Source organism: Pseudorca crassidens, chromosome 5 (genome assembly GCF_039906515.1).
Source record: "Pseudorca crassidens isolate mPseCra1 chromosome 5, mPseCra1.hap1, whole genome shotgun sequence".
Taxonomy (NCBI): Eukaryota; Metazoa; Chordata; class Mammalia; order Artiodactyla; family Delphinidae; genus Pseudorca; species Pseudorca crassidens.
The window spans coordinates 36374921-36622207 of NC_090300.1; the positions used below are offsets into that span (position 1 = coordinate 36374921).

Consider the following 247287-nt stretch of genomic DNA (forward strand, 5'->3'; position numbering starts at 1 on the left):
CATATTGTGAGTTGTAAAAATTCACTTCCTTGTTAGTGTCTTTGACAAGACATTTTTGGTTTTGAGGAAGTCCATTTTATCTATTTTTTTGCTTTGATTGCTCATGTTTTTGGTGTCATATCTAAGAAACTCAACCCAAAGTTATAAAGATTTATACCTATGTTTTCTTCTAAGAGTTTAATAGTTTTAGCTCTTACATTTAGGCCTATGATACATCTTAATGTAATTTTCATTTATGGTGTGAGACAGGTATCCAACTTCATTCTTTTGCATGTAGACATCCACTTGTCCCGGCACCATTTGTTGAAGACTATTCTTTCCCCATTAAATTGTCTTGACAACCATGTCAAAAATCAATTGTCATAGATGTATGGATTTTTTTCTGAACTCTCAATGATGGAATTAGTGCACCCCTTTTTTACCCAGCATGGGTTTTGTGGTCCTTGAAAATGGAACGCCATTTTCAAAATCTATTTAAAGGCTCCACTCTACACATTTGTTTAAATATTACTCAACTTGACAAGCTGTCTGTTACTGGAGGTTCCCAAGGGAGACCTTGAGCCAGCCCAGGTCATAATGTTTACTGTGCATGATGCTCCCCATCTACATCCACACACAGCCTCCCTCAGTTCACAGCATTCCATTTCTTAGATGAGGAAACTGGCTCAAAGAGATGGGGGCAACCCCACCACTTGTGACATCCCACAAATCATGTTCAAACCCTTTTATCTGATATATAGGGCATTGCTGAAGCCCCCAACACCCCTCATGCAAGAAGCATTGGCTCACTGTACGCACAGACAGCTGTACAGCCTCTGTTTAAACGCTTCCACAAATGCAGGACTCCTGGTTTTCCTTTTCCTTTCACATCTATTATTTTCATTATGAAATATTTCAAGCACACAGAAAAGCACTGTTGACACCCATAACATAACAAATACCCACGTGTCCACAACTGGGAGTGAATAAAGGCTAACATTTTTCTATGTTTGCTTCAGATCTTTTTTTAATGAAAGTCAACTATTACAGATGTATTGATGATCTATATGAATCCCTCCCCAATTCTCTCTCTCCACAATGGAATCACTATCCACAAGTAACAGTTCTGTTACTCATTCGTTAAACCTTTTCCACACATGTATACATGTGTGGACAATACATATTGTTTTGGATGCTTTAAAACTACATCTAAGTGATATCACGCTGTAATATTCCAACCCTAGTTCATTCACCCAGTTTTTTGTTGCAGATGTTTACCCATACAGTTCCATGGAGATCTAGTTCATCCATGGTAACATCCATATAGACTTTCAATGTGAGAGGACATCATGATTTGTACAACCCTCCTGACCATGGACACTTCCCAGCTTGTAAGTTTTACAAACGCTACTATAATAAACAACCTCTAATGATATGAGCTGGGTCATGAGGCATGTATATTTCAACTTTATTAGATGTCGCCAAATTGCTCTCTAAAAGTATTGTAACAGTTTATATTCCCCCCCAGTCTGCTATGAGCAGTCCATCTACCCAGAGCAAACCATGGTGTTGCCAACCACGCTATCCTCTAACATGAAAGAGGGAATTCACTGCTGTTATCAGCAGCATCGTTTTCTTTCCATGCTGACTCTTGAAGGAACTACCTTACAGTGATGGATGCACTTTCCCCGTTGGTAAGCTCAGACTGTGGCCATCTAAGATCCTCCAGAGCATTTCCCCAAGTGCTCCTATCAAATCAGATACCCCTTAGTTAGAATTGATTTTTCACCCAAATTTAAATTTTAGAGGGGCTGTGTGTGGATTTGGGAGGAGTTCACATTGGAGGGCAACAACTTGCAAAACTGTCCTCTAACATAGCTCAGAGAGCCTCAAAAATCATATTTGATTTAGGTTATCTAGTTGGTAATGGTTGAAAACATTTGCTTGTGCTCAGAAATAATTTGCCAGCCCCCCAAATTCCATCTTTTAACATGCGCTAGCTCTATTATTACCTAAGATTCTTTGATCCAGTTACCCAGGCATTTTAGTCCCCCCCAAACTACAGAACAAGACTAAAGAGCTTTATCATGACTGAAATCACCATCAGCCTCATCAATAAGTAACATGAACTGAGTCACAGTAAGCCTGGACAGCACTGGTGTTGTGCAAAATACTTAATGATCTGTACCACACAGAGGCTGATCAATCCATCAGATAGCACCTGTCAATAGCCTGGTGCAGACAGACCATGAAAACCAGGTAAAGAGCAAGCAAAGCCAGAGAGCTCCTGTCATTACAGCACTGCCAGACTCTTGCATTATGTGGGCCACAAGCCTCAGGGCTGGAGGAGTGAGTAGAAGGGGAAGCCAGGATATGACACCAACACAGTTTCTAACCAGAACCCCAAGAACAGGTTCACAAAGAGGAGGGAAAGGGCTGCTGCTCTGCATCCATGGTGTGTGCACCTCTGATGGAAGTCTGCCCCACTTCCATCAGCGGCTAATTTGAAGATTGAGGGTCTCTGAGGAGTAGGACAAACTCTTTTGGGCATGAGAGTGAGAGTGAAGGCTGTGGAGGTGGTGGAGATACTGGTGGGGGGGGTGGTAGAGGTGGAGATGACGATGGTGGTGGAGGTGGAGGTGACAGTGGAGGTGGAGGTGGAGATGACGATGGTGGTGGAGATGGAGATGACGATGGTGGTGGAGGTGGAGATGACGATGGTGGTGGAGGTGGAGATGACGATGGTGGTGGAGGTGGAGATGACGATGGAGATGGAGATGACAATGGTGGTAGGGGAGTGGTAGAGGTGGAGATGACGAGGGCGGTGAAGGTGGAGGTGAAAATGGTGGTGGAGGTGGAGGTGGAGATAATGATGGTGGTGGAGGTGGAGTTGGTGACCTCTTGATAGAAATGTGGCAATAAGTTGTGCCTTATTAAGAAGGGACCAGTCCAAGGGAAAAGTAGAGAGTGCATCCACCTGTGTGGAAATGTACATGATGTGAGCGGCCACCTACCTGAAGAGCTATTGAGTTCAGTTAAAAGAAGAAACAGAAATTATTTTCTCATGAGCATTAACTGGACACCACTCAGATCAGACAGAAAGCCATTCAGAAGATGTGGAAAGCCCTCTTCGCTATTAGCAGCAGCTCCAGGACTTGTTCTTGACTTGTCTTGAAGGTCAAGGAGGTGGCGACCTCATAATGCCACCTCTTATTTCTGCTCCTGGCTTTGGGCAGGCCCAGCTCCTGGGAGCCAAGGGCTGGCAGCTCCCCTCCTGGCTGGCTCACACCTGGACAGCATTTCTCAGTCCTCAACTTCCTCCTCACACCAAGGTGGATGGCTGGGCAGACAGGAAGGCCATGGTCGTGGGCTTCATGGTTTCCTTGCCCCCATGACCTGGTCAGGGGCACATGAGAAACAGCGGGTCAGAGCACCCCAAGAGTTCACAAAGTGCAGACTTGGATGTACACATTTTCACGGGTCTCACACCCCTCCTTGCCGAGCAACCTTACGGTGCAGCCCCAGCCCACACTTCTGGTCCCTGGCCCTTCCATCAGATGGGTCCAGGCAGAGGTTGTGGTCTGGCAGGGGGGCAGCCCCCTGAAAGCCCTTCCCCAGTGGCTGGAGCATGAAGTTTGCTGGCCACTACAATTGAGCCAGGGAGTCCCCTTCCAGGAAGTGTCACGAGGCAGATGTGTCAGTAAAGAAGACGCGTCTGTAAAGCAGACGCATGTGTGTTTCACTGGGTTTTTCATATGGTCAAGTTGTGAAATAATAAATATAAAATATATATTACTCTCTGCCCCAGTGATTGGTTCCCAACACAGACTCTTCAAACCCTTGTGACGTACTGAGTAGTAGGAGGATAGGTGCGCCAGTGAGGTGAGTCTGTGTGGGCTCCTGGATGGGGCTGGTCACCAGAAAGACTAAGCCATGATTAGAAGCTTGGAACTTTCAGGCCCACCCTCCATCCTACAGAGAGGGGAGAAGGGCTGGAAAATGAGTTAATAATCGATCATGGCTATGTGATGAAGCCTCCATAAACATCCCCAAAGCGTGGGGTTTGGAGAGCTTCCAGATTGGTGCTAGGAGGGTGATGCACCCCAACTCCATGGGGATAGAAGCTCCTGGGCTTGGGCCCCTTCCAGACCTCGCCCTGTGTTTCTCTTCATCTGACTGTTCATCTGTACACATTATCCTTTGTGATAAATTTTCAATAGTTGGTAACCCGTTTTCCTGGGTTCTGTGAGCCCCTCCAGCAAATTATTAAACCTGTGGAGGGGTGCCGGGAATCTCCAATTTGCAGTCAAGTCAGATAGAAGTGGATAACCTGGGAACCTACGACTTCTAATTGGTGTCTGGAGTGGGGTCAGTCTTGTGGGACTGAGCTCCTAACCTACGGGGTCTACGCTAGCCCCAGGCTGTTCGCGTCAGAATTGCTGGGGTGGAAAAGCCACACATCTGGCGCTGGTTTGAGTGCTGTAAGTGTGGTGTAGTGTGAAAGGAAGAAAACACAGCGAGCCACTTCCAGACACGAGTGCACCTGTTTCTAAATACAACGTGAACTTAACCGTACTGGTATATGTTTTGTTGTCTAATTTACTCCACATCTGCTCAGAGGAGAGCCCAGCTCCTGGTGCCTTCACACCATCTCCTAACACTGCTGCCTTCCCGGGGGTGAGGGCCGGCCGGGGCACAGCCTGTCACACCCTCCACTGTGGGGCGTGCAACAGTTCCAGCGCCAAGTCAGGGCGTCCCACGGCTGCCCAGGAGGAGCCAGGTAACAGCCTGGAAGTACAGGGAAGTTAATTACTGCCTTTCGAGGTGAGAAAGGAGTAAAAGACGAGAAGGAGAAGAGAGAGGAATCCCTGGCCCTTTCAACCACAGACACATAGTGTTTCAAGGGAAGGCGTTGTTCTCTGGAAACAGCCCATGTGCCTGAGGAAAGGAGCTCTGCTTCTTGAGACTGCGGTCAGCTCGGTACACGCCCTCCTGACTGTCCTCTCCCCCTTCTCACTGCCTCCCAGCAATCCCCCCTCACCCTTGCTGCCCTGGGGTTGCGTCCCACCCACCATCCTCCTCTCAGAAAGTGTCAGTGGAGGAATTTGCTTCCGGCTCTGTTTTCTAGGGTACCTGGAAAGACAGCTGCCTAAAATCATCTCTCTCCCTTCCAGTGGTACAGGTAACAAGTTTAGGGGGAAAATTGGATTGTAAGATTACTGTCCAGATAGATACGCAAGAGATATGAAGGCTGAATTTGGGAAGAGACATTACAGTGGGAGAAGATGGTGATGATGAGAGGACTATTGTGGGATGGCATCGGCAGGCCTTGCACCCCAAACAGATGGGAACAGGTGGAAGGAACCAAGGTAAGCTGAGTTTGGGAGCTCAACCTGAGAGGCAAAAGAGCCATTAGCGGAAATAATGGAGAGGTTGGGAGTGCGCATGGATTTGCTCTGCCATTTGCTAACTCTGTGACCTTGGGCATGTTACTTGTCACCTCTGGGCCTCATTTCTTCACCTCTAAGGTGGAGTGAGTGATGACCCCTACCCTATTCAAGAGGATGAAATGAAATAGTATTGAGCACACAGCCTGGGCAGGGGCTGATAATTAACATTTCATGTTATCTCCATTGCCTTGGTCCAGCCATGGAGCTTCCTCAACTGCACAGGGTGGCCAGGGCTGAATCATGAGCTCTAAGGTGCCTCCCAGACTGCCCGTCCAGGGCTAGGCAGGCCCCCAACCCTTCTTGGGATCACTGGTGATGAAACAAGAGGTAGGAAGCCCCGAGTTCTGTGGAGACGGTTCCCTCAGAGCCCTCCCAGCCCTGGCCCTGCCCCCCTAGGGCCCCCCTGCAGTGTGGGGAGGGAGAGGGAGGGAGAGGGAGGGAGAGGGAGGAGGACCCACCCCTCGGCCCCTCTAGTGCAGCATCCTGACTGTGATTGGTGCTACCCCACTATAGACTCTCCTGGGGAGCCTGCTGGAGATGCAGATTCCAGGCCTCCCCTTGACCAGTGGATTAGACTGGGGATGGAGCCGGCACCTGAACTCGAATGTGCTGAGAACCACTGTTAGGACCCTGGACCCAGGACCCCCAGCCAAGTGTGACTTCTTGCTTCTGAAGAAGCTCCTTCCACCAGGAGCCTGACCAGAAGCATCTGCCCGTCTCCCCGACTCCAGCTCCAGCTGCCCCAGCACGCACCCTCTCTGTACCCGTCTCCAGGCATTTCTTTGCCTCTCTGTCTCTCTCCATGTCTGTCTTCCCCTGTCTCTCTGATTCCCTGTGTCTCTCTAGTTCCTCCTTGTCTCTGTCTCTATCCCCTGCCCCCTTCTCCGCCCCACCACCCTCCCCCCAAGTCCCTCCATCACTCTCTTGGTTCCTCTGTTCCTATTGTTCTCTTTCTGTGTCTCTTTGTCTCTCTCTCTGTCCTATTTCTCTTCCCTAGTCTCTGTATCTGTCCTCCGTTTCTCTCGTTCTCTGTCTGTCTCTTTCTCTCAGTGTCTCTCTGCCTTTCTGTGGCTCCTTCCTCTCTCTGTCCCTTTGCCTCTGAGTGTCTCTTTGTCTCTCTTTGTTTCTGTGTCTCTCAGTGTTTCTCTCTGTCTCTGTCCCTCTGTCTCTGTCTCTTTGTCTCTCTGTGTCTGGTCTCTGTCCCTCTCTGTCCTCTGCTTCTCCCTCTGTTTCTTCCCCTGCCCCATCACTCCCCAGAGGCCTGCAGGCTGGTGGTGGAGCAGATGGCTGTCAGGCTTGGCCCGAGGCCGTCTCATCACACAGGCTCCTCCCTCCTTGGTGGCTTTTCAGCAACCACCTGGGGAGTGCAAACTGTCCTGCCACAGACAGGTCACTGTCACCACCGAGATCCAGGGCCTGGCGCAGCCCAGGGCCCAGCCTGCCTCGGGTAACCCTGTGCAAGGCCAAGCTCCCAGCTCTGCTTGCGCAACAGCTGCTCTAGAGCCAGAGGCCCGGCCTCGAGGAGAGGGCGGGGGGGGGGGGGGGGGGGCGGGGGCGGGGACTTGAACCCAGGAGAACCCAGCTCTTCCCCAGAGCATCACGCGAAGTTCGCGGTCCTCCATGGAAACTGGCCAGCCCCATCTCTCACTGAGAGGCAAGGTCAAGGCCTCCACTCTGGCCCCCTCCCTTAGCAGGAGACAGGGAGAAGCCAGGCTGGGTGGCATGCCCTAAAGTCCCCTGCCCAATATCTCCCAGACCTGCGGGGGGGGGGGGTCCAGAAGTGGCCTTGTGCTGCTGCCCCGAGGCCAGTGCTGCCCCACCTCTGTCTGCAGAGAGCGTCAGTGTCTGGTGAAAAGCCAGGGCCCCCCACACCCCTGTTGCCCATGCAGTGTCCCCCCCAGTCCCTCTTTCTTTCCTGGAGCAGACGCTAAGGCAGCTGAGAAAACCTCTGCACTGGATGGGGGGGTCACTGTGCCACGCAGGGGACCCGCTGCAGAATCCAGAACAGCTGCGTCAGGCAGGAATCAGCACACCCATTGTCCAGATGAGGAAAGCAAGGCCCAGAGAAGGGACATGACTGCTCCAAGGTCCCACAGCACTAGTGGGGGACCCAAACGGCCTCGTTACACACATGCATACACACTCAGAACTGCCTGAAAGGAGCACCGGTCATGTGCAGGAAGCAGCTGCTCTAGGAAAACACAAACAAAAGACAGCCCCGGCAGCAGAGCACCCAACGAATGCAGTACTTGCACCCCACCCTGCTGTCCCTGGGGTCCCATGGAGAGGTGTTCCTCCTGTGCAATGTACAGAGACGCCCCTGACAATGAGGGAAGCAGCCATGTCCCGGTTCAGGGGCAGCCTGCACGGCTTGTGCACAAGCACCACCCCGCGCCAGCGTGTGCTGGGCCACAGCCTGCACTACGTCACTTTGTCTTCCAGCCGGGGCGGCAGGCATGATGGCTGCTGGCTTACAGATGGGGAGACTGAGGCTCTGACTTGCTTGTCCACGCCAGGACTTTGAGCTCCCTAGGTCCCAAGTGGTTTTTTTAAGATGGAAATAAAAGCACCCAGCAGGGCTCCCCACCCCAGACCCAGGGAAGAAGCGAAGGGGAGGGGAGGCTGGCCTGAACGGGCCCAGCAGGTGTCCAAGTGCCAGAAACCAGAGCAGGCCCTGCGCATGCGCGGGCTCCAGAGGGAAGGCCTGGTTTCCTGGGGTTTGTGCATCCAGGAGGCCCCCGCTGCTGCAGCAGCCGTCCCGTCCCTCCTGGCTAGAAGGAGGACAGGATGGCAGGATGCAGTGGGAGAAGGCCCGGCTCATGTTCCCCCTCTTCCTGGCAGGGATTCCGTGGTGCACAAGGACAGCTGAGCTGGCAGGTGGCCATGCCGTGCGGAGGGGAGAGCTGGGGGGGAAGGGCGGCCAAGGGAACTGGACCCAGAGCAGCCACTCTCCCCACCCATGCCCCTTCCCAGTCCTGGGTGCTGGGGCCGAGCCACTGGGCCCTGGACTGATACCTGGGCACCTGCATTCCCTTTACCCAAACCTGCTCTCCAGGGCAGGCAGGCAAAGGCCCAGCGAGAACTTTCTCAACAGACAGACGGACTGACACCAGGGAGAAGACCCACTAGTTTGTAGGAAGCAGCAGGCCGCAGCTGAATGAGACCTCTGTAATACTAGAATCTCTGATTCACACTGCCATCCCCACCCAGCCTCCGTGCTGTTCCCTAACCCCACAGCTCTGCACCTGTTGGAAGGCATCCGTCTGGGAAACCACAGGGTCCCTTCGCCTTGAGCTGTCACCAGAGTCCTCGGTTGCTTGGACCACCTACCTAACTATTTGGGGACACTCCAGCCTGGGGACATATATTGACAATCAGTGGTCCTTAGAGATTCATCACAAAAGTCAGGGAACTATTTGGTGACATCAAACAATGAGGACTGTATGTGGATCCAGAAAGTGCCAGGAATGATGTGTCAGCAGCAGAAAACTACATCCTGGGTGTCAGAGGCGCCTGCGGATGGGGCTCATGGAACCCTGGCTGAAGGCCTAACAGGTGGGAAGTAAAGGTGAACTCTCCTCTCTGGGGCTCTATTGGGTCCTCACAAGACCCTACCCCCAGGGGGAGGACTTGAACCAGAAAAGCAAAGCAAAGCTGGACGCTGAACTGGCTGAAGTTCAGTAGGTCTAGCCTGAGCCTACATCTTTGCAGAGAGGGTCCAGGGCCAGGAATCTTCCAGGAGGACCCTGAATCTGGAGCAGTCACCAAGGGAGGCTCCAATTCCATGTCAAACAGATACGACCTGGCATCCAGCTCCAGCAGGTGTGCGTGCCCCCGTGACCTCCTTCTGAGCACCACAGGAGCCGATCAATTTCGTGGTTCCTGTCCACAGGCACAACTTCAGGCACCACAGTCCCGAAGTGAACTGTCAGATAGCACGCTCTTCAATTGTCCTAGACCGATTCGCTTCAAGCTCTCGCTCTGATGTTTTGTGATAGCAAGCATACTCAACCCAGCCCTGCTCTTCAGGTTTTATTCATGTTAAACAGATGCCCTATCTGAGACCCTGTCCCTCATCTCCAAACTGCATGTTGTTGAGACAATTAAGACGAATGAAAGCACTTAGCACAGGGTCTCGCATGCAGTGGATATTCAACGCATATTTCCTTCCTCCCTCCCTCCCTACCCCCTCCCTCCCTCCCTCTTCCTTCCTTCCTTCCTTCCTTCTTTTCTCCCTCCGTCCCTCCGTCTCCCTCCCTCCCTCCCTCCCTCCCTCTTTCTTTCTTTCTTTCTTTCATCTTCCCCCCAAAGCAGAAGCTAGTGACCTTAATTGATCTCCTTCAGCCCCCTCTCTTCTGTTTGTCCTGCAGCAATATTCTTTCTGTCGCTCCTCTCAGGATCCTCTTAAATTCCACTGTTTCCTTCATACGTGGATCTGCACACTGTTTTCTAGGTCCACTACAAGAGAGAGACTCATTCATCTCTGTGTGCCCACCACACCAGACTCAAGGCCTGGAACGCAGTGTCTGGTTCTAGATGGAATGAAGGAATTGGTAATGGGATGGGGATGGAGGAGTGGGTGAATGAGGGGGATGGGTCTATGTTACCCTCAACAAGACCAGAGCTCTTGAGAGCAACAGCTGTATCCTTGTCACTGATCACTGCCTCATTCCAATGATAGAGTTCCTGACAAAGAGTTGGCATAGAAAAAAAAAAGTTTTATGGTTTATAAAACAGATAATGAGTCTTACACACGACTGACTATCATTTGGGGAAAAGTGGAATGTATTGGTAAACAACAGTAAACCTTGATCTAGGACACTGAGTTTCAATCCCAGCTCTACCACTTCCCAGCTGTGTGGCCTTATCCAAGTGCCTGCATGTCTCTGAACCTCCATTTCCAAATCCTGTGAAATCAGGATAATAGTTGATACCACTCAACTATCCCCCGAGGCTGCGAGGATCCTATTGGGCATGGGTTCTAATCTGGTCCTTTTGAAGACCCTGCCACCACGAGAGCCTTGATAGCCAAGCCCCAAAGCTGAACATCCATCCCACCTGCTCACCAGAGGGTAGAGTGGGTCCGTGGGGCGGGGACCAGCAGGCTGCAGGATGTGAGCCTGCTCCACTTTCAGGCTTCTGTAACCAGGGATATGCATGATCACCCTGACCTCAATCTTTCTCTGTGAATTATGGAGAGTTCTCTGAAAATGAGGCATGTGCAAAAAAGTTCCACCGGGCTCCCCACCCTCCCCTCATTTCATCCTTCCCAACTTAATAAGGACCATGGTTTATTAGCTGTTCCCTTCCAGCTCGCCTTGTCCTATGCCTGCACACGTGAGACTAAAAATACCCATGTCTCCTATTGGAGGCTCTGCCCAGGAACAGGAAGGGCTGGAGCCCGCACTGACACTGAAAACCGGCTCCCTTGTGCCCCCTGGGATCTAGGCCACTGGGCCTGTCCCGCTTGGGGCAGATGGGCACCAGCTTCCTCCCGACAGTCCCCAGGGATCCCCAGTAATGATCAAAAGGCTGTTCTGACTTCATATGTGTGTGTGTGTGTGTGTGTGTGTGTGTGTGTGTGTGTGTGTTTTAAAACTTATTTATTATTTATTTTTGGCTGTGTTGGGTCTTCATTTCTGTGTGAGGGCTTTCTCTAGTTGTGGCAAGCGGGGGCCGCTCTTTATCGCGGTGCGCGGGCCCCTCACTATCGCGGCCTCTCTTGTTGCAGAGCACAGGCTCCAGATGCGCAGGCTCTGTAGTTGTGGCTCATGGGCCCAGTTGCTCCGTGGCATGTGGGATCTTCCCAGACCAGGGCTCGAACCCGTGTCCCCTGCATTGGCAGGCAGACTCTCAACCACTGCGCCACCAGGGAAACCCTTCATGTGTGTTTTTGTTCAGATACTCCAAAGCCATTTTCTGGGAGTCTCCTCACCACCCCGTCAGACAGCTTCCCACCATGAGGCACGAGGGCTCTTCCCCAGGGGACACGCGTGACCAGGAGCACAGCTCTGGGCCCCACAAGTGGCCCACCCAAGTCTTAGCCTGCTCCCAGAAAAGACATCTGTGCCCTTTCTATTAAAACACGCAGGACGGCAAGTGTGTGAGCACTGGGCCCATCTAGAAGCCAGAGTTGGTACACTGGTGAAACCGTGTGAACAGATTTCTTGCTCCTTGTTTCTCTGCCAATAAAACAGACAAAAGGCGTCAACCCAGCCTTGGGTTAGAGCGAGGACGACATGAGTTCACGGAAGTAAAAATGCAGAATTCTGCACAGAAGTAGGTGACGGCAGGTGGACGAACTTTGAAGCAGGAAGTAGGTGTGAGGACGCCTTGCTTCCATCAGAGAGAGAAGCAGATCGAGGAACATGTAAGGGACATTTCAATAGCTCGGCAATAAACACTTGGTGAAGCTGAAGGGGTAATCTCTCCATGGGCTTTCATGTGCCACTGGATACCTCTCTTGGCATGGCCTGAGATATTTTGGAAGTGATGATGAAAGACAAATTGATTTTCATCATATCCATCCACGGGAAAAGGCCAAGAACGCCAGCGAGTATAAAGACTCCAAAATTTAAACTACCTGGAACTTGGATGTGGTTCTTCCCACAGGTGCACCTCATTATATGCAAGAAAGGGGGTCAGAATGAGCCATGGACAGAAAAATAGGGACTGGTGATGAGGGTGTCATGGACAGAAATACTGACAGGGAACGGCTGACGGGCCATCGGGGAGGGACATACCAGAAAGGTTGAGAACGGAAACCGTGTTTAACAGAAATGTCACAGCTCTGGCTCCCGGCTGCGGTGAGGTAGGGCGGCTGCGTGGGACTGAACAACACTGTCAGAACCAAACTCTCCCCAGATCCGTGCTCCAGATGGTTCTGCCAGGAGCGGGGGAGGCACTTTTAGAGCTGCTTGTCCTCATTTCACCTTCTCCTCCATCCCCTGAAGGTCCGAGGGAGACACAGAAGAGCAAGTGCTACCAGTCTCTGGATGGCTGGTACCTCTCTCAGCTAAAGGGAGAGGTCTTGCTGGCTGGGAACACTCATTCCACCCCATTTGATTCAAACATTTATCGAGCGCCTCTTGTGTGCGAGACACATAGGAGGCACAGGAAGGGGGACTCAGGAATGAGGAAGACCATGAGTTGGTCCTCAAAGACCTTAACGTGATCCCAGCGTGGCCATGACCTCACCATAGACTTTGCTATGAAATAGGAAAGCTCTAGGTAGTTTGGAAGAGTATTCATTTTTCAAACTGATATTTAAATGTTTGTGCCATTCCAGTAAGAAAAAGGAACCAGGGATTCAAACTATTTGAAGTTTAATGATTTAACACACACACACACACACACACGTAAATTTATGTAAAAAATATTGTTCAATCTCAGTGGTAAGTTTAAAATGAAAATTAGAAAGAGTTACCATGTATCAATTATACTATGACAAAGGTTCACACAATGACAGTATTCACTACTTGTGACGGTCTACAGGGAGTTGGACGTACACAGCTAGTGAGATTGTAAACAGGCATGATTTCTCTGGAAAGTGATTGGACATTATATCTATCTCAAGCCTTAAAACAGTCATAACCTTTGACTCAAGTAATTCCACTACCTGGAATCTACTTCTAAAGAAATAATCAGAAATGTGGTCAAAGGTATAAGCACACAGATATTTATCAACATATTATTTATAAAAGTGGAAAATGCAAAACAAACTAAAAGTTCAACAACAAGAAAATAGAAAAATGGATTGTGGTACATCGGTATAGTGGGTGATGAAGCAGCTTTTAAATTAGGTTTTGAATACCTTTTAGTAAACTATTCACTACTGTGTTGAGACTAAAAAGATCACGAGACCAAACTCTATATGATGTGATCCCAGTTTTATTTTTTAAATAAGTATATACACATATATATGTGTGTATATATGTATATACGCACACACATTTATTATATATGTTGTAATAATTATATGTTGTAGTTGAAGGAAATGCTAAACAACAAAATGTTTAACAGTGATTATCCCTGGGTGATGAGATTGGGTGATTTTATTTTCTTCCCTATATAACGCTTGCATTCCAATAATGAGCATGAGTTTGGCAGGATGGCTTGTTTCACAGACCCCTCTAGGGAGCCCTGCTGGGGGTGGTCCCACCCTCACCCTGAACGGTCACCTGTGTCTGAGGGTTGAGCTGGGTCTGCCCTCCAGCTGGAGTGGAGGCCCCTCGTGTCACCTGCCTGCTCCACCAGCGCCTGGCGCCTGCCTGTGCTCCTGCCTGCTCTGAGCCCAGCTCCCTACCTCACCTGGGCAGTTCGCACCACACTCCCAGACGCCCCTTCATCACACAGCCCAAGTGTGGTGTCTGACGATCTTTTCACACCAGCATCCCCTTACCCAGCAGCCTCTCCAGAAGCCCAGCCCACAGTATGTACCCTCAGGCCTCGCCCTCGTGAACACTCCCTGCTCTCCCTTCCCTGCTGACAACATCCATCACGGCTCAGGGTGGCAACAGGAGCCCCACTCACTGCAGGCCTCCCCTCATGCTGACCCTCTGCTGCTCTTGGGCTCCCCTCTGAGCCCTCCTCCCTGTACTGCGGCATCAACCAGACCACCCTGCTTTCACTTCCTGAAACGTGTCATCTTCTCTCTCACCTCCAGCACTCTCCCTGCCCCCACCCTCTCCCCCACAGGCTGTTCCTCAGCCTGGAAAGTCCTCGCCCTTCTGGGGCTCTTCCGACTCATTCACCACCAAGGACACTGTCTGGATGTCAGCCCCACCTCATAGCCTTCCTGGACCCTCCTCTTTAGGAGGACAGGTACCGCCTCCCTGAGCGCTTACTGTGTCATTTCATCATGATGGCACTGCCCACAGTAGGGTCTCAAGAACAAGCTGCAGCCAGTGCCAGGAAGCATCCTCAAGACAAACCCAGCAGAAATAGCAAGGCTTCTTTATAGATTAACCATCCTCTCTGCAGCACACCTCCTAATGATTCTGCAAATGGCAGAACTCTGCCTCCCTCTCCATCCCTCACAGCTCCTAAAGGCTGCTGAATGTTACCGACCACCAATATTCGTCTATTGCCACTGCCACCAGTTCTCACCCACTGAGATGACACAGAGCCTAAGAAATCTGTCCCCAAAGGCCCAACTCAGGGCTTGAGCTCAGAGAATTTTCCCAGGAACCTTAACAGGTGTCTTGGGCTCCTGGCTCAAGGTGTGTTCCTTATGACCATTGAAAGCATCTCCCCTGCAGGCTGACGGCTGTTCTTCCCCTCGGCTGGGACGCTAGGCATCTCAGAAGCATGTGATGGTCTCAGGGGCGGGGGGTGGTTCAGCACATGAGCTTCGGGGTCATACAGGGTATGGTGTCTAGGGTTAGGGCATCAGTGCTATGTATGAGACACTGTGGGACCTTGTATAGGTCTCCTTAGGTCCCTGAGTCTCAGTTTTCTCATCCATAAAATGGAGATAATACAGAGGCACATCCCATCGGATGCACACCGTGTTCACAGAGCATAGGTGGGGGGGGATGGGGGGAGGGAAGAAGAGCTGTGCTGAGCCACACTCCGCTGCACAGATCTGAAGTCAGCTGTGCAAGAAGTGGATTCTGTGGCTCACTGAGTTTCTCTGCAATGGCAGAACAGCGACAGAGGACAGTGACACAGGAGGGAAGGCAACTTCCTGCTCCAGGAGGGGTTCAAGGATGCCTCCAGTTTCTTCTGTCCACCCTCCCCAACTGTGGAACCACATCCATGAGAACCTCCTCAGACCAGGACACACAGGGGTCTGACCAGAATACAGGAAACCACTATAGCTTTAACTAAGCTATCGCTAAGCACTTTATCTCAACTCCCTCACCCATTTGACAGATGAGGAAAACTGAAGCTCAGAGAGGTTAAGCACATTGCCCAAGGTCACCCCGCTAGGAGGGAATCTGGAAGCATACATCTTCCTGGCATAACTGCTTCAGTGGGAATTGACAGGTTTTGTAAATTTGATGAGTGTGGGACCAGAGTTGGGATAATCTTCCACGCCCTGTTAACTATCGGGATGGATCCAAAGAGAGGCACCACAGAGAGCTGGCATTCTCTAGGACTTGCAGGAACTAGGGTGCCCAGGAAGGCTTCAGGGTGGAGGTGAGGTCTCATGTCAGGCCTTGAAGGATGGCTAGACCGTGCTTGCCAGGGACGTCTAAAAAGTCTTCCAGGAAGAAGTGAAAGCAATAACAAAGACTCAGAAGTAGAAGCCAGCCAAGCCAGGCTGGTCATGACTCCAGGAGAAGCCCACAACAGCTGTGAAAAAGGTTTCTGGGAAAGATGTCGGGTCCCCCGTGTAACTGTTTGCCCCTCTCAGGGGAAGCGAGAGTGTTAAGGGGCGGGGGCCCGGTATGCTGCCCTTCCCCGAGTCGGCCCCTCTCCGTGCACCCCTTCCCCGCTGCACCAATGGAGAAAAGCACGTTGTGTCTACAGATTGCTGGCTAAGAGCCTTCCGTCGGTTGGCTTGCCTATTAGGTCTCTATAGAAAAGGGGAGAACTTGCCTCTTGGAATCTCTAGAGAAGTAAGAGTTAGGACTTGTGGTCCCTGAGGAACTACTATTTCTGAGGAAAAACAATAATGTGAGTCAGAACACAACCCCTTCTGGCAAGGGCGAGCCTCCTCCCATCAACCACCCCCCACCGCCAAAATAGCAAAGTGGGCTCGGGGCTCAGAACCACTCAATTGACAAATCCCCCCTTCAAGCAAAGGGGTGAAAGCAATGTGGGTGACAGCTGGATGTGTCTGGGTATTAGATGTGACAGAGGATAAAGGAGACAATACAGCCATATGACTGCTCTTTGTCTCTCGGTGTCCTGAAATTTCCAAGTCATTGTGATTAAAATAATTAAAGTTCTGCCCTAAAATGGAGATATCCCCCGGCTTGTCAGATCCTCAGACGAGGGTGTAGATTAATTAGCTGGGTCAGAATACTGAGGTCCTTGAATCCCGTGTTGTTCAGGATGGTGGCAGGATAGGGGGGTTATTAGGGGGTGCAGAGCAAAGCCTGGCAGCAGAAAGGCCAGATGTGCTCGGGGAGCAGTGGGCATGGCTGTGGCTGCAGCGTGTGTGAGTTGGCAGCGAAAGAGGAAGACATGGGTCTGTAGAAGGAGGCTGGACTAGGGTGTGAATCATAGGCTGTCTGTTCTCTGTCCCGCTGGTTGTAGGAACAACTGGAGAGGGATTTTAAGCAGAGGGATAGATCCTCTGACGGGTACCTCGTAGCCTCAGTCTTCAGTCCTGCTCCCCCTTCCCTTTCCTGATACACCCAAATGCCCTCGCCCACATCACCTTCCCCGTGGTGTCTCCCTCTCAGCCCGGAACCGATGAGGCTCTAGATGAGGGTATGGGTCACCTGAGGCCGGGGATGGGGGAGGGTGGGGGTGAGGAAAGCATCTCTTCTTTCTGCTCATGCTTCTGGCAGGCCCAAAGACTGAGGGCTGTGGGTGGGAGCCTCTCCAGAGTGGGTCCAGGTTCTGGGCAGCATCAGGATCCAGGAGCGGCAGCATCTCCCAAAGCAGTCAAGGCAACGTGGCCCCTATATTTACGGGTTTTTTCCAAAGCAGTGTTCTGACTGCATTTTTGCCCCCCAAGAAACATACGTCAACAACTGGAGTTGTTCTGGGTTGTCACAACTGGGAAGTGGGTGCTCCTGGCACCTAGTTAGGTAGAAGCCAGGGGTGCTGCTAAATATCCCACAGTGCACAGGACGTCCCCCTACAGCAAAGAGCTCTCTGGCCTCAAATGTCCATAGTGCCGTGGGGGAGAAGCCCTGCCCCAAAGATCTGTTTTCAAGTACTCTGGAAAGGCAGGGGGTCCCAGACCATCTTCCTGGAGCTCAGGCTAGCACCACCACCTCCCCCCTGCCCCAGGTCATCATCCCCTCCTCCAAAGGCAGCTATGGAAGGTACGCCATGGTGAGCGAGTTCCTAAAATGACACTCCCAGCAGGGGAGTAAGCATGGGGGATGGAACGCAAATGTCTGCTGAGGGGGCTTCAGCTCCCTGCCCTCCCCACGCAGCCCCATTCAGGTGCTGCACAGGAGCTTCTGTTGGGATCCGCACCCTCAAAGGACTTAGCCCCAGTGGTGAGGTGATGCTAGGAACAGAGAGCTGCCTGGACAATCTCCAAGACCCCAGCAGCTTCAGATATTGAATAATCCATAGTTCTTACTTCCCTAGTCATCTAGAGAGCAAGGCTTAGCCAGCCTCCCAGCCCTGCGTGTGTGTGTGTGTGTGTGTGCGTGTGTGTGTGTACATGCCCACATGCAGACAGGACAGGGAAGGACAGGGCTTGCTGCATGAAGAAACTGACTTGCAAGTCATCATCTTTACTGGTCCTGCACTCAGCTCTCTCAGGACTCCAGTCAACACTGCCGGAAGCCAGTGACCGCTCCTTTCATCGGATGCCCGGTGGGCAATGGGGCGGCGGTGATACAATGGGGTGGCGGTCTTTACATGAGACTAAACTGTGAGCCACATTCAGCGAGGAAAGATCTTCAGAGTCTGAGAGTTCAGCTTTGTGACCCCCAGCGCCATCACTGACTTGTCACTTCACCTGTCCCTTTCCTCGTCCTTAGAATCAGGTAAGAATGACAGGTACCACTTGAAGACCACTTACAATGCACCAGGCACCTCACATGCATGTCACTGTTACAGCAGGACCTGCATTATGCCCATGATACGAGTGACAAAATGAGGGGAAGTGGCTTGTCCAAGGTCACAGGGGTAGCAAGTGTGGAACCCAGGCCTGTGCCATACAGTCTGCCTCCAAGAGGTAGCGGGAGGTCTCAGCGGCCACGCTGCAAGGTAGGGTCACCTAACTCCACAGCAAGGAGGGTCCCAGAGCAAAAGGTCTCCACACCCACGGTATTTCTTAACAGTGGAAACTCAAGTTAAGGGACTGACCCCAGCCCGGTAGGCCCGCGGTGCCGAGGGCTGCCAAGCAGATGCGCTGTAAACACTCCTGAGTCCCAGAGCCAAAGGCTCTGCTGCCGCTGGCTGGGCAGGCCAGGCCTCACTAAAAATAGACGGGCCCTCAGGTCCAGCTCCCTGGCTGCCAACCGAGGCAGGCCGCTCCCTACACCCAGCCTCCTCCCCTCCCTCTCCCCCTTCCCCAGCGGGCTAGGGCCAGGCTTCTAGAAGGTACAGAGATGTTAAGACTTTCACTTCAGACCAGGCAGGGCTGTTTGGCTGACTCCCGGTGGGCAAGTTCCAAGTTCTGATGGGGCCATAATGGGGGAGGGGTGTCCTGACCCCAACGCCCCACACACCGCCCTCTGAGGAAGGGAGCTGTCAACCTCCAAGTCCACCCGGGGAGGCAGTGGAGCCCAGGCCAAAACTTGGCCAATTTCTCCACATTTTGGAATTGAATCTGGGGCCCCCTTGCCGTTTCTCTTTCCCTGCACTGATTCTCCCTGTTGACAGCACTGTACAATTTCTGTATTTGCCGCGGCTTTCGGAGATCTGCTGCTGGCCATCTCAGGAAGGCCCGGGGGAGCGCGGGATGGGGCAGCGCCCGGCCGGCAGGGGCGGGAGACAGGGGGCGCGGGGAGGGAGGCTCCGGAGAGCGGCCGGACGGGAATTTCCTTTCAAAGGTGACTTAGAACCTCTTCATTAGGGTAGCGCCCTCCCGGGCGGGCCCTAATGGCGAGTTTGGCAGAGTCAGCGAAACGCGGCGCGGCTGCCGGGCGGCGAGGAGCGCCCTCTCCCGCACCCTCGCCGTCTCCCGCGCCGGGCAGCGGCGCGTACGAGCCATTTGCAGCTCAGGCAGCCTCGCGAGCGGCCGCCGCGCACGGGCCGGAGCTGGCTGCACCATGGAGCTGAAGAAGGACAGCAACGCCGTATCCATCGACATGCTGCTGATCGTGCACTCGGAGAAGCGGCACGCCGCACAGGGCGCGCACTCGGACCGCCAGGCGGACCCGGGCGCGCCTCCGCAGCGCAGAGGAGGTAATGCGCCCCCAGGCAGGGCCCCGGCCTCCAGCCCCTGGACCTCCTCACCCCAGGGCCCGCCTGTTGGGGGGGCGCACCCCCAAAGGGGTCCCCGAGGCCGACCCGCTCCCCAAGGCTGGCTGCGCCTCCGCGCTGCGCCTCTGGCATCCCGTGGCAACGCGCAGCTCCGCGATTGCCCCAGTTGACACCCCGTGCAGGCCTGCCATGCTTCCATCACCCCCGGGAGCAGGTTTCCTCCTGGTCACTCTTTGAAGGGTGCAGATCAGGTTGGAAGATGCCCTGGAGGAAAGGGACCTCGGGCCTGACTCCTGCGTGCCCGAGGCCGCATTGCAGGGCACAGGGGACCCAGGGGGATTCGTGTGCTGAGTCAACTTTGAGGTGGGACCCTCCCTTAGTGTCCTTGCACAGTTCATGGCCTCACTGTCCCCTTTCTTGAGCCCTCTCCCAGCCTCCTACAGCAGAAGGCATGCCAGGTGTAGAAGGCACACAAGCTTGGGTAGGCTTAGACTTGAAATCTGCTCTCCCCACTTAGGCTTCTCTGTTGATTCTACTTGTCCTACAGACTTTCTGGGGAAGAGTAGACTGGTAAAATAAAGCGACTTTTCATAGATTGTGGAAAGCAGGGCTCTGGCCTCTGTACTCTCCAGAGAACAGGACACAACGTGAAGAGAGTAGAGATGGAGAACAATGGCGGTTAAATCAGCCCCTCATACATCTGGGAACCCCCTGGTCCCGAGTCCCTGAGGAAGCCCTCAGGAGCCCTTGAGGAGGCTGGTGTGAGGGCGCACTAGACACACTGTGTCCTGGTTTTTTGGGAGCAAAGCTTCACAGCCCTCAAGGTAAAATGACCTGCCTCCTGTCTCCCTTCCAGCTCCAGAGCTCCTTGAAGGTGGTCCCCAGTTCTTCTGTCCCTGCAGCCCCTATGCACATTGAACGTGCACCTTCCACCTACCCTGCTGAGCAACGGTGCCGTGGGTGGCTTTGCCCCCCACCAGCCCCACAAGCTGCAGCTGCCCCATAGCTCCTGGTGACCTCCTGGGGAGGCAGACAGGGGAAAGAATAGAGATTCTGGAGAGCTGAGAATGTTGGCAGGTGCCCCAGTCTCCCGAGGGATTTGGGGCCCAGGAGTTATTTGGGTTAGATGGTTCTTTAGTTCTCAGAGCTGCCCCTGGGAGTAGGGGAGATGGCCCGCGCAGGGGTATTTGTAATGAGGAAATTGGCAGAGGCCGTTGGCCTTCCTTGATAGAAATGTGGCTGCCCCTACTGCACGGACTGCGGTCCGGAAGGCCAGAGGCCCCCCACGAGGCGAGCTCCAGGTTAGCGCATGAGTCCCCTCCTCCCTCGCTCCTTCTGATCACATCTCTCCGAAAGGCTCTGACACTAGAAAGAGAGGGCAGAGAACACAGAGAAGGCCCAGAGATGCCAGAGATCGGGGCTGCTCAGAGAAGTGTCCAGCACCCGGCATAAAGCCTACATGAGGCCAGACCAATGCACTTCACACTCATGATCGTGACTCAGGGAAAGAAGACCGTTGTTTGCTGAGCCCTCTCTGCTGAAATTTTTCTCCAAATATTTTCCTGACAGACATTTCTCCCAGGCGCTATGGCAGCAGAGAGACCCGTGTCACTTATTGATGATCAGACAGCTCTGCACCAGAGCAGGGAAGAGGGAGCATGCATGACCTCCAAGGCCCACTGGGCAGCAGTAATGTCCAAGAGACCGCTGGCTAAGCCAGCCTGCGGGCCCACTCCTTGGGACAAGCTAAGGAGGGGAAATGCTGGACAAGAACAGCTTGTTCCAAGGCCTCCTGTTAGTGCACAGAGATCCAAAACCCACCCCTCTCCCACTTCCAGGCGTCTCCTCCAGTCTCCTCCCAGCTCCAGGCCCCCGGCTGGACAGGGAATCTTCCCCGGCTCTGCAAAGGAGGGCCTGAGCTCTGCTTTGAGAAAAGAGCAAAGCTTGGTTACTCTCACATGCAGAGGACTGAGTAAGGGTGTGACCAGGTGGCTTTCTGTTGTGTCCCTGTGGCAGAAAAGAGTCAGAGGGACAAGGAGGCAGGGAGCGTGTGCACTGGGAATTTGGGCTGCAAGTCAACAGATACTCCCTCCCCTTTCTTGCAGGGCCCTAGTATTTCCCCAGCAGTTTCCTTAGAGCCGCACTTCTCCAAAACATGCCTAGAAGCCCTCAACTCCTATTGTATATTCCCCTGGCCATGGAGGAGGTAGCCTAAAGCTGCCACACCAGGTCTGAATAAGCTTCAACGTCTTAGGTTTTATCCCCAAAGTGGATGGGATGTGTGCATTCCACTCCCCAAGTGTCAGTGAAGGTTCTGAGTGGTAAGGCCCAGACACTGACTATGGAGGGCTCTGAGGAAAAGAAGGGTGTCAAGAAAGGCCTGGGGGCGCTCAGAGTTGTGCAAAGGGTTGGAGACCCAGACTGGAGGCTGAGCTTCCAGGAACGTGACCATAAGCTGTGCGGAATGGCTTGTTTGGTGAGGAAGCCTCCGCTGCCACCAAGGAGCCCTAGACGCTCCTTCTGCGCCAGGAACTTGAAATTATTGCAGCAGCTTGCGCTGCCAGAACGTTTGCCAGTTCTGTGCCAGGAACTCGACCTTGCAGCCATCACTTCCAGCCACCACCAGAGAGAGAGAGAGAGAGAGAGAGAGAGAGGTTCCATTCGCTTCCCTGTTGCCTCACTAGGTCCCAAGACAGAATGGGACACAGGTTCATATCAGTGGATGCCTCGGCCACACAGGTCCATGCTCTAGCTGCAAGGGAGGCTGGGAGAGCAGGCAACCATCACGTTCAGTTCCCATAAGGATCCATCAGTTTCCATCTTTGCCCACCCGCCACCCACATCAAGACCCTAAAAGTGGGAGATTCACCACATACAGAAGTAGGCAGGAAAAATGAATGGCAAATGTCTTCACAATAATGCTTCCATATTTATGCAGTGGAAATGTGGGAGTGACAAAGGGGCACCTCTATTGTGAAAATTCTCCCTGAATGATCCTGATAACCAACCCGCCACTCTTGGAAACTACCGTGGTAATATTTTTTTAATGTTTTGAACGTGGAGGTTTGCATTCATTCCTTCAAGTGCACTTCATTCGTGGGCAGCCTCCCTCGGATCCCGGGAGAGCCAAGCTCCACCAGCCCCGCTTTAGCCCAGATCAGTTTGCAACCGGTGCATCACACACTTGACCTGAGTCTCCCCACCGCAGAGAGCCTCACGCCAGTCCTTGTTACTTCACAGGGCTTCAAGGTGTTGGAAACGGAATCCGGAGATGGCAGAAATTAGAAAGAAATGACCTACATGGTAAATTCTCTCATTTTCATTTTGTTTTCTTTTCTATCTCTGGAATTCAACACACTGAAAAATGCCTGGAAGCATTGGGTTTCACTTGCTTGAGGACTAGTCTAGACATCTAACCACTCAGACAGTGGCTGCTTGTGATGCAGCCAGGCCTCTGGGGGCACTGTGACCCTGGAAAATTTTCCTTGGCAACAGGTCCACCAATTTCCTGGAGGGTGTGCGGGGAGGCAGGCGGAGCGATGCTATAACCCTGAGCACCCACTTGTTCGCTGACTGAGCTATAAAGAACTTGACATCATATGGGATGGTGGGTTTGGGTGTGTTCCCATGGGAGGTGGGGCTTCCCAGGTCATGCATCCCATGCATCTTGGGGCACCCATCTTTTGAAAATATTTCTGAACAGAGAAGAGAGCAGCCTGCCTTGGGCGGTGTTACTCAAGGCCTCGGGAGATGCCACTCAAGGGTTCTGTGGCTCCTGGCCTGGGATCCAGAATACAATAAGATCTGAAGAAATCAGCTTCCAAAGCCTCTTTATGGTGCCAGGTGTCTTTCCCTCGCAGGCCCAGAATTTCTCTGACCAGGCCATGCATGAACCGTTATACTGGGCCTTATTCTGTGCCCTTATTGTGAGATTTGTAAGCCCGGCCTCCAAGAACAAACACTGTGGAACTGCACTGTGGGCATGTGAGAATTCCAGTAAGAATCAGACCTCCATTCCCTGAGCCCCAGTAGGGGATTCAGTCAGATTCCAACTGTGTGAGCCCCAGGATCGGATGACTGACTCATCAAATGCCAGTAGGAAGGGATCCACGCCCCCATGACCCTCCACAAATGCGGAAACAGGCAGGACCCCAATTGAACAAAACAGAGCACCTATGCTCTGCCATCCTTCTGACAGTAACAAAAGGGGAGGATGAAATTCTAAAAGTAAGTTCATGCATTCATTCCCTCAGTAAAGGTCGACAGGGATTACTTTGTGCCGGGAAGGGTTCTAATTATTGGAGATGGAACAATGAATGGGACAGTCGGGAGTGCCTGCCCTCCTGGGGCCATGTTAGAATGATTGCATCATAATGCCATTCACCACAGCTGAGTCTCAGCACCCTGGAGGTGAAGAGCTTGCCTGTGTCCTCTGCACTGTGCATGGAGATAACTTATCCTCAAGACACCCCCCCCACCAGGGACCACCCTCTGAGTCCTGGCTGGTGGGCATGCATGGGTGGGACGGCTTCCTAAACCTTGATACGGGGCCATCAGATGGTAGACGCACCAGTTCCAGCTCTACCTAAGCAGACGCCAAGGTTAGCGAAACTGTGCTGTGGGCTCTTGAGAATTACAGTAAGAATCAGACCTCCAGACACCTGACAGCCACAGAAGCACATAGCAGCCCGTGCAGGGAGGCGTGCTCGGCCAGTGTGCGGGTGGGTGGAGGGCAGGTGGGCCACGTGGGAGGAAAGAGACACTGCGTCTGTGCTTGTTGCAGCTCTTACTTTGCCTGAGTTGTTGGAAATTCATCTTATGGCTCCTCGGGCATGTTATTAATGTTATCAGTCCTCAGGAGAGGATTGAAATATACTGAATTCATCCTCTTTTTACCGTCTTCGGGGTTCCTGGTTTGGGGGAAGTTTAGTGGAAAAATATAACAAAACACAAAGAGACGTGATAACTTTTACAAGACTCTTCCTTAAGACATGAAGTGGGTCTTAGTACAATGTACCAGCCGACAAAGAGAATGATTATAGTTCTTGCAATACCACCCAAGAACTGAGGGTTTCAGGTAAATGCAGGGCTGGAGAGAGGCCGCACAGAGGCCTTGAGCCTGGGAAAGATGATAGTTCCACCACTCCACCAACATAACGCAATTTAAAATTTACTAAGTCAAATTTTATTTATTTTTTTGAGTGGCATGCTTGCATCCATGCAGAGGTTAAAATTCCAGCTTCTTTCTGTGTTTTCTGATGGTGAGGTCCTGGGTACATGCTTGCCTTGCTGGTGCCCAAGGCACCCAGCCCTGGTAACTGGATGGCTTTCATCTGAGAAGGAAGCAGCTGATGGCTTGTGCTTGGTGGAGTGTGCACAAATGTGGCTGAACGTGGGGTTGGTCCAAAGGGCACATGTCCCCCCTCTTTCTGCACTGTGCACTCCTTGGGCTGGGGCGTTGGCAGGGTGGGGGGAGCCCGAGTACTTCAAACTTTTCCAAGCAGCAGGTGTTTGGGCTGAGCCACCAGCTTGCCCGGCAACGGGCTTCCCCTGCTGTGATTGGCTGCTTTCCTTGGTCCTGGCCGAAGTCTGCCTAGCAGCACAGGGACTAACGCCCCACAGCTACAGGGAAACCAACTGTGCAACCCTGACTATAAATAGCCCACAGCAGCTATGCCAGCCAATCATCCTCCTTGAGGATTCCCTTCCCAGATCCTATTTCTTCCATCAGCCAGCAGAGCAGGGATGCGGCCAGCTGTGCCCGCAGGAGGCAGCTGCCCTGTCCTCGCCTGGGTCTGGCCTGGAGCTCCAGCCCAGCATACTGCATCACCCTGGGTTGGCACACACAGCGGTCCTGGCCCTTGGCCAACCAACCGACCTCAGCCCGGTGGGGGCTAAGGGTCCTGGCTGGGCCTGCTTATAGAGAAGGCTGGAGAGGATGTGCTTCCCAGCCAGGAGGATCGCACGTCCAGCCCAGCTCAGTGACCCACCCACCCATCCACCCTGACTGGCTTCTGCCTGAGCCCAGGCATGGGAAACGCTGAGTGACAGATCTGGTTGGGTACACAAGGGATGTCGTATGAATGGAACCCGGTCAGGCCAGTGCCCCTGAGTGCTTGCACCAGGTCCAGGCACAGGTGCCAGTGGTCACTTCCAGTGACAGGCCCAACAGCCTTTCTGCAGCCCAGTGAGAGACCAGGGGAGAAGATGGCAGGCCAGGGTGGTAGTGGCCCTTCCCCCACCCCTCTGAAGCAGAGGTTCAAGGGCAAGACCAGGCCACCACAGCAGCTGTAACGGGAAAGATGGAGAGAAGGCGATGCTTCCTGTAGGAGGGGCAGATAAGCCTGTGGGTTCCCCCTCCATGGCCTGTGGCAGCAGCTGAGCATCTCTCCACAGCAGCCTGGCTCCACTAGGCTCTGAGGACAGCTCTGTGTCCCGGGACATGAATATCGCCAGTGCATGGAGAGCATTCACCCTGCAGAACAGGTGCCCTGCAAATGTCTGTGAAACTGAACCAAACTGCAAGCACCCCAGCTCCTAGGCTACAGTAGGCGGCAGGGTACCCACACCCCCCCATTCCTCTCAGAGAGAGGCAGGAGGCTGGAGACTTGGGTTCAAGTCCCGGGTCTCACCTGGCTGTGGGGTCTTTGGCAAAGTTAACCAGTCGAAGCTTCAGGCCCGTAATCAGGATAGGAGCCTCCCTGGCTGTTCCAAAGAAAGGTGTGGAGATCAGCGGGGCAACCCTCTGCACTTTGGGAACTGGGCCCGGCTGCAGCAAAGTCAGGAGCTGTGGTCACTTAGCCCATGGGAGGCGTCCCCAGCTTCTCTAGAAAAACCCAGCCTCTGCCGGCACCTGCCGAGAGCGTGAGGCTGTGCGTACACGGGCTCCCGGTCACTTGCCTGTGTTCAGGTGTGTGACTCTGCTGATTCACACGTGTTTAGACCAAGCCTGGCAGCTCTCTCCTCTGCCTGGGGAAAAATCCACCCCACCGTGGGCCCAGTGGTCACTGCAGTTCCCTCTGTCTTCCTTAAATAGGAAACCTGGTGGAGAAGCAGCACTCCCAGCAGACCCAGGTCATCACCTCCTACGACAACCAAGGTAAGGTTCCGCCACTGCCTGTGACCTCCCCCCCCCCCCGGCTCCTGTGTGCCCGGATCCACTGTTCTGGCCAGAGACAGCAGGTGCAGAGCCCAGACCGTGGGGAGCAGGGGCCTCTCTGTCCTGGGGATGCTGGAGCACCCTTCTCCTCTCCCACATGCCATGGAAAACAGTGAGAGGCTGCATGTGTCGTGGAACAGAGAAGTAAAGTCCTCGGGCTCCAGCATGCACTGCTGTCATCATCATCCCCCTGGTTGTCATCACGATACCTAACATTTGTTGGGTGCCAGCTTCATGGCAGGCACCCGGCCAGACCACGTACATGGTCATTCTCATGCGGGTTATGCCTCACGACAGTCGTATTTGATCAGTGCCCTTACTATCTTCATCTCGCAGATGAGTGAGCTGAGGCTTAGAAAGGTTTTCTTTCGTCCAAGATCACATGGCCAGCAAGAGTCAGAGCGGGAGCCGCCTGACCCCCTCCCTGCCCCCCGGCCCCACCCACCCCCCAACCACCACCAGGGCCTCAGCTGTTACACTTCTCACAGCTCTGCTTCTCGTAGAAACTGGCCTCCCCCTACTGGCTCGCCGTGTGCAAGCCTTCCCTCCCACTGAGGCACAGCGGTTCCCTGGCCTCTCCTCCTGAGGCTGAGCCTTCCAGGCCCTTCCACCCAGGGACAAGTTTAACTCAGCAATGGGGAGTGAGAGAGCCCTTCCTCAAGAATCCTCACTTTGCCAGGACGGGTCCTGGGGGCTCAGGGAGGGCAGGCAAGGGCAGCCCCGTGCGGACTCTGCAGGTGACTGGATCTGAGAGCACGGCGGGGTAGAGACGGGATGGCTCCACAGCTACAGCTGGAGGAGAGGCCAGGTTAGAGACCTCCACTCCCCCCACCTCACTAACCTCCCCTCCTGCTACCCCGGTTTTTCTGCTCAGGGCCTGGTGCCTGAGAGCTCTCGTAGACTCAGCCCCAAGATGTCACCACTGGTGCTCTCAGCACTGATGACCTAATCTATAAGGGTTACGTCCAGGGTGCAGTGTGGAAGGAGGATGCCCTGGAGGATTCGGAGGTCCTCGGGGAATCGCTGTCTGAGACACCGGCTAACCCACCATCCCCAGGGAAAGGCACTGGCAGGTAGTGAGGAAGGGCCTGTCAGCTCAAGTTCCCAGCAGGAGGTGGCCAGCTGTCCTTGCAATCTAGGTCAGTATCCATTTAGGGCAGAATTCCTGGGACTATGGCTGCAGGACAAACCCAGGCCCCCTGCTTCTCTGAAATGGACCTAGCAGCACAGCTCACCCCAAATAAGAGTAAGTGATACCTCACTAGAGTGAGAGTGGATTAGCAACCACTTCTCTCGCTTAGTTCTGGCCACATCCCTGATGGGGTCATGGTGTTATTCCTGTTTACAGAGGAGGAGTCTGAGACTGGGGATGCTGCAGTCCCCCAGCGGGGTGCTCCTGTCAGACCTGTGGGGTGGGACTAGTGGAATGGGGCCTGCCACTCTCCAGAGCCTCACCTGGCACACCATGCCCTGGCTCTCATGGGCCATTCACGTGCCACCTCCCAGTATCTGAGGCTTCCAGAGGGCAGGAAGGAGGGTCGCCTTGGCATCCAACAAACAGGAGAGGGTCCATTGTAGGTTGGGATAGGATGGGCCGCCCCAGGTCTTAAGGGAGCCTGGACCACGGCGAGGGAGAGGCTGCCCTGCTCTGGGGCTGAGCCAGAGTCCACACTGACGCTGATCCGTCCATTCCACAAAAAGCAGCTCTGGGTGCCGGCACTGGGGATCCATCAGAGAACACAACAGACAAGGCTCCTGTCCCCGCAGAGCTGACACCTAGCGAGGGAGACAGATGACCCTAACAAGAAAAATGCAAGGTGTCAGATAAGGCTGGGGGAGAAAATAAAGCAGGAAGGGGGATGGGGGGTGCACATGGGTGTGTATTAGTTTCCTACGGCTGCTGTAACACATTGTCACAAACTTGGTAGCTTAACACGATGTATTCTCTTTAACAGTTCTGAGACTACAAGTCCCAAGTCAGCCTCACTGGGCTAATCAGTCTCTCGGTTGGCAGGCAGGTTCCTCTCCTTTTGGAGGCTCTGGGTAAGAACCTTTTCCTTGACTCTGCCGGCTTCTAGAGGCTGCTGGCACTCGCCAACTTGTAGCTGCGTCACTCCAATCTCCACTTCCACTATCACGTTGCCTTCTCTCCATAAAGTAGATACATTCCCCTCTGTTTTATAAGAATCCTGGTGATGACATTGGGCCCACCCGGAAAATCCAGGATTGCCTTCCTATCCCGAGATCCTTAAGCGAATCGCATCTGCAGAGTCCCCTTTGCCATATAAGGTAACTTTCACAGGTTCCAGAATTAGGACATGGATAGCTTTAAGGGCCATCATGCAGCTACTACAGGGAATGATTTAAAATAGAGTGATTGAGAAAGGCCTCCCTGGGAAGGTGACATCTGAGTAAGGGAGGCGGTGGAGCAGCGGGTCATGCGGCCTCCGGGTAAGAGCTCCCAGCAGAGGGACACCGGGTGTGGTAACTTCATGCGACAGGTGACGGAAAGATCACTGGAATCTTGGATCTTCGTGCGGAAGAGGGCTTCGGAGGATTCATCTGCAATGGGTGTGTGCGTTGAATGAGAGGGGAACGATCACAGGAGCCCCAGTGACCTCAGGCCCCGAAAGTTATTCGTGACGAATCAGATTTGGGTTGAGGCCTCATCCTTCCAGGTCACCCACCCTCATCCCCACGCAGACACTCTGTGCCTTCTTGGATCACGCATGCACTAGGCTCCAACTGCCGTGCCTCCAGACTTGTGACATCCCTGTCGAGCTCCATTCTGCAGAAAGAATCATGAATGGCCCTGGGTTTTCAAGAGCCCAGTGGAAGCCAGGGTCAGTCAGGGCTGCAGGAGATGCCCTTCATCACCCCCTGACGGGTGCCCCTGAGGTCTTGGCCCTGAGCTCTGCACACTCTCTGTCATCCCACGACTACAGCCACTGCAGTACCCGGTGCGGGATCTACAGAGATGCACCGTCCCGGGTCATCATTCAGCTCACTGTTCCTGGGATGTCAGAGCTTACGCTTCCGGCACTAAAGCTGACTGCCATACTCTGGGTAGAAACCTCTGTTGAACACCCAGCCAGGGGCTGTTTAAGGGTCATTTTTTTAATAATTACAAATGCTTTAGCTGAGGGTTTCTGACTCTCAGCTACTGCAGGAAAAAATTCCAAGGCAGAGGATCCAGGTTGTAAAGGCGGCAGGCAGCCAGTTACGGGGAGCATTAAGGACCACCTTAAGTCAATGATGGCAAACATCTGATGTGAATCCTGCAGCCTCCACACACTGATATACACCCACGTGTGTGTGTGTGCACTCACACACACACATTCACATACACACGCACATACCTGACAATCTTTGCTAATTGATAAGCGCTCCAGGCAGCTACTTCCAATCAGTCAGAGTTAATGAACAACACGAAATCTGTTTGCCATCTCTGCATTAGGAATTCTGAGCAAATTAGGCCTTTAGACAAAGCCTGATTCAAAGCCGCAGAGACCTGGAGATAAGCTCTCGCGTGGGAGGACTCTCCTGACAGGGTAGAAGGCAGGCCCAGGGCAGCAGGCCAGTGGACGGGCTTGGGCTTGCCTGCTGCATCTCCACGTCTGCGAGGGTGGGGAGACGGAAGCAGAGCCCGTAGCATCTGGGAAAATGGCCTGGGAACCACTTCTCAGATGTAGCAGAAAATAATCGCTAATACACTTTTACTAAGACAGCCAAAGTTTCAGCTTCTGAAAATGCTGTTTGGGTGACAACTGGTAGAAGTGGGGAGGGGTGCCATGAGAGAGCCAGCCAGGTGGCCCGAAATCCCAGGAAGGGGCTGCTTTGGGTTTAGATGTGACTAAGATTAGTGTCATGGTATCTGACTGCACTTAGGGTTTAGATCTCACTTTAAATGGTGCTCCAATAATGCTCCACTCTTTATCATTGGCCAAATTATTTTTTTTCCATAAATTAAGAGTCTTATTTGACACAGGAATGTTGTAGTCAGCAAACTCTTAGCACTTCACACCTTTAGGAAGCACGGGTACTGTGACCCTGCTCACCCGGGGACAGCATGCCCAGACCCAGGCCTGTGTAGAGCAGAGAAGCCTCCCAGAAGGGCTCTTACACAGCTGTGAATGAGAGCAGGAATCACACTCCCACACCCATCAGGGAGGCGGGGAGGGGAGCGATAATCAGCAGCGCCACTTTGGGACAGAGCCAGGAGTGGACCTCAGGAGGATGCTGGGCGTCAGAGGGGAGAGAGAAGAGGCAGTGCAGGAAGCAGGAAGGGATGAGAAACAGTGATGGGTGGAGCTTCCGGCCAGGGCGAGTTCCCCGCGTGAGACCACCTCAGAAGGGCTTAAAGAGTATTTTGTTTTTCGGCTTGCTCATTCTCTGACAGAGTGACGTGGCTGGATTGGAGTGGTTGGAAGTACCCAGACGTTAGGAGAAGTTTGGGGAAGAGGTTTGTTGTTGAGCCCTAAACCAACAGGTGGGTCAGTTTTGCAGCTTCCCTCCACTTCTGGAGATCGTTGCAGCTCAGCATTTCCCAGATTTTGTTTGATAAAATAGTACTGGGTCCAGTAGACTTCTGCAGGACTTCTCAGAGCATTGTGTGTTGCAAACTACAAAAGGGGAGAAAGTGGGCATTTTTCTCACAAGGAATCTGGCAGCCAAGTACAGCTTGGCACCCACTTTGAAAACTGACTCCAAGTGTCTCTGAGGGAGAAAGTGCAAAGGCAGAGGTGAGCAGGCTGTGCCTCGTGCCTCGTGGGAAGACACACAGGCAGAGTTGGCTGCCCATGGCGATGGTACCCGATCCTGTGACCAGACCTGAATGATGCTTTGAACTCTGAAATGCTTAACGTCTTGTCAAATCGCAGGCTGATTTTCTTTGACAGTGAATGTGCTAGAAACTACACTCAAAATGAATATTAACCCCTTTAAAGTAATCCCTCGGGAGGCCACATTGTATCTTTTAAAATTGTTTGAGAATTACCCTCTTTGGCAGGCAGAGCAAGTTCATGAGCTACACAGGAAAGTCAGTATTGTTATTCTGTGAAAACACATTTAACAGGCAAAGGGTTAGTAAAAAGAGCTCTTACAAAATCAACAGGGAAAAAATAACGCATCAATAGGCAAATGGGTGATTCATTAAATAAGATTTAAAATGGCAAATAAGTATGAAAAATACTACACTGAAAATTAAAGAAATACACAAAAACAATGAGATGTCATTGTCCATTGATAAAAATGTAAAGGATTAATAACAATCAAATGTCAGTGAGTGTATTGGTACTCTATTTTTACATTACAAACCACCCCAAGACTCAGTGGCTTAAAACAATGACCAGCTTACAAGTGTACAGGCTGGCTGGATATTCTCGTCTGAGCCACACCTGGCTGATCGCAGGTCCTGGCTGGGCTCGTTCATGCATGTGGTCAGTTGGAGGGTTGGCTGGAGAGCAGCTGGTCTAGGGTGGCCTCACCTGAGATGGCTCTGCTCTGCTCCACGTGGTCTGTCATCCTCCAGGAGGCTAGCCTGGGTGCAGTCACCTGGCAGTTGTGGCTGGAATCCCAAGAATGGAAGTGGCAGCGGCAAAGGCTCTAGGCCTAGGCTCGGAGCTTGCACAGCATCACTTCTACCACCTGCTAACTGGCCAGATCACATCATTAGGCTGGGCCAAATGTGATGGAAGGAATAAAAGCCCTCTTCTTAGGAAGAAGTACAAAGTATTGTGGCCAATTTCGCCATCAAACACAGCAAGGATGAGCAAAATAGGCATTCTCTTGCACTGTTGAGAGGATCGTAAACTTAAAATCATTCATGTGAAAAGTTTGCCAGTATCTAACAAAAGCCTTAAAAATCTCCATACCTTTTGATCCATGTTTAAGAATGTATTTGAAGGAATTGATGTGAAGAGTGTGTAAAGCAGTGTGTATCAGAACGTTCATCACATCACTGTTTAAATAGCAAAACATACGGGAAATGTTAACTATCCAACGAAAAGGGATTGCTTATAATGATTATAAGCCATTTGTAGAACAGAGTATTATGCAGCCATTTAAAATGATGACTTGTGAAGATGACTTTATATTCACTGACATGTAAAGACTTAAGTGAGGAAAGCAGGATGCAAAAAGCATGTTTATTATAATCCTGCTTTTCAGGGTCACCTTCTATTTTTACATCTTTCTGTATCATACAAGTTTTTGTTTTGTTTTCATTCTGCTTTGACTTTGGGGTTTGGTTGGTATTTTAAAATTTTTATCTTCAGTTAAATTAGCATACAGTAAAATTGGATTTTCTGGTGTGGAGTTCTATGAGTTTTAACACATGCACAGATTCACGTCACCACCACCACAATCAGAATACAGGGAAGTTCTGTCACCCCAAAAAGTCTCTTGTGCAGACTCTTTGTAGTCACATCCTCCCATCATTCATTCCTAAGAGAATTGTTGAGAAGTACAGCTTGATATAGATGTACCACAAAGTGTTTATCCATTCACCCATCGAAGGACATTTAGGTTGTTTCCAGTTTGGGGTGATTATGAATAGAACTTCTATAAACATTTGTGTATATGTCTTTGTGTGAACATGAGTTTTCATTTCTCTGGGATAAAAGCCCAAAAGTGTAATTGTTGAGTCATATGTTAAGTACATGTTTTGTTTTATAAGGAACTGCCAAACTGCAGTATCATTTTACAATCCCACCTGCATATACTTGTCAGCATATAGTATTGCCACTATTTTTTTTAGTATTGGTCTTCTAATAGGCGTGATATCTCATTCTGCTTTCAATTTGCATTTTCCTAATGGCTAATCATGTTGAACAACAACAAGATGTTGAACATCTTATTTGGTGATATATCTATTCTTTTACCCATTTTCTAATCGGATTGTCCTTGCACTTTTGTAAAAAATCAATTTGCCATATTTGCGTGGGTCTATTTCTTAACGCTGTTATGTTCCATTGAGCTATATATCTATCCCTTTGCCAATATCACACTGTTGTGATTACTCTAGCTTTTTTTTTTTTTTTTTTTTTTTTTTTGCGGTACGCGGGCCTCTCACTGTTGTGGTCTCTCCCATTGCGGAGCACAGGCTCCGGACGTGCAGGCTCAGCGACCATGGCTCACGGGCCCAGCCGCTCCGCGGCATGTGGGATCTTCCCAGACCAGGGCACAAACCCGTGTCCCCTGCATGAGCAGGCGGACTCTCAACCACTGCGCCACCAGGGAAGCCCTACTCTAGCTTTATAGTACATCTTTTATTCTTTTTAAGTGATTTTAATTAATTTATTTATTTTTGGCTGCATTGGGTCTTCATTGCTGCGCACCGGCTTTCGCTAGTTGCGGCGAGCAGGGGCTACTCTTCGTTGTGGCGCGCAGGCTTCTCATTGCAGTGGCTTCTCTTGTTGCAGAGCACGGGCTCTAGGTGCGCGGGCTTCAGTAGTTGTGGCACATGGGCTCAGTAGTTGTGGCTCGCAGGCTCCAGAGAACAGGCTCAGCAGTTGTGGCGCACGGGCTTAGTTGCTCCATGGCGTGTGGGATCTTCCCAGACCACGGATCAAACGCATGTCCCCTGCATCGGCAGGCGGATTCTCATCCACTTTGCCACCAGAGGAGTCCTATAGTACATTTTAAAATCAGCTGGAGTCCTGTTAATTGTTTTTCAAAATTAGTTTGGTTATTCTAGTTGCTGTACCTTTCCATCTAAATTTTAGAATCATCTTGCCTATATGTACCATCTATAAAATTCCTGCAAGGAGTTTGATTGAAATTGCATTAGCTCTATAGATAAATTTAGGGAGAATTGCCAACTTGACAATATTGAGACTTCCAGTTCAGAACATGATATGTTTCCCCACTTATTTAAGTCTTCTTTAATTTGTGTGATCATATTCTTTAGCTTTCAGCCTAGAGTTCCTGCACTTTTTTTAGATTTATACTTAAGTATTTCATTTTTAGAGATATGAGAAATAGTAATTTTAAATTCAATTTCTAATCACTTATTGCCAATACAAATATAATTGATTTTGGGGTGCTGACCTTGTATCCTGTGACCATGCTAAACTTACTTTTTAGTTCTAGAAAATTCTTTTGTAGATTATTTGGGATTTTTCTTTGTAGACAGACATGTCATCTGTGAATAGAAGACTTTTATTTCTTCCTTTCTGATCTATATGACTTTTATTTCTTTCTCTTGTCCTATTTCACTGAGTAGGACTTTCAGTACAATGTTTATTAGGAACAGTAAGAGTGACCATCCATGCCTTATTCCCAAACCTAGGGGGAGAGCATTCCAGTTTTCACTACTAAATATGCTCTTAGCTCTGAGTTTTTGGTAGATGCCCTTTTTTCAGATTAAGAAGTTCCCTTCTATTCCTAGCTTCTTGGGAGGTTTTGTTGAATGGATGTTAAATTTTGTCAAATGCTTTTTCTGCATCAGTTTGTATGATCATGTGGGTTTTCTTCTTTAGCCTGCTAATATGGTGAATTACATTCATTGATTTTCAAATATTGAATTAGCCTTGCATTCCCAAAGTAAACCACACTTGGTTGTGGTATGTTATTCTTTTACTATGTTGCTGGATTTTATTTTTCTAATATTTTGTTGAGGATTTTTATGTTTATGTCCATAAGGGATATTGGTCTGTAATATTCTTTTCTTATACTGTCTTTGTCTGGTTTTGGTATCATAAAAGGATATAAATTATTCGATACTCTTCTGTTTTCTGAAGGATCTTGTGAAAAATTGTCATTGGTGTTATTTCTTTTTAAATTTTGTTAGAACTTGCCAGTGAAACCATCTGGGTCTGGTTTTTGTTTGTTTGTTTTTGGAAAATTTTGAACTACAAATTTAGTTTTAAAAATACATATAGGAAAATTCAGGTTATCTACTCATTGGGTGAGTTTTGGTAGTTTGTAACTTTCAAGGAATTGGTTCACTTCATTTTAGTTGCAGAATTTCTCTTCATAGAGTTATGTGTACTATTGCCTTATTATTATTTTAATATATACGGGGTCTGTAGTGATATCACTCATTTCATTTCTGATATTGGTGTCTTGATTCCTGATTTGTGTCTTACCACTTTTTTATTTGGTCACTCTGGTTAGAGTTTTATCTATTTTGTTGATTATTCTATAATTATTTCTTCAAATATTTTTTTTTTCTGCACCACACTATTTCTCCTCTCTTTCTGGGATCTCAGTGACATGAACATTAGATCTTCAGGCATTGTCACACAAGTTCATGAGGCTCTGTTCACTGTTTCTCTCTGTTTTTCCTTAATAATTCCTATTGATCTATGTTCAAGTTCACTGACTCTTTCCTTTGTCATCTCTATTTTGCTATTGAGCATAACCAGATAATTTTTTAAACAACTATAGTTTTCAGTTCTAAAATTTTTATTTCTTTCTTCTTTATGTCTTCTACATTTTTCTGATACTTTGTATCTTTCCATTTATTTTAAACTATTTGCCCTCACTTTTCAGAGCATGGTTATCATGGCTCTTTCAAAGTCTTTGTCTGATAATTCCAAAATCTGTATCATCATGGGGTTAGCATCTGTTGATTTTCTTTTCCTTTTTAAGTTGATATTTTCTAGGGTTTCTCTATACTGAGTAATTTGGGATTGTAGCCTTTGCAATGCTATACAGATCTGCCCTGCACATGCACCACCCAGCAGCCAGTCTGGGCATTGGTCTACCCCCTAGTTTAGTTCTCAAAGACTGTGATATGATGCTTAGGATGAGATCAAAGCATGCACAACATGAATGAGGTCCATCCATGAAGAGGTGACCACAGGAGTTCATCCATAACTTTATGGAATTGCTTTCTTGAGCTCCCTCCTCTTTATGACCCACTTCCCAGTCCTCTGGCCCCAAAACTGGGGTTTTAGTTTCTCCACTCTTCTGGGTAGTTCTCACAATTCTGCCTGCATCTGGAACCAATCAGCAGAGAACAAAGAGAGGAAAAAAAAATCAATGAGTATTTTCTCCCACACTCTTGGGACTCATAGCTTCACTGGTACCTCCCCTCAAAGTCTTAGGTGCCTGCCGGGCCACCAAACACACTGCTGCACTGATACCAGCAGAACTTCCCTGGAGGCTGAGTCAGGAGATAATGGAAAAAAGGGGTAAAAAAACAACAGGGGATTTCCCACACTCTGGCTCTTAGAGTTTCCCTTTCTCACTCCACAGGCCAAAAGAAAGGGCTTCTCTTAGAGCACTTTTTCTCTGCATCTATTGTGCACTGCTGGGTTTGGGGCTGCCTTTGAGTCCAGTCTAGGTAATACAGTTGGGGTTGGGGAATGGTCAACTCTGCCAATCTGATGATGCTTTAAATTCTAATCTTCTTTCCCAATTTGCCTATCATTTACTTTGCGGAGTCCTCAAAGAGTTAGCCCATGCATTCTTTCCAATGTCTACAGTTGCATTCGGTGGGAGAGACAAGGTAGAATTTGTTTACTCCATCTTGCCCAGATCTGGAAACTGTCTGCTTATTTCGTGTTTTTTGGTTATGCAAAAATTATTTGCATATTCAAAAGAAAGCTCTAAAACCAATTGTGTTTTATTGATCAAACATCTGTCATGAGACATTGCACCCTTTCCTGGCAGCGTCTGGCTGAGAATATCACCCCCTATTCCTCTGCAGGGACACAGCTGACTGTGGAGGTCCACCCTCAGGATGCCATGCCCCAGCTGCTCAAGAAGTTCTCCTTGGCTAAATGTACGTACGTACAGGGCTACTCATGTGTGAAGGGCTGGCAGGGAGGATTGAGGGTAGCTGGAAGGGCCAGAGCCCAGCCTGGACACCTTCTTGGGGAAGGAGAGGAGTGACCTGGGCCTACACACTGGGAAGAGGCAGAGACACGACAGCTTCATCCTGAGCACTCTCTTCTCCACACTCAACAACCCCTGTTCTTAAGTCTCTGCCATTAGGTGTGGGTAACACAAGGCATTTAGCTAAAGATGAATTTCATCACACGAGTGCTATTGTTTTTAGACACCATTTATTGACTGCCTAAAAAGTGGCATGCGCAGAGCTAAGCACTGTACACTCAATGAGTTTTTAACTCTTTGATATGCACCAGTATTATCCCCACCTTGTAGATCAGCAAAGGCACAGAGAGGTGAAATAGCTGCCAGTCACCCAGTTAGGAAGCGGATCAGAACCCAGGTCCTAATGAAGCCTGTACCCTTCACCACCGCACCCGGCTGCCTTCTGTGCTGTGCGCACAGGCCCAGACCCACGCCCACGATGTCTCCTCTGCTCCCTTCTTGGTCCTCTCCCTGCATCTGTCCATCCTGTGGGTAAACAGGGGCCTGGGGAAATGCCGGCCAAGGAACGGAGGTTGCAGGACAGCCAAGGCTGAGGTTCATGAAGTGAACCTTCATGTCTGCTCGTGGCGGGGGCCGAGGCAGCTCCTCTAAGGCTGCCTGGTCCTGCAGCCCTCAGCAGCCAGGGCCTCGGGAGGGCAGGCAGGTGTAGAGAGGTCAGGCCCTGGGAGTTGACTGGCTGGGTTCAGATCCCAGCTGTGTGACCTCAGGCAAGTGGCTCAACCTCTCTTTTGGACTCAATTTCCTCATGTATAAAAGGAGGAAAATAATTCAACATCCCTCATAGGATTGTCATGAGCTAAAATGAGATCGTCAATAATGCACAAGCCAGGTGTAGTAAGTACACAAAAAATCTGGCTACTCTTTTGAACCCCCATCACTCTACCAAAGAATGTAGGTGGAAACAAAATGTGGCCGTAAGAAAGACAGGGTCCACTGTTTCTCAGAGTGGCCTATGTACATTTGCAACCTTCTGTACATTTGAAGGCCTACAGTGGCCTTCAAGGGCAGAGAAAAACTTGCCTTGGCTTCCCCACCTCTGGCTCCTTCTGGTTCCAACAGGGACCCACATCTTCCTGACCTGGCTTCAGATCAGCAGGAAATTCTCTCCTGTTGCCTGTGGAGTCTAATAACAATTGCTGACCATTCTGCCTTAACAGTCCTGGATTTATAGGATTTGGTTGTCCTTGAACCTTCCCGAGGAATAATTCCCCTCTCCCCCCTTTCATGAGCTGCCCATGGTCAGTTCTTGTCCTGGGGTCATCTGGTAGTGAATTCACTGGTGCTCTCAGGATCCCCATCTGTGGTCCGAGATGGCAGGAGCGTCCAGAGGAGGGAGGAACACGGAGCTCCAGGCAGGCCCACTGAATAATCGCAAGGCTTGATGCCCAAGCAAATTCTCCCTCTGCTCACAGACTGCACTTCTCTTTCTTGTCATCCCGTCCCTGGCTGTCAGTCCTCCCTACTCCTCAGCAGGAAGCCCGGGGCAATCCCAGCAGCAATTCCATGGTGGGTGGGGATGGGACCAAGAAGGCTGTGAGCGGGAGAGTGAAGAGGAGACATCAGAAACAAGGACACCCACACAGAGAATCGTCTGTGCTTGCATTTCTATTTCTTCTGAAATGTCTCTACTTCTGACCTTTGGGATATTGTAGGTTTACAAGGCGATAAAAATGGAAACACAAGAGCCCGGCAGCCTGGAGGGAAAGACGCCCACGGTAAGTTGTGGTACCTTCTTTGGAGCCATTCTCTGAGACGGTAAGTTGGTTTAGCCTCATGAGCCAATCTGTGCTCAATTGGAAATGGCTCCCTGGAGCACTGTGCTGGGAGTCTGGGGCCACCTCTGGGCTCAGGGGACAGGAGTATCATGCTTGATTGGCAGCGTCTGCCATGGACACAGGTAGAGAAGTAAAAAGCTCACACACTAGATGTGATCCCAGAGTTAAAGCATAAACCCCACCAATAACAAGGCAGCCCATTATGGGAAACATTAAAAACAGAATTCAGAATTGTATTAACTTTAAATGGAATGCCAAGCATCCGTAAGGAGGGAGGCAGGAGAATAAGCAGAGTGGGGCAGAGGAAGAAATCCCGAATGGGTAATAGACGGCCTGGGTTCAAATCCTGCTTTTGGCGCTCACTCACCTTCCCTGGGCCTCAGTTTCCCCCTCGGCTCAGACCAGATGGCATCTAAGGTTTAGTACAGTTTGGTACTTCTTCCCATTGTTTTGCTTTAAAATTAGAATAACTTAGTTAATGCCACTGGTGTTTAAAATGTATTTATGCAAAATCATATTCAAATATTATATAATCTGCTCAGAAAGTAAATTTAATGAGGCATAAATCATTGTGGATATTCTTAATGTTCAGATATTGTAGAATGGAACCAAGAAAGGGTAAAACTTTCTTAATAATAGGGTTTTTCAGTCCCATTTTAGAAACAGCATCCTTCTTTGAAATGGGGGTGGGGAGACCTCATTTGCAGAGCTGACGCTTGTTAAATGTGTAAGTCCACTTCATATCCACTTAGGTCACTGTGACGGCCCTTGTCAGGGGATGGCAGGAACCAGAGTCCGTGGGGGGAAGAGGGCACCAAGAAGGGGGGAAGCTTGGCAGGGCCTCCTGCTGTGTCCCCCCTCCCTTCTGAGGGTCTGGCTGGACAAGGGCCGCATGGTAGACCACCCAAGATAGGCCCTGAAGTGATCTGAGTGATGGGAGGCGAGAAATCCCAGCTCTGGCACCAGACAGTCACTGAGCCGCTATGGCGCTGGGCTTCTAGGGAGCTCCAGGGTAAGACTGTACAGGACAGAAGGCTGGGGGCAGGGGACGTCCAGGGAGTCTTGGTGCTTATTAGAGGAGCAGAAAATGAAGAAAGAAAATGCTAGGTTGCTGGGCGAGGCCACAGCCTCACCATAGAGTTTGCACAGCCTGCCTGCCCACCACGCACCCTGTCCCCTCTTAGGAGAGGAACAGCCTCGGATCCTGGATGTGTCAGAGGTCACAGGGACCAGCACCTCTCCCTGCCCCACACCCTCCTCCCCCCCCGCACCCCCCCCCCACGAGGACTCCTGCAGGGCGTCAGCAGGGACTGAGGGAGCAGGGAGAGGGGGCCAAATCCAGTCTGAGGCTGAGAAGGACGAAGGCCTGGGTCCTAACAGGAAGGGACCCACAGCAGTGCAGAAGTGCAGAAGGACCCATGTGGCCTGCTCCTGACGGCTGAACTTGACTGGAGGCTGGGAGCTCCTCTGTGGCCAGACGTTGACCAGCTCCCTGACCAGCTGGCACTGCCTGACATGCAATGCTGGCCCAGGGAGGGTCGTGGAGCAGCTCCAGCCAGCGCTGGTGGCGTCCCCACCCTCTCACCACACCTCTCAAGTCTATAGCACCAAGGAAACCACTGTACGCATCTCGGTGGGAATGGCGACACTCTCCAACATCCTGTCCCCCGCAGTTCCACAGTCTGACTTACAGCCCTGGTTCTGGCTATGCAGCCTCTACACTTGCTGCTCTGGTCTTCCTGTAGCTCACGCAGTTACTTGAAGACATTTAATAAATTACTTTTCTTTTTAAACTGAAAAAAAAAAGGACTCTCACAGTCCACGAGGGTTGTGTGGGTACATGCAGGCGCAGCCCCGCACCGGGCACAGCGGCTTCGCACCCCTGCTCTGCGCTTGCCTGCAGAGGACCCTCACCCTGCACCCTCCCAGGGAGAAGAGTGCTGCTGACCTTACCACGTGATCCACCGTCTCTTTCACTCTCCCAGGTGCCCCATAGATTGCGCCGGAGGCTGGGCTGCTGGCTTTAGCACTGCCCAGTGAGGGGGAGGTCACCGGGCTAGATCCCAGGCCTTGTGCAGCCCCACCAGGCACTTTCCCATGTTACTCTGCTCTTCCCAGGCTTGCTGGCATGTCCTGGGGTCCCACCAGCACCCCTGACTCACCCAGCACCCAGAGGTTCCTGACATAGCAGGCTGAGAGTTGATTCACTGGAGTCAGGGGATCAGTGCCCCTTTGGCCCCATCCGCCTCTCACCCCCGCCCTGTCCTCCTATCCAGCTTGCCTGATTTTGGTCAGCCTGGCTCAGAGGGCCTTGAATAAGAAAGACCCAGCCAGAGCCCAGGCTCTTCTCTGGGCTGGGACAGGGGTTTGCTGCCCATCCATCCATGGATTGGTCTGACCACTGGTCAGTCAACCCTGCAGCAGCTGCCTGGGGCTGTCCTGTGTCCTGGCTTCCTCTGAGAAAGGCTGTGCGTAGAAGAGTGATTCTGAGGCCCAGCTTCCCTCAGGGCCCCCCCACACTGTACTTTGGGCACCTGTTGCCAGAACTCTTAACTTTCTTGGGGTGCAAGCGGTCAGTCTCCAGATGACCATGGGCAAGGGAAGAAGCCTGTCTGGGTGCCAAACGCACCTCACCCTACAGAGATCCAGGTGGCCCAGGACCATCTTGCCCTCTCCCACACCCGGGTGCCCTTCAGACCACCCTGGGCACCGTGGCCAGGACATCAGTGGCAAGCAGCGCTGCCTGGGTGCTTCCCACGGAGCATTCATTCCTGGCAAAGCTAGCAGGGAATCTGCAGGAAACTGTGGGGTGGGGAGGAGGGATTCTGTCATCAGTCCGTCTGGGGCTGCTGAATTCACTGAGGTGCAATCCATCACTTCTTTCACTGCTGGCTTCTGGGGTCTGCTTACTATCCCTGTGGGTCTCCCAGAGGACTAGAGGAGTTGCCATGGTTCCCAAACCAGTTGGACCGAGGAGCCCTTCTAAGAGATCTAGCTCTTGAGAGCAGTGTTTCAGTCCGGGAATCATGTTGAAGGTCAGGCCGTCACAGCTCCTCAAAAAGACAGGGAGCCCTGGGCCAGGCAGTCCCGTTGGCCGGTCTCAGACCCTGACCAACCTCCTTGTGTTTCCAGCCTACCCCTGGGATCGCTCCAGCCTGAAATCCATGCCCCTGGACCTGCGGCAGTTTGAGAAACTGGACACCTATGCCTCACAGGTAGGAGAGCTGGGCCCTCTGCCTGCGATGGTCACCCCCACAAGGCGGCTTGGAGTTTCCCAAACCAGAGCGGCAAAGGCTCTCCCCAGACCCCTCCTGAGTGTATCCTGAGTCCCTTGGGTGGATAGTACGGAGCGCCTTTCCACAGTATGTGGGAGGGGGACAGAAGGGCCCCGGACAGAGGCCATTTCACCCTCCCACCCCACCCACGGTCCTGATGCTTTCACCCCAGGCTACACACCCCGCGCCGCCCTGTTGGCAGGCGCCTCCGGCCAGCCCTGTCCTGTCCTCCCCTGCCCACTGGGGCACTGCTGCTGCTGAGCCCTGCCAGCCCCAGCCCATGAAGGAAGGGACGTGAGGATGGGGGGAGGACCACAGATGCAGATGGCCAGCACCCACATGACCACGGCAGTCCTCACCCCTGAACACGTGGGCGGCTGAGCTCTCACACCTCTGGGCCTGGGCACATCTGGGGCAGGTGTGGGGAGGGGCAGCTACAAGAGCTGATGCCCGAGGGACCCACTGGGGTCCTGGGAGCCAGGCAGGAGCCATACCACAGAGAGTCTGATTGGAGCAGCTAAGGAGCTGGACCCGTCGCTAAGGTCAGGGTGAGCAATCCTAGGCCGATAAGCCGGGAGATCGTCTACAGTCCTAGAAAAAACACCCTGGGGTTGGCACATAGTGGATACTCAGGAAGCTTGTTTGCTGAACTGATGAGTGACGATAGGAGCTCGGATCAGAGAGTCTGATTCAAGGCAGGGGCATCAGTAGGGGGTGTCCAGCTGTCCTGGCAGGAGGAGGCATCCCTGGATGAAGCAGGGACACTGAGAACGGAGAGGAGCTGGAAGCAGAGGGGAAGGACCCCTCCCCAGTGTGTGTGCAGTGAGGTAAAGGTGGGGCAGGGCTTGCCCAGTCACCGCGCTGAGCGGTGGAGGGCAGGCAGGGTAGCTTCTCGGCGCGCGGAGTGAGGGAGCTGGAGCACGTGTCGGGGGTGATGGTTTGTGTGGGGTGCAGTGGGCTCTAGCGTCTGTGGAGGTGACCCCTGGGCAGCTGGATAGCCGAGCCCGGAGCTGTATCTAGCCTGGAGAGGTCTGGCTGGAAACCCTGCTTTGGGAGCCGTCAGATTCAGCTAAGAGCTAAAGCCATAGGGAGGGTGCCATCTTGGGGAAGGCAGGGCCAGGAGCCACCTGAGGCCGGGCGAGACCAGGAAGGGTCAGTGTTCTAGAAGGTGCGGTCATGGTTCACTCTGGCCAGGCGAGGCTAGACAGGCTCCCTTCCACTGCTCAGCACTGAGGCCCTTCGTACTTCCAGGGGGGCAGCTCAGAGGAGGTTGAAGGCCTCGGCCAGGCTCCGGCAGGCTGAAGGGCAAATGGGGGTTGAAGGGGGAGGGAGTGGAGGGAAGACCCCACAGGAGCCTGGCAAGGAAGGGAGACTAGATGTGGGCAGTCCTGAGAGGGAGACTGGGGGGCGTTTTGAAGAGACACGGCAGACAGGAGAGGCTGGGGCCGCCAGGCCCGGGAGGAGGAGGTGAGGATGCAGCGGAGCGAGGGCAGCGCCTGAGGAAGGAAGGGCAGCTTTGCCAAGGCAGGCGGCTTGGCCCCGAGGCCAGCAGAGAGCCCAGCGGAGGAGGAGGGCTCGTTGGTAAGGAAGTCTTGCCTGGGCCTTGTTGAGTCTGAGGCCTGGTCATCTGCGAGAGTGAGGGAAGGGAAGGGGGGCGTCCAGAGTCTGTGCAAGGTGGGATATGTTGTCATGGCTGCCAAAAGGGATGGACAGGCTGCTGGACAGCCTCAGAGAGCAGTGAGTGGGGACCAAAGGGCCAGAAACCATAGAACCGAAGCTGGGGATTAAGTCAGGAGTCAGCCGGGCTGTAATGCAGGCCTGCGACGTGTGCTTCTAGGCCCTGGGAGAGGGACAAAGACAGGACTGTGGTGTTGGAGCAGCTGGGCAAGGGGACACGCAGAGGGGCCTGGCGGTCTTCCTGTGCTCAGAGGGTGGGTTCTGGAGCTCCCGTGTGAGCGGCGGAACCTCCTAGGTCAGGAGGACCTAGGGTGGGAGCTGACGGAGGCGCGGGCAACCATTGCAGAGGTAAGCGCACAGGTGCCCCTACTTCTCTAGAAAGAGTGAGCATGGCCAGGGCTGCCTTTCCAGCAACCCCAGCCCTGTTTTCTCCTGAGGATCCATGCAGAAAACCTAACTTGCTCTTTTTTTATATATTATGGTAAAACATATGCCATATAATTTGCCATTGGAATCGTTTTTAAGTGTACAATTCAGTGACATCAATTACATTCCCAGTGTTGTACAACCGTCACCACTGTCTACTTCCAAAATCACCCCAAGCAGAAACTTTGTACCCGTTAAGCAATAACTCCCCATTCTCCCTCCTCCCAGCCCCTGGTAACCTCTAATTTATTTACTGTCTCTATGAATTTGTCTAGTCTAGGTATTTCATATAAGTAAGAATCATACACTGTGTCTTTTGTGTCTGACTTGTTTCACTTAGCACTGTGTTTTCAAGGTTCATCCATGTTGTAACATGTCTGAGAACTTCATTACTTTTAATGGATGAGTAATATTTCATTGCATGGATATACCACATTTTGTTTATCCATTCATCTGTGATGGGCACTTGCATTGTTTCTACCTTTTGGCTATTGTGAATATTGCCCCATGAACATAGGTGAACAGGTATCTGAGTATCTGTCTGCAATTCTTTTTGTATATATACCTAGGAGTGGAATTGCTGGGTCATATGGTAATTCCATGTTGAAATTTTTGAGGAACTGACAAATTGTTTCCCACAGCAGCTGCACCGTTTTACATTCCCACCAGCAATGTACAAGGGTTCTAATTTCTTCAAATTTTTGCCAATTTTTTTATGATTGCCTTTTTTTTTTACTATAGTCATCCTAGTGGGTATGGAGTAGTATTTCATTGTGGTTTTGATTTGCATTTCCCTAGTGACTAATGACATTGAGCATCTTTTCATGTGTCTATTGGCCATTTATATATTTTTGGAGAAATGTATATTCAAGCCCATTTTAAAATTAGGTTCTCATTTTGTTGTTGAATTATACGGGTTCTTTATATATTCTGGATATTAAACCCTTATCAGGTATATGATTTGCAAATATTTTCTTCCATTCTATAAATTATCTTTTCACTTTCTTAATATTGTCCTTTGATGCACAGAAGATTTTTATTGTTATGAAGCCAAATTAATCTATTTTTTCTTTTATATCCTGAGCTTTTGGTATCATATCAAAGAATCCATTGCCAAATCCAAGGTCACCGCGATTTACCCCTGTGTTTTCTTCTAAGAGTTTTACGGTTTCAGTTCTTATATTTAGGTCATTGATTATTTTTTAGTTAATTTTTATATATGGTATGATGTAGGGGTCCAACTTCCTTCTTTTGCATATGGATATCCAGTTGTCAGGTACCATCTATTAAAGAGACTATTCTTTCCCCATTGAATGGACCTGGCACCCTGGTCAAAAGTCAATTAGCCATAGACGTATGAGTTTATTTCTAGACTCAGTTCTGTTTCATTAGTCTATATAACCCTTATGTCGATATCACACTGTTGTGATTACTGTAACTTTAAGTAAGTTTGAAATCCAGAAATCTGTGTCCTCCAACTTTGTTCATCTTTTTTCAAAATGGTTTTGGCTATTCCAGGCCCCTTAGAATTCCATATGAATTTGAGGACTGGTTTTTTCGTTTTTGCAAAAAAGGCTGTTGGACTTTTATAGGGATTGTGCTAAATCTGTCGATTGCTTTGGGTAGTGTTGACCATGACTAGGGGCTGCTACAGCGCCCGGATGGCCACTTAACTGGCCCCAGGAGCTGCTGCAGAGAGATGTGATGGCTCTAGAGCCAGTGGTTCAGCTGGTCAGCACTTCCCACTGCGTCCAGACCGCATCAAGGTTGCCCTAAGCCCAGCCTTTGAGCCTCTGGGCCTCTCCTCCTTCTCTGCCCAGAGGAAGGGCAGTGCTGGCTGCAGGTGGCAAGGCACCGGGCTCCTCACAGCCCTTGTCTGGGCCCTGACGTAGCACACTCCTTCCACTTCCCAGGTGACAGTCAAGAGCGGCCTGGACGCGCTGGTGAGCGACCTGATCCAGGAGGCCCACAGTGACCTGGAGAGGGTCCGCGCCATCTGGATCTGGATCTGCCACCACATAGGTAGGCCTGCCGGTAGGGCCACTGGCTCTGGGACCCTGTTCCCAGAGGAACATCTCTGGGCTTGACTCCATCACCCATGTGTGTGGAGGAAGAGGGAAGGTGGAGGAGAGGGGCTCTCAGATGGCTGGGTTCAATAACCAAGGTTAACTCACTGTGTGCTAGCAGTCTCCATGAAGGGTGCATGGGCAAGGATCCCACGTGGCCCTCTGCCCATAGCCAGAGCTGAGGCCCCTCACCCAGCGGCAGCCTTCCCTCAGTCCTGCCTTCCTGGGTGACCTGCTCCACAGAGATGAGAACCCAGGGCAGAAGGTCATCTCCAAGAAGGAAGAGGCTGGGGATGAGCCATAGCTATTTGAAAAGTTGCTGTAACACCAGAGGTTTCTCAAAACACCCGGGAGTGGTGGGTGAGTGGGCACCCCTCTCCCGGCTGCCTGCTCCCACAGTGGGGGCCTCAGCTTCTGCTCTCAGCCCAGCCTCCAGGTTCTCAGAGCCACCCCAGGGGACCTGGGCCTGCGCAGCTGCCCACAGCTCTGCATGGGACACCCTTGAGAGTCTGACCAGCTCAAGCCAATCCCACAGGCGGTTGCTAAGGGGAAGCTGGATGCTGCACCCTGCAGTCCATGGAGGAGCTGGCTGGTGGGATGGACTTCTAGTGACTTCCCTGTGACATAGAGACCAGCAGGGCTTCCCTGACCTGCTGCCACTGGGCTTTCTCTTTGTCCTCCCAGAGCAGCAGTTAGGGATGCAGCTTAGAGGATGAACTCACCTGACACAGGTAGGGCATCTGCCATAGGACCTGAGGAGCCACTCCTCCAACTCCAGCCCTGGCACTCAGCCTGGGCTTTAAGGGGGCAGGATGGGAAACAGGACATCCGTCAGGACTTTGCTGCACCGCCCACACACACCCACACCCACACACACACATGCACACACACACACACATCCACACACACGCACACACACAAACCCCACACATGCACATCCCAAACACACGCACACACACGCACACCCACACACACGCACACCCACGCGCACACACCACACACACAAAACACCCCACCCCACATGCACACATGCACGCACACACACACACATACATCCCCCCACACACCCCACCCCCACACACATGCACGCACACAAACCCCACACATGCATACTCCAAACACGCGTGCACACACACACCACACACACCCCTGCACACCCACACATGCACACACACAGACAAACCACCCCACCCCACACACACACATGCACACGCACACACACCCACACACACATACAACCCCACACACACCACACACACACATCCCCACACACACCACACACAAACACACACCACACACATGCACCACACACACCACACACACTCACACACAGCCCACCCCACCCCCAACATGCACGCACACAAACACACACACACACACACCCAAAACACCCACACCACCCCACAACCACACACACACACGTGCACACATACACCCCACACACATGCACACACACACAAACACACACAAACCACCCCACCCCACACGCACACATGCACGCACACACACACACACCCCACACACACAGCCCACCCCACTCCACAGATGCACACGCACAACACACACACACCAAAAACACACACACACCCACAACTACACACACACCCCACACACACACAAACCACCCCACCCCACATGCACACATGCACGCACACACACACACACCCCACACACACACAGCCCACCTCACCCCACAGATGCACACGCACAAACACACACACACCAAAAACACACACAACCACACACACACAAGCATACACACACAAACCACCCCACCCCACACGCACACACACACACCAAAAGCATGCACACCCACCCACAACCACACACACACACACACCACACACATATGCACACACACAAACCACCCCACCCCACACGCACACACCCAAAACACGCACACCCACCCACAACACCCCCACACACACCCCACACACACAAGCACACACCCCCCACCCCACCCCCTACACACACACACACACACACCCTACGCACACATGCAAACCCACACACAGCCCACCCCACCCCACAGATGCACACACACACACCAAAAACATGCACACCCACCCACAACCACCCCACACACACACACACCCCACATGCACACACCAAATACACGCATCCACACACATACACACACGCACACACCCCACCCCACCCCACACACACCCACACACAGCCCACCCCACCCCACAGACGCACGTGTACAAACACACACACACACCAAAAACACGCACATCCACCCACAAACACCAAACACACACGCGCACACACACACACAAACCACCCCACTCCACACGCACACACCAAAAACACGCACACCCACCCACAACCCCCCCACACACACACACACCCCACCCCACCCCGCACACACATGCACACACACACACCACACATGCACTCGCACAAACACACACACATCAAAAACACGCACACCCACACACACACATACACAGACCCACACACACACACACACACACACACACACATCCCCACACACACCACACACACAACCCAACCCACCCCCACACACGCGCACACACACACACCGCAATCACACACACACACACACAGGCATACACACACCCCACACATGCACACACGGACACACACCCGCACACACCCCACCCACGCCACACACACATGTGCACACACACGCACACACATGTACACACACGTGCACACACACGCACAACCCACCCCAGCACACACACACACGCACAACCCACCCCAGCACACACACACACGCACACACACACCACACACACACGCGCACACACAGCCCACACACACACCACACCACCAGCCCCACACACACATGCACACAGACACGTGCGCATGCACACACACACGCACACACATACACATACCACCACCACACACACACACACCACCCCCCAGCCCCCCCCAACACACACACACCTCCTTTGTGCCCTCAAAGGCCACAGGCTCAGGTCCTCCCCCATGCCTTAAGCTCTACTGTTACTGAAGTGACAGTCTGTCTTCTCTGTTTGGGACAAGTTTTAATAGTAGCTCAGTTCGCCCCCTGCAGGTCAGTGTGAGGCTTTGGCCTTGGGGGCTGCCGCAGGGATGGGTGAGCTGCCTCACTGGCCCCGCCTGCAGAGCTATGTTGTGGTGGGGACACGCAGGCAAACCCCAGCCCAGTGCTGTCTTTGTCCCTCCCCTCCCAGCCACTCCTACGAGGCCTAAGGAGCCAGTGGCCCCTCAGCCAATGCCTTGCTCTTCCTGCCCTCACCCACACAGAGGGGACATTTGCCAGATAGCACCTGGACTGGGGCCCTGTTCCCTTCAGTCCATAGCGGTTTCTCCCCGGCCTGAGGGAGGCCAGCCCAAGTGATGCTGGAAGTACAGTGGAGGGCAGGGGCAGCGCCACAGATTGTGGACCCCTCTCTCCTCTGCACCAGCCGGGTCGTCTCCAGGGACCTGGTTCCTCACGGCCTCCTCCTCTGCCCTCCAGAGTATGATATCGAGGCCGCCCAGGAGAAGGACCGCCAGGCCTTCAAACCCACCACCATCCTGCAGACCCAGAAGACCAACTGTGATGGCTACGCTGGGCTCTTTGAGAGAATGTGCAGGTACAGAGGTATCCCGGGCTGACCACCCTGACCCACCCCCTGCCAAGTGCCCTGCGCCTTCACCCACGTGCCAGGCCTGAAACCCGAGTTTGCAAACTCTGCTCTGAATCCAAGTGAGTCCTGAAAAGGTCAATTTCTCCCTTTTTAACACCAGCGTAATTGACTTTGTACCATCTGTCGGGCTTCGGGATACATTAACATAATGGCAGATGAATGCACAGAGATAATTTGGTTATAAAAGGCCCTTTTTCCACCTTCTCCCATCTCTGTGCAGCTGAAGGTTAGAAGAATGGCAGATCTGGGAACGCAAGGACAGTGACTGCGGGCGCCAAGAGGACTGTGAAAGGCTGTCCTCAGGGCTGGCACAGGGGCCCTCTTGGGGCAAACAAAAGCTCCACCCTCGAAAAGATTTGTCAGTTGGAAAAGCTGAATAACTAGGAAGCAGCTTGTCTCTTGGAGCCTTTGGGCTCCGTTTCCATTGCTCCGGGAGCGAGCACCTGGCCAGGTTGCCCAGGTGGGTGAGAGCAGGCGAGTGGCTGCTCTCATTTGTGTTTGGAGACCTCACTGCGGGTTCTAGGTGACCTGGAGACAGACTCAAGGCTGGGGGAGCCCCGCCGACCTGCACAGCTTCCTGTGCCTGCTCTCTGAGGTCTGCCGTGTTCCCTGGGAAGCAGTCAGCCAGCCCTGGGGACCACTGAAAAGCCCATCCCCAGGGGTGTAGACAGACTGTGCCCACTGCCCCTGCAGCCCTCTGGGAGCCGGGGTTCTCAGGCACCCAGACATCAGCCAGCCAGGACTGCAGGGGGCAATTCATCAAACCAAGAGTAGCAACAGACACTTAAGAGTCCACGGGCGGGCGGGCATGGTGTGTAGGTGCTGTACAGCGGCCACAGGATGTCCTGCTCCTGGGGGACACGCATCCCAGTCCCTGCCTGACCCCCAGTGGTCCAGCCTCCCGCACCCAGCAAGCGCAGACATGCTTCTCCACCCCTCCTGCTCACCGTTTGCTCTTAGAGGGGCCCACGGTGGGTCAGGGTGCAGAGGTGCAACCCATCTCCCAACCCCCACATTCCCACCCCACCCTAGACCCAGGCACCCCACATGCCTTTGGGCCTCTCCAGAAACCGGGGTCCTCACCGGCCCCCTGCCCAGGCTCCGAGGCCCTGGGTTCCTGAACCAGACTAAAGGCTTACGCTGCCCCATGATGTCCTCCCAACTGCAGCCTCATCTCCCTCCTGGCCTTGCCGCCTCCGCCGCTCCCCCCACTTCCAGCTCCTCAGGCCCTTTCTGCTCTCCTCTCCCTAATGCTCTTTGGGCCCCGCTGCAGGATGGCCCCCCTCCCCCTCCCGGGGTGCCGTCAGCACACCTGTACACCAGCTCAGGTCTTGCTTAGGCTTTTCTTTAACTCACTTCTGTAAATTAAAATAAAACTTAACTATAGATTTATAAAGTGCATAGAAGCAAAAAGAAGAAAATTAAGTTACCCGAATCCTACCACTTAGAGATGACACTTGACATTTTGTCATATTCCTTTCTGGACTTTGTTCTATCATGTAGGCTTTGCCTGTGCTCATTTCTTCTTATAGGTCTTATAGGTCTTCTGTGTCTTCATATGTCTCCCCGGACCCTTTCTGCTTTCCCTGTGAATATACATCTCAGAATCCTACACATAGTAGGTCCTCAATGACAGGAAATGACAGGATATTCCTAGCAGACTTGTATGAAATGGACCTTCTTCTCTTTTTAAATAATGGAATAGCCCTCCCTCTGTGTTCAGCTCTATTTGTGCCTAGCACCTTTCAGCATTTTCATCTCAATTTGCAAATTTGAAAACACTCAGGGTTTTAAGTCATAGAACATATCCTTCTTTATCCAGTAGAAGCCTTCTTAGCATGGTATGGAAGGAGTATCAGATTTATAGCAGAAAGACTTCCAGGCCTCAGTTAGTTTACCAGTCCTTGATTTCCAGTCCTTAATGTACCACTTATTAGTTTTGTTCCTTTTGGAAGGCACTAAGCCTCTGGGAGCCTCAGTTTTCTTATCTGTACACTGCGGACTTTATTGCCTACTGGCAGGACTGCAGGACTAAATGAGAACATGCAGTTTGCAGTTTGCTAACCTGACTTGGGGCTTGTTGTTTTTTTTAATCCTCCCTGTCTTCCCACAGTACTGGAGTATCTTTGCTCTGTAGAACTTTCCTACAGACCCACATAGACTCACATAGGCTCAGAAAATTGACATTGGCCTTGAGTGGAACTGTCAGCTCTTTTGGCCTGGTCCAGATGCTTAACAACGTCTGTATTCTGGCCTGAAGCTGATCATTAAAACACATCCCAACGTTTTGCATCATTTAAAGCTAGGTTCCAACCTGGCAGTTACCATGTGAAATACTCTCTGCATTGCCTGGGACATTTAACAATAGCTCACAGTTCGCTGAATTCCTTTAACTTTGGCTTTAAAGTTCGGTAACCTTGTCCATGCATCCTTCCTAAGTCCCCTTACCTTTAAAATAACTGCTGAAGGTTTGGTAAATTCATTACCGGACTCCTTAATAACTGAAGACGTGTAATCCACACTTGCTGGTTTACCCCTGCTTAGTTGTCAAGGTGGCCTCTTAGCAAGAGTTGTATCCACACGGCTGTCATTACTTCTGCCAGTCCATTTCACCTCCCTGCAGTGGCCTCATTAAAGACTGATATAATAAAGTAATTTGGTGGGGAATTCAGATATTTTTGCAATGTCATTCATTTCTTCATCGTCTTTCCCAAGTAACCAATATACCTTTTTTGTTAGCACTGTTGCTTGTAACTGCTGGACCAGTTTCTTTCTGACCTTCTCTCGTCCAGCATTGATGTCTCTCCTTTTGCCTCAGTTCCCCGACAGCCTTCGTGAATTTTGCTTCATTTCCTTGCAAGGGTCAAGCTTAATTCCCCAGAATTCTGCCGCTAAGTCAGCCTCCAGTGCAATGTCTCCCCATTATCACCGCGCTGGCACCACCAGCTAGCAGATTTTCCGGGGACTTCTGATAAGGCCGGGAGCTTATTGCCAGTTTGAGACTTTGGTGGTGAGGAGGCTCGTTGTCACCAATCAGATGTCAGTGCGTTTTCCATGCATCCTTCAGCTGTCACAGTGGCGTGCTGCTGCGTGCCCCAGACCATCCCAGAACATCACATGGTTCCAAAGGCCCAGAAGCCTGGATACATTAAATAATCTTAAATGATCCTCACCATATACGGCCTCTGAAAGGGGCATCTAAACTCTCCCATCCTTATAGACACACCAAAGGAGAGTGCTCACGAAGATGAAGTACATCACTATAGCAAACCAGCCTTTAATTTCACTCTGTATACCACCCAGAAGTTTATAGATTAAAACAAATCTCGGTGTACAAAAAGGCTGGTGCAATTACAGAGCCTACTGAACTGTGCATCAGGAAAAACGAGTCCTGGCGCTGCTTTGGCCCCTGGACTACTGAGTGTCCCCAGGCAAGTCAGCCTCCCTGTCTGAACTGCCAACTCCTCACTTGTCAGAGAGGAGCCACTGAAGTCAACCTCAAAAGGCTCTAAACAGGGCTTTGGAGTGAAAATTATTACCATGATTACAGTTACTGACCTTGCTGTAAGGGTGGTGGTATAAGAAAAGGGTAAGGGGACCGACCATATAGCAGAAATATGAAGACACTGTCAAATTTACAAGAAATCAACTACATAAATTGTGAAACATAAATCATGGTTATTCATGTGTATAGAAATCACAATTTTTTTGCCAGTTTAGAATTTACCTTTTTTTGGATTTATATAATATACCTTTTTTAGTTTTTATTGAAAAACATTGATTTGAAATGTTGGGTTAGTTTCAGGTGTACAGCAAAGTGATTCAGTTATACATACATATATATATCCTTTTACATTCTCTTCCATTATTGGTTATTTCAAGATATTGAGTATAGTTCCCTGTGCTATACAGTAGGACCTTGTTGGTTATCTGTTTTATATATAGTAGAGTGTATATTTGAATCCCAAACTCCCAATTTATCCCTCCCCCACCTTCCCTTTGGTAACCATAAATTTGTTTTCTACGACCTTCTTGAGGACCATTTCAGAAACAGCAAGGCCCTAAAAATTCTAATTCACACATTTGCCCAGTTAAACTGGCCCTTGGGCTTAACATTAACGAAACCATGTTTCCTAATTTTACTATTAGAAATCACAATGTTTTCATCAAGATGGGAAAAAAGAGCATGGCTCACTGCCTCTCCTATAGCCTTCCCACCCTCCCTGTTTTTTTCTGTGTGGCTCAGACATCCTGGGAGAAGTGGTCCGAGGTGAGGAGGCCCACTATGGTCAGGGGCTGATATGTGCAGGGTACACCGCCCACCCCAGGCCGCTTAGCCACCCTGCTGCCGAGGCCCGGATCGTCTCTGTTTAAAATGAGTCACAGTCTGGATCCATCGCCTCCTCAGTAAAACCACTGGTGTTGGGATTTTCAAAACTGTCAAAAGTAAAAACCAAGATTCTGCACCCCGAGGTTATTAGATACGTCTCCCTGGCTGATATCTGGGGCTCTAGGATGGCTGGTTGGGGTTCTTTGAGAGGCGGAAACGTTTCTCGTCCTCCGCTTATTCAGTGCTCTCCCCGAGCTTTCCAGCACATTCCTGCTCCTTTGGGTTCCCTGAAAGGGCCGTGCTTATCACTAGCATTTTCGTGACGGTTCACATATCTGCCCCCTTCCGACTATGAGCACATCTAGGGTGGCCAGTGACCTTTATGTTTAGAATATTACAACTTATTATGTTATGCTATTTATTACATTTTGAAATGATATATGTGATATTATCCCCTGGTGCCTGCGCCTGGTACAGTGCTTTGCAGTGTATACCGTTGGTGATCTTTTGATGACCTGAGATGGTGGTGGGTCATCTGTCTAGCAACCAGCAGCTAGAATTACTAGGTCCACACCCTCGCATGAGAGTTATGGATTATTAACAATAATGCTTTACATTATGACTTCTTTGTCCAATTCATCTAGCACATGGCTGCCAGGTAATAAAACGTCCTCATGTCATAGTCAAGCATGGCAGAAGCTTACAGCTGAGGGGGTTTTTTCATCTTTACTCTGCCCTAGGCATTCCCCACGGCCCTCCCAGCTTCTCCTCAGCCTGTCAGAAGAGAATCAACCCCTAGAGATCATTTAATGCCAACCTTCTGTGTTGCCCACAGTGAGCCTGGCAAAGTCACACTGGGGTGAGCCCCGCCCTCCCGGCTCAGCCAAGTCACCGCCGCCTCCAGCCCGCCCCCGCCCCCAGCCCTCTGGGAGGACAGCTGGCCACTCGCTTCTCCCCCCTCAGGCCCTTTCCAGGCTTGGGGCGGGGTGTTCACTCTTATTCCCCTAGTTGGTGCTCAACTCTGACCTCCACTTCACACCCGTGGTGGGAGGATACCTCTGCCCGGGGACACGGCTTCTCCCAGGAGGACACTCCGGCAGAGCTCGAGTCAGCCATCTGCCCACATCAGCCCCAGCCCCATCTTTCTCACAGCATCTGGAGGCCGCAAGGGCGCTCAGCACCTCTCCTTCCCCCCTTGACTTCGCTCAGAGCTGAGCAGCCACCCTCCCAAGGCCCGCAGCTCCCCTCCCTTCCTGCAAAGCAGCCCCTTGTGTAAACACTGGTGTCCCAGTACTCCACACTCCTCCACGTCATCCTAGAAATTCATATGCACCGACGTTCTGGGCAAGAAAGGAAAATAACTCACTAAAAGTGTCGTTTTCAAGTAGTATTTATGGATTCTTTTCCAATTCGAAAAGTAACGCATAATCGTTATTGAAAATTTTAAAATTAAAGAGAAGCTTAAAGAAGAAAATTAAAATCACCCATAATCCCATCACTAAGAGACCAGATGACTTTTGGACTGTCTCTCTCACTCTGCCCTCCCCCATCTCTTGTTTTCCATGCGTGCGCGCACGCACGCGTGCACACACACACACACACACCCCTTGTGCTGATGGCAGGGGTTTATAGGCTCTTGTCAGTTAACAGCGTGTCAGGAACATCTCCTACCTCGTTAAATGTTTTTCACAACATTCCTTCTCCTTATCCACTCTCTGAGTATAGGGAGCCCTACCTCCTATGGAAGGCGCCCCCATGCCTCCCACGTACCTCAGTCCCAGCCCTCTGGCCTGGCATGGCACCCTTGCCTCTCCCCTCTGCTGGCTGTTTCTTCTAAGACTATAAACTCACTCAGATCACACAGGCTGAGAACCCCCTGGGCCTCATCCCATTGCAGCTAAGTGAGGAGGGGGCTCTCCAGGCATGCTGCTGCACTTCCCTCCCCTGGGGTCCTGGGCCCACCCCTCCCAGGCCTCGAGCCTCTGGGCGGCCCTTCTGCTCCAGGGAGTCCATGTTGGCTTTTACCAGCAGAATCCTGACATCCACGGGAATCTGGTTTCTCTCGTTCTCTGCTCCCGCCCCCCAAGGGGTCCCGAAATCCTCCCCACGGGCCCGGCTGGTCTGTTCCCATGGGATTTCTTAGGCAGCCTGGGAGGCCTGGACGTCCTTTTGGCAGGCAGAAGAGTGGGGGGCTGCAAAACTTCCCAGCCCATAAGGAGCCTCAGCAGAGCAGGCTTGCCCCCCGGCAGGAGAGGGGAGCTCAGGCCGCGTGGGCACGTGAGCGGCCCCCATGGCAAGGTGGAATGTGGTAATTTGCAGGCTCCATATTTTGCCTCACTAGGTCTTTCAACAAATGATATGTAAATAGAGATAAGTCGTATTTAATCCAATATTCTACTAATTGTTAATTAAATGGTCGTTTTTATACGGAAAATTTCCCCATTCCTATCCTGTGTGCATGGCCATTTCACCCCATTAGCCTGAGGCTCCATGGCCTCTTGTTCAGAGCAACTGAGACTGCAGACCTGCTCCCGGAGGGACCCCAGCTGCCCGAGGCCGCTTCCCTGATTCAGGCCAGGCCTACACCCGGAGCACAGCCCCGGTTCGTGCAAGGGGAGGGCAGAGTCAGCGGGCAGCTCGTGCTGAGCCCCATCCGATGGGCCATCACGAACATCCTGGATATCACGGGTTTGGGCGTTGATTACACCAACCTTCCACAGTGAAAGGAAAGTGTCCTGAAGAAGGAACACCTTGTTCTAGCTCACACAGAGGCCCCAGAAGGGCTGGCACTAGGGGTCCCCTGCACCAGAAGAGCTGCCATGTGGGGGCAGGGCTGCTGAAGGAGAGGACCAGCTGGCCATGGCAAGACTCTCGGGGTGCTTGCCGTGGCCGTGCGGTGCTGCCCACAGCCCAGGTCTGGGCCTCAGTGTTCCAGCTGCAAGTGCCCAGATTAGAGCTTGCCATTTGGTCCCCAGAGGTGACCAGCGCCCATCGCCCCACCGTCCAGGCCAGCTTGGTTGTGAGCAGTGAGGGAACACACTGTCAAGGGGGTCTTGATAAAAGCTCGAGCTGACCGCTCAGCATTTCCACTCCCGAAGTAACAGCTACAGGGGACTCTGAAACCGTGGCCAGGGCGATCAGTCGGCAAATGGCCTTAATGCACCGTGGTGGCCCTGGCAGTGGGCCAGTCCTCCCCAGGTCAAGATGGGGACCCCAGCTGGCCTGCCCCAGGGGTCCCCGCACAGGTGTCCGCGGGCAGGACGTGGCGGTGGAGGTGAGCTCAGCTTTCTCCCTAACCCTCGCGTGCAGCACCCTGCCTGACGCCCCACCCGTGACACCTCAACCCAACTCCCCAGCCACGTGAATAGAGTCGAGAGCATTGGCATGCCCCTGGTTTCCGTGTCCGCCAGGCGCCCCTCACCATTGCACCACTGTCCTCCTGCGGCTGCCGGCGGAGCCCTCAGGCAGGCTCTGGGGAGAGACATTCCCAAGTGCTCTGTAGAGGCTGGAGGGGGAGCAGACAGCGGGGACCGCAGCCAGGCTGTGCCAGAGGGACCAGCCAGCCCTGTGTCCCCCTGTCCTCCGGCTCTGCAGACAAAACTCTGTGTGTGTGTGACTGGGCGAGAGTCAGGGAAGAGGAGAGGCCCGGAGGGACTTCCGGACAGCAAATGCACCTAAGGCTTGGGGCCACAGACAGACAGACTTGTGCTGGACGCAGCCCCAGCAGGAGCCGCCTCTCAGAGCCCTGTCCCGCCCCAGGATCGCTGGCGTGCAGTGCATGACGGTGCCTGGCTACTCCAAGGGCTTTGGCTACCAGCCGGGGCAGAGCTTCTCCGGGGAGTTTGACCACGCCTGGAACGCCGTGTTCCTGGAGGGGAGATGGCACCTGGTGGACAGCACCTGGGGCAGCGGCCTGGTGGATTCCACCACCTCCAAATTCACCTTCCTGTAAGTACCTCGGTTCTGCGGGGTGCCTGGTGGGTGGAGATGGAGGAGGCAGCAGGTGGAGAAGGCTGGATGGAAGGGGAAGGAGGGCTGGGGGGCCTCCTCCGTGTGCTGCTGGCCGCTCCCACCCTTCCTCTGGTGGAGGGAGTGAGCTAGCTCCAGGCCAAGATAAGGGCCCAGGCCTTCCTGTCACCTCACTCTCCACTGTCTAAATCCCCCCTCTGTCTCCCCAGCGCTCCCTCCACCCAAGTACCAAAAGCACAGTGTTTGCCCACAGGCCAAGTGCAAGGCAAGGCCGGGCTGAGAAGCTTCTCTAAGTGTCTGTAGGTTCCCCTCAGGCCTTTGGCCACTGACCGTGTTACAGTTGCCAGAGTTGTCTCCTACTGCTTCTCGCAGACACCGGGCTTCCTCCTCCTGCTCTCTGGGCTGAATGCAGCTGAATCCCACCTCTGAGAAGGGGGGTCTGGTGTGCGGGACGGGGTGCTGGGGTGTGCAGGTTCCCGGTGGCCACAGCGGGGGCTGGAGCGCACCTGTCTGCTGAGGCTCCAGCCTTAAGCTAAGGCCCTGACATTCGTGCTGGATCTTGATGGCCGTCAGCAGCTCAGATGCCTTTTCATCCAGAGAAATGAGAGCACGGCCCCATTTGTGCAGCTAAAATCCTGGTGGTCCTGCACGCGGGGCCGCTACAAGTGCGTGCACGGAGCCCGTACATGCAGGACGTGTTCACTCACACCCCTGCTTTGCTGCCTCAGCTCTGGGCGCTGCTCACTGAAGGCTCACCCATGTCGGATGAGTCCCCCGTTCTTCTCCTGATCTGCATCACTGACCAGAGAGCCGTGTCTAGGCAGCCCCAGGGACCATATCAGGGCCTCCCACCTGCACAGCTACTCCCATCAGGTCACCATGTGGACGGAGCCGGTGCACCAGGCTTTCCCTCCCTGCCCTCCCTCCACTCCACTGGCACCTGGTCTGCGGGTCACGGCTTTGCTCCCTTCAAATCTCTTTGGCTTTGAGAGCAGGGGCAGCCCATTCCCCGCCTGGTCACAGCCCCTCCTGGGTGGTGGCCTTCTCTTAAAAGGGGCCTCAGATCCTGTCTCACCTCCTATTCATGGAAGCGGCCACTGAGGGGGCATCTGCAGCGCCCACGTTAGGGTCGGAAATGGTGCCTCTTCCCACTGGGTAGTGGCTTGGACCCCCCCCTAGGATACGTTAGCCCAAAGAAGGCCCCAAAGTCCCCCTGTGGGCCCCCCTGTGCCTCTGCACAGCCGGGGCCTGCTCCCCCCACATGACTACTGACCTGCTTTCCTCCTCCAGCTACAATGAATTCTACTTCCTCACCCACCCTGCACTGTTCATCGAGGACCATTTCCCGGACAACAAGAACTGGCAGCTGCTCAAGCCTCCTCAATCTCTGAGGCAGTTTGAGAATAACATGTATCACAAGAGTGAGTTCTACAACAAGGGGATGCTGAGCGCCCACCCGCAGACCTCCGTCATCAAAACAGGTAACCCGGGCCCGTGGGGCTGCCCTGCCAGGGCCCAGCTCACTGGACGCTGTATATGGGGGCTGTGCAGGGGAGACAGAGGCAGCCCGGGCCGTCAGGCCATCAGGGCATGACGCAGCCTCAGGTCACATTTGCGGGGACAGAAGCCCCTCCCACCAGCATAAACCAAGACAGGGATGCGTAGGGGGTCCGAGGTTTCCCTGGCCTGAGGGCCGCGTTCTCAGCCCGGGGTCGGGGCACCAGGGCTGGTGGGCCCGAGCTGGGGGAGTCTCTCTCAGCTCACACAGCAGGGAAAGGACTGCCTCAGACCTGGCTACACCTGCCTCCCAGCTCAGGTGCCCGACAGATGCTCCTAAACTCCTGGCAGAGAACGTGTGTTGACCCGGCTGAGCCAGGGTCTGTGTGTCAGTGGCTTAAGCAGCTAGTGGGCGAGCGGCGGGCGTGTCCCAGGACAGAGCGCTGGGGGCTGTAGTAGGGAGGTAGCCACCGAGCTGGGTGCTGGGAGCTGGAGGAGAGCAAGCATCACGGGACATGGAAGGACGTGCTCCAGGAAGGACACAGCAAGGCCTCCAAGGTCTGAGCTCAAGCACCCCAGACGACGGCCGGGCTCCAGGGGAGCTGCCTGGCCTCTCAGAGGTCCCCTCGCCGCCTGGATGCCGGCCGGCTCTGCCCGCTGCCCTGTTTCCTTCCCTCCTAAAGGCAGGACCAGCCTCTTCAGCCGACTTCCCCAGGGCTGGGCGTGCAGGACCCCCGGCCGAGCTGTCCCCAAGGCTGGCCTGGAGTGACCTTTGTTCCCCACCTCCCCCCAGGGGCCACGGGCAGCCAGCTGTGTGTGTTTGGGAACTACAAGGCCTATGGGGCGGCTGGGCCAGGGGTGCCCGAGCCACAGTCAGGGCTCAGCCCAGCAGGATCAGTGCACCCCCACACTTCCTCCAAGGACTGCCTACGGGCCCCATCTCTGCCCCCAGGGCCCTGTGTGCTCCCAGGAGAGAAGGCCTGAGCTCACCTGGTATGAGCACAGCGGGCTCTGTGGGAGGGTCTTCGGGGGACCCCCACCCCACACTCAGGAATATAGGGGCACCCACATGAGTCCCAGCTGACTTGTCCCTTCTACCTCACAACAGTCTCCTTAACTAGGCTGCTGAGCTTGGGAATACTTTTTCTAACACTACAAATACCTGGCAGCTCCCGCTGCTAAGACAACGTCGTGAAGCTGCCGTCTCAGGAGTGCGGCTCCTACACGTATGTCAGATGGGGCCCTGCTCCAGCTGTCATGGGCCACGGGGCCACAGGGAGGAATGGGCCAGGTCACACCAGCGTCAAAACAGTGCCCCCAAGGGCTTTGCCTTTTCAAGAGACAGAGAAATGTAAACACTGGGTTTCTTAATATATAGTAAACCTAAAATGTGATTGCATATTCATGAAGCATATTTATAGAACATTTCTTTGCTGGAGCTAGTTTTCTTAAGATTGGGGATGGGAAGAAAGCCGAGAGGAAAACTGAGGTGGGCAAAAGGCAGGGAGGAGAGAGTGAGAGGAGGCAAAGGAGGGGTGAGAGGAAGAGGTGGTCACAGGCTCCAGCTTGGTCCCCAGGTGTCTCCAATCCTTGATTTCAAGTCTTCCCAGCCAGTCAACTTACCTTTGCCAAGAACGCCCTGGGCCAGGCGCCCCGGCCAGGCCTGGGACATGGCAGGAAAGGAGGCAGGTGGACCCTTCCCTGTGGCACCCTCAGGGAGGACAGACGGACGTTACCCATAACCAATTCATTAGTACAGTGCTAAGTTCCCTGGAGGAGATGCAGAGCCAGGAGAGAGGCTTCCAGGCAGCTCAGCCTCACCCCAGGACATCAGGAAAGCTTTCTTTGCAGTCAGAACGTTACACTGAGGTCTTATCCAGGTTTGGGGGACAACGGTATGGGGAAGAGCATGTGTGAGGGCCCTGGGACGTGAAGGGGTGTCCCCCGGGAGGATGTGAGGGAATACCGTGCGGGCCCGAAGACGGTCCTGACTCAGGCAAGGCAGGAGGGGACAGGCCTCTGGTTTGATGGTGAAGTGAGCCCCAGAGTGACCGGGTGGATATTTTCAGGAGCCCTCGGGCTGCCATGTGGAGATGCTGGGAGTACTCCATGCATCAAAGGTGAATTGCACGGGGACCACACAACCAACTGTGGTGCAGGATGGAGCAGGACAGGGTCCATGAGCAGCTGAGGGCTGAGACAGCTTCTCCCCTCTGAGCTGGCTTTAGATTAGGAAGTGAGGGGAGAGAAGGGATTCAACCGAGAGAGGTTGATAACAAGTTTGCTGTTCTTGGTCACTTTCCTTTGGAGGTCACCAGGTCCCATGGTGGCTGGTGGCAGTGGAGAAAGAGTGTAGACAAAGAAAATAGCACATAAGCACAAAGAATGCCACAATTAGTGTGTGGGAAAGGGAAGGGATCAGGTGGTGGTCAGAGGGTGGAGAGAGGGCCAGGCTGGAGAAGGTGGTGGATGCAAGGCGAGGAGAGGACTTCCAGGAGGGCATGGCCAGTGGCGCAGCTCATCCAAGAACACTTGAACACTTGGAGAATGGGAACGGAGGCCAGACTTCAGAGAGCTGACTGGGTGGAGGGGGACTGCCGTGGGCAGGTGTTTGGGAGAGTAAGGTAGGTGAGGAGTTGGCAGTACCTGGGAAGGCAGGGCAAGTCTTCCAGATGGAGGAGGTAGCACTGAATGCAGTCGCTGAGCACCCTGGAGTCGGGGACCTTGTGGCTGATTAGACAGGAAGTCTCAGGGACACTTGTCCTAGAGCCTGGGCATGGCTTTCTGCCTACCCAGCAAGAGCACTGGACCCCTGATTGGGGAAAGGCTACTAGGGAGCATGGATCAGACGCTAGTCTGTCTCCTTCCTTTGTGCTCATCCACGCACGGGACCGGGGAGGTAGCTGGGAGGAGCAGGAGATCAGCTTCTGAGAGGAAGGCAAGGCTCTCAGAGAAGCCCTCCCCCTCCCTGTGGCCCTGCGAAGCAGGGAGGGCCAGGTAGGGGTGTGCTGGTGGGCTGCAATAACCGGAGAACTCGGCCCCTCTCCCCGACAGCAATGACCAGGACAGAGGAAGACAGCACTGGAGGGCAAGGGGAGAGGCAAGGAGCGGGGAAGGTGGGTGCAGAAGACCCTCCCTTGCACTCACTGACCCCATTAGAGACATGTGGCCTGGGGTGGCAGGGGGGGCTCAGGGAGAGTGGGGGACATGCAAGGAAGTAGCCCTGCCCCTTGAGCACAGCCTCCAGGAGGGAAGCCATTCCAACCCGTTTTTAAGGTGATGTGTTGACATGACAGCTGTGATAAGGTAACGCCCAGATGCTGGAGGGAGCAGTGTGAAAGCAAGACTTGAGAGTTGGAGGCTCTCCAACCAGGGTCTTGGGCCCTCCTTGTCCCTCGGCCCTCTCCCCTGCCCTAGAATCAGGTTAAGGCTCTGTGTAACACTCATCTGATACGAATCAAATGGGCAGGGCGAGCACATACAGCTGGGGGCAGATTTTTTTCTTGAGACACCCTCCCACCCAGCTTGCAGCTCTCAAAGAGAGCCACCTAGAGGGGGTAGGGGAGCCCTTCCAGAGGTGTGCTGCTTCTGGCTTATATCATGTTCAGTGAGATCACACTGGTGACTTAAAACTATCGTGGTTGGGCTTCCCTGGTGGCGCAGTGGTTGAGAGTCCGCCTGCCGTTGCAGGGGACATGGGTTCCTGCCCCGGTCTGGGAAGATCCCACATGCCGCGGAGCGACTGGGCCCGTGAGCCATGGCCGCTGAGCCTGGGCGTCCGGAGCCTGTGCTCTGCAACGGGAGAGGCCACAACAGTGAGAGGCCCGCGTACTGCAAAAAAAAAAAAAAAACACTATCGTGGTGAAGGTATTTACACCATGGAAATGGGCAGACGCTATATGTCAGCGCTTTCCCCCCAGAGATCCCGTTGTTAAACATTTACCAGCACATCTGCACAGGCCAGACCCCTCTCACCTGACCCCGGCTCTCTCCCCACAGTGAACGGGAAGGTCACAGTCACCATCGAGAGCTGCGCCCCGACGCTGTTCATGTTCATGCTCAATGGCAAGCAGGAGCATGGACTGCTGAGCCTCAGGAAGAACGGGATGAAGCTGGACGTGTACCCTCCGACCGTGGGCACCCACAAGCTGCAGATCTTCGCCAAGGGCAACTCGGAGATCTACAGCTCGGTGCTGGAGTACACACTCAAGTGCCACTACGCAGACATCGACGTCCGGCTGCCCGCGGAGCTGCACCAGCCCGTGGGGCCCAGCTGGTTCTCGGAGCAGATGGGCATCACGAAGCCGTCCCACCCCGAGCCCGTCATCTACACCAGCGACGGGCGCTGCTCCGTCAGCTTCGGCGTGGAGGAGGGCATCAGCGTCCTGGCATCACTGCACGGGGACGATGGCCCCGTCACCGAGGAGACACAGCGGCGCTACATCTTCCAGCTGCAGCGGGAGAAGCGGACAGAGCTGAAAGTCCAGTTGCCCCACGCCGGCAAGTTCGCGCTCAAGATCTTCGTCAAGAAGAGGCAGGAACCGGGCAACTATGTCTTCGTCTTCAATTACCTCCTGTGCTGCACCAACAGCAAGGTGAAGTGGCCCGTGTTCCCCGAGAGCTTCGGCAACTGGGGGCAGGACAATGAGCTACTGGAGCCCCTGTCGGGCGTGCTGCCCGCCAACCACAACGTCCCGTTCAAACTGAAGCTGCACGGTGTCGCCAAAGCCCTGGTGAAGGGGCAGGACACGTGGCCCCTGACCCTGAACCGCGAGGGCTACTGGGAGGGCAGCTGCAACACAGCCGGCTGCCAGGAGGTCTACGTCATGGTGCTGGAGAATGCCAACCACAACTTCTACTCCTACATCCTGAAATACAAGGTGAACGCCCAGTGAGGGCTGGGGCCCCGCCACCCCTGCTCTGGGCAGTGCAGAGAGCCCCAGACACCCCTGAGTCTGCATGGAATCCCTTCTAGGCCTCTGCCTCAGTCTCGCTGCTCTGCCGCGGGAGCTGTGACGTTTGTGTTCTGGTGGCCGAGGGGACAGAGGCAAAGGCCCTTTAGAAGACAAAGGTGCTATGTAAATCTAAAGTATTGTAAACTGTACACCACTGCCCAGACGCCCCCTTCTCGTGCTGATGCTGTCGTTGTTATCTGGCTGGTGTGGGAAAGCAGGGATGCTGCCCGGGCCGAAAGCTTTTCCCATGATGGGGAGAGAGAAGAGGGCGTACTCTACGAGGCTGAGTCATCCTGAATCCTAGAGCCCCTTTCAAGGAGCATCACAGTGTTTCTCACCAACTCCTGGACCCCAGGGGAGGCTGGACTGTCATCTTTTTCCCAGACCTGACCACCTTCCGCATTCCCGATGCCACTTGTTGTTCCAGGGTCCGAGAAGGAAGGTGTGGAGAGGAAACTAACTGCCCCCCAGCTGACTAGGGGCTGAGGGCCTCCACAATCCCTGTGTGTGCTGGGAATGTGGCAACAGAAAAGTTATGGGAGACTCCAAGGCCAAGAGCAGCCGGTGCCCGCTCTTGGTGTCCTGGGTAGGGGCCAGGAGGTGCAGGGATACATGGCAGCCCCGCCACCTGAGTCTAAGGATGTAAGACCTCCGACTCTGCTCTCAGAGGGAGTAATTCAGTCCACTCTGTCTAAGAGCAATTCACTCGGCCCCTCCAGGCCCTCTCAGGCCCCCCCACCACACCCTTCACAGGAGGCCCCAGGAGGCTGCTGGGCCCTTGGGGAGCCCTGGAGATAACCCTAAATAAAGACTTTGGGTGAAGTAGTGAGATTGCCGCAGTGCCAAGGGGCCCCCACGATAACAGGGCCCTGCCAGCCCCAAGATCCCTACCACCAAAGCCACACCTGGGGGGACCTCGACCTGTCTTGGGAGCAGTTTCTGTGCTGAACGCTATCCTATGCTCCCTCCTCCCTTTCTCAGACAAGAGAGACCCCCCAGGGCCCGCCTTCCGTAGGGACAGTCCAGAGCCCCTTACTTGCTCAGGCCTGAGAAACATCGCTGCCCAGCCCGCCCTTAGCAACACCTCGGGCCAACGTTGCCATGGCAACAGCAGAAAGGCTGGCTCCAGCAAGGGCAGCAGGAAGGGAAGGATGGAGAGGCCCCAAGAGGCCCTGTGTGGCCACTGCAGCACCATCCCAGCACATGGAGACACTGGAGGTGGTTCCGCCTGCCCTCCTGGCTTCTCCAGCTCTGCAGCCCCTGCCTATCAGTGCCTCAGCCCCTGAGAGCCAGCACTGCCCAGCACTCTCCTCCGCACACTGTCGCTCCACATGCCCGGACTCAGCTACAGCCAGGGTCCCCAGGGATCCTCACAGCCTCCTGAGCCTTCATCCTCACGTTTGTATATTCAACAAATGTTCGTGGAGCACTTAATAAGCACCAGGTACGGCGTCGGTTGACCTTTCATGCTGGGGTTACAGAGGAAACCAAGGGGCCCTGCCCTTGCCATCCCAGAGCTCAGGGTGGGTGGCAGCAGCCTCTCTTGCCCAGGCCTGTTTCAAGTTCCAGACTCCTAACACTTCAGTCCATCATCCCCCTAGGATCTCTGCCCCGAAAACCCCCACTGTCACCCAGTATGGGCCCGGTCCAGAGACGTGTCACTACGGGGTGCCCATCCTCCACCAGGCGGGGGGCCCTGGAACTCAAGGGCAGTACACCATGGAGGGCCAAGCTGCCCTGGCCTGTGTCCAGCCGTCCTCTGATAGGCTCTGTCACCCAGGCATTCAGCACCGTGTCACTCATGTCTGGAAAATGCACAAAGGCCGCAGACGCAGAACCGTTGTGCACCACAACAGGGAAACAAGGGGAGTTCCTACACCCTGAAAACAGCCTTTTCTCACCCCTTTGATTTTATGGGCTGAAAGAAATGTGCTGTGTTTCATCAAAATAATAAGTGCCTTCTATGACTCATGTCACTCCCTGGACCCAGAGCTGGCTGCTAGTCCTGCCGGGAACAGCATGCATCCTTTACAAAACAATACAATTAATCTATACATTCTAGAGCACACAAAGGATGCCACCCAGAAAAATAAGAACTGTCCCTAGACGGCGACGGAGGCCCAGCCTCTCAAAGCGCTGGGGAGCATCAGCGGCCCTCCCTGCTCATTTCAACAGGCGCCCCCGCCCCTTGTAAAGACAGCTGTAGGCACAGTCAGACGACACGTGCATTTCTTCCCACTAAAGTAAAAATACATGAAATGAAATCCAATCTTCATGAATTTTTACACGCACGCTGCTCAGGGTAGAATTCGGGGTTGCATTTCGAAGTCTTTTATTCAAATCCCTATCTTTGTTTCCCGGTCGAGGCGTTCCAGCGGCCAGCGGAATGGCACGGGCTCCCCCTGGTGCCCGATGTGCGGAGCTGCGGGCGCTGCAAATCCCCTTGAGGCTGAATCTATCACCGGGGTTTTTACACAGAATTTGAAAAATGCAGCTGAGATGTTTATGTTAAATTCACTGAGTGCTTTCTAGTGGCTTCTCAGCGCTTCCTCGTGTATACATGGAGCACGTCGTTGCCACGCACAAGTTGTGAGGCGAGACTGGGGCCCTTCCTGGCATGGTGAGACGACGTGAATGTAATAGGATTGGGGAGTATTTTGCCCGGAAATCCCTTCCCGTAGGAGTGGATGGAACAGTTTGACCACACTCATTCCTGCGCCAGTGAAGGATTGGAACTGATCGAACTCAGAGAGCTTTTGCTGCAAGTCCCCAGAAGGGCATGGAGGATCGTGGAGGGTGGGGGGAGTAGGATGGGGCAAATGGGCTACAAAGACAACCGCAATTAACTTCTTTTCAGCTTGTTTCGGAAGCGCCACCAGCACAGCTGGACTCCGTTTTCAATCTGATTGTGATCATTGTGTGTTCCCCATATGTTACATTGTCCCACCAGGGCGAACCCCTCACAGCCTGCTGAGATTAAAAGGAAATAAATAGATTAACTGAAGCATGAAAGATTTAGGCTAGACATAAAGTATTTCCTGTTGTTAAGCAGGAGGGACAAGTTGCCAAGAAAGTTTGTGAAATCCTCTTCTTAAAGGACGGGAAAAATAGAAAAGTTTTCCCAGTGGTCTGGGGTCTTTGATGCCACACTAACCGGAAGGACTAGGTTCTTTCCAAACCAGTTTAATTCTTGAAATACGCTCGATCACCCACAGCAAACAGGGGACCAGAATGGTATGGTCGCATCCTTTGCTGTCGGCTAAGCATTCAGAGGTTGTCGGCATCTGTGTCCCCCGTCAGTTTATCTGAGGTCGATCATTTCTTTTCATTTGGATGAGCAGTTGGAGCTCTGAAGAGGTGATTAGTTTTCATAACGTGTGCATTGAGTTGTGTGGGCCACTGGCTGTTGAGTATGCTTTCCCCCACATTGTTGCTCGTGTTGTTTTTCAATAAAATTTATATTCATTTTTATCCAACAATGTAATTATCGATCCATGCTTATCACTGTTCTCACAAGGGGGTAAAGAACAGGAAAAAACACTTTGATGTTCAAAGGGAACGCTAGGAAAAAAAAAATCAATGTCCCAGATATTTGAATGTGATGGTGAGATGCAAATAGAATGTCAGGCAAATAGCTATTTCACATTAAAGCAAACATAATTAGGTTAGCTCCAGCCCCTCTCCGGCACACGTGCCTTTGAAGAACATAAAGGCAGTGTTCGTTTCATTGAATCTTGTTTAACTTGAAATTTTTTAATTCGATCCTAATTTCTGTTTTTAGTGGGAGAAAAAAAAATGTTCCAAAAATGCCTATCAGCCTACTTTTTGTTGTCGTTGTGAATATATATAAATATATATTCCTTGATATACGTATACTTGCAGAAACTTTCCAGCAGGTTATCGAAACAGATTATTCATAAATTAGACATTTAGGGAAATATAGAAAATGAAAATCTAGACACCTCTAAGAAGCTGCCGTAACCATGGAGACCATTCTCATAGCTGTCCTGTGAAGGACAAAAAGAATTCGTGTTCCCAAATCTGGCCTTGTCACGCCCCTCACTGCTAGACCCACAAACACAAGCCCCAGCACGCTTCTCCTTACGAAGGAGGCCCACGGGTGATCTTTAACAGCATGATAAGGGAAAGTCAGAAGACACACTTTCCGCATAATAGTCGGGGGGACTCTCAAATTCTTAGACCAGTTTGAAAATGTCAGCCCCGAGGCTGCAGTGGATGACCTCTAAAATCCCTTCCAGTCCAGAGAGTTTGTGATGCTGTGTCTCCGTGAACAGATGCTGGCAGGCGGTAGGCCTGGGATTGTCAGTGACGGAACATCTGAAGGGCCCTGCTGGGTTAAGAGCCTGCCCTGCGGCCCCCAGCAGACTGCGCTGCTGGCTCCTCTCTTGCCTGAGGGACCAAAGGGGAAGCAACAGCCCCTGACAGGATCTCTGATTTAGTGAGCAGAACTAAAGAAAACTAAAAGTCAGGCGGCAACTGGGATGCCGTCTCTTGGAATATCCCACCCGCATCCCTGAGTCAAAAGATACTGAACCAAAGTCACTTCTCTCCCCTAGATTACCTCCACCTCCTCCTGGGCCCCCAACAAATGCATCCCCATCCCCTAAGTCAAACTCATGGTGGCCACTAGTAACCCCAGCATCCCCTTCAGTGAGGAAATCTGGTCCATTCTGCCGTGTTCCCTATTGGGAACCGTCCAACGCCGTGAGCGTTCCTTTGAGCAGCCTTTGCCGTAATTCAGGCCCTCCTCGTCTCCCGGTGACACTGTGTGCTGCTTCCTCTGACGACATGAACCTCCACCTGCCCTGTGACTCTCCATGCTTCCTCTTACTTGAGTACCAGGACTAGTGTGTTGGTTAAGACAAGGTGTCCATGAAAAGCTTCCAGAAGTTCGCCACCTCTGGAGAAGGCATAATTTGGTCAGGTGTTGGTGGAAAATGTAGGTCTTCAAACAAAACCTGGTTTTAATAGGGAGGCAGGTAAAATCCCAGAGTCTCCTCCTTTTCCTGGACTCTGAAGAGGCAAGGTGCTGAGGACGTCTCTAGGAGACAGTGTGGAGGATAGCTCTTAGCACCACAGCCAGGGGAGACCTCGGACAGGTGCAGCAGTGCTGGCTGCAGGTGGTCACCCTGCTGGTAAGGGTGATGGCAGAGGGTGGTCAGGGACCCTCTGGCCATGAATAGTCTTATGGAGTTGCCTTCCGTTCATCTAACGATGTTTCCTGCCCCAGCTTCTCCCCCAGGGCCCAGTCTGAAGGAGGCTCTATAACCTACGCTTGGTGCTTCCGTTCAGGAACACAAATACCGTTGAAGGCACCTGCCGGTCCCACCCAAACAAGCCCAGCGAATAAACCTTCCTACAGGAAAGCTTCTAAGACCCCAGGAAAACCCGTTACCTTAGGAAAGAGCTGCAAAAATGGCACATCTTTTGTTATTTAAGACCAAAAAGCATAAACAATTTTACTGACAAAGTCTGAGTATTTTCAGGCCTATCTTCAGGAGGGAAGGTTGATGTCTCAGAAAACAATGGTCCAGTGAACACTCAGAGCTCCTGGTTCTTTGAGCATTACTGTCCCCAAGACCGATCCTCTAAAGAGAAGCGCCTACAGGATGAGACATAAAAGAGACAAAATGCCTCAAGATCCTTGTGTATCCAGTGGCAAAGCTGAGTCACAAGGGTTTGAGAATGAGAAGGAAACCTGGACTTAAACCGGCTCTCCACATGTTTGGCCATTGCTGCCTGGAGCATTGGGTTAAGAAGGATTCTGAGGTCACATCGGGCTCAGTAGGAAAGAGTATTGTGATTAGCTAGTGATCCATAGACACTGGACTGAAGGGTGAGGTACACCACGCATTTGCCAATTCTGACCGAAAGGCAGCCAAACTCAAGCCAAGACCAAATGATACAGGAGATTATTCAGACCAGTGGGTGAGCGCTGGCTTCCCAGCAACTTTGCCCACAGACGGACAATCAGTCACCTCCCACCATAGACCCGAGGTTGTTGCTCTGGAGGCGTCCTGACCACCTCTGGGCTCCAGGAGGTCACCACCCAACCCACCCGCGTGGAGCACACACACGCACACAGACATGATGCCCCAGGAAGGAGGAAGCACCCCGAACTTGTGTGTTATTTCATCTCATGAAGAAACAGTACCTCGCATTTAGAATAAGCAATCAGTACGTGTTTGAAGTGAACATCAATTTGTCCTTTCAAAAACGAAATTATAAATCACTGGATTTATTTACATGGCTGTTGACCCAAAAGACTGTTGAGTCATCTTCTTTTTCCCAACTAACTGAAAGCTATATGCTGGGCGACGAGCTCCTTTGCCCCTGTGGGAAATGTGGATTTAAGGGACACAAAGGTTGCCACCTGGCTGGGCGTACTCCTGGTGTTCACCTCCAAAAAGCAACTGGGGCAACCGGTTGATTGGAGGAGTGCCCTTCTTCCCGGGTGAACTGCCGCCCTAGGCTTGTGCTGACATTGCTCTGTTTCCACTGGGGGGACGGCTGAATGCCTCCGTGACACGAGGAATCAGACATAATTCCACCCCAGCTGTGTGGGGACCGGGCGAGGACGCCCCCTCTAGAGTGGCAGGGAGGACGGTGGGGAGGATCGTGCCATGAGGGCAGAGGGGCAGCCACACCGAGAATGGCCAGGAGGAATTGGGCCACACGATTAATGGAGAACAGATGTTAGGAGTGAGGGGCCCCTGGCAGCTCCCATATGGACAAGGAGTGGTGATGAGGGAGGACGGGGAACGTTTATGTAAAAGAAATGACTGTGGGATGACAAATTGTCTGGTGAGCGCTCTGCCGGTCTGCATATGTATTAGTGTGTATGTGAACACCAAGGGGATCTGAAAGTTAACATTGGTCATTTCATTATACGACAAAAAATTAAATGTAGCCAAGACACCGTAGGCATCTGGAGGCTGTTCCCCACCTTGCCCTCAGGACTGGATGATGAGCGTGGGCACTGTGAACCCTCTCGTGTCTGTTTCATCAGCCTCAGATCCCCTTCCCCACCTCCCAGGAGAAATGCAGTGGAGAGAACCTGATCTTGGGAGGAAATCGACTTTGTCTGTGAAAGCTTTACTTGACATTTTTAAAGCTCAACAAGAGTGTTCAAAGGAAAGATGGCCTCTTAGCCGCTGGTCACTGTTTGAGCAAAAGTTGCCTTGTGCAGTCAGGAGCCATTAATGCACGACTGAAACCTCAGTTTCGCTCTGTAAACATTGGCTTGACTCAGGGTAGAGGGGGGCGGGGCCTGAGGATCCCCAGGGACCCCTCCTCGCAGAGCTCCTGAGGCCGGATCCGTGGATGACACGAGGATGGTACCAACCGTGCAGTCAGCCACCCGGATTCCAGCCCAGCGCGGCCACCTGCCACTGCTGTTGGCAAGTTACCAAGCCTCCTGTCTCAGTTTTGTCATCACTAAAATGGGGATAATCATAGCACCCACCATGTAAGCTTCTTATAGGGTTTGAATGAGTGAAAAAGAACACAGTGAACAAAGCCCCTGGCACATAGGAAGGGCTCAGTGAGACTCAGCTGTCATTATCACCACGCCACAGTTGTCACCAGCATCACGAGGATGATACTGATGTGTTGTGTGTTGTTCCCTGAAGAATCCGAAGGTCGCAGGCCCCTCATAAAATCATGCCAGTCACTGATTCCAGCCTAATAAGAAGAAATCCTGTCTCCAACACTTGCCCACCCTTCCTGTCCTAGAATTTTCCAGAGACAAGGAGCTCTGCACTCCACAAGGCAGCTATTACATTACTGGGCACTTCTGCTGAAAGGGGCATTAAGTGAGAGCAGTTGACCAATCCACCCACTGGCTGGTGGATATATCTGTTATATTCCAGGACCACGATGTGGCAGGAGCCCTGAGCCACCAGTACAAGACCCATCTGATGCATCCCAACCCCACTCTCCCTTCACCGTCTCCCTCTTCAGAGGATGAGGGTGGAAATTCTTGCTTTATCTCAGTAATGTTTAGTAAACTTTTTTAGAGCCTTGCATATCTTTTATTAGATATATTTCTAAGTAAGCACAGATGTATTTTTCATGATGCAGTAAATGGTATCAATTTTTTTTAATGGTATCAATTTTTAAGTTCATTTTCTACTTGTTTTTTTCTAGTGTACAGAAATAACAATTATAGTACCTGAAATCATGCAGTGTGTTCTTTGTGGATGTGTACAAATATAAAAATATGGTTGTGAAATGTTAACACTATCACCAGGATAGCACTTGCTTCTGGGGATAGAAGAAAGGGCAAGAAATTAGAAAGGATCACAGAAAAGTTTTCGGTAATCTTTGATGCTAGGTAAGTTTTGAAGCATATATGATGAAATGCTGGCATTTGTTAAATCCAGGGGAAAACAAATCACCCAATGCCACCATCTAAGAAAAAGAATCTTTGCCTAACCCAGGATCACGAAGATCTTCTCCTGTTTTCTTCTAGAGGTTTTATAGTTTTAGCTCTAAATGGAAGTCACTCTCTTCTATGAGCTCCGTTCTCCCTGGAGGATGGAAGGAGCACGTGGCAGACAGCCAGCTGCTGTGGCCTCAGTGTCCCTCGGAGCTCTGCAGACAAGGGAAGGTGGCCTGTCCTCCTGCGGCCCTCCCCAACCCCTGTCCTAGAGGCCTTGGCTGTGGTGATGCAGCCTGGCCCCAGGTCATCCTTATCACCTCCACACTGGTGTGGGTAGAGGTTACAAACCTTACTGTTCAGACTGCACAGTGTTAACCGCAGCCACCATTTAAAAATCAGGAAAATCACATTAAAATCTGACTGGCAACTTTTCCCAAGAAGCCTGTGAACAGCTCCACAGGGAACAGAGTTGCAGTGCTCGCTTTGGACGGGCTGGCTGCCCAGGTCCTCCTACCCCTCTCCCTCTGACCATCTCCCAGACCCTGAAGCCAGGGTCAGCTACCCGCCCCTGAGTGGATGCTTTCCTACAGCTGCCCCCTTCAGTGACGGATATTACCTGTGAGGCCCCATCAACAGCTTTTTGATTCTCTTCCCTATTCAGCATCTCACCTGGCCTCAGGACAACCTCACTGAGCGAGTATCAGAGTCCACATTCTGCATATGAAGAAACTGCCCAAGGGCGTACAGCTGGTAAGTGGAGACCCAGCTTTGAGGTTTCCCTCTCTGCTCTCAGACTCATTTCACTCGGCCCATCCCGCTGGGCACTAGGGTCTTCTTTAAGCATTGGTGATGCAAATTGCTAAGGGCGCAGGTGTGTTACTAGACCCGTCACGCACACTTGTCAGAGGTTCTGGGAGCTGGGGTCTGTGTCGCCGGCATCTTCAGGGAATCACAGGAGCTCAGGCTTCTAAGATGAGGAGTTTGCTTGGTTAAATATTTGATGAATGAATTAATAAATGGATGAACTGTCATCTGAGTAGCCCACATAGGTTTAACTATTAATCACAACACATTTTAACTGCAGAAATATTTTAGCTCAGGCATAAAAGAAGAGGAAGAAGAGTAGCCTACAATGCACCCATGCCAAACCCTCCCTCGCCACCGAGGCCCCCTTCTCATTTAAGGGAAGACTTCCCATGAAAAGCATAGACAATAATATTTGCACAACCCTCTGGGGTAAACTGGAGAGGATTTAAGGGTGTCTATATGAGACAAAATTCATTACATTTTCTCTGCAATATGTAATTTTGATGATAAAAATAAAATGCAAGTATTAGGAAAGACATTGAATTTATATAAAACTTCCAATATGATCTTTTCAAAATTTTTAATGAAAACCCTGAGCTTTCTTTCATGACCTTAACTTTTTTTATTGCAATATAGTTGATTCACGATATTGTGTTAGTTTCAGGTGTACAGCAAAGTGATTCAGTTACATATTTTTTTTCAGGTTTTTTTCATTATAGGTTAATACAAAATAGTGAATATTGTTCCCTGTGTTACACAATAAATTCTTGTTTCTTATCTATTTTATATGTAGTAGTTTGTTTCTGTTAATCCCATACTCCTAATTTATCCCTCCCCCCTCCCCTTTCCCTTTTGGTAACCATAAGTTTGTTTTATATCTGTGAGTCTGTTTCTGTTGTGTAAATAAATTCATTTGTATTATTTTTTAGATTTCACATATAAGTGATATCATATGATATTTGTCTTTCTCTGTCTGACTTAGTAGGATAATCTCTAGGTCCATCCATGTTACTGCAAATGGCATTATTTCATTCTTTTTTATGGCTGAGTAGTATTCCATTGTATACATGTACCACATCTTCTTTATCCATTCCCCTATTGATGGGCACTTAGGTTGCTTCCATGTCTTGGCTATTGTAGATAGTGCTGGCAATGAACATTGAGGTTCATGTATCTTTTGAAATTAGAGTTTTTGTCTTTTCCAGGTATATGCCCAGGGGTAGGATTGCTAGATTATATGGTAGCTCTATTTTTAGTTTTTAAAGAAACCTCCATACTGTTCTCCACAGTGGATGCACCAACTTACATTCCCAACAAGAGTGTATGAGGAATCCCTTTTCTGCACACCCTCTCCAGCATTTATTTGTATTCTTTTTGATGATGGCCATTCTGACCAATGTGAGGTGATACCTCATTGTGGTTTTGATTTGCATTTCTCTAATAATTAGCAATGTTGAGTATCTTTTCATGTGCCTGTTGGCCATCTGTATGTCTTTGGAGAAATGTCTGTTTAGGTCTTCTGCCCATTTTTTGACTGGGTTGTTTGTTTTTTTTGATATTGAGTTGTATGAGCTATTTGTATATTTTGGAAGTTAACCCCTTGTTGGTGATATCATTTGCAAGTATTTTCTCCCTTTCTGTAGGTTGTCTATTCATTTATTTGGTTGATGGTTTCCTTTGCTGTGCAAAAGCTTTTAAGTATGATTAATGACCTTAACTTTTTATATCAGAATTTATACTGGAAATTGTTACAAACAATTCTTAATTAAGATATTTTTAGCTAACAGTGTCTTTAAATTCCTTCTAGTCCACCTTGATGAGAAACTTTACAAAGTAGTGATAATTTTCTTTACAACATTAATTTGAAAACTACCGCACTACAAAATGTATTTAAAGACTCATTGCAATTCCTCTTCTTTAACTGACAAATTTATTGTTGAAGTTTCTAGTAATTTATGGAGAGATTTTGAATCCAATGAAGCATTTTTAAGTCAACTGTTAAGTTATGAGAAACACTAGTTTAGGGAACTTCTGTTTCTCATTGGAGTAGAGTCATCTTGTAGCTGGCTCGGGGTGAGAGGCGAGGGTACACAGCAGAGAGGTATGATTATCTGATCATTGCTGGATAAAACATTTGCTTTGTTTGTAGGATTTAATTTTAGGCCAAGGGTCCAAAATGCATGTCCTGAGATTCAGAGACTACTGGATTGTTTTGTGAAGACAGAGATTCAGGACTGCCATCTAGAGTTGTACCTACAGGAACTCCGACTGGCCTCCCTGTGTTACCAACCAGGGTTCCTGGCCTCCTTAATCAATAGAAATTGATCAGAGGCCAGACAAGAAATTCAGGCAAGGCTTTACTGGGGCCCCTGCTGCAGCAGGAGGGAGCGAGAACAAACAACAGGTTCCCTTCCTCGATCCCCAAGGGGCAGGGGTTCGGTTAGCTGGTTAATTATATGGGGTGAGCGTAGGGTTTGGTCCAAGGGTTGGGCCGGAGGGGTGGCTTAGGTAGTCTGCCCATTCCCTTGGGGGTGCTGTGTGGGTTTTTGGTGTTTTTGTGTTTTGTTGTTCATAATTTGCCCCGACTGCACATGCATGCAGTTATTTTTAGTCCCTTATCGTTCTTTGTATTCTGTTGCTCGAGGATAGGCGTGTCCAGGTGCAAGCACTGCAGCAAAGGCTCCCAGGTCCCAGCCTGTCTCACCTGCACCAGCTACCCTCCTCCGGTCCCTTGCCCCACAGTCCCCGGGTGGCCGCCCTTGGGCTACAGAATTCTGCTTGGGTGCACAGAGCCCCAGCTACCCCCATGTTTCATAGCTCCTTGTCCACAGTGGACGGTGGCACCATCTGCAGCTCTGTTGGAGGAGACGTCCGAGCGGTCCAGCTTCTCCCTGATCACATGCAGCAAGCCCAAGATGCCACTTGTCACCCACTGGGTTTGTCACCTACAGGGACTGTGGGATGCTTGGCCAAACCTAGCTTTCCTCTGAGGAGCCCTAGGCCAGGAGCTCTGACCATCCCAGGCTTGACCGGGTTGCCCTAAATGCTGAGAACATCCACAGCCCAGGGTCCCCTGTAACTCAGGGGAATGCTCTGAGCTGTCAAGTGCGTAACACTAGTTCTCCAAGATGCCCAAAGTCACTCCACGAATAATAAAAAATAAGGTTCCTCTTGCATAAATTGGTTTGTGATCTCATCCGTTTAAAGACTGAGTTCTTAGAATCACAGGTGACACTAAGCACAATTACTGCCCCCACTACACAAGTGAATGTTCACAGAGAACCAGACTGACCAGGGACAAGGTAAAGCATAAATAAGCTCTAAGCCTCTAAATTCTTAACCTGGAGTCCATGGACCCCCTACCAAGGGGTCCAAGGAGAGAATTTAAGCCTCTATGAACTTGAGTGGGAAAACTCAACATCCTTATTCTCAATAAGCTCTAACTGAAATTTAGTTTCCATTCTATTAGGAATATTGGCTATAAACTACAGCAACACTAGCAGTACCTGGGGCTTTATTCCAAGAGAAATCACAGGTATTTTCACCTCTCACTACAGTTGTTGCAGACACCTCAAAATAGTATCTTCATGCATCATTGCTTCAAAACATAGTGGGCAATAGACCTGTCACTGGGTCTCATTATTTAATGAATTAATAAAGAGGTGCATGTCATACTTTAATCACAAATTTGTTTTTTCTTAGGTTTTGATAACTGAATGTCAATGTAATTGGTTTTCTTTTTAACATTATATATTTCATTTTGTGGACTTAGTCAGTATTCTGAGGGGTTCATAGGCTTCATCCCTCTGCCAAAGAAGTCCCTGGCACACAAAATGTTAAGAATGTCTAAGTGCCTAAGGCCCCCAGCTCCCAGTGATTTGGAAAGCACAGGGTAGACTATCAGGGAGAGGGATGCAGGGGTCGTGGCCAGTGGGAGGAAGAGAGGCAGCTCTCCCAATTCCATCCCCGCTCTGGGGGGATGACATGCAGCCTTTCCCATTCTGCTTTGGTACATTTCAAAGGAGCTCTTATTAAAATTTTGAAAAATTTCAGGTGTCTGGAACACAGTTTGAGAAATGTGGATTTAAGGAATGACTTAACCTGGGGATATATTGGAATTGAGTGGTGTTGCTAAACCATGTGTTAGTGTTAAAACTTTTGAAGCAAATTAAAGAGATCAGGGGATGCCTTCATAGTCCACAAGCGGCAGCTCATGCAGGAGGTAGCAGGTTGGACACATCACCCGTCTAGAACCTTCCCCATCCTTTGCTCACGGTCCAACTCTTATTAATAAGAACAGGCTGCTGCCAGCGTTCCACGCTGGGCTGAGGCACCTGTCAGCCCAGAGGAGAATCACTAGGGAAGCCACAGGGCTCCTGCCTCAGCCACCACTCTGTCGGGTTACACGGGGACCTGCACATTGTAGCACATGCTCCTGCTGGGAGCAAGGGCTGTGCTCAGCCATGGCTGAAGGGACTAACTGGTAGAAAACACTTGTTGCCTTGTTTGTGACATTTAATTTTAGGCTGAGGATCTGAAATGCATGTCCTAGGTTGCAGAAAGATTCAGACTGGTGAGTTGTTTTAGTCCATATTACACATTAGGGGCAAGACACATCCAAGAGATGGCCCAGCGAGAGGCCCATGCCGCTTCCCCAAGCCAGTGCTTCGGGCCTCAGGACAGCTGCCAGAGCTAGCAGCCAGCTTATCCACACCGGATGCCTCCCAGAGCGTGGCGGGTCCATAACAGCACCGGGCAAAGGGGTGTTGACCAGTGTCCTAGTTGATCTTCTATCCCCTAGCTGAAGAAATGAGCGGGTGTATGGCGTGTACCTGGCTTTTCTTCCTCTGTTTTGCTGTCACGCTTGTAAAGACACTGGGGACTGGCCAAGCAGTCTTAGGGCACAGTCTCGTATTCCCACACTCCCCAGCAGTGGTCTGGAACTCCATCTAAAATGTTCTGTAAACAGCCCTCCTGTAACCACTGAGAGAGCGCCGAGCATTCCCGTAGCCCCTCCAGACAATATACTTGGCCAAGAAGATCTGCCTGGTTGGTGACCACGGACGTTGCTGCCAGGGCCCTCAGTCATCCTGGAAGCTGCCCCACTAGCGGCAGCAGAAGCCTGCGCTCCACTGCGGGGAGAGCAGGAGATCTCGGTGACCCGGATCCCGGCAAAGCCCTTACCCACGGTGTCTCAGTGTGTAATCTTGTCCCCACACAAGCAGTTATTCAGACAGAGCTTGATCACCACCCTCTAAAGAGGGGTGCCACTGTTACTCCCAAGTGTGAAAGTGGAAAATATGAAATTTTAGAATAGCATGTGCTGTATGTGCTGTAATGTTTTCTGAATATAAACTTGACTTTTTTTAGGTGTTGCTGTGCATCAGAGGCTTTTTTCGGAAAGAGCTTCATTAAAATATAATTCACATGCCATATAAGTCATCCATTTAAAGTGTACAGTTCGATGGTTTTCAGTTGTGCTATATTCAGAGTTGTGCAACCATCACCACAATCAAATTTTTGAACCTTTTCATAAGCCCCAAAGTGACCCTTACCCTTTAGTCTTCACTCCCAATCCTGCCGTATCCCCCAGCCCAAGGCAATCAGCAACTACTTCCTGTCTCTACAGATCTGCACATCATGGACTTTTCAAAAAAATGGAATCAGACATATGTGTTCTTTTGTGACTGGCTTCTTTCACTTAGCTTAATGCTTTCAGGTTTCATCCATATTGTAGCATCAGTACTTCATTCCTTTTTATTCCCAAACAATATTCCATTGTATAGATATACCATGTTTTGTTTATCCATTCACCAGTTGGTGGACATTTATGTTTTCTCCATTTGGGGGCTATTATGAATAATGTCGCTATGAGCATTTGTGTGCAACCCTTTGGACATATGTTTTCACTGATCTTGGGTATATACCTAGGCTCGGTATTGCTGGGTAATATGGTAAATCTAAATCTAACTTTTTGAGGAACTGCCAAATTGTTTTCCAAAGTAACAACCATTTTATATTCTCATCGGCAATGTATGAGTATTCCAATTTCTCCACATCCTTGTCAACATTTGTTATTTTCCATCTTTTTTTATTACACGTGGGTGTGAAGGGTTTTGAGTTGCATTTCCCTGAGAGCATCTTTTCATGTGCTTATTAGCCATTTGTATAACTTCTTTAGAGAAATGTTCATTCAGATCTTTTCCCCTCTTTTAAATTGGGTTGTCTTTTTATTATTGAAAAGCTTGATTTTTCATGACTATTCAACTGCAATTTAAAACTCAGCCCCCATAGGAATTCGTTGGGCTCCTCCAATTTTGTATCTCTCCCCAGGAAATGGAACACCATTCTGGGAGAATTCCAGCCCCTAAAGTTGTGGTTCTTAATCCATTTTTGTCTCACAGATATCTTTGAGCGTCTGGTGGGAACTATGGATCTTCTCCCTGCATTTAGTATCAGGGAATTCCTGGACTTTCCACCATTCAAGCTTTGCCTTGACTAGGTTCCTCCTTTTCATAAGAGGAGTATAAACCTACTTCTGATTGGATTGTCAAATCATTTGAATGTGGCCTTAATGGGCAACATAAGTTTCCCAAATTCTAAGCTCCCACAGAGAGAAAGAGTGAACCGTGTTGTTACTAAAATCGCACTGTGGAGAAATAACTTTTGTAGAAGATTGCCGTCCATCATTCCTCTAAATGTTCCCCTTTGATCAAGCCAGGCCATGAGAGCTTCACACTGTCATGCTGGGGACTTCTGAGAACCGGTTCTTCTGAACTGCACTTCAGCCTTACGCCAGCAGTCCACACTGAAGCCCCCGGTAAGGAAGCTGTACCGATCCTCTTATTAGTTACAAAAATGCTATGTCCCGCTCCGATGGCTCATACACTGAGAAAGAGAGTGCTTCCCTTGAACCCATGGTGTTTTGATTTTGTAATAATTAGTTAATAAACAATAATTTAATTATGTACTTAAGTAAGTAATAATGTTTTCTTCTCTACTCTGGCCCTTAAGAAGCTCAGAGCAGCATTGCTGCCTGCCTCTGGCAACTGGACTGGACTAGCTGTTTGTTTGGGACCAGCGTTTATAGCCCTCACCTGTCCTTTGGCCCAACCCCACTGTTAGTTCCTTTTTAAAGCATTTTTGTATACTATTTCAAGCTGTTTCTAGACCAAGTCAACACATTTCTTTTTCTAGCCTTGCCATTCTGCACCTCATGTTGTGCACTTCATGAAACGCCATGCATGACAGCTGTTTGCTTAATGTACGTTCTCAATGACAGGTAGAGCTTCTCTTGTAGTTATTTTTCTCACATGTAACGTTTAGGTTCTGGACTCAAGGATATTTTGCAAACAGACAACCATCACCTATAGTTTACCAGGTGTTACATGTCTGTGTATGAAAAGGAAGGTAGAAATTTTTGCAGCTAAGCAGACATAATAGAAACACATAGCATTGTATTGTTTCTATTCAACAAGATACTTCCATGTTTACTAGGCCAGGCACTGTTCTAAGTGCTTTACAAATACTTATCTTCACAAATCCTATGAGGTAAGTACAATTTTTATTTCCCCCACATTACAGATGAGAAAATGAAGTCATGGAGACGTTAATTATTTTGGTCAAGGTCACAGGGCTAATAAGTGGCAGAGCTAGAATTAGGAACAGGGTTGTGTGCCTGCAGAGTCCACACTCTCTATCCTCAGGCGCTGCTAGAAAGAGCTGGGGCTTTGGGACCCTGGGCAAGCCACTTAAATCCTCCCTGTCACATGGGACAATGACACTCACTGCCTCCTAGACTTGTTGAAATCAAATGAGGCTCCATGGGAAGCTCATGTCCATCCCATAGTGGGAACTCATTTGTAACTTCTTCGGCTAAAATCTGTGTAGAAATCCAAACACAACTTCACTAGAACCCAGGCCAAGGAAAATAACTCACCCAACAAAACATCATCCGAAAACCCAAAAGTAGACAACAGCACCCTTATCTTTTCAGCTAATTTGGGCACCCTGATCACCCGAGAGGTTTTGTAAAATGTATTGTATATGAAGAAACTAACTCAAATTGAATTTTGACACATTTTAATATTTGGCATATCTTTTTTTTTTTTTTTTTTTTTGCGGTATGCCGGCCTCCCACTGCTGCGGCCTCTCCCGTTGCGGAGCACAGGCTCCGGACGCGCAGGCTCAGCGGCCATGGCTCACAGGCCCAGCCACTCCGCGGCATGTGGGATCTTCCCGGACCGGGACACGAACCCGCGTCCCCTGCATCGGCAGGCGGATTCTCAACCACTGCGCCACCAGGGAAGCCCCTGGCATATCTTTTTGAAGAATGAAGTTGAGAGATGAAATTACAATCAAATGTTCTGACAAATTCAGACAATCATTAACTACTTCAACTTTAAACAACACAGTATAAATTTAAGGAAATACATAGCACCTCATGATTCCTTAAGTGCTTCCAGTGACTACAGAGTCTGCCATTGTTCCTCCTAGTCAACAAGTACTATGAGCATTCCAGAAGCAGGGGTTGCACCCTATATATTCTAAGTGGAAGCTTGGGACAGTCTTAAACTCAGAATCTCCTCACACCAGTCCACACTGGTACAGTATTTTCAGAGTCTGCAAAGCCCTCCCAGAAATACCTTTTCAGTAAATCCTCTCAACCCCATGAAGTATTATCCCCGTTTTAGAGGTCAGTACAATGAAAGCTAGAATGGTGGTGATTTTCATCCACCTCGTGTTTGCTTAGTATCTATTATGTGTTAGGCAGCCTGCTGACTGAGGATGGCCCCTGCTTTTGAGGAGTTTTCCGTTCAGCGGGAGAGACAGAAATTGTAAGAGGAAGCACAGGGTGCTCAGCGCTTTGAGAGACGCACACACAGGGCGCTGTGAGAAACAAGGAACTCCTCCTGGGATGTACGAAATTCTTGCCAGTTGAGGTACTAAGGGCATGGGGGGTGTGGGGGTGGAAGCGTGTGGGAAGAGGGGCTGGCTGAAGGGACGGCACGCACAAAGACTCACAGGGAAAATGTGTTGCCTCTGAGGAAGGACATTTATTCACTGCTCTTTGAACTGAGCACCTCCAAGTGCTGGGCTTGTGTGGAGAGATGAGGGCCCCACCAGACTGCCAAGTCCTTCCCCTCAAGGAGCTTAATTCTAAAGGCAGAATAGACAATAAAAACGTAAATCAAGTAACAAAATGACTGCAGAGTGGCGAGTGCTATGAAGGAAATAACCCAGGGCAGGGAGCGAGAGGAGCTGGGAGAAGCGGGTTTTGGAGACAGCAGTCAGGGAGGCTTTGGAGAAAGCGCCTATGGCAGGCACGGTGAGAGAAAGGGACACCAGGTAAACGGCAAGTGCAGCAACCCTCACAGGTTACAGCTGGCAGCACTCGAGAGGCAGAAAGGAGGCCAGCGCGGCTGGAGCACGAGGGAAGGACGATGATGCCGCGGGTGATGGAGGCGGGCACCGGGTACTGAGGGCCTTGTAGGCGACGACAAGCAATTCAGATTTAAACTGAGAGCAGTAAGGAGCCTTTGAGGGCTTGACGGTGTTTAACTTACATTTCTAAAGGGTATCTCCGGAGGCGCTGTGGAGAATGAATTAGTGGGGTCAAGAGTAGGAGTCGTCGTACCAATTAGGAGGCTACTGCCAGAACCTAGGTGAGTGACTGGTCGGCAGCCGTGAGAAGGAGAGAAATGGTTGGACCTGAGATAGGCGGCAGCATGGAGAGGACCTCCCGATGGCTTGGATACAGACGTGTGGGTAGGAAGGAATTAAGTATAACTCCTAGCAATCGGCACACATGACGCTGTCCTGACACGGAACCTAAGCAAGAGGGAGAATCGAGAGTTCTCTCTTGGAAACGTTCAACCTGAGATGCTTATCAGACATTCACGTGAAGCTATTCCATAAGCAGTTCAATATGTAAGGCAGCAGCTCTGGGGAGAGGTCAAGATCAGTTCTGAATGCAGGGGTCACTGGTCTACAGATGGTACTAAAAGCTTGAAGTTGAATGGAACAGTCTAGGGAAGAGCATGTTGAGTGAGAAAACCCACATGGAAGTCCTGGGGGGGGGGGGGGGGGGCTTTAGAAGAGGAAAAGCCACAAGAGTAGAATGAGATGGAGTGGCCAGTGGGCAGGAGTGTCAGGTCAAAGAAGCCAGGAGTGGAAGAGGGAGGGGCCAAGTGTGTGAAATGATGCTCAGGACTAAGGAGGTCACTGGCAACCTCAAGAGCAGGAGAGCAGTTTCAGGGAGGGAAGTGGGGATGGAGAAGGTTAGGAAGATGATGGGAACAGTCACTGCAGACAATTCTCACCAGAGGTGTCTGCGTGAAGGGGAGCAAATGTATGCAGCAGTAGATAGGGAGGATATGGAACCAAGGTTTTGTTTTGCTTTAAAGAAAGAATAACAGGATGTTTCCATGCTGACGGGAAAGATCCACCAAGAGGGTCAGATCACAGAAGCCCCATCCCTGGGGGCAAGAGCCCTACACCTCACCTTCTGGTCTCTAGTCGCACATTCCAGCTCCTCTGCTGGGTCTAATCGCATGATGCTCTTGTGCCGGTGTCCTTCAGGGCGGCCAAGTTCTAAGCTCTGCTCTTCTCTCTCCTTGCCCTCCTCCTCCTCAGCTCTCCGTGGCTTCAAATGCCCCTGCACCTTGAGAGCTCCGTCTCCCCTTTAAACCTCTCCTCAGAAATGCAGATACCAAGATTTCCACCGTGTGTCCCCAGGCACCCACACTAACCCAGCCCCAGGCTCCACCCCCACCTCTCTCCTCCCCCTGTGTTTTGAGCAAGAGAAGGCTTCCTGTCAAAGTCCTTCAGCCCCTTTACACACTTCGGCCCAACCTCACACATTACCAGCCCAGCTGGCTAATGAGAAGCAAAACCAGTACACCAACCTGGATCACTCTGAGTCCGAGATCCATGCTTCCACTACATACAATGCTATTGCTCTCAGAGGAATTTCCTATAGTTACTTTATTTTCAACACGAATCATTAAATCTTTAGTTAGTCTACAGCTATTCACATTTAAGTCAGCATGAGAAAGTATCACTTTACGATAATAAATATTAACATGAGAAAAAGTCTAGCAAAGTGGTTTATTTACAAGTTATTGCTGGAAAAAGTCCTTCGAACAAACCAGTGCAGTGAAAACACCTTAGAGCTAATATCAGTTTCTCAGACTCCTCATGGCAGCTTTATTAGTACATCTCATCTTTATGGTGTCTGTATGTTCGGCCTTTCAAAGAGCCGCTACTTCACGATGACAGTAACTCTTCGGTGTTTATTTTTATTTCCAAGTTTGTGATTTTTTAAGAGGCTACTTTAGGGCTGTGAATTGTTTCACTGTCTTTTCACTCTCTCTTTTTAGTTCTTCAATATGCGCATCCAGGCGCTCTAGAATGTGATGAGACCTCAGTTCCTCCTCTTCCAAAAATCTTGTGGCTATTGAACCAAGAGGAGACAGAGGCAAGGGACGCTAGAAGAGAAACACATTTTGACACACATAAGTTGAATAGTATATTTCTAAGACACATTATTCATGATATTTTCTAACTAGCAATATTAAAAGGTGATGTTTTAAAAAATGCTTTCCTCTGAAAGCATTTGTATATCCTTCTATACCCCAGAAGAGAAATACTTAATGCCTATTACTTCAAACACACTTTTAAAATCTGAATGTTACTTTTGTTTTAAAGCATAGAAAAGCTACCTATAATAAATTAGATATCAGTTAAAATCAATACTTTCCTTCTTCCAAATTTTGAGTCCACAGTGCCTTATCTGAAACCACTGGTTTCAGAATTTAGATTTTAGAAAGGTCACATGTACCAAGTTCAGTCAATCCTCATTTGCAGTAGTTATTTTCTATGAAAGTCATCTCAAACACTGAATTAGTGAATATTGAAACACTGTTCTTATGGGAAACACACACACACACACTTCACATAGACTATAATCCTAACTCCTAAAAACAACTCATCCAGTAGATTCTATTTTCTTTATTTTACAAAAGAGAAAACATGGTTGAGAGTGTTTAGTGACCTGCCCGAGGCCACCCCACTAAAGGGTGCCAGAGTTGGGGTTCAAACCCTGTTCAATGCCAGCATCTGAGCTTCTTGCACTGCACTGTGCTGTCCCCCAGGGGCTCCATCCTCTGGGTATCTCAACTCAGCACAAGAGCTGAAACAAGAGGGCAAAGTGCCACCTTGACTGACCTCAGCTGGAAACATGCAAGTCCAGTGACTCAAATTTTGTGCACCTCTGCACACGTTCACGAATGACTGTGGAAGTGCTCATGAGTACTGCTCAGGGGTTACAGTTTAGTGAGTAGACGAATTCGCAAATACAGACTCATGAGGGGTCAGAGGTAACTCCCATAATCAAACACATTGATATTTCTGAAGTAAAATGCTAAATGGGATCAATAAAGTCTATACATACTATCACATCAGCTCAGTTCAGGCCAGGTGAGGTTTCAGCGCCAAATAAGTTTTGCTGACAAACTTAGGAAGAAAGTTAGTTGTCAGGACTTTTTTGGATTTCAGAAATACATATATTACATATATTTTGACAACTAAAAGAAAACCTTCCCACGGACTTGTTGGCACATTAAAAAGTCAAAAATACTGAACTTTCTCAGGTATACGACCACGGGAGGTTGATGGGAATGAATGGCCAGAGGCGAGTGCTTCAGCACAGAAGGTAAAGAAAAGATGGTGGAGTGGAGTCCTCACAGCAGCTGTGAGAACAAGGGGCCAGTCCACATGGAAAGGCAGCCTCTGACACCAGGGCCACCACTGTGTGGCACCCAGTCCATGTTCTAGACACGTCAGATGCAACTCCTTCCCCCGCCTCTACCCACCTCTTTCCCTTTCCAACCGTTCCTTTTCTCCTTCCCCACTGTCTATGCCCCAGGACTATCTTGGCAGGCAGAGATATTCCTTGAACCAATCATCCCAACACAAAATTGACCCTCTCTGAAAAAGGCAGCAATGGAATTTCCCATTCAGGCTAAAAAGAAATGAATACCTATAACTTATATTTCTTAAGATGCATTTTGAAAAGTAGTCGTGGACAACAGTGTCTTCACAAGCAAAACCTTAAGACAGAAATAATTGAGGATAACAAAGGCTGCTTAAGAGAGAGAACCAGTAAGGGGGGTGGGAGGGGGAATACTGCTCCACCTTAAAATAAAAAATAAAATCAAACTAAATAAACTTAATACACTAGTAAGCTCAGCAACTCTCCATACCGAATATATAAAGTCTTCTTGGTCATTTATACTTTCAGAAACAGTGTCAGAAAAATTGGTTTCATTTGTATCTAGCACTGAAGGCAAAGAGTGAGTTTTGCACAGAAAGTTAGAAGGCAGAGAGATGGTGGAGCAGCAAGGGCTGATCTGATGACTCGGCGGGGTGAGGCCCCAGGACACAGCCTCTACGCTATCCAACGCTTGTCCTTGCGTAGAATGAAGACCTGCTTTGTAGTGCTCAGCCTCCATCCCATCATGCTTGCGCTGGCCACTGGCTGGCCTGGATAGCAGATGAGAAAATCAAACAGATAAACATTGTAGCAACTTTCCTCTTTTAAAACATACTTGTTGTTGAAGTTCACTTAAACTCACAGGACCAGGCTAAGAAGGCTGTAATTTACCAAATGAGCAGCTGGCTCCGACCAGATGGTCCTTCCTTCACTCCGGCCCCAATCCCCGATCCCCACCGCCAGGCCCCCGCCCCCCACACACTTACAATACAGCAAGGAAGATAAGCAAGCTGCCAGGGTGACCCCGTGTGGTTGGTGCTTAGGATAGAGGGAAGCACTGTGCAGAGAGAAGGCCCTTACCTTCATCTGGGGAAGAGGTGGGAGTGGGGGTGAGGGTGTCAGCAAAGGCTCCCGGTAGGAAAACGTGTAAACCGTACCGTAGGAGCTGAAGCCAGGTGGTTTTCCACTGAATTCTGACTTCTTAGGTAACAGTCTATCATTAGTTGACCAAAAATACAAAAGAAGCTTTTTACAAAAAGCCAACTTCTACTTCTTATGGGGCAAGTGGGGCTGGAGAGGTAGGAGGCGGCATGAGGAGGCTCAGTGGAATAGGCTGCCATTTACACCTACATCCAGAAGCCTCGATGAAAGTGCTTAGAACCCCTGCACCTCTTAACCTAACAGCTTTACTTGTGCACGGTGTACTTCAGGATTAAACAGAGTCCTTTGACGAAGGTTTAATTTCTGTAAATTGGAAATTATTCTCAAAGAAATGAGAATTATATTATAAAGATATATATTTTAAATAAACTATGAAGAAATTTTACTTGAACTCCATGTTCTTGAACTCAGGTACTCTGCTGTGTGTTGGTTTAAAGATCCTGTCCTGGTTTTTTTTGCAAATCTGAGTAGAAATCTCCAGCTGAGCTCTGGTATCCATCAAATCTTTCTGTAGTTGTTGATTTTCAGACACTAATTTATTTAATGCCTCAGTATAATTCTCCTGGAGGTCTGCTAGTGAAACCTCTTTTGCCTAATAAAAAAGAATACTAGAGTCACTTACTTTATACAAGAATAACTTGTAATCTGTGATACTGCTGTTGGAAAATTACTTTCAGCTATGACTGGTTAATCTATGGCTTTACTCAGGAAAAAGTGAAGATTTGGTTTTGGTCCCCTAAAAGAGAAACAACGTTCTGTTTCTTACAGTGGATAGGGGCAGAAAACGAGGAGCACAATGGGCTTCCCTGATGTGCCAAGGAATATCCAAGGAACTGGAGGAAAGCTGGAACTAGGATGGAAGAAAGCTACGGATGAGAATCAAAAACAGGGAAAAAGAAAGAAAATAGCAGCCATGGATTCTTCCTCAAGAAAGAGAACGTTGAGCTCAGTGAAATAAGTCAGAAAGAGAAATCCAGATACTGTATGTTATCACTTAGATGTGGAATCTAAAAAATAAAACCAACAAATGAATATTACAAAACAGAAACAGAACTAGTGGTTTACCAATGGGGAGAGGGGAGGGGGGGGACCAGATAGGGGTAGGGGTTTAAGAGGTACAAATGCATGTATATGTATAAATAAATAAGCCACAAGGATATATTGTACAGCACAGGGAATAAAGCCATTATTTTACAATAACTCTAAACGGGCTATAATCTATAAAAATACTGAATCATGTTGTACACTTTAATATAATATTGTAACTATACTATACAATTATAGAACTACGCTTTAACTTAAAAACAAAGCTACTGATTAAAAAAAAAAAAAAGGAAAGAGAAGGTGGAATAGCCCCAGAACACCTGTGGAAGAAAATCAAAAGACCTATTTCAAAGAAAGAAATTTGGACATAAGGCTCTGAAAAGGAATTCTGGCTGGCAGGGACAACTTTTAAATAAACAACTCTCTGGTCTTAAAGAGTTTTACGTAATGTTGGCACCTATTCTGGTATGTGAAATAAATTTGGACATGATAAGGCAGTATTCAAGGATAAGGTAGGTATGACTACTCTGATCTGGTCTGAATTCTGTGATTATTTATTGTTCTTCAATTCTAGGTGTTTCCTGGTAATACAGTACCTAAAAAGACAGAGGTCTGGACCATTTTCTTCTAATGACAAAATATTTTCATTAGCATTCTGAAAAATTATGGTTATGTTCTTTGGAATTTAATTCGATGTTTAGCTTGGTCTTTTCTATAAAGAACTTTCCGAAAATAAGCTGGTAAACAGTGGTTTGACAAACAGAATGCACCTAGCAAAAAAATAAATCTTAAAATAAAACCATTTAACTATCTGTTCTAGCAGTGACAGTAAGTTACAAAATGCTAAAATCTCAAAAAAAAATTTGCAGGACATAGGAGTTAAACTATAAACTACTGTCAATTTTTATTTTTACTGTGGTAAATACTTTATCAGAGCTATTGCTTTTACTATTAAGATATTAGATACTTTTATTAAAACAGTTATTTAGCTAAAATATTCATTTGTAAAAGTAATATCACCTTCCTCCAAGGTAAAATGCAAAACGGCACTTTCTAATAATTGTTCTTAATACGTACACCATGTTTACACTGTGTGTAACTTCAAAACCAGAGGAAGTATAAACTGCTAACAGGATTCTCCCCCGCCAGAGTCTGATTTCTGATGTCATTTAAATATACTTTTTAAAAGAAGATAATGTTTGCTTTTGCCAGGCAGGCATCTTTTAATTTTTTCTCAAATTTATTATTTTACTATCAACAATTACAGATAAATGAATGTGGAAGGTAATATAAAAAGTGCATAGCAAGCACACACCTTGCTGTGTAAAGAAAGGACATTATCACCACTGTTAGATAGAGGTTTCAGGAGAAATTAAGCTGAACAGATTCTCTGGTCATAGTCTGGCTTACGCACCCCTGAGAGTTCCCAACTATTAAATATGAATAGGTAATCACTGCATAAGATAAGATTCTGTCAATCAGCTATTGCCAAATCCTGAGCCTTCTGAAGATTCTGTGGTGCAAATCAGATTGGTTCTAGGTTTTCTCCACCACTAGCTTAGTACTGGGTTAAATCAGGGCATATAAAGTCATTTTCCTCCCTCCTTCTCTTCTTCCCTTCTTCCCTCCCTCCCTCCCTTCCTTCCTTCCTTCCTTCCATCTTCCCCCTTACAAAATGTTTAGCTGTTGTCTCCTCTCCCACTTTTTCCATCCTTGTAGGTTTGTGCTTTAAAAAAAAAAAAAAAAATCCTTTCATTATAGTTTTAGAGGGATTTGGGGAGGGAGCAAGATTAGATGTGCACATTCATCTGCCACCTTAAATGATGGCATAATATTTCCTAGTATAGAAAGTCATGATTAACCATCCCTCTATAGATTAACATTTAGTTTTTTTCAAAATTTTGGATATTGCAAACAACACTGAAATGACCATTTTTATGCCTTTGCTCCTACAGGATGGGTTCTTTGGGAATGCAAACTGATACGACCTTTCTGGAAAACAATGATGATCAAAATCAGAAAAGCACATGACTCAGGACTTTATAGGCTACATGTATTTACATACAGTTTAATGGATATTGCTAAATGGCCCTCTAGAATAGCTATGTCAATTCACTTTCTCATTAACAGAGCACTGAAGAGCCTGTTCCTCTATATTCCTGCCAACACTGGCTATACTGGATTTAAAAAATCACTGTCAAGCCAATAAACAAAAGAATATTTATTTCTTTTGTTTTGATTATTAGAGGGGTGTAACTGCTTTTCTTCATTACTGGATTTTTGCATTACTTCTATGAATTATCTATTTATGTCCTTTACCCATTTTTCTACTGGATTCCAATCTTTTTATTATCTTTACAGGAAATCCTTATATATTAATATTTTATATTAACCTTTTATCTGTTAATAGATTGTTTTCCTCTAGTCTATTAGTCTTTTTTAATGGGGTCTTTTGTCATCCAGAAATTTTATATTTTTATGTTGTAAAATTCCTTATGTTGTAAAATTCTTTATGGTTTTGTGACGCTAAGAGAGTCTCACCCTCTCAAAATATTATAAAAATGGTCCCCCGTATTTTCTTTTAGCTGAAATAAAGTATTCATGTAGTTTTTTGCATGTTCTGCCACCACAGCCTCCATAATCCATGAGTGTGGAACTAAAACTACTTAGGAGCAAACAGGGGCATTGTGTCACCATGAATCTTTGGAGGCACACACTCTCTGGAAATACAGAAAAAAATAATTTCTACAATCTCTGGGCATTTGACCTACATCAAGAAAAGATGGGTCAGATCAGATGGGTCATTTTGAAAATTACATAGATTTTATAACAAAATAGTTCAAGGAGCATCCACACAGTTTATAACTCACTGTAGCTGATCATGTTCTCTGGTTTCACAGCAGTTTGTTTACATTTCTTATCCTCCCTACTAGATTACCCTCAACCTTGTAAAGGCAAGAATCTTACCTTAATTCATCTTTGTGTCCATTACATTGTCTAGTAAAATACTCTGAACATAAAAGATTCTAGACTATTTGATGAAATGAACTATATCTTGTAGAAATATAACTAAAACCAAACTATTTAAAAGATCATATACTTTATAATGAAAAGATATTGTGAACACAATAATTTCAGTAATAATAATAACAGCATCAAACATTTATTGTATATTTACTAAATGCCAGACATTATGCTAAGCCCTTTACATACATTCTCCCTATTAAGAACACATTATGTATTTTATCACATACATAATATTTTTTTAAATCTTCCAATTGCTGGAGTGGAGAGTCATATTTTGCTCACTCCCATCACTGTCTTGACTTCTTTTCATTTGAGAAAGTTTTTGCAGAAGGATTGTTTCATAGTTTGATCTTAACTTTCTCTTTACAATATCAGTATTTACAAAGTGATTTCTTTAAAGGCTTGGATAGTAGAAAAACTTAAGTTTCTATTTATGTACCTCATGTAAACCCAATTCCAATTTCATCACCATTTCAGAAAGACGATGATTTTCTAACTTGAGTGACTCCAACTGAGCCAAAATCTCCTGAGAAGGGAAAAGCAAAAAACAAATAAATGTAACAAATAAATCAAGCGCATCTTATAAAATTTTTCCACATGTAATTTTCATTAGGCGAGGTCACATTCTTCATTCATATATACAAATACTTTCTGAAAGGTTGTTGAAAAGGTGTTTCAACATGAATTCATATGCATGCAATTAGAATACTATTCTAAGAAGATGAGTCAGGCACTGGTAACCCCCAGCACTCCTCTTACTGGCCTCCACCTCCAGCATCATGTGGACTGCACTCCTTTCACAAGGCAGTAAAACTTATTTTCAGTCCTCATTCTCCTTAGCTTTTCTGCTTAGCCATTCCTACTTGAAAAGATTCCTTCCTTCCCTGCCTTCCTACTTCCTTTGTGAAAACTACCTGATTTCCTTCCTTATTGCTACTTTTCTTTTTAGCTCCATTCCAACACCTTTTTACCTAAATGAGTAGATTCCTAAGTTTGGTGCAAGTCTCTCCTCTTCATACTCTATGCCTTCTCGCTATAATATCAAAGTCTCTCAGGGTTTCAAATGCCAACTTCATGCAAAGATTTCCACAACTAAATGTCTTACCTTGATTTTAATCTTGAACTCCAGGCCTTCTGTGGAACTGACTACTAGATATTTCCATATGGAAGTCCAGCCTTTATCTCAAACCAGTGTCCCAGCTTGCCCATTTTATGTACCCTTTATACAAACTCATTATCCTCCTCAAACCTGCTCCTTATCTTTTCTGTATTTCACTAAAGAGCATCACTTCCTATTCAGTTGCCCAAGCCAGAATCCTGAGTGACATCTTCTCCTAACTCTGTCTAACTCATTCTCCTGGTCGAATCAAATACAAAGCCCAGTCGATTTTCTCCAGAATGCATCCATTTCCCTCTGCCTCCCTGGCACAGTGCTCGGGCCACAGTCTCACTGCTGTGACAGCATCCGAGTCTCTTTGCCTCCTCACTTATTCTCCACACGACAACCACAGAGACCTTTTACTCCTGCACAGGGTGGGCAGGCCCTTCAGGAGCAGGTCACTGCTTTCCAGTCTCATCCCTGACCACTCGCCCTGTCTGAACTCTGGTCTGTCACAGCGAACGTGGCACAGCCTTAATACACACCCTACACGCCACAGAGAGGGTCTCTTCACTTGTCTCATCTACTCTCACCTCCCACCAATCTCCACTAGACTGCTTGTTAACCAGCCTACCCTTAGCCTGAAGAAGAGGGCTAATAAAAATTTACTAAATTAACTACTATGGAATATACCTTTAATAAATTGAATCTTCAAAAACAAACTTCAGGGGCTTCCCTGGTGGCACAGTTGTTGGGAATCCACCTGCCAATGCAGGGGACATGGGTTCGAGCCCTGGTCCGGGAAGATCTAACATGCCGCAGAGCAACTAAGCCCATGCGTCACAACTACTCAGCCTGAGCTCTAGAGCCCGCAAGCCACAACTACTGAGCCCGCGTGCCACAACTACTGAAGCCCACATGCCTAGAGCCTGTGCTCTGCAACAAGAGAAGCCACTGCAATGAGAAGCCCGCGCACTGCAATGAAGAGTAGCCCCCGCTCACCACAACTAGAGAAAGCCTGCACACAGCAACAAAGACACAATGCAGCCAAAAATAAATAAATTTAAAAAACAAACTTCAAATAAAGAGAATTTTTGTTCTAGTTTCACCTTGTGCTCTACTGCTTTTTCTTCTGCCTTTTGCATCTCTGCTTTGAGTTGCTTCTCCATGTCAGAGGAAGAACTTTTGGTGGAAGCAATAGTGATATCTCGCTGATGTAACTCTCGAGTTAGCTGGGAGATCTCCATCTTCATTCCCTCTAGTACAGAACTGTAACTCTGTTCAGCCTGCAAAATTTGTTCTTTCAACTACAAAGAAATAGAAGGCATTAAAAATTAAAAGAAGACATGTTAGATAGAAAAGTATAATAATAAAGTAATTTTTACCTTACCTCAAGACATGAATTTTTCCCTGATTAAATCTGCAGAAAATTAGCAATTTACCAAGCTGCATATCTGTACTGAAGGTCAGGTGGTTATACCCACAATTACCTATTAGATTTCAAAACAGGGAGAGATGCCTTACTCAAATGCTGAGAACCAGTATCAAAGTCGAAGCCACATTGTTTAGAGGACAGCCCCTGTCACCTTCATTCTTTTTCTAGTTGCAAATCTAAAAATTTTGCTTATATAGTTTCCTGGTCCACAGAAGACAACAGAAAGGCAAGAGGAAGAAAGGGGCTAGAAGTAATCTCAAAGAAGTAATAAAAAATATGAGTCAACAAACAGGACAGCCAGGGCCCACTAACATAGAGACAAACTCTGCACACTTCAAATGCCAATGAGGATATAACTACCCACAGCACAGAAGAGAATACACATCCATCACCACCTTTGGTCAGTAAGAAAATATTAAATGCCAGCTCATATAATATGTTCATGTGCTTGTGCAAGCAAGAAGGTGCGTAGCTTCTAGAAAACTTTTCATCAAGGCACATTTAAAATAACGTTGTAGAGTTCAAAGGGGCAGGCTTCAACTCTCTTGAAAATACTTACACGGCATCCCTGGGGATGACACAGAAAGACACTCTCCTAAGCACCTTCCAGGTACTCTCTACTCGTGAGCATCAAATGGCCTCTGGGTTACATTTTTCTCTCATTAAAAATAATTCCTGTAACCTCTCAACCCACAGCTCAGTCCATAAACACAAAGGGCTTTGCGATCCCAGGCATGCGGACCTTTACCTTCTTAATCTCTGCCCTGTACTCATTGTTATGCACTTCCATCTTCTTTAGTTCTTCATATTTTTCCATTAGCTCTTGGCTCAGCTGTTTACATGTCGTACTCACAGATTCCAAGCTGTATGACAAAATTAAGGTCACATATTTAAAATAAAACAAAACCCTGAAACCCACAAATTGAGTTATCTAACCTTACCTTCTTGATGTCCAAGAAATACCCTTAAACATCACCTCCCACCCCAAAATAAAACTCATTTCTGATTTCCTTATCACTGGAGGCAGCTAAATCCAATTCACACTTCTGGAGATACTTTTGAGTTCTGTGTTTACCTATATTCTTTCTCTCTGCTTAGAATATTACTGGTTACAAAATTCTCAAGATTATAGCAACTTAGGTAGTTTTTTTCTCTCTAGTTGTACAGGAGCTGCATCATAATCTCAGTCTTCACCAACTTAATTACAATCCCATCCTACACACAGCTGCCAAAAGAATCTTCTTCAAAGAGTTTCCAACTTGTCACCCTTACTTAAGAATCAATCACTCATCAGATACAAGAACCTCAGGGGCACCATACCTCTCTTATCTCACAGCTCATATCTACTAATAAAGTCTTTTTGCCGCTAAATTGCTAGGCTTTACTGTCTGCCATGTGCCATTTGCTAAGCCTGACTTCTTGTCTCTTCACACACCATCCCCTTGACCACACAGCACCTTCCCCTCCTACCAGGCAATGGATAGTCAACACCCTTTCAAGAGTCAGATCAACATTTACCTGGATAGAGCCACACTGACCCTCATTCCTTAATTACCTTAAAAACAGTCTATTTTCAATTGTTAGAGCTTGAATGTAGACATTTTCTAGAATTTTCACTTTAAATTGCTCTTAGGTCCTTTAATGTGCATATTATGTTTCTCGAACCACAAATTCTATGATTAAAATAATGTCTTTTACTTCTTACCTCCCTCTAACCTTGCCCACCATACCCTTATGCCCTGCATCATTTGGTTCCAGACTGTTCAATACAGGCTTAATAACTATCTAGATTGTTTCACCCACACAGCCAACTTACCAGATAAGCTATCGTTCAAAAATACCATCTCTACAATACAACAACACAGAAACAATCACTTAAATTCCTACAGTTCCTGTTTCAGGGAATATTCTGTTCAAACTGAACAACACAAATAAGCTGTCTAAAAGGGTTCATTTTTCTACTTGCCTTTTGATACAGAAAAATAATTTTGAAAGTCTTTGTTTTACTACTGAACACTGGTATTTGTATCCATTTATTCCAACTTTACCTATTTCTAAAAATCCTAGAATGCTTATTTATTTGGTACTTAGAATGTGACTACAGTGTGTCAAACATTGAGGTAGAGCGAGAAGAAAATCAGATAATCTTGTCCTATCTACAGATGGGAAAATCGAGGCCTAAAGAGACTAAAGTGTACCAGGTCACAATGCAAGAGGCAGTGTGTCAGAAACAAGAGGCAAGCCTTCAGGGCCTGCTGAGAGCACAGCAAAACATGTAAAAGATCACTAAAAAGTCTATCAATGGAAAATCAGGATAAAAAATGTAAATATTAGTTCTAATGTCAATAAGAATACTAAGCTTTTACTTTATTCAATCTAAAGTATGCAAATATACCTCAGTAATGACAACTAAGAATATCTTAAGTATTCCAAGGTGAGAAAGAAATAAAGCAAAAACTCTGTGTGTGTATGCATGTATATTTAATATGTAAAGAAAATATTTAGTGGTTTGCAAAAACAGAAATAAAAGATATATTACTTAAAGATAGGACAAAAAACTTATTACTGTACTTAAAAGGGTAAAACAGCAATTTTTTGGTTATCTGTTTGCCTAAAGGCTAACAGTTTATTTATTTTATTTTTATCTTCTACACAGCAGAAAATACTACTTTACAAATGACCATGATTTACGTTTAAACAAAATATCAAACTCTTCCCAATCAGCAAGTTCAGCGGGATGATAAAAAAATTCACAGTATGGTGATACAAGTGAGCTGGGCATGGTATAGCATAAGTCAGGATTCAATCAACACACTAGGAAATATCAACAGCATTTCAGCACAGAAGGAAGGAGCACCATGTGTCCAGGGAGATCTTCCCAAGAGCAGCTCCAGTCATGTGGCTGGTAGAGGGGAAAGGCTGCCTAACTGAAGGCCTTCTGCACAGGAGAAATGTGAAGATGTACAGTCAGTCAATAGAGACACCTCTTTTGAAGAATTTGGTTTTAAAGGACAGCAGACAAATACAGAAAGAACTTGACAGGGGTATAGAATTAAAGGAGGATTTTCATTTTTTTCCCAAGATGAGGAATATTAAAACATATTTTATACTAGTGGAAATGATTTAGCAGAGATTAAAAACTTGATGATGTAAAAGAGAAAAGGAGAAGCTGTAGAATCAGTATGTAAGTGGAGTCTTAGGAGCACAGACATCATCCACTGATTCATTCACTCTAACAGATTAAGGACACAGACAGATTGCAGGCTGACTGGTAGGTTTGGTGGTAAGAATATTAGGAAGTTCTCCTTTAACTGAGATTTACAGTTCTCCTTTAATCTCAATGAAATAAGAAGTTAGGCCATTTGTGAATGATAGAGAGGAAAAAATTTTTTCACTTGTTATATTAGCTTACTTTATCAATATGATGATTGAAAATAGTTTCTAACAATTTGAGTGTTTCTGAAATGTATGTAATTACGTACCTGACTTCCAGACGAGTCACTTCTGCCTGCAGAAGTTCTTCACTAGTGTGGGTAAAATCCAGTCGGGAGAGCACATTCTCTAAGTCTCCCTGCCCTTGAGAGGCATACCTCCTTTCTGCCTGAGACTCCTCCAGTGACCTATGGGAAGACACAGAAGGACTGTTAAATGCCTTGTATCTTTGCAAACAAAAGCAACACACAGCCAGTTCATATTTCCCAACTCTTTTTGGTAATGAAACTCTTCAGAACTCTTCAGTTTGTTTCCTGATTTACGAAAAAACAAAACAAAACAAAAAACTGGGCGAGTAAAGAGGCAGAGATGATGCTTCTAAAAAAGTCAGCAACAGTCTACTCCTTTCTCAACTGGGATTTGGCCTGTTTTTCAAGGGAAAAAGACAAAATGGCAAAATTCACCTTGTTGACACTTGATACCTTGAGTCAAAGAAACTGAAAAGTTATAGACAAAAACAGAAATGTGCACCAGACTTAAATTATAAACTTCAGAGCAACAATTCATACATAGAAGCAAAATTAACTTTAGGAATTTTTTAAAGGGCTATCTCAATAGCTGGCTTATTGATGATAAGCAGCTACTAAACATGACCTGTTCTACCAAGGAAGGGAGGCCTCCCAGGAGACGTAGACTATAATTCCTTTCACGTTTGCAGTTTTGGCAAGGGTATGGATTGACAAAAGGGTTCCTCACTTTCTAAACATCAGAGTCTCTTGGTTAGGGGACTCAAACTGTAGGCAGAAAAAACTAATCATACAATACTTTCTAAAGATATAAAAATTTAACTCAGAAATTAACACTGAATAAGAAAACCCATAATATGATCAAACACAAAATTATGACTATGCAATATTAAAAATGGTGCTTAATGCTAAACCACCCCGTGGCTAAGATTAATAATATTTAAGATTAAATATACCTTATGGTCTCTACTGTGTGTTGAGTGTCAGTTGCCTTTAATTTTGCTTGTAGCTTCTCCTTTTGTATTCTTGTCTCACACATGAAATTTTCTTGAGTCTGAAGAGCTGCCTTCAATTCTCTCTTTTCTTCTTGCAGAACCTGCAAAAATACTCAGAAAAAAAGTCAGATGTTATTAAATTTTTCTATTTCATGAGAAAACGTAGCCAGGGAATCAAACTGTAAGTTATCTAACAGGCACCATATTAATAAGGCCTGTTATTAATATCTGATCCTGTTATTAAATCAATATATATTGGCTACAGAGTAGGGAAGAAACCATAGATTTTGGAACCTAGTTCCAGGTTCATTAGTCTCTCTTAAAACACACATTTCCTCAGTTACAGTATATTACAACTTAAAAACATACCTCTAACAGTTTTTCAGATTCCCTCAATTTTTCTTCTTTTTGCTGCTGGTCTTGCATAACAGTCATATTGGTTCCAACCAAGTCATTGACCCTCATGGTGAGGCGCTCTATTTCCAACTCATTGGCACAGATGGTGTCATTGGCCCGCTCCAGCTTACTGCTCAGGTGCTGAATTTCCGATTGGCTGGACAGCTCCACAGACTCTAATTTTTGTTTCCGATTGGCAAGCTGAGCCTAGAAACACACAAATTAACAACTGGTAAAAGTGAAAAGGTAAAAGAATAATCAATGAATAAGGAAAACTAAAATGAAACTGAGTTTTACTTCCATAAATACATATAGCATTAGCTCATTAAAAATATATAATCCATTCATGATAAAAAAAATTTCCATGATAAAAACTAGGAATAGAGGGGAACTTTCTCAATTTGGTAAAGACGATCTACAGAAACCTTACAGCTAACATTATACTTAAAGGGGGGAAACTTGATACTTTCCCACTAAGATCAGGTACAAGGCAAGGATGTCTCCTCACACCACTCCTTTTCAGTGTCACACTGGATATCCTTGTCAATACAATAAGGCAAGAAAAGGAAATAAAAGGTATACAGATCAGAAAAGAAGTCATAAAACTGTCTTTGTCCACAGATAACATGATCATCTATGTAGAAAATCTGAAAGAATCAACCAAAAAAAAAAAATCTCCTGGAGTTAGTAAGCAATTATAGCAAGGTTGCAGGATATAAGGTTAATATATAAAAGTCAATCACTTTCCTATATGTCAACAATAAACATGTGGAATTTAAATTAAAAACACAATACTATGGGCTTCCCTGGTGGCGCAGTGGTTGAGAGTCCACCTGCCGATGCAGGGGACGCGGGTTCGTGCCCCAGTCTGGGAAGATCCCGCATGCCGCAGAGCGGCTGGGCCCATGAGCCATGGCCACTGAGCCTGCGCGTCCAGAGCCTGTGCTCCGCAACGGAGAGGTCACAACAGTGATAGGCCCGCATACTGCCAAAAAAAAAAAAAAAAAAAACCCCACAATACTATTTATAGTAACACCTAAATAAATCACTTAAGTATAAATCTAACAAAATATGTACAAGATCTATATGAGCAAAACTACAAAACTCTGATGAATGAAATTTAAAAAACTAAATAAATGAGACATTCCATGTTCATGGAAAGAATCAATCCTGTCAAGATGTCAGTTCTTCCCAATATTATCTATGAATTCAACACAATCCCAATCAAAACATCAAGTTATTTTATGGATATCAACAAACTACAGTTTACATGCAGAGGCAAAGACTAAGAATAGCCAATACAATATCAAAAGAGAAGAACAAAGTTGGATGACTGATGTTACCTAACTTCAAGATTTACTATAAAGCTACAGTAATCAAGACAGTGTAGTACTGGCAAAAGAACAGACAAATAGATTACTGTAACAGAATACAGAGCCCAGAAATAGACCTTTATAAATATAGTCAACTGATCTTTGATAAAAGAGCAAAGGTGATACAATGGAGCAAAGATAGTCTCTTCAACAAATGGTGCTGGAATAACTGGACATCCACATGCAAAAAAATGAATCCAGACAAAGGCCTTACACTCTCCACAAAAATTAACTAAAATGGATCATAGACATAAATGTAAAATGAAAACTATAAAACTCTTAGAAGACAGCATAGGAGACAACATAGATGACTTTGGGGACAGTAGGAGATAGAGGACCTACTGAGGTAGGAGATAGATGGACCCCTGGGCTGGACAGCTGGTGTCTGCAAGTAAAGTAAAATTGAAGCTTTGTTCTCACCCAGCCACTCCAAGGACAAAGCTAGTGGCAAAAGCTGAGCTCTGCTGAAGTAAAAAGATGACCAGTCCTGAGGTCAAGGAAAACTTCCCTGTCTGCATATGTGCAGGAAGGCTCCTTGGGGGTCCAAAAGAGAGGGGGCACCACCCCATAATAAGTGTGGACATATCCCCACAGGCCTCTGCAGTGGGATCCATCTTTGCAAAAAGTTGCGCACGCATCTTGGGGAGGGTCCTAGGACCAGTCAGGTGTGAAAAAAGAAACAAGATAACTGGCCAAAGGTAAACAAAGACCTGGAAGAACTGTCCTACATAAAGGATTTAAATCAACTCTTTACTGCACTCCTCCTCATTAGACAGGACGCACATACTCTTTCTCTCTGGGTGTGTATTTATGCCTAACTTCTGACTTACTGCACTCCTCATTCAGGATGACCGCACTCCTCTCCTGGTGTGTATTTCTGCCTTGCTTCTGTCTTAAATAAACTGCTTCTCTGTGTGCTCTCCCACATGATATGCTGTTTCTCTAATAATAAACTTTGTACCTGTTTTTACAGTTTTTGCCTCCTTGAAACATTCTTGCCTTCAATGGGGGTTACAGCCAGGGCACAATGCTTCTAGCCTCTAGTCCCTGGTGGTCTAGCAGCTAGGATTCCTGGTTTTCATCCAGACTACCTAGGTTCAATTCCTGGCCAGGAAACTAAGATCTCTCTTCAGGACCGCTCACCGCTATCTCTCCGAGATCAATATCTTTGTAGACACAACACCAAAGACACAATCCCTGAAAGAAATAACTGATAAGCTGAAATTCATTAAAATTGAAAACTTTTACTCTGTGAAAGACAATGTCAAGAGATTGAGAAGAAAAGCCAGGTCTGGGAGAAAATATCTGCAAAAGACACACCTGATAAAAGGACTGCTATATAACATATAAAAAGAACTCTTAAAATTCAACAAGAAAACAAACAACTCCATTAAAAAATAGGCCAAAGACTTGAATACAGATGGCAAACAAATATTATATATGAAAAGATGATCTATATCATATGTCACCAAGGAAACGCAAATTAAAACAACAATTACATATCTATTAGAATGGCCAAAATCTGGAACACTGATAATAGTAAATTCTGGCGAGGATAAGGAACAACAGGAACTCTCATTCATTGCTGGTGAGAATGCAAAATGTTACAGCCATTTTGGAAGACGGTCTGATGTTTTCTTACAAAACATATTCTTACCATATAATCCAGCAATTGTGTTTCTTCGCATTTACCCAAAGAAGTTTGAAAATGTATGTCCACACAAAAACCTGAATATGGATGTTTAAAGCAGTTTTATTCATAATTGCCAAAACTTGGAAGCAACCAAGTACGTGTGGGGATAAGTAAACTATGCTATAACCAGACAATGGAATATTATTCAATGCTAAAAAGAAATAAGCTATCAAGCCATGAAAACACATGAAGGAGTCTTAAACTCATATTACTAAGTGAAAGAAACCAGTCTGAAACGGCTACATACTGTATGATTCCAACTATACAACATTCTGGAAAAGGGAAAACAATAGAGAAAATAAAAAGATCAGTGATTATGGGGAGGGTAGGCAGGGGAGTGATGAATAGGCAGAGCACGGAGGAAATTTATGGCAGTGAAAATAATCTGTATGATATTATAATGATGGATATGTTTATGGATGGATGGAGAAGAGACGCTGCCTACCTACTGAAAAGACAGCTGCATTATTCTACCTACTTGTACAGAAGTTTAACTATATCCATGACTCATCATATAGGAAAACTGGATTTATCTCTTATTTAAAACATAGGAAAAAGGAACTATAGTGCCTTATTTTATTTCTTACAGAAGTGCAGAAATTAAAATTTTTTAAAAGTCACTAAATCACTTAAATTTCCAGGTCAAATTTTCCTCTCTCCCCACCGCCAAACATGTTTCATGTAGTTAATTATTGTGTTTTAACATTCTTTTCATGAAAATCACACACATTCCAATGATTCAAATTGACCACAAAAATGTTTACCTGTGTGAGGAAAGGAGTGGGGAGAAGAGAATTGTAGAATTTTGTTCCTTCAGGAAAAAGGTGTGTGGAGGGGAGGAAGGATTTGTTCTGTCATCAACTTTTGGACACTCCCTGAGCTAAAAGACTCAACTAAATATAGTGAATCTCAAAGTTTCCTTCTATGCTTTATCTACTGAGTTACATACCAATAAGACCATTTTAGCAACTATCTCATGGACCTGCAGTACATAGCTCCTAGAACTTGGATGATTTTTTAGGCTATGTATCCCAGCTATACTGTTTTTTAGCTCCCAACTTTCTAGTTTTCAGAAATTTTAATCCAGCATCCTGAAAAGTACTTCATCTTCACACTGAAGATAGGCATAAATCATTTGTGTAAGTAAAACTTCCCTTATTCTAAATATTTTTAAAAGGTAAAGCACGGCTCCCCTGGTGGCGCACTGGTTGAGAGTCCGCCTGCCGATGCAGGGGACACGGGTTCGTGCCCCGGTCCGGGAGGATCCCACATGCCGCGGAGCGGCTGGGCCCGTGAGCCATGGCCGCTGAACCTGCGCGTCCGGAGCCTGTGCTCCGCAACGGGAGAGGCCACAACAGTGAGAGGCCCGCGTACCGCAAAAAAAAAGGTAAAGCACACAATTTTATTTTTAGAAATTTAAGTGGAAATGTCTCTGGGAAATCTATCTGCTGTGGATTTAAGGATTTTATTGTGAATAGTACAGGGCCAAAATCCTATATTGTGGGCGCATAAAGTAGACGCTCAACAATGCCCATAAGCCAGAAAAAGGGTGGGAGGAGAAAGGCAAAGAGGCAGATAAATAGCGTTTATATAAATTACAGATCCAAGATTCCAGCACAAAGATTCAAAAAAATTTTATCAGATTCCTGCAACAGTGTGAAAAAAGAACATCAAATAGGTTTAAATGCACAAGAATAACTGCCAGGATGCAACTGTCTCCAAACTTTTAAAATACAATATAAACTACCCACCCCCAACAAGGGGAAATCTTACATAGAATTCTGTACAGAATATATAACTGAAGACATTGGATGAGGATGATAAGAAAGAGCCCAACATGCTGAACCTCCCCAACCCTACTTTAAACTGCACAGCAGCCCTGGGGCTTGACAGAACATAGCTAGAAAACCACTGTTCAACTGGACGCTCCGGATGAAAAACAATACATAACTGCAAAACACTAGCATTGTCTTTTTAACACTGTTAACAGCTATTTAACATTATTCAGTTCAGATCTGTGACCTTAAAGTAAACTGGTATTGACGTTATAGTTTAAGCTATAGTTTAACCAGCTGGCCAAGATTTGATACTTAAAAACTAAACAACTAGTTTTGCAGCATCAAGAACATAGCTTTCTTTTTTTTTTTTAACATCTTTATTGGAGTATAATTGCTTTACAACGGTGTATTAGTTTCTGCTGTATAATAAAGTGAATCTGCTATATCCACATATACCCTCCCTCTTGCATCTCCTTCCCAACCTCCCTATCCCACCCTCTAAGTGGTCTCAAAGCACCTAGCTGATTTCCCTGTGCTATGCGGCTGCTTCCCATTAGCTATCTATTTTACATTTGGTAGTGTATAGATGTCAATGCCACTCTCTCACTGCGTCACAGCTTACCATTCCCCCTCCCCGTGTCAAGTCCATTCTCTATGTCTGTGTCTTTAATTCTGATCTGCCCCTATGTTCTTCAGAACCTTTTTTTTTTTTTTTAGATTCCATATATATGTGTTAGCATTTCTCTTTCTGACTTACTTCAGTCTGTGTGACAGATTCTAGGTCCAACCACCTCACTACAAATAACTCAATTTTGTTTCTTTTTATGGCTGAGTAATATTGCATTGTGTATATGTGCCACATCTTCTTTATCCATTCATCTGTCGATGGACACTGGGGATGCTTCCATGTCCTGGCTACTGTAAATAGTGCTGCAATGAACATTGTGGTACATGACTCTTTTTGAATTATGGTTTTTTCAGGGTATATGCCCAGTAGTGGGATTGCTGGGTCATACAGTAGTTCTATTTTTAGTTTTTTAAGGAACCTCCATACTATTCTCCATAGTGGCTGTATCAATTTACATTCCCACCAACAGTGCAAGAGGGTTCCCTTTTCTCCACACCCTCTCCAGCATTTATTGTTTGTAGACTTTTTGATGATGGCCATTCTGACCGGTGTGACATGATACCTCGTGGTTTGGATTTGCACTTCTCTAATGATTAGTGATGTTGAGCATCCTTTCATGTGTTTGTGGGCAATCTGTATATCTTCTTTGGAGAAATGTCTATTTAGGTCTTCTGCCCATTTTTGGATTGGGTTGTTTGTTTTTTTGTTATTGAGCTGCATGAGCTGCTTGTATATTTTGGAGATTAATCCTTTGTCAGTTGCTTCGTTTGCAAATATTTTCTCCCATTCTGAGGGTAGCCTTTTCGTCTTGTTTATGGTTTCCTTTGCTGTGCAAAAGCTTTTAAGTTTCATTTGGTCCCATTTGTTTATTTTTGGTTTTATTTCCCTTTCTCTAGGAGGTGGGTCAAAAAGGATCTTGCTGTGATTTATGTCACAGAGTGTTCTGCCTATGTTTTCCTCTAAGAGTTTTATAGTGTCTGGCCTTACATTTAGGTCTCTAATCCATTTTGAGTTTATTTTTGTGTATGGTGTTAGGGAATGTTCTAATTTCATTCTTTTACATGTAGCTGTCCAGTTTTCCCAGCACCACTTATTGAAGAGGCTGTCTTTTCTCCATTGTATATTCTTGCTTCCTTTATCAAAGATAAGGTGACCACACGTGAGTGGGTTTATCTCTGGGCTTTCTATCCTGTTCCATTGATCTATATTTCTGTTTTTGTGCCAGTACCATACTGTCTTGATTACTGTAGCTTTGTAGTATAGTCTGAAGTCCGGGAGCCTGTTTCCTCCAGCTATGTTTTTCTTTCTCAAGATTGCTTTGGCTATTCGGGGTCTTTAGTGTTTCCATGCAAATTGTGAAATTTTTTGTTCTAGAAGAACATAACATAGATTTATTTTTTTCTTTATGTTTTTAAACTGAAGTATAGTTGACATACAATATTATGTTAGTTTCAGGCTTACAACATAGTGATTCTACACATATACATTACATATTGATCTCCATGATAAGCCTAGTAGCCATATATCACTATACAAGGTTATTACAATATTATAGACTATATTCCCTATGCTGCACATTTCATCCCCATGACTTAATTATTTTATAACTGGAAGTCTGTACCTCTTAATTCCCTTAGCCTATTTTGCCCAACTCCCCAACCCCAAACCCATGGCAACTACAGTTGTTCTCTGTATCTATGAGTCTGTCTCTGTTTTCTTGTTTGTTTCGTCTTTTAGATTCCACATGTAAGTGAGGTCATATGGAATTTGTCTTTGTCTTATTTCACTTAGAGTAGTACTCTCTAGGTTCATCCATGTTGTTGCAAATGGTAAAAATTTCATTCTTTTTCATGACTAATATTCCACTGTATACATACACCACATCTTGTTTATCCATTCATCTATCACTGGGCACTTAAGTTGCTTCTATATCTTGGCTACTGTGAATAATGCTGCAATGAATAGAGGGGTGCATATATCTTTTTGATTTTTTGGGGGGGGGAATGCCCAGAAGTGTAATTGCTAGGTCATATGGTAGTTCTATTTTTAATTTTTGAGCAATCTCCATGCTGCTCTCCGTAGTGGCTGCACCAATTTACATTCCCACCAACAGTGCTTGAGGGTTCCCTTTTCTCCACATCCTCACCAACACTTGTTATTTGTTACCTTTTTGATAATAGCCAGTCTGACAGGTGTGAGGTGGTATCTCAGTGTGGTTTTAATTTGCATTTCCTTGATGATTAGTGATGCTGAGCATCTTTTCTCATGTCTGTTGGCCATCTGTATGTCTTCTCTGGAAAAATGTCTATTCAGGTCCTCTGCCAATTTTTTACTCAAGTTGTTTTTTGATGTTGAGCTGTTTAAGTTCTTTGTATATTTTGGATATTAACTTCTTATCAAATAAATCATTTGCAAATATGTTCTCCCATTCAGTAGTCTACCTTTTCATTTTGTTGATCGTTTCCTTTGCTCTTCAAAGACATTTTAGTTTGATATAGTCCCACTTGTTTATCTTTGCTGTTGTTTTCCTTGCCTGAGGACACAGATCCAAAAGACTACTGCTAAGAACGATGTCAAAGAACATATTGCCTATGTTTTCTTCTAGGAGTTTTATGCTTTCAGGTCTCACATTTAAGTCTTTAATCCATTTTGAGTTTATTTTTGTACAGGGTATAAGAAAGTGATCCAGTTTCGTTCTTTTGCCTATAGATGTATAGTTTTCCCAACACCATTTACTGAAGAGACTGTCTTTTCCCCATTGTATATTCTTGGCTCCCTTGTCATAAATTAATTGACCATATAAGCGTGGGTTTATTTCTGGACTCTCTATTCTGGTGCATTGATCTATGTGTCTGTTTTTGTGCCAGTACCATATAGTTTTTGTTTTTGTTTTTGTTTTTTGCGGTACACGGGCCTCTCACTATTGTAGCCTCTCCCGTTGCGGAGCACAGTCTCCGGACACGCAGGCTCAGTGGCCATGGCTCACGGGCCCAGCTGCTCCACGGCATGTGGGATCCTCCCAGACCGGGGCACGAACCCGTGTCCCCTGCATCGGCAGGCGGACTATCAACCACTGCACCACCAGGGAAGCCCCACATAGTTTTGATTACTATAGACTTATAGTATAGTTTGAAATCAGGGAATATGACACCTCCAGCTTTACTCTTCTTTCTTAAGATTGCTTTAACTATTTGGGGTTTGGTTTTGTGTGTGTGTGGTTCTATACAAACTTTAGATTTATCTGTTCCAGTTCTGTGAAAAATGTCATTGGAATTTTGATAGGGACTGCACTGAATGTGTAGATTGCTTTAGGTAGTATGGCCATTCTAACAATATTTATTCTTCTAATCCATGAGTATTGTACATCTTTCCATTTATTTGTGTCATCTTCATCTTCAATTTCTTTCATAAACATCTTAATAGTTTTCAAAGTATATGTGTTTCACCTTTTTGGTTAAACTTACTCCTAGGTATTTTATACTTTTTGATGCACTTGTAAATGGGACTGAAGTCTTAATTTATCTTTCTGATAGTTCATCATTAGTATATAAAAAAGCAACAGATTTCTGTATATTGATTTTGTAGCCTCCAACTTTACTGAATTAATTAGTTTTTTTGTTTTTTTTTTTTTGCGGTACGTGGGCCTCTCACTGTTGTGGCCTCTCCCGTTGCGGAGCACAGGCTCCAAACGTGCAGGCTCAGCGGCCATGGCTCACGGGCCCAGCCACTCCGCGGCATGTGGGATCTTTCCGGACCGGGGCACAAACCCATGTCTCCTGCATCAGCAGGTGGACTCTCAACCACTACGCCACCAGGGAAGCCCTGAATTAATTAGCTTTAATAGTGTTTTTTGGTGGAGGCTTTAGTTTTCTATATATAATAACATACCATCTGCAAATAGTGACAGTTACTTCTTCCTTTCCAATTTGGATGCCTTTCATCTCTTTTCCTTGTCTGACTGCAATGCCTAGGACTTCTAGTATCATGCTGAATAAAAGTAGTGAGAATGGGCATCCTTGTCTTGTTCCTGATCTTAGAAGAAAAGCTTTCAGCTTTTCACAGTTGAGTATTACACTAGCTGTGGGTTTGTCAAATATGGCCTTTATTATATTGAGGTATGTTCCCTCTACACCGGCTTTCTTGAGAGTTCTTATCATAAATGAATGTTGAATGTTGTCAAATGATTTTCCTTCATCTATTGAGATGAACATATGATCTTTTATCATTTTTAAATGTGGTGTATAATACTAATTGATTTGCAGAAATTGACCCATCCTTTTATCCCTGGAATAAGTTCCACTTAATCATAGTATATGATCCTTTTATTGTATTATTGAATTCGGATTAATAATATTTTGTTGAGGACCTTTACATGTATGTTTATCACAGATATTGGCCTGTAATTTTCTGTTTGTTGCATCTCCATCTGGTTTTGTATCAGTGTAATGCTGGCCTTGCAGAATGAGTTTGGAAGTGTAGGAAGACTTTCTCTTCAATTTTTTGGGAACAGTTTGAGAAGAACAGGTATTAACTCTTCTTTAAATGTTTGGTAGAATTCACTTGTGAAGCTGTGGTCCTGGACTTTTTTTTTTTTTTTGAAGTTTTTTGATTACTGATTCAGTTTCATTACTAGTGATTAGTCTGTTCAGAATTCCTATTTCTTCCTGATTCACCCTTAGAAAATTGAAATCTTCTAGGAATGTATCCATTTCTCCTAGGTTTTCCAAACTGTTGGCATAAAGTTGTTCATAGCAGTCTCTTATGATCCTTTGTATTTCTGTGGTGTCTGTTGTAACCTCTTTTGTTTCTCATTTTATTTATTTGGGCCCTTTCTTCTTTTCTTGATAAATCTGGCTAAAGGTTTATCAAATTGGTTATCTTCTCACAGAACCTTCTCTTAGTATCATTAATCTTTTCTATTGTCCTTTTAGTCTCTATTTCATTTATTTCTGCTCTGATCTTTATCATTACCTCCTTTCTACTAATTTTGGGCTATATTTGTTCTTCTTTTTCTAGTACTATAGGTGCAAGGTTACACTGTTTATTTGAGATTTTCCTTGTCTCATGAGGTAGGCCTGTATCACGATGAATTTTCCTTTTAGAACTGCTTTTCCTGTGTCCCACAGATTTTGGAATGTTGTGTTTACATTTTCATTTCTCTCAAAGTATTTTTTAAATTTCCTCTTTCATTTCTTCATTGATCTACTGGTTGTCAAATAGCATGTTCTTTAGCCACCACGTTTGTGGTTTTTTCCACTTTTCTTCTTGTGCTTGATTTCTAGTTTCATACCATTGTGGTATTAAAATGATGCTTGATACAACTTCAAATTTCTTAAAGTTATTGAGACTTGTTTTGTGACCTAACATGTGATCTACTCTGGAGAATGTTCCATATGGACTTAAAAAGAATCTGCATTCTGCTGTTCTGGGGTGAAATATTCTTTATATATTTATTAAGTCCATCTGGTCTAATGTATCATTTAAGGCCAATGTTGTGTCATTGATTTTCTGTATGGATGACATATGTATTCATGTAAATGAGGTGTTACAGCCCCCTACTATTACTGCATTACTGTCAATATCTCCCTTTATGTCTGCTTTATGTATTTAGGTGCTCCTATGTTTGGTGCATATTTACAGGTATTAAGTCCTCTTGATGAATTGGTTCCTTAATCATTATGTAATGACCTTCTTTGTCTCTTGTTACAGTCTTTGTTTTAAAGTCTATTCTGAAATTGATAAACCATTAGCCAGACTCATCAAGAAAAAGAGGGAGAGGACTCAAATCATTAAAATTAGAAATGAAAAAGGAGAAGCTACAACAGATACCACAGAAACACAAAGCATCCTAAGAGACTACTATAAGAAACTCTATGCCAATAAAATGGACAACCTGGAAGAAATGCACAAATTCTTAGAAAGTTATAGCCTTCCAAGACTGAACCAGGAAGAAATATAAAATATGAACAGACGAATCACAAGTATTGAAATTGAAACTGTGATTAAAAATCTTCCAACAAACAAAAGTCCAGGACCAGATGGCTTCACAGGTGAATTCTATCAAACATTTAGAGAAGAGCTAACACCCATCCTTCTCAAACTCTTCGAAAAAATTGTGGAGGAAGGAAAACTCCCAAACTCATTCTATGAGGCCACCATCACCCTGATACCAAAACCAAAGATACTACAAAACAAGAAAATTACAGAGCAATATCACTGATGAATATAGATGCAAAAATCCTCAACAAAATACTAGCAAACAGGGCTTCCCTGGTGGCGCAGTGGTTGAGAGTCCGCCTGCCGATGGAGGGGACATGGGTTCGTGCGCCGGTCCGGGAGGATCCCACATGCCGCGGAGCGGCTGGGCCCGTGAGCCATGGCTGCTGAGCCTGCGCGTCCGGAGTCTGTGCTCCGCAACGGGAGAGGCCACAGCAGTGAGAGGCCCACGTACCGCAAAAAAAAAAAAAAAAAAAAATACTAGCAAACAGAATCCAACAACACATTAAAAGGATCATACACCATGATCAAGTGGGACTTATCCCAGGGATGCAAGGATTCTTCAATAAATGCAAATCAATCAATGTGATACACCACATTAACAAACTGAAGAATAAAAACCATATGATCATCTCAATAGATGCAGAAAAAACTTCTGAGAAAATTCAACACCCATTTATGATAAAAACTCTCCAGAAAGTGGGCACAGAGGGAACCTACCTCAACATAATAAAGGCCATATACTACAAACCCACAGCAAACATCATTCTCAATGGTGAAAAACTGAAAGCATTTCCTCTGAGATCAGGAATGAGACAAGGATGTCCACTCTCACCACTATTATTCAACATAGTTTTGGAAGTCCTAGCCACAGCAATAAGAGAAGAAAAAGAAATACAAGGAATACAAATTGGAAAAGAAAAGTAAAACTGTCACTGTTTGCAGATGACATGATACTACACATAGAGAACCCTAAAGATGCCACCAGAAAACTACTAGAACTAATCAATGAATTTGGTAAAGTTGCAGGACACAAAATTAATGCACAGAAATCTCTTGCATTCCTATACACTAATGATGAAAAATCTGAACAAGAAATTAAGGAAACACTCCATTTACCACTGCAACAAAAAGAATAAAATACCTAGGAATAAACCTACCTAGGGAGATAAAAGACCTGTATGCAGAAAACTATAAGACACTGATGAAAGAAATTAAAGATGATACCAACAGATGGAGAGATATACCATGTTCTTGGATTGGAAGAATCAATATTGTGAAAATTACTATACTACCCAAAGTAATCTACAGATTCAATGCAATCCCTATCAAATTATCAATGGCATATTTTACAGAACTAGAACAAAATATCTTAAAATTTGTATGGAGTCACAAAAGACCCCGAATAGCCAAAGCAGTCTTGAGGGAAAAGAAATGGAGCTGGAGGAATCAGACTCCTTGACTTCAGACTATACTAGAAAGCTACAGTAATCAAGACAATATGGTACTGGCACAAAAACAGAAACATAGATCAATGGAACAAGATAGAAAGCTCAGAGATAAACCCATGCACCTATGGTCAACTAATCTATGACAATGGAGGCAAGGATATACAATGGAGAAAAGACAGTCTCTTCAATAAGTGGTGCTGTGAAAACTGGACAGCTACATGTAAAAGAATGAAATTAGAAAACTCCTTAACACCATACACAAAAATAAACTCAAAATGGATTAGAGACCTAAATGTAAGACCGGACACTATAAATCTCTTAGACGAAAACATAGGAAGAACACTCTTTGATATAAATCACAGCAAGATCTTTTTTGATCCACCTCCTAGAGTAATGGAAATAAAAACAAAAATAAACAAATGGGACCTAATGAAACTTAAAAGCTTTTGCACAGGAAAGGAAACCATAAACAAGATGAAAAACAACCCTCAGAATGGGAGAAATATTTGCAAACGAATCATCGGACAAAGGATTAATCTCCAAAATATATAAACAGCTCATGCAGCTCAATATTAAAAAAACAAACAACCCAATCCAAAAATAGACAGAAGACCTAAATAGACATTTCTCCAAAGAAGACATACAGATTGCCAAGAAGCACATGAAAAGCTGCCCCACATCACTAATTATTAGAGAAATGCAAATCAAACTACAATGAGGTATCACCTCACACCAGTTAGAATGGGCATCATCAGAAAATCTAGAAACAACAAATGCTGGACAGGGTGTGGAGAAAAGGGAACCCTCTTGCACTGTTGGTGGGAATGTAAATTGATACAGCCACTATGGAGAACAGTATGGAGGTTCCTTAAAAAACTAAAAGTAGAATTACCATATGATCCAGCAATCCCACTACTGGGCATATACCCAGAGAAAACCATAATTCAAAAAGACACATGCACCTCAATGTTCACTGCAGCAGTATTTACAATAGCCAGGTCATGGTAGCAACCTAAACGCCCATCGACAGATCAATCGATAAAGATGTGGTCCATATATACAATGGAATATTACTCAGCCATAAAAAGGAACGAAATTGGGTCACTTGTTGAGACATGGATGGATCTAGAGACTCATACAGAGTGAAGTAAGTCAGAAAGAGAAAAACAAATATCGTATATTTACACATATATGTGGAACCTAGAAAAATGGTACAGATGAACCAGTTTGCAGGGCAGAAATTGAGACACAGATGCAGAGAACAAACGTATGGTCACGAAAGGCGGAAAGGCGCGGGGGTGGAGGAGGTGAGGGTGTGATGAATTGGGCTACTGGGATTGACATGTATACACTGATGTGCATAAAATTGATGACTAATAAAATAAATTAATAAAATGTACATGCAAATTTTTTAATGGGATTGAGTTAAATCCACCTCTATTATGCCTAATAAACATTAAATTTTTCATTAATGAATAAATAAACCTATTTAAAAAAGTCTATTTTGTATGATATTAGTATTGCTGCTCCAGTTTTCTTTTTGTTTCCATTTGCGTGGAATATATTTTTACATCCCTTCACTTTCAGTCTGTGCAAGACTTTAGATTTGAAGAGAGATCTTGTAGGTGAATCTCTTCCTTTTTTATCCATTCAGCCACCCTCTGTTTTTTGGAACACTTAGTCCGTTTACATTTAAAGTAACTATTGATAGGTATGGACTAATTGCTACTTTGTTAATTCCTGGTTGTTTTGTACTTCTTCTCCATTCCTTTCTTCTTCTCATGGTCTCTTCCCTTGGAATTTGATGACTTTCTTTAGTGTTATGTTTGGATTCCTCTGTCTTTATTTTTTGTGTATCTGTTACAGGTTTTTGGTTTGTGGTTATCACGAGGTTCATATGTTAACAACTTACCTATTTTAACTTAATGGTTGCTTAAATTTGAGTGCATTTAAAAACACTAAATTTTTACTCCCTATTTTGTTTTTGATGGCATATTTTACATTTATTTTGTGTATCACTTACCTAATTTTATTATTTTATTACTTTTTCAATTTTTTTTAATGAAGATAGTTAATTTACAATGTTGTCTTAGCTTCTGGTGTACAGCAAAGTGATTCGGTTATACATATATATATAAGATATGTATGTATATATATAGTTTCTCATATTCTTTTCCATTATAATTTATTACACAATATTGAATAGAGTTCACTGTGATGTACAGTAGGTCCTTGCTGTTTATTTTATACACAGTAGCTTCCAGATACCAATCCCAAAACCCTAATTTATCCCTCCCCTCACCCCTGCTTTCCCATTTGGTGACCATAAGTTTGTTTTCTATGTCTGTATGTTTCTGTTTTGTAAATAAGTTCACTTGTATCATATTTTAGATTCCACATATAAGTGATACCATGTGATATTTGTCTTCTTCTGTCTGACTTCACTTAGTATGCTAATCTCTAGGTCCATCCATGTTGCTGCAAATGGCATGCTGCTGCAAATGGCATTATATCATTCCATTGTGTATGTATACCATATCTTCTTTAGCTGTTCATCTGCCAATGGACACTTAGGTTGCTTCCATGTTTTGGCTGTTGTAAACAGTGCTGCTATGAACATTTGGGGTATGTGTCTTTTTGAATTAGAGTTATCTCCTGATATATGCCCAGGAGTGGGATAGCTGGGTCATATGGTAACTCTATTTTTAGTATTTAAGGAAACCTCCATACTGCTTTCCATAGTGGCTGCACCAATTTACATTCCTGCCAACAGTGTAGGAAGGTCCCTTTTTCTCCACATCCTCTCCAGCATTTATTATTTGTAGACCTTTTAATGATGGCCATTCTGACCAGTGTGAGGTAATACCTCACTGTAGTTTTTATTTGCATTTCTCTAATAATTAGCGGTGTTGAGCATCTTTTCATGTGCTTATTGGCCTCTGGAGAAATGTCTATTTATGTCATCTGTCCATTTTTGGATTATGTTACCTTTTTGTTACTGAGTTTTATGAGCTGTTTCTATATTTTTAAAACTAAGGCCTTGCTGATTACATTGTTTGCAAATATTTTCTCCCCATCTATAGGTTGTCTTTTCGTTTTGTTTATCGTTTCCTTAGCTGTGCAAAAGCTTCTGAGTTTGATTAGGTCCCATTTGATTATTTTTTATTTTATCTACTGCCTTGGGAGGCTGACCTAAGCAAACACTGCTACGATTTATGTCAGATAATGTTTTGCCTATGTTCTGTTCTAGGCATTTTATGGCGTCATTTTCTTATATTTAAATCTTTAAGCCACTGTGAGTTTACTTTTGTGTATAGTGAGAGGGGGTATTCTAACTTCATTGATTTACCTGCAGCTGCCCAACTTTCCCAACACCAGCTGCTGAAGAGACTGTCTTTTCTCCACTGTATATTCTTGCCTCCTTTAACAAAGATTAACTGACTGTGGGTGTGTGAGGTTTATTTCTGGGTTCTCTATTCTGTTCCATTGATCCATATGTCCTTTTTTGTGCCAATACCACACTTTTTTTTGTTTGTTTTTTGGCGGTACGCAGGCCTCTCACTGCTGTGGCCTCTCGCGTTGCGGAGCGCTCCGGACGCGCAGGCTCAGCAGCCATGGCTCACGGTCCCAGCCGCTCTGCAGCACGTGGGACCCTCCTGGACCGGGGCACGAACCCACATCCCCTGCATCAGCAGGCGGACTCTAAACCAACTGCGCCACCAGGGAAGCCCCACACTGTTTTGATTACTGTAGCTTTGTAGTATTGCCTGAAGTCTGGGAGGGTTATGGCTCCAGCTTTGTTCTTTTCCCTCAACATTGCTTTGGCAATTCTGGGTCTTTTATGGTTCCACATATATTTTAGGACTATTTGTTCTAGTTCTGTGAAAAATGTCATGGGTAATTTGATAGAGATAGCATTAAATCTGTAGACTGCTTTGGGTAGTGTGGCCATTTTAACAATATTAATTCTTCCAATCCAAGAGCATGGGATACCTTCCCATTTTTTGGATCACCTTCAATTTCCTTTATCAAAGTTTTATAGTTCTCAGAAAATAAGTCGTTCATTTCCTTGGTCAGGTTTATCTGTAAGTATTTTATTTTTTTGGATACAACTTTTAAAGGGATTTTTTTTTTTTTTACTTTCCCTTTCTGATATTTCATTGTTAGTGTAAAGAAACGTAGCAAGTTTCTGTATGTTAATCTTGTACCCTGCTACCTTGCTGAATTTATCAGTTCTAGTAGTTTTTGTGTGGAGTCTTTAGGGCTTTCTATATATAGTATTGTGTCATCTGCATATAATGACAATTTTACCTCTTCCCTCCCAATTTGAATACCTTTTATTTCTTTTTCTTGTCTGACTGCTTTGACTATGACTTCCAGTACTATGTTGAATAGAAGTGGTGACAGTGGGCATCCTTATCTTGTTCCAGATTTTGGCAGGAAGGCTTTCAGCTTTTCACCATTGAGTATTATATTGGCTGTGGGTTTGTCATAAATAGCTTTTATTATATAGAAATATGTTCCTTCTATACCCACTTTGGTAAGAGTCCTTATCATGAATGGGTATTGAATTTTATCAAATGCTTTTTCTGCACCTATTGAGATGATCCTGTGGTTTTTGTCTTCTCTTTTGTTGATGTGGTGTATCACATTGATTCATTTGCATAGCTGAACCATCCTTGTGACCCTGGGATGAATCCAACATGACTGTGGTGTATCACCTTTTTTATGTGTTGGTGGATTCGGCTTGCTAATACTTTATTGAGGATATCTGCATCTATATTCATCAAAGATATTGGCCTGTAATTTTCTTTTTGGTACTGTCTTTGGTTTTGGTATTGGGGTGATAATGGCTTCACAGAATGACTTTGGGAGTGTTGCCTCCTCTATTTTGGATTAGTTTGAGAAAAATCGATATAAGTTCTTCTTTGTCTGGTAGATTCCCCATTGAAGGCATCCAGTCCTGGACTTTTGTTTGCAGGGTGCTTTTGTTTTCGTTTTTTTGCTTATTACAGATTCTATTTCACTTCTAGTGATCGGGGTTTTCAAATTATCTATTTCTTCTTGATTCAGTTTTGGTGGGCTGTATGTTTCTAGAAACTTGTCCATTTCTTCTAGGTGGTCTAATATGTTAGCATATAATTGTTCACAGTATTACCTTATGGGGTTTTATTTGGTATTTCTGCAGTATTGGTTATTTCTCCTCCTTCATTTCTTACATTATATTATTTATTTGGGTCCTCTCTCTTTTCTTCTTGGTGAGCCTAGCAAGAGGTCTATTGATTTTGTTTACCCTTTCAGAAAACCAGCTCTTGGTTTTATTATTTTTCTATTGTTTTTTTTTAATCTCTATTTTATTTATTTCCTCTCTAATCTTTATTATTTCCTTCCTTTTGACTTTAGGTTTTGTTTGTTCTTCTTTTTCTAATTCTATTAGGTGGTAGGTTAGGTTGTTTGAGATTTTTCTCGTTTTTTGAGGAAGGCCTGTATCACTATGAACTTCCCTCTAAGAACTGCTTTTGCTGCATCCCAAGGATTTCACATGTTTGTGTATTCATTTTCATTTGTCTCAAAGTATTTTTAAATTTCCTCTTTGATTTCATCACTGACCCAGTGTTTTTTTAGTAGCATGTTGTTTAGTCTCCACATAATTGTTTTTTCTTTTTCTCATTTCTCTTTCTGTGGTTGATTTCTAGTTTCATGCCATTGTGATCAGAAAAGATGCTTGAAATAACTTCTATTCTCTTAAATTTGCTGAGGCTTGTTTTGCATCCTAGTATGTGGTCTATCCTAGAGAATGTTACATGTGCAGTTGAAAAGTTTGTATTTTAAGTCTTTTTTTTTTTTTTTCCTGGATGAAATGTCCTGAAAATGTCAATTAAGTCTAACTGTTCTATTGTGTCAATTAGGATCTCTGTTGCCTTATTGATTTTCTGTCTGGAAGACTTGTCCATTGATATAAGTGGGGTGTTAAAGTCTCCTACTATTATTACATTCCTGTCAATTTCTCCCTTTATGTCTGTTAGTATTTATGTATTTAGGTGCTCCTATATTGGGTGCATATATGTTAATGAGTGTAATAACTTCTTCTTGTATTTATTTTTTTACCATTATATAGTACCTTATGACCTTTAAATTTTGTCTGAGTATTGTTACCTCTGCTTTCTTGTCATTCTGTTTGCATGAAATATCTTCTTCCATCCTCTCACTTTCAACCTATGTGCGTCCTTCACCCTAAAGTGGGTCTTTTGTAGGCAGCATACTGTAGGCTCTTGTTTTATTATCCAGTCTGACACTCTGTCTTTTGACTGGAATATTTAGTTCACTAACATTTAAAGTAATTATTGATTGATATGTATTTACTGCCATCTTAAAACTTATTTTCCAGTTGATTTTGTATTTCTTCTTTGTTCCTCTCTTTTTGTTTTTCCTTTTGTGGTTTGATGGTTTTCTTTTGTATTATACTTGAGTTCTCTTCTGTTTGGTTTTTATGAGTCTACTGTATGCTTTTTATTTGTTGTTACCCGTTTTTCAAGTATGTTAACCCACTACTATATATACTTGCTTTAGACTGATAGTCATATAGGCTTAAACACATTCTTGAAAAAAAAAAATCTACATTTTCTTACTCCCCTCCCTGACACCTTATGATTCTGATGTCCTCTCTTATATCTTCATGTTTATCCTTCTGCTGTTCATTGTAGTTATCATCACTTTCACACATGCTAAAAATTTTTAATCTATGTACTGGCTTATTTAAGTGATTTGCTTTCCAATTATGATTTTCTCTTCCCTATAGATTCTTGCTTCTTTTCTATTTGGAAAGTTTTCAGCCATAATTTTTTCAAATAAACTTTCGATCCCTTTTTATCTTTCTTCTCCTTCTGGGATCTGTATTATGCACTTGTCGGGATGCTTTATATTACCCCATCGGTCTCATACATTGTTTTCATTTTTCTTTGTCTTTCTGTCTGCTGTTCTGATTGGGTGATTTCCATTATTCTATCTTTCAGATCACTTATTCATTTTTCTGCATTATTTAGTTTGCTATTTATTGCCTTTAGTTCAGCTCTCATCTTGGCAAATGAGTTTTCTAATTTTAATTGGCTCCTCTTTATAGTTTCTAGTACCTTGTTACAATGATTTACATTTCTATTGATAGCCTTTCTTAATTCCTTCAGTATTTTTATTACCTCCTTTTTGAACTTTGGGGTCTGGTAGATTGGAGAGATCTGTTTCATTGTTTATTCTTTCAGGGGATTTCTCTTGTTCTTTTAATTGGGAGTGGTTCCTCTGCTTCTCCATTATCCTTATATTTCTCTGACTCTATAAATTTAGGAGAAATAGTTATCTACTGTGGTCTTGAAGGGCTGTTTTTATGAGAGCATCCCTGTGTGGCCTGCGTGAGTCTAATGTTTTTGGTGCAAGGGCTTTTTTTTAGTATGGGTGCCTGCCATGTCTTTCCTCAGGGTGTGCTGGCTGTTATCCCCTTGATACAGGCTGTGATTGGTGTTGTAGTGACCAGAGCCTGCACTGGATGTTGAGCGGGGCCACCTCCTCTTTGCTCTGTGGTTGTCAAAGCCCTGTCAGGAACAGGGTCTCTCCCCAGTTGTTGGAGTAGAAGCCCCCAGATCTATTTGTGAGCTTCAGTGTGGGGTAGGTGGGACTGGAGAACTTCCACTGGGAGAGGAGTCACAGAGCATTCCTCCACAGGAGCTGTCCATCAGGAAGTATGCTCTGTGGTGTTGTCCATCACCCATTGTGCATGCTCACAAAGTACACTGTTGTTGACACTGCCTGCAGGCCCACCTCAGCTGTGGGAATGTAGGACCAGGTGTCCTCAGGCACTGTGCTCACAAAGTCACCAGCACAGATCCACTGGCACAGATCTACTTATATCAGGCACTGGGACCCACCACAGTCACGAGTAGTTGTGCACCTGGACCCACCATGGGAGCTACAGTATCAGTGCAGACCCTGGCCCTGGCTCCATGAGTGCCTGCCCACAAAGCCCACAGCTGCTAACCCCAGACCCAACCCAACCACAGGAGCACCAGTAATCTGCTCTGATGTCCTGATAACAATGAGCTTACAAAGGCACCTCAGTGTAAATCCACTTAAGTTGCAAAGCCGTCAGACATGGCTCAGATTTCAGCCCTGCTTCCAAAGTCATGTGGCCCCTGGGGATCTGCTCAAATTCCAGCCCCGCTTCCGTGTGTGGGCTTCCGTGTGTGGGCAACCCTCCCGCAACTGCACACTCCCAGAGCTCATAGAAGCAGAGCCATACCCACTGCAAGCACGCTGAAAATGAGGCTCCCATCATCGGGCCCCACGTATCCCTTTGCATGCATCTTAACCATGGAGCTTCTAAAGTGGACCTGGGCTCTGTCCTGCATACACTCCCAGTTGTGGCCTGGCCAACACTCCAGCCCCTTCAGGCTATCTCCATGCAGCCTACCCCAGTCCTCTCCCCAGGTCTGTCCTCTGAAGCCCAAGTTTCAGCACCCAGCCCCCATGTGCACCATCAGATACATGTCTCCAGCTGGGGAGTAGTGAGGTGGCCAGGATTGTCTGTGTTGCTCTCTCTCTGTTCTGCCTGCCACAAGCCAGCTGCTGTACTCTCCTCTGAGCCTTCGAAGCTCTAACCTTGCCAGTTAAGAGTACTCTTGGTTGTTAAGTTTTTTTCTTTCAGCACTTTGAATATATCATGCCAGTCCCTTCTGGTCTGTAAAGTTTCTGCTTAAAAATCAGCTGACAACCTGTGGGGGATTCCTTTTTACGTAACTAGCTCCTGTTTGTGTGTGCACACGTGTCGATGCTTTTAAGATTCTCTTTATTTTTAACTTTTAACATCTAATTATATTGTGTTTTTATGTGAGCCTCTTTGGATTCATCTTGTTTGGAACTCCTGGGCTTCCTGGACTTTCATGCCTGTTTCCTTCACCAGGTTACGGAAGTTTTCAGTCATTATTTCTTCAAATAGGCTTTCTGACCCTTTCTCTCTCTCTTCTCCTTCCAGGACCCCTATAATGCCAATGATAGTATGCTTGATGTTATCTCAGGGATCCCTTAAACTATCCTCATTTTTTAAAATCCTTTGTTCTTTTTGCTGTTTTGATTGGATAATTTCTACTACCCTGTCTTCCAGATTGCTGATCCATTCTTTTACATTCTCTAATCTGCTTTTGATCCCCTCTAGTGCATTTTTCATTTCAGTTATTGTATTCTTCAGTTCTGACTGGATCTTTATATTTTCTATCACTTTGAGCTCTTACTGAGTTCATCCACTCTTGTCCCAAGTTTGGAGACTCTTTATGACTATTACTTTGAACTCTTTATCTGGTAAATTGCTTATCTCTGCTTCATATAGTTTTCTTTCCCTGAGATTTGGTCTTAGCTTTCATTTGGAAGATATTCCTTTGTCTCCTCTGTGTTTGCCTAACTCTATGTTTGTTTCTATGTATGAGGTATATCAGCTACATCTTCAGCCAAGTGCTCCAGGGGTATCCCCTGTGTGGGTGTGCCCTCCTGTTACGTTGGACCACAATTACTGCAGGCATACTGGTAGGTGGGATTGGTCCCCAGGCCAGCTGACTGTAAAGCCTGGCCATGACTGCTGTGGGCAGGCATAGCCTATCTTTAATTATTCAATATTTCAATCACATACAAATACACCATTCTTAAGCATAGTGAAAATTACATAATTATTGCAAGAACAAATTCTAAATTTTCATTAACTAGAATGAATACACTAGGCCAATACAGCAGTCACTAGCCACACGTAGCCACTGAGCACCTGCATCGTGGCTAGTCCAAATTGAGATGTACTCAAAGCATGAAGTACACACTGAATATCAAAGACCCAATTTTTTAAAAACGTGAATGTAATAATATTTTTGACAAACTCAGATAAACAGAATATATTAATTTTGTTTCTTTTTACTTTTTTAATGTGACTGCTAGAAAATTTTATACATAGGTGACTCATATTTCTATTGGACAAAGCTACACTACAATATCTCAAGACTACCTCTTTCCAATATGAAGAGAGTCAGAAATAAAAATATAAACATTATAAAATAATGATTATTTCTCTTAAATATCTGGTGTTAGAGGTATCTTAAGGCTAATATATTTTTAAACGTTTTTTTTTCCCACTAACCACTGCCACTAATTTTTTGAACCAGAAACCAGAGTTTCCTCTTATTAATATAATATATAGCATCCTAACTATTCTAGTGGAGTGGGTAGAATTATTTCAACAACATAAATCACAACAGAGGTGGTTAAAAGTAAAGAAATAATTAAGAAAGCAATTTATGTCACGGAGATAAAAACAAAAACCGAGGGTGGGCAGCGAAAGTGTGAAAATAGTTTGGAAGGGCTGGGGATTGGGGGTTGAACACAAATCCCCCCCTGGCTTTGTGGTATGTAATACTGGGACTTCAAGAAAATAACTTTTCCATATAGTGAGATTACTGAGAAGAATATGATACAAAGCAACAGGGTTTTTTATTTTCCAAAGGATCTCAACATGACGTTATGGCCACTGCAGGCATCAGTTTTTACGAAGCTCCCCATCAGAGTCAACTCCAAATGTGTCAGTGCAGGCCACAGCTCTGCAGTATTTCCACTAAGTAGCAGCTTGAAGAGCCAGCCCATTAACAGTACAGCTCCCAGTAAGACCTTCTTATCACTGTTGTGTCTCTGTCACCATAAACTTTTAAACAGTAGGTCTGAGCCAATTCAATTAACTCTGTGATAATTCTACCAAGACAACAGATTAACATTTGAGTTAGGATCATCTTTTCCTCATAAGGAAAATGGTGCTTTTAAAAATATTAACATATATTCAAACCTATAAATATACATATATAATTGAACAGAGGATCTAAAACTAACTTGAACAATATCACATAGCTCATCTAAATACTTCAAAAGGAAAACATATACAATGCAGCCTTTACTTTTCTCACATACTATGAATAAGCTAAATATTTTACACTCTGTATTGGCTTAATACTTTTATTTTTTTTTTCAAATGTTCTTATGTTCTCTAAGATTTCCCTGAATGTTTCCTTTTCACTCTTATATTATTTGAGCAGGAGGGAAAGGAGCAAGTGATTCTTTGACCTCTAAACAGAAAAGACCTTATGTTTTGGTGACTATACTGATATTTTCCTATGCTTATAATAACCATCATTCTGTCTTTGCATATAATAATTGTCATGTTGTTTAACAACTGTACTTTTAAATTTAATACATTTTAATATTTGATAAAAGAAACATCATCTTTACTCTTCTTTTTAAAAATGTTGCCTAGTACCATTCATTTATCCTTCCATATGAATTTTAGAATCATTCTGTAAAGTTCTCAAAATGTAACAGTCAACAAATTATGTGGATAACCATTTGGAAAAAGACAAATATAGATTCCTACCAAATTCCTTATACCAAAATAATTTTCAGATCAAATATATTAAGAAGAAATTATAAAGCATTAGAAGAAATCTTGGCTTAGTAAGGATTTACAGTATGACAACCAAGATAAAAACCTTAAAAAACTAATAGAATTAAGCCATTCTAAACAATTGTTTATAAAACAATTGTATTTCCATAAAAATTACTAAGCAGAATTAAGGTAAACTGGGAAAACACACACAATTGCAATGAAACAGCAAAGAGTTAATATATTTAATGTAGGAAGAGCTCTTTCAAAATAGTAAAATATAAATATCCTTAAAAAAATGAGCAAAGAATTTAAATGAAGTTGTGGCCACCTCTGTTGGAGGACAGGGCTCTAAGTTGATTGTGTAATAGATAATGCACTTTCTCAATGGCTCTACAGTCATTATTAACATGTCTTCCTTCCTCCCCACAAGGACATAAGGTCATTTCTGTCCTTCAAGTTTGAACAGTTAATAAATCAGAGAATCCAAGGGGTATGTTCTATTTCCCAGGAATGATTGACACTTTGGTGCTGGGGTTTTATGGGGGGAGGGGGTAGTTTTTGTTTAGCTTGTGTGGGATTGTGTGGGAGGGGAAGTTTTGATTGTTTTTTTTTTTTTTCTTCTGCGAGCTGTTGACGCCTGAAGTAGAACAAGTACGTCTTCAGGTAAAGAGAGGGATTTCTCAACCCACTTTCTGTGATGTCAGACTATTGGAGAAACCCTTTCAGCTTCTTTCCAGATGTACCTAAATTCAGTCAGATATTTTGGATTAAGAAACCTGAAGTCCTGACAGATCATATACTCCAAGGAAATACATCAGGGACAGATAATTGGCTGAAAACACTGATGCTTCAATGTGACACATTTTTATAGAACATTTCTACCAAGGGGTACTGACTTGATTTCTCCTACAAGGACCACACTGCCTTTGTGTTTAATGTAATGCAATCTGTGTACCTTCTAATCATATATCTGCAAAATTTTCTCATTTTTATAAAAAATCATGCCAGTAAGCTAGATGTTGAATGTATGTAAGCAGCATTTGGTAACTGTGCTAAGAGGCTACACAAGTGCATTACTGGTTTAAATTTTTTTTTTTTAGTTCTGATTTGGTTGGATAAGGTTTCATTATGACCTCTTCTGGGTCTCAGGTTCTAATGCTTGATTGAAATAGAAGAAAATATATTGGTTTTTGAAAATCAGTGTATTGTGACTTGAACTGCTATACATTCTTCCACACAATATGTCAGAGTGATTAGTGCTTTGTACATTTAGACATTTTTATTTTACTGTTCTGAAAGAAAAAATATACTGAGTTTATAGAAAGTATTCTCCTAATTAACAAAGTTTAAAATATTATCTCTACTGATTAAAATTACAACAGATTTTGATAAATAAAATAACCAGACAAAAGAGCAAAGAAAAGAACATAAATAATTTACAAAAGAATGGAAATAGCCATAAGTAGATGAAAAAAATGCTCAATCTCATTCATAATTAAAGAAATACAAATTAAAACAAATAATCAGATACCATTTTTTCCACCTATCAGATTGACAAAGACAAGCCTAAAAGTAGGAGAAATTTTAAAAAATAATAAAATAAATAATAGTGCCCAATACTGAGAGTGGGAGGAAATGGACAATATTGAGAAAGTGTGAGGAAATGGACATTCCCAAACACTGCTGGTGAAAGTGTGTATCAATGCACCTTTGAAGAGTACTTTGACAATATATATTAAAATCTTTAAGAATGTAATGTATGACTACTCTGATGCAGCAATCTCACTTCTAGGGTCATTTCCTAAGAAAATAAATGGACATATACTCCTAAATATTTAAATAAGGATGTTCACCCATGCACTATTTATAAGAGTGAAAAAATTAAAAAACTGTATGTTCCACAACAAAAGATTGGTTATATAAATGAAGACATTTAATGGTAGATTGAACTTCTATACAATCATTATGACTCACATTTGTTGACATGTATTTAAAAAGGAAAATTTTTAACTTGTGAAAATTAAATAAAATATTGCATTATAAAGTGCTTATTAGCATACTGCCTGTCACATTGTAAGCATATAATTTACATTTTCACATTATGTTTTATGGAAAATTTCAAATGTATACAATATGGAAAGAGTAAGATGATGAACCCCTATAGATTCATCACCTAGCTTCAACAATTATCAACATTTTGCCATTCTTAGTAATTTTTTAAGTTTGCAACTATTCCTCTCTTCCCATACACACACATACAGTGTTTTTCCTACCAAATGTACATGAATGCAATGTGCACAGCGTACAAGCACAGAAAAAGTCAGAAGAAACTTACATGCAAATGTTAACCATGGTAAATCTCTAAAGGATGGAATTATGAGTAATTTTATTTAATTCTCATTTCATCTACATTTTCTCATTTTTCTAAAATGAACATGTATTATGTCATTTTAATAGCTGACTAAAAGAAAAAAGTCAAGCAAATACATGACTCAAACAGTGAGAAGTTATTCTGAACTCCACTTTTTTTTTTTTTTGGTTATGTGGCTTGAGGGATCTTAGTTGCCCAACCAGGGACTGAACCTGGGCCCACAGCAGTGAAATCACTCAGTCCTAAACACTGGACCGCCAGGGAATTCCCTGAACTCCACTTTTAGATGTTAAAAAATACAGAAGAAAAAACTTTACATCAATTTTTTTTTTAAATTGAGGGGAAGTGTGGATGTTGATATCCATTTATCCAATCTGCAAGACTTTCTACCTTTATTGTTCAATGGTGATTCACATATCAACAAAATGCAATGTTTCAACCTTAACTGGAGTCCAAGACATTATTTCACACAACTCAGGAAATTTGAACAGACTAGATATTAAATTATTTAAGAAGTTAGTCTGTTAATGTGACTCTGGTATGTCTATTTTTTTTAAGTCCTATCTGTTGGGAAATAAGACAATGTCTGTGATTTGCTCTGTAATATTCCAGCCAAAAGTAAAAAGTAGGGAAGGATGAAACAAAATTGGCAAAATGAGTTGTTGCTCAAAGAGTCTTAGTCTTGCAAGCTGAAAAAGTTCTAGAGATTTGTTACACAACAAGGGGCATATAGTTAACACTACTGTACTCTTTAAAATGGTTAAGATGGTAAGTTTTAATGCTTTTTACCACAATTTTTTAAAAGATTGGCAAAATGATAACTATTATTGCTGGGTAATGAGTATACAGAAATTCATTTTTTTAAAAAATTTTAAATGAGGACCACAAGGGAGAAAGAAATATAAGTAACACTTTTTACTTAATCAGAGCAGTTTTAGTTTAAAGAAAACTATCAGAAGAATAATTCAAATACCTTTAAGTAGGGAAAACAAACGTTGGCTTTTTAAAGGCATCTTACTCTAGCCCCAGCTAAATTATGGTAAATAAAAATCTCATTTTTACTAACAATGAAGCTTTAATTATGCTGAGTAATCACAATAGTAATTTGAAAAAAGGATCTACAATCAACAATAAGCATACTACATAGATGAATAATTGAGAACTTAAAAACCAGGACTCAATTTTCTATTTTGCCAATCTGAGGCCTACAATATCTTACAGCTATTTATGTTTATACAGTGCTTTAGCATTCAGGCCAAAAAACGCTGGTCTAGACATCCAGGATTTTACTGGCCCACTCTGGCTGCATAGCTTGCTGCAGCCTAGTAAATAATTTTGTTCCTTGAGATTGCTGTGGGCCCCTCTTGCCATTCTGAGTAGACTCACTAACAGCAGAGCCATTTGTGGTAGTTTACTAGCCTGCTGATATTTCAGGGGGGATGATTAAAAGCCAATATATTACTGAAACTTAGAGCAGCAAATAATACAGATTGTTTCTTAAAAAAAATTTTTTTAGAGCTTCTCTCTAGCTCTCTTAACTTCTCCAGTAATTCTCTCTTCTATAAAACTGAGATAACTACCAACCTTGACAAATTATCATGGTATTAAACAGATAACTATATATTCTAGATAACTACATTTAGAAGAAGCACTGAGACAGTGTCTAGCACACAGAAGATGGTCACAAATATTCACTACCCTCTATTTTCATTTCCCTTTTGATCTTGGTTTTTAATTGAAAAAGCAAACAAACTGAATACGTTCTAAGAAGAAAGTTCCTAAATTGGGTAGCTAATTTTTTGTTTTGTTTAAGCCATTACTTTTTCATTAAAAAACAGTTTCTAGTAGTGTTCTAAGAAGTGTTTCTGTTGCCACAAAGATACTGCTTTTAGTTAGTGTGAATCTTTCAATATTTGTGTCCAAACAGGTGGACTGGCCGAAGCTCCCTGGCTGAGGGACCTCAGCCAAGGCACTCCGAACTATCAGAGGTGGAACAAGACACAGACAGAAGTGGAACCAAGGCAAGAGCCAGAAACAGCCAGAATAAGTAAGCCAGAGCCAGAAAGAAATGGAAAAGGAGACAGAGAGAGCAGAGGTAGAAAGAGAAAAGGAGAGAGGGAGAGACCAAGATTAGGAGAGTGAAACAAATGTGAGTGTGGAGTGAGCATGAGAATGCAAGACAGTGACAGAGTGAGAGAGCAAGAAAGAGCACGAGTGAGGAGTTAGGAACCGCTGAGAAAAGCAGCAAGCAAGGGAGCAAGAGGGCGTGGAGATGTGGGTGGACATGGTGAGCACATGCGCACAGCATTAAGCCTGCTCAAATTTAATCAAAACCTCTCTGCCTCTCATTATCCCAAAATGTCTTAAACTTACCTGAATTATCTCTGATTGTTCAGCCAGAGCCTTCCTTTGAGCCTCCAGAGAAGATACCTGTTGCTGATAAATCAAGCGCTGCTTCTCCCAGTCCAGTGATTTCTGACGAAATTCCTGAAGAAGCAATTAAGGTACTTAACTTCTAAGTGCTTCCCCTTGCTGTCACTACTTTCCAGATTCACTTTTACTTTAATTGTTCCCCAGGTCCCTGGGTACACATGCACCTTTCTCCACAGCAGGAGCCCCATTACTCACTTAGCTGATAGAACTATAGAGTAATACTAAATTCCTTACATACTGTGCCTCTGGAGATCTGTCTTTCTAAATTTAACACCCTAATGGTGAAGAGTATGAAACACAGATGCTAAATACTGGATTCATGATTTTCAAAGATCTGCTGCCACCTAAGGGTTGCTAATAATTTTTTTAGTGATTTTTCAGAAAACTGATGCTAAGATAATGAAAATTTCAAAATATGATTACAGATACCCCTCACTGCCCAAATTCTTGATATCCAAACCCAGGAACTGAACAGATTCAATTAAATTTTCAGATAAATCCCTGGGTAGCCCAATTCTTATCAGTGTCTAAAACTCAGGAACCAAATAGATTCAGTTAACACAGTATCCTTTGATATCCAAATTTTTATTATCTCAACAGAACTGCAAAGACATGAATAACAAGAAATATCTGTATTAAATTTTAACAGCTATCTGTAACCCAAAGCCAAACAGTTCAAAATCAATGATGGATCAATAGTAACTTCAAGTTGCACGATCAAGAAAATGAGCCCAGTATTTATGAAAATGAGGCAAACCAAAGAGAAAGGAAACTCAGTCTTTCCATCACTGTCCTCCAGGAGCCTCAACTCCAGAAGTCTCATGCTAGCTTAGGGTAATTACTGTTCACCAGCTGATACTCACTTATTCATTATTTCTACCATATACATGCCAGGTACTGTTCTAGGTGCTGGGGATACACTATTTAACAAAACAAAAATTCTAGCCCCACTCAATTGGAGGGAGATAGGCAACACATTCATTGTACAGTACCTTAGATAGTAATACAGTCACCCCTCAGTATCTGTGGGGGACTAGTTCCAGGCCTCTGCAGATTCTAAAATCCACAGATGCTCACGTCCCTTATATAAAATGGTGTATTATTTGCATATAACCAATGCACATCCTCCCATATACTTGAAATCATTTCTAGATTACTTATAATACCTAATACAATGTAAATGCTATGTAAATAGTTGTAAATACAATGTAAATGCTGTGAAAATAGTTGCTTGTGCATGACAGATTCAAGGTTTGCTTTCTGGAACTTTCTGGAATTTTTTTTCCCCAGAATATTTTAGATCCATGGTTGGTTGAATCCATGGATGCGGAACCCACAGATACAGAAAGCCAACTATACCTGTTTTGGGGAAAATAGAGCATGAAGTGCTCAGAGTTGGGGGCTGCAATTTTAAAAAGGAGTGGCCACATTGAGTAACATTTAAGTAAACACCAAGGGAGACAGGGATGAAGTTATACTATTCTGGGAAGAGGGAACAGCAAGTACAAGGCCTTGAAGTGGAAGCATCCTGGTATGTTCAAGGATGAGCAAGGAGGTTGGTGTGGCTGGAATGAGTGAGTAAAAGGAAAAAAAGGAAGAGAAAGGTCAGAGTTAACAGGCGGTGAAACTACACAGGTCATTATGATAACTTTGTCTTTTAAGAGAAGCTACTGGAAGGTTTATGTACAGGAGAGGACATGATTTGACTTACATTAAAACAGAATCATTCTGGCTATTGTGCTGGGAAAAGAGAAATCAAGGGTGACTCCAAGGTTTTTAGGCTTGAGCAATCTGAGGAATGGAGTTGCCATTAACTGAAACAGAAATGGTGCTGGAAGATAGGAGAGAAAAAAATCAGGACCTTTATTTTGGACATGTCAAGTTTGAGACAGCTTTAGACATTGGAGATGTGAAACAGGAGGTTGGAAATTATTCTGTAGCAAAAAGGAGAGGTCAGGACTAGATATACAAATGTGGGAATTATCAACATATACACAATGCTTAAAACTATGAGACTGAATGATATCACCAAGGGAGTGGGCCTAGACAGAAAAAAGAAGAGTACAATGACACAACCGTGAGGTGTTCCAATGCTAAAAGGTTGGGGAACAAAAGAGACTGAGAAAGAGTGGCAAACAAGTTAGGAGAAAACCCAGGAAAGTGCAATCGTTCTCCAAGCCAAATCCAGAAAGAGGTGTAAGGAGGACGGAGACCAGCTGGGTCCAGTGCTGCAGACAGGATGGGGAAGATGAGGGCTGGCCACAGGCTTGAGTAATGGGGAAGTCACTGGTGACCTCCATGCAAATAGCTTCTGCAGAGAGAGGGGGCAAAAGCCTTACTGAGTGGGTGTAAGAAAAATGGAAGGAAAGGAACTGGAGACAAGTATAGGTACATAAAGTAGTTTAGTTATAAAATGAAGGAGAAAAATGGGGCAGTATCCAGAGTATGAAGAGAGAGGTCAAGAAAGGATATTTAAGAGGGGTAAGTTTGCATGTTGGTGGAAAATATCCAGTAGGGAGGAAAAACCTGATGATGCAGAAGAGAGGAGCATTTCTAGAGTGATGTCATGGGTAGGGAATAGGGAGAGCATGGACAGTCCCTCCAGCAGGAAGGCAGAGTATACGGGTGCAGTTGCAAATAGGCAGATAGACACAAGGCTGGAAGTTTGTGAAAATTATTTTCTATTTTCTCAATGAAACAGAAAGAAAGATCATCATCCAAAAGTGAGGATGTGGGGAAAAGTGTTGAAAATTCAAGAAAAGAGAACGTATGAAACAGTCATTATGGAAAGTAGGAGAGTGAGGGGAAATATAATATGATTCTGGGCAGCATGAGGACCCATTTGAGGTGAGTGACCATGAATTTAAAATGAGGCCAGTCAGCACGATTATATTTTTCTCCAGCCATGGTCTGCCACACGACAGGTAGAAAATGGGGAGAAAGCTGGATTTAATGAGAGTTACAGTTTTGCCAAGCAAAGGCGATGAAGTAAGAGAGAGCACAGAATTGAAGGGGAATATAAGGAGTGTAACCATGGGATGGAAGCTGGGTAAGGACTTGTAACTGAGGACACAAGGTAGAGACAGAGCAGTGACAAGTGGCAGGATCCAAGCACTTTAAGGGATGAGGGGGTCAGGTGAGTATCGAGCATCAGGAGCCAGAGGGAGAGAGCTGAAAAGACAGGGATGGTAGTTGGAGAATGTGATGCTTAAAAATGTGATTCTAGGAGGGTTGCAAGTATTGGTAATGATAACACCTAAGGAAGGACAATGGGAAAAGGGAGAAGAGACAGATAGGAGATCAAAATATCCGTGGAGGAAAGAACACCAAGGAACTCAAAGACCACAGTATTATAAGCATCAACTCTGTGGATACTGAAATCCTCAAGAATTATGATAAGAACAAGGTTGGAGAGAATGACAGTGAACTGGGAGCTGAAGTCTTTGAACAGGGGAGTAACCAGGGATCAGAAGATGACTAACTTTGGCTGTATGTACACTGGTTGGTGGTATATGCTGATGACATGAAAATCAAAGATGGATTTTCTTGTTGGTGGGAATGTAAATTGATACAGCCACTATGGAGAACAGTATGGAGGTTCCTTAAAAAACTAAAAATAGAACTACTATACGACACAGCAATCCCACTACTGGGCACATACCCTGAGAAAACCATAATTCAAAAAGAGTCACGTACAACAATGTTCATTGCAGCTCTATTTACAATAGCCAGGACATGGAAACAACCTAAGTGTGCATCGACAGATGAATGGATAAAGAAGATGTGGCACATATATACAATGGAATATTACTCAGCTATAAAAAGGAATGAAACTGAGTTATTTGTAGTGAGGTGGATGGACCTAGAAACCGTCATACAGAGTGAAGTAAGTCAGAAAGGGAAAAACAAATACCGTATGCTAACACATATATATGGAATCTAAAAAAAAAAAAATGGTCAGAAGAACCTAGGGGCCAGACAGGAATAAAGGTGCAGACCTACTAGAGAATGAACTTGAGGATACGGGGAGGGGGAGGGTAAGCTGGGACAAAGTAAGAGAGTGGCATGCACATATATACACTAACAAACGTAAAATAGCTAGTGGGAAGCAGCCGCATAGCACAGGGAGATCAGCTTGGTGCTTTGTGACCACCTAGAGGGGTGGGATACGGAGGGTGGGAGGGAGGGAGATGCAAGAGGCAAGAGATATGGGGACATATGTATATGTATAACTGATTCACTTTCTTACAAAGCAGAAACTAACACACCATTGTAAAGCAATTATACTCTAATAAAGATGTTAAAAGATGGAGTTTCTGAGGTACAAAGAAAAGACAATGGTCAGGAAGTGGTAATGGGGAACAAGAACATGAGGGGTTTTTCAAAAAAGACCCAGATTTCACCGAAGAGGACTGGAGAGAAAGCAGTATCTGATTCTAAGCTCTTCAAATGTATGAAAATATTGAGATATAAAAAAATATTAAATGCAGAAATTAAAATTCTAGGTAGTAATAATATACTGGCATTTGTGGGTGACACGTCACTGAGTAGAAAAATTGTAAGTAATCACACAAAGATGTTGAACAATGTTTCTCAAATTAGCATTGGCTAGGGAAGCTAGATAAAATGCAGAGTCCTAGCTCGCATGCCATACAACTGGATCAAAATCTCTGAGAGCCTAAAGAGGGCCCTGGGTGACTCTTAGGTACCGTTGAGAACCAAGAGCATAGACAGAGGGGATCCAAGGGGAAAAAAGTGACAGCCTCGTGCTGCCCTTTCATCTACTCTTGGTGGTTTTAACCCACCACTCCCTTAACTCCTCTAGGGAATCAATATATACAATAATAATGGAGTTATTCAGTCTTAATAAAAACAAAGTCAGCAAAGGGGGAGGTAAGTGACTTACCACATCTAAATGGGAACTGACGATAAACAATCTGATATGCAGAGTACTCTGTACAAAAAAGCTTCAACACTTAGTACCTTCAACACTTACTAAGCCCCTACTCTGTTAGGTGATAAATAAGACAAGGACACTGCCCATGGAGGACAGCTAGTAACTGGTAGTCAATGTTCCTCAATATTGGCATTTTGGGTTCAATACTCCTTCCTGTGTGGAAAAGTCCCAGCCATGTTTAGTGTCCCTGGTCCCTGTGCCCTACACACCAGTTTCACTCCCAGCCATTCTGACAACCGAAACAATGTCTCCATACATTTCCAATGCCCTCAAAGGAGGGTACTGCCCTGTTGAGAGTTACTGATAGCTAGTAACCATCCTGGTGACAGGATGCACAGTGGATCACCCTCCCACCTTTGAAACAGCTCAGTAGTAGTCCTGGAGATGAGAGAAAATTGGTTTCAGGAAATAGCACTATTAGAAACAGCATTTTCCTACATGAAGGCTGACAATCACTATGATCAAGTCAGTACTATGAACATACCTCTATTTTTCCAGTTAATCTCTCAATTTCAGACCGATCTTCCCTGTGATTTCTGGCATTTCCTCTGAAGTCTCTTACATGTTTTCTCTGTAGCTTTTCATAGCTTCTCTTCAGTCTGCCTAACTGTAGACACAGTTATTTCTAGACTTAAAATTTAAGAATGTGTAAACAGTGCTGATACAACAAATTGGCATTATGAAAGCACGCATAGAGCTAACTAGTATCCCTGAAAATAGACAGCATGTCAGATAAAATAACAACTCAAAACTACATATAAAAAATAAACACCAGAAAAGAAATATATTGAGTCAAAGAAAAATAAAAGGAAAATATTTTATAAACAGAAGTTAATTTTTCTTACAATGTACAATCGCCTTGCACTTAGGGGCCCCTAAACCCACCCCCACAATAAAAGCAGCAAATAAAAACCCTGTCTCTCTTCTCTAGGCCTGTGGTTCTTGAACCATTCTCCTGCGGAACACTGAGTAAGTAAGCAAGAGAGGAGTACTGTGGAATTAAATGAAAATAAAAGCAGTTTTTTCCCAATCTGAAGAATAAAATTGAGTTAACTGATAGAATTTTCTTACTTTTCTTATCTATCCCAAAATGCTTCTGAAACCTTTGGATCCTCCATTATTTAAAATCTAGTAACTGATTCAACTTAAAAATTAAAACATTTAATATAAGCTTTTGGTATCAGTATTTCATGGTATTATACAAAAATAGCTCTATTTCTTTCAGGTCCTCAACCAACAAACACATTTTAGAATCGCTGTTGTAGGTAGTATCAAACATATAAATAGGCAAGATTCTTTACCTGGGTTTAAGAACAGAGAAATAGATTTCCACCCCTGCACCTCCCTTAGTATATATACATCCACTCTATGAAGTAGAAACTGGCTCGTTAACAAAATTCTCATGGGTTGAAGAGACAGAATTATACAACACATAACAGAATTAAAATCTTACTTCTTCATGTAGGTTCTTTAACTCCAGCTTATACTCTATGGCCATCTCTTGCTTGACTTTTTCATGTTCTTCGACCTGCTGACGCAACATTCCAACCTAAAAGCAGAGAGGTGGTAGCATTTTTCACTATTAGCATTGAAACAATAACCCTGAAACACAAAAATAGGAAATAACCTTTGTACTTATCTGTGAATACACATTCTCAACTGTACAATTTCTCAGGAAGTCAAATATCTAATTATTTAATAATCCATAACAATGCCAAAAAATGGAAAACGAGCAATTGTTCTAGAATTGCTAGGTTTAGAGAGAAACTTCCTCTGTCTCATTTATTCTCCCCAACCCTTTTTATCAAAAAAAACCTCACAAAAAATTAAGAGAGATAAAGTTACAAGAACCTTGGAATCTAAAAATATGGAACAAAAATCTATAAGACTTCAAGAATAAATTCTATAAATCAAAGTACAGAATAGTAACATCAGACAGAAAGATAGCAGGAGACTTGTACCTGCTTTACCATTTACCCCACTTCAAAGAAAACCAGTTTCACCAGCCAGAGTGAGCATGTTATCCTAACCCATTTTTCAGTGGTTTGATGCCAGCCACAGCTAGCTCATGCCCAGCCCTCACTTCCATCAATATCCATCAGCATTTCTCTACATCTCTCAATAACCAGTTAGCATTTCATCTACTAATAGCTAGAAGGGAAAGGAAGAACTGGGAACAGTAAGTAGTAATCTCAATCACAATACAGAATGGTAATTTAAAAATAAAAAAACTGTAGATCTTAAAAGTTCTCATCACAAGAAAAAAAAATTTTGTGACTATGTATGGTGACAGATGTTACTAGACTTACTGTGGTGATCATTTCACAATATATACAAATATCGAATCATTACATTGTATAACTAAACTAATATAATGTTATATCTCAATTATACCTGAATTAAAAAATGCAAAAATAAAATTCTTATAAGAACAAGGAGTTAATGCAATTGCAATTAAAAATTCTAGTAGAATTCTTTTTTGGAACGAAAAAGTGATTCTGAAGTTCAAACCAGAGGAATGATTAAGTATAGCCAATAAAATAGAAAAAACTACTTAATTTTTTTTTTATTTAAATGAGTATTTACTGAATTCCTGGATAGGGAGAAATTCCTGGATAGGGAGAAACTCAAACCAGAGGAATGATTAAGTATAGCCAATAAAATAGAAAAAACTACTTAATTTTTTTTTTATTTAAATGAGTATTTACTGAATTCCTGGATACGGAGAAATTCCTGGATAGGGAGAAACTCAAACCAGAGGAATGATTAAGTATAGCCAATAAAATAGAAAAAACTACTTAATTTTTTTTTTATTTAAATGAGTATTTACTGAATTCCTGGATAGGGAGAAACTGAGCTTAAAACTAATGAGTCATTTGAGAATGACAGATTTGACTCTGCAAAATATGGAACTTCTATATTTGAAAAAATTCCATTAAAATTAAAAATCAATAAACTGAGAAAAACATTTACAAAAGTATGTCAAAGGGTTTTTAGTATTTAGGTATCTTTTTGTAACTTGTTTCCACTATGTTCAAAGAACATACTCCATTATTTCAAGACTCTGAGTTGTGTCAAGATTTATCATATGGTCAGTTTTGGAAAGAGTTGCTTGTGCTAGAAAAAACCGTACACCACAGTTCTCTTGTGCAATGTTCTGTATATATAAATTAGGTCAAGTTTGTTGATCATGGTGCTCAAATCTACATCCTTACTGATATCTGTCTCTTGTTCCACCAGTTACTAAGAAAATTGGGTTAAAATCCCCAACTACAATTGTGGCTTCATCTATTCCTCCTTGTAGTTCTGCCACTCTTTGCATACAGATAAGAGAAACAGAGAAATTTAAAATTAGAAACTTACAAATTCAGATTTTTTTTGGTCTTAGTTTGAGTTCTCCCAAAAGTGTAGATTTTAGGGCAGTTAGGCAATGGAGGTGATCCCAGGAAACACAGTAAGGAAATGAAGAGAGAGATCCAGGAAGGAAGGAAAGCCAATAAAGTGTGTTACTGAGCTGATTTCTGCAGTAAGTGCTGGAACCGCTCCCACAGGGAACTCACCAAGGAAACAAACAGAATGTGTTTCAGAATTGTCCCTCTAAGGGATGGGAAGTTGGAGAATTTATCCACCGATTCCAGTCCCTCCACTGCTTGAGGCTTGCCCCAGAAGTGTTAACTGCCCCCACAATCCCAGGTTTCACCTGAGCAGCTTTTAAGTTTCCAGAAAGAGAAGCTCAGTGTAGTGAGATGCTGGCAGTACACAGTGAGCTGTATGTAATATCCAGGTGAAATGAGGGGGCAAGGAGGATGTGATACAGGCCAATAAGAATATCTGCACAGTTACATATACGGAGGTTTCATATTTTATCATTATGAAGTGTTTCTCTTCACCTTTGGTAACGTTCACTGCTTCTGCTTCAAGAACAGTTTAGCTACACCATCTCTCTATTCAAAGTGTTTGTATGGTATATATTTTTTACATTTTACTTTCAACTTTGCTGTATCTTTATAAACATCAAATAATTGAGTTCAATTATCTTTACCCAGTTGGACAATTTTTATCTTTTAATTAAGCCATTTAGTACATTTACATTTACGGGACCTCTTTCGATTTATATCTATTGTCTTACTAAGTGCTATTTGTACTTAATAAGCTCTACGTTCCTATGTTCCTTTTTCTCTCCTTTCTTGCCTTCTTTGGGGCTGATAACTTCTTACTTCATTTTTCTCCTTCTGTTAGCTTAGAAGACATATACTCTATTAACATATTACTATATACTTTTAATGGTTCTCTCAAGACTAAAACTTAACTAATTAACACTAGATTTAACTAACGTTAATTAGATTAACATTAGCTAACATTAACATTAGTTTTACCAATTCCCAGGCAACCCAAGGACTACAGAAATACTTTAATTCCATTTACCGCCCCCCCAACTTGACTGAAATGCCATCATAATTCCACATATATGTTCAACTGAAGGCTCTTGTTGTTATATACAGTAAATATTTGTTTAGATTTACCCACATATTTACTGTCACCTTTCGTTTCTTCCTTTATCTCTTGAGCTTCCATCTGGGGTCACTTTCCTTCTGCCTGAAGAACATTCTTTTAGTATTTCCTTGGTGCAGGTCTCCTAGTGACAAATTCTCTCAATCTTTGTTGATCTGAAAATGTCTTGATTTCATCTTTATTCTGGGTATAGAATTTATTTCTGGTTTGGCAGGGAAGAAAGTCATTTCTTTGTGGACATCATTCTATTGTCTTCTGGCTTTCACTGTTTTAGCTGACAAGTCAGCTGTTAGAAGCCGTTCGTAGATCACCTTTTTTTCTTGGTAAATATCTGGTTTTGTTTTATTTTGTTTTCTTTGATAACTTTTCAGATGTCCTCTTTGTCTTTAGTTTTCAACCTAGGTATATAATTTTTTCTGTTTATCTTGCTTGAGGTTTTCAGATTTCTTAAGTACACGGCCTTCCTCACTTTTGGCAAAATCTCGGTCAATTTATCTTCAAATATTGCCTTAGCCCATTCTCACTTTGTTTTCTCCTTCAGGGATCCCCAAAACACTCATATTTGACCTTCTCACTGTATCCTCTTTTCTCTTATCCTCTCTTCTATATTTTCTATCATTCTGTCTGTGCTTTATTCCAAACATTTTCTTCTGTCATATCTTCCAGTTCACCAATTATCTCTTAATCTTAAAGGCCTTAATTTCGTTTATTCTATTTTTCAACATTATGATTTCCACTCATCTTTTAATAGTTTCCAATTTTTTCAAAAGATAAGAAATGCTCAATCTTATCTTTTATCTCCTTGAACACAGTAAACATAGCTATTGCAATTTCCTTTCCTTTTCTTTCTTTTACTTTCTTTCTTCCTGTGAAAACATCCTTCCTGGAGCTTGCCATTCTCAAATATTGGTAAGTTACTCTAGGCTACCTGTATAGCTGGCATCTTGGGAACTCCCTTCACCATTATTCTGGAGGCTTTCTGTGCTTTTCTGCTTTTTGCTTTTTTAAAAAATTCTCTGTCATCTTCTTTGTAAGTTTACTTCTCATTTTGGTAGAACATTCTTTTGAGATTTTACATGTCTGAAAATACCTTTATTCTCTTTTCACATCTGGTTGAAAGTTTGATTAGCTGTAGAATTTAGTAGTAAATTTCACTCAGGATGTTTTTAGTTAAATGTGAATCTTTCAGACTTTAACATTTGGTAATGGCAGACTAGATATTCTGGGCCAGTCCATACACTCAGGACAACTATATAAGTAAGATTTCTTAAAAACTGTGCCTGAAGTCAAGCGCTAACATGATAGGGAAGAATTACCAGGTCAGCACCTGGGCTAGGCTAGAGGTGGAGGGAGGTGAGCCCAGAGTTTGGGGCAAGTATTAACTGAAACTAGAGAAGGCAGCTGAAAGGATAAGAGGCTGAATGGGAGTTTTGATAACTTCAAGGGGCTAAGAGAATAAAAGATTTTGTGCCCAAGACAGCTCTGAACCCATCCTTGCTTTGAGTTGGGACCCTGAAAGGCTGTACCCTAGGAGTAAGAATGGGCCAGATGTAGAACAGGACTTCTTGAAATTGCCAATCAACTGCAGACATCTGAATCTCTGAAATCAGTTTAAGATGATCTTAAGAGAGTGCTAACGTCTGTCCCCAGGCATCTCCAAAGTGCTAGGGATTCCAGGAACTTGGAAAAAACAACCTAAACTTTCTCCAAAGGAAAAAAAAAAACACTATTCTGTGCCTTAAACTATTTCTTCAAATAATTTTACAAATACAGTGCTTGATAACCCACTCAGAAAGTAACCCTACACATACAAGGAGATAAGACAACAAAAGTGAAAAAAAGTAGAAGCAATAAAAGAAAGAGATCCATGGCAAATCTAGATACTGGCATTATCAATTCTTCCTATCATTGAGAAGGTACTTTTTAAAAAAGCAAATAAAAATGAGACAGTTACTAATTCCCCAGAAAACAAAAACATTGCACAAGAAATAAGCTTGATTATTATTATGCTATCTGACTCAGTTGTAAATAATAATTACCATCTTAATGATATAAACACTAAACACTGACCTAACGAAAAATTAAGATATACAATTCTGGCAGGATGAGGGGATGGAAATTGTATATGAGAGCAAAGCCCTCAATTTTCATAGCAGCAAGTTATTAGATAAATAGTTAAAACTGAAAATTAAGAAGATTGCCATAAAATGTTATATAGAAATATGAAGAGAATAACAAAAAAAAGAGTAAAAGACACTGAAATGACTGCCTCAGAGAAGCAAGAATCCTAGGTTCAGAGGACTAGGGCAGATGATCACTGTCTTTTCTTACGAGCTTTGTAGAACCATTTTTCTTTTCATTTACTATGTAAGGCAAGCATAAATATAAAATGTGAAGAAAAGATTGTTTAATTTCATTTATTTACCAGAGTCTGGTTCTTAGTGGGCACGCAACAATATCTAAATTTCTTAAAGAAAAAGAGGAGGAAGAAAGAGCTTAATTGCTGAGAGCAAGAGATGGCATTAGAGAAATGGAAGAGAGGTTTGAAAACTGTCAGTATGGATGATATCGTTTTAACTACAATTTAGAGTTTTCAAAGTGGTTTCTTAAAACAGTAACTCAATCTTCACAACAACATGGGAACACAGGGATTATATCCTAATTTTACACATGATGAAATGGGCTCAGAGAGGTTAAATTATTTGTCCAAGGCCATTCAGCTGAGAAAAGGCACAGCCAGGACTCCAAATTCCTTACTTGTTTCATTAGCTCTACCTGCTCTGGAGGGCATTAGAAGGTAACAGCAGCAGAAACGTCCATTAAAACCAATCCAATCCCAACAATGTAATCAGAAAACAGATCATTCACTTATGAAACAAGTTGTTTATACTAGTACTCCTTCAAGTATGATCTGCAGATGGGCTGGAGCTGGTCACAACAGCAATCCAGTGTGAGATAAGAACCTTGAAGCAGAATGTAATCAACTATGTTACAAAACACAGTTTAGTGCAACTGACATTTTTATACAGCAAAACTTTCCGTGAAGTGAAGGATGCAATGTACTACTTTACATTCTGGTGCAATCCTTTCATCTCACCATGGACCTGTCATTTCAGTAGCACTGGTTTATACCATAGGATTAACTGCTTCTAGGACTGAAACTTTCAAACAAATAAAACTGACAAAAACTTAAAGCTCTATATTCTAGTTCTTCTATCATGTACTTTTCAAAGTAGATTATAAACATATTATTACCAATAACAGTGAAATTACAATTTCACAGACAAACTCTATGGAACAGATTCCTATAATTAGTATTTACCTCTAGAAATTTAATCAACTTCCAGCAACCCAATCAATGAAGCAGCAAATCATTGACAGCTACATTTCTAAACATCTTTTATGTCCCCAGGCCAAACCTGTAATCTTCAAATCTTTACCAAGGAAACTATCTACTCAATCTCTTTAATTCCTCTTTAAGGTATTAAGTACAGGCATACTTCAGAGATACTGCAGGTTCCTTCCAGATCACAATAAAGCAAATACTGTGATAAAATGAGTCACATGAATTTTTTTGGTTTCGCAGTGCATATAAATGTTATGTTTACACTGTACTGTAGTCAACTAAGTGTGCAAGAGTATTATGTCTAAAAAACAATGTATATATCTTAATTTAAAAACACTTTATTGCTAAAGAAAATAATGCTAACCATCATCAGAGCCTTCAGTGGGTCATAATCTATATGTTGGTAGAGGATTTGAAATATTGCAAGAATCACCAAAATGTGACTCAGAGACATGAAGTGAGCAAATGCTATTAGAAAAAAGGTGCCAACAGACTTGTTCAACACAAGGTTGCCACAAAACTTCAATTTGTAAAAAAATACAATATCGGCAAAGCATTATAGAGTGAAGTGCAATAAAATGAGTAGTTTTATTACTGCATGTAGTGCAGTAATGCCCTTGACATCAAAACTAAGCTGCAGGAATAAGTTTCAACGGCCTCGGCATGAATATTCTCATGATCACACACACAGGAATTTCTTTAATGGGTTTCTAACAAAGTAAACAACTTAGATATCCACATACATAGTTGACGGTTTGAACTGTGCAGGTCCACTTATACATGGATTTTTTCGATAAATATGTACTACTGTACTACACCACCCAAAGTTGGTTGAATCTGCAGATTCAGAACAGATACAGATACAAGGGCCAACTGTAAAGTTATATGTAGATTTTCAACTGCATCGGGGATCAGTGCCCCTAATTCACAGGTTGTTCAAGGGTCAACTGTACAGTGTTTTTTAACTAGGAAAGCACTATCACCTTAACTTTCTAAACAGAACTACTTTTGTTTTGCCCCAGGAGAAATAAAGAAGTAGTAACTAAAGTAACTTACCAAGGAGCACTGACCCTACCTAAATTACGATTTTTAAAAAATCAAATATGATTATCATTCCATGCACTTTTTTACCCACCTTCTATATCTTTTCATGAGGTCTAATTTTACTTTTTTTAATTTTTAAAAATTTATTTATTTATTTTTGGCTGCATTGGGTCTTCACTGCTGCACGTGGGCTTTCTCTAGTTGCAGTGAGCGGGGGCTAACCTTCGTGTGGTGTGTAGGCTTCTCATTGTGGTGGCTTCTCTTGTTGCGGAGCACGGGCTCTAGGCACGCGGGCTTCAGCAGTTGTGGCGCACGGGCTTAGTTGCTCCGCGGCATGTGGGATCTTCCCGGACCAGGGCTCAAATCCATGTCCCCTGCATTGGCAGGCATATTCTTAACCACTGCGCCACCAGGGAAGTCCCATGAGGTGTAATTTTAAAATACATTCTCAAAAGTCTACCCAAATTTTAAAATAAATTCCAGTTTAGCAAGTGGCATTCTCAGAACACTGAATCTAAATCTAACACGGCCAATGTTACTATGTATGGTTGACCCTTGAACAACATGGTTGAACTACATGAGTCCACTTATATATGGATTTTTTTTTCAATAAATACTATAGTACTACATGAATTCATGAATGTGGAATCTCAGATAAGGAAGATTGACTGTAAAGTTATATGTGGATTTTCGAGTGCATTAGGGGTTGATGCCCCCAACCCCCACGTTGTTCAAGGGTCAACTGTACTGCTTTGACCCAATGTGCACATGGCCAATTGAGAGATTCTCTTGACAAGGAAAAAAACACTTTATGAAGCCTAACTCTTTCCTTGTGACATGAAACATTTCTAAAATATTCTTGATAAGTAAGTATCATCAACAGAATCTACCACTCACAGAAGCACCCCTGAAGAAGCTGAATGACAGCACTGGTGATCCTACTGGTAGGAAAGCCCATCCAAGTGGGGCTTGGGACCAGTGTTTCCCTACAACTCTTCCAATCCTTCTGAGATCAACATTGATGCCAGAAATTTAGGGGCAATTCTTGCACTTATATATGCTTTCTGCTTCCCTTCCAATATTCAATGTTCTTTTCACTGTACCAGCTAAATTAAGAGAAATCATCAGGGCTTCCCTGGTGGCACAGTGGTTGAGAGCCACCTGCCGATGCAGGGGACGCGGGTTCGTGCCCCGGTCCGGGAAGATCCCACATCTTGCAGAGCGGCTGGGCCCATGAGCCATGGCCGCTGAGCCCACGCATCCGGAGCCTGTGCTCTGCAACGGGAGAGGCCACAACAGTGAGAGGCCCGCATACCACAAAAAAAAAAAAAAAAAGAGAAAGCAATTAGCAAATGTTGTTAAACTTTTCCCCCAAATCACCAATAACATTGGGTGATGAGATCGCAAATAATATTTATTTTCCTCTTTTCTTTCTTTTTCCCTAATTGTTAACAAGTGCAAATATAAATTTTTTTTTTTTTGCGGTATGCGGGCCTCTCACCTCTCCCGTTGCGGAGCACAGGCTCCGGACGCGCAGGCCCAGCGGCCACGGCCCACGGGCCCAGCCGCTCTGCGGCATGTGGTATCCTCCCGGACCAGGGCACAAACCCGTGTCCCCTGCATCAGCAGGCGGACTCTCAACCACTGTGCCACCAGGGAAGCCCACAAATATAAATTTTTTAAGAAGAATTTTCTGAATTTTATTTTAAACCTAACCAAAAGAAGCCAATTATTGAATTTGGGGCTTAACTTTTTACACTAGTCATACAATGAGGCCAAAAACAATGTTTGCTAAACTCGGTGATTATTAACATAGGCATGTAATAGAATGAAGGTTTTTACAAAGATCATGTGACACCCTTCACATTTTCTTAAAGAAGTTATTGTATGTATTACATGTGACCAAGGTAACATGATCCTTGAAATAAATATTAATACTCTTATGCATTTTCACCAATGAATTCTTCTTCTGAAATTGACAGAATTTGACACACAAATGCTTTTTGACACACAAATTTGACACACAAATGCTTTCTTTGCATTATGAAAAAGACAGTATCACCAGTTCAAGACGGCAGTGTAGGAAGATACTGAACTCACCTCCTCCGACAGACTCACTGGATCTACAGCTAAATATGGAACAATTTCTTCTCGAAAAAAGAACCTAAAGGCTGGCTGTGTGACGACTACATAATGGGTAAAAGAGAAGAAAACCATACAAAAGCCTGTAGGGGAGATGGGGACACAATCTCACCATAAACCTCACCCCTGATTTAGCAACCAACAACCAGAAGGGAACTCAAAACTCCCTGAGGAGCAAAGGATTCAGACCCCACATTGGGCACCCCAGCTTTTAAGACATGCACTTGACAGATAAGCCCCCAAAACATCTAATTTTTGAAAACCAATGGGTCTTGTGTCCCAAGACCCACAAAATGATAGTGATGAGAAACACCTCTTAGAGGGCTCATGTGCTTGGACTCACCCACCCCAGAGTCCAGCTCAGAGGCAGCCAATCATGCCTAGACTTAAAGTGAATAAGGCTCACCTGCTTATATTAAAACCTCCATCAGAGGGGCAGGAATCTAGTTCAACACACATATCTAGAAGCCTGCTGGAACACTCTGGGAACAAAGACTGGCAGGCACTACCTTTGCTTGCTCCAGAGCACCAGTATCTCTCAGCAGGGAGCTTTTACACACATCAGGTGTCCTGACTTTTACAGCTGCTACCCAGGATATGATTCTTGGTTACCTGGCTCTGGAGGCCAGGGGAGCTTGTGTTCTGGGTCCCAAGGAACTGTAATAATTGGTGTCACCCAGAAAGGAGCTCATGCCCCTGTCTGGTGCCTGGATTTTTGTGACTGATGCTAGGGAACACCTCTACATCAACTGGCTCTGGTGGTCAGTGGGGCTTATACTCATAGGTCCTACAGGGCTGTAGCCCAAGGAGAAAGAGTTCTTAAACAGTTACAACCCCAAGGGCACAGCAAAGGCAACAGACCCAGGAGCTCAATCTTTCTGCGAAGGGAGACTATTAACTGATCATCCTGACTGCTAACTGAGGGGCAAGCTTCTGATTAGGCATGCATCTTGGGGTTGACTGTAATCCTTTCCAGAGACCTTGGAGGGCAGGTGCTACCTTTGCTCTCACACTCTGCTGCCTCTAGTGCACCAGTGTCTCCTGGAGGGTAGCTACACACGTGGCTGGTGCCCAGGGGACTCCCCTCAATTACCTAGCTCTAGGTGACTGGAGGGATTTGCATTCCTGGATCCCACAAGACTATGGCAATCAGAGGGATAGTTCTTGGCAGGCTACCAACCCCAAGGCACAGCACAGAAAGCAGAATGAGGCACACTCCCTAGGGTTTCTGTGAAAGAGTCCTCTTTATCTTTACTTGTCTTGGACCTTCGGCCTGAGGAGCAGGCTTCAGGTTTGGCTCATATTCAGTGGCCTACGGAGTTGCTATCAAGAAACACAGGCTGTGGACGCCATCTAGGCACTCTCCCTCTGCCTTGCTCCAACCCATCAGTATCACCCAGAAAATAGTTCATCTGGACCCCACATAGTGGACACCTCCAGATCACCTGGCTCTGAGGACCAATGTGGCCTACCCTCACAGCCCCTCAGAACTGTATACATTTGCATACTTTAAAAGCTGCTGCCTGAGGGTCCAGATTCCAGTCAACCTGAATCTAGGTGCTGAGATCCTCCACTCTGGGACAGTGACAGGTTTTGGCACATCCTCAACTACTGGGAGCTACTAAAAATATAATAGGCTACCTGGACAAGCATAGAGGTTTGAGAGACAACCAGGAGCTGAGGCAGGGTTGAATAACAAGGTTCATCTCCTACACAAGGCCACTCAATCAAGACCGGAAGAAGTGGTTGTTTAATCTACTGTACAGAAACCAACAGAGAGTTGAGCACACTGAAGAAACAGAGGAATATGTTCCAAATGAAAGAACAAGATAAACCTCAGAAAAAATCTTAACGAAATGGAGATCAGTAATTTACCTCATAAAGAGTTCAAAGTAATGGTCATAAAGGTGGGGAGAAGAATGGATGAACACAGTGAGAACTTCAACAAAGAGATGAAAACATATAAGAAAGTACCAAATAGAAGTCACAGAGCCAAAGAATGTATTAACTGAACTGAAAAAAATACACTAGAGGGGTTCAACAGCAGACTAGATGAAGCAGAAGAAAATATCAGTCAACTCAAGGACAAGGCAGTGGAACTTACCCAACCAGAGCAGCAGAAAGAAAAAAGAATGAAAAAAGGAAGTTATGGAACAACATCAAACAGACTAACATTTACTTCATAAGGCTCCCAGAAGAAGAGAGAAAGGGGCAGAAAACTTATTTGAAAATAAAATGGCTGAAAACTTCCCTAACTTGGGGAAGGAAACAGACGTCCAGATCCAGGAAGCCCTGAGAGTCCCAAAAAAGATGCTACCAAAGAGACCCACACCAAGACACATTATAATTAAAATGTCAAAAGTTAAAGACAAGGAGAGAATCTTAAAAGAAGCAGAAGAAAAACAACTAGTTCTATACAAGGGAACCCTCATAAAACTATCAGCAGATTTTTCAGCACAAACTTTGCAGGCCAGAAAGCACAATACATTCAAAGTGCTGAAAGAAGAAAACTTCCAACCAAGAATACTCTACCGAGCAAAGTTTTCATTCAGAATTGAAGAAGAGATAACAAGTTTTCCAGAGAAGCAAAAGTTAAAGGAGTTCACCACCACTAAACTAAACTGGCCTGACAACAAACTTTAAAGGAACTTCTTTAAGCTGAAAGAAAGGATGCTAATTAGTAACAAGAACACATATGAAAGGATAAATCTCACCGGAAAAATAAATATATAGTGAAGGTAGTGGATTAATCACTAATAAAGCTAGTATAAAGGTTAAAAGACAGAACTATGATTACAATAATTAGCTAAGATACACAAGGTAAAAATACATAAAATGTGACATCAAAAACATAAAACATGAGAGTAAGTGTTAAGCTTTAGAATGGGATCAAACTTAAGATGCTATCAACTTAAAACAGACTGTTATAGATATAAGTTGTTAAGTGTAAGACTCACGTCAACCACAAAGCAAAAACCTAGAATAAATACACAAAAGAGAAAAAGAAAGGAACATAAGCATACCACTAAAGAAAGTCATCAAACCACAAAGGAAGAGAGCAAGAGAAGAAAAAAGGAACAGAGAGAAACTGCAAAAACTGCTAGAAAACAATTAACAAAATGGCAATAAGCACATACCCATCAATAATAACTTTAAATGTAAATGGACTAAATTCTCCAACAAAAAGACATAGAGTGGCTGAAGGAATAAAAAGCAAGACACACCTATATATGCTGCCTGTAATAGATACAATTTCGATATAAAGACACAGACTGAAAGTGAAGGGATGGTAAAAGAAATTCCACGCAAATGGAAACGGAAAAGAAAGATGGAGTAGCTATACTTATATCACACACACACAAAAAAAGACTTTAATAAAATGCTTTAATAAGAGACAAAGAAGACATTACATAATGATAAAGGGGTTAATCCAATGAGAGGATATAACATTTGTAAATCTTTATGCAGCCAACATAGGAGCACCTAAACATGTAGCACAATTATTAACAGACCTAAAGGGAGACATAGACAGCAATACAATAACAGTAGGGAACTTTAATATCCCACTTACATCAATGATCATCCAGACAGAAAATCAATAAGGAGACATCAGCCTTAAACAACATGTTAAACCAGATGGACTTAACACATATTTATAGACTATTCTATCCAAAAGCAACAGAATACATATTCTTCTCAAGTGTATATGGAACATCTTCCAAGATAGATCATGTTAGGCCACAGATCAAGTCTTAATAAATTTAAGAAGACTGCAATCATATCAAGCATCTTTTCCAACCACAATGGCATGAAATGAGAAATTACACGAAGAAAAATGGGAAATACACAAATATGTGGAGATTAAACAACATGCTACTGAATAACCAATGGGCAAAGAAGAAATCAAGAGAAATAAAAAAATACCTTGAGAAAAACAAAATGGAAAGGTAACATGCCAAAATATACAGAATGCAGCAAAAACAGTTCTATGAGGGAAGTGCATAGTGATAAACACCTACCTCTAGAAACAAGAAAAGCCTCAGACAAACAACCTAACTACACCTTAAGGAACTAGAAAAAGAACAAAAAAAGCCCAAAGTTAGTAAATTAGGGCAGAAATAAATGAAATAGAGACTAAAAAGACAACAGAAAAGATCAATGAAACTAAGAGTTAGTTCTGTGAAAAGAGAAATAAAATTGACAAAACCTCAGCTAGACTCACCAAGAAAATAAAGAGAAAAGACTCAAGTAAGTCAGAAATGAAAGAGGAGATATTACAAGCGACACCACAGAAATACAAAGGATCATACAGACTACTATGAAAAATTACATGCCAACAAATTGGACAAACTAGAAGTGGATAAACTCTGACAAACATATAAGCTACTAAGACTGAATCATGACGAAATAGAAAATCTGAACAGACCACTTACCAGCAAGCAGATCAATTCATTAAACAAAAACTCTCAACAAACAAAAGTCCAGGACCAAATGGCTTCACTGGTGAATTCCACCAAACATTCAAAAAAGAATTAATATCAAGCTTTTTCAAATTCTTCCAAAAAATATAAGAGGGGGAATCTTTTCAAAACACATTTTATGAGGCCAGTATTAGCCTGATACCAAAACCAGACAAGAGTGCCACCAAACAAAAAAAATTTCTTTTTACAGGCTAATATCCCCGATGAACATAGATGCAAAAATTCTCAACAAAATATTATCAAACTGAATTCAGCAACACATTGAAAGGATCATATACAATCATGAAGTGAAATTTATTCTAAGGATACAGGGATGGTCCAATATCTGTAAATCAGTCAGTGTGATACACCTCATTAACAAAATGAAGACAAAAATCATATGATCATCTCAACAGATGTGTAAAAAGCATATGACAAAATTTAAATCCATTTATAATAAAATCTCAAATCTCTCAAAAAAGCAGGTATAGAGGAAACATACCTCAACATAGTTAAGGTCATATATGACAAGCCTACAGCTAAATCATACTCAATGTTGAAAAGCTCAAAGCTTTTCCTCTAAGGTTAGGAACAGGACAAGGATGTCCACTCTTACCACTTTTATTCAACATAGTATTGGAAATACCAGCCAGAATAGTTAGGCAAGAAAAAGAAATAAAAGGCATCCAAATTGAAAAGGCAGAAGTAAAACTCACTGTTTGCAGATCACATGAAAATAGCTAGGAAACCCTAAAGACTCTATATCACAAACTAACAGAATTAATAAATGAATTCAATAAAGTTACTGGATACGATATGAATACACAAAAATCTATTTTTTAAAAATAATAACTAACTATCAAAAAGAGAAATTAAGAAAACAATCCCATATACAACTGCATCAAAAAGAATAAAATACCTAGGAATAAATTTAACCAAGGAGGTGAAAGATCTGTAAACTGAAAACTACGAGACATTAATGAAAGAAACTGAAAAAGACACAAATAAGTGGAAAGATATTCTATGCTCATGGATTGAGAGAATCAATATTGTTAAAACTGCCATACTATCCAAAGCAATCTACAGATTCAGTGCAATCCCTATCAAAATTCCAATGGCATTTCTCATACAAATAAAACAAAAAATCCTAAAACGTGCATGGAACTGAATAGCCAAAGCAATCTTGAGAAAGAACAAAGCTGGAGGCACCACACTCCCTAACTTCAAAGTATATTATAAGGCTATTATTACATACAAATGGTACTGTATTGGCATAAAAACAGAGACTTAGATCGATAGAACAGAACAGAGAATAGAGATCACAGAAATAAACCCACACATATATGGTCAATTAATTTAAGAATATACGATGGGGAAAGGACAGTTTCTTCAATAAATGATGTTGGGAAAACTGGACAGCCACATGCAAGTGAATGAAGCTGGACCACTATCTTACACCATTCACAAAAATTAACTCAAAATGGATTAAAGACTTGAACATAAGACCTGAAACCATAAAACTCCTAGAAGAAAACATAGGCAGTAAGCTCCTTGATATAGGTCTTAGGGATGATGTTTTGAATCTGCACCAAAAGCAAATGCAAAAAAAGTAAAAGCAGCAAAAGCAAAACTGCATAAGTGGGACTACATCAAGCTAAAAAGCTTCTACACAGCAAAGTAAATCATCAACAACATGAAAAGGCAACTTACTGAATGGGAGAAAATAACTGCACATCATGTATCTGACAAGGGGCTGATATCCAAAATATACAAAGAACTTTTACAATTCAATAGCAAAAAAACAAACTATCCACTGAAAAAATGGACAGAAGATCCAAACAGACATTTTTCCAAAGAAGACATACAGATGACCAACAGGTACATGAAAAAGATGGTCAACATCACTAATCATCAGGGAAATGCATATCAAAACCACAGAGATATCAACTCACACCTTGCAGAATGGCTAGTATCAAAAAGACAACAAATAACAAGTGTTGGCAAGGGTGTGAACAAAAGGGAACCCTTGTACACTTGGTTGAGAATGTTAAGTTGGTGCAACCATTATGGAAAATAGTATGGAGATGCCTCAAAAAATTAAAAATAGAACTACCATATGATCCAGTAATTCCACTCTGGGTATTTATCTGAAGAAAACAAAAAAAAAAATTAATTCAAAAAGATATATGCACCCCCCTGTTCACTGCAGCTTCATTTACAATAACAAAGATACTTAGAAACAACCTAAGTATCTATTGATGAATGAATGGATAAAGAAACTGTGGGGGGCTTCCCTGGTGGCGCAGTGGTTGAGAGTCTGCCTGCCAGTGCAGGGAACACGGGTTTGAGCCCTGGTCTGGGAAGATCCCACATGCCATGGAGCAACTGGGCCCGTGAGCCACAACTACTGAGCCTGCAAATCTGGAGCCTGTGCTCCGCAACAAGAGAGGCTGCGACAGTGAGAGGCCCGCGCACCGTGATGAAGAGTGGCTCCCGCTTGCCGCAACTAGAGAAAGCCCTCACACAGAAACAAAGACCCAACACAGCCAAAAATAAAATAAATAAATAAATAAATTTATTTAAAAAAAAAAGAAACTGCGGTACACATACACATATATAAAGAATATTATTCAGCCATAAAAAAAGTTGCCATATGCCACAGCATGGATAGACCTTGAAGGCATTATGCTAACTGAAATAATTCAGACAAAGAAAGACAAATATTGTATGATCTCCCTTACATGTAGAATCTACAGAAACAAACAAAAAATAAGCTCATAGGTATAGAGAACAGATTGGTGGCTGCAAGAGACAAGGCTTGGATCAGGGGATGGGAGAAATGGGTGAACTGTGTTTTGTTTTAAATAAATTGAATTCAAAATTTTTTAAATGCTTTCTTCAACAAATATTTAAGAAACATATTTATTATAAAAGGTAAGGTGAAAATATCAAAAAGAGTAGCAAATCATCTGCTTTACCTCTTTGTGTTTCATACCCACCTGACTCCTGAGAGCCTTAAGTTCCCGTTCACGGTTGTCCAAGCAAGTTTCTAGAACATGTGTCTGTCCTTCCCACTCAGATTTTTTATGAGCTACCATTATGTCAATCTGTTTCATGAGCTCCTGTAGTTCTGCTTCACAGGATGTCAAAAATCCCCTATAAATAAGGACAGACCCTTAAGAACATAGAACATATCTCCAAGTGGCTTTTCATCTTTCACATGTAAAAATATAGCAGATGTAAAGCTACCTGAAGTGGAACAGTGTCAACAAATAATCAGAAGCAGAGAACAGGATCTCTGAGCTTTTCCTTTTAATGCTCACTTAAGATGATCACTTATTCCACGGAAGTTTGTCTTCCTACAGTAGCCGACCTAAAGCCTAAGTCAACTGGTCAAACGCAAGGTTTATGTTTGAAGCCTAGTCTGTGAGTGAGACTTTCACAACCAACAACTAGCTCTTCTGTAACATTTTAGGGACGCTTTCAGGAAGAATCCAGGCAAGCATATGTCACATTCTCAGCTAGTCAAACAAAATAAAAAGCTTTGGAAACAAGTAGGCTATTGGGAAAATGACAATACAATTTTAAGAGCTGTTTTAAGAACCTCCATCCTTGAGCCAAATTTATTCCAACTATTTCTTCCCAACTTATTACTAGAAACTTACCACATCCTATCTTATTGTTGTAAACTTACTGATGTCCTTCAATGTTTCTGGAGATGCCAAATGTTACAAAGGTAGAAACAGAAGTGGACACAGATGTACTGGATTCAGAGATTTCCGGGAATGGCCACAGAGAGATAACTCCTAAGGTTTAAATACTTTTTTAAAAAAAAGCATTTGTTCTTAGTGTCACAAAACCTCTATAGCCTTTTGCTTTTTAAAAGCAGAAAATTTAACTGGGATGATAGTAAGCATCCAGCTTCACACTGCTGAGATGAGGGAAACACCCCAAGGAGAGAGACTGTCCACAAACACGACATGGATCAGTTTAGATTTTGGTCACACTTCTGCTTCTGTACCCAAAGCACAAAATGGTCAGAGGCATAACTCAGACATGCTTTTTAAACTCAGTGAGAAGCTTAAGGTCAAAGTAAACTTACCCCTCACGTCCCCGATTTTGTATTCCTTCCAACAAAGCCTCCATCGCCAAATCCCCTTTGTTTTGGCAACTGGGAAAGCAAAGAACTCTGTCAGGAGAAAATTCATTTTTTATGTTCTAACATTCCAACTTACAAACTTAAGAATGTGAATGAAAGCATACAAATAACAATGAGAAAATGCAGCACTTCTTAAGATGACTGTAGAAGCAGTCAAGGAATATCTCTTCAAGAAATACTAGAACCAAATACATTTCAGACTAAAACAAAACAATTTAAAATGATCTGAATTGCCACTGACACTCCCCCTGCACAATTGAAATCAAATACCTCACTGTCACGTCCCTACTTCCTCATGTAAGAGTGGGCCTGGGTGGAGATGGGGTGCTAGCAACAGAGGAACACTGACACTAACAAACTGAGAGGTCAGAGGAAACGTGTAGCTTCTTTTTTTTTTTTTTTTTTTTTTTGCGGTACGCGGGCCTCTCACTGTTGTGGCCTCTCCAGTTGCAGAGCACAGGCTCCGGACGCACAGGCTCAGCGGCCATGGCTCACGGGCCCAGCCGCTCCGCGGCATATGGGATCTTCCCAGACCGGGGCACGAACCCGCGTCCCCTGCGTCGGCAGGCGGAATCCCAACCACTGCGCCACCAGGGAAGCCCTGTGTAGCTTCTTTTAAAGAGATATTGTAAAAAGGTTAAACGCCCTGCGCTTCAACTTCTTGGCCCATCATGGGAGATCCTACTCACCGGCTAGATGACAGGCCCATGAAGCTCCTAGAACACCTTCCCTCACCTAAGAGGCAGCTTCGTGGGCCCTCCCTCCTCTGCACTTCATTGCTCCCAGTCCTTAACAGGTTCTTTCATAGGAGTTACACCACCCTGGAAATGTCCTTTTGCACACCTTTTCCCCCTACTCTTCAACCGTCAAGGGTAGAAAACCAGTTTTTTTCACACCTGCAGCTCCAGGGCTTAGAGTAGCATTTCAGCCTGGCCTGTGCTGAATGCTTTTGGCTGAATGTATCTCAATTCCCCTCCCTTTTCACCTATCCCCCTATGCAAACTGGTCATAGCTGGAGAACTACAGAGAAGAGTCTAGCAGAGAAAGAAGGGAAGGGAGATAAAACAGAGACACAGGAGAATGAGAAGACTGGAAAATACAACCACTACACGTTATTTGCATCTATTTCTAAAGTTACTAACAGGAGTACTAAATAACTGTTCATGCACACATATGGCAGAGAGGATTTCTTTCCAGCTGGTTTATCCTTTGTATTACATCAACATTAGACAAAATAAAAACCTAAAGAAAAATGTTTTCATGGTCTATTCCACTTTCTTTCAAACAATGATACAGTCAATTACAAGAGGACGCAGATTCTGTGTTTTGATCCACTCTAGGGAACTGAGAGGCAGTACACAGTTCACACAGTACCATGTATATGGAAACCCAGGATAGAGTCCTGCTCTGCAACTAAGTAGCTTTGTGTCCTTGGACTTCAGTTTTTGCCTCTATAAAGTAAGAAGCATGATCTATATAATCTCCAAGGTTTCTTCCAGCTTTTTAATGGGATTCTAATAGCCAATTACATATATTCTGCACTATGCATGCTCCTGACAACTCTACATGGATATTTATTAAATACGTTGGAAAGTGCTCTTCCTAAGGACAGAGCTACTACAGTTATTCAAAACCATCATTAGTAAAATTATACTCCTTTAGATCATGTTATTCTTAAAAAATACATTTAGTAATATATATTAGAAACAGATTTAGTAACATACAATACATTAATATATTTTCTGGATGATATTATTTAGTAATTAGGAATATTTATAATAGAAGCTAAAAGTCATTGAATGTTCAACTGTTCTGCCTGTCTATATTGTCAGATTCAATCTTCATAACAATTTTAAAACATAACTACTATTACTTTGAGGAAACTGAGGCTCAGAAGGTTAAATAACTTGATTATGGTAAACTACAAACCACAGTCCTAAGATTCAAACCTAGGCAATGTGACTCCTAAGTTCCAGCCAATGTGCAAACTTTATATATTTTACAGTATTCCAGATCTTAAAATACATCAGCATATCTTGTTTTTATTTAATAATGTGTTCTTGGCATAAACAAAATCAAACCAAATTGAAAAGTCTGGACACAGGAAAAAATATACAAACTTAACTATGATGTCACCACCATGGCCACCAGGTGGCAGTAGCACAACAGTGAAAATAGTCCACATAGGGGAAAATAGCCATTTCAGAAATTAAAATGATGGTGTAAGACTTAGTTAAGGAGATCTCTGTTTTTTAAATAAAAGGTGGGAGGGGCTTGCCTGGTGGCGCAGTGGTTGAGAGTCCGCCTGCCAATGCAGGGGACACAGGTTCGTGCCCCGTTCCGGGAAGATCCCACATGCCGCGAAGCGGCTGGGCCCATGAGCCATGGCTGCTGAGCCTGCGCGTCCGGAGCCTGTGCTCCACAACGGGAGAGGTCACAACAGTGAGAGGCCCGCGTACCGCAAAAAAAAATAAATAAATAAATAAAATATTGGAAACAAAATGAAATAAATCAACTATCAATTAGATATCAAGTTGGCACCCTTACCATATAACAAATTGTTTCATTGGTTTTAAAATGCAACAATTTTACTGTACATATTCCAACTGGGATATATACTAAGGACAAAAACGTACTATAGAGAAACCCTAAACATCACTCAGGAATCATATTATTAATAGCAAAATTGGTATCATTAATTTCAAAGCATTATATATAATGCAGAAAAAGTATGTTAATAGGCAAAAGAGAAAAAGATACAAATATAAAATCAAGTGTTTAAAAAAAACTATGAAATTAAATTGGAAATATCACTGTGAATTCTGGATATTTCTCTTTTTAAAAAATGTACGTATTTCCTAACTTTGGCCACTGTAAATCCTAAAACCAGTGACCAGTCTAGTAGCAAGAGTACCTTCAGCACCCAGACTGGTCTCTAAACACCATCTCCCACTGAAAGGAACCAGGGCTTCTTGGTGGCCAGAAATGTTTAAATGAGCCAGGAACATGTTTTACCAGAAAATAAGGAAACTCTCAAAGATTACTGGTCATATCAAAGTGGACAGAAGCCAACTTAAATAGGCTGCCACTCGCCAACAAAAGGACAACTTGAGTACCCCCCCCAAAAAAAGACTGCAGTAGGTTGAAACAGTTTAAATATATTTAAGTCTATAATTTCATGATGATAAAAAAAAAATGGCAAAACCCTCATGGTTACCTTTGAGGTTGCCAGGCCACCAACTCATTACTGTGCTCTGAAAATAGAGGGAAAGAATTAAGCATTTTTCTTGCCTTTCCTATACAAACTATTTCAAATAGCTGGTGGGGTAGTCAAATAGCTGGTGAAGTAAAAAGTTCTTATTCATAAAAAATTTCCAGCTAATAAATGCTGAGGAATGACAGAATCAGAAAATCACCATATTGCAACCGCCGATGCAATAGTGGATACAGGCAACCTAAATCCATGAAAGGATCTCACCATTAAGTGAAAGGCTCATGGAGAATTTCATGATGGATGGACTGGGCTGACAACACCTGAACCCACTAAGATGCTCAATTTTAAAATCACACAGAGAAAACTCAAGACATCATGTGCCTCTCTGGAGTGTTTTGCACCACCGATGAAATTTTGCCCTGCCCTCACCCCCACAAAAAAAGTCAAGGTTGAATCTGATCAATCTTCTAGACCAGTGCTGTTCAACAGAACTTTATGCAATTATGGAAATATTTTTCATATACACCAAACTATTGGGCCCTTGAAATGTTGCCAATGCAGCTAGGGAACTGAAATTTTTAGCTTTATTTCATTTTAATTCATTTAAATAGCCACCAATGGCTGATAGCTACTATATTGGACAGTGCATTTCTAGACCTTACTACCAGTTTAGAGGGAATAAAGGGAATAGATGTACAAGTTAAAGGATACCATGTGGATGCAATCAACTAAATCTAAAATGTTAAGGGAAAAAAGAGATGCAATGAAACTGCTATATTAAAAAAGACTGAAAAGGTGTTATCAACTCAATGCAACACGTGGATCTCTATGAGATTTTGATCCAAACAAGCTACTTATAAAAATACATGTATGGGACAGGTGGGGAAACCTGAACCCAGACTGAATATTGACATTATGGGATTTTTATTAATTTTCATAGATGTGATGACAATACTGTGGTTTTGTAAAACTGAAAACACAAACTTAGTTCTTGAAGAAAGAAAACCCAAAGTAACATAAAAACCGAAAATTCAATTCCTGAAGCCCAGGTCAATGTTGGCTTTAGCTGAATTTCAAATCAAGTTGACATATGTTTAAAAGTAGGAAGCTCTGATAAAGTGGACCACTGACACTGTCACCATCTGCCACCACTACTACATAAGTGAGAACAGGAAGGAACAAGCAAAGGTGTTCTACCTTTTAATGGGAGACAAGTGGCATCAGTACAATTAACATATACAATAACTACAAATAATTGTTAAAACCTGAATACATTTTAAAGAGCAGTGTAACTGAATGTTTATAAATATCTAACCCACTTTAATTTCAGTCATTCTTACCATACTGATCACTGGTAATGATATAGTCAAAAGGCAAGAAGCTCAGGATAAAAATCAATCTAAAGATGATACTGCATTCCAAATAAGAAAATACATACCCTTTGTTATATCATTAAGCTACAGCTATGATCAATATAAATAAAAATATTTGAAGGTAACATGTAGTTAACGATCCTTATGATTTCCTCTTCGTATCTAGAAAATAAAATTAAATGCAAGCATGTGGGGAACTGTATAAGTACAGGGCACAGATCCTACAATACTTTTATTAAAGGAAGAAAAAAAAATTTAAGACTGGCTTAGGAATCGTCTGTAAGGCTCAAGGAATACTACTCTGCAAGTAAGAGTGCTGTTAACTGTAAACGATGACTAGTCACTGAGAGCAAGCTCATCTTTACCCTGATGTTGTAAATCATTAAAAAAACAAAACAACACATTATGAGCCGAGATTTACTGCCTTCAAATACCTTCATGATTAAAGTATTCTAAGAACCCGTTCCTTTTATTCCCTTACTTCATTATCTATTTCCCATCCCTGATTTGAATGGAGCAATCCAAAAGTTCAGGGTTCCCCAACATCAGTCCTTCATGATTTCTGCCACATTTCAGTACCTAATGTACTAACATTAAGGTTTTTAAATCAACTCACTTTTTACAACTTGCTAAACTTCCCACCCATAAATGAACCGCTATCACCTGCCATCAAAGACCTAAGTCTCAACAATGTTAGGAAGCTAACCAGATGAGGCGGCCCAGGCGGGAGAGCTGGGCCGGGGGTCCCTCCCCTGAAGTGGAAGACTGGCCCGCGGCCGACTCCGCTCGGGGAAGATGAGCAGCTCGCCCAACCCGCAGCCCTCCCGCCGGCCCGGCCTCCGAGGAAGGGCTGACCACGTGGCTGGCCCGAACAGTGCGCTGGGGGAGGCCATATCTGGCTTCGCGGGTCCGCAGAGCCTCCGCTGCGAGGCCGAGGGTTGGGGCGCCGGGGCGGACCCAGGCCGGCGGGGGCGAGCCTGGAGGCCAGCGGGCCGCTGAGGAAGCCGGCCCCAGGCCATACGACCGCACTGGCCGCGGCCCCACCGCAGCCAGAGCTGCCTGTGGACACTGCCGCGCCTCTCTCGTCCGACGTTCCCACATGCTGTTACGGGGATGCCGCGAGCGCGCCCCCGAAGCTTCCCGCCGTTACCTCCCGCCGGGGGCGCGCACGCGCGTCACCGCCAACCTAACGTCCAGCCACAGTCGTCTGCACGTTCGTTCCGCCCACTGCCCCCTCACTTTTAATTGAAGCAACATCCTCCCTGACTCCCCCTCCGCGCCTGCAAATGGGCTCACCCATATCTGGGGATCGGAGAGAAGACCGTGCCGGTCACGTGACACTGAGGGCGTGGTCCGCTGGAGGCGGGCGCTGCGCTGGGCCGGTTGCTGGTAAGGGTTTCCCGCGCCCCTAGCCTAGGTCTTGGAGAAGCGGGGGTGCGTTCGGACTTATGCTGCTCCTCTTGGCCGAGGCCGTTCTCTTAACCTCATCCTCATAACCACTCCCCTCACCGCACTTCGGGAGGGGTGGAAAGGGACTTGCGCGGCGGTCCTGGGCCTCCCCCGCTGCCGCATTTGGTATATCCTGCCTCGGGCCGGAAGCCGCGGCTGTGGGGCCGCCTCCCACACCTGTACGGATGGCGGTGGCCTGCGAGGGTCATTTTTAGCGCGGGAAAAGGCGTTCTAGCTTTGCTACTGTAACTACACGTTTGCAGAGCTCTAAAACAGAGATGGATAAAACTGCCCTGCCCCGGGGAACGTACGCACCGCCTGTCTGGGAAGACCCTGTGACGGGCAATGTAACAAGCTCCCGATGGGGACCATTCACTGCGCCCAGGGAGCTATGGGGCCCGCGGAGGGGCGGGGACCGCGTTCTCCTTGGCGCTTAGAGAAAGTTCCTGCAGGAGGCGACCTGGGAGCTAAGTTTTTAGACTGACTGAGGGTTAGCTAGGGAAAAAAGGAACAAGATTGTGCACTCCAAGCATTGGAATAGTCACACGTGTAAAAAAAATTTTGTTCAGGAAAGTGTAATGGCTTGTTCTGGCAAGTGTGGCAAAGTGCTTGGGATGGTGGCCGTGTCCTGGTCATTGCACGCCTTATGCTATCCACCCTTCCAGCTCCTGAAGAGTGAAGGCACCTTAGCGCCTAATTCTGGAAATGGGATATTGACCCCGATGAGCTGACGCCCAACTTTGAGTTTGGAAGGAAGAGTAGGTGTTAGTGATGGGGCAAAAAGACCTTTAAGTGCAAAGGTTGGAAAGTATGACAGGGTTAGAGGTGTTTGGAAGAGGGACAGGTGGGAAAAGATTGAGGCCAGATTGGGGAAGGCTATGCTGAGTCATTGATACAAATTTTACACACAGCAATTGGAAACAGTAATGCCTGAGCAATCAGTCATATAGCCAACCTAACTTGTTTAGTGGATCATAAGGACAAGAAAGAACCGGTCAAGGGCAGAATGCGTGCTGAAGCTGGAGTGATCTGAGAAAACTTTACAGAAAGGTGGAATCTGTGTGTGACCGGGAAAATCAGCTGGGAGGGACTATCGTCTTATAAATAAACTGCAACCTGACCCAGATGAGATGAGTCTTTCCCAGGGTGATATCATGCCACAATTCACATCCAGGCTAAAAAGCCTGGAGAACCCTACTGCTAGATTACATCATCTCCTCAGTCTTCATGTTTAAGAAATAATCTTTTTGGCTTACAGATCTGGCAAGATCAAAGCTGCAGGAGAATGGACAGTGAGGTACAGAGAGATGGAAGGATCTTGGATTTGATTGACGATGCTTGGCGAGAAGACAAGCTGCCTTATGAGGATGTTGCAATACCACTGGTAGGCTGTAATTTGTGCTGAGGGTGATAGGTTAAAGGTATGATCTGGTAGACCCTAGTAGGGGTAGGATATCAAGACAAATAAACTAGTAAGGCAAAGAAATCAAAGCTGTGGAGTCCTCTAACTCTAGAAGCTTCTGGAGAACATTTAGCTTGACTTTGAAGAGAAATGTGGTTCAGAGGGCTGACGTGACCAGCTCAGTTAGGGGGTCATTCCAGAACTAGAACCCAGGTCTTCTGTGCCATGTTCTGTCTACCACACCAAAGCTAGTAAACCGGATGATGAAAGTTTAATGCACACAATGAGGGAGAATAAGAAGCAGTGGCATATGCACTTTATTTCTTCTCTACCTGTGGTTTGTCAGTTGACATTTTTAGAAACTCACATTTTTGGAACACATACCTATTCTAGGTTCCCTGGAAAATATTTGGAAGAGAACTGGCTTTTCTTCTTTTGCATTTAGACCATCACGCTCTTTTCTTTCCTGACCTCTGGAAAATTCTCCTGCAATGAGTTTGTTAAACCTAATGTAATAAGTGACCTAAACATTTTGCTTGAATAAATATTTATTAAAAATCCTATTTATGTCACAGAGGACTAGCAAGGAGAACAGAGACTGTTTTTCTTTAGAGCCTGCCAATTGCAAAGAGCCATTAATAAAATAGAGCTTGCAGGCAGACCATGTGCTGCTGCCATTTACATTTTCATCTAAGAATAAGAGGTAATATGTTCAGTGAGTAATAAACATAGCAAATAACAAGTAACAGCTTAGTTCAAGTTTAGAAAAATAATCAAAAGAGCATAATGAGAATTATAGTTCCACTTATTGAATACCTGTTTTGTGTCATAGACCAAGGTTGAAATCTGACATACATTATCTGTATCCTTAAGACATCCTTCAAGGGTGGTTGTGTTCTGCCCACTGTATAGGAAGGAAACAGAATCAAAGAGGGGAACTTGCCCAAAGGTTGGTAGCCAATAAGTTGGACTTCACACCGAAGTCTGTGAGGCTCCAGATCCTGTCCGGTGGTGGTTCTTTCATTCCGCAAGCAATTCTTGAAGCCTACTATGTGCCTTAAGACTTGGTAAACATAAGTACAGTTTCTGCCCCTCGGAGTCTAGAGAGGCAACATATATCAATAAATAATTGTAATAGTAAGTGTTCTAAGTGAGGGTTGTGAACAGCTATGTAGTGTAAGAAGTGGCTGATTGCCTGGTGGGCATCAGGAAGGACTTCAGAGAGATAAATCACATTTAAGCTGGTCGTAGGGAGGAAAAGAGGTTTAGTGAGGGTAGACAGGGGCCAACCAGCAGAGGGGACAGATATGCAAAGGCTCAGAGTTTTAAACTGCTTTCGAGCTGGTGAGGCAATTCAGTGTGGATGGAGGATATACTTCTCATAAAAGGTAGGGAGAAAAGTTGGTCTTGGACCCAATTTTGAGAGGAGCATTTGATGCCATGCTTAGCCCTCATCCTGAGGATATCCAGGAGTGAGTGATCTTCAAAGTAGAGATCTGCCATGCTCAAATATGTTAGAAAATCAGTTTAGCAGCATTGTTAGAGAACGTGTGTCAAGGAGAAAGGGGCCAGTGACAGGGCAAAGAGACCAATTAGAAAGCTAATGCAGTGTCTAGACAAGGGAGGAGGACCTAAACAAAAGCAAGAAAGTGGAGGGGAATTGCTGAATTCTGGACATACTAATAGTAGGATTTGGGGACCATTTGTGTGGAAGGGGTTGAGGGAGAGGAAGATTTCCATGCTGACTTCCAAGTTGTAGCCTGGCCCTGTTGCTAATCTGTGTTTTTTCCCAGGACGTGTGATTCTAAGGCAATGTTTGTGTCGTTAGCTTTTGTTGCTGCCTAACAAATAACCCCAAAACATAGTGGCTTAAAACAGCCGTTATTTATGTCATGATTTTGTCATTCACCTGAGAGAGTCTTGTGATCTTTGCCAGCTCGGTTGATCTCTGCTGGACTTGGTGGTGTTTTGCAGTCGGCCAGCAGGCTGGCTGGAGGCTGGGATGATGAGCTGACTAGGCCACAGTCTCATGATCCTGCAGATTAGCCCAGACTTCACAATCATTTTAGGGTTCTAAGAGCAGCATGAGAGGAAGCTGCAAGGCTTCATGGAGCCTAGGCCAAGAAGTCACATGATCAGCCCCAATGCAAGATTGGGGAAATAGACAGTGCCTTTTCATAGGAGTGGCTACAAAGAATTGTGGCCATTTTTGCAGTACCCCACAATAGATGATTGTTATGTTCACGATACTTTATGATACTTTGTGTTTGTTTTCCAGGCATATATGCAATTTTATATGTTGGCATTCATTGCAAGAGACAATAGTGACCAAATGAAAAACGTGTTATTTTAGAACAAGATGAAACTAAATAATATCTGAATTAAATAATTGATTAACCAAGGACTTGTTTATGCTTTGTCAACTGTAAGTAGTTACTGAAACAAAACTTTCTCTTTGCGATATTGCTTTAGAGAAAATGGTAGTTCCTTTCAATTTGTACAAGTATGTTTGAATCTGAGTATTTGTAGAGCAAGATGTGATTCAAACATACTTGTACATATTGTAATTAAATCATTTTATTCATATTGAACATCACTTTGAAGGAAAAAAGTTATTATATTCATATACTTCACATTGGAGTCCAGTGGGAAATCATAAGTCTAGATATTGAATAACAGTTTGCTACACTTAAAAAAAAGTCGGGCTTCCATGGTGGCGCAGTGGTTGAGAGTCCGCCTGCCGATGCAGGGGAAGCGGGTTCGTGCCCCGGTCCAGGAGGATCCCACATGCCGCGGAGCAGCTGGGCCCGTGAGCCATGGCCGCTGAGCCTGCACGTCCGGAGCCTGTGCTCTGCAACGGGAGAGGCCACAACAGTGAGAGGCCACAACAGTGAGAGGCCCGCGTACAGCAAAAAAAGTCTAAATTCAGATAACTGAAAAGAAATATATTGGTATCAGTGAATTCTAGTACGAAACAGAGTTCCAGTAGTAATAAATTTAAATTTAAAATACAAGGAAACTATCAAAAACTTCTCACCACACGCCAAAAAATGGTGAACTGTGCAAGGTGATGGATGTGTTAACCTTATTGCAGTAATCATTTCACAATATATATGTGTATCAAACCATCACATTGTACATTTTAAATTTACACAATGTTATATGTAAATTAAATCTCAGTAAAGCTCGAAATATATAAAAAAATTCCCCAGATTCTACACTAAGTGTGGCCCATGGCTTACCATTTTAAGAAAGTTGCGGGTAGGCTATGTTGTTTTATGTTGCCCTGCTCCACCACTAGGGGGAAGCCTCATCTATTGTGTTACATTTTCAGTGCTCCTACCTCCATTATAATATAGGCACATTGGATGCAGGATCGTTGTTGAATACCTTTCTTGTGCTTAAGGAACATGCCAGCAAGTGTGGTATTCTATAAAGCAGCCTTCCCAAAAAAAGATTTAGTACTGGCTCTTTTCAGTGTTCCTAGCCGCTAGTAAGGATGACAGTCCTTGCACTGGATACCCCATGCAGTGCTGGGCACCTGACCTGCATTTCCTCATTTAGCCCTCACAGCAGTCCTGTGAGATGGTGACTACTTTTTTTCTCTCGTTGCCTAAGAGGAAGCAAAGGCTGCAAGGGTCTGAATACCTTGCCTGAGTAACCCAACAAATGGTGGAGTCATGGCCTTGGATCCCAGTGGCTCCCAGAAGCCTGTGTCCTGAGCCTTCTGCCACACTGCCTGCCACACAAGTACCAGAGTCATAATGCCATCACTCCCGGCTGAAGACGGATGGGGCACGTTTGAGCGAGACTTGTGATGTTTCCTCACATTTTTTATTTTCTAGCTCTTTCCATAGGATACGCTTCTATGCTGCCTGTTTCTAGGAACTCACAGTTTTTAATTCCAAGTGCTTTTGAGTTTTAAGGGGTTTGTAAACATAGAGTGTGACATCGTCCTGAATGTCCATTGTACCTTTTCAGAATGAGCTTCCTGAACCTGAACAGGACAATGGCGGCACCACAGAATCTGTTAAAGAACAAGAAATGAAGTGGACTGACTTGGCCTTACAGTACCTCCATGAGAACGTTCCCCCCATTGGAAACTGACGCCTGGCTCCTTGTTCATCCACAGATTTTTTTTAAATACAGATACAAAATGTTTTCTTTCAGCCTCCTAATTTGAGTCTTTTAGTGTTAGATCAATGCTCAAAAATGTACAACTAATTTTGTGGCCACAAAATGCAATGTGGAAATACTCAACCCGAACCGGAAGCTGATGGCGATTTCTTGGGATTGCAGAATATCTGGCCCTTTGAACCTAAAGTTCTTCATTGACTAGCTCATATTTGAGCATGATTGATTAAACATTTGCCTTTAACTCTGATTTTGCTTTACTGTCAGAGCTTAACACTTCCCAACTACTTATATATGTCCTGTGACACAGGTGATTGAAGATATGAGAGGGAAAGGTGAAGAACAACGAAGCCAGACATGAGAATTAACTTCTCATGTACCCCCATTCTGAGAATCATCTGAGTGGGTGTGTGTGGAGTCTGTAGGTATAATGGACGTATAGATGGCCCATTCACTGACTACTGGGATTCCTAAGATTCCCCATGATATTTTCAAACTTTGGATAAATTTACAAATTAAAAGCTATCTTGACGGTTAACCCCTGCTCTCCCTACAGCTTCCTTTGGTGCCGCTGGAAAGGCGAGATAGACCATTAGTTTTATCCAGTAACAGGATTTCTTATTTTCTCAAAGCCCTTTCAGATATAACTGAAGCACCATGGAATCAATATTTGGTTACACATTTGTGAAATAACTTGTATTTTGGAAAACGCATTGATGGACATTATCTCCTAGAATTCTTTGCCTGTTTTATGTGGGATCTCTTTTATTCTCTCCCCAGATTGTAAATTCTGTGGGAAGAGGCCCTGGCTTTTACATCTGTATCCCTCATTGAAAAACTGGAAACACTGAATAATTGAAATCTCTCTTCTCATCATTTTTTTAACTGGGTCATTTTATTTACGTACCTTTTAGGAGTAGGAAGTGTACCACAAAACAAATGAACCGATTTTAGGGTTTTGATAGGAAACATGGTTGTAACAACTCACCTGACATCCAGACACACCCAGGCTGATCTCCCTGTGGATCAGTGACTTGCCTAGAAGTCATTTATCTCAGAATAAAGACCCCAAGTCAGCAGTCCCTCAATAACTGAAGACAGACGACCCAGTAGAAAAGAGAATTACGATGTTCAGAAAAAACATTTTATACCGAAAGAGAACAAAGCTTTTCAAAAAATTAAAGTACCTAAAATTCCACAGTTCTTCCATGTTCTAGTTAAATGAGGGCTTTACTACAACTTTATTTGTGGTGTATAATACCTAAAACACTGACATCTGGACATTAGGAGATGTTCATATGAATCCATCCATGCTTGTGGACCCAGCCTTTCCCAGGGGTATTGGTAGAACAGTGAAATATGAAAGCTGTCTGGATTTCAGCTGAATCAGAATGAGGCTTGTAAGACAGGCAGCTGTTGGTTTATCTGCTTGGCTTGTGACCCTTATCTGAGAACTGCCCCCACGCCAAGTTTGTTACCCTGTGATGTGGTGACAGCCATAGCTCATATGAGGAATTAGGTGACAAATTCTGGGCCAAATTGTCAACTGCAGCTTTGGAATCTGCCCATCTAGGACTGGCTTGAGGATCATGGGCACAAGAGATGCTAGGCTGCCGTTGTAGGGTGCCTTTTCAACCTTATGTGCCAGAATACCCAAGGAGGAAAGTGTCTGCAGAGGGAGGCTCAGAGGCTGTGTCCCTGTAGCTTTCTAGTTGGTTCCTGCGCCTTGGTTCCTGTAACTTTCGAGTTCAAAGCATGTGTGTTGCTCTCCTCTATGGGAGGCACCTCACTTGGTGCTGAGAATATGGCAGTGAACATCATAAGTATGGCTTCTGCCTTCATTTAGTGAGGGAAACAAGCATTAAACCAATAGGCATACAAATCTTTGATTTTAAATTGTGACACATGCTAGGAAGAAAAAATAGAAGATGTCCCTTAGGTTCCTAGAAGCAAAATCTGAAGCAGTTTCTTGTGCAAGGAATTTATTGAGATTGTGCGCTCAGGAGAAATCTGTGAGGGAAGCAGGGTAGGGCAGGGGAAGAACCTGAGCAAAGATGTGGCTTCAGCTGGAGTCTGGCCTCTGCCTGATCCCACAGGAGCTACAGAGCACGATGTTACCAAGTGACTTCCCACCTTGAAGCAAGATCCTAGGCCTTCGTGTTGAGTATGCAGTGGTCAGCCATTGGCTCTGCCCTCCCTCCGTCCCCCAGGGAGGGCATAACCAGGCGTTGCCAGGGTCCAGGGCTCTCCAGGGAACAGTGTATCTCCTGGCAGCCAACACAGTCAGGGAATGGGTGCACAGATAGACGGGGCAAAGGGGATCTGGGCCCAGCAGTGACTATTGCAGGGTATAGGGAGTATGACTGGGGACCTGATTTAGATTAGATAATCACAGCAAAACTTTGTGATAAGTAGCTTTTATAGCACATAATTTCAAATATTTTGTATTTGAATTTTTTCCATTGTCCAAGGAAGTGGCCAGGTCCTTAGTGCTTCCAGTTCACAGCAGAGAGCATGTGCTCAAAACCAACCCTACCCCCTTTTGGGGAGCAGAGGAGGGAGGGAGAGGAGGAGCCTCTTAGGAGTAGTGGAAGTCTGTGCCCCAGTGGCTGGTGGTACCCAGGGAGATGGTGAACTTCAGAAGCTTGTGGTTTGGGGGTGCCCCAAAGGAAACCTGAAGTCAACCTGAGTCTCCCAGCTTGAGCAATGACACCCTAGCACTGGAACCACCTCCTTCAAGGGCCCCTCAGAGTTGACGGTGAGGATAGCATCAGGGACGCAGATGGACTGGAGAGTAGAGGTTCTCGCCCATTTTCAAGCTCATTTATGAAAATCCTAAATGCTTGTGAGACCCTGAAAGAGGAAAGGATGCCTCAGGGACCACAGATCTAATTTCTGCTGCAGCACAGCAGAATGGAGCCGAAAAGATTTAATTTGCTCTGAAGAAAATAAGAAAACATGATATTTCCTGTACCCTCCTTGAGTTTGTGGGCCAACACCTGACAGATGGGTAGGAGTAGCCAGGGTAAGAATTAGTGGGTGAGGATTGATGGCCAAGAGCAAATTGCATAAAGCTCAGAGGTGGAGCTGGCATCCCGAACAAGGTGGGTGGGGAGGCAGGAGGAGGTAGAGGAGTGGCCTAATCAGGTTTTGGTTTTTTTAACCTTTTTTTTTTAACCTAAGTCACTCTGAGTTTGAGCCGGTAAGAACAGAAGTGGAAAGACAGAAGAGTTTGCCTTGGCTCAAGTGAGGGGTGATGATGGCTTGAACCAGCAATATGGGGGTGGCAGTAGAGGGACTTGGAGTACCTTAGAGGTCATTGCCCACAAGTGCCAGGTGAGAGGTGTGTGTCAGGAAGCCAGCACCCCGGATGGTGGTTGTGTGGTTCAAAAGAGACTCGGGTTCCCAGTGTGAGTGCTAACCTGTGACCAAGGGGGAAATTCTCTGAGCCAGACACACGACTCTGGGTGCAGCCTCTGTCCTCTAGCAATGGAGAATCTGGTCCAGGAGCTGCCCATCCTTTGAAGTCCAACTTAAACCCACTTCTTAATAATATAGTAACAATAGTACAGTTAACTGAGTGCTTCTTTGTGTTTTAGACACGTGACCTCCAGCCCTCATGTCCACTTTTTAAGGTGGATATTATTGTCCTCATTGATCAAGTGATGGCAGCTTAAAATTGAATAATTCATTCCAAGTTAAAGTCACTCAAATAGTAAATGGGTTCCATTCTAGGCTGTCTGATCCTAAAATCTGTGTCCTCTTCCTGGACCACGTGATGTCCCCTGAAAAACCTTCTGTGACCACTGCATTCTGAAATGGGAAGAAAATCCTATTGGATCATTTAGAACTTGCAAATGTTTACCTTCTTTTACAATTGAGATAAAAAAACTGAAAAATTTTTGCTAGGAACCTAGGAGTCATGAAACATTTAAAAATTCAACCTATTACCAAACCTATATATAATTCATATAACTCATAATTTTACCACCATGAGTCATGTTGTTGTCACTGGTTTGTGTACAAGGTCAAATCCCTAAGATGTGTTTTCAGATTTTGGTGCTTTGACAGTTTGATGTCAATGCTACTTAGTACCCAGCAGGAGGCGCTCAATTCCTTTAAGAAAGTCAGAATTGCTGGCGGAACTTTAAGTAAACTCTAACTCAAGGTCCTGAATAAATGTGGTGTTTTGCTTGGGAGCAATTCTGCATATCTGGATTCCCAGTGTGCTGGGTAAGGGTTTGTGTGAGTCCCCGGAATTTTGGCTGGCCACACATGGACTGGACAGCTCACCTAGTGGGCTTCTCACTCCCGCTCTGTGGGGGGCCAAGAGGGCACATGGAAGGTGTGGGGAGTTCAGAATTTGGGTTACAGAAAAAGGTAGCCAGAATCAGGGGTTTTGCCCACCTGTGACCCCAGCTTATAGACATAGTCCGGCCTGGGGATTCTTTACTATGCCATTTCCCAGCTCTTTGTGTTAAGTTATTTGGAGATGTTAGGTACCATCCTGGAATGATCTATTAGACTCTAGAAAGACTGTTTGTTTCCCAAATCTTCCTCCTTGATGTGGCCCTGCCACGGTTAAATTCATCCCCCAGTCCATTGCCACGCTGCACCTCAACCATGGGCTCCTCTGGGAAGTACTGGGGGAGGTTAGGGGCTGGCGGGGAAAAGCAGCTGCGCCATCTCTTGAGAGGACTTCACGTCTGTGGCCTTCCTGGCCTTGGCCTCTGCACCTGAGCCAACCAGGACTGGCTTCGTGAGCACACAACCTGTGCAGACATACAGGCCCTGCACGCAGAAGGCCCTGCTGTGGCTCTGTTGAAACCAGTAATCATTTTTGAACAAGTGGCCCACATTTTCATTTTGTACTGGGCTCTGTAAATTCTGTAGCTGGTCCTTGGCAGTCATCTGTAGGGGTTCCACCTTGTTAGTGAGAATTCAAGACACCATGAGTATCGGCCTTTGGGGTGACAGAAAAGCAGGCAGGTCCGGGAAAAGGAAGAGAAAAGCTGGTGCAGACCTCCAGGCTTGCTGCGGAGTCCTGAAATGTATTCTGGCTCCTCAGCAAATCCTACAAGTGCAGTTGCTGAAATTGTTTCCTGAGCTCCTCTGTCATTCTTGCTGCCTGATAGCTGACCCTGGGGTGAGGGGTATGTATAGAAATGCTAGAAGTGCAGCAAGACAGATTTTTGTGGATGGCTGAGAGAACCTGAAGAGAGATGATCACCCAATCCCAGGCGTGTTCTTGCCCAAGTTTCATCTGGAGCTCAGCCGACTACTATATGGATGTGTACTCTGTCGCCCTGGGTACGGCAATGCAGCTGGCTCACAATATAGCCTCTGACCAAGTAAGAGGAGAAGCACAGCTACAGAGCTGGGAAACACCGTCAACACATTCCTTCATGACGCGTTCTACCTAGGTTTTTATTTAGTTTACCCTTCTGTGTTGAGCCATATGAAAAAGCTGCTTTTATAGGTCAAAGTCATCAGTCACAATTTCCTCTGTCTTTAGCTAATATTCTTACCTAGAGCCAACTGTGCATGAATACACCCAAAGACACATACACACACAGCACACACAAACCAGATTTGATGGGGGAGGTGAGGAGTTGGCAAAGGGTGGAGAATGTGAAAACAGCCAAATGACTGGAAAGGAAGTGAGGGAGGTTGATGCATAAACCCATCCCAGTGATTCCATGCCTCCCCTAGTGACTCAGCTCCCCTTTATCGTCGCGCCACCACCCAAGGCCGAAGAGGTTTTCCTCCGCCCTTGCCATGGTCCTGCCTCCATTCTCCTGACACCTCTGCCCATGCAGCTCAGTCTCAAGCACTACCCGCTGCCCCCACCACCGTGCTCACAGATTGGTACTCACTCTAACTGGCAGGCAGTCTAACTGTGAGGTCTTCTTGAGGAAGAGTGAGGTGACAGCTTCCCTGCCTCTTTGCCAGTGGGGACACCCTTACATCTGTCATCCAATAAGACCCTCCGCAGCCTACCCCAGCTCAGCCCAGACAGATGGGAACAGGCCTACCTGGTGAGGCCCTTCTCTTCAGGCCCATCTTCCTGGCTTTCGCCTTCCCAGCCACTCTCCTCCCAGCTCAGGCTCTCAACTCCCAGGGCTATGCAGATGTTGGGAGATACTCCTTCTACCCCACTTACAGCTGCTGTTCAGCCAGGACTGCCTTCTAAGAGATTCAGTGCTGACAAATCCAAGCTCTTAGCCAGGGAGTACAGGCAGCAGAGGCTTCAGGAGTACAAGAAAAATGAGCCCCAGGCCGGACTGGAGGGTTCCTGATGGACTGGACTCAGACAGGAGTGGAAGGGCTGTGGCTCTGGTCCCCCCTCCTCCCATTGACTGCTTCCTGCCTCTTTCATCAGGTTTCAGTCTTTCTCTAAAATCAATCAAGGAATCAGTCTTTCTCTGTGTATGTTCCTATTTCTCTTTCTTGCTATTTTTCTCCCTTTCTCTTATTCAAGCATTTATCTAAATATCTTCCTCTATACATTAGACTTATCTTTCTTCTTTCATGTTGCAAATTCCTTTAAAGTAGAACTCACATCACATTTGCATCTTGTTTTATTTTACATAATAGTTACTTATATGAAATTACATCTAAGTAAAGCATATATAGGCTGCTGCAAAGTATAGTGGCTAAAAGTACAGACTTTGGAGGCAGAAAGACCTAGGTTGCAAACCCAGCGTAGGAAAAAAAAAAAAAAGCCAGCGTAGCACATCTGGTGCCCATCCTCAAATAAGTTATTTACCTTTCTGAACCTGAGTTTCCATGTTGGAAATTGGGTTGACAATATTGCTTACGTGATGGCTTATTGGAGGACTAAATGAGACAATGCAAGTAAAGTGCTTAGAACAGTTTCTGGCACGTGGGAAGCACTTGATAGACATTAGCTTTTATTCGTTTTCAATATAATAAAATAAGCGTTTCCAAAATAATTCTACACTGATACTCAGAAGTAAAGCAAAAATAATCCATTTTATTATGTAGATAATTATTCCCCCCAAAATCCTCGGGGATTATTTTATATAATAGAACCAGCAAGGAATTAGAAGGCAAAACACCTGGGTTCAAGTTCTAGCTCTATTACTTACCAGCTGTGTGACCAGGAGCCTGTCAACCTCTCTGAGCCTACATCACAGGGTTAGGGAATAACATGAGTACAATAAATTCAAAACTGTTTTGTAGTTATAAAGAACTGTATACACTTACATTAGACATCTTTATTTACTTCATAAATTCACAATTTATTCTAAATTCATGTTTCATAGAGCTCTTAACATATGTGCTAATTTAAACATAATAAATGTACATGTAGGTATATCTGTATGTGAATGTACATAAACATGTTTTTAGAAGTCTGGAAGGAAAGACAGCAAATTATTGGCAGTGGTTGCCTCTTGGAACAAGATTAGACTGGCCAAGAAGGAAATTGTCACATATTACTCTATCTTCTTCTGGAAAAGGATAGTGTTGGGGTTATGGGTAACTTTTGAAAATTATAATGTAGATATTGTGAAAATCAGAATGGCATTGCTTTTAAAAAAAGTATTTCCACTGCCTTTGAATAAAGATTTGGAACATACGTTAAAACTTGTGTCAGCATTCAGTAACTCATTCTACTGACGTTCAGCAGGAGCACCAGCTCTGTGTGAAGCACTCTGGGAGATGCAGAAGTAGATCAGATGTGGAATTTTACCTGAGATTACAACAGATCAGGTAAGACACTTAGGCAAAGAGTCATAATCTAAGAAGAAAGTGGTCAGTGTGCTTGGTGTACTATAAGTGCTCAGTAAATACTTTCTGGATAGATAGACACAGGGATGGATGGATGGATGGATGGAGATATAAAGATAATGCCATGAAAGAAGGAAGGCAGAAGAGGAATAGGTCTAGAGCTGAGGGAATTTAGAAAAGCTTTGCAGAAAAGATAGCCTTAGAAAGACACGCTGGTTTTGGACATCTAGAGATGAAAAGGGGAATTGGGAAAGTCCCTTAGTGATGATATCCTGTCATTCCTGATTCTATCCCAGTTTTTTCTTCCCTCTCTCACTTCCTTCCAACGAAGAGGCAGAGCTGGTATGTTTGGAAACATGTGAGAAATTTTGGTGTTACAGTGACTGGGGTGGTGGGGAAGGGAGGTGTCAAAGGCTACTGCTGTATTTAGTGGTATTTTGGCCAGAGCTGTTAAATATACTGCAGTAAAGAATTATTCTAAAATATTGATGGTGAACACATTGAGAAATACCAGTTGGTGAGAGAAGCATCATAAACGATTATTACAATGTCATAAAGAAAGTGCTGGGCTTCCCTGGTGGCGCAGTGGTTGAGAGTCCGCCTGCCGATGCAGGGGACCTGGGTTCGTGCCCCGGTCCAGGAAGATCCCACATGCCGTGGAGCGGCTGGGCCCGTGAGCCATGGCCGCTGAGCCTGCGCGTCCGGAGCCTGTGCTCCGCAACGGGAGAGGCCACAACAGTGAGAGGCCCGCGTACCGCAAAAAAAAAACAAAAAACACTATAACAAAAGTATATGTTTCTATTTAAACATGCATATGTCTGCAAAAATCAGACAAAGGTCAAGAAGGACACAAACCAAACTACCCTGAAGGGTGAGGAGGGACCAGCACAGGGCTTTTGCTTCTACTCTCTAATCTTCTGTATTATTTGAACATATGAATATTTTACAATAAGAATGTACTCATATATTACATAATTATAATACATAAAATATTATAAAACACTACAGGGGCAAGATTCCAGCTTCCAAATACCTAGACATTTGACATAGAGATTGATCTATCATCTCTCCATCTATCTAGAAAGACGCAGTGAGAGAGAGAGAGAGAGAGAGAAAGCAAATATGACAAAATGTAATACTTGTTGGATCTAGGTGGAGGGATATGGCATTCATTGTATTATTTTTTCAACTATTTTAAAATTTTTCTCATAAAGTTGGAAATAAAAACACATCAAATACACATCCTTGGACACATACACACTTTTCCTACGCAAGCAAATTTTTCCAGATGTGTGAGCAAATCCTGTGGCTTGCTCGGCTGCAATTATGGCCAAAAAGCATTGGCAATCCTTCCCTCTGGCTTCTTAAAGCAAGTGTGTCTCACTCCTGTGTCTTGAGTAGGCTGCAGAGGTCTCAGTGTACACTAACTGGGGTGGTCAGCAGCCCCCTCCCCAGTCCCTCTGCAGGCAGAGTCTGGGCCAGGGCCTAGTGGGGAGCAGGGACCTAGCTGTCTCTCTGCCCCTCTTCCTACAGAGACCAAAGCCAAGGACACCTTTAACATGAAATATGCCCCACCCCAGGTGTGTATTTATGCCAGCCAGCCCCATGAAGGGTAGAGGTGGCCATTGGTAAGAAGAGGACCTGGGGGCTCCTTCATGGCCACAGGACCCTTCATCAGTCTTCCACCTGGTGTTTATTTTTGAGATAGCAGTGTGAGAAGAATGGGGGGAAAAGGAATTGCAAAAAAAGGAATTGGAATTTTAATGAGAACCATCTGGAGTGTTTGCCAAGGGTGTAATGTTTGGTATAAGAAAGTAATTCCTCTGCTTCAAAGAGGAAACGAGAAGTGAAGGAAATTGTTATATCGTGCTTACCCCCCAAAACTGATGCTGAACAGAACCACCTATAACACGCACATCACACATGACCGGGGGGGTGAGGCAGGGCTGCGGGGAGAAGGAGAGGGCCCTTCTTCGCTCTGGTTCTCCTCTGTCAAGGAGACTTTGGGGGATGCGTTGTGGTGGGCCCTGGGCCAGCGCCTGGAATCTGGGTAACCATGGAAACGGGCCCGCGGGTGACAACAAACACGGGTTGGAATTTCAGCGTTCGCAGCCAGGCCACGGAGGAATGGGAAAGTTCGGGAAAGTTTTTCTGTTTGTTTTTTACCCGGGGTTGCGGGGGAAGCACAGGAGGGAGCGGCGGTGCTCCGAATAAACGCTCCCTGCCCGGCACCCCAACGGAACCACAGGGAGCCAGATTCTCTCGGAGTCTCTGTCTTCACCTTATTCCTTTTATTATTTATAGCCCCCCGCATTCCACCAAGCATTGCACCGGGTCTAAAGCCGCTCCTGAGGGGTGGCGGTGCACAGCCGATCCTTGCCTCAGCGGGAGACGGGCGGCCCCAAAATCGCAGAGCCTGAGGACGGCCCCCTCCGCATCGTCTCAATTCAGCCTCACAACAGCACTGGGCCAGGGTGGCCAGGTCCCCACTTTACACAGGGGGTCAGGAAATTCAGAGAGCCAAGGTCGGAGGGCGGCCATCCCAACCCAACCCATCCTCCTTGCACCAGGCCATCCCACCTGTAATCGTTATTCTGAAACAAATGAATAATTACGGTAGTCAACATTTATGAAGAAAAGTCAACTGTTCTACATCCATCGGCACACAAATGCCAGCTATCCCTGTGGCTGAAGATGTGGATCTTGACTGAATGGGAAAAGATCTATATGATGGAAGGAAGAAATTTTTAGAGCTAACAGGCAGAAAAAATTAAAGAACCCATGATATAGATAAACAACAAGGTCCTACTGTATAGCACAGGGAACTATATTCAATATCTTGTAATAACCTACAATGGAAAGAATCTGAAAAAGAATATATATATATATATATATATATACACATAAGTATCACTTTGCTGTACACCTGAAACATTGTAAATCAACTATACTTCAATTAAAAATAAAATTAAAAAAAGAACCCATGGACTCTAGAATTTTCTTCTCTGAGACCTTTAGAAAGAGAATGCCTGGCAGAATACCTAGACAGAAGCACGCCTGAGACTGAAGGAACCGTAAAGACACTCACTGCGGGCTCTGTGCTTTGCAGACAGGGAAACCAAGGCAGAATCGGGGGCTGGGCCCCATGTCCTGCTTCCTGGTACAAGGTTGTCTTCTGGACAGCATGTCCCAGGACCCCAGAAACAAGCCCATGGTTGACCCTGGAGTCCAAAAGTGGGTTTTGGTGAAATAGTATGAATCAGCAGGGTTAAAATAGTAGGTAATACAACTGTTACAGAGCAGAGGACAGTTGCAGAAAAGGGGAAAAAATGCTTAACTTCATATTCTTCGCAACTGAGATCAATATGGTGTAAAATCCTCCCTAGTTTCACCATCGTGACCATCAATAGTTAAGAGCGAGTCTCCGTTCTGAAAAGAGAGAGAGACTCAACAGTTAAGAATTTAGCAAAGAAGATAGTTTTAAATGAGCAAAGGTACATAACTTTATAACAGTTTCAAGAAATCATCTTGAAACTTCATTAGCAAAAAATGCCCCTGAAGAAGCCAACAGGAAATAAAGAATTGCGAGGAATTTCTGGAAATAGGAGAGTGTTTTTTTTGTTTGTTTTCAAAATGGGAAAAAAAAGTTTTTAAGGAAAAAGGAAGCCCTGACCCACATAAAGATAGGGTTTCAGTGAAACTAATTTGAGACCAAGAAGGAAAGTGTTAGCCTCTCAGCAGTTTGAGAGCCAGGCCCTGATGGCTTTGTGTGGGCTGCAGAGAGCAGCAGCTACCCCCAAAACATGGACTCAAGAAACAGAGCCAGTTTTACACTAAAGATGAAATTTCATTCACAGGAAAGTGACGAATCTGCCCAACTGTCCACAGCCATGTTGAAATTTATATAGAAACTTAAAAATTGTTTCAGTGAGTAATCCAGGAATAGTTGCTATTTATCCTGAAGTCACTGGTTTTTCCCTAAAGCTCTGCCTTATAACTTTCTATCCTGACACCCCTATTTCCCTTATTTAGTTGTGAAAAATGGCGGGGGGGGGGAATATCATTCATTTTCTCAGCAAATATTTTTAACAACGTACTCTATGCCAGGCCCTGAATAAAGGGCTGCTACTGTATCAGATTATTGCCTCTTGGGCTTAATACCGTATCTGAGTTAATATTACAATGCAGAGTCTGCTGTGAATCTCTGAGACTCCCATAAAGTGTTGAGAGTACATAATACCGTAAGTACTATGCAAGCTTAAAGAAGCCACTGCCCGTTCTTAATGAGAATCTTCTGTTTATGATTCATGGATTAAACCCCCATAAATGGTTTCATGTACATGCCCAAAATATGTGGATCCACAAGAGGTCTGAGTGTATTCACATAAGTATGTGTCTGCTCGTGAGAAAGTGTGTGTGGGATGGAGGGAAGGAGTAGAAACTGTTTTAATTTTTAAAAGCTTAGAGGGCAAGCAAAAACTATTTATATACATCATTACAAAAGTGAGTGTATAGGACATAAAGATGGGAGAAGCCAATGCATTTCCAAATTGTCATTCCTTTAGCTCTTGAAATGATGACTCCTTAATGGGAAATCATGGGCTGGTGTTTGTTTTCTCAGTGATAATTACACTGTTACTGTTGTTTTTTAATCCCAGTAATTCTAAAAAGGGGGTTTAAATAGGATTTTAAAAATCACTTTTTATCCTTTTATAAAAAACTTTTTATCCTTTTATAAAAATCGTATTAAAAAAAAACCTTTATCACTCAGCTTTTCATTATCTCACTGATAATTACACTGAAAGGTCCCCACTGCTGTTGGCATGGTGGCCTCCACACCATTACAGCACGCAGTACTAGCCTGACTGATTTGAAAGGGCCTTAGACGAGATCATCTCAGCCCAGGGTGCCCAATTATTTGTCATGAGAAAGTGTTCTCCAGGCAAGGTGTCCCTTTCTGACCGACTCCAGATTGTACCCATTGGATGAGCGGAAGCCTAAGTATTGGGCGTGTTCTGAGTGAGGAACACCCTGCAGACCCTTTCCTGTCCCCTCCCTGGCCTGTCACCAGTGGCTTGCTTCCAGCCTTCATGGGGACAAACCAGCAGAAACATTAGAGCTATTACTTAGATGTTCTATGCTATGTAAAATTGAAGAGCATCACTTCTGTTTTTGCCAAAATGCCTATGTGAAGCTGGATTTTTCAACATAACTCTGATAAAAAAAAAAAAAAAAAAAAAAAACTATGAACCAGAATATATTGAACTCAGGTTTGTATTGTGCTGTCAAATGCATGTCCACAGACAAGCCTGTATCAAGGTAATATCCTATATCCAACAAGGAAACCTGCAATATCTGTGTGTTATTTAGGATGCTTTTGGCTGGAAGTAACATGAGACTCAACTAACAGAAGCTAAATCAAGGAGATTTATTATAGCATATAACCAACCCAGATCCAAGGTTGGTTAATTCCACAGCCAAATGACACCATCCAGAACCCAGGTTCCTGTCCATTGTTAAGGTTCTTGTGTCCTCCTCAGCTGTCAGCTTGCTCTGCTCTGGTCACAAGATGGTGGCCACAACTCTGGGCAACACATCCTCACATCTGAAGCAGAAAACCATTTATCTTTTCCCTCTGGTTCGAGGATGGGCTGATGGCAGAATCAGAGCCAATGAGAGCCTAGCTGGGAAAGTGGAACAGAGGTGAGTAACACACATGCATACACTGGATGGATATAGCCATGTGGGCTGCTGGCAGCTGTCTTGTAACTATGTGGTGAGTGCATATCTGAGAATGATCTGACTGTTCAGAGAAGAGAAGAATCAAGCAAAGAGAGCAGAACTGGATACGAATGCCATTCTGAAGCCACATATGCCTTTTGGCCTTTTAGCTACCTGAGTCAATAAATTCCTTGTTTGACAGGACAGTTCAAGGTTGGTTTTCTGTCACTTGCAACATAGAGACCTCACTCATACACCTCTCTTGTCTAACTTTTCCAGCCCTAAACTGGTCCTCCAATTTTGTTTTGCTTTCTAAAAGCATTACTGGTTGGGACGTCCTACAATATAGCTGGCCGGTACTCATTAAAACTGACGAGGTGTAATAAACAAAGACTGAGAAATGGTCTCAGATCAGAGGAGACTAAGGAGACGTGAAAACCAAATGCAAAGTGGAATTCTGGATCAGATCCTGGGCGAGAAAAATATATTAGTGAAAAAACTAGGACAATCCAAATAAAGCCTGTAGATTAGTCCATAATATTGTACCTGTGTTAATTTCTTAAATATGCTGTGGTTAGTAATGCGTTAACATTAGGGGAAGCTGGGTGAAAGGTGTGGGAACTCTCTGTATTATCATTGCAAATTCTCTATGAATCTAAAATGATTCCAAAATAAAAACTTTTAAAAGATATATTACCAGTCCCTAATACTCCAAAGTCTAGTAAACACTGAACTTGTCTGCCTTCTTCAAGTCACAGATAAGCACATTAAGTCCCAGAGAGGTTAAGGGACTTGCCTACCTCACTTGGTGATTCATGTCAGAGCTAAGCCTAGAATCCAGGTCGTATCACCTGGACACACAAATCACCCTGCAGCCAGGGGACCCAGGGACCTGGCTCAAAGGAATTAGTTTCCATGGAAACAGCTCTTCTCTAAGCATACTAAATTCCCTTGCTGCTCCCCATATTAGCTCTGGTCTATTACATTTCAAAGTCCATTTTTCACATTGATAAACGACACAATTACAGCAGTCCAGGAAGGAGCTATAACATCGTGGAAAAGGAATCTGTACCAGAAATTTAAACTACCATAAGGTCAAGGGATTAACATCAACCATAAATAGAAACCATCACATTCTGTGGCGCCTGCCAATCACATTCACATGAATTAAGCATTTTCTGAAAAGCAATACACACAAAAAATATTAATTCAGGATAAGCCCAAGCCACTACATTTCCAAAGACAGATTTTTAACGGGGCTGTATCTCCAAGAAATTAGGTGGGAGGGAACATGGAATCCTGGAAAAATACAACATTAGGTGACTCAAAAAGTGGTTCTAGTGATGACAGACACTGATGTCAAAGACTCGTTTGTAAAGCTTGGAATAAATGTGTTTCATACCATGTGAAGGAAGAAGCAGAACAAGGCTCGGCCCTCCTAGAGCAGTCTCCTGTACCATGCTGAGTTCCTCCATGTAGAGCTGAATAATACAGTCTCAAAATGAGACTGAGTAAAAGGGAGCTACCCTGGTCCACCTGCTTCCCCCCAGGCACACCAGTCCCGTCCTCCACGGTCCCCCTCCTGTGATGCTGGTGGCATCCACACCCCGGTACCCAGAGCTGGACAAGGAGTCGGCCACGGATGTTAGTTCCCTCCTCCCCTCTTTTCCCGCCCAATTATTACTCCTCTTTCACCTTATGAGCATGGGCCCTTAGGCAGAGCTCAAGCATCTGCTGGTGTGTTGATCACAGAAGGTGAGAACCCAGGAGATCCCTGAGAAACATGGACAGAGGTAAGCTCATTAGCACCCTTCCCCATAATTGCTGGTGACTATTGGAATTATCTGATAAAAGTGATGACAATAGTCCCCCTTCGTTGGCACAGAGATGATTCAGGAAGCACATCTTGATAGAGGGAAAAGCCATAATTTCCAATGTTGGCTATGGTGTCCCTCATTACCTAATGGTTATATGACAGAAGATAAAAAATGAGCTTGACAGGCAGGAATAACGGGCCCCAAATGAGAAAATGTAATTTAGAAAGAATGTAGGCAGTGCCCTACAGTTAGGTTCCAGAAAGTGCCTTGCAGAGGCCCAGGAGGCAGCGTGTGGTGACAGCCAGGGAAGAGGGCTGGGCCTAGGAGTGCCAGGTCCCAGCAGAGCCTCTGGCCAGCTGGCTGTGCTTGGACAAGTTACTAGCTTCGGGGAATGCAGTGTTCTCATCTGGAAAATAAGAAAAATGGGATGCTCTTTCCTGTACGTCCCAGATTTGAAGCAATTTTTTGCCAACAATAGGAGTATGACTCAGTGAATTATGGTGCGTCCTCATGATAGAGTATCATGCAGCTGTTACAATCCCTTTGTTTCCCAAGAATATCTAAGGTGAGAAAGTGTTTCTGACATGATGCTGTTAAAATTAAAAGTAGGATGAAAAAAATCAAATATGGATTATGATTCTAATTGTGCAAAATGGAACAGATGCCTCAGAGAAATAAAAGACTAGAAGAAACCACAAAAAGTATTAACAGTGTTTACCATGGGTTGTTTAGTTTTTATTATTCAGAGTGTTTAGAATTGCATTTATTATTACAAATTGCAAATGCTTGATTAAAAATTCCAACGATACACAAGTATATACAGTAAAATTTAAAGTTCCTCCTTTTTCCTCCCACTGCCACTCCCCAGATGTAAGCTATATTAACATTGTGAAGTAAATTGGACTTTACCAAGTTTGAAGCTGAATTTGCTAGAAGTGTCCTTTGGTACAAGCAGTCTATTTACAATGAGAAAGTTAGAAACATAGATGGTTTCTATTTTAAAATAAAACCTTTAAAACCATTGTAAACCCTAGGAAGAGAACTTCAATGAGATATTAGAATAAAAGTAAGAATTAGGATAAGAACAAATAATAATAATTAAATCTAGGTACTAGCACTTTTGTAAATGATTTTAATAGAAATCTAATAATCAGTTTTATGATGACTGGTATTTGGAGTGTTATTATTTCTTAAAGTATTTAAGAAAGGCTAATATAATGAATTTGTAATTTTAGAATATGATAAATGTTTAGAAAATTAAATAATTTTCCATCAGTGGGAAAAAATGACTGGGAAAATTTAATTTGTAAGTCAATGAGTTTTGACTTATAATTGTGTAAGTGCTGTGTGAATATGTAGAGAAATATGGAACATTTAAAATTAATGGAATGTTAATCATTTGATAAATTTGGAAGATTGATGAATGAACCATTAAACAAAGTGCAGGAGTAGTAATTCTCCATCCTCAAAAGCCCTCAACCATTAAAGAATTGTTTATGTACATGCTTAGAGTTCAGGCCATACTTTGTTGAGGACACCAAAGTATGAGCCTCAGCATGAGGGTGTGGGAAGGGGGAGGAAAGGGAAGTCAGCCTCCATCCCCACCTGCAGACCCTCCGCCTCTGCCAGAGGCTGCACCCAAATAGGAGACTCAGTCCCAACTGGCCACTGATTTTCACCTGTGACCAGTGGTGTGACATCCTTCTGTGATGAGGGCCCCAACGGCAGCAGAGGTCTCCAGGGACATCAGAGGCATCGGCTGTGATGCCTGATTTCTGGCTTCTGGGATAGGTCTGAGTTCTTCTCCACCGTGAGGCAGGATGCAACAAACACAAGTTAACAACTTGGACGCTTCTCAGTTTACCCTGGCAGGGTAGACTCCAGGAAGAGAGAAAACATGAGTTGAGATTGGGGGCACAAGATGTTTAATTGGAATACTGCAAAGAGAGATATGACCTCAATTGTACCCCAAGCAGATGAAGTGGAACATATTTGTTACTTTTTTTTTTAATAGATCTTTATTGGAGTATAATTGCTTCACAATGCTGTGTTAGTTTCCGCTGTACACCAGAGTGAATCAGCCATATGCATATATATATCCCCATAACCCCTTCTGGTTACTTTTAAATCTGTGGTTTAGTTGGAGTGCTATTGTTTTGCCCCCAAAGCATCTATTCACTCTTTTTACCAGGTAGCTGTACATCACTTCTCTTCTGGGGAACCGCCTCTCCTCCATGGTCAGTGCACCTGTTCCTAGTGCCGTGGATTCCTACCCCTTCTCTACCTGCCGGACTGTGATCAGGACCAGCCAGTCAGAGCATCACTTGTAAACTCTGGAGCCTGGAGCTCCGAAGGCCATCACATGGGGTGCTAGAATGAACCAAACACAAAGGAAGGCTGAACCTGTCAGCTAGACAGGGAGAAACCAACCCCTGGACCATGGCAGTCCTGGAGCATTTCCTGGACTTTTCAGTTAGTTGAGCCAATAATTTCTCTTTGGGGCTTAAATCTATTTGATTTGGATTTTCAGTCATTTGTTACCAAAAGGGTAACAAACTTGTATCCTAACTGATACAAGTGCATCTGAGTGCTTGGAAGGATCTGGAAATTTCACCAAGGAGAGCAGCTGAGGAACTGGTGATGTAATCCAGAGAAGAGAAGATTCTAATACTACACAATAAGTCTTCAAATACCATGTCGATGGGTGTTAGTGTCCATTCAGCAGGTAGATGAGTTTTCTAATAATTAAAGTTGTGCAACAAAGGAACCAACTTCTTCAGATGGAGGTGACCTCCTTATCAGAGGAACAATCCAGTCAAGGATGGATGGCTTCCTGACAAGGCTGTTGGCACTGAGATCCCTTCACTGGGTGGGAAACATGAATCTCAAATGACTCTTCTGACCCTAGCAGTCAACAGAAAGTCGGAGAAGATACAATCACTAGGGAAAATGAATGAAGGTACTGCAAAACTCTGCAAGGTCCTGGCTTGATCATTGAGAAGCTTTGGCATCAACTCTCTGAATCAGCTTTGGTCTACAGCCTGATGCTGCATAATAAGAGAGTTAACGTGGAAGTCAGAGGCCTCACTGGAAAGCATAGAGGGCTAACCACTTCCCTCTCGTAGAACACCAAATTTTAAATGGGAATTCTGTAGTTGGTTTGGAATGCTTGTCTGCAAAGTCACTTCTGTTGACTTGGCCAAGATGAGAGTAAAATATGGAAGAGACCAGCCAGAAGCCTGGTGGGAACAAAGGATTCTACATACACCTGCATATATGTGTGACTATGGAAGTGACCAAAGTCAGCTCCCTGCCCCACTGGCACCTAGTGTTAGGGGCCTAGAGATCGAGATGGGCATAGAACAGTTAATGTTTTCCTTAGTGTGGCAGGTTCGCAGTTTTCACCACACGCTCTGCATCTCTGACCTCTTCTTCTCCCCCAAGCTCATTGCACTTGAATCACTTGGACTTTCTTTTGATTCCTCACATACATCTGGCTCATTCCCATCTTACAGCCTTGGCCCTCGCTCTTCCATTTACCCAGAAAGCCCAACTTCTAAGTCTTTGTATAGCTGGCTTCTTGGGGTTGTTCAGGTATTAGCTCAAATGGCACCTCCTTGGTGAGTTCTTTCCTGACCACCAACGCAAATTAGCAACTTTGTCCTCAACATGTGCCTGAAGAGCTCCCATTCTCTGTGTCACATTATCCATTTTATTGTCTCCGAAGAACTCATTACTATTGGAAATTGTCTTGCTCATTTATTTTCTGCCTGTTTTAGTCTTTCCTCTCCATGAAAGCATAAGCTCTGTGAGAGCAGGAACACTGTCTGCTTTGTTCACTACCACATCCTCAGCTCTTAGAACAATTCCTAGCACATGGTACACATGTCATGAACGTTTGTTGAATGAATAAATGATTGATTGAAACTACTCTTTCCCACCTTGCTCTTGGAGAAATTTCCTCCTATGTAACATAATGTTTTCTGGAAAACAGAGCAAGTGAGTGACTGAGACTCAGCTATAAAGACTCTTGTGTTGAAAGGACTCATCCCTGGTATGGCAACTTGCCCTTTAATTGGTTTAGTGTCCTGAGGTGACCAAGGAGGAAGGGAACACAAGACTTTATCCAGAGCCCAGCTCTCTCTGTGAGCACATCTAACGTACTCTGCAAGAACAAACTGACCTTATTTGTTAAAGGATCCACGGCTCAGCAACACACAGCCCATGGTATGCTTACTGCCTTTTCAACCCATTAGCTCTCCTCTGGTCCTCTGTGAAGAGAAGCATAGACAGAGACCTCCCTCCTCCACTGTGAAAGCCCAGAGCCTCGAGCTCAATTCAACTCTCAAGTGTGACTATCGTTTTTCCTCTTTGTATATACAAATAATTGCTTGCTAGCATGCCCAGTGCCTGAGATGATTGATAGAGGATGGTTTGTAAAGTATGCATGCACATCAACAAAACCAGGCTTGGATCACCTTCCAAGGACTTTGCCCCATGGGAAACTTCTTTCAGGACCTGGAGAGGAAGAGACCTGTAATTATTTAAATGAAAGAAGATGGGAGGAGTACTCTTTGGAATGTCATCTCACAGGCTTTCCTGAGTTAGGAGTAATCTCCAGGCACTCTAAACACGCTGGCCAATGTGGAGCTGGCTTTAGCTTCTCAGGGAAGTCTGGGTACAGAGGGTGGGGGAAGAGGCTGCCTACAAGGAATTTTTTTTAAACAACATCTTAAATACAGGAATGGCATCTCTAGGGCAGGGACAGATATTCAGGAGGGAAGGATTGCTCAGTGATGGCGTGAGAGGGTAACCAGACCCAGCACAGGGACCATGCCCATTAGAAAGGTAGCCACGGGAGGGGTGTATTTTTTGGCTAGAATACTGAACTATTGGGAAGGCTTTTATTTCTTCACTCACTTTTATAGCTGCTGGAAGTATAAGAATATGGTCCATCCTGCATTCACTCACTCATTTATTCATCAGCCAACACTACTGAGTTGCTGTTATGTTTCAGATACCATTTTTGGTTCCAAGGAATCAGCTCTGAACAGCACAGACAGGGCCCCTTTGCACATGGAGATGACATTGTAGAGGTGAAGATGGACATTTAAGAGATATTTGCACCAGGAATTAATACAGCTATGACGTTATATGTAGGTAAGTTGGCCAAATGAAAAGAAGGTCATGAGGCCAGTTTCTTCCCTTTCACACTCCACCTGTTAAAAAACCCTGCAAGGAGTTGGGGGTGGGATGAGGGCCAATAATAGCCAGAGGCAGAAGGTGAGCAGCAGCCCTGGATCCCAAGGTCCCTACACTCCGCCCAGAAAAGGGGAGATCTCGGGAGGCACAGAAACCAGAGGCACAAAACTTTCCCCATTTCACTTCCTGCTCAAGCCATGCTCTCATGGGCAAGTGGCTCTGGGCAGGCCACTGCTGACCCGCCCCGCCCTCAAACCGTTTTTGCCCTCTCTGCTGACAGCTGAAAGGCCACATGTGGTATTTCTCACACAGACTTCCTCAGATGTTAAATCAGTGCATGTTCTCCAGGAAGCAGACACCAAGATGGAGTTAGGAGGGCAAGGGATTTCCTGGAGATGACAGAGAAGAAGGCGGGGAGGCAGGGAGAGCCTTCAGACCACAGTGCCGTTCTGACCCCATGAAAGACAGAAGGAAGGAAGGAGAAATAAGCAGCAAGAGCCTCAGAGCAGTACAAGCCCCAGAAAATCTCAGCCAGCCCCCCCTGGGAGCTCCGGAACAAGGATTGCCCATGAGAGGAGCCCTGCACTGGACAGAGACAGTCATGTACGTGGTCATTGCCTGTTGCTGCCCAGAAGAGTGTGGCCTCGGCTGTAACACAGCAACGGATCCTGGGGGTGGTGCAGCCGGAGCCTATTAGCTCCTCTGGACAGGTTCCCTCTTGAAGGGAGAGCTGCGTGGCTCACTCCAGTGGCTGCCCACAGGATCAGCCGTGCTGGTGGCCTCACTCACGGTTCCAGTCTCCACTGCCGTGATGGACACCAAGGGAGGCTTTCTGTAAGCAGAGCCTTTGGCCTCTGGGGAAGACAGTAGGGATGAGATGGGGGCGGTGGGCACAGAGGGCACAGGCGGGCTCCTGGGGTTTGAGGAGACACGAGAAACTTTGCCAAGGCTCAAGAGGTGCCAGCTGTGATGGCTGAATGACAACTGGGGGGGGACTCCGTGGTGGAAAGTCCAGCCAGTGCTGACCAGGGTGACCGGAAGTGGCTGACCGCCAGGAGTCGTCACGTGGACAGGCCAGTGATGACATGACCCTCACAGGCAGGCAGCCCAGCCCGCAAGTTTAGTTACTCTTCCTTGGTTCCCTATATTCTCCTTGGGGCAAATGTAGACACCCGCCTCTATAAACACCCGTCTACACCCAGTGGTGTCAATCCTTCTTATCCTCAGGAGCTTAGTAACTGGTATCAAAGAAAACACCTGAAAATTGTTTTGATAAAAAATTCAAGAATTAAGCTGAATCTATCTTAAACTAAGTTTAAGTCATATTTCTCAAAATAGAATAGAACATCTTAGCAGTACATTTAGTCTAATTTAATAGTTCTTTGAAAAACTCATCCTGAATATTACAGCCAATGTTAAGAGGCCCCTGGACACACCAAGGATTATATTGTATCGTGAGATGAGGAGTACACTGAACTGACATCTCTGTAGCTAAGGTCCAAAGAGAAAATAAAATGAAATAAAGCAATGCTAACCCAGCAAGAGGGGCCCCATACTTTTGAGCACCCCACATGTTACAAACACAAAATCCAAGCATCCACCCTCGTGATGAGCACCACTGAGAGCCTGGGAAAACCTATCCCCAGAGCTTTTGTCCCGAATCCTCAAAACAAAGTGACTATTGATTGCTGTGAAGGGGCGGCCTCAGAGAAGTGCAGTGTGCTTAGGTGGACATGGGGTGCTCAGATCAAGAAAGACAAATTAACCTGCCTGATCCTTCCTCTCAGAAAGTATGAATGCAATAGATTCTTACATAACGGAATATAATTTCCCAGTCGTACTGAGCATCCACTTTCCTGTTCTCTTCCTGTTCCAGTGTGTGCTTCTAGATGTTCTCAATTAGTGCTGCATTCACGGCAGTTGTGTATATATGGAGGCTAAGGAAACTTCTGCAATTTTATTACATCATTCCCATTGCTATTCAATTTGGCTGTCAGCTGAATCTGTAATGTTTCAGTACATAAGCCTCCCTTTGCACTCTTGGCCTGGGACCCTCAAATCTGAGGATCAGGCCTGGACCGCGGTATCCCTGTTACCCAGAAAAAGTCAACAAAAGGATCCATAAAATTGGGCCACAGTTCATGAAAATATTCCCATGATGGATCGTTAGCAATGGTGATAATCACAGCAGCAGTTCTATAAACACACCCAAAGGCACTGGGTCTTACACAGTCTGCTCTCGTAATTAGCTCTTTGCCCTGTTCTGTGTGGTATCTCTGTGTACTGCTGTAAGGAGCATCCCTCACACCCCGGCTTGTAAAGGAAGGACCACTTCTTGTTCTACCTCAGCCCTCGTCCTCCCAGTCAGGGAATCCGGGCTCTCTGAAATCTGCTCCCTGGTGGGCTCTGGAGACATGCTTCCAGAGAGCCTCCTCACTCATCCTCTGCCCCAGCACTTCTGCCCCTCTGCCTAAGGTCCACGTGAAGGCATGTCTCTGTGGGTGTGGCTGGGCTGAGCCCCACCAGAGCCTTGCTGCAGGGCCCGGCCTAGAGACCTAACTCTCCCATTGGCCCCTCACCCATGAACGGAAATCCCTCCTCCACTGCTGCTCCACGCATCTTCTCAGACAGTGCCTGGCTCCTTCTGCCAAGTCCCTTGTCTGGCTGGCTGGCTTCTCCCAGCTCCTAGACGTCCTCCGAGGACCTCCTGTGGCACCTGCCATATGGCTCTCCACCCTCACCCCACCTAATCCCCAGGTAACTCCATGGCACTCGTTCAGCCCTGAGAGAGCAGGTCTCTCCCTCCCCAGACCATGTGGTAGTACTGCATGGTTCCTTTAAAAATAGACACTTAGAGACTTCCCTGGTGGTCCAGAGGCTAAGACTTCACGCTCCCAATGCCAGGGGCTCGGGTTCGATCCCCTGTCAGGGAACTAGATCCCACATGCCGCAACTAAAGTCTCCGCATGCTGCAACTAAAGATCCCACATGCCACAACGAAGACTGAAGATCTCGCGTGCCACAACTAAGACCCGGCGCAGCCAAATAAATAAAGTAAATAAATAAATATTTTTAAAAATAATAATAAAAATAGACATTTAGTCTGTCCCCAGCATGACCCTTTCAAAGTAGTCATTTTTCTCAGTTTTAAAGAAAAAGAAAGAAAAGGCCATGCTACAATCCAGTTCCACTGCATTCTTTGTTACACATCAAATGATCCACCTGACAGCTTCTCAGCTGCCGAAGATTTCCATTTCCAACCTGTTTCTCAGAGCTAGGCACACTCAGGAGGGGAGATCAGAGACAACACCCACCAGACACCACACATCTCAGGAGAAGTTCTGGAGTCTAGTTCTGGAGCCTTCCCAGTGGAACACAAGGCCTCCTTCATGTGTCCAAACTGTAAGAGATGGAAGACCAGGAAAGCCATGCAGCGTGGTCCCCTAATTTTACAGGTGGGGAAACGGAGGGGCACGGAGGGGAAGCAACTGGGCCAGATCACTCTGGAGTCAGCTGTAGGGCAGGAGCTCTGACCCGGGGTGCTTCTCATCACAGAAACGCTGTGGATTCTGTTCCCAAGAAACAAGCCCACACTTCTTCGGTGAATAGGAAGGGACTTCCAGGGCCCTTTCACCACCCCGAAAGGAGAATTGTGGCCAGGAACTGTGGGCAGAAGTCCTTGGGCAGTCGCCAACCGAGCTGCCCAGCTCCAAACTCATATGGGCCTGGAGCATAAGAAGAAAGTGTGAGAGCAGGAGAAGGAGAAGGGGCAGTGGGGACCCCCTCTGTCTCTGCATCCTCTGCTTTCTTCCCCCACCTCCCTCACCGTTCCCGGATCCACACTCCTCCTTCCCACTGCAACGCATCCTGCCTGGCCTTCCCCACTGTCTCATCACCTGTGCTTCCTTCTGAGCAGAACAACAGCAAGGTGAGAAGATGCTCAGGAAAGTAAAGGAAGAGGGTATTAAGTAGGTGAGATACACATCTGATACAGAGAGAGCATTTGATACAGCTCCCCAAGGAGAAAGAACTACAGCCCTCATGCTGACTATGGAGCTTCTTAGGTCAGTTGCCTCAACATTGGCAACACAATGGAATTACCTAAATAGCTTTGAAAAAATACAGATGCCTGGACCCACCCAGAGACTGACATTTTTTTTTCAATACTTCTGAGCATCAGGATTTGTAAAAACTCCCTTGATTATTCTAATATGTACCCGGGGTTGAGACACAGTTCTTAGAAGAAAAGTCCCTGGTCCATCTTATATTGGGTTCTCTGCTTCAAGAAGAAGCAAATAATTTTAGATAGAAAATACTCAAATCCTCTTCCTATCCTGTTCTCAGCCTGCACACCAGGAATTACAATTGTTCTAGATTAAACTGTCAGATTTTCTGCTGAGATCCTTTTCCTGGCATCCTGGGCCTCTGCTACAATTGTCAAATCTCCATACCTCAGATTCTCCAAAGTCCTTTCCAGTTCCCAAAGTCCCTTGGTATGTGGCTCTATAAAAAACGTTTAGAATCACCACTGCTATGAATGTGATCTTCTAAAAAATCCATCTTTCCTTTCTAGGCATGGTTGAGTAACTGATACCAAGCTTGTCCTCCCACTATTAAAAAAATGATAAAATTGGACAAAATGTATGAAACTGCTGTTTCCAAGTACAGGACAACAGGCAGTGCAGGACACTGGTCGAGGAGAGTTAGGAAACACAGTGAGCCCTACAATTGCCCTGGCTTTCTGTCAGAAGCCACTTTTCCAGACAGTGGTGCAGAATAGCATTACAGTCTTGTCAAGTTAAGCAGACAGAGATCAGAGTTCAGAGAGGCAGAAATGGCTGGAATTTATGGAGCTGAGTACTAGAGAGGAAAGAATTATGGGAAGAAGGAGTTCCTGGATCTACATAGTGGTCTCCTTGAGATTATTGCTGAAAACCAAGCTGTGAATGCTTAGGGTGAAACTCCAAGAGGCTATGCAAAGAAGTACTGGGAATCTGTGCTGAACAATCCCAGAGCTTACTCAGGGATATGAGATAGTATAGATCCAGCCAAGGAAGAGAGTTCACTGGACGCCAAGGGCACTTAGTAGAGACCCTAGAGGGTTATATCTTAATAGTAGAGCTAAAATAGACCTAAAGTAAAGGCTACTCTAGACCTGCCTTAACGAACTTAAAAGCAAACCTTCAAGAAATTTAATTGATTCAGTGTATGCTGAAACAAAATTCAATATTCTTTAAAGAGAAAAACAAAAAAAACAAAAAAAAAATCCACTCAAAAAGGCTACTGTGACAATGCCTAACACCCAACAAAAATTTACTAGACATACAAAGATGCAGGAAAATGTGACCCATAACTAGGAAAAAAATCAGCAACAGAAACATACCTAGAAATGACAGAGATTTTGGAATAAGCAAACAATTATATTAAAACAGCTATTATATATATGTTAACATAAATAGGCATAATGAGGGAAGAAATAGAAGGGTTAAGAAAGAACAAATAAAAATTCTGGGGATAAAAAATACAATATCTGAAATGAAAAATTTAGTGAATGGAATTACCATCAGATAAAATACTGCAGAAGAAAATGCAAGTGAATTTGAAGATGGAACAATAGACATTCTCAAACTGACACATGGAGAGGAAAACAAAAAAGCTGAAAAAATTAATAGAACCTGTGAACCATGAAAACAAGTCAAATGGTTGAACATGTGTTCATATAGAAATGATGTCTGAAATATTTCCAAATTTGGTAAATTTTTCTTTGAATCACAGATCTAATTAGCTCTACTAACCTCCAAGAAGGACATACACAAATAAAACAACATGAAGGCATATTGCTAAAGCTAAGGATAAGGAGAAAATCTTAAAGGCAGACAGAGAAAAAAAAAAAAGACATACAACATAAATAAAACAAAATGAGGGCTTCCCTGGTGGCACAGTGGTTGAGAGTCCGCCTGCCGATGCAGGGGACACGGGTTCGTGCCCCGATCCGGGAAGATCCCGCATGCCACGGAGCGGCTGGGCCCGTGAGCCATGGCCGCTGAGCCTGTGCATCCAGAGCCTGTGCTCCGCAACGGGAGAGGCCACAACAGTGAGAGGCCCGCGAACCGCAAAAAAAAAAAAAAAAAAAAAGAAATAAAACAAAATGATAATTCCCATAAATTTATCATCAGAAAAAATGCAAGCCAGAAGACAATGAAATGGCATTTTTTAAATGCTGAAAGAAAAAAAAAATCAATCCAGAATTCTATAAGAAGTGCAAATATGCTTCAAAACTAAAAGTGAAATAAAGATATTTTCAGACAAACAAAAGTTGAGAGAATTCTTTGTCAACAGACCTACTTTACAAAATAATATTTTTTATAAATATAAATAGAACTTTTTCAGGCTGGAGAAAAATGACTCTGATGGAATCTTGTACCTACACAAAGGAATGAAAAGTGTCAGAAATAGTAAATAAGTGGGTAAATATAAAATACCTTTTCCTCATTTAAAAATTTATTTAGGAGATAACTTGCTGTTCAAAGAAAAAAATAATAACAATATATTGTAGGATTTATAACAGAAGTAATATGTATGATAACAATAGGACAAAGGATTAGGGGCTTAAATATATTGTTGTAAATTTCTATATTACACCTGAAGTGATATAATATTACTTAAATGTAGACTGTGGTAAGTTAAAGATATACATTGTAAATCTTATTGCAACCATTAAAAACTAAAACAAGACATATAGCTAAAAACTAAAAGTAGAGATGAAGTGAAATACCAACTGGATTAAAAAAAAAGAAAACAACCCCAACTATATGCTGTCTATAAGAATCCTACTTTAATCATAAAGACTCATAAAAGTTAAAGGTAAAAATATCTTTTGTAGAAAAGGATATAAAATGCAAATACTAACTATAAGAAAGCTAACAATGCTATATTAATATTAATTAAGTAGGCTTTAGCTCAAATAATATTATCAAAGGTAAAGATGGACATTTCATAATGATAAAAGTGTCAGTTCCCCAAGAGGACATAATAATCCTAGACATTTATGTACCCAAAAGTAAAACTTCACACCACACGAAGCAAAAACTAACAGAACTGAAAAGAGAAATAGACTTTATCCATAATTACAGTTAGATATTTCAACATTTCTCTATTAATTTATAGAACAAGTAGACAGAAAAACTGGCTAGTATATAGGAGATTTGAACAGTAATTATCAACTTGATTTCATAACGTTTATGGAATACTCCACCAAAAACAGCAGAACATACATTCTTTTTAAGTACACATGGAACATTCACCAGTAGAGACCATATTCTGGGCCATAAAAAAAGTCTCAATAAATATAAAAATATTGAAGTATATGTTCTCTGCCCACTCAGAATTAAATTAGAAATTAGTAACAAATATATCTAGGGGAAAAATTCCCCAAATATTTGGAAATTAAAAAACAAGCTTCCTAATAACCTATGGGCCAAAGAAGAAATCATGAAAATACTTTGAAGTGGATGAAAATGAATACACAACATATCAAAATTAGAACAATGTAGCTAGAGCAGTACTTGGATAAAAATTAATAGCTTTATATGTTTATATTTGAAAAGGTCTAAAATCAAGTATATAAGCTTCCACTTTAAGAAGCTAAAAAATGAAGACCAAATTAAACCCAAAGTAGAGAGAGTGAAAATCAATGAAAATGGACAAATGATAAGAACATCAATTTTTAACCTCTCGTTTTTTTTTAAAAGATTAGTAAAATTGATAAACTGTTAGGTAGATTGACAAGAAGAAAACAGAGAAGACACAAATTGCTAATATCAGGAATGAAAGAGGGCACATCATTACAGATGCTATAGACATTAAAACGATGCAAGAGAATATTAGGAACAACTCTATGCCAATAAATTTGACAACTTAAATGAACAAATCATTTGAAAAATACAATAACAAAACTGGAAAAGGAGAAATAAAAAGTCTGGATAATCATATGCTTACTAAAGAAATTGAATTTGTAAATAAATTTCTTTCTATAAGGAAAACTGCAGTCCTAGATGGTATCACTGATGGATTCTTTTGAACATTTCAGAAAGAACTAATACTAGTACTACATAAATTCTTTATAAAAGAGAGGAAGGAACATTTCCCAACTTGGCTTATGAGGGCAATATTACCTTGTTACTAAAATCAAGCAAAGATGTTACAAGAAAAGAAAACTATAGACCAATATCCCTCATGAATACAAACACAAAAATATCTAACAAGATATTAGCACAGAAAGTTTAGCAATATTTAAAAGGGCTAAAGTATTATGAACAAGTAGCGTTTATCCCAGGAATGCAAAGTTGACAACATTTGAAAATCAATCAACATAATCCACCATATTGACAGAATAAAAGAGAAAAACAACATGATTGTCTCAAGAAAAAAAAAGAAAAGACATTTGACGTAATTCCACATCTATTCATGGTAAAAACTCTCAACCAATCAGAAACAGAGGGGAATTTCCTCAACCTGTAAACAGAATCAATGAAAACCCTACAGCTAACTTCATACCTAATAGTAAAAGATGGAATGCTTTCTCCCTGAGATCAGGGAGAAGGAAAGAATGTTTGCTATCATCATTTCTATCCAACACTGTACAGGAGGTCTTAGTCAGTGTAAGAGACAAGCACAGGAAATAAAGGGCATTCAGACTGGAAAGTAAGAAGTAAAACTACACTGTTTACTGTGTACAGAGTTTCAGCTGAAGAAGATGAAAAAGTTCTGGAGATGGATGGTGGTAATTGTTGCACAACATTGTGAATGTACTTAATGTCACAGAACTTTACATTTTAAAATGGTTAAAATGATAAATCTTATGTTATATATATTTTACCACAATACAAATTAATAAACCTTTAAAAAGTAAAATTGTATTTTCAGATAACACAATTGTATACATAGAAAATCTAATGAGGCTACAAAATGCTACTAGAAGTAATAAGTTCTAGATCTCAGAATAAAAAGTCAATATACAAAAATCAAACAGAAGTATTTCTATATAGTAGCAATGAACAATTCGAACAGAAATTTTATAATTCCATTTACAATACCATTGAAAAAACATGATATATTTAAGAATAAATTTAACAAAAAATGTGCAGACATGGACTCAAAACTACAAAACATCACTAAAGGAAGTTAAAGATGAACTAAATAAATGGAGACAGAGTACATGAATTGGAAGACTCAATATCATTAAGAAATCAAATCCCCCCAAATTGATCTATAGATTCAATGTGATGTTCATGAGTTGAATCTAAAATTTATAAAGGAGTACAAAGGATCTAGAATAGTTAAGAATATTTTTATAAACAACAAGTTTGGAGTTCTTACCTACCTGATATCAAGACTTACTAAGTACTATAACTATTAAGACAATGTGGCAGGGGACCTTCAAGATGGTGGAGAAGTAAGACGTGGAGATCACCTTCCTCCCCACAAATACATCAGAAATACATCTACATGTGGAACAACTTCTACAAGACACCTACTGAATGCTTGCAGAAGACCTCAGACTTCCCAAAAGGCAAGAAACTCTCCACGTACCTCGGGTGCATGAGGAGAGGGGATTCAGAGCACCACCTAAAGGAGCTCAAGAGGCGGGTGCGAGCCGCAGCTATCAGCACGGACACCAGAGACAGGAGTGAAATGCTAACGCTGCTGCTGCAGTCACCAAGAAGCCTGTGTGAAAGCACAGGTCACTATGCACACCTCCCCTCCCAGGAGCCTGTGCAGCCCGCCACTGCCAGGTTCCTGTGATCCAGAGACAACTTCCCCGGGAGAATGACAGAGAGCCTCAGGCTGTTGTAACGTCATGCCTCTGCCTCCACAGGCCTGCCACGCATTCTGTACCCCGCCCTCCTCCCGGCCTGAGTGAGCCAGAGCCCCCTAATCAGCTGCTAATTTAACCCCATCCTGTCTAGGCGGGGAACAGATGCCCTCAGGCAACCTACACGCAGAGGCGGGGCCAAATCCAAAGCTGAACCCCAGGAGCTGTGAGAACAAAGAAGAGAAAGGGAAATTCCTCCCAGCAGCCTCAGGAGCAACGGATTAAATCTCCACAATCAACTTGATGTACCCTGCATCTGTGGAATACCTGAATAGATAACAAATCATCCCAAAATTGAGGTGGTGGACTTTCGGAGCAACTGTAAACTTGGAGTTTGCTTTCTGCATCGAATTTGTTTCTGGTTTTATGTTTATCTTAGTTTAGTATTTAGAGTTTATTATCATTGGTAGATTTGTTTATTGATTTGGTTGATCTCTTCCTTTTTTTTTTAAATATATATATATATTTTTTTTCCTTTTTCTCCTATTGAGAGTGTGTATGTCCTTTTCTTTTTTTGAGAGTATGTATATGTATGCTTCTTTGTGTGATTTTGTCTGTATAGCTTTGCTTTTACCATTTGTTCTAGGGTTCTGTCTGTCCGTTTTGTTGTTTTTCTTTTTAGTATAGTTTTTAGTGCTTGTTATCATTGGTGGATTTGTTTTTTGATTTGGTTGCTCTCTTCTTTCTTTTTTTTATTACTTTTTATTTTTTTAATTTTTAATAATTATTTTTTATTTTATTTTATTTTATTTTATTTATTTATTTTCTCCCTTTTCTTCTGACTGTGTGGCTGACAGTGTCTTGGTGCTCCATCCAGCTGTCAGGCCTGTGCCTCGGAGGTGGGAAAGACGAGTTCAGGACATTTGTCCATCAGAGACCTCCTGGCTCCATGTAATATCAAATGGCAAAAGCTCTCCAAGAGATCTCAATCTCAACGCTAAGACCCAGCTCCACTCAATGACCAGCAAGCTACAGTGCTTGACACCCTATGCCAAACAACTAGCAAGACAGGAACACAACCCCACCCATTAGCAGAGAGGACGCCTAAAATCATAATAAGGTCACAGACACCCCAAAATACACCACTGGATGCAGTCCTGCCCACCAGAAAGACAAGATCCAGCCTCATCCACCAGAACACAGACACTAGTCCCCTCCACCAGGAAGTTTATACAGCCCACTGAACCAACCTTACCCACTGGGGGCACACACCAAAAACAATGGGAACTACGAAACCTGCAGCCTGCAGAAAGGAGACCCCAAACACAGTAAGCTAAGCAAAATGAGAAGACAGAGGAATACACAGCAGATGAAGAAGCAAAGTAAAAACCCACCAAACCAAACAAATGAAGAGGAAATAAGCAGTCTACCTGAAAAAGAATTCAGAGTAAATTATAGTAAAGATGATCCAAAATCTTGGAAATAGAATGGAGAAAATGCAAGAAACGTTTAACAAGGACCTAGAAGAACTAAAGAGCAAACAAACCATCATGAACAACACAATAAATGAAATTAAAAATTCTCTAGAAGGAATCAATAGCAGAATAACTGAGGCAGAAGGATGGATAAGTGACCTGGAAGATAAAATAGTGGAAATAACTACTGTAGAGCAGAATAAAGAAAAAAGAATGAAAAGAATTGAGACCAGTCTCAGAGACTTCTGGGACAACATTAAATGCACCAATATGTGAATTATATGGGTCACAGAAGAATAGAAAAAGGAAGGGACTGAGAAAATATTTGAAGAGATTATAGTTGAAAACTTCCCTAATATGGGAAAGGAAATAGTTAATCAAGTCCAGGAAGCGCAGAGAGTCCTATACAGGATAAATCCAAGGAGGAACATGCCAAGACACATATTAATCAAAATATCAAAAATTAAATACAAAGAAAAAATATTAAAAGCAGCAAGGGAAAAACAACAAATAACATACAAGAGAATCGCCATAAGGTTAAAAGTTGATCTTTCAGCAGAAACTCTGCAAGCCAGAAGGGAGTGGCAGGACATATTTAAAGTGATGAAATGAAAAAACCTACAACCAAGATTACTCTACCCAGTGAGGATCTCATGCACATTCGATAGAGAAATTAAAACCTTTACAGACAAGCAAAAGCTGAGAGAATTCAGCACCACCAAACCAGCTTTACAACAAATGCTAAAGGAACTTCACTAGGCAAGAAACACAAGAGAAGGAAAAGACCTACAATAACAAACCCAAAACAATTAAGAAAATGGTAATAGGAAAATACATATCAATAATTACCTTAAATGTAAATGGATTAAATGCTCCCACCAAAAGACATAGACTGGCTGAATGGATACAAAAACAAGACACATATATATGCTGTCTACAAGAGATCCACTTCAGACGTATGGACACATACAGACTGAAAGTGAGGGGATGGAAAAAGATATTCCATGCAAATGGAAGTCGGAAGAAAGCTAGAGTAGCAATTCTCATATCAGGCAAAATAGACTTTAAAATAAACACTATTATAAAAGACAAGGAAGGACACTACATAATGATCAAGGGATCAATCCAAGAAGAAGATATAACAATTGTAAATATTTATGCTCCCAACAGAGGAGCACCTCAATACATAAGGCAAACGCTAACAGACATAAAAGGGGAAATCAACATAACACAAAAATAGTAGAGGACTTTAACATCCCACTTTCACCAATGGACAGATCATCCAAGATGAAAATAAATAAGGAAACACAAGCTTTAAATGACACATTAAACAAGATGGACTAAATTGATGTTTATAGGACATTCCATCCAAAAAAACAGAATATACTTTCTTCTCAGGTTCTCATGGAATATTCTTCAGGATGGATCATATCTTAGGTCACAAATCAAGCCTCAGTAAATTTAAGAAAATTGAAATCGTATCAAGTATCTTTTTCTACTACAACGCTATGAGACTAGACATCAATTACATGAAAAAATCTGTAAAAAATACAAACACATGGAGGCTAAACAATACACTACTTAATAATCAAGAGATCACTGCAGAAATCAGAGGAAATAAAAAAATACCTAGAAACAAATGACAATGAAAACACGATGACCCAAAACCTATGGGATGCAGCAAAAGCAGTTCTAAGAGGGAAGTTTATGGCAATACAATCCTACCTCTAGAAAAAAGAAGCACCTCAAATAAACAACCTAACCTTACACCTAAAGCAATTAGAGAAAGAAGAACAAAAAAAAACCAAGGTTAGCAGAAGGAAAGAAATCATAAAGGTAAGATCTGAAATAAATGAATAAGAAATGAAGGAAACAATAGCAAAGATCAATAAAACTAAAAGCTGGTGATTTGAGAAGATAAACAAAATTGATAAAACATTAACCAGACTCATCAAGAAAACAAGGGAGAAGACTCAAATCAATAGAATTAGAAATGAAAAAGGAGATGTAACAACTGACACTGCAGAAATACAAAGGATCATGAGAGATTACTACAAGCAACAATATGCCAATAAAATGGACAACCTAGAAGAAATGGACAAATTCTTAGAAAAGCACAACCTTCTGAGACTGAATCAGGAAGAAATAGAAAATATAAACAGACCAATCACAAGCACTGAAATTGAAACTGTGATTAAAAATCTTCCAACAAGCAAAAGGCCAGGACCAGTTGGCCTTACAGGCAAATTCTATCAAACATTTAGAGAAGAGCTAACACCTATCCTTCTCAAACTCTTCCAAAATATAGCAGAGGGAAGAACACTCCCAAACTCATTCTAAGAGGCCACCATCACCCTGATACCAAAACCAGACCAAAGATGTCACAAAGAAAGAAGACTACAGGCCAATATCACTGACGAACATAGATGCAAAAATCCTCAACAAAATACTAGCAAACAGAATCCAGCAGCACATTAAAAGGATCATACACCATGATCAGGTGGAGTTTATCCCAGGAATGCAAGCATTCTTCAATATATGCAAATCAATCAATGTGATAAACCATATTAACAAATTGAAGGAGAAAAACCATATGATCATCTCAATAGACGCAGAAAAAGCTTTTGACAAAATTCAACACCCATTTATGAAAAACACCCTCCAGAAAGTAGGCATAGAGGGAACTTACCTCAACATAATAAAGACCATATATGACAAACCCCCAGCCAACATCGTTCTCAGTGGTGAAAACTGAAACCATTTCCACTAAGATCAGGAACAAGACAAGGTTGCCCCCTCTCACCACTATTATTCAACATAGTTTTGGAAGTTTTAGCCACAGCAATCAGAGAAGAAAAAGAAATAAAAGGAATCCTAGTCGGAAAAGAAGAAGTAAAGCTGTCATGGTTTCAGATGACATGATATTACATACATAGAGAATCCTAAAGTTGCTACCAGAAAACTACTAGAGCTAATCAATGAACTTGGTAAAGTAGCAGGATACAAAATTAATGCACAGAAATCTCTTGCATTCCTATACACTAATGGTGAAAAATCTGAACAAGAAATTAAGGAAACACTCCCATTTACCACTGCAACAAAAAGAATAAAATACCTAGGAATAAACCTACCTAAGGAGACAAAAGACCTGTATGCAGAAAACTATAAGACACTGATGAAAGAAATTAAACACGATACAAACAGATGGAAAGATGTACCATGTTCTTGGATTGGAAGAATCAACATTGTGAAAATGACTCTACTACCGAAAGCAATCTACAGATTCAATGCAATCCCTATCAAACTACCAATGGCATTTTTCACAGAACTAGAACAAAAAATTTCACAAGTTGTATGGAAACACAAAAGACACTGAATCGCCAAAGCAATCTTGAGAAAGAAAAATGGAGCTGGAGGAATCAGGTTCCCTGGCTTCAGACTATACTACAAAGTTACAGTAATCAAGGCAGTATGGTACTGGCACAAAAACAGAAATATAGATCAATGGAGGAGGATAGAAAGCCCAGAGATAAACCCACGCGCATATGGTCACCTTGTTTTTGATAAAGGAGTCAAGAATATACAATGGAGGGCTTCCCTGGTGGCACAGTGGTTGGGAATCTGCCTGCCAATGCAGGAGACATGGGTTCGAGCCCTGGTCTGGGAGGATCCCGCATGCCACGAGCAGCTAATCCTGTGCACCACAGCTGCTGAGCCTGTGCTCTGGAGCCCACGAGCTGCAACTGCTGAGGCCCTCATGCCTAAGCCTGAGCTCCGCAACAGGAGAAGCCACCCAATGAGAAGCCTGCGCACCACGACTAAAGAGTGGCTCCTTCTTGCCGCAACTAGAGAGAGCCCTCACACAACAACAAAGATCCAACACAGCCAAAACTAACTAAATAAATAAATTTATTTTTTTAAAAAAAGAATATACAATGGAGAAAAGACAACCCCTTCAATAAGTGGTGCTGGGAAAACTGGACAGCTACCTGTAAAAGAATGAAATTAGAACACAACCTAACACCATACACAAAAATAAACTCAAAATGGATTAAAGACCTAAATGTAAGGCCAGACACTATAAAACTCTTAGAGGAAAGCATAGGCAGAACACTCTATGACATAAATCACAGCAAGATCCTTTTTGACCCACCTCCTAGAGAAATGGAAATAAAAACAAAAATTAAAAAATGGAACCTAATGAAACTTAAAAGCTTTTGCACAGCAAAGGAAACCATAAACAAGACGAATAGACAACCCTCAGAATGGGAGAAAATATTTGCAAATGAAGCAACTGACAAAAGATTAATCTCCAAAAGTTATAAGAAGCTCATGCAGCTCAATATCAAATAAACAAACAACCCAATCCAAAAATGGGCAGAAGACTTAAATAGACATTTCTCCAAAGATATACAGATTGCCAACAAACATATGAAAGAATGCTCAACATTACTAATCATTAGAGAAATGCAAATTAAAACTACAGTGAGGTATCACCTCACACCAGTCAGAATGGCCATCATCAAAAATCTACAAACAATAAATGCTGGAGAGGGTGTGGAGAAAAGGGAACCCTCTTGTACTGTTGGTGGGAATGTAAATTGATACAGCTACTATGGTGAACAGTATGGAGGTTCCTTAAAAAACTAAAAATAGAACTACCATACGACCCAGCAATCCCACTACTGGGCATATACCCTGAGAAAACCATAATTCAAAAAGAGTCATGTACCACAATGTTCATTGCAGCTGTATTTACAATAGCCAGGACATGGAAGCAACCTAAGTGTCCATCGACAGATGAATGGATAAAGAAGATGTGGCACATACATACAATAGAATATTACTCAGCCATAAAAAGAAATGAAATTGAGTTATTTGTAGTGAGGTGGATGGACCTAGAGTCTGTCATACAGAGTGAAATAAGTCAGAAAGAGAAAAACAAACACCGTATGCTAACACATATATATATGGAATCTAAAAAAAAAAAAAAATGGTTCTGAACCTAGGGGCAGGACAGGAATAAAGACGCAGACGTAGAGAATGGACTTGAGGACACAGGGAGGGGGAAGGATAAGCTGGGACGAAGTGAGAGAGTGGTATGGACTTATATATACTACCAAATGTAAGGTAGAGAGCTAGTGGGAAGCAACAGCATAGCACAGGGAGAGTGGCTCAGTGCTTTGTGACCACCTAGAGGGGTGGAATAGGGAGGGTGGGAGCAAGACGCAAAAGAGAGGAGATATGGGGATATATGTATATGTATAGCTGATTCACTTTGTTATAAAGCAGAAACTAACACACCATTGTAAAGCAATTATACTCCAATAAAGATGCTAAAAAAAAGAAGATAATGTGGCATTAGCATAGGGATACACATATCAATCAATGGGACAAAACAGAGAATCCAGAAATGGACCCACACATATGTGGCCATTGTTTTTTGACACAAGTGCAAAGGTAATTTAATGTCGGAAGAGAAGTTTTTGGAAAAGTGGTGCCGGAACAACTGGATGTAGTATGTTTAAAAAAAAAAAGGACAAGAATCTTTTCTCTTATCTCATACCATACACAAAAATGTACTCAAAAGGCATCATAGACCTAAAGATAAAGAATAAACTATAAAACTTCTAAAAGAAAACTTAAGAGCAGATTTTTGTAATCTTAGGGTAGGCAAAATTTCTTAGGATACCAAAAAGCACAAATCATAAAAGATAAGATTATTAAATAGAAAGGACTTCCTCAAAGTTAAAACTACTTCTTTCTTTTGGCTGCACCACAGGGCATGGGGCTTCCCTGACCAGGGATTGAAACTGTGTCCCCTGAAGTGGAAGTGCAGAGTCTTAACCACTGGACCACCAGGCAAGTCCTAAATACTTCTACTTTTAAAAGACACTATTAAGAAAATGACAAGGCAATCCACAAAATGGCAGAAAATATATCTGATAAATACACACACATCTGACAAAGAATGTATATCTAAAATATATAAAGAACTCAATAATCAGAAAACAAACAAACAAATATGGACAAAAGATTTGGACAGGAACCACAAAAGGAGATACACAAATAATCAAAAGCATGTGAAATGATGCTCAACATGATTAATTACCAAGCAGATACAAAGTAAAATCACAATAAGAGATATGACCCATCCATTAGAATGGCTAAAATTTAAAAGATGGACATACAGAGAACTGGCGAAAATGTGGAGCAACTGGAACTCTCACACATTGCTGGTGAGCATACTAAATGCTACAAACACTTCGGCGATTTGACAGTTTAGCAGTTTCTGAAAAGTTAGCCATACACTTAAACTACAAGTCAGCAACCCCATCCCCAGGTTTTTGCCCAGGAGAAATGAAAACCTATGTCCACACAAAGGCTTTATTCATAATATACAAATACTGTAAACAACCTAAATGTTCATCGACAAATGAATGGATAGACTCATTGTGGCATATCCACACAATGGACACTAGTCAACAATAAAAAGGGAACGAACTACTGCTAATCACATAAACAGGATGAATCTCAAGAGCATTGTTTTGAGTAAAAGAAACCAGACACAAAGAAGTGCATATTTATGAGTCCATTTATATGAAACTGAAACTGAGTGGGACCATGGGGCCTTCCCAGGTACACACCTGCATGTCCCATGCCTCTTGTTTATGTAAAAGCTTTAGCCTCCTAGGCCTTCCCTGAGTTCCAAAGAGCAAATTTAATTAGAGAAGTGAGAAAATGCAGAGACACAGAAAAAGAGTCAAGTGAGACAAAATAAAAATAGGTTAGCCATAGAACAAAATCGAGGACATTTAGTTCTTCCTCAAGGGCTAGATAATATCCTGAGCCATATCCTTGAGCTGTTCTGCAGATACTAAAACCCCACCAGGTGGAAGAAGTTAACTGCATGGTGACCATGAGTCCCCAGACGGGCTGGAGCCTGAAGACTGATAATGCTGACCCCTGTGACCTTCCCTGTTACCTCACCACCCACCAATCAGAAAATTACATACAAGCTGATTGTGCACCCTGTGACACTCTCCCTCACGCTGTCTTTAAAAACCCTTCCTTAAAAGCCATTGGGGAGTTCTGGTCTTTTGAACATGAGCTGCCCATTCTCCTTACCTGGCCCTACAATAAACCCTGTATTTTCCTTCATCGCAACCTGGTGTCAGTCAGTACATTGCCTTTGCTGCAAACCAGGCGAGCGAACCCAAGTTTGGTTCAGTAGCAAAATTCCAAAAAAAGACAAATTTGACCTATATTGACAAAAGCAGATCAGTGGTTGCTTGAGACTGGGGTTGTCGGAGGGGATAAGCTGTGAAGAGGTACTAACAGTACTGGCTACATAATCTGTGGGGCCCAGTGTAAAATGAGAATGTGGGGCACCCTGTTCAGACGTTAAGAATTTCAAGGCAGGGACAGCAGAGCATTAAACCAAGCGAGGGGCCCTTCTGAGCCTGACTCCCCGACCCCGTGTGAGGGCACAGGTCGCACACCCATGAAACCGACCCTGGGTACAAGGGGACTTTTAGTAGGGGTGAAATGCTCTATATTTGATTCTGGTGGTGGTGACATGTTTGTGTACATTTGTCAAAATGCAAATGGTAGAAATTACCAAAACCACTGGGAACAAAACTGCAGACAAACCAGCCAACAATCTCCAGTGACTTGCTTTCTACCTTAATCTATTAAAAGCAATCCTTTAGCCTTCAGATTTCAGCCATGCTCTCTCCAGGAACCTCCCAGAAAGTCCTCATTTTCATTTATTATCTGTTTATCGCATATCTACTTACTGGCATTATCCAAGGAGTTGGAGACAAAAAGTTTTTTTTTTTTTTATTTTTGGCCGTGCTGCACAGCATGCGGGATCTTAGTTCCCCGACCAGGGATCAAACCCTCAGCCCCTGCAGTAGAAGCCCGGAGTCTTAACCACTGGACCACCAGGAAAGTCCCACAAAGATTTTTTAAAAAGCAATGTCTGCTCTCAAAGAATAAATACAGTTGTCCCTCAATATCCATGGGGGATTTTTTCCAGGACCCCTGGGATACCAAAATCCAAGGCTGCTCAAGTCCCTTATATAAAATGGCATACTATTTGCTTGTAACCTATGCGCATCCTCCCGTATACTTTAAATCATCTTAATGCCTAATACAATGTTAATGCTATGTAAATAGTTGTAAATTCAAGTTTTGCTTTTTGAAACTTTCTGGAATTTTTTTTTCTGAATATTTTCGATCTGAGCTTAGTTGAATCCATGGATGCAGAACCCACGAACAAAAGAGTCTAGTCCTGTGCCATCTGATAGAGTAGACTTAAGCGGCATGTGGCTATTTAAATTGCATCAATGAAAATTAAATGAAACTAAAAATTTCAGTTCCTCGTTGTCACTAGCCACATTGCAAGTGCTCAGAAGCCACCTGTGGCTAGTGGCTGTCATATTGGATCAGAGGATATTTTCACATGGCGGAGAATTCTATTGGATAGCGCTTGGCCTGGGGATAGGCAGTGGGAGAGAGACATAAATTAGATAGATCCACATTTCTCCTGGTTTTAAATACTTGCCGACACCACAGTCTTTTATGTTCAATCGCCTACAGACCAGAAGCAGCCCCTAGCCAGGCCAGGGAATGCAGTGGGGTTTCGGGGTCCTGCTTACCTGGGGAAGAAGCCAACCCCTGGGAAGTCTGCTTTTTGTCAAACGTGAGCTCAGCTTCCCTTCCTGGGCTGAAATACTCCTAGGAAGCTCTTACTCAGTATTGTCCATTAGCTACCCAGGTATTTCTTTCTCCAAGCACCTCAGGCGAGAGCATCAGTCCAGAGGTCCTCAACCTCTCCTCCCCAACAGCTTAAAGGACACGATACCTGCCCACCGGCTTCAGCAATTCATGATGTGAGATTTGGGGAGCAGCAGATCAGTGGCTCCAAAGACAACTGTAAACTCTAATCCCCTCCACCCATGGATTCAGAAACCCTCTCTCCACTGTCTTTCCTGCTAGAATAACTTGTCTATTTTAATCTCCCACCTGATACATGAATCCCCTCTGCAACTCATCTGTCAATGAGTTGCCAGCCTCTGCTTCAACACCTCCAGTGATGAGAAGCTCCTTGCTTCCCCCTACAGCCCATTCCGTCATTTGGCATGCATTCTTTCGACGGAGTCAGACAGAAGGTGACTATAGAGACTCCTCCCCTTGGTCTTGGTTCCCTGATTTCTCCATCTTTTGAAAGTCCTTTAATTTGTGAAGAGGACTCTGGGTTCCCACCAAGAGCCTTAGCCTCTCCTGCCTAATAAGCTCTGCCCGAGAGCATCTCTTCCTGCACCCTGTGCAGGGGACCTAGCACAGCCTGCACCACATCCTTTGTAACAGGAGTGCTTGTGCTAAATGCTCGAGGTGGCCCCCAAAGAATCACTGGTCTGGAGCCTCTTTTGAAGTCTTCCATTGTTGGTCACATCAACAAAAAAATCATTAAAAATTTACATTTGCGTCAATGGCAAAACCACTGTTACAGATGCAGGTCACTCAAGGTTCTCTGCAGAAACACCACACAGGATATTTCTTCTTGAATTACGCTCTAGGTTTTAAAAATTGTCCAAGAAATTGGTAAGTTTCCTCCTTTATTATGAGAGCTCTCTGGGTGTTTATTTGTTAACTTGTTGAGCCTTTCTCATCAGCTGCTCTGGAGCTCCCAGCCAGCAGGACACCTCTTACCTGATGCTGTGTCCTGGGTGATACCAACACTCCTGTGGCCACGGCTGCAGATGCGGCAGCTGTTTGGGGAAGCTCAGGAGGCCTCAGTGAGAAGAACGGGGAAGGCGAAATCTATTTATGATCCCCTGGCCCCGATCCCTCCCACCTCCGCCTTCCTCCTCACTGCCAAGGAAGGGACACTGAGGGGCCAAGAACAGGGACCCACCTGATGGAGACAAAAAGGCAAGTCAGGGGACAGCAAAATCACACCCCAGACTTCTGAAATGTGTTGTAAAAGGAGTGGGAGTGGCTTGGCAGGTGGACTTAACCAAACGAGTCTGTTAAAAAGAAAACTGCCATGAAAAATATTTTAATCGTTAGCACTATGTCAAAGTGAATTATCATTTCATCCGGGAGGGTGGCTTCCTAAGGGCTTCTTCTTTCTCTTTATTTCACAACCTGGAGTCAGTAGAACCAGCCTGGGCACGTACCATATCCCTGGTCCTCCTAACCCAAGTGTACCCCTGATCCCCTCTCCCCAAGGGTACCTCCATCCCCTCCCCAAGTGTACCCCACCCCCTCCCCAAATGTACCCATACAAAGAGCTGCAGCCTTTCCTTGGAGCCTCTTCCACTCTCTTTCACCTGAGCATCCCACACTGAGACCCACCACCCAGGCAGCCCACCCAGCATTCATTCTCAGCTGTCCCTGAAGGTGAGCGGGGCCCGTCCACAAACCCCAGGGGCCAAATGTGTTTCAGAATCCAGAACTTTTGGGATTTTGGAAAGTTACTATAGTGCATATTACTTGGATTATGTAAAACCCCAGTGGGGCCTGGGGCAGGACTCAATAGTCAAATGCATCAGTATTTCTGCACTATGTGGGATAAAGATGACAAAGAGCTGCAGGTCAGTTCAGGTCAGGTCGTGCTGCCAAATGAGTTTTTTTACAACTTGCAGTTTTCAGAGCTGTCTTGACCTGTTGGAATTGCAGGTAAGGGATGCTAGGTCTGCCTGTCTTCTCCTTTCTCTTCTTTTTATTGCTTGAGTTATTTCCCAAATTAATTTGCCATAAAGAGATTCCTCCTGTGTTTGTGGGCAAAGTTTGAAAGGCAGTTAATAAATAGTGATGAAATCTTTGTGCTCATCCCAAATTTAAAGAGAAAAAAATCTTTGTTTCACCTGGGCAAAACCCTTTCACAACACCTGCCTGTCTGTCATCTTCCGTGTTCCCTAATTTGTCTTCAGAAAACCAAACCATCTGCCACCTTCCAGCCCAGCCCTTGCACCTGAACTTTCCAGATGGCCACCTTTTCTTCAAAAGCACCTCACCCCCTCCTTTAATCCCCGGTGACATCCAGAGCCGGTGTGTGTTAATCACAGATTTGGTGGGGGTGGGGGGGTGGGAGGGGGAGGGGGTGGGGGTGGGGGGAGGCTTCATCCTTGAAAGAAAGACGATAGGGACTAATTATCCGAGGGCCACTCACAGACTCATCTTAAATCTACGCAGTGTGGGAGCAGGGGAAATCTCTTAGTGAATGGAGAGAAAGTTCCTGGAGGAGCCCCTCACCATCTAACACGCACTGCTTTCAGGTCAACCGCAATGTAGCGTCTTTTCGGTTCCACACTCACCTTTCACAGAGCTTCCTCTTACGAAACCCACACAATTCCCACACCCTCCCTCCAGCCTCCCTGAGCAGGTGGGGATATTGTTTTAGCGAGAGCTGGACAGATGTGCTCATATTTCAGCTCTGTTTATAATTCAGAAGTTGGCCACCCAGATGGCCGTCCAGCCATACAAATGGCTCCAATCCCTGTCTTCGAGTGGCCTCAGGCCCCTTCCCTTTGTCCTGGTCAGCAGACTCTAATTTCCTGCTCCCACTGAATCCATCATCTCTTAGGCATTGCCTCTAAGTGTGGCCAGTGCTGCAGTAACTCAGATGGGGACACAACCCCCTTTCTTGTGTCATCTCCAAACACCTGTTATGTCAGGTGCTGCTAGCAATACACCTTCCACTGAAGAGGCAGGGGCTGGGGAGGGGGCAACTCTACAGGCCCAGCCATTAGACAGCTAAAACCAGACTATCTGAACTCTGGAGAGAAGTTCTGACTCTCAGGCCCAGCCCCGCTACTCTCCTCACACCCTCCTTCTCTCCCTGGTCTCCCTCCACACTCCTCAAGATTCTGCTCATTAGAATTTGCCAGGCAATTTCTTTTTTCATTCTTTTTTTTTTCTGCAGTCTGGCTGAAACAGACCAGGCCTAATTGGGCCAAGGCCAAACCATGTGGGCCCTACCACACTGGCCACCAGCAGGCTTCTCTCAGGTGGGCCCCTGCACCTGCATCTGTGGTCAGACCTGGGGTATGTGTGCCTGTGATCTGATCCTGAGGGCCTGGTGTACTGGTGTTCCCATGTCTGCCTGTGTCCTATGAAGGTTTCCAACTGTAATGAATCACAGCTAATGAAAACTGAGCGTCCACTCTGGGCTCTGCAGTGTTCCACGTACCTTCTGTGTAACCTTAACCACATTACCCTCTTATTATCCTCCCTGTTCACAGACAGGAGACCTGAGGTCTGGAAAAGTTAAATAACATCTTAATGGACTGAAGTGTCCGGGGGTCTCTAGGTTTTGGGTCCCCTGACACGTCTCTCCTTGTGTGTGTTACATAATTATGTGTTCCCATGTGTGTCCTTGTATGTGTATGTATGTGTGTGTTTGCAGCCCCAGAACCCTGTATCCTCATCCTGGCCCCCTGCTCACTTCAGGGTGGGCCTCTCCTGCTTTGGTCCTGGGAAGGTTTAGTGCTGCAGTGATAGGTGTTGGTGTGTGGCTCAAAGACAGTGATGGGGAGGGGGTGTCTGTGCCTGCGTTGGGTTTAATCCAGGCAGCCTTCCTGCTATTTCAGCGGGACCAGTGTTCCCTGCATCTGTAAGCTCTGAGGTGGGAACTAGGGGAGGAGTCCTGTAAGTGGCCAGGGGTCCAGGCACCTCTCACTGGTGATGGTGCCCAGACGCTGCCAGTCTCGACTTGGGACAGATCAAGGAAGATGGGCTCCAGCTGCCGCGCAGAGAGACGTAGGGCAGGACTTCCTGGCAGTGATGGTTGATGGATAAAGGACTGTCACAGGGCCCTAATGGCAGAGGAAGTTTCTCCTTTCTCAGAACACAGGTGAAAAGCCACCTCTCTCAGATGGTGTGAACATTTCTCTGCCTCCACTACTTACAAACACCATCTGTAATCCTTGAAACAGCTGGATAAGCGTAGCTTGTTGCAACTGTTCCTGAGTCACAGATGAGGACATGCGGCTCAGAGAGGTTAAGTGAACTGCTCAAGGCCACACATCTAGTGGCAGATCCAGAATGCAAGTCCAAGTCTTTCTGGCTCCAAAGCCTGGACTCCTTCTACTATATCAAAGTATCTGTGAACTACTTGGTTCTTCCTTGGGATTTCTCCAATTCCTAGAGTAAGGTACCACCTCACGATGAAGAGACTGCTATGGTCCATGACCCCAGGGTTTGCTGGCTTGGAGCGGGGCAATCAGCAGCCTCTATCTAGGCCTAGGTTGTCCATTAGAAGAGCACAGTGCTCCCCTCCAGCCACTGCAGTCGTTTCCCCTTAGAAATTCGACATGCTGATCCAAGTCTTACTCAACTCATTTTACAGTAAGGGGGACTGAAGCATCTGCCCAGTCAGCCACTGTGGGTCTGGGCAGCATGACACCTGGAAGCCAGCCTCCTGGGGCAGAACATCTGGTCCGGAGCCTCTCTCTCCCTGGCTGTGGGCTTGCACCCTTACACAGGTGTGACTGATGATGGGGGATCAGAACACCTAACCAGCAGGATTCACAACTGCAGCGCCACCGGAGACCCTGTCCTCCACCCTCCCCTGCCTGAGAATTGCTCTTAAGATAAATCCCAGCATCCTCAGTGCAGCCCCCACAGGCCCTGCCTGGCCTGACTCCTGTCCCTCCCCGTCACTCCCCTCTCTCAGGCCACACTGACCACACTGTTTCTCAAAGCCTGCGCTTCCTCTGTCTCCTCTGCTTGGAACAGTCTTCCCTGTGAACTTTCCGCCCTGCCTGTCTCATCCTAAGTGTACTGCCCTTGAGGAAGCCCTCCTTGGCCCTCCAGGTCCTGCCAAGTCCACTTAGAGGCATTCAGAGCCCCCAGGACTAGGTTCAAATTGCACTTGATTATTTGTGGTTGTTTAGTGTCCGTCTCCTGCAGTAGACCACAGGGCGTGTGGGAGCAGGGACCATCCATGTCTCGCTCATCTCTCCGTCCCCAGCCACACTGCCTGCACTCAGTAGTTGTTTAGTAAATATTTGAAAGATGCATATAGACATGATGGAAGTAAGGAGGGAGGGAGGGAGGGAGGGAGGGAAGAAGAGAAGAGTTATCAGCCTCCGAATCCCCACGGTTTCCAACCTTTGGAGCGCTGATGCACACTGGCTCATTTTGCTGTAGAAATGTCATTTGTGAGGCTCTCATTCCTTTGAGGTCACTCAGGGGAGAAAACACATGAGAAAAAAGCAGTAGAGGAAGCCGTTCCCAGGATTGCCGAGACCTCTGTTCTGTGGGTCCCTGACTCACCTTCCAGACACGTCCGTGACGTTGACCTCCCTCAAGGCGCTCATCACTCACAGGGGTGACTACCCTGGACTCCGCCGTCCCGGGATGCCTCAGTCTACACTCAAGCCAGACCTCCTGCTGGCTCCTGCAGCTGTACCAGCTGGGCTCCTGGCCGACCTCACAGAGGCTGAGGTCACCATCTCCCTCTCACTGAGCTTTGCCACCACGGTCTCAGTAACCGGGGGCTTTGTACACCGTCCATCCTTCCCTTCACCAAGGGTGGTTCATTTGTCACCTCCTTCTGGAATCAAACTAACTCGGCTGCTCTGATGGTACTGCCCCTCTTCCACTTCTAGAAGCTGGGCAATGTCCCTGCTGGTGACTCTGACAGGGGTCCCCGCCAGGCAAGGCCGACCTGCCCCTCCACGGTATATTCCGAGCTTCAGCTTGAGTCGCTCTTGCCCCAGGGAATCTCTGAAAAGACGGAGGGGGTTGGGGGAGGGTGTGAGGAGGGGCAGGATGAGGCAGGCTGTCTGGGGCTGCAGGCAGCGAAGCCCCAATTGCCCATGGCTGCTGCTGTGCACCTGGCTGGGTCCTGCCCCCTTAACCACCAGCCTGAAGAGCATCAGGCCCCACTGCAGCTGGAGCAGCTCCACGGAGGCGGGATGTGACCACAGGCCATACGTCATAGAGGGTGCCCAGAGCCTCACAGCCCTGTGCTCTGTCTAGGAAAGGCTTCCAGAAACCCACAGCGGGCTCTTCCCAGAAAGCTGCCTGCAGGCACCTGGCAGGAAAGGGCTGTGTGTCCCACCAGGGTGGGCGGCTGGGGTGGGTGCAATGCAGCAGCTGACCTTTCACCTGCAGCCCTTCCCAGGTGCTCCTGGAGGAGGGAGTGGCTCACAGCTTACTGTCCAAAGTGTCGCTTTCCCCAGAGCATCTCATGGGACTGCTGTACGTGGATAACTGATCTATGCCTGCCCGCTCGTTTTACACGTGGGGAAACAGGCCTGGATGGTGAAAGGTTGAGTTGGAACTGAAAGTAACTTCTCTCTGAGAGGGGGCCTCTGTGTCCTCACCCCTGAGTGCCCCCCAGGACCAGCATCCAGCCTCGCTCAGAGATGAATTGTAGGTGCCTGCTCCAGAGAGGGAGCTTGAGATGGGGGCCCTAGAAGAAAGAAAAGAGCAAAAGGGAGGCTTTGCAATGGAAGGAAGGTTGTTTTAGACTCTTTCCCTCCCGAATAGAGGTAAGCTGTCCCTCTGACACCCCAAACAGAACTAATCAAGGGTTTTCCTGACCTTGAACTCTGAGCAGAATAGGCAAGCACCTCACACCTGGAGTCATTCATAACTAAGGGAGAGAGTACAAGGGGACAGGGTATGTATTTACAAATGGAAAAAAAGTATGATGGACTTCTTAAATTTCCTTTCCTTGCCTTTTTTCATTAAAAATTTGTTTTCCTTGTTTTTGCTCTATATTTTGGAATTGCTTTTTATACTCTTTGGTGAATAAGATAAATCAACGATGTTAAACTTCATTAATACGAATAAGTTTGGGAGAGAGAGGCTTGATCCTTGATAATCAGTGTGATATTTTCAGAAAAATCTCTTCATTACTAAATTGAAAGTTCTGGCCAGGATGAGCTCCCAGTCCTAAAAGGGCAAGGCCCCAGTGCATAAGCAGCTGCACAGCACCAAGGGGAATGCTCTCGGCTATATTATGTGCCTCTGTTTCCTTGCCTTTCCACTGCTTTGCACAAAACTTCCTACTGTCATTGATGCCGTGCTATCGCTGAACGCCCAGTGCCTGGCCCAGGGGCTGCAAGAGATGGGGTGTGGGAAGGAACATACTGGGTGGATGGTGGATGGAAATGGTGAGGATGCTCAAAGTCGCGTTATGGGCATCCTGAGAATAACAGTGGGCATGGAATTGCCTGAGGAAAGTGGAAATAAGAAATGTAGACAAGAAGGAAATTAGCATTTGTTGAGCACCTACTAAATGCCAGGCAATTATTTAGTGCTCTGTAATTTACCAGGTGCCTTCCTACAATCAATCTCTCTTCTTTCTCTCTCTCTCTCCCTCTCTCTCTCTCTTTTCCCTCTTTCTCTGCCTCTCTCTCTCTCATCTTTCATAGTCCTTTTCACTTCAGAATATTAGATTGTATGTGCATCTATTCATTTGCTTATTAATTGTCTCTCCCAATAGAATATAAATTCCATGATGACAGATTCTGTAGGTCTTATTCACTGCTGCTTTCCTAACATCTAGAATGGAGCCTGGCACATAGTAGTTTATAGTTTAATAAATATTTGTTCAATGAATGGATGAATAAAATCATCATCATAACAACCATTTTTGAGAGGGATTGTTATCCCCATTTTTCAGATCAGTATGCTCAGGTCAGGGAAGCTACAACTTCGCCCAAGTTCAGACAACTAGCAAGTCAGGAAACTGAACCCAATTTTTCTGATTTCTTTCCATGATGCCATAGCTGCCTTATGCGTAAACATTATTTCATCTAGTCTGTACCACACCTTTAAAAAAATAGATCCTCATTCTCAGAGAGAGGAGGTTTGGTCTCAGAGAAGTGAAATGATGCGCAAAGGTGTTCAGCAAGTAACTGTCAGAGTCCAGATTTGAACCCAGGACTTGTTCCCATCCTTTTCCTCAAGGAGAGAGAACACAGTACAAGGACACACTGAAAGAAGCAAAGACAGATGACATCCAGTGGTAAAATTGCTCTAGACAGGGCCTGGTACTAGAGGCCTGGCCAGCCCAGATTGGGTGGGAGAGCTCTGCAATGGTGGGCAAGACCATGCCAGAGGAACCTGAAGACCTGTGGGTGTCCCTGAGCCCCTGAGCCCAGCCTTCTTCTCTGTGAAATGAAGTCTTCAATTAGGTGGTGATTAAAATCGCTTCTAGCTCTGAGGTGCTAAACAATGTCCCCTTTGTGACCCTTGGACCTTATCCAGAGTCTTGGGTACCAAATTCTCTCTTCCTCCATTGTCCACAGGTAGTGGCCAAAGTCCAGGTCCTGGGAACATCATGGTGGGTACGCTGAGATTCCCCATAGGCAAGATATGGAAACAACCTAAATATCAACTGACAGATGAATGGATAGAGAAAATGTGGTATATCCATACAATGGAATATTATTTAGCCTTAAAAATTAAGGGAACCCTGCCATTCACAACAACATAGGTGGATGTGATGGTTAATTTTATGTGTCAACTTGACTAGGCTAAGGGATGTCCAGATATCTAGTAAAACATTATTTCTGGATGTATCTGTGAGGGTGTTTCCAGAAGGAATCAGCATTTGATTGAGTAGACTGAGTAAAGAGATCCACCCTCAGCAATGTGGGCATCCAATCCATTGAAGGTCCAATTGGAACAAAAAGGTGAAGGAAGGGCTAATATGCTCTCTTCTTGAGCTGAGACATCATTCAGCTTTTCCTGCCCTCGCACATCAGAGCTCCTGGTTCTTGGGCCTTTGGACTCTAGAACTTACACCAGTGGCCCCTGGGTTCTCAGTCTTTCAGACTTGGACTGAATTACACCACCGGCTTTCCTAGTTCTCTACCTTGCAGATGGCAAATTGTGGGACTTCTCAGCCTCCATAACTACATGAGCCAATTCCCATAATAAATGTCCTCTTATATGTATCTATATATTTCCTGTTGGTTCTGTTTCTCTGGAGAACCCTGACTAATACAATGGACCTTGAAGTCATCAAGTTAAGTGAAATAAGCTGAATACAGAAAGATAAATACTATATGATCTCACTTATAGGTAGGATCTAAATAGTCAAATTTATACACACAGAGAGTAAAATGGTAGTTGCCAGGGGTTGTGGGGGAGGGAGTAATGGGGAGATGATGGTCAAAGGGTATAAAGTTTCAAGTATGCAAGATAAATAAGTTCTGGAGATCTACTAGACAGCATAGTGCCCATAGCTAACAATACTGCATTGTATACTTAGAATTTTGTAAGTATACAATGCAGTATATGCTAAGTGTTCTCACCACACACATAACAGTAACAATAATAATAACAATAGCAATAATAATAAAGGTGTCAGGAGGAAATTTTGGGAGGTGATGGATATGTCTATTGCCTGTTGGTGGTGATGGTTTCATGGGTGTATACTTACCACTCATTGAGGTGTATACATGAAATATGTACAGCCTTTTCCATGTCAATCATACCTCAATAGAGTGGTTTAAAAATAAATCAGGGACTGAGAAGTGGGAGCACAGAGAGGGCAAGGATGAGCCCTGAGGTGAGGGCAGGTAGGGATTGTAGCAGGAAGGAAGAGGCCACAGACGGGGCCCTGGGTGGCCGAGCGTGGCCTCCTGCCCTCTCTCAGGCCCTCTCTATGTCCCTGCAGGGAGCTCTCCCCTTCCTCTTTTTCTGTCACTCTCTCTTTATCACTCCACTGCACTGGGCAGAATGTGGAATACAGGACAAGGGAAATGGATGCAAACAGGAAGCTCATGAGACCTGTTGTGCTGTGAGAAATAAACTGTCTAAATCCACTTGTCTAAATCTCATTGTCCCTTTACCAGGCAAATCTATGGATGTGCAGCAAATCAGCCAGATTAGGAACCACTTAACTGCTTGCCTTTACCTCTGAGTTACCTCATGATGCCTTTTTGTTTTGTCAGCCCTTCAACAGCTGTGTTAGCAATTCCCTATATTAATTCTCCTCTGTTGAAATACCAGTGTGGTTTCCCTTTTCCCAACTGTACCCTGACTGGCATACTAGGCATACTGGCATACCAGGCCTGAGCTCTACATTGACACAAAACACTCAGCCTATCCACCTATCCCATAGAGTCAACTGAGTGCCAGCTACCTGGCCAGTGAGGATGGGACCCATCATGGGCCCAAGCTCAGAAGCACACAGTGCAGCTCCTGCTTAGGTACCTTCAGGGAGGTGAGTGAGCCCTGAGCAATGACCCACAAGGCGGATGCCCTGCTGAGTATTGTCAGGAATGGGTCCAGCAAAAGTCAAGTGTGGTGTTTTCATATCGTGGGTCAACATCCATCGGGTAAATCAACTGAATGCAGAATGTTCAAGCATTTTTGAAAATGAAATCAAGGAGAACAAAATAGCATAGAATAGAAAATAGCAACGTGCACTGCACATAGTAAATGTAAGTTTTATTTTACCAAACTTTTGTATCAAGTGTGAGTGTGTGTGAGAGAGAGAGAGGTTATACTATACTGGGTTGTAGTATAGAATGCTTAACTTTTTTTTTGTTTTAGATAGTGATCAAAGAGTTTGAACAAACCACTGGTCTAGAGATCTTCACTTATTATCTTTTCTTCTGGAGACGTGGGTAAAGTCCTAGCTGAATGTAAGTATATTTTATTCTGTTAGTCAAACAAGCATGCACTAAGCAGCTGTTACTGTTTGCTATTCAGAAGAAGTGGTGCCTGCCCCTGAGGAGTTTATGCTGGGGCGGGGACACAAACCAACAGAGGAGGCTCTATGAGAAAGGGGGTGCCCTGTGGAAGGGCAAGAGTGAGGCTGGATGAGAAGCAAGGTGTTTTGATGTGGCCATTCTGATGCTACTTTCTTGACACTTTGATAGGTTATGTACAAGTGTAAAACACTTTCTTAAAATCATTAATCAATGTGTAAAACAGACTCTTATAACTCTTACTCCATTCCTGACTCACCCCACCCAAGGGGTGAGGCTCAAGAGCTGGATAAGGACATCTGTGTACTTGGCCTATTTTTTTTAAGCCTAAAGATTAATGGTTGGGTTTTAGGCTGAGTCAAAACAGCCCCTCATCAAAACAACGTGTGTTTAACAGCTGCTGCAGTTGCAGTCAAAATGGCTGCAGGAAAATTCCATGGACCTTCCCTGTGGGATCCCCTCACACAAACTCTTATTTTTCCACCCTGCCAATTTAAGGTCAGTATGGCTTAAAAGGATGGCATTTGTGTCAGCCAGGCCTGGCCTCCCAGGCAAGAGCTGGGTAAACAGAAGTCCTGGGGAAGACCATTTCTTCACCAGGGCCCGTGGTGGACTTTTCCAAGAGAATGAAAGGTTGCCATTGTACAGACGAGCGGGGAACGAGAATCTGCTATTTCATGGCTGCCTGTTCTCCATGACCTCATAGTGTTGGCTTTCTCACCATTTCATCTCTCTTGGAGCTAAGGAGAAGGCCGGGAGGAGACTGGTGAAGGGCACCACCCTACTATGGAGATTGGTCAGGGAAGGGAGCAGGGTGTCAGTGACAGTGCCCCTTCAACCCCCCAGACAAGGGGCGGAAGGAAGGGAGGGGGCAGTAGTGAGCCCCTGACACAAAACTGTCTTGCCTTGGACCAGATGTGCCCAGGTTTCAAATGCCTACCAGCCAGACCTGATTTTTCTGGCCTGTATTATTCTTCTCAGGAGGAAGCAGCATGGACCTGACACTTGCCCTGTAATTTAGGCACTTCCTGGAAAGCCGTAATTACCTATCACATTGTAATTACCCAGCCGCTGGTAATTACCTATCACATTGTAATTACCCTGCCTGCTCTCTTCCGTTCGGAACCCTTGCTTCCCTGAGTTCTATTCTTAAATCCCTCCTCCGCCCTGAGAAACAAGACAAAGCACTTTAAATGGTTTCTTGATGAACATTTTTCTCCTCTGAGAACCTTTACATATTCCATGCTATCCTTTGAACGTCTGTTTTTATTTTCATTGGCAATAAGATTATTTTTCTAAATGACTGAAAGGAAAGGAGTAAGGAGTTATTTTCCACAACCAGCAAAGAATAGAACTGAATGCATCTCTTTTTTTGCTTCTTCAGGAAGAGCCAGCCTGGTAGGCAGAAGGACATGCTACCGTCCAGGTGTTTGACCTTGCATGAGACACCCATCTTTCCTGGGGTTGATTTTCCAGCTGGAGAAATGAAGATTAGACTAAATCAGCATTTGCCCAAGTGCTGGAGCTGTGACACGAGGGAATTTAGGTGGCACAAGAACAGAGCATCAGATGAGACTTAAGCAGGCACTGAAAGAATTCTTTGCAGTTATCTTTCGGTTCTTTAATACCGGAACATAGAAAGTCTCAGTTTGGTGCTGGTGGGCCTTTAACACCTCTCTAATGACTTTAATCTTCCTTTATTACAGGTTGAGCTTGAGTCTTGGGTCCAAGCCATCTGCTGGCAGTAGCAGCTGGAGTTATATAACTTCATTTTGATTTTACTATTTTAATTTTTTATGCTACCTTCTACTTATTTTAACTGTATCTAGTTTTCTACTTATGGTGAAAATATAGACTCCTTTTCAGGGTTTTTTTTCCATTAAAAAGGGCTTTGCATTTTACATTGTAGGGAGGAAAGCAGGGGTTGGGCTAGGGAGTGTGCTTTAAGTAAACCTGTTGGGATTAACCTTTCTAAATATTAGAATGGACCAAGGAAAATCTAAGGCATTAGCAAATTGAATTAAAGATGATCAATTCAAGCATATACCCTGCAAATGACAACTCTGACTTACACTGCTTTGTTATCTATCCAGATACTCAGCAGAAATAAACTAGGTGTAGATAAACACATCTGACTATTAGCAGGGACAAAAGCCTTTTTCTTTCTTTCCCGTTTTACTTTTTTATTTGAAAAATCATGCTAGTTTTCTTTTTTTTTATTTATTTCATTCATTAAAGGACTTTGGCACTGTTTGCTCCACAAAAATGTAATCATGTTGTATATGCTGTCCTGCATTTTGCTTTACTTATTTAAAACTACCTCTTAGGGGCTTCCCTGGTGGCGCAGTGGTTGAGAGTCCTCCTGCCGATGCAGGGGACACGGGTTCGTGCCCCAGTCCGGGAAGATCCCACATGCCACGGAGCGGCTGGGCCCGTGAACCATGGCCGCTGAGCCTGCACGTCCTGAGCCTGTGCTCTGCAACGCGAGAGGCCACAACAGTGAGAGGCCTGCGTACCGCAAAAAAAAAAAAAAAAAAAAAACTACCTCTTGGAAATTCCTCCAAGTCCACTGCTATAGACCTAATCCATTCTTTTAGAAGCTGTATGTACCATGTATATTCTATGTCATGGATGTGTCCCAATTCTTTCAACCATTCGCCCACTGATGAACATTCACACTGATTCTGATTCTTGCCCTTCGTAAACAACGCTGCTATAAACATCTTTGTATATGTGTCTTTATACATCCATGGTTTAATAACTAAGGAGAAGACCCTCAGGAGTGAGGTTGCTGGTCAAAGAGGAGCTATATTTTTATTTTAGTAGATGTTGTATTCCCCAAAACTCACATTTCCACCAGGGCTGTATGATAGTACCTCTTTCCTGAATCTCCTCCAGCAATCAATGCTGTACCTTTAAAATTTTTCTTGTCAAATAAACGAAAAGTATTATTTCATTTTTAGTTTAATTTGCAGTCCCTTGATGGCTGGTATTTTGAGTATGTTCTTTTTGCTTCTTGGACATTCTAAACTTCCTTTTCATAACCTTTGCCCTTGTTTAAAAAAATTAGGTCATCTTTTACTTATCAATTTGTAAGAGCTGTTATCATATTATAGATATTAACCTTTTGGCCAATTCTCAGGCATTATACTATTCTTCATAATCATTACAATAATTTTATCCAATTCAAAAATTACTATGGAAATTTAAAGTTTTTAATTTATATATTAATTTTGGAAGAATTGATAGTTTATAATATTGCCTTCTCAACTAAGAATGTCTTTAAATAAGATTTCAGATTTTCCTATAAATAGACCTTGTGCTTGTCATGCTAAATTTATTCTAGGCACCATATATCTTTTGCCACCCTTGTACTGAAATTTTTTTTCTACTTTTATATCTATGTTTTTATTGCCAAAATAAAGAAAGGCTATTCTGACATATATATCACTTACTAAAACACTTTCCAAATTATCCTATTAATTCCAGCAGGTTTTTTCCTAGTCTTTGGATTTTCTGGGTGAACTATAACATAAACAGAAAGAAAAAAAGATAGTTTTAATTCTCCTTTTCTAATTGTTTATAGCAATTATTTCATATTCTTGTATTATTGCATTTGTTAGAATCTCCAAAGCAATGTTGGATAGCAATGATGATAGTAGGCACCCCTGCCAAGTTTCTCATTTTAATTGAAATTATCTCAGTGTTTCACTACTTAGAATAGCATTTCCTATTGGATTTTGGTGAATAGTCTGTTGAAATATTTAAGCAGTTTCTTTCTATTTCAAGTTTATTATGAAAATTTTTTAGAATGGTTGTTGAATTTTACCAGACCTTTGCAGTATCTATTAATATGAGCCTACAATTTTCCCCCTTTAACCTGCTGATATAATAAATTATGTTGAATGGAATTCCTGATATTTATTCCTAGAAAAAAAATCTACTTGGTCAAAATACATTATTCTTTTGATATTTTGGTGGAATCTATTTGTTACTTTATTTCATTATCCGTAGCAAATACTTATGGATAGCTTACCATGTCAAGGGCATTGTTTAGATCCACAGCAACAAACAAAACACAAAATCTCTGACCTCATGAAGCTTTACCTTTTAGGAAGCTGTTTAAAAAATTCAGTGACCTTCAATAACAAACCATTTATTCTTTGCTCATAGGTCTGTCGGTTGCCTGGTCTTGTGTTTAATTTTCTAGTATACACTCAGGTTTTTTATTGAAGAATATCACACTTACAAAAAAGAGCACAGGGCTTCCCTGGTGGCGCAGTAGTTGAGAGTCCGCCTGCCCATGCAGGGGACACGGGTTCGTGCCCCGGTCCGGGAAGATCCCACATGCCGCGGAGCGACTGGGCCCGTGGGCCATGGCCGCTGGGCCTGCGTGTCCGGAGCCTGTGCTCCGCAACGGGAGAGGCCACAGCAGTGAGAGGCCCGCGTACTGCGGAAAAAAAAAAAAAAGAGCACAAATCCTAAGTGAATAGCTCAAATAATTACATACCCACCACTCAGGTCAATGTAGAGATATTTCTATTATTTGCTAATATTTTATTTAGAGCTTTTGCATTTATATTAAAAAGTAGAGTTTGGGGGACTTCCCTGGAGGTCCAGTGGTTAAGACACCGCACTTCCACTGCAGGGACCGTGGGTTAGATCCCTCGTCTTGGAACTAAGATACCACATGGCACGCTGCGTGGCCAAAATAAAATAAAATAAAATAGTAAAGTTTGGTATTCAACTTATACTGGCAAGTAAATAGTACTATTTGTACACAGTTCTCCCCTTCCACCTCCCCCACCACCTTTGCCAAGGCTTCAGTGAGGATGGAGTAGACATGGTCACCCCATTGCCGTTAGCCATGTGAGTGACTTTGACAAGTGAAACGTGAGCAAACACAGCATATGCCACATTCATCCCTGGTTTGACTTGCCTCCTTCCCATGCTATCCTCCTCCTTGAGAAAAATGTTTCCCTGGGAAACATTCATCCCAGAATCAGAAAACATATGGACCAGAACTAAACCCAGACTGTAGCCTGAAGCCAAGCCTAACCAAGCCCAGCCAACCCATAGCTGACCCACAGACCTTAGCCTGTGTTGGAAGCCACTGAGATTTTTTTAAAATTGTTATGCAGCATTATTGCAGCAGAACCTGACTAATACAACTTACTTCATTAAATGAATTAGAAACATTCCAACTTTTTCTATGGCCTGGTTTTCCTTAAAGGTAAGAAAAAACTCAGGCATCAACCTATCTGCTACTAGAGTGTTTTTCAGTAGTAAGTCTTTTATCACATTTCCCATCATGTATGGTAATTAGCCTTTTCATATTTTCTACTTCTTCTATAGGGCCAATTTTGGAAATTTATGTTTCCAGAGAAACAGCCATTTTCTGTAAGTTTTCAAATTTGTTGTTAAAAGACTTGCATGTAGTATTCTTTATAATTATTTTTAATCTCATCTGTAACTATGTCTCCTTTCTCATTCTTAATCATGTTTGTTTTTGCCCTCTCTCCCTTTGGACTAAGGATTAAGATCAAGTGGGTGGAGAGTTTATCTATTTCATTCATCTTTTCAAAAAAACTATTCTGAGGTTTATTTTTCCTTTGACATATTTGTTGTTGTTTCTATGTCATTAATTTCAGTTTTTGTCTTTTTAGATTCCCTTTTCTTGATTCCCTTCTTTTATTTTTTAAACTAGAATCTAGTATCTGACTTTTTCTGGTTTATTTGCTTTTCTCATTTGTAAGATGAATTCTCAGTTTCTTTATTTTTCAGTTTTCCATTGCTTTTTAGACAGTTTGTTATATAACTTTGATCTTTTTAATCCAAGATAGATGGATAGTTATTTTTTAGAGCAGTTTTAGGTTCACAGCAAATCTGAGTGGAAAGTACAGAGAGTTTCCATATTCCCCCAGGGCCCCTACACACAGCCTCCCTACTATCAACAACTGGTACCAGAGTGCTGCGTTTGCTACGATTGCTACAACTGATGCACCTACATTGACACATCATTGTCACCAAAGTCCATAGTTTACATTAGGGTTCACTCTTGGTGTGTATTCTATGGGTTTTGACAAATGTAAAATGCCATATATCCATCATTACAGTATCGTGTAGACTAGTTTCACCTCCCTTCTGTCCCTTCCCCCATCCCCTCAGAATTACTGATCTTTTTACTGTCTCCATTGTTTGCCTTTTCCAGAATGTCACATAGCTGGAATCATACAGTATGATCCCTTTCCTATTGGCTTCTTTCAATTAGTAATATGCTTTAAGGTACTTCCATGTCTTTTCATGGCTTGATGGTTAATTTCTTTTTAGTGCTGAATAATATGCCATTGTATGGATGAACCACAGTTAATTTTATCCATTTGTCTACTCAAGGAAACTCGTCTACTTAGTTGCTTCCAAATTTTGGCAATTATGAATAAAACTGCTATGAACACCCATGTGCAGGTTTTTATGTAAAAATAAGCTTTCAACTTATTTGGGTAAATTCCAAGGAGGGCAATTGCTAGATCGTATGATAAGAGTATGTATAGTTTTGTAAGAAACTGCCAAACTATCTTCCACAGTAGTTGTACGTTTTGCATTTCCTATACGTATTGTACTTTGCAAAATTGATTTCGGGTTACAAAGAAAGTTTAGCAAGTATGTGAATTTGCAAATATAGCATCCTAGAATAATGAAAATAGACAGTAATTAGCAGCCTAAGGGATGGGTGTTCTATTGGTGGAAAACAGGGGAAAGAGCTCTGTCCTAATCAAGGCAGCACAGATGCAGGCATACTGCCCATCTCCTGTGGGGGTACCTGGAAGATGCTTTCCTGGTCTGGGTTCCTTGGCATCTCCAGACTCAGGAACAAGGGAACTAATCCCACTGGTTCAACAACTTCTTAGTTGCTCGCATGAGGGGTCCAGGTGTCTTCATCTGACCCAATGTCAGCCTTCCTCTGGACATCCACAGATCTCTGGGGTGCAAACTCTCGCCAGGCTCCACCTTTTCTTGGACATTTCAAGGCTCCCCAGTATTTGACGAACTGACTGGGGAGAACACCTATCCCTCATTCTTTCCACTGGTACCTACAACTGTTTAGCTTGAGAGAGAGAGATAAATTCATTTGGAAATGGATGGAAAGGGAACCACATTCAAGTTACCGTGTACCCAGAATCACCTTTAAAATATCCTTTTAAAATGAATTTAGTTTAAAAAGCAGAAGAATTTATAGAAACCTCAAGTATATAATATTATGGACAATACATGCTATGACAGAAATCACAAAGGTGGTGTGTGAACAACAAAGCCTGGGAAATACTACACCAGAAAAATGTTGAATTTTCCTTTCACAGCAGAATTCTACATGGCAGAATTACCAGAGTGTTCTTCTAACAAGGTGTTATGTGTTGCTTTAAAGGAAAAAAAAAAAAAGCTCACAATCAGAACTAAACTAGTAAAATGACTTCTCCATGGTTAGATAAGCCATACATACACATATATATATACACACTGTGTATGTGCAATACGCATGTATCAATATGTACAACATACACATAGACAGAACTTAGGACAGACACAGATAGTTCAAGAAAGCAAGGAGGCAGACTTTATAATGTTTTAGATATAATAGCTGCAAGGACACAGAACCCTGGGGCTATTAGAGAAAGGTTGGACAGGAGTTGTAACCATCACAAGGGACTTCCTCTCTCACCGGGGACCCCCTCCATAGAGGGGTCTGGGCTACTGAGGACCTCAAAGCCCAATATGCCTTTACTACAGGGAGGAATTCCTTCCAAAGTAGGTGTCTCACGTATTTCTTTTGTTTCTTTTGTTGTGTAATGTTCATTAATACTTGTCCACAAGGCATGGGGGAGGGAGGAAGGGAGGTCATGGTGGCACCTTTAAGAGGCCCTGCTGGGACACACCACACCCCTCTCAAAGTCTCTCTCTCTCACACAAACACACCCCTTAAACTTTCACCGACCCACATCACCAGGCTGCTGTGAGCTCCTCAACAACAAAGGGTCCTGGCTCATCCTGCGCTGGGTCCTGCCTCCATCTGCGATGGACTTGCCCAGCTGCTCAGTGTCTCCTGAGGATTCGGGAGACAACTCCCCCCCCCCCCCCCCCCCCCCGCAAGGACCTAACACTCCACTTAGCTCACAAAGTGCTTCACCGACCTCAGGGAAGTTTCGAGCCTGAGGAGATGGACAGAAAGGGCTGCTGTGGGTTACCTGCCTTGGCGGGTTCAGGTTCCCTTTTTTTAGGAAGGAGCACAAAGCACAGAGAGGGGAGGGGCGTGTAACAGTAGTTGCCAGGGCCTGCGGGCGAGAGCGGAGAGGGGAGAGGCGAACGCATAAGAAGGTGCTCTGCGAACCCACGACTTGGCCCCTCCGCGAGGCAGAGCCAGGGCCAGGCTGCGGGCCTCCCAACTCCGATTCGGGGCCCTCTGTGTCGCTGCCCTGTCTGATCTACCAGCCCCGTGGCTTCTGATACTGAGCTCGGCACTCAAGCCAATCGTCGCTTCTCTCTGAGGTCGGCGTGCGTGCCAGGGAAGAAAGCCATTGTGCTCTCGGCACTGGCATCGCTACACCTGCGACCTCTGCAAGCACTCACAGGCCCACAGCCCCGCGTGAGCGTGTGTGTGTGTGTGTGTGTGTGTGTGTGTGTGTGTGTCCATGCGTGCACGTGTACCCCAGCGCACACGAGGCGCTGGCCCTTACGCCGGCCCACCGGGAGCTCCGGGCTCACGGGGATGGACGAGCCCGGCTGGCGCGTGGCCGAGCCCGGGGTCGGGGGTGGGGTCGGGGTGCTCCGAGAATTCGGTTACTGTTGTCAGGGCTGGGCTGGGGGGCGCCTGCAGCCGGCGGGCTGCAGTCCATTGAGAGCTCAGCGGGGCGGCTGGCGCAGTGGTGGCGCGTCCCCCCTCCCCCGCCCTTTGCCCAGCGCACCTGCCAGCGCCCCCCCCCCCCCCGCCCCGCCCCGCCCCACCCCGCGCACCATCTGTCGTCTGAGCGCAATTGTAAGCCGCCGCGCCTGGCGTCCTGGAAGACACCCAAGGGGACCCGGGGCTTAGCCCGGGCGAGAGGCAAACAAGGAGGGTTTATTCCAATCCCGTTTGGAGGTGACCTTGAGCTAAATAGCCAAACCCGGGGACATTAGCCGGCACCCTCCCACTCCAGCTCTGGGCACAGGGCTTCTTTGGGGGCCCCTCCTGCACCCGGACACCCAGGGTCCGCCATCTGAGCCGGAGCCCTCTGATTGGGCTTTCTGGGATATTATCGGAACCGCAGGAGCCCGTCAGCTGGCAGATCCCGCCGGAAGCCTTCCTGAAGAGCCCCTGCGATCCCGTTTCAAATGCAGATGCAGGTTTTGTCTGCAAGTCTGAACCTCCTAGTTTACCCCAATTGTCCGGGCCTCTTGGGACACAGGCTTGAAAGAAGAGTTTCTCTTTTCTGCAACTGCAAATGCGGCCCGTTCCCGTCCCACCTGCCAGCCTGGTGCCCCAGCAGTCTTCTCTTCAGCCACATGTGTTTAATAGCTCACATCTTCCTTTAAGTTACTGGACGTTTCAAATACTTTGGCATATCCCGACCAAAACCAAACCAAACCAAACAAACAAACAAAAACAAAGCTATGGCCGTTGTGAACTCACCTTTTCAAACTACTCACCTTTTCTACTGTTACAACTACCGCCGTGTCCCCCAAAGATTCTAATCATCCACCCTCCCTCCCAGGCACCTCTCAGGCTGCAGTTTGTGGAGCGCACCCTTCTCCCACTCAACCCCACTCCCTTCTCCCCCACACAACCAACACATCACCCCTTTTCACAGATGGAAAACCAACGACTAAGAGACAGAGGAAACTGTGGACAGATGTGGTCTTTATGGATTTAAAAACAAAAGCACCCACACTCAATTTGGGTTGCTATTACTAGCAGGCATATCCATGCAAAGAGGGGTGTCAGGGCTCAAGGGGGGAGATTTGGGGCTGATCTCTCAGGTGGGGTCTCTCCAGGCTGATACCTTAGTAGGTGTCGGTCTCCTGACCCTGCGGCCAGGAAAGGAGAGTGCCAGCACCCCAAAAGTTTCAGATCCCCAGGAAGCATGTTCACACAAGGCAGGGCAGAATCGCATTTAGGGTGAGGCTCTTCTCCTCTAGAACTTTCAATGCTTCCAGCTCCTAATTCTCCATCCAAAGGAAGGCCTCTAGGGGTGGAATCAGAACTGGAAGTAGAGAGGCCTCTGTGGGATACTGCACCTCAGGTCTCCTCCCTTGGACAGAACTGGAAATAAAAATTGTGCTTCCCCCTTTCCCATCCCCCAAAACAAATGGATTTTTAAAAGTGTGTTAATATTGCTGATTATTCCTGGGCTGTGTGTATATGCACGTGCATGTGTTTGTGTGTGTGTGTGTGTGTGTGTGTGTGTGTGTGTGTAGATAATGCATGTGGCACAGAATTCCAAAGGAACAAATGGTTATTCAGCGAAAAACAATTCTCTCCTCCACCCTGTTCCCAGAATGCCAGTGTTTGATTTCTGCTTGGCCCCAGGAAAGCTTCCGTCTCAGCTGCTGGGCTCCTGTCTTGCCTCCAGCTGTGGGACCGAGTGCAAGACTCTCCTCTCTGAACCTTGGCTGCCTCCTCAGCAAGATGACGGCAAGAACATCTGCCACATGAGGTTGTTAGGACCAAATGAGAATGTGTAAAAAGTGCTCCAGGCCCGCGGGAGTGCTGAGTGCTGGCAAGTCATGACTACTAGAAACAAAGCACTATTCTCACCCTCTCACCTTGTTGAGCAAAGTCCAAGGGGATAGGATTTGAAGATCTTGGATGAGAAAAGGAAAGATTTGGCAGCTGGGAGGTTATAGGCTATTCCAATGTGGAGGAGAGCTGGAGTTAATTAAAAATGGGCAAATGGGCATGAGAGGCTGAAGGGAGGTGTGTCAGGTAGCTTACACTGCATAACAAACAACCACAAAATACTTACGGCATTTCTTATACTTATAAGCATTTCTTTCTTCCTCAGCACTTGCAGGCCAGCTGCAGTTCTGCTTGAGGTTGTAAACTGTGGGCCAGTTCTGTTCCATGTGTCTTATCCTGAGGCTAGGCTGAGGTGTCCTACTCCCTGGGGTATGTTCTTCTGGCAATGACAGAAACATGACGTCCAAGCCAAACTACAAAAGCATAATATCTGCTAACATCTTATTGGACAAAATAAGTCACATGGCCGAAAGTCAAGGGGGGTTATGTTCATGATGAAATAGTGGCAATGGTATGTATTACCATGGAGCAAAGAACTGGGAGCAACATTTCAATCTCTTCTCTCTACATTCCCTTCCTAAGGAACACCCATCTCCACAGCCTTAAATGCTATGCATTTGCTAAGGATTCTTAACTTACCTTTCAGTCCCCAGTCGTCCCCTAAATTCAAACCCCCCCCCTGAGTTCCCACAACCCGTCTCTCCCCAGCATCTCCACTTGCAGATCCCACACATTCTCCAACTGGGACTCCGGGTTCCCTGCCTCCACCCCAAACCTGACTTCAGCAGTGGTCCCCTCTTCTACCCTCTTGCTCAGACAAAAGGCAGAGGATCGCCTTTCACCCACTTTCTCCCTTACCCCCTCTTCACTGCACTCAACCCATCAACATGATACTGCCTCCAAAACATGCCTCTCCCTGGTCTAAACCCTCAGCATCCTTCACCTGCATGACTGCCATAGCTCACAACTGCTCTCCCTGCTCTGCCTTTGCCCCCTTCAGTCTTCTCTCAACACAGCAATGACAGTGATACTTACAAGTAGATCAGATCATGCCACCCTTCTGCTCCCAATCTCTGATGGCTCGCAGCTCAGAGCAAAGCAAAGTCCTTGTAATGGTCTACAAAGCTTTACATAATCTGCCCTCACTTCCCCACCTCTCCGACTTCACTCCCTAATACTCTGGCCCTCACACATTCTGCTCCAGCCACACTGCCCTCCTGACTGCTCTACAAACACTGTCAGGCACACAATGGCCTTGGGGCCTTTGCACTTGCTGCTCCCTCTACCTGGAATGCTGCTCCCCAAAACTCCTACAGCTAATCCCCTTGCTTCACCTTCCCAGGAAAACTTCCCCTGGCCACCTTATCCAAAAAATCACCTCTTACCCAAACTTTCAGATCTCCTTTCTTATCACTATCAAACCAGAGATACAATTTACTCATCTGTTTGCTTATTTTTCATCTCTCGTGGGGATAGTGTATATTCTGTGTATCATGGCCATCTCAGTTTGCCTAGGACTGTTCCTATTTTAGCACTGAAATGACCGTGTCCCAGGAAGTCCCTGGAAAACTGGATGGTGGTCATTCACAAGGGCAAGGATTGTCCTCTGTTTTGTTCACTGCTTTATTTCTATTCTTGACATTTAGCACATTGCCTGGCACTCAATAAATAGTGCTTGAATGAGTGACTGAATGAATGAGCAGCCAGAGTGATCAGCTAAAAACTTAGATCACTTCCCTCCCATCCTAAAAACTTTTGTTTAAAATGAAATCTTTAAATGATTGCAATTAAAATGAAATCTACACTCCTTACCACGGCTGAGGAAGGGTCAGCTTCTGGCTGAGGGTCAGCTCTGCGTAGTCTGACCCTCTTCCAGCCTCCTCAAGTCCACCAACCCTTTCAAACCTCTAGAACTTTGCTGTTGCTGCTTTCTTGGCCTGGAATATATACACTTCCCTTGGAGGCTCCAGCTCATCCTTGAAGCCTCAGTTCAAATGGGGTCCTCAGAGAGGCCTTCCCAGGCTGTCTTATCCAAGAGGCTTCCTCCAAGTCCTGCAGCTTTCCACTCTATTTCCTGTGTACCACTCATCACTAACTGTAATCACCCTTGTTTGTTTATTTGTTTTTTATTGCCTGTTTCCCATGAGGGCTGGAGCTGTCTGCCTTGTTCTCTGTGACAACACCACTGCCTAGAACATGCCGAATGCTCTTAAATCTCTGCTACAACAATGCCTTGTGGTCAGGAGAGGAGGACAGAGAGTAGGAAAGATTTCATGCCCAGAGGGAGGAGTTAATTTCACTGGGGACCAAATGGGTTTTATGAGCAATGAAGGAATTCTTTGGACCTTGTCAAGGGTGATAATAATTGTAATGAAAATAATATATACTGGGACTTCCCTGGTGGTCCATGGTTGAGACTCCACGCTTCCACTGCAGGGGGCACGGATTTGATCCCTGGTTGGGGAACTAGGATCCCGCATGCCACTCAGCGCGGCAGAATGATAATAAAAATAATAATATACCTTTTATTAAGCACTTAACATGGGCCAGGCGCTAAGCACCTTATACACATCACCTCATCTAATCCCACAACAACTTCATTATTATCTCCATTTTCAGGTAAGAAAACTAAGCGTAAAAGGCACTGTCCCTTGCCTACCTAATATCCATTCTCCTAATATCCTAATATCTTCTCTGACACTAGAACTCCAGCTTTTTGTAGGGTGAGAATGTGTCCAGCCCTAGTGATGAATCACACAAATTCTATTCCCTGCAGAATCAGACTCCCTTGCAGCTAAGGGTGGCCGTGTAAGCCTATTCTCAGCAATGTAAAATAAGCAGGAGTCTACTGGGGGAGGAAGTATTCTGAGAAAATTTCTACTTTTCCCACATCCTTCTTCCTGCCTTAAAGTGAAGTGTGGTCTGGAGCCCTGGCAGCCAGCTTATGACCACGAGAAAATAGCTCAAGGGTGAAAGCTTTCAGATTAAGCATGGCAGATCAGAAAGAGGGAAGCCCTCTGGTTTTCCAGTCACATTGTTTACCATCTGAACCAGTGCAAGCAACCTCCTACCTCCAGTCTTTTTGTTACTTGAGTGAAATAAACCCTTATTTGTTTAAACCATCATTAGCCAAATTCACTGTTACTTGCAATTGAGCACATTCCTAACTAATAGGCTAGAGCTCAGAACTTTGGAGAGGATCAAACTTAGAGAGGAAGAATTCCGTCAAGAGTTTGACTGTGGAAATTAACAGATTAATGGCTGGAGCTTAAGCTCAGATTTTGTCTTGGTGATTCAAACTAAACAGATCTTGAATACATTGTTTCTGAGGCCACTTAAAAGAGAGAAGGATAAAATAAAAAGTCACATTCACGGCAGTATGCATATATAGTGAAATTTCCAAAATTGACAGAAGGAATTCTACAAGGAAGGTTAGGAGTAAAAGATGCAAGGTTTTGTCATATTACAAGGTATAAAAGAACTGACATCTCTTAGTTCTATTATGCTCCAGGAACTGTGTCAGAAGTTTTACAGTATTAGCCCATATGGACCTCCCAACTGCTTTGCAAGGCAGGAATTCTCATCTCCACATGACAGAGGAGGAAACTGAAGCCCCGGGAGGAAGTAAAGTTAAAACATCTAAGAGCTGTAGATACAAACAACCCAAGTCAGAAATTTGACATGCATTTTAAAGAATATAAATTCACAAGCTGATCCTAAAATCCATATGGAAATACAAACAACCTAGAATACCTAAAACCACCTGAAAAAGAGATTAAAAGTTTGAGGACTATTGGCAGATGTATGCCTAATTTTTTTTTTTTTTTTTTTTGCGGTACGCAGACCTCACCCATTTCAGAGCACAGGCTCCGGGCGCACAGGCCCAGCGGCCATGGCTCACAGGCCCAGCCGCTCCACGGCATGTGGTATCTTCCCAGACCGGGGCACGAACCCATGTCCCCTGCATCGGCAGGTGGACTCTCAACCACTGTGCCACCAGAGAAGCCCTATGCTTAATTTTTAAAGAAGCTGCCAAACTGTTTCCCAAAGTGGTTGCATATTTAACTTTCTTATCCACAGTGAAAACACCTGATTTCAGAAATTATTACAAAGCTGTAGTAACAAAAACAACATAGTATTTGTGCAAAGATAAACAAATAAACCAATGGTACAGAATAAAGAATCCAGAATCCAGAAATAAACCTATGCATAAATGAACAACCTATTTTTGACAAAGGACAAAATAACGCAGTGGAGAAAGGACAGCCTTTTCAACAAATAATGCTGGAACAATTGGATTTATACATAGGCAAAATGAAGACTCAGAAGAGGAGAAGAAGGGGGAGCTGGGGAAGGAAAGTCACTCCTTGCACCATTAATAAAAATTAACTCAAAATGGATCATAGACCTTAATAAAGAGCTAAAACTACACAACTCTTAGAGGAAAGCTAGGAGTAAATATACGAGTAAATCTTCTTGACTTTGTGTTGGTCATTGGTTTCTTAGATATAACACCAAAGCACAACCCATAAAAAAATAAGTGGATAAATTGGACTTTATCAAAATTAAAAACTTCTGCTCTTCAAAAGACACTGTTAAGAGCAAGAAAAGACAAGCCACAGACTGGAAGAAAACACTGGCCAAGCATATGTCTGATAAAGCACTTGTATCCAGAATAGGGAATTCCCTGGTGGTCCAGTTTTTAGGACTCTGCGCTTTCACTGCCGAGAATCCGGGTTCAATCCCTGGTCGGGAAACTAAGATCCCATAAGCCAAAAAAATAAATGAATACATAAATAAAGACGAATACAGAATATATAAAGAATCCTCAAACTCAATAATAAACAAAGAACCCAATTTAAAAGGGGGAGAAGGCAATATATTTGAACAGACACTTCACAAGAAGAAATACAGTTGGCAAATAAACACATGAAAAGATGCTCAACTTCAATAGCCATGAAGGAAATTCAAATGAAAACCACAATGAGATATCACTACATGCCTATTAAATGGCTACAATTAGAAAGACCTGCCATACCAACCTTGGTGAGTCTGTAGAGGAAATTACACTCTCATACACTGTGGGTGAGAAAGTTAAATAGTACAACCACTTTGGAAACCAGTGTGGCAGCTTCTTTAAAAATTAGGCATATACCTGCCAGATTAACCCGCCACTCCTCTCCTAGGTGACTACCCAAAAGGAAAGGGAATATATGTTTATACAAACACTTGGACACAAATGTTCATAACAGCTTTATTTATTTATTTTTATTTTTTTGCGGGATGCAGGCCTCTCACTGCTGTGGCCTCTCCTGCTGCAGAGCACAGGCTCCAGACGCATAGGCTCAGCGGCCATGGTTCACGGGCCCAGCCGCTCCGCGGCATGTGGGATCTTCCCAGACCGGGGCACGAACCCTCGTCCCCTGCATCGGCAGGTGGACTCTCAACCACTGTGCCACCAGGGAAGCCCATAACAGCTTTATTTATAATACCCAAGAGCTGGGGGGAAAACAAAAGTCCATCAAAAGATGAAAAGATAAACAAATCATGGTATATCCCATACAATGGGATACAACCTAAAATAAAAGAAAATGAACCTTTGAGACACACAACAGCTGGATGAATCTCAAAGGAATGATGCTGAGTGAAAGAAACCAGACAAGAAAGGGTCTCAGATCAGTGGTTGCCAGGGAGGAGCGGGTGCTGTAAAGTGCACAAGGAAACCTTGGGGGCGATAGATATGTTCACTCCCTTGATGGTGGTGATGATTTCGTGGTTCATATATTCAGTCAAAATTTAACACATTGTTCAGTGTAGTTTATCATATGCCAATGAGATCTCAATGAAACTGTTCTTTTTTTAAAAAAATTATTTATTTATTTATTTATATTTTTGGCTGTGTTGGGCCTTCGTTGCTGGGCGCGGGCTTTCTCTAGTTGTGGCGAGCGGGGGCCACTCTTCATTGCGGTGCGCAGGCCTCTCACTGTCGTGGCCTCTCTTGTTGCGGAGCACAGGCTCCAGACACGCAGGCTCAGTAGTTGTGGCTCACGGGCCCAGTTGATCCGTGGCATGTGGGATCTTCCCAGACCAGGGCTCGAACCCACGTCCCCTGCATTGGCAGGCAGATTCTCAACCACTGTGCCACCAAGGAAGCCCCAAAACTGTTCTTTAGAAGCAGTCAAGAGTGAGCACAGGGTCAGCAGAGAAGCCCTCACCGGATCTCTAGGGCTCCCGCGAGCTCACCCCACCCCCACTGCTGCCCCCAGATGGCCAAAGTCTGTTGGCAGGAGCTATGTGTGCGAAAACGATGGCTAGAATAGCTGGAATTCTTCATATAAATTCCAGGAAATCCAGGGCCTTCTGGGCACCATATGAAAACATAAGAGGGAAAAAATGGCTCATTTTCTGAGAAAAACGAAGCATATTTTATGGGGTCATGGCGCCTCTGAAATACCTCCACCAACCGTTTCTCCTGATGCTTGTTGGTGCTGGGGTTGGATGTGGGGAAGAGAAAACCCCAGTTCTGCCTGTCCTTTCCAGCCAGGGTCTCACGCAGAGGTGGTCCTGGCACCCGTCGAGGCTGACAGGAGGGGACCGAGGAGATGGGACTCCTATGGACATCCAGGGAGGTAGGGCAGGCTGGTGCAGGCCTCCAGGCCAGCAGATGTCCCAAACTCAGAGGCATGGGAAATTAGGCTGTTGGGGGCAGTCAAAGCATGGGGACCCCAGTGTGACCCTGGGGGAGACTGTGTCACCTGTGGCTTTCCCGGGTGCCCAGACCAAGGTGGGGGCTGATCCCAGCAAGGGCAAGCTCTTCTCTGCAGGTGGAGACGCACACATATGCCCACGCAGCTGCCCCGTCTGTGGGCAAGGAGCAGACCCCACCACCCCTGTCCTCCAGACCAGATCAAGCTATAATAGCCAAGCTTTCACTTTGTAACAAGTTCTCTTCCATTCAACAGATATTAATTGAGTGTCTACAACATGCCAGGTGCTCTGGTCTCTGGTAATCCCAGCCCTCATGGAGCTTACATTCCAGTGGGGAAAACAGACCAAATACAAGACAAATAAATAAACACACCATGTGTCAGATGGCTGTAAGTGCAGTGAAGAAAAATAAAGCAGAGACAGGAGAGGAGGCAAGGGTAGAAGAAGGGGTGGTGGGTGGAGCTGGGAGGGAAGAGTTGGAGTCACCTGGCATGACCCGCCCTTTTCTCACCTGTGATGGGTTTTCCCCCTGATCTTAGAGCAGACCACAAGGAATCAGGATGAGCTTTGTTGTTCCCTCGGCAGCTGTATCCAAGGCCCACTTGTATTCTCAGCAGCTTCTCCTGGACAGGAGGAGGGCATCATGGCAGCCCCCCTCTCCCCACTGCCCCATCACAGCCATTCCTGGGGCTGCCCGTCCCTGGGCCCAGGGATGAGCTAATTACCCCCAAAACTGAGTACTTTCCTCATCTCTCTGCCAAGACTCCTCCCGCTAATCCCACCTCCTAAACTCAGAAAAGTCATGGCCCGCGGTCTCTCATTATTTTCTGAGTCGTTACCATGTACCTTCCATTTATTCAGGCCTGTTTCTCTGCCCATGATCATGACACACCAATTCCTATTTCTGTGCCTTTTCTCCCATGCTGCTCCTCACCTGGAATGCCCTCCTCCTAGTCACACATTTTTCATACTCAAAGGTAAAGCTGTAACCCACATATTTCTAGAACCCCTCCCTGCCCACATCAGCCCTATGAAGCCCCTCTTCTTGAGCTCTAAGAGCACACAGCATCTGAGCCTCATAAACGAGGCAGTAAGATCTCTGCGTTCCACTGTTACCCCTGCTGTTCGTCTGGTCCCATCCTGGGTGCTCCTCTCTGAGATTCAAGATCGAGCTGAGCACACAAAAGGTACACCACAGATATAGCTGATTTCTCCCTAAAAACAAGGCTTTGTTTTCTCCAAATTTTCCCCTCTCCATCTGAGAAATGGAAATGGTTTGGAAAATTCCAACATGGGAGTGTTCAGACTTATTTGAGTTGTGCAAGTGGGAAAAAATGTGCTTTTCCCAAAATTAACAAATTCCCCCAGCCTTTCCTCTGAAAGCAATTCACAAACCTCTGAGCCCAGTGTGTAAGCTCGCCAGCTTCTTTTCTTCATCTCTCTAAAGGATGAATTGCCCTCCTGTTTGTATGTTGTATGCACACATGTATTTGTGAGTAAATGAGGAGGACGGAATCAGAGTAGAAATTAACTGATCTTGAAAACGTAGCAAATGACAAGTGGGGACTGGCGAGCCCTTTGATGCACAGGTCCCTGGCTTTCCAGTGTGCTCAAGAGACAAGTTCTTAACACCAGTATGCTCCCACCCGTCTCTATGCTCCCTCTGCATTTATCCAAATTCATTCATTCATCCATTCAACAAACACTAATTGAAAATCAAATGTGGTTGGCAGTTTCTAAAATGGCTCCCAATGATCCCATTTCCTGGTAACTATATTCTTGTGTAATCCCCTCCCCTTGAGTGTGCACTGGGCCTAGCGACTTGCTTCTAATGAACAGAATGCAGCAAAAGTGATGGGACATCACATCCAACATTAGTTTACAAAAGACAGTAGCTTCCACCTTGCTTGCACTCTCTGTGGTTCTCCTTGTTTACTCGTTCTGGTGAGGTCAGCTGCCCCATTGTGAGATGTCCTATGAGGGTGGACTCTGGCCAACAGCGAGAAATGGAGGCTCTCAGTCTAACAGCCTGCAAGACACTGAATCCTGCCAGCAACCCTGTGAGCCGGAAGCAGATCCTCCCCACTCAGTTCTTCAGATGAGATTGCAGCCACGGATGACGTGTTGATGGCAGCCTAGTGAGAGATGCTGAGCCAGAGGATCCAGTAAAGTTGCATCCAGGTTCCTGGCCACAGTAGTTATAAGACAGTAAACGTTGTCGTTTTAAGCCACTAAATTTGCGGGTAATTTGTTACGAAGCAATGCATGATTCATACACCAACAATGTGTCAAGCATTGTTCTTGGTCCTGGGACATAGCAGAGGACAAAACATACACACAACCCTGCCCTCAGGTAGCTGACAGCCTAGTGAGGGGAGGCAGATGATAAACAAAGCCTGGTGAAGGGGAATGGGAAATTGCCAGGGTTTCGGGTAAGCAGTAACTGGGGTTGACAGTAGTTGTAGGGTATTTGGAAAGGCCTCCCTGAGAAGGTAGCATCTGAGCAGAGACCAGCAGTGAAAGTGTGGGCCATGGGCTATCTAAGGGGAAAGTGTTCCTTACAGAAGGAATGGTCTAGAATACATTTTTGTTTTGCTTGGCAAAATAACATTTAGAGAAGGAAAGGCTTTTGGCTTCTCTTTTTAGCCTGTAGGAAAAATAACCAAACCCAGGCAGCCCACCAGAAATGCATTCCAACTTTCCTCCTGCTCCAGAGAGAGCTCTGGGTCCAGACAGAGGTAAGCTGTGTTTCTGTTTTGTTTGCTTCCTGTGTCCTCAATATAGGCAGTTACTCACCTTGGCAGGTGGGGCTTCTGTGATTTTAAGAGAGGGAAGGACGCCGCCTAATGCCTCTCCATCCCGCCCTCTGCCCTGGACTGGCTTTCGTACTTGACACAGAGTATAGGATGTAGGGATTGGGTGGCTGGGACCCCAGGCCAGAGGGATACCATCTGGAGAAGACTTGAACGGTCCCGTTCACTTTGAAATCCCTGGGGCGAGCTACCAATTCACATTGGGCCAGACCCCCTGAGGGTCTAAGACATCCATCCAGAGCCACTCCAGCTGCTGAGAGCTGGCTGGAGACAGGGGCACTGATGACCACTCACTTCCATCCGCACAGCCCTTAGGCTTATCTGAGGAATTCAAGGGAAGAGCAGTTTACAGAATGTTTTTTACTTGCCCTGTGAAGGAAGTAAGCCAGATAAAGTTATCCTATTGTGTGTGAAAGTGGACGTCTGGGTGCACTCAGTGATTCTCCTTCCCACCCCACCTGCCCAGAGTGAGTCTGGACACCAGAGCTGCTCAGTGGAGATGGTGATTTGTGAGAGGAGGTGCCAAGAGCAGCTCTCCTGCCAAAATCTGACCCGAGCCAGATCTGATCCCTTGGCCCAAGTCAGAATCAAATGCCTGCCTCTGACTTCTGTCAGACACTGGCTTTGCTTGATGCCTCTCACATCCTAGAAAGAAGGGGTGGACAGCCTGGCTCTACAAGGGCCCCACCTTGGCAGCCAAGAGTGCTCTACTTCTCCAGACAGGAGGCAAGGACAAAATAAAGACATTTCCAACCAATAAAAATGGGAAGATTTGGTCACCAGCAAACCCACATTAAGGGAACACTTAGAAAGCAAAAGGAAGATGACCCCAAGTAAAAGAATGGAGATGAAGGAAGGAATAGAGAGCAATGAAAAGGGTAAATATATGGTAAAACTAAATGAATATTGATAATATATAAGAAAATAATAATAATGCCTTGTGAGGTTTAAAATATATATGGAATTAAAATACATGACAACAAGAGCACAAAAGATGGGAGGGGAGTCATGGAGTTAATTAAAGTGTTCTAATATCTTTGCATTGTCCTGAAAATGGTAAAAATATTAATTTATATTAAACTTTAATAAGTCAAAGGTACATATTATAATCTCCAGAGCGACCACTAAAAAATAATACAAGAATATGTAACTAATAATTTAAATGGATGGAATAATAAAAAGTGTTTAGAAAGCAAAAAAGGAGGAAAAAGAAAACAAAAAACAAGTGAAACAAATAAAACACTAATAGTGAGATGATGGATTTAAACTCAAAGATATTAGTAATTTTATTAAATATATTCAATAAATGGGCTAAATGCTCCAATTAAGATCAAAGATTATCAGATTATTTCAAAGGAAGGCTGACTTAGGGAGCATGCACCCCTTTGCCTTGCTCCCCTTAGCCTTAACCCTCTTAATTATTGGGAGACTGACTTGATTGCTGGAGCCTCAGTGGCCATCTTGCAACCACGAGGCTGAGTCTAGAAGCTGTGGGCAGAGGATGGATGAGCAGAAAGAAAAAAGGAGGCTGGGACACTAAAGATGCTGTGGAGCTACCATACCAGCCCTAGACAACACACCTCCAAATTCATGCTTTATGAAAGAAAAACAAATCCCTAACTTTTTAAAGTTTAAACCACTCTGTGTGTGGTGTCCAATGCTTGTGGCTAAGCACAATTCCTGATACACAAGGTTGAGGATATTACATCTGCAAAACCCTTTGAGTGTCAGATACTAACCTTAAACCAATTAAAACCACTGTGTTGTGTACCATGCAAAACCTCTAATGAGCACAATGTAACTTAGACCATTTGATTGAATCAGACTGCAGGGGAGTTTAATGGATTGGGGCCAGCCACAGGAATGCCCCATAAGTGCCTATCTCTCATACCCAGAGGGATGTTGCTATGGGGGTATAAGCAACTTAAATGAGTTAGGGGGGGAAAGTGATTTCTTGTAGGCAGCCAACAATCATAAAACAACATGGATCTTCCCATGGCAAAAACAAATGTCCATGAGTTCATTGCATCCATTTACCAAATATTTATAGAGCATCTTCTATGTGCCAAACATTGTTCTAGCCAGCAGGGATGCAGCAATGAACAAAACAGACAAAACTCCCTGGCTTCTTGCAGTTTACATTCTAGTGTGGGAGAGAAGCAATAAGCAAATACGTAAGTGAGATCAATTGCATATAGAATGGTAATAAGTTGATGGAGAGAAACAGTGGAGGAAAGAGAATGGGGTAGGTTGCAATTTTTTTTGAATTAATTTATTTTATTATTTACTTATTTTTGGCTGTGTTGGGTGTTCGTTGCTGCACGTGGGCTTTTTCTAGTTGTGGCAGGCAGGGGCTACTCTTCGTTGTGGTACACGTGCTTCTCATTGCGGTGGCTTCTCTTGTTGCAGAGATGGGGTCTAAGTGCGCAGGCTTCAGTAGTTGTGGCACGCGGGCTCAGTAGTTGTGGCTCATGGGCTCAGCAGTTGTGGCTGGCGGGCTCTAGAGCGCAGGCTCAGTAGTTGTAACGCACGGGCTTAGTTGCTCTGCAGCACGTGGGATCTTCCCAGATCCAGGGCTCGAACCCATGTCCCCTGCATTGGCAGGCGGATTCTTAACCACTGTGCCACCAGGGAAGTCCAGGTTGCAACTTAAATAATGATTATTCAGTATGATTAGGGAAGGTCATACTGAGAGGTGATGTTTGATAAAAGATCTGAATGGAGAAAGTAGGAGACAAAAGACATGGGCAAAATGTTTCAACCCACTCATGACAAAGCAAGAGGAAAGATTCCAGAAAAATACAACTTGTCTTCCTGGATGGCTTTGGCTGAGGGCGCTGCTTGCTTCAGAACTGCCCTTAAGTCTTGGGGAGGGGCAATCGAGCATATGGGAGGTCCCATTACAAAGCAGTGTAAGGTGAGGATTTACAGAACTGCTCTGTGGTGAGGGTAATTATTACACGCATTCTGGATGCCATTAGAAAGATCGTTCCATTTAATGCTCAGAACAGCCCTATGTATGAGATGGGTTCTATTGTGATGCTCGTTTTACACAAGACGAGAAGGAGGTTCATCTTTTGGCTAAAGGTGGCAAAGCTAGTAAATGGGGAGGGAAGCTTCCCTCGTTGATGCCCTCAGCACCTCAGAAACCCACCCATCCAATTTCCAGGGCCAACCTCAGGCCGACATCGGGGGAAGGGCAGGGGCTACAGAGAATGCAGAAGAAGTAAAGAGAAGGGAACACTAGGAAGTCTTGGCCCCCCTTGGAAGCCTGAGCTGAGCGTTTCCCTCCTCCTCTGACTGAAGCATTGAGATGGGTTCTGTGGTTCCAGGGGCCCGGTGGCAGCGCAGGTGCAGGGGACAAAGGGCCAGGTCTTAGCATTAAGGGCTTCGCAGCTGCAGAGACCAGGGGCTCTGCCCTCACCTAGGCCCCATCCCACCCCTCGACCCCATTGCCCCACCCAGCTGCTCCCCTGGACCTTCCTTGCTAGGCCCTTGTTCCTCATGAAAATGAGGCTGAGGGGCAGACACTTTTATAGGTCCCGACCCAAAGGGAGGGGTCTGGAATGTGCAGGGGACATTAGCTCTCCTGGGGAACCCCAGCTGGAGCCTGCTCAGTCCCTCTAATCTGCTCGTTGTAAACAGGACATCTCAGCCACCAGGAGCTGGACGCCAGTGTGTGCCAGGACATGAAGACGTCTGAGCAGCGGGATGCTCCTCAGCGCTCCACTCCCCCAAATAGAGATAGAGTTCCCAAGTGAGTACGCATGAGAGGAGACCCAAAGTTCTCTCTCTTTTCTCTCCCTCCCGTTTATCAAGTGGTTTGTCCTCACCACAGCCCAGTGAGGGAAACTCCATTTCATAGACGAGGGGGCTGAGACAGAAATGAGATGGTCACACGCTCAAGATTCTGCTGATGCAAAGCCCTGGTTCTTTTCTCTTTTTTTGGCCACACTGCATGGCTTGCAGAATCTCAGTTCCCTGAGATTGAACCCGGGCCCTCGGCAGTGAAAGCATGGAGTCCTAACCACTGGACCGCCAGTGGCTCTTAGCCACTGTCATATGGTCTTTCTCTCCCCTCCCCTCTCCCCAATTTTCCCTTTCTGATCTTTTAGTCTGCCCTCTGTCTTCTTCCTTTCTTCTTTTCCTCTTTCCCTTTCTTCTTTGTATGCATTGATCCAATAAATATTTATAATTCAACTATTTTGTGCCAGGCACCGTGCTTGGCACTGAGAATAAAGCAGTAAAGAAAGACAATCCTTCCTCATCAGGTTTACTTGTCACTGGGGGAAGACTGACAATGAGGAAACAATCTAACGCACAAAATATTAGGTGGTAATGGAATCGCTGTTCCATTGTGAAGAGAACAAGAAGCAAGGTGTGCTGGAAAGCATGGCAGGTAGGAGTGTTTTCAGTTGGGTGGTCAGGGACAGCCTCTCTGAGGAGGTGATATTTGAGATCAGACATGAAGGAAGAGAAGGGACCAGCCATGGGCAGAGGCGGAGCAGAAGCGTTCCAGGTGGTGGGAGCTGCAGGCTCAAAGACCCCAGCATGAGGGATAAAAGGCCAGTGCGGCTGGAGCACTGTGAGCTCCAGGGAGACGGGGCAGCAGAGCTGAGAGGGGCCACGCAGAAAAGACTCTGATGTCATTCCGAATGCCTGACCAAGTTTTTCAGGAAAGGAGCTACTGTGATCTAAGTCGTGTTTCTAAAGGATCACCCCAGCTGTGGTGGGGAGAATAGTTTGAAGGGGGCAGTCGTGGAAGCAGGGAAATGAGTGAGGACACGATTGCAGAGCCAGGAGAGAGGGGGCAGTGGTGTGGACTAGGGTAAAATTAGTAGCGCTGGAGAGAAATGGGCATTTACTAGGCACCTCCTAAGTGCCAGGTGCCAAGACATGAGTAAGACCCGTGTCCCTGCCTTTGTAAGGTGTCCAGTGAGAAGATGGTCATGGGAACAAGCTCACTGGCTGCTCTTCTGAGTGTGGAGAGAGAGGTCTGTACAGGTACAGGGGACCAGGTAGGAGGGGCCAACTCCACCTCAATGGGGATAGGAGGCTATGGAGAGAGCTCAGGGGGCTCTTCCAAACCTGCACCTACTGCAGATGCAGATGACAATGCCTGCAGCTGAGCTCAAGGCTGCGCCAGAGGACCACACTCATGACACCAGTGGTGCCTGTAGAAGGAAAGCAATGGCACAAAGTGTTCAGACATGTCAACGTAAAAGCTGGCAGTGAAGCTATTTAGAAACTTAAAGAATGGAATCCCTCCCAGTAGGCAGTTGACTTTTTCAAGAAGTCGGTAGACTTCCTCCCAGGAATCACCAAGCTGAGTCCTTAAGGATACATTGGGTCTCCCAGGCAAAGAAAGGAGATACTCAGGGCATCCCCAGGAGATGCATGTTCAAAGGAGAGACCAAGAGGAGAGGGTCTGAGGACTTGGGTCGCCGACTTGCTACCCATGCGAGTGAGCCACCTTGGGAGTCGATTCTCCAGCCTCAGTCAATACCTCAGAGGACTTCAGCCCCACCAGTGTCTTGGCTGCAACCTCACGAGAGACCCCGTGCAGCCAAACCACTCTCCCACAGATAAGATTTCATTAAACTCTCACACAAAAAAAAACAACTTGAGGTGAATATTATCCCCAGACAGTGTCCAGCACATAGTAGATTTGTGTATTACTGTGGACTAGGCAGCAATAATAAATAAGCCCCAAGTTGCGGCAATTTAAAAAACGAGAAATTTATTCTTTTCTCACAAAAATCCCAGGGCAGGTTGTGTGTAATCTGAAAATCCAATGAATATAACATTGGCTACTGTATTAGTCAGGGTTCTCCAGAAAAACAGAACCTATAAGATGTGTGTGTGGAGGGAGAGAGTGAGAGAGAGAGAGAGAGAGGGAGAGAGATTGACTGATTGTAAGGAATTGGCTCACACAGTTGTGGAGGCTGACAAGTCCAAAATCTGTAGGGTAGGCAGGTTGGAAATTCCAGTAAGATTTGATGTTGCCCCTTGAGTCTGAAGGCAGTCTGGAAGCAGAATTCCTTCCTTTTCTGGGGTTCTCAATCTTTTCTCTTAAGGTCTTCAGCTGATTGGATGAGGCCCACCCACATTATGGAGGGCAGTCTGCTTTACTCCAAGTCTACTGATTTCAATGTTAATCACATCTTCAAAACACCCTCACAGCAACATCTAGACTGGTGTCTGACCAGACAGCTGGGCACAACAGCCTAGGCAAGTGAACACATAAAATTAACCACCACAGCTACCTTTCTCTTAAAAAAAAGCTACTTAGATTAAGTTGCCTTTTATATCAGTGAATTCAATTCAATATGAATTCTTTTTCTATGCATAAAAAACAAACATTTCGGGCTTCCCTGGTGGCGCAGTGGTTGAGAGTCCGCCTGCCGATGCAGGGGACATGGGTTCGTGCCCCAGTCCGGGAAGATCCCACATGCCGCGGAGCAGCTGGGCCTGTGAGCCATGGCTGCTGAGCCTGCGCATCGGGAGCCTGTGCTCCGCAACGGGAGAGGCCACAACAGAGAGAGGCCCGCGTACCACAAAAAAAAAAAAAAAAAAAAAAAAACACATTTCTGGGGGGAAAACGTGTTGCCATTTGCTTTGCTGAGGAGGCAACATTGATAAAGTATGCCAAGCATTTTATTGTGTATTATTTATTTATTCTGCTTGTGTGTTACTGGTCTATTGCCTCCTTATAGACACCTCATACCCCACACTCATGCCCCACTCACCTCCAGACACACACTCACCCTATGCATCAGATGTCTGCATCATTGGCATGGGACACAGGCCAAACAGGCCTCTGTGTAACCTACATTGGCATGCTGCGAACTGGTGCACATTCCCGGGGTGTCTATGGACTTGCCAAGGACTATGAGGGCACCAGTGTTTTAACAGAACCGGTTTCCTGATCTTCAGTTTACTTGTACAACCTCTTAAAACTGGTCTACCTGGGAGTCCTGTGATAGAGGTGTCCCGCTGGACTCCTTCCCATCCCCACTCTCAGCCTCACCCTCTCCACAGGGCGAAGCAGTCTCGCTCATGTGCATTGCCCCACCCAGGGCCAGAATCCCAAACAAGAGGACATATAACACACACCCCATCCATATCATTGAGAAATAGATTTCCAACAAAATGTTACTTTGTTTAATGATTATTTTTCAAAATGTGTAATATGTTTTGTTTTGATCAATTGTACACTAATAATAATTGCAATAATAACTCAATTCAGGATAGAAATGTTTAATTCCTAGAGCCTTACAATCACAGACAATTTTTAAATGTTTCAAATTATTTTTGGAAGTTTTTTTATTGAAGTATAGTTGGTTTCCAATGTTTCAGGTGTGCAGCAAAGTGATTCAGTTATTCATATATACATATTCTTTATCAGATTCTTTTCCATTATAGACTATTACAAGATATTGAATATAGTTCCCTGTGTTATACAGTAGGTTCTCGTTGTTTATTTTATATATAGTAGTGTGTGTCTGTTAATCCCAAATTCCTACTTTACCCCTTCAATAAAAATATATATTTTTTTAAGTTTAATTTATATTTTTATTGAAGAGAGGAACAAGGAGGGATCATTAAAAGACTTTCTAGCATAAAAATATACTAGAAGAGAACAATTTCTGTGGAAAAGAGAATAGAAATACGATTTCAAGAGAAAAGAACTAACTAGAATTTCTGATTTTTTAAAAAAAGATCTTTCATGTAATTTTCCCTAAAGCATATTGGTGAGTATCAAATTGTGATAATATTTAGAGCCCATATGATACATTTAAAAGAGCAATTGAGCAGTCTTATTTTTAAATATCATTTTTACTGAAAATCACATCAGTTGGAACTATTTAAACTTCTGCTATAAATTTAAATGTTAACTTAAAAGCATGCTAGAGAGCAAAAAATGTTCAAAAGTGCTGGGTGTATGTGAGAAAATATTTCAAGGCCACTGGCCTAGAGTATCCCTACACATACCAGATGGAGCCCACCCAGCCTCTCCTAGGCCCACAATCATGTAGCCTGGCACCAGGTCATCTGTCAAGTTTACTAGCGGTGGCCACGGGTATCTCTACGGTGGTCGTCACCTCATCTTCATGCTTGGAAGAGCAAGTTTCCCCTGGAAACAACAGCCGACTTTGTCCCAGGCAGTGCCAGGGAGACTTCTTATCTACTATGAATTAATTCTCATAACAAATTTATGGTTAAATACCATTTTTATTCTTATTTTACACATGAGGAAACCAAGGCTTAGGGAAGTTAAGTCACTTGCCCAAGGTTACGCAGAGAGTTTGTGGTCCATCTCCAGCTCAAAAGGAAAGGCAAGCCACAGGCGAAACATTTGAACAGACACTTCATAAAAGAAGATGTATGAGTGCCAAATAAGCATATGAAAAGATGCTCATCATCACTATTCATCAGAGAGTTGCAAACTAAAATCATGATGAGACACCATCATGGACCCACTAGAATGGGTAAAATTTTAAAGGCTGATAATACCAAGTGTAGACAGATATGGAGCAACTGGATGTCTCATACATTCGTGGTGGGTATGTAAAATGGTTCAGCACTTTGGAAAACAGTGTGGTGGTATCTTATCAAGATACACACACTTTCCACATACCCAGCAATTTCATTCCTAGCTGGTCACCCAAGGGAAATAAAAATGTGTGTCCACACAAAGACTTGTATGTGAATATTCATAGCAACTTTATTTATAATAACCAAAAACTGGAAACTACCCAAATGTCCACCAACTGATGAAAGGACAAACAAACTGTGGTACATCCCTACTCTGGAATATTGCTCATTGATAAAAAAAGGAACAGAATATTAATACAGGCAACAAGTTGAAAGAATCTAAAAAGAATAATGCTAAGTGAAAGAAATTAAGCTGCATGCCAAAGACTGCTGCTGTATGATTAATGATTCTATTTATATAAAATTCTATGGGAATTCCCTGGCAGTCCAGTGGTTAAGACTCCGTGCTTTCACTGACTTAGTTCCCCTGGTCAGGGAACTAAGATCCCGCAAGCCACGCAGTGCAGCTAAAAAAAATTTTTTTAATTAAAAATAAAATAAAATTCTAGAAAAGGCAAAACTGTAGTGACAGAAAGCAGACCTGCAGTTATTGGGGCTTGGGGATCAAGGGAGGAAACTGCCTGCAGAGCAGTGCAAGGAAACTCTTTAAAGAGATAGAAAAAATCTAAATCTTTATTGTGATTGTGGTTATACCACGGTACACAATTATCAAACTCCATCAAACTGTACGTTAAAAAGGTTGAATTTTGTTATATATTATATATATTCTTATATATGTTATGTTACATTGTATCTTACTAAGATATAAGATCTTGTCCAGAAATAATGATAACTGATCTGCCTGACCCACGACCCTGCCTCTCCCTCTTTCTACCATCTCCTCCCCACGGCTGATGTCCTTTTGTTTCTGCTGACCTCAGAGGAAGCACTCTCCCTGTACCTCTCCAAGATCATTTCTTTGTCCTAGGGCCAGATTCCGTGTCTCTTCCAGCACCAGCCATTTGGATTTGGGCTGCTTTGGGGAGGAGTTTGCCAAAAGGGTCTGAAAAAGCAGGCCAGAAAGCCAAGACCCACTGGGCTTTCAGGAGAGTTTAGCCAAGGACTGGCCTAAATATGGGCTACATTCTTCACTGTCTCCAACTCTGCGGCCACCTTAGTTTCCACCAAGATGATACACTGGACACTCCCAATTGTCTACTGCCTGATACCTTTTCAGACAGTGTAATTTCTTTCAGCCTGTCCTCACCCATATGGGTGCCTTAAACAAAGATATGGTTTCTTTCCTGCAGATGTTTTTCAGACTCCACACAGGTTGATGCCATCGTGGATCTCTAAGGAAGGAATACTGTTTATGGAGTCTCCCTGGCACAGCTGACTGCTCGTGGAGCACCCCACAGGGCCAGTACCCACACAACACACCCTGAGAGCCTCTTGCATGAACTAAGCCAGATATTGTGATGTTTCCCAAGTGACTCTCCATCCCCTACCCATTCGAACAACAGAACCTTTCCAACAGGGCTGAAAGGCCAGAGACTCGGCCCTCAGGAGGCAGCAAAGCTGGGCCTGGGAGAGGCGGTGTTCTCCCCACCACCCTCTCCTGTGAATGCACCGAGAGGGGTCAGACGGGAAGCAAGGACAGCTCCAGGCCAGCCTTCGCCCAGAGACCCAAGTTCGGAAGACGAAGCGGTGTCTGAAGGAGAATCATCCACTTCCTGGAGCTGCAGCTCCGAAACCCCAAGCCTCAAGTCATCCTGTCCGATGTCCTAGCTGCAGCCGTACAGGGCCTGAGTGGCAGAACCCCGGAGCGTGCGTCACGCAGACAGCTCGCGTCACGGAAGCACCCCCAGCCCGGCTTATCCTGGGCGGAGGTACGGGGACCCAGCCCACCACAGCAGGGAAAGCAAGCCCCGAAGTTGTAGAACTAGCTCA

At 44.7% G+C, this 247287-nt stretch overlaps 3 protein-coding genes and 1 long non-coding RNA gene across 18 annotated transcripts; 2 read left to right on the forward strand and 2 right to left on the reverse strand.

The window, feature by feature from the left end:
* Nucleotides 1-11231: 11231 nt before the first annotated feature.
* LOC137224407 (uncharacterized) lies at nt 11232-235266 on the reverse strand. 2 transcript variants are annotated; one of them, XR_010943333.1, is made up of 3 exons: nt 235103-235266; nt 234498-234609; nt 11232-11262 (listed from the first exon to the last, which is right to left on the reverse strand). It is a non-coding gene; the product is annotated as an uncharacterized lncRNA (long non-coding RNA). The 2 variants fall into 2 exon arrangements; XR_010943332.1 differs by lacking the exon at nt 11232-11262 and adding an exon at nt 233130-233387 and having other exon boundaries at nt 235103-235264.
* Nucleotides 19006-68542, forward strand: KY (kyphoscoliosis peptidase). Of its 2 annotated transcripts, XM_067737745.1 has the most exons (11): nt 19007-19421; nt 22680-22742; nt 26476-26538; nt 37256-37330; nt 39096-39158; nt 42351-42433; nt 46510-46618; nt 50141-50258; nt 58402-58590; nt 59902-60092; nt 64108-68542. In XM_067737745.1, the coding sequence occupies exons 1-11, from the start codon at nt 19286-19288 to the stop codon at nt 65001-65003; spliced, it is 1986 nt and encodes a 661-aa protein (XP_067593846.1). In that variant the 5' UTR covers nt 19007-19285; the 3' UTR covers nt 65004-68542. The 2 variants fall into 2 exon arrangements, with proteins under 2 accessions (XP_067593847.1, XP_067593846.1); XM_067737746.1 differs by lacking the exon at nt 22680-22742 and having other exon boundaries at nt 19006-19421.
* Nucleotides 85237-159651, reverse strand: CEP63 (centrosomal protein 63). 13 transcript variants are annotated; one of them, XM_067737753.1, is made up of 17 exons: nt 159344-159651; nt 158113-158209; nt 156678-156714; nt 153404-153472; nt 152301-152457; nt 135251-135346; nt 134282-134404; nt 128781-128894; nt 99638-99871; nt 99230-99369; nt 98298-98435; nt 95564-95678; nt 94490-94687; nt 92721-92807; nt 88597-88802; nt 87540-87819; nt 85237-85763 (listed from the first exon to the last, which is right to left on the reverse strand). In XM_067737753.1, exons 4-17 carry the CDS (start codon nt 153445-153447, stop codon nt 85605-85607), a joined length of 2091 nt encoding a protein of 696 aa, XP_067593854.1. In that variant the 5' UTR covers nt 153448-153472; nt 156678-156714; nt 158113-158209; nt 159344-159651; the 3' UTR covers nt 85237-85604. The 13 variants fall into 13 exon arrangements, with proteins under 13 accessions (XP_067593854.1, XP_067593851.1, XP_067593855.1 ...); XM_067737750.1 differs by lacking the exon at nt 159344-159651 and adding an exon at nt 159198-159312; XM_067737754.1 differs by lacking the exon at nt 156678-156714.
* On the forward strand, nt 159266-165282 carry ANAPC13 (anaphase promoting complex subunit 13). The gene is made up of 3 exons (XM_067737761.1): nt 159266-159436; nt 160755-160880; nt 164880-165282. Exons 2-3 carry the CDS (start codon nt 160782-160784, stop codon nt 165003-165005), a joined length of 225 nt encoding a protein of 74 aa, XP_067593862.1. The 5' UTR covers nt 159266-159436; nt 160755-160781; the 3' UTR covers nt 165006-165282.
* Nucleotides 235267-247287: the final 12021 nt, after the last annotated feature.

Excerpts from the sequence above, each read along its gene's own strand:
- KY (XM_067737745.1), top strand. The coding sequence starts at position 19,286 with ATGGAGCTGAAGAAGGACAGCAACGCCGTATCCATCGACATGCTGCTG. Across the intron at positions 26,539-37,255 it reads CACCTCCTACGACAACCAAG|GGACACAGCTGACTGTGGAG; the intron begins GTAAGGTTCCGC and ends ATTCCTCTGCAG. Across the intron at positions 58,591-59,901 it reads ACCTCCAAATTCACCTTCCT|CTACAATGAATTCTACTTCC; the intron begins GTAAGTACCTCG and ends TTCCTCCTCCAG.
- CEP63 (XM_067737747.1), bottom strand. The coding sequence starts at position 159,066 with ATGGCCTGGGGCCGGCTTCCTCAGCGGCCCGCTGGCCTCCAGGCTCGC. Across the intron at positions 128,895-134,281 it reads GATTAACTGGAAAAATAGAG|GAATTTCGTCAGAAATCACT; the intron begins GTATGTTCATAG and ends TTGCTTCTTCAG. Across the intron at positions 87,820-88,596 it reads TTCAAGAACATGGAGTTCAA|GCCAGCCAGTGGCCAGCGCA; the intron begins GTAAAATTTCTT and ends TCTGCTATCCAG.
- ANAPC13 (XM_067737761.1), top strand. The coding sequence starts at position 160,782 with ATGGACAGTGAGGTACAGAGAGATGGAAGGATCTTGGATTTGATTGAC. Across the intron at positions 160,881-164,879 it reads AGGATGTTGCAATACCACTG|AATGAGCTTCCTGAACCTGA; the intron begins GTAGGCTGTAAT and ends GTACCTTTTCAG.